Below are 210,637 nucleotides of genomic sequence, written 5' to 3'. Positions count from 1 at the left end.
CCCCCGGCGGACACTGGTATTGATCCGAGAGCCTGTTTCCTTATTCAAGAGAATGAATAAAACATTTGGGCAGGAGACGCTGTTTTGTGGCCTGGTGCAGACAGAGCCAGGGAGAAACTGGCCAGCTCGGAGAGAAAATTGCTTCTGAATAATGAATGATGAAAGCGGCCGATGCCAGGGCCCCGCCGGACCCCGCTAGCCAGGCGGCCAGACGACAGGACACTCTAGGGCTCTGCGCCCCTTTGAAAGACCACGATGGCCCGGGGGTGCCCGCCCGCAGCACTGCGAGGGGACAGCGCCAGCGCCCCCAGCTGACCTCGGCGATGTTTACTACCCCCCCAAACCCCCCTCCCTAGCGGGCCCTGCAGCGGTTCTCTGGGTGCGCAGGCACCTCTCTTCAGGGAAGCTGGGCCTGACTGATTCACCCCAGAGACAGAGCGTATCCTCTGTAATTGTCATTGCTGTTATTTGACTTCGTATTGCGTTTTTAAAAAGAGGAGTGTGTTAAGGGCAGTGCTTAATCCAAAGGTGCTAATCGGGGAGCTGGGGGATTGGGGCGCGGGCGGAAGCCGGCCCGGCAGGGAGCCTTCTGGGGTCTGAGAGTCTCTAGGCAACCACCCCTCCAGGATGCAGCCTGGCGCCACCGAGCTTTATTTGAGCGAATTATTTTTTCACTTTAGAATATTTGTTGGAGTTTGTTTCTGTTTCCAGTGTGTGTATGATGTGCTGTTTATTTATCAGCTGGGGGCCGCGGGGGCAGCTGGTGAGTGGAAGGTGGACGTGGGGCCCCTCCCGCTGGGAGCCCAGGCCTCTCGTGGGACCACCTGGCTGCTCCACCACCAACACCGTTTGCCATCTATCTTGTCTTTCCAAAGCTCTCTGCCCAGACTCATTTTTTTGCTGGAAATTGTCACAGCGGTGGATACCAGAGCCCCAGATGGCACTGCCTCCCCCCACTTTAATGTGAATTTGACTGATGAATGAGGAGCGTTTCTAATAAAGTTTGTCGTTCAGTCCTTCAGCTGTTTGTTGCATGCTCTCTGGGGAGGGGCTGGGAGGGTTTCTTCCATCAACCTGGTCTGTGCCCAGAACCCTAAGAAGGCGAGAATGTGAGACCCTCTCCAGACATATCTCTCTGTCTTGCCCCCACTTGAGTTCAGACCCAGGCCATTTTACGAAGGCCTGTACCTAGGGCCTGGGCCCTACAGAGCTGGCTGTGACAGTGGAAAACCAGGCCAAGATCCTTCTGTGAGTGGCACTGCAGGGGGCACAACACAAGCAGGGTAAGCCCTAGAAGATAATGACAGTGTCTGAGTCACCCAAAGGTGGGGCTGGATGCAACTTTGGAAGGAGCAAAGGTGAGTGCAAGGCTTAGCTGGGCTTGAGGCCAGAGTAGGGGCCTCAGGGGCCAGTTCAGGCTGGTGTCTTGACTGGCACAACTTTCACTCATCAGTGAGTGGCACATGTACTGTGCCAACCTCTGAGGACCCAGCAGTCAGACAAATATGTCCATCCCCAGGGACCTTGTTTACACTGCAGCATAATGAGGTGACAGGGAGCTCATGAAGGGCGCAGGGGATGACAGGACCTAAGGCAAGGCTTCCTGGAGGAAGAGGCACTCCACACACTCTTTTTTAGAGAAGAGAGTGGTGAAGACAGACCAAGGACAGACCTACTCTGACCAAGGGCTGGAGACTGAAACTCAGTCTCAGGCAGGTTTCCAGCAGGTGGATCGCAGGAGGCAACTCCCTACAGAGACACATCCTCAGACTTTGGGGTCAGCAGGTCTGGGTTTGAGTCCCAGCTTCATCACTTACACGCTGCAGTCTTAGCTAAGCCACTTCCTCCTTGCACACTGTAGGGGCTGAACCAGGTGTCCAGTCACTGAGGGCCCTTCCTTACCTAAACCAAGAGTCCCATTTGTAGCACCAGCTTTTCAGCTTGCATGCGTCCATCTCATCTGTTTCCATACCTTGCTTGCGTTAAGTTCCTCACCCCAGAATGCTATCCTATCCTCACTTCTGTAGGATCAGGTTTAGATCATCCCTTCTCCAGGAAGCCCTCCCTAACTATCCACCAATCTCTGCATGCTCTGAGAGTCAGCTTCTCGCCTCCCAACTTGAGGATCACTCTCTTGGCCTCCAGGTCCCTTATCTAAGCACTTGGACTGGAGTCAAGTACGTTAGAGGGAATGGGGGAAAAGAACTACCCACTGTCCCTTCCTTCTCAGAGTAAGAACATCTGAGCCTCAGTGAGCTAAGCTGAGCTGATATCAGAAAACACTGCACTGCCACTCTGCCCCAAGTTCTAGTTCAGTCGGCCTGTGTACATGCAACATCTCTCCAGGGTTCTTTATGCGTTGGAACCCCTTCCCTCCCACATACACACCCCATCAAAGGCCTTACCCCAGCACATCAGTCTCAGGGCCTGTGCTCATCATCCCATCACACAGCCCACTCCCATCCTTGGCATGTTTGATGAGGTCTGGCCTTTTTCCACATGACTCAATCCTGATGGAAGCACTTGCTGAAACTGTTCTGCTAATCACTTCCTAACCCTCCTCAGACAGAGCACGTGGTAGGCACAGCTCTGCAGACCTGAGTCCTGCCCAGTTCCTGCTTCACCCAGACTAACATGTCCATGTTATGAATAAGAGACATCCCTTTCCTTTGCTTTTCTCCATCACTTGGGCCAGCAGCTGACTTCTCAGGGGACCAGCTTTCGCTAAGAAACCAAGACATCACTGCCTTAGGATGTTAGAACCAAAGTGGCATCAGGAAGCAAATACCACAGGGACACAGTGACTATCCTGTATCCAGGGCCTCGCTTCAGCTGCAGCCTCCAGGACACACATCTGTGTCTCTGCAAATGGACAGGACACCGCATGGCATTACACCTCAGTCCCTAAGAAGTGGAAATCTCCACTTTTTTTATAAAAATATATTTATTACATCACCCTTCATTTTTGTGCAATATATGATTTCCCCATGAAATTCCCACCACCAATTCACCCGTGCACCATCACCATGGTCCCTTGTGCTCTGCCCACCCCTGTCCTGATCCCTCTCCCTCCTCCTCCCCTACAGAATGTCTCTGTCTAGGGTTGCCTGTTGGTTTTGGGAAATCTTCACTTTTGACCAAAAACGCAGAGCCTGCCGATCCCTCCAATTCTGGGGGCTTGGCCTGCAGATGTGTTTTGTGATCCCACTTAGTGTGTGTATATATTTTAATAAAATCAAGCCTGACCAGGAAAATCAAGTAATTTCCCAGAAAAATCCAGATTTTGAACTTCCCTGGAGAAATAGATGTGGTAAGACCAGGCACACATTCTTCATGGTGATGTGCGCCAACGCTGAGCAGTGACAGCCTCCAGAGAAGAGGATCTGTCCTGCGGTCCACCCCTAGGCCCACCCTTCCCAGGACTGCATGCTGCTGGCCTCATGGGCGTTGCTGCCTGGGTCTGGGTCCAGGCTTCCGCGTTTGCTTCTCTGGACTTAATATAACACACATCAGAGGGGAACAAGCCCACACACACATGCACTCCTCAGTCATGAGAGGATTCAGGAGGGAACCTGCTAGTCCTGGACCGGGATTTGAAATATCTCACAGTCTCAGCCCCTGACGTTCTGGTAACCCAGACACCTGGGGTCTCTACTTAGACACCAAGGATAATGTGAGTCCCTGGTGAGAAGGTGAACTCCTAGGAGACAAGGACAATAATTCATAAGCCCTCTTTTAATGCACTGAATGGTGTTGCTGCAGAACCTTGCCTACACATTATAAACCCTCGAGGAGCCTTGTAAAAACTCCCAGTGCTGGATCTTTCCCCAGACTGGTTAAATCAGGACCTCTGGGTTCAGAGCCTGGGCTTGTAGTTTTTAAAGCCCCCCAGGTGATTCTAACCCTGCAGCCAGAGTTAAACCCCACTGGATGAGAGGCTTAACTAGGTCCTTTCGGTGGAGACATGGTTGGCAAGGTTAGTGAGAATGTACATCCCAGAGAAAGTACCCTAACCCACCCAAGAGTCCCAGGACGGGAGGATTCTGAATGGCAGGTATCATCTGTGAGATTAAATCCAAAGGCAGGGAATTCATCCCATCCCTCTTCCTTCAGTGACACTGAGCTTATTATAGGGCAGGGAGAGGGGCACCCCAGGCCCTGGAAACCTCTCTGTTCTAAATAGGTTTTGCTATTCGCCACATTAAATCACGTTGGGTATCAAATCTGTTACAGGGCAGGGAGAGGGGCAGCCCAGACTCTGCAAACCTGCCTGCTCTAGATAGGTTCTGCCATCCGCCGCATCAACACAAAACTTATGAGACTTTAATGGGAAGGAACTTTAATACAATTAGGAAACAATACAGGAAAGCCAAAGAATATAGTTTCTAAATCAAGCACCCAAAGTTACCCGTCCCCTCGTGGGTGAAAGTCCACCCAAGCGGGATTGGCCCAGAGCAAGGCCCCAAAGCCTGCCACAAGTCTAAAGCATCTTCCAGTGGGGACCCACAGAAAAGGGTCAGAAACAACCAGACAAGTCTGGAAGGAAAAGAGCAAAATCAAAATCAAGACAAAAACCGCTATTGTCACCTCCCCACGGGTCTCACCCACATCTGTGCCACCCAGTCCACGACCAAAAGGCAAGCGCAGTTTCTTCACATGTCTCTCTACTCCATGTGCCTCCTCCAGGTCTCCTTCTGGCTCTCCATCCTGCTTCCTTCCTTCCTCAGTCTCCTCTGCAGCTTCTTCTCTCCCTGCTCAGCTCTACCCTCCTTTGGGTGGGGCAGGAAACCTGGAAACTTCCCCTGTCCTGGGGACCACCCTGTTACAAGCTGATTACTCTCCAGAACTGGGCGGTGAAGGACTGGCCACCTCTGACCTGATGCCGTTCTATTTTTGACCAACTGATTCCAGTCTCACCCACCCCAACCTGTGTGGCTTGTGGTGTGTGGATAGTTTCCCAGAAAGCACTGTCATGATCAGTGAGAGTAACCTGGGGATATTAAGTTCTGAGTAGATTGAAAAAGGTTTGGTCTTAAATGTACTGATTGGGAGAGAAAAATTTGAGACAATAAGACCTATCTAAAAGAATAGTTTGGCTCCTACTATCTCCCAACTTTGCTTCCTTCTGGAAGATGGCACTTTGGTCAATAATCGCTATGTCCCCTGCAATTCTCTGATGGGTTTTGGGAGTAAATAAACCAGGAACAAGTCAACCCGGACTTGGTGACAATGTCCTCACCCACTTTGTCTACCCAACAATATGGCTCTTTTACTGTGAGGCACACGTTGTTGACTGAGTGTCCAGCTGACTCAGCCCATGTAGGAGGATCAGGTGGAGATCTTTCCCATTCTCCCAACCAGCACAGACACTGAGCAACTATCCCTCTGCCTGGGGGTTTCTCCACCCAGGGAAGATAATATGCTAATGATTTGCTGCACTTACAGGCAAGGCATTGAAAGGAAATGGGTGCCTTTCAGTCATCAGCTTGAGTCAACTGATAGCCCTATACCAGGCTTTGTGCCAAACCCAAGGAGTATCTTGCCCCTGCTGCCCAGAGTACCCCCATCCCAGCAGGGAACTGACATGCAGATAGTTGAGTGCAGAGCCCAGTATCTGCAGACAGCGTGAGCAACAGGGCCCAGAGGAGGCCCAGCAGAAACAGCCTAGCGATGCAAAAGGGCTTCAGATGGGATGGGAATTTTAACAGTCCCCAGAAGGTGAAGGACAAGCTGGTTATGGGGGGCAAAGGTGCAGGGATGAAGGATGGGCGCCTTGTAAAGCACACTCAAGAAAAAGAACTTGGTATATGTCAGAGTTCCAGAGGAGACAGTCAGCGCAACCAGGGAGGCTAAAGAGGGCTTCATAAAGAGACTATGTAAAGACGTGTGCTAGGGCTCAGGAAACCAACTGAGAATAAGCTCTGGGCTAGGGACAGTGAGAAGGGAAAGTTTTACCACCTCTAGTTTTGGAGGGCTTAAAGAAAGGAGCACAAACCAGAAAAAAGGAAAGCTGCATCTGTAAGAGAGACACCTCCATCAGGAGTTATGGCCTTACATGGAAGACAGCCTATGCCAACCACAGTGACAAGGACAGAATCAAAACACATACACGGATCTGTCTCTTGTCCCACCTCCCATGTCTCTTCAGAGCCTCCCATCAGCTGAAACCCAGGAGTATAGCAGACCAGGAACCTGACTGGTGTTTTCCAAGGAGGTCCTGCAGAGCAGGATACAAAAGGAAGGATAGATCTGTGGCTGTTGGGGCAAACATCCCAGACTGGGCAGGTTCACGGTTGATTCTGGGAAAGGAAGAGTATCTTAGAGCCCTTTGTAGATTTGACAGGCCTTTAATGCTGAAGCAGAGAACCAGGTACGCGGGCAGACCAACGGGCAGGGGGTATGGGGGCAGAGAGGCAGGCGAGCAGGGAGGTGGGAAGGCTGGGAGGCAGGCAGCAACCAAGCCTCCCAGCCCCAGCCAACTCCACTCTCTCTGACTTCTCTCCGTGCGCTCTGATCTCTCCTGTAATGATCTCCCTGGCATCCATATTTGTAGGTACACAGGCCCCATGCTCTCTGGTTCGTGCCCCATGCTTGTGCTCCCAAGCGCTTTCTGCACTAACATGATATCACACGTGGTTAACAAAACCTGGGATGAAAACAAGGTCGCAGGTGGCAGCCATAGGGGCTGGCAGCAGGAAGGCGAAAAAGGGTCTGGCTAACAAGAATATTCAGTGGAGTGTATCCTATCGATCAGTAAACTTCTTTTCTTCAAACAAAACTGCAAAGATCCAAAATGTTAGTGTATAAATAGCTAAAAGCTAATTTATTCCAAATGTGTGTGGCTAGAGTTGCTTTTGCGCTCCGTTCCCTTACCTCTCCTACCTGAACATCAGATGTTAACACCTATAGCCTCTCAAGGAGCCTCAGGCTACCATTAAAATTATATTCTTCACAAAGCATAACCCATCGCGTAGCAAGAAGCGGCAGTTTCAGGTCTGAAACTAGATGATCATAAAGGCTGTTGCAGGAGCCGAAATAATGAGGTCTACTTTGTTATTTTTCAGCAGCCTTTCTGGAGGATCTGTGGAGAAGGGTTTTTTAGCAAGTAGACAAGAGTAAAGGAGGCGAAGTTGAAGCAAAGGCTGCTGGTGGGAGGGAGCAATGGGTAGCTTTGGGAGCAGGACTGGGGAAGAGAGGGCTGGTAAAATGGCCCCAGGCCAGAGGCATGACAGTGCCTGCCAGAGTTAGGGAAGGGAAGATGCGAGGACGCGCATTCATACATTTGCTCATATGTTCAACTAGTATTTGTTGAGGCACTGCTGGTGATGCTGAGGATACACAATGAAGAAAACAAACAAATCTCCACCCTCATGGAACTTATATTCTATAGGTAATAGGCCCACAAACAAATATTTGGTAAATCCAGAGTATGCCGGATAGCACTAAATAGGACAAGACGCAGGGAGCAGATGGTGGGATTACTGGAGTGGTGTGCTTCTGAACGTTTAACAACCACCTCTCTGGGGAAAAATAAAAAGCCCTGATTTGTAGTGCTTGCTGTTTTCTGTAGTGTAAATATTCCCACCACAGCCAATTTCAAGCTCCAACTTGATGTAACTAAATGCAGAGTTGGGGAAAGATGATCAGTAGTCACCCATTATAAAGCATTTCCACCATACAGAACAACAAAAGTAAATTACCTGAAGGGCAAAGATGACAGCAAAATAATTAAAAACGGATGCATTTTGGGTATTTATTCCCCTTGTTTTTAAGAAAAACTTTAGTTGTGAGTGTGTATGATTTAATAATGGCTGTAATCATTAACCAGCTTGAGAAATTCCTGGAGTTTTAACCATCAGCTGTTGCAAGCGAGCCTGAGCCAGATCCAGTACCCCACCAGGCTGCTGACTCTGGAATTCCCCTAGTGTGATTCTAATCTTGTTTGGGCACACCACCAGGCTTGAGCTCATTTCACTTGGCGGAAGATTAATGATCTTCCCTGAAGTGCCCCTTGCAGAGTGATGAAGAGAAGCTCATTTAGAGTGGATGGGAGCGAGGAAACCAGGCCTGGCTGAAGTCCTCATAGCAGGGACACTAGAGTTTGACCTGTGACAATCAGAAGTATGTGCATCTGACCTTTCCTGAACACCCACCCCGCATATCACATTTCTAGAGATAATACTCCAAGGGAGAGATGCAAAAATGCACAGAGTTTGGCAAGATGGTGGCAGAGTGAAGAGATTGGTCTCACCTCTTCTATGTCCTCCCAACTAAATTGCAGCAGAACAAGGCCAATAACCTCTGAAAGATAAATGGGACAGCTAAAGTACACCTCAGGCAAAAGGGGCAGGAAACACTAACTGAATTATGTCTACAGTGATACCTGGGCTGCACAACCCACAGTGGGAGGGGCAGCTGCCATATGGAAGGCCTTGCAGCTGGTGACTCAGGGATACAGATGCACATCTGGGACTTTGGAGATCCAGCACTGTGCTGTATAAGGAGGCACACAGAGCTAGGGGCCAGGGCAGAGGGTGCACTATAGGAGAACTATGGGAACGGGGATACAGAGTGATAATTACTGGTTTGAGCTTGAAGCTCCCGATATAGAAGAGCTGGAGCCTGAAATGGTAGGGGGAGGGTGGTGGGATCAGGTGGGATCATCTGTGTCTCCTCACAGAAGATAGTCAAAGCACCTGCCACCTCCCACCCCAAGGTTAAAGCCAAGACAATTGAATGCTTGCACTAAACAGAGTTTAAGCACCTTTAACAATAAGAACAATTAACCCAGAATAAGGCTTTGCATTAGAAAAGAAAAGAGAACAACTTCTGAGTTGTGACCCACTACACACTCTGGTACCCACAGCACCGTCAGAAGCATGAGGCCCTGGTGCTCACTGGAGGTGACCGTTCTGTGCCCCTGGATAGGACCAGTTCTCAGGGAAAATAGAAATTGAATCCGTGATTGAGCAACTTGGAAAAAATACTGTTAGTCATACAATGGTAATGACAGAAATAATTTACAATGGGTATGCTAAAATTTTTTTTTAAAAAGGAAATGCAAATCAAATCCAGAAGTGTGCAAAAAGGTTCATTAAGACTAAAGCCAGTTTATTTCATAAGCATAAGGTTAAACAATCAAAAAGCAATTCAATTCACTATATTTATCCAATAAAAGAGAAAATTATTTTCATCTTAATAAAAAGATATAGAAAAGGCATTTGCTAATTAATTCAATAACTATTTATGGTTTAAAAAAACTTTCAGAAAACTAGGAAGAGAGGAACTTTCTCAATCTAGTAAAGGATATCTGAAAAACAACTATAGCTAATATCACATTTAATGATAAATTACTGAATGCTTTTCCCTTGAAATGACAAATAAGAAAGATTGCCTACTGTCAACACTTCTATGCAGCATTATGTTAGAAATCCTTGACAGTTCAATAAGACACGAACAAGAAATTGAAAGGTATAAAAATGGGAAAGGAGAAATAAAACCATCATTATTTGTGGGTAACATCATTGAATACATAGAAAAGATTTTATACAAAACTGAGAATTATTAAGAGAATTTAGAAAGGCCACTTGATAGAAGGTAATATCATAGGCTTATGTTTTAGCAACATAAAAATAGAAATGAAATTTTAAACAATTGCCATTTATGGTAACAAAAATATAAAAATCTAATAACAGCACATCTAAACTGAAACTATAAAACTGTCAAAAGACACTGAAGAAGACCTAAATTAATGGAGAGATATACCATGTCAGTTGGGAGATTTAATACTGTTAAGATGTCAATTCTCCCCAAAACTGATCTAAAGAATCAATGCAAGAACAATAAAAGTTTTGAGGTTTGTCATGGAAATTAACAAGTTGAGTCTACCCTCCTACCAAGGACCTGAAGCAGTTACAACAACCTTAAAAAAAAAAAAGGCAGGAGGATTTATGTTACCAGAGACTGACATTCACTATAGTGATGTAATAATTAAGATAATTTGATATTGGTATAACACATAAACAAACTGACAAATGGGAAAAAATAGAATCCAGAAACAGAACCTCACTTACATGGTCAATGAATTGTGTTAGTGAAAATTAGGGAGGAAAAGTTGGGTTTTTTAACAAGTGGTGCTGGATGCATTGGACACCCGCATGGAAAAAATATGAATCTTCATCCTAGCCTGCCATCATAGACAAAAATTAAATAAAGAATAAGTACAACCTTAAAACAGAAAAGGTAAAAACAACAACCAAAAATAAAAGTTCTGGAAGAAAACATTTTCAGTTTCTAGGGATAAGCAAGGCTGTTTAAACTGAGCACAAAAAAGCAGTTACCATAAAGAAAAAATAAATATATTGAATTTCGTGAAAATTATTAACTCTTCTTTATTAAGAGACACTTTAATTGAGTGGAAGGGCAAGGCACAGTCTGGAAGCAGATAGTTGCAATATATGATCTGGCCAGAGGCGGTGGTACTGATCCTAACAGGCGCAAAGCAGAAACAAAGCCAGAATACATCAACAGCAGAGAACTAAATTGCGGCATATTCATACAATGGAATACTATAGAAAACTTTTTAAAAAAGAAATCAAGCACTGCTACACACAACATGGAGGAATCTCATGACAGTGTTGACTGAAGAAGCTAAACGTAATAAAATATATACTCCCATTGAGATGAGTTTAAGAACAGACAAAACTGGTTGCACAAGTTAGAATGGTGTTACTTTGGGGGAGTAGAGGGATGAGATTTTGATTTGAACATGAGCAAACTTGCTGGATTCCTAGAACAGTTTCATATTTTTATCTATGTGGTGGTTACATGAATACATACATATGTAAAAGTTCAGCCAGCTTTAAGCTTAGGACTGGTATATTTTGTTTATGTATAGTCAACAAACTTAAATTTTTCTAAAGGAAGGAAGAAGCAGACCCCCAAATTTCTGTTTTCAAAAAATTACTCCCTTCTTACTAGAAATGCCTTGGATTCATTGAGTGTTTCTTTTGGCAGAAACTAGTACAGTTGTTGCATCTGAGAAGGGAAACAGTTCCACTGCAGGAAAAAAGAAGAAAGGAAAGGAGGCTGGGAGACTTGAAGGCTTTGAAGAACAAAGAGCCCCACTGTCTCATGAAAACATCTCCCAAGGACTGGTGTCCTCGAAGTGTTCACAGGAGAATAACATCTGTTCAGTGATTCCCATGTTGAGTGGCCTCCTAGTAAGCAAGTGTGGGTGCCCTACAAGTCCACAACACTCAGGGGATGGATTCTAGAATTTCACATTTCCATCTAAAAATGCATTCTTTTCCTGCATATTGGTCATGTTACACAACAGCCCCTGGGATTTTCATACAGAGCCTAATAGGATATCACTGTCCACTAACTACAGAAAAATCAAGTATCTTTTTGTAAACAGAAAGTGCATGCCTTTTCCTCTTCCTTTTCTTCTCAAGAAAAATATCTTGGCAGGTATAGCACATCTCTTTTATCAATGTGAGGGCAGTTCCACATTCTTCTCAAATCCCTCCAAGGTTTTCAGATAAACTTGCCAGGACTGGTTCTGAATTATTAGACATTTAAACAGGAACTGAAAATAATCCCTTCCTTGTAGAAATACAAACAAATATCTCCAGATGAAATGGCATGATGTCAGGGCTGGCAGCACAGAGGGTGGACGGGGATAGAGATGAAGCAAGACAGGCAATGAGTTGAAAATTGTTGCAACTGAGTAATGGGAACATAAGAGCTTGTTAAACTGCTCATCCTACCCTTACTGCTTAAAATTGTCCATAAAGAATGAGAACAGGGCCTCCCCGGTGGCGCAGTGGGTTGAGCACAGTGCTGTGAAGCTGTCCACAGCCTCTGCACCGCGGGTTCGATTCCCAGCTAGCCAGGGAGATTCCCACATGGTGCGGCAGACCAATTCTGTCGTGCTCACTGCTCCCCTCAGCAGTGTACTTCAGTCAATCTGCCACTTGTGTTCCCCACTCTGTCTCTGGTGAATCCTCTCACCCTCCTGCGCCTCTGGCCTGTATCCCAGCTATTGTATAAATAAAAAATAAATATTTAGGAAAAAAAAAGAATGAGAACAGATTCTCTGCAGTTGGATTGATTTGGAAGGATGAACATTTACATCTGATCACATAAGTTAATCATCAGAGAGATTCTAATGATTGAAATCAATTTGCCATTTCTCATCAACCTTTAGAAGTGAAAATGAATTTGTCTGATCTCCATATCGCTAATTAGTTTCTATCATTAATTTATTCTTCACTGATAGGAGTCTAAGCTTGGAGCTTAATAGCTTGTTTTCATTTTTTGATCACTAATGAACATATTTCATTTTTATGTACTTTTGAAATCTGAATTCTTTCACTTGGCATAACGGTTTTAAGACATCCATGGGGCCTCCCTGGTGGCGCAAGGACTTGGGCACAGCACTATGAAGCTGTCTGCAGCCTCTGCAGTTCAATTCCCGGTGGGCCAGGGAGCTGCCCACATGGCAGCGGACCTCTCCTGTCTTGCTGCTCCCCTCAGCAGTGTATTTCAGTCAATCTGCCTGTTCTGTTCTCCACTCTGTGTCTGGTGAATCCTCTCACCCCGCATCTCTGGCCTGTACCCCAGTTCTTGTATGCATGAATAGATAAATCTTTAAAGAAAAAAAAATGATAAGACATCCATGAAACAACAATTCATTTCTTGTTACTGTTGAGTAGAATTGGATGGAAGAATTTGCTTATCTATTCACCATTGAGGGACATTTGGGGTGCTTTTGGATTGGGGTTTTACAAATCAAGTTGCTATGAACATTTATGTGTAAGCATATGCTTTCTTTTCTCTTGGGTACATACCTAGGAGTGGAATGTTAGATCATGTGTAGATCATATCTACCTTTTTAGGAATCTTAAAAACTGTTTTCCAAAGTTGTTAGGTCATTTTGTATTCCCAGAGTGAGAGAGTTCCGGTTCCTTCACATCCTTGTTTGCATTTGTTATGATCAGTTTTTGTAATTTTAGGTGTAAGTGATACTTAATTGAAGTTTCAATTTGCAGACCTCTAATCACTAATGATGTTGAGAATCTTTTCAAATGCTTATTTACAATCTAAATATCCTCTTTGTTGAAATAACAGTTCAAATATTTTGTCCATTTTTAATTAGTTTGTTTTTTGTTATTAAAATTTGAGAGTCCTTTAAATATTCTGTATGCACATCCTTTATCAGATACATGATTTGTTTACTCCCAGTGTACGGCTTTTGTTTTCATTCTTTCAGCAGTATCTCTCAAAAACAGAAGTTTTTAACTATGATGAAATCCCAATCAGTAAACTGTTCCTTTACAGCTTATGCTTTTGGTGACTTATTAAAGACTTCTCATTGCTATACCTAAGATAACAAAGATATTCTGCTATGTTTTCTTCTAGAAGTTTTGTAGTTTCAGGTTTTACATTTAGGTCTCTGATCCACTTTGTGTTAATTTTTTATATTGTATTAATCATTGATCAAAGCTCTGCTGTTACAGACAGACATCCAAATGCCCCAGCCCCAATTGTTGAAAAAACTATCTTCTCCACCCAGTTGTCTTTGTATCTTTGTAAAGACATAATTGCCGGATGTGTACCATCTTTTTCTGGAATTCTTTTTTTTAAAAAAAGATTTATTTATTTACGCATACAAGAGCTGGTGTACAGGCCAGAGATGCGGGAGGTAAGAGGATCCACCAGAGACAGAGTGGGGAACAGAACAGGCAGGCTGGCAGGCATACATTGCTGAGGGGAGCAGCAGGCGAGACAGGAGAGGTCTGCCTCACCATGTGGGTTTCTCCCTGGCTGGCCAAGGAGATCGAACTCGTGTGGATCGCTTCATAGTGCGGTGTTTAACCCCTTGCACCACCGGGGAGGCCCTTTTTCTGGAATTCTTACTCTATTCTATTGACGTTTCTCTATGTTAATACCAGGCAGTCAGGTCTGTCCTGACTACTATAACTACTGATTTTAACTTGAAATAAGTAGTGTTAGTCTGCCAATGACTTATGAAAACTTATGAGTTGCTTTGGCTATTCTAAGTCTTATATATGTCCATGTGGGATTTTAGAATGAGTTTGTTAATCTCTCTCAAAAAAATTTCTTTGCTTACATTTCAGTAAAGATTTTACTGACTCCATAGATCAGTTTGCAAATAATTGACATCTGAATAATACTGAATCTTCTCACTTATGAAAAACTTATATTTTTTCATTTATTTAGGGGTCCTTCAATTTCTCTTTAAGTGTTCAGTGATATTAGTGGACAAATCTTACACACTTTTTGTGAAACTCATCACTAACTATCTAATATTTGTTGATGCTATTATATATTTTTAAAAATTCTACTTTAGATGTTTGGTTACTTCTCACTAACTAATATTTGTTGATGCTGTTATACATTTTAAAAAATTCTACTTTAGCTCTTTGGTTACTTCTGTAAGGAAATAATCCATTTTTGTATATAGAACTTGTATCCTGCAGCACTGCTAGAATCACTTGTTTGTTCTAGCGTCTTTTTGTAGAATCCATCAGGTTTTCTATGTAATGGGTCATGCTATCTGCAAATCAGGACAACTATACGTCATCATTACCAATCTGGATGCCTTTTATTTCTTTACTTTGCCATTTTGTAATGGTTAGATCCTCCAGTAAAATGTTGATAGATATATTGTTTTTTCTTTTTCAGTGGATTAATATGGTGAATTCAATTGATCAATTGACCCATAGTAAACCAAGCTTGTATTATTGGGATAAACTCTACTTTGTCATCATATATACCTTTTCCCCCAGAATTTTGGATTTGATTTGCTGTCATTTTGTTTTTAATTTCTGCATCAGATTGTGACAGGGTTAGTCTGTGACTTTTCTGTGATATCTTGTCTGGCTTTGGTGTTGAGGTAATACTGACCTCATGCAATGAGTTAAAAAGGACTCCCACCTTTTCAATTTTCTAGGCATTTGTGCAGAATTAACATTATTTCTTCTTTAAATGTTTCACAGAACTTATTAGTGAACTGTGCCTAGATTTTTCTCCATGGGAAGGTTTTTAAACATACATTTAATTTGTTTAATAGATGCAGGGTTATTTCTTCTTGAGTGAGTTTTGATAGTTTGAATCCTTCAAGGACTTTTTCATTTCATCTAAGTTGTGAAATGTATTGTAAAATTGACACTCTATTGACTATTGTTCATAATAGTTTTTAATTTTCCTTTTAGTGTTTTACAGTGCTTAGTGTTTTACAGTGTTTAGTGTTTTACAGTGTTTAGTGATATAACTTCTCTCATTCCTGATACTAGTAAAATTTTCCCTTTTTATCCTGATCAATGTAGTATGATTTTATTGATTTATTTAAAGAACAAGTTTATATATATATATATATATATATATATTTAATTTATTTTAGCATAGAACTAGGGCATAGGCTAGAGGTGTGGGATGGGGGTGGGGGGGTGAAAGGATTCACCAGAGACAGAGTGGGGAGTAGAACAGGTGGATCTACTGAAATACACTGCCGAGGGGAGCAGTGGGCAAGACAGGAGAGGTCTGCTGTGCCATATGTGAGTTAGCTCCCTAGCTGGGGATGAAACTCAGGCCATAGAGGTGACAGCACTGAGACTTAACCCCGAGGCCACCAGGGAGGCCCAACAAGTTTTGAGTTAATTGACCTTCTCCATTATTTTTGTATTCTTAATTTCTGCTCTGATTTTTATTATTTCCTGTATTTTGCTCATGTTGGGTTCAATTTATTCTTCTTCTACTTTCTTAGTTGACATCATTGGGTTAAGACCTTTTCTTCATTCTAATCTAGGCATTTAGTGCTATAAATTTTACCCTAAATACTGCTTTTGTAGCATCTAAAATTTTTGATATGTTGTACTTTTATTTGTATGCAATTCAAATTATATTTTTCCTTTTGATTTATTCGTTGACTCAGGTTAACACACTTAGAAGTGTGTTATTCATTTTCCAAATATTTGGGAATTGTCCAAAGGTCTTTGCATATGTTGATTTCTAATAAAATTACACTATGGCCAGAAAACATATGTTGTAGAAATTAAATGTTTTCAAATTAATTGAGACTTGTTCTGTGGTCCAAAATATCCAAAAGTTTTCTGTTTGAGTTTCAGAAGAATGTTTACTCTTCTGTTTTTGATTAAGTATGCTATAAATGTCTATTAGTCAAGTTGGTTGATAGTGTTGTTCATGTCTTTTACAGTTTTACTGATTTTTTTCTACCTATATCAGTTATTATGGATTTTTCTATTTCTTCTTGAGGGTCTATCAATTTTTTTTCTCAGTATGTTTTGAAGCCCTGTTGTTACCATACCCAGTAAGCATAAATTCCTCATCTTTGCTCTGTTCATCCTTGCCCTGCTCCTGTTTATCTTTCTCTAACAGAAGCCCTTCATCTTTGCTCTGTTCCTGAAGAAAAAACAGAAATCCAAGTGAGACCAGTTGAGACTCAGATGGAGGTAGAAGTAAGACAAAAGTTAAACTAAGTCTGACTACCATAGTAAAAAGCACTCCCACCAGCACCATGACAGATGCAGTCAAGACCAGAGTTGGAAAAAAAGGGGACATGAACGTATTTCCTGGAAATACCTGCCTAGTTCTCTAAAAGCCTGCTGATACAGACTCTTTAGCTTCTCCCCTTCCTCAGTATTCTCCCATATAAGCCCCTGCTTTATTTATTATTATTTTTTATTTATTTATTATTTATTTATTATTAATTTATTTATTTATTATTTATTTATTATTTATTTATTTATTTATTTATTTATTATTATTTCTTTATTTATTTATTATTATATTATTACTGTTAATAAATGTTATTTTGGCACAATTTTCAGTTTTTTATTCATGTTAAAATAATTTATTTTTCCACCCTAAAAATTATATTTGTCCTAATAAAGAATTTCTTATAGACAGTATAGTTTTGGGTCTTGCTTTTCTATTCATTTGGTAATCCTTGCCTTTTAATTGAAATTGTATACCATTTACAAATAGTGTGATGAAATGGTTATGTTTAAGTCTATCATCTTACTATGTGTTTCTCTATTCCCATCTATTCTTTGTCCTCCTTTCTTTCTGCCTTATTTATTTAAACAATGAATATTATTTACCTTTATTTTATCTTTTTTTGACTCCTATACTATAACTCTTTTTTTAAAAAAAGATTTATTTTTATGCATACAAGAGCTGGGATTCAGGCCGGAGATGTGGGGGGTGAGAGGATCCACCAGAGACAGAGTGGGGAACAGAACAGGCAGAATGACTGAAACACACTGCTGAGGGGAGAAGCAGGTGAGACAGGAGAGGTCCTCCTCACCATGTGTGTTTCCCCCTGGCTGGCAGGGGATTGAACTTATGCTGCAGAGGCTGTGGATTGCTTCATAGTGTGGTGCTTAATGCCCTGCAGTACAAGGGAGGCCCATATACTATAACTCTTGTTTTGCTATCTCAGTGGTTGCTTTAGGGTTTCTAATTAATTTTCATGTTATAACTTTAAGTGACATTTTGCCTTTACTCTCATTGTATATGAACCTTACCATCATATGTTTTCATCTCACCCATCTTTGTGTTTTGTTGTCATGTATTTTACTTATACATCTATTATAAATCTCAAATACATCTATTATAAATCTATTATTTTACTTATAAATCTATTATAAATTGCTTTTTCAATTTGAGAATCAATTATCTTTTCAATGGAATTGAAACAAGAAAAAATACTGTATATTTATCCTTTTATTGATAGTTACCATCTCCTTCTCTTCATAGGGTACACATCTCCATTTCTTAATTTGGATTGAAAATTTTCATACTGATTACCTGTTAGTAAATCCCATTTCTATCTTTCTCCTTTTCCATTGTTACTTTGCAGCCATCAAGCAACTTGAGGCTCCTCCCATCTGTGGATATTATATCCCTCTCTGATTGTGGTAAGATCACCATACATTGAAGTATGCTTTGGAATATACACAGAAAGACAGCTCATTCTCCTCTTTATATGAAGGAAATGTGCCAGCAGTGTGCTGGCAAAATGAATAAATGGAGTTAACAATTTGTGGCAAATGAATTGACATCTGCTCAGAAGTTCAAAGGAATCATGGATGCCAGGGAAACTTCTCTTTCCTGGAAAGAGACCATTCTCATGATCTGCAGGGTCAGAGAAAAGTCACAAGCCCAAAGAAAACTGCAGAAAGATATTTGGAACCTAATTGCTGAAAAAATGGAAATATGGACATAGAAAACTGCCCCTCAGTTTTTTGCTCACAGTAGACACTCAATGCATATGCACATACGTTTTTAATAGATAAAGGAATGAAAGAGTATTATTGACCCTCATGCATTTTAGTTGATGTGTTCTTCAGAATTTTAAACTTAGAGAGTGTTAGGTGATTATGGACTTTGTGCCACCCTAGAGGGGGATGTAGCAAATGACTCATTCTTGCTCACTTTCCATCCCTTGGAACTGAATTTGGTGGATCTCCCAGTGGGCAGGTCAGGGTCTCCCGACCAGAAGTAGGTAAAGGAGCTCTCTTTCTCAGAATTCTCTTGCAGTGAGGGACAACCCTGCTCTCCCAACCGGATGCTTCCATGCCAGACTGTAAATGTGAAGTTCCTGGTATGAAGAAACTGTCCCTTCGGGCATCCATTCAGCCAGGGTCACAGTGGTGGCTGGGTACAGGGGTGCTTCAGGGAGCAGAGTGCAGAACCTAGTGCCAGCAGAGCCCCCACAGTGCCTGTAACCACAGCCCAGTGTGATCTGAGCATTGTCCCTCACTGTGAAGTCACCTTGCCTGGCTTTCAGAACCACCTGCAGAGGTGTTGGGTAGTTTAATGTCCTCTAAACTTTGCTCTTCACAGAGCAAAGTGACCCATAGATCGGCAACACAGACATCCTGGGAGCTTATTAGAAATGAAGACTCTTAGGGCCCAGCCCAAATCTACTGAATCAGAATATACATTTTAAAAAGCATCTCCCAAAGCCTGAATTTGCATTAAAATTGTGAATCAGTAACAGATTTCTCACTATACAGAACTATACAGACAAGTTTCTGTCACTGGGATTAAAAATCTCTGACAGGAGTGTACATCTTGGTGCCTAGTGTCTCATACATTATGGATGGTTGCACTCGATCATTTCTGAGGACTCCTTCTACCCTGATATTTTGTGGCTCTTCAAATTTTAGGAGCCCCTCCTAAAAGGGGTTCACTCCTCTAGTTTCATCCCTGACCTTTCATCTTGTACCTAAATCTCCTCTTGCTACTGCCCATTCCCTGCAAGATAGCGTATAGGCTACTTTGCATGACTTGTAAATAGTGTGACTACACCCCTTGCTTTGTCCTGTGTGGTTGTGATTTATTCCCCTTATTCATATTTGCTCTCAAAGTTATCTCATTCGGATCAAAGATGAAGCAAAGAGTTCTAGATTTGACACCAAAAGCATGATCCATAAAAGGAAAGACCGATAAATTAGACTTAAGCAAAATTTAAAACTTTTACTATACAAAAAACCCTGTAAAGAGGAAAAAGCAACAAGTTACAGAGGGTAAGAAATATTTGCAAACTACAGGGCCTCCCTGGTGGCGCAGCGGTTGAGCGCTGGGTTGCGAAGCTGCCCGCGGCCTCTGCTGCACCGGTTCGATTCCCGGCTGCTCCCCGGCCACCAGAGGAGGGTCCCACATGGAGTGCAGACCTCTCCTGCCGCCCGCTGCTCCCCTCAGCAGTGTACTTCGGTCCTTCTGCCTGCTCTGCTCCCCGCTCTGGCTCTGGTGAATTCTCTCACCCTCCCGCGCTTCTGACTGTACCCAGTGCATGTATAAACAAAACAAACAAATAAATAAATAAAATAAATACACATGCCTCTATAAAAAAAAAAATAAAAAAAAGAAATATTTGCAAACTAGAATCTGATAAAGGACTAATACCTAGGATATATAAAGAATATATAAAATGTAAAAGTCAAAAATATTCCTGTTAAAAATGTTCAGAAGACATGAATAGTCATTTTGCCAAGCAGATATCCAAATGACGAATGGGCACAAGAAAAGATGTCCAACCTCATTAGTCACTAGGGAAGTACAAATTAAACCATAATAAAATATGACACACCTATCAGAATGGCTAAATTAAAAATGGGACAGAATCAAATGTTGGTAAAGATGCACAGAGACACTAGAGCACTCATCATATGTTGAGGATGGCAATGTGTGAAATGGATTAGATTTCCTAACAACAATGGATTAGATTTCTGGAACAAACAGGCAGTTTTCCAAAAACCAAACATGCAACTGCCCTAAGACCTGGTAATTGCACTCCTGGGCATTTATCCCGGAGAAATAAAGATGATTTTCACACAAAAACCTTTACATAAAAATGTATAGCAGTTGAAGTCACAAACAAAACCTGAAAACAATCCAGATTGCTTTCAGTAGGTGACTGGTTAAACAATTTGTGGCTTGTCCTTATCATGGGATACTATTCAGCAATAAAAAGGAAGGAACCACAGATCTGCTTAAGAGCAGGATGTGTACTGAGAAATGTGTCATCAGGTGATCTCATCACTGCGTGAATGTGATGCCACAAGCCTGGAAGGCAGGACCTACGACACACCTACACAATATAACATTGCGCAGTGGCACCAATATCACATGTGCACTCTGTGGCTGACTGGAACATTAAGCTGTACTGACATGTGTGACAACCTCAACGAATCTTTAGAGAACAATGCTGGCTTAAAAAGTTGATTGCAAAGATTACATAGTGTTGGATTCTATTTATATGACATTCTAGAAATGACAGAATTATAGAAATAAAGAGCAGATTAATGGTTGCCAGGAGTTAAAGAGACAGTAGGTGGGAGGTAATTAGGTACAGCTAAAAAAGGGCAGCATTTGGGAGCCTTAGGGTGAGGAAATGATCTGTAGGCTGACTGTGTCAAGTCAATTTCCTGCCGGTGATGCTGAACCGCGGAGTCTCTTTCATAGTGACATGAATCCCACTTGTGAGGGGACCCCAAAGAGCTAATGCAGTCCATCAGGGGTTAAGATCTCGACATACGAATTCTGAACACAAACAGTTCATCCATGATACCTGAAATCACGAGAAAACTTGTTAGAAAAGCAGAATCCTGGGTGCCACCTCAGACCTTTTGAATCAGAATCAGAATTTTCACCAGTAAAGACTTCAGCAGCTCTCAGCTCTGAAAATATGGCTGTGCTCTCCCACAGATAATTAATAAAAATAGCATGCTACACTGCAAAGTAAGACTAAGGAAGTACCACCAATTTCTAAATTTTCTTTAAATGCTTCTATTTGAAATGATGATCAACTTTTTTTTTCTCAAAAAAGAAATCCTTTCTCATATTTTCGAGAGGCATGCTTTTTCATGTTGGTTGATTTAACCCAAAGAGGAGCCTTTTTTTAATGTTCCTTACTTGTCAGTATGCTGTTAAGCAGAAAAGAGGAGACATTTACTTTTGGCCAAGTTTTTATGAACTGAATCATTAGAGAAATACTCAACAACTGTCTTCTCAGCACTGAGAGGGGAGGAGGCAGGTCAGGACAGGTTGTTACTACAATAATGGTGAGGACCCTCCGTCACTAATCCCCATGTCACTAATACTGAGAGCACATTAAGAGGCCACCCCTAATACCATTGCCACCGCTGACAATGCCATGGCGAAGCCCACCTCCTATAAGACCACTACCACCACCAAAGCCCCTGAAAAGGACCAGCACACGTGGGTGGAGCAGGGATGGAGAGAGACTGGCGAGAGTGAGTGAAGGTGGGCAACCTTCTCCTTTTGCCAAACAGCAGAGGCAGCTCCACCCTGGCTGCCCGCCTATGACCACACAGGCCTCTCTTTTAACAAACCTGTCGCTTTTGGGGGCAGCACTTTCTGTCCACTTGTGTCTGGACAATGTCCTTTACTCTTCTCTCCCTTTTTATAATGTAAAACCCTTTTGGATGTAAAAAAAAAAAACAAAAACAAAAAAAAAAAAAGATTGGAGGTGAGGAGGAGGAAAGAGGAAAAGTTTCAATAATGATGGTAATAAAAAACCATATCTGGGCCTCCCCGGTGGCGCAGCGGTTGAGCGCTGGGTTGCGAAACTGCCCGCAGCCTCTGCGGCGCCAGTTCGATCCCTGGCTACTCCCTGGCCACCGGAGGAGGGTCCCGCATGGCGCGCAGACCCCTCCTGCCTGCCCGCTGCTCCCCTCTGCAGTGTACTTCGGTCCTTCTGCCTGCTCTGCTCCCCGCTCTGGCTCTGGTGAATTCTCTCACCCTCCCGCGCTTCTGACTGTACCCAGTGCTTGTATAAATAAATAAATAAATCTTTTAAAAAAACCATATCTGGTATTCATTGCAGGCTGTGATATCAAGCTGAGCATTAGACAGTGTCATCTCTAAAAGAACACATACTGGCTTCTGTGGCATGAGGCAGAGTGAGGGGTGCCCTCTGTCAGAGGGCAAATTACCTTGGGAAGATGCAGACCGGTGAACATGGGGGTCCCACACTTGTGAGGAGAATAAGAGACGAGAGAACAACTGACATGTCCAGTGGGACTCACGGTCCTCCCCTCTCACCGTCTCTCTGGTGGAAGCCTGGGTGCTGTTCCAACCCCATCTTCCTGAAGACCCTGCTTTCATAAAGATGCAGCTGCCCGCCCCCATCATCCCAAGCAGGAGAAGCTTTATCTCAGAGCTGGCCTGAGACATGTGTGAGTTTCAGAGGAGCTAATAAATGCACAGCCCCTTTGAGTAACAATATTTGTTCTGTGTGTCTTAGGGTGATGCGTTTTGTGGGTAAAGTTTCCCCTCCAGGTTGCTTTGACTTTCAACAGAAGGGACCACAGAACATTTTGCCAAGTGTGTGTGGAGGCCAGGGCAGACATCTGCTTTGCTGGAACTATGTTTCCAGTGTATTCTGCTGATGTCATTAGTGGTCTCAATGGATGGACACCCCAGACCCGCTGACCTTCCAGCTCGACTTCCTGAGCGGTGGTGGTTTATGAAGGTCAGGAGTGTCCTTCCATTGGGCACAGTTGCTCCAGATTTTTCATTCCCCGAGTAACACACCTGTCTTTGTTAATTGGAAATTCCTCCAAGCCCTTCTTGGATCTGTCTACATTTCTAGCCTGTGCTATCTCTCAAAGTGACAGCATGCCCTCAGGGAGATAGGAAGTTCTGTGTTTTAAAGTTCCCCCAAGTGTTGAGACTTTATTATAGGATCCAAACCCTATTCTTTTTACTCTCTATGACTTCCCACACTTTGTGAATCATTCCAAATGGGAAGAAGCACCTTTTGGGGTTTCTATCACTTAAAAGTCACCTTCAGGCCCTTTGCTTGAAAGCCTGTGATGTGTTCTCGCTCTTGATGCTGTATTCATTTGCTGAGAGAAGACCCTTCTTTTTTGTGTGTATGTGCTGGGCACTCAGGGTTTAATTATAATGGTTCACCTGTAGGGGCACGGCCCCTCTTTCAAGCTTCCCTCAAATCTGATTTCAAAACTCTCCATTTCAACCACTGAGATAGGGCTGCATTTGCACCACAAGAGCAAAAACACTGCACTACTTTCTTTTATGTAATTCAAATTCAATCTGGCTCTTAGCCTCCCCTTATTTTTTTTTTTAAGATTTATTTATTTTTATACAAGAGCTGGGGTACAGGCCAGAGGCGTGGGAGGGTGAGAGGATTCACCAGAGACAGAGTGCGGAGCAGAACAGGCAGACAACAGAAATACACTGATGAGGGGAGCAGTGGGCAAGACAGGAGAGGTCTGCTGCACCATGTGGGATTCTTGCCAGCCAGCCGGGATCGAACACACACTGTCGAGGCTGCGGACAGCTTCACAGCAAGGCACTCAAACCGCTGTGTCACCGAGGAATCCCTAGCCTCCCCTTATCATGACAGCGAGATTCCCAACTTAATTCATTATCAGCCACACACTCTTCCCCAGGGTCACCCAAGAGGCCTGAAATTTGCACAATCCTGAAAATTTAAGAAAGCATCACTTGTCTTGAAGCCATTGAGGCCACCACTGAGATTCTCCTCATGCATGCTGTCCCTTTAAAGTGGGTGGTGTCACCTCCTGCTTGGCTGGGGTGTAGCAGCATTTGTTCACTGCTGTTCCCCAATGTCACATCTCTTAGGCCTCAGTCCCCAAGATCTCTGAGCTGCCCCCCAGAGACCCTGACATAAGGCGAGGCATCATTACCCCTGCAGGGACTCACCCCACCTTCTTCATCTTCATCCCCAGAAGTCACTGAAAGCCTCAAGCTCCAGCTTCCACTCCATCCTCCCTCCCCAGGGAGAACCACAATTATTAATATTAACTCCCTCAAGATAAAGGGGTGTCTTTCGGGGGCCAAGTGTAGCGTTCACTGTAGGTTCTCTGCTCCTAACTCCAGAAATCATTCTGAGGAAACCAAGAGCTTCCTGCAAGTCCTGGACCTGCTCTCTGAGGGTTTTTCCAGCTGTAGGAGTGTCTCAGCCGGAAGCTAATGTCCTAGGAGAATGACAAGAAGAGCTTGACAGAAAAATAAGTTGCTCCTGGAGCTTGGGGTGGACAACCCAAGGCTGTGCTTCCCACAATCCATACATCCAGGTGGGGTGGAGACCCAGATGCCCCAAGCATAACCTGCTGTTAACATGCCTTATTGACACCCATCCCACTTGCTTTCAGGTGTTCGCTTCTCTACTGTGACTCCTGGAATGGCCTCCCAGATTGTCCCCAAATCCTTGTCCCACTGTCTGCTTTTGGGAATCCTCACCTAAGACTCCTGGCAGCTTCTGTTCTGGAGTTTGTAACCCAAAAGCTATCAATAGCTCCAGAGACAAGGGAGTCCAGACCCAGTCTACCTTCATCTGCTAAGAGAGGCAAGAGAGAAAAACTTTTTTTTTCTCCTTCTGAGAGGCTCTTTCTGCACAGAGTATGAAAAATGAACAATGCAATCCATCTTCCCACCACGAAACAAAGGCTGACTGTACATCTGCGCGTCTAGCCTGATCCACAGCCACCAGGGCACGAAAAAGAAGAAGAAAAAGGAGAAGGTGCTGATGACCCAGGTTTCAGGAAAAGAAAATCAACATGCATGAGGGGGGATGAACAATTGGGGAACACCTCATCTGTGTCGTATATTCACACCTTTGGTATTTATGGGGGAAGTTGGGGCTCAGAGGAATGCAGTGACTTGCTCAAGTTGCAGGTGACCCTTCCAACCTTGCTGTGACCAGACATCGGCTGGCAGGATGTCCTGCCCCTATATGGGGGGCACTAGGCATCTGGGAGAGGACATGGCAGTAGCAGGTTCTGCACTGGACAGGACTGAGATAAGGCCACTCTGCCTTGGTTGAACTTTTTAAAGTCGTGTACTCTTGTCCACTAGTCCTTCTAGGGCAAGTGTGCTTCAGAGAAGATGAGCACGTAGAAATGGACAAACAGGAGTGTCCACCTGTGTGACCCAGGAGCCCTAAGTGTCATACAGCAGAGAGAGTTGGTGGATGCCCTCTCTGTATTCAAGTCAATGGGTCAAAAATTGCTGAGTTGCAGACCAGAAATCTTCCCAGAGCCAGGGTCACCTTATTCTAGCCTCCTTGCCTATAAGTGGTATAAAGAGAGTCTTGCAGGGTCTAAAGTGGTCTCTGAGACAAAGTGCAGGCTGTGTTTGGTTGCGCCGTGAGTACCTTCTCAAAGGCACACTCTGTTTGGAGCTCGGTTTTCCTGACTCCTTTTCCAGCGGCCAAGAGCTTGCAAACACTGCAATGTGAACTATGCATTAAAATTTTATACACTAATATATATTTTACTGAACTTTTTAATAACCCAGGGAGAAATGGCTTTAAATAATTCAATACAGTGTTGGCCCCAAGCTGAACTATGCTACAAGTAACCATGTATAAAATATGACACTAATATTGCATACCTTAATATAATAAATGTTTATCTTGATAATAAGCCATTTGAATTCTAGTAATGTGGGAGTTACGGTTGCCATGGCATAGTCTTGTTAAGGTTTTAAATGAGACGTCAACGGCAGCAGCGACATAAATGCACACGTTCACCTCCTTGCTGTTTATAAATGAACCGACTGGACAGTGAATAGCTTATTCATCAATAAAAGTTTTAAATGCCATTTATGAAGCAATTGAGTGACTGGAGGAAGTGTGTTGCCAGTAATGTATGTTCTTTTCAGAGCCAGCTTTGGTTTTTACAGAAAGTCCAGCCTCAGGATGGAGGTCACCCTCCCCACCCAACAAGAAGGCCATTGTCAGAGAAAGGTGCTACTGACACATAGTAGGTGCTCAAGAAATTCTTGTTGGATGAATCTTTAAATGGCTGCTTTAGGAAGCAGAACCTAAGAATATGAATAGTTTCAAATCTGGTTATATAGCAAAACTACCGTGTTAAAAATACATATTTCTAAGCCCCGCACAGGAATCCCACCCCAAGTCTATGGTAAAGTTGTTTTTCATTAAACATCAATAGGATTGTTAGATAGAGGGTGCTGGAGTTGAAAGAAACCTTGGAGATGGCTTATTTCAACATTTAAAATCACGTAGCTAGTTTGTGGGAAAGCGAGGAACTAAATCTGCCTTCTGGCTTCCATGCCAAAGCTCTGAAATTCTTTCCACTAAGCCTGTGCCTCCCAACTGTAGCATGTATCCATTAATTCAATTAGTCAGAACTCTTTGGTTACAAGTGAAACTATCCTAATGTAAACCAGTCTAATCAAAATATTATATGGCTTCAGGTATAGCTTGATCATGGGACTTAAATGATATCATTGGGACTTGGCCTCTCTCCATGTTTCAACTCTACTTCCCTTCAGTTAGTTCATTCCCAGACAGCTTTTCTCTACTAGGTGGCCTCCAAGACTTTAGGCTATCGCCCAGCAGTTTAGCCACCCTGGTTGTCCCAATAATAGCAGCAGAAATCTTAGGGCTGATGCTCATTGGTACAAGCTGGGCCATGTGTTGACTCCTTAAGCAATCACCGTGCTCCAAGGAAAGCAACCTGAGGCCCATGCCCACCTCCCAGACAGAGGGAGTCTGACTGTGCACAGGGAGGGGGAGGGATGTTTCCTCCACAGGGAAATTGAGACACTTGTCCAGAAAGGGATGGAGGTAGAACAGGAACAGCCGTCTCCTCACCTGTGATGGCTAGAATGTAAAATCACAGAGAAATTCAAACATCTTTCTTCAGCTTCTCAGTACCTCATTAAAAATATATACATAGAAAGAAATTGAATGTAAAATGTTACACTAAAACAAGCCCAAATCTACAGAACACAATTCATATAATTTTTAAGATGAAACAGGTAATTTCAAGAGCCCTCTAGATTGCCGCAGGTGGTTGAGGCCCACCTCAACCCCTCCCCATGTCATCAGCAAGGAGGTGAACGAGTGCATTTATGTAGCTGCTGCCGTTGACGTCTCATTTTAAAAAAAACACCTTTTTCTGGTTTTGAGATGTTAGCATTACACACGTGGCTGATTAAAAAGTGAAGGAGCACAGAAGAACTTGGAAGGGGAGGCCTCAGCCACCCTCCCCACAGCTCCCAGTGGGGCCACTCTGAATTCTTCCAGATGTTTCCATTGGTGGGTCATTCCATATCTGAAGATATAAGATTTTAACATGCTTTCTAGATGGATCAGTTTTCAGCATTATCTATTAGCTTCCTGATTCACCTGAATTTAGATGATCATATGCATTCCACAAAAGGATGCCTTTATAACTAAATTCTATCTATATATTTCTATTCTCAGGACTGTTATCCTTGACATGTCCTTGATGAGATGAAGATATTAATTTCTCTCCCTATTTGTTCCTTCCAGCCCTGGTCAGAGTTACTTTATGTTTTCAAGATTAAAGTTCTGTTCCACAACTACAGGGTGTGGTTTCTGTCCTTTATTTACAGACTGAGTCTAAAAATGGAAATTCAGGTCCTCCCCAGTGGCGCAGCGGGTTGAGGGCCGCGCTGTGAAGCTGTCCACAGCCTCTGCAGCGCAGGTTGATTCCCGGCCAGCCAGGGAGAGTCCCACGTGGTGTGGCAGACCTCTCCTGTCTTGCCCGCTGCTCCCCTCATCAGTGTTTTCTGTCCTTCTGCCTGTTCTGCTCCCCACTCTGTCTCTGGTGAATCCTCTCACCTTCCCGCACCTCTGGCTGTACCCCAGTTCTTGTATAAATAAATCAATCTTTTTAAAAAATAAAAATTGAAATTCAGAAAGCAGTGTTTCAGGATTATAACTAGGCAAGTATGAATGGCAGCCCAGCCAGTTACTGTAACACAGAGTTTTGACTTTCTTGCAGGCTTCTTGTTTGTCCTGGAGTTTCTATTTGCCTTACAATCAGGGAGTCAAACAAAAATTATTCAATCACCAACCAAGTCAATTTTACTCAATATATGGGGGTGATTCATAGCAGAGGGTGATCAGAATGAACAAAGCACTAGCCCCCAAAGTGCAGGGCAGAGTTTTGGAAGTTCCTGCTATGCTGGACATTGATTTCTCAGTGTCTGGATCATGGTGAAGTCCAGAGAGCCTCAGAAAGGGGCCAGGTTGTGGGAAAAAGGTGGCTCATGTTAACTGCTATTTAACAACCAATTCAGAAGCATTTTAACCGGCACATTCTGCCTAAACATCAGGCCGGCTAACAACCCATTTTCTCCTGAGTTTTCCTGCCATCATCTCCTTCTGAACTGACTGCTTTCTGGACCTACATTCCAGAACCCCTGCCCACCACCTTGCTGTGCTATGGGGGATCCCCTGTGTCTTCTTTCCCCAGAGAACAAGAAAAAGAGAGAAGGGAAAAGGGGTTCCCATACCCTATTCCCTGTATGGGCCACCAAATGCCCTCCGGAAGAATCAGGTTGTAGGCCAGAGGTGAGTAAAGGAATTCACCATAGAGTGGAGAACAGAAAAGGCAGATTTATTGAAATACACTGATTTGCCACCTTGTTTTCTTAAATATAATACCCAGTTTTGCCATTTGTTATTAAATTCTGGGTGGTGATATTCAGCACATCTAAGTACCAACTAATTCAAGTTTTCAGTCACTTGACATCTTGTTACAAAATCACACAAAGTTTCTGCTGTTTGAAGATCTCGTTTTCAGAAAATTAACATCAGTGACATACTATGGTTGAAGACGCACCACATTTGCAATTGCTTGAAAGCCAGCAAATGACAGAGGGGCCTCAGCAGTCCATGCAGAGTCAGGAACCCCCATTCTCCTTGCAGGATGCTTCATGTTCCAGAAACAATGCAGGACTATCCAAATATGTGAGCTGCACAATATCAATCTGGATATCAAATATCAGGAGATGATTAGCTGTGTTCTTGATATTTAGTTAAAATTCAATATAATTAGAAGCTCTAAAATTGTCCTCCTGCAGTCTAGTGTATCATCTCATGTACACTCTGTGCTGCCCAGCCCCCACCTTGTGCACCGCTACTCTATTCAACAAGCCATCACTGAGTGTCTCCTACACTTTAGCCTCCTGTCCTCAGGGAGCTCACTGTTTAGAAGGTACTAGAGACAAGAGGGGAGGCCATTACAGCCAGACTAATTAGTGATGGGGTAACGGGAACACAAATCACTGTGGGGCAACTAAGGAGGGGCTTCAGAGGAAGAATATCTAAAGTGTTTACTTAGATGTCCAAATAAGTGGATGAGTGCATAGATGTATAGATGCATGAAAAGATGGGAGGATGGATGGATGAGCACATGAGCTGGTAAATTAGTGGTGAGTCAACGAATGGTTGCCTGGGTGAGGTAATGTCACCGAAGACAGTGGGAGATGAGATCACAGGCCTAATTAGGACAGTCATCTTTTTCCTACACAGTGAACACCAAAGCATGGAGACAATATCCAAGTCATCTCTGCATTCCCATGTACAAGCCTGAAATTCGATGGGCATTCAACAATTTTATCAAAGATGGGAATCAAAGAACACCAGCAAGTTCAGGGAGCTCAGCCAAATCTCTTTCCCTTTCTGGGACTCGGTTTCTCCATGTACATCAGATATGAAAATCCCTGCCATGGAAATGTATGATGCTTTGGTGCTGCAAAAGGGAGAGGCATCTGAGGAGCTCTTTCAGAATTCACGGTATGACAGACCTCAAGGAACATGGCTCACCTATGTCCTCTCTGAGGCACTTCATGTGCATTATCTTATCCAACACGGGATGGCCATTATTATGATTATGCTCTTCTCAGCTGAGGCTACTGAGGTTAAGTGAGGCTAAGAAACTTTGAGTGGATGGATTGGGATTGATTGGCTGTGTGAGCCTGAGCAAGCTTTTCACTACTGAGGCCCTCTCAAAGATGTAAAGATTAAATGAGACAAAGTACATAAAGCACCCAGCACCCAGGGGTAGTCCTCTTTGCTGCCTAAGCCAGGAAGCAGCAGCGATGGGGTTCTGTTCTTATCAGTCAGGTTGATGGTCTTCATGAACAAAGAAGATTAAAGTTCTACTTAGGCTGTGGCATTTCACTGTAGGTGAGGAAGATTTCAACAACACATTTTGAAACTAAAATAATCACTGATTTGCTGGGGCCTTCCCCATCTCAAAGGTAATGGGGTTCCCTAGTCACTTGTTGCTATGCGGCGCTTACATGTCCTTGCTTTCCCCCGCCTGCCCCCTGGTGGTGAGTAGGGGCGCCACAGGCTCAGCCTCAACGTTCCATCCCGGGGAGCGCGGCTGGCAGGGCCCCAGTGCGCCATCTAGTGACCATTGTTAACACTCCGCGTGTGCTGAAGGAGCAGTTGAAACCGCCATGGCTGGATCTGATTAACCTGCTCGATTCCCTCACTGGGCCGTGCTGGGCATCTCGCTTCACCTCCCCGAAAGTTAGCTTCTTCGCTGATGAAGTGCGCAGCGCACCTACTTCAGAGACTATGAATAAGGTAACTGAGGTAAAACCCTAGCAAAGGGCAGATGCCCCATAAAATTTAGTTCCCCTCTTAATAAAATGAAAAAAAAAATGAATAAATTATTAAATTATTACAAACTGGCTCATTGTTGTCATAGAAGATTAAAGGCCCACACGGGTAGGTGAGTCTGGAGGGCGGGAAAAGAAGGACAATGGACTCGGGGCTGGTGGGGGTTGCAGGAGGAAAATTCCCTCAGCCCTCCTCAGTTGTTCCCCTGCTGGCTCAGTCATCAAATTAACATCAGGCAAATTAAGAGGAGAGAAAAACAAATTTAATTAATGTCGTATGTGTGTTCCTGGAGCCCATGCAAATATGAAGGCTCCAAGGACAGAAAGGTAAAGTGAGGCATAGATGCTGTCCTGAGCTAAGGAGGGGAACAGGGAGGGAGGGCGCCGCACGTGAGAAAAAGCAAAACACATCTTGGGTGATTCAACATTTCCCTCTTTGTGATAGTTTATTCAGATGGAAAGGTTATAGGTTATGTCTGTAAAAACCCTAATATCGGGTAAGACTGTCAATTTACATTCTTCGCATTAGGTATGAGAGTAGCAAAAGTTCCTCTTGAGCCTGCAAGACCTTAATTGATTTCAGCTTGAAATAACTCACCTGCCAAAGTGGCCCATCCTGGGGAGGCCTATATTGAACCCCTTAAGGCAAGTTGAGGACTGTGGGTGAGGAGTGGGGAGGATATTCTTAACCCAGCCCACGATTTTGGAAAGTAACTTCTGCTTGTGTTGTCAGGACACAACGAGTGCGGAGATCACAGGACACAGCCGAGCAGATGTGGACAGCAGCAGGTGTTCCAGGAAGGACTACAGGCCAGGTCAGTCAAGGAGGGCTCTCCCGAGGAGGAGATATTTGAGTGGTGGTAGGATCAGGAGAATGAGGAAGGGCGCTAAGAGATATTCAGATCATGGAGGAGAAGGGGAAACAAAGCATCGGGTCTGCAGGCTTTGTGAAGGAGACCAGCCAGAAAGATGGCAAAAGCAAAGGTTAGGCCAGGCCACCCTAGGACCAGAGCTCCCCTCTGGAGCATCCTCTGGATGGGGAGGAATCCGTGAAGACATTTAAACAGAGAGTGACCTGGACAGATGCTGTGCACAGTAGTCGAACTTGGCATCTCTGTGGGATGGGGAGAATGAGTAGATTTGATCAAATGCACAAGAATCCCAGGCAATCCCGGAAACTGGTATTGGACAGGAGAAGCGAAGGAACACACTGCCCCCTTGGCACCAGCACTTTTCAGCAGGCTTTGCTGGGTGCGATACTTTCACACTCAGCCCAACCCCTGTGCAGGCTGCTGCTTCCAGGGCAGGCAGGCAGCTGCTCCTCCCCGCTGGATGGGGAAGCAGCAGCTTCTCCTCTCGCTGAGCGACAAGGACACTTGATACAGGGCCAATCCCAGACCTGCTGAGCATCAGGATTACCTGGAAGATCTGGGCTTATGTGATAAAAACAAACTCCCCAGTTCCAGCCCAAAACAGCTAAGACAGAATCTGAGGGGTTTGGCCTTCAGAACAGAAATGTTAATGACTCCCTGGGAGCTGGAGATAGGTATCCAGGTTTGGGATGACTGAGGAGCCTAGAAAGAAGCAGCAGGGATTTGGAGTCAGTTGCAAAGAGCAGATGAGGAGCCAGTTCCAGGTCCATCCCTTTAGAGCTGTGCTGCCTTGGGTAAGTCACTTTACTTCTGAGTCCATGTCCCTACTATTAAGTAGGCCTGAAAATTCTCCCCAAAGGATGTTGGGGGCTCCCAGCACAGCACCTGGAAACTAGTAGATAGAAGGAAGATGAAATTTGGGGGATGCCTGAGAGCCCAGTTGCCCTTTGTGATGCTTCACACACATAGCTCATGGGCTGGTAATTAATCGTCCCCAAGAGGTGATTGGATATGACTTTGGGGGAAATGAGGGATGTCCCACAGCAAATCTAAGAAGCCAAGGTTGAGAGTTGGCCTGGAACTTACCTGGCCTATGACACCATCCCAACTGGAAAGCCCCTGGGAGAAACTGTGGGGCAGAGAGGGCTTATCCCTATGGCCCTGAGTCCATGTCCCTACTATTAAGTAGGCCTCACATCCCTTCAAGGACTCACCTTTGCTCTCTCCAGCTTCCACACCCTCACCTCATTCTTCCTGACACCCTCACCTCGTTCTTCCCCTTTCAAATCAAGCAAACCAGGCCTAGTTCCCAGGAGAACTACTGACATTCAGCAGCCTCTGAGCTCCTGGGACTCCAAGGTCTATGGGTAGATGTGGGGTGATCATTTAAGGTGGCCTGAGCAGGGCCTAGAGGCAGATGAGATGCAGTGAGGATGCAGGAATGACAGGATTTGACCACTGGTTGGATGTAAGGAGATATGAGGGAACAGAAGGTGAATCCCTGGTTTCTGATCTAAACAGGGATGAGCCAAGAGGTACGACAGGACACACAGGAGGAGCCCAGGTTCAGGGTACAGGAAGGCCACCAACTCCTTCATGGGCGGAAGGAGGAGAGAGGTATAGGATTCATCTCAGCTCCCAAACTCAATAGATTCAAAAGGGCTGAAACACACAGTTGTATTCCATTGTGTGTATGTATTTTCTCTCCTGAAAGAATCCAGGTGGGCCCCTTTGCTAGGTGGTAAGGCTCTCCCAATTAACCAGGAGTCAGACTTCCCCCATCTTATTGCTCTACCATCCATGACTACCATTGTTCAAATCACCTCAGGATCCACGGAGGCAGTCGGATTGAGCATTATGTCTCCTCCCAGCAGCAGGATGTGAGCCTCAGGAATGTGTGGACACACTGAGGGAGATGTGGGGAGGCAGTTAAGCTGAATCTGGGTCACCCATGGGCACTTGAGGGGGTGCTGGCAGGATGTTGAATGAGCCCCCCTAGAAGTGGGGGCAAAATCCTCTGCTGGGAGTGTGAGGGGTGATATAAGGCTGGAGCCTGGAGAGGTTTTCAGGGAGCTATTGTGGCCCGCCATGGAGAGAACTCCTGGCAGCACTGAGGGCCCAGCTAGCCTGCAGCCTCTGAGGCCACCTGCTGCCACTGGAGACAGAGAGTCTCCCTCCACTCAGTGCAAAAGAGGAGATCATTGGGTTCTCCTGGAACTGGAGAGTTTGGAGATTGAGTAAGATGACTGGACCATGGGGCAAGGAGGTTGAAGCTCCAGAAGAGGGTGGAAAGCCTGGTGTCCCATCAAATGGAAAGAGCAGTAACACCCAGAAGGGCTGACAGGGAGAAACCCAAGTCCTCCCAAAAGCTTTCTGGTCTCACTGAGGGCTGGGGCAGATGCCATGGGGAGGCGAGGGGCTGTGTTTAGAAAATGGAACATGTGGATTTAAGATGCTGACCATGAAGAGGGTCTCTGACCTGTGAGGGGAGGTCATGGGATGGCTGTGGGAATGAGAGGTTCAGGCAGAAGACAGGTGAGGGTCCCAGGAGACATGACTGCTGAGGGCCGGAGGGTCTGGGATGTGGGATGGGTCAGCCCCTGCAGCCACCAGAGTCCTGGGCTTGTGACGGCACTTGGAATGAGGAGGAAGGTGGGGGAGAGAGAGGAGCAAGGGGGGCTAGGACAAGGCAGCTCTGAGCAAGGATGGCAGGGTAGAATGGCAGAACCCGCAAAGGAGGGCTTCACACCAGGTGGGTTGAGAGTGGCATGAGGACTAAGGTGGCTTGCAACATTTGCAAGGGAGCAGTGTCCTGGGGGCTGGGTGGGGAAGGTGGGTGGTGAAGGAGGCCCCAGGACTCAGCAGGAGGGACTGATACTCCTCACTGCTGGGACTGCCTGATTATGGTGTTGCTCCCTCGAGACAGACATAGCGAATGTCCCTGGTGAACTCTGAAGGGACTTGGCTGTAGTTTTCCCAGGAGGTCACTCCCAGAGGATTAGATACAGGGTGGGCAAACAGTCTATAAGTCAACTCTGGCCAACACGTGATCTTGTAAAGTCCTCTTGGCACACACACCACATCCATTCATTTACTTGTGGTCTATGACTGTGTTCATACTACCAGGGCAGAGCTGCATAATTAATGTTGAGATGGTTTAGCCAGGAAGCCTAAAATATTTACTATCTGGTTCCTTAAGAATTTATCTCATTAGAGCTTATATGAGAGGTTGGTACACACAATTGCTCTCCCTGACTTCCAGTAATATCCTGTTCTGGACTAACCACATTTTAATTTTTTTTCCTATTTTCATTTTTTTTTTTTGATGTTGAGAAAGTGTGACTTGCAAAAAATTACCAAAAAATGCACTAATTTCCACTGTATAGTCAATGAATTTTTACACATGAATATATTCATGTTGTTACCACCCAGATTCTCTCAAAGTATGTATCCCCAGTATATATCCCCAGCTTCTAGACAGTTCTTTCTCATCCAGTATCCCCTGATCCCAGGTCACTGCTTCTGTGATGTTTGTCACTATTAGTTTTGCCTGTTCTTGAACATCAGATGAATGCAGTGATAACTACCTTTTGTGTCTGACTTTTTTCGTTCACTGTATGTCTGTGAGGTTCATCCATGTTTCTGCACCTTAGATGACACCTTATTAGTCTGCCTTGCTGGTGTTACTCCATTGCATGGATAGTCACCAATATATCCATTTCTCTACGACATTGAGGTTGCTTTCATTTGGGACCTATACTATGGAGAAGGTTGTGACAAACATTCTGTGTCTTTAGCCAGAGGTGGGCGCTCACTTCTCATGCATATATGCCTAGCAGTAGAATTTCTGGTTTCTGGTTCCTCAAGTAGTTTTCCAAAATTGAAGCAGTTTAGGACAGCAAGTCCTTGAACAAGTTCATTTTATTATAACTTTTGTTGAGAAAAGTTCAGTCCCAGCCTGGGCCACTGTGTGTGGTGTTGGCACATTCTCCCCGCGTCTGTGTGGGTTTTCTCCCAGCATTCCCATATCTTCCCACATCCCAAAGATGTGCATGCTGGGTTAACTGGCATATCTCAATATCCCCCAATCTCAGGTCACTTCTACTATAATCTCTGTCACAACTGGATATCACTAATGCATACTATTCACACCAGTGGGATCCTGATCTAGAGCTAGGTAGGTTCTCAATGTGTCCATATACTAAGAAGGTAAAAATTTAATCATCCATCTGCTTAAGAAGTATGGCTCCTGATTCCTTAGAGCATATCTTAAAATAATTTCCTAAGCCATGGCTGAGGTCCCTTCTGGAAGCAGGACAGTTCAGTTCCCTCTCTTTGGACAATAACAGTTTTCTCTCTGAACTGCAGGAATTCTCTGCTGCCCACCTTCTCTCTTCTGCACGCTTCTTGTGATGGGTCCATGTCTCTCTGTGAATTAGCTGTTGAATTAGCTGTTGTCTCTCTGTGCTACTCTGGTCAGTCCAAGAGAGACCCCTTGTGAATTTCTTTCATAAGATCTTATAGTTCTGGGGCCTTGTTATTGTACTTACCATAGAGTTCAGTTTAGGATAGATTGAGTTTCTCTCCTCTTTGGGATATGTGAGTCCAGCAGGAAAGTACATACACAGGTCAAGCACTTAGGAAATCTAGTTGGACTATATTTGTTGGATTTGTAATTGTTAAAGAAATGGATGAGATCACTCAAGGTACATAGCGGAGGGCTGAGAGCAACCTGGAGAAGCACATGAAAATGTTAGGGTACAGGGGTAGAGGAGCAGGACCTAGAAAGAACCATGTACTTTTTGAAAATAAGAACATATTTATCAATCCTACAAGTAGCATGTCATCAACACATATGACTATTTGTTTCAGAAGGCTTTGCACTATTAATATCAGTACCTAGAGAACATTCCCCATGAATTAGGCATCAGAGGATTTTAGATCAGATTCTGAAATCTGGTTGCTTACCCATCCATGTCAAACAGTGCTTTAGGAGACTCTTGAATTCTGCTTCCCCAAGAATGGAGAGCAAATTTTACCTGGACATTCCTGAGCAAGACTCAGTTGTGTGATTGTATAAATAAGAGTTTGAGTGGTGATGGAGATAACACTGTAGGGAACACTGTTCTTTGTGTGAAGAATACAGATTAGACTTACATGGACAGAGGTTATTTCTGCCTCATTTCCAGTTTCTATTACACTATTTAGCTCTGTTTAGTGCTCAATAGGTATTTTTTGGGTGAATGGGTCGGTGAATAAATAAATGGATGGATGGATGAGTGTATGAACAGAAAAAAGGATAAATGCCTGGACAGACATTATGTGTACATGTGTAGATGGCTGAGGAATGGATGGACAGATGATTAGGTGGGTAGTAGAAGGATGGTTGCATGAATGGGTGGGTTGAGTGAATGAATGGATGGATGAGGGGATGGACAGAGCAGGGTGAGATTTCAGTCATCTGTTTTCCATTTCCCCATGGTTCAAACCAGTAAGACCCACTAAAATAACATACTAATCTCTTGAACATCAGGGACAATAATACAGATTTCTCTTTTGAACCTGAGGTTTATATCCATTTAACAAAAATGATGTGCAGTGGACTCAAACTTTACCAAAAAGAAAGATGGAGGGATTAATAATGCATGTGAATATATAAAATCTAATATTTATTAGCCTCTAAAGGAACACAATAAAAAGGGTACCCCTCAAAAAAAAAACAAACCCTGTATCTCAATGGTATTTGTAACATTTTAGATTAGTAATAGCGAGCCCTATGTAATTATTATAAGGGTCTTCTATCTCTGAAATTTCAAAAATATACTTGTAAATTTTTAAAAAGGATTCCTGTACACCCACTTGTCTTTGCTGTAAATAATGTGCCTCTGAGAACTATTTTTTTTTTCATCTGCTTCATTCTCCATCAAATATTCAAAGCTTTCTGATATTATGATCAGGATCCCCAAGTCACAACTGGAGTGACTCACCATCTGCTCAGCTCCATTTCAATGGCTGTGGAGTATGGAAAAAATACCCAGAAGCCCAACCACACAGCCAGCATTTTGAACAAGAGGGGTGCAAAGTTAGGGAGGACTATACCTGTTCTGTCTACTCCTTAGTGTTTCCAGGAGAATAAATGAGAGGCTCTTTGTCACTTTCCAGGCCTTTTCTAGCTTCTGTATAATTCATGTTGTGGGATTAGGAGATGATTATCTTTCAGGGAGACTCTTGAAGGCAGGTCATATCATGTCACTCATCTGTCAGGAGCTCTGGCACCTCATCTCACATGGCAAATATAAGCAGAGTCCTCCCCGAGGCCTGCAGGGGCAGGGATGATCTGGCTGCACTAACTCTCTGAACTCATCTTTTACAATGCTCCCTTCACTCACTGGATTCAATTTGCCAAACTCAGTCCTACCCAGCGTCTTTGGACTATTATTCCTTCTACTTGGAATGCTCTTCCCTCTGATATTCCCACTTCTTCAGTTCTCTGCTCAAATCCTTCCTCCTCATGAAGAAGCTTCCTCACCAACCCTCTTTCAAACACCATCCATCTTTTGCCCTGTTTTCCGTGTCTTAATTTCTTTTCCTTTGTACAATAACATAATAACTTATTTATTGCCTGTCTCCTCAACTAGAAAGGAATGTTCATAAAGGCAGGGGATTATCTGTCTTCTTCACTGGTGTGTCCATGACACTGACACCATCAATAGGCATTTGTGTTAATTAAAAGTTGCTGTGTCAAAAATCATCACAAAGGAAGTGACTTAAAACAACACACATTGATATCTCAGAACTTATGTGGGTCAAGAATCTAGTCATGGCTTAGCTAAGTTCTCTGAGTTGCAATCAAGAATTTCTCATGAGGGCCTCCCTGGTGGCGCAACGGTTGAGCGCTGGGTTGCAAAGCTGCCCGAAGCCTCCGCAGCGTCGGTTCGATCCCCGGCTGCTCTCCAGCCACTGGAGGAGGGTCCCGCATGGCACGCAGACCTCTCCTGCCGCCCGCTGCTCCCCTCAGCAGTGTACTTCCGTCCTTCTGCCTCTCTGCTCCCTGCTCTGGCTCTGGTGAATTCTCTCACCCTCCTGCGCTTCTGACTTGTACTTGTATAAATAAAGCTTAAAAAAAAAAAAAAATTGAGGACCAGCAGATCGTTCCCCTGCTTGGTTCTCAGTTAGAGAAAAAAAAAAAAAAGAATTTCTCATGAGATTTGTTGACCCAGGTTGCAGTCTCATCTGAAGGTATGATGGGAGACGAAGCTACTTCGGCACTCATGTCGTTGTTGGCAGATTCAGCTCCTTGTAGATTGTTAGTCTGGGTGTCTCAGTGCCTTCCTGGCTGTTGACCTAGCTGAGGGGGTCTGCCCTCAGCTGCCCTCCACTGTAGGGCAGTACGTGTGCTCACATTTAAGAGGAGGGGACAACACAGGGTGTGGGTACTGGGAGGAGGTGAACACTGGGGATCATTTTAAAGTCTATCCCCTACAGCTGTCAATAAACACAGAATATTATTAAATATAAAATGAAAAAGGGGGCCTCGCCGGTGGCACAGAGGGTTGAGCACAGTGCTATGAAGCTGTCACAGCCTCCGCAGTGCCGATTTGATTCCCGGCCGGCCAGGGAGAATCCCACATGGTGAGGCAGATCCCTTCTGTCTCACTCGCTGCTCCCTTCAGCCATGCTGTTGGTCTGTCTGCCTGTTCTGCTCCCCGCTTTATCTCTGGAGAATACTCTCACTCTCCTGCGACTCTGGCCTGTACCCCAGCTCTTGTATAAATAAAAAAAAAACTTTTTAAACAATTTTTAATTTTTTAATTTTTATTTTTATATTCCCCATACAATTGCACCCCCCCTAATTTTGACCTCAATCCCTCCTTTCCCCACCCCCCTCACCATAGTGTGTCTCTGGTTTATAGTTGTTTGTTGATTTTGATTTTTTCTTTCTTTATTATAGTTATTCTTTTTCCTGGTCCCTTATTTAGGTTTACTAGATTCCTGCTATGAGTGAGACCATCCCATATTTTTCTTTTTCTTTCTGGCTTATTTCGCTGAGCATGATCCCTTCCAGCTCCATCCATGTTGCTGCAAATTGCATGAGTTTATCTTTTTTGATTGCTGAGTAATATTCCATGGTGTATATGTACCACATCTTCTTGATCCAGTCATCTATTTTTGGGCATTTGGGTTGTTTCCATAGCTTACCTATTGTAAGTAGTGCTGCTATAAACATAGGGGTGCAGGTGCCCTTTGGAATTAATGTTTCTGTGTCCTTTGGGTAAATACCTAGGAGTAGAATAGCTGGATCATATGGTAGCTCTATCTTTAGGTAGGTAGGTTGAGGAATCTCCACACAGCTTTCCATAGTGGTTGGACTAGTTTGCACTCCCACCAGCAGTGCAGGAGAGTTCCTTTTTCTCCACATCCTTGCCAACATTTGTTGTTGCTAGTTTTTTTAATATGTGCCATTCTCACTGGTGTAAGATGGTATCTCATAGTAGTTTTGATTTGCATTTCCCTGATTACAAGTGATGTTGTACATTTTTTCATATGCCTGTTGGCCATTTGCATTTCCTCTTTGGAGAAGTTTCGTTTTAGCTCTTCTGCCCATTTTTTTTAAAAAGATTTATTTATTTATTTATACAAGCACTGGGTACAGTCAGAAGCACAGGAGGGTAAGAGAATTCACCAGAGTCAGAGGGGAGAGCAGACCAGGCAGACTGACGAAGTACACCACTGAGGGGAGCAGCGGGTGGCAGGAGAGGTCTGCGTGCCATGTGGGACCCTCAGCCGGGGGCCGGGGATCGAACCGGTGCTGCAGAGGCTGCGGGCAGCTTCGCAATCCAGCGCTCAACCGCTGCACCACCGAGGAGGCCCTCTTCTGCCCATATTTTGACTGGATTCTTTTCTTTGTTTTTGTTGAGTCTCATCAGCTCTTTGTAGATTTTTGTCATCAGTCCTTTATCATTAGTGTTGTGTGCAAAAATTTTCTCCCAGTCGGTGGGGTTTCTCTTTGTTTTGGTTATTGTCTCTTTTGCTGTGTAGAAGCTCTTCAATTTGATGTAGTCCCAGCTGTTTATCTTTGCCTTCACTATCACTGCTTTGGGTGATGTATCTGTAAAGATGTCTTTGAGGTGCATGTCATGTAGTGTTTTGCCTATATTTCCTTCTTTATATTTTATGGTTTCAGGTCTTACATTTAGTTCTTTAATCCGTTTTGAGTTGGTTTTTGTGCATGGTGTGAGGTAGAGTCAAGTTTCATTCTTTTGCATGTAGTGACCCAGTTTTCCCAGCACCATTTATTGAACAAACTTTCTTTGCTCCAGTGCATATTCTTTGCTCCTTTGTCAAAGATTAGTTGACCATAAATCTGTGGGTTTATTTCTGGGTTTTCTATTTGGTTCCATTGGTCTGTGTGTCTGTTCTTGTTCCAATACCATGCAGTTTTGATTATTATGGCTTTATAGTATAGTTTGAAATCTGGGAGAGTGATGCCTCCATTCCCATCTGTTTTTTTCATGAGGGTTTTGGCTATTCGGGGTTTTTGGTGGCTCCATATGAATTTCACCAATATTTTTTCTATTTCTTTGAAGAATGACATTGAAATTTTTATTGGAATAGCATTGAATCTATAGATTGCTTTTTGTAGGATGGCCATTTTGATAATGTTAATTCTTCCGATCCATGAGCAGGGGATGTCTTTCCATTTCTTTGTTTCTTCTTATATTTCTTTTAACAGTGTTTTATAGTTTTCTTTGTATAGGTCCTTTACTTCTTTTGTTAGGTTTATTCCTAAGTATTTGATTTTTTTTGATTCAATAATAAAAAGAATGGTTTTCTTGATTTCTTCTTCTTCAGATTTATTGTTTGTGTATAGGAAGGCTACTGATTTTTGTGTGTTGATTTTATATCCTGCTACTTTACTAAACTGATTGATGAGTGTAATTAGTTTTTCTGTGGGTTCTCTATGTATATTATCATATCATCCATGAATAATGATAGTTTGATTTCTTCCTTGCCTATTTGTATTCCTCGTATGTCTTTCTCTTGTCTTATTGCTCTGGCTAGGACTTCCAGTATTATGTTGGTGTGTTGAAAAGCAGTGGTGAGAGTGGACATCCTTGTCTTGTTCCAGATCTTAATGGGAATGCTTTTAGCTTTTCACCATTGAGAATGATATTGGCTGTGGGCTTGTCATATATGGCCTTTATGATGTTGAGGTATGTTCCTTGTATCCTGAGAATTTCAAGGGCCTTTATCATAAATGGGTGTTGTAATTTGTCAAATGCTTTGTCAGCATCTAGGATATTATCATGTGGTTTTTATATTTTCAAAAAATAATCTTTTAAAAAACATAAATAAATAAAATAAAATAAAAAAGTGACACTGGGATAGAAGGGTGAGATTCAAGATTCTTTCAGTTCATCTTTTTTACAATGTAGCACTTCCTTGAAATTTATCTGTTATTTCCCCAACTTTCCTCTGAAGCTCTGAGTAGCCTGGCCTGCTTGCCCATGTTAGGCTTTGAGGATTCACCCCACACATACAACCTGGACCCTTTAAGAATCTACAACCTAAAGATCACCACTCACAGACATTATTCTTTTTTTTTTTTTTAAAGATTTATTTATTTATTTATACAAGCACTGGGTACAGTCAGAAGCATGGGAGGGTAAGAGAAATCACCAGGGCCAGAACGGGGAGCAGAACAGGCAGAAGGACAAACTACACTGCTGAGGGGAGCAGTGGGCGGCAGGAGAGGTCTGCGTGCCATGTGGGGCCCTTGCCCAGTGGCTGGAGATCAAACCGGTGCTGCAGCTGCAGAGGCTGCGGGCAGCTTTGCAACCCAGTGCTCAACTGCTGTGCCACTGGGGAGGACCCACAGACATTATTCTTTATTCACTAAGGTCTCTGGAATTTTTGAGTTGTATTCTGTTTATTCCTTGCTGGAAATTTTGTTTTTCTTGAATGGGCACTTTGCATTTATGAGGTCTTACCACTAACTACTTAATAATGCATCTAATAAATAAAAAAAAAATTAAAGAAACATATTGACCAGTAGGGTAGATCTTATTAATATGATTCAATTTTAAAAGGGCCATTACTTCAGAGTCTTGATGTCTGGGCTACTGATAGAGATGAATTTTTTTGAGTCACCATGATAGCAGAAAGACACCCCCACATATATCTGCATAGATGACAGCTTGGTCCATGGAGGGGACTAGGACACTTCCAGCTCATTGGGAATGTTTTCTGCCTCCTTTGGCAAAAGCCCTGGCCTGTTGTTCAGAGTGAGCAGGAGTCTCAAATCCATCAATATTCCCTGATGAAGCTATCACCATCCATTAACTTGATCATCAGACATTTATCGATTGCCAGTCATGTGCAAGGCTTTCTGAGAAGCCTGACAAGTCACGGTCACTGGAAGCTGCAGGAGCCACATGAGGTCGATTTCTCAGCAGTGCAGACTCTGCTTCAGGACCTGCTCAAAGGGGAGGTGAGGAATCATGGCATCATGATATGCAGGCCGCACAAATGTGATCTGTGAAGGAGCTCTTGATCTGTGGGCTACATTGCATTGATGGGAGGTGCGAGATGCAGGTTGACTTACTCTGGGCTTCAATTTTATACAACTACCAAATTGCTGGGTTTCCTTGGGCATGTTACTGAGCATCTTCAGCCATTACTTTTAGCCCTTACATGGAATGGGATGGAGTTTTTTCCTGCTGTACTCCCTCTGATCACATTGTGATCTGCTGCTTGCTTGACTTTCCAGACTGAATGGCCTTGGGAGCTGCTCAGGCGGTGGTTAGGATATGTATCTGATTCACTGTTTTCTTCAAGGTACTCACTGCAGCACTGGGGAAGTGTCCCAGGCAATCACCAAATGAATGAATGTGGAATGGAGGCTTCTTGCAGCCACTCTACTCTTTGTCCCCTGCATATTGCCATGATGTTGGCCTCTCACTCATCCAAAAGGACCTGGGCCACCCCACATATGGTTCCCCAGGACAGCAGGGAGCACCCCAGTTGTCCCATGTCTGTTTCTCATCCCACCCTCATCCAACCTATGAATCAATGCACCTTACCTCCTTTGGGCCATTTTGTCACACAAGGAGGGGTAGAGGGGTGCTTTGGGTATTGAAGGAGAAGCTAGATTAAACATTGTTTTAGTTTCTTGGGTAGGAATGATCTTTTGAGCCCTGGGTGAACAGATATCTGACCTTGGATTTCCACAGGGTTGGAAATAGTTGGTATTCCTACCAGCCAGAGAGGAAATATTATAATACATGGAGGATCAAGTCAAGTATCAAGAGGGTATTATCTTGAGTCTTGCTTTAGACTCAGCACTGCTTGAGTCCCACATAACAAAACCTAAAAGGAAAGATATGCAAAGATCAAATAATTTCTAATACCTTTTGTGTCTTGAAACAAAGTTCAAAAATATTTCTTTGAATATTTTAAAATACCCACCAAGATGTAATTTTACTGTCTTGCATTCCATTAAAAATTAGTAGACATGTAAAAAAGAAGGAAACTATGTCCCATGATGAGGAAGAAAAAATCCAAAAGTCAAAAATAGACTCAGAAATTATACAACTATTAGGATATATAGGCAAAAGTATAAAATAGAATCATAACCATTATATATGATCAATAAAGGAAAATATGAGCATGTTAAATAGAAACATATAAGATGATTAAAAAAACAATCTTCTAAAGGTAAAAAATAAAATGTCCAAGATGAAAAATAAAATGAATGGTATTAATAGATTAGACACTACAGACAAAAGATTGGAAGCTTGACTATATAGCACTACAGTAACTATCCATAGTGAAACAGAACAAAAAAAAAAAAAGAAAAGAAAAGAAAATGCAGAAAATGAACATAGATCAGTGAGCTGTAATACAATTTCAAGCAGCCTAATAATATGTGTGAAACTGGAGTCTCTGAATACAGAAAGATATATTCCTGGGAATATTGGCTGAAAATTTCCCAAATTTATTGAAAACTAAAATCATAGATGTAAGCAGATCAGTAAGACCAAAGCAGAAGGAACATAAGGAAAACTACATCAAGGCAAATCATAATCTAATTACTTAAAATGGTGATACAGAAAAAAATTATGACAGCAAACAGAGGGGGAAAAAAGACATATTACATAAAAGGGAGAAAAATAAGAATGACAATAGACTCTTGTTAGAAACAATGCAAAACAGGTTATAACCTAAGATTCTATATCCAGTAAAAATAGTCAAAAACAAGGGGGAAGTCAAACATTTAGAAGCTAAAATAATTTATCACCATGAGTCATACAATAAAAAAATAGTAAGGAAAATCCTTCAGGCAAAAGGAAAATGATACTAGTTAGAAATATGGCTTTACATAAAGAAATGAGCATCAGAAATGGTCAATTAAATAAGAATAAGATGATATTTTTGCCATATTTTTAAAATCGCCTTGAAAGATGGTTGATGTTTTAAGGCAAAAGTAGCAACAATGTATTATGGCATTTGTAATAAATGTAGACACAAAATATATGAAAACAATATCACAAAGGGCAGGAGGGAAAGATGGCAGTAACAATGTTTTAGGTTTCTTATACATCAAGTGGTAAAATAAAACTAGCAGGACATAAGTTAAAAATGTATACTTTAATCCTAATATAGTCATTGGAAAAAAAACCAGACATAATAAGCAAACAAAGGAGAAAAAAATGAATCAGAAACAAATGCTCAATTGAAAAAGAAGCAAAAACAAACAAACAAAAAACCCTGAATGGGACAAGTGGAAAACAAACAGTAAAATGATAGTATTTATTTATTTATATTTTTAATGAGGTACAGGCCATAGGTATGGGGGGTGAGAAGATTCACCAGAGACAGAATGGGGAACAGAAGAGGCAGATTGAAGTACACTGCTGAGGGGAGCAGCGGGTGAGTCAGGAGAGGTCTACTATGCCATGTGGGTAGCTTCCTGGCCGGCCTGGCATCGAACTCGTGCTGTGATGGCTATGGATAGCTTCACAGGTTGCGTCTTAACGCCTTGTGCCACCAGGGAGGCCCAAAATGATAGCATTTAAACCCAAACAAGTTAGTAATATCATCACAAAGAAGTTAAACACCTCAGATAAAAGGCAGAGATTGAATAAGAGAGCAATGAACAACTTTATGGTGTTTGCCATATATAAAGTCACAAAGAGATTACAAGAAAAAGGATGGGAAAGGTTGTACATACTAACACTAATCAAAGAAAGCTGGAGTGAAATCAGACAAAGTAGATTTCAAGTCAAAAATATGAAAAGGGATAAAGAAGGTCACTTTATAATGATAAAGGGACAATTCATCAAGCATACATAGCAACCCAAAATGTTTGTGTACCTAGTAACAGACCTTTAAAAAAAAAGGAAGCAAAAATGAATAGAACTGAAAGGAGAAAAAGGCAAATACATAATTATAGCAGGACATATCAACCCCTCACTCAACAATCAATAGAACAAATAGAAAGAAAATCAATGAGGATCTGGAAGAGTTGAAAAACATTATCAATCAGCTAGACTAAATTCACATTTATATGGCACTCCACCCAACAGCAAAACAGATATTATTTTCCAGGGTGCACAGAACATTATCAAGTTAGACTATATTAAGGACCATAAAGTAAGTTTCCATAAATTTAGAAGAAATCAAATCACACAATGTTCTCTGACCACAATGGAATTAAACTAGAAATCAATAACAGAAATATAACTGGAACATTCCCATATATTCAGAAAACAAAACACTCTATTAAATTACCCATGACTCAAAGAAGAAATCAAAACAGAAATTAGAAGCATTTTGAACTGAATGTAAAAGAAAAGAACATATCAGAATTTGGGGGATGCAGTTAAAGCAATGATTAAATAGGAAATTTATAGCACTAAATGCCTATAAGGAAGGTCTGAAATTAAATACCTAAAATTCTACCTTAAGGAATTGGGTGGGAGGAGCAAAATGAACAGAATAAAGTAAATTATAATAGTTAATGGCAAAGATGAATAAATAGTAAACAGAAAAATGAGAGAAATGCAATGAAACCCAAGCTAATTCTTGAAATACTTGATAAAATGGAAAAATCTCTACAAGAGAAGCAGATAAAAGAGAGAAGATATGAATTACCAACATTAGAAATGAAAAAAGAGGAATCATTTAAATCCTATAAACATTAAAAATATAAGTGGATTGTGATGGACAACTTTATGCTAATATGTTTGACAACTTAAAATGAAATTGACAAATGGATTTAAAGACACAAATTATTTAAGGTCATTGTAGAAGAAAAAAGATATTCTGGATAGCTTTATATCCACTTAAGAAATCAAATTGTAAAGAAAAATTGCCATAAAAAACCTCCAGGTCTAGATGACATTAGTGATGACATCTGCCAAATATTTAAGGAAGAAATAACATTGATTCTACACAAAATTTTCCAGAAACTAAAATAGTTTGCAGAAACTGAAATAGGAATGAACACTTTCCAACTATATTCTGTGATACCCAAACCAAATAATTACAAGAAAACTGCAGATCAAATACCACTCATGAATATAAACGCAAATATTTTTAATAGACGCTTAGTGAAACAAAGTCATCAATACAGTAAAAGGAAAATGTATCATGACCAAGGGAAGTTTATCCTAGGAAATGAAAATAGGTTTGCCATTTGAAAAATCAGTATAATTCACCATGTTAACAGGTAAAAGAGAAATATGTATCATCGTCTCAACAGATGGATATAAAACTGACAGAATCCAACATTCATTATTGATAAAAATTCTCAGTGAATTAGAAAGGGAGGGATATTTCCTCAACCTGATAAAAGGGATCTATGAAAAGCCCACAGCTACTCAAAGACCCTCTAAGATCAGAAACAAGATAAGCATGTCCACTCCCCACTCTTGTTTAGCTTTTTAGTAGAAGTTTAAGTTAGTGCTGTAAGAACAGAAAAAAAGAAATAAATGGCACTCAGATTGGAAAGAAAGAAGTAAATGTATCTTTATTCACATATAACATAATCCTCTCTGTAAAGAATCTTGAGATCTACTAAAAAGCTACCAGAATTATGAGTTTAGTAAGGGTGCAGGATACAAGGGATGCAGGACATGAAAATTGGTTGTATGTATATATACTACCAATGAACAACTGGAAATAGAAATTTGAAAATACCACCATTCATAAGAGTATCAAACAACGGAATCCTTCAGGGGAAATTCAACAAGAAAAATGCATCATACTTATATAATGAGAACTGTAAAATACTACCAAGAGAAATTAAAGACCTGAATGAATAGAAATACATGGTGTACATGTTTCAGAAGACTCAATATTGTTGAGATCTCTAAGCTCCACAAAGTGATCATTAGATTTGATGCATTTCCAATCATCTTTCCAACAAGGTTTTTTTTTCTTTTTGTAGAAATTCTACAATTTATATGGAAATGCAAAAGATTTAAAATAATTTTTAAATTCAAAAAAAATTGGAGGACTTGTCCTTTCTCATGTATCTACTGGAATCAAAACAGTGCGGCATTTTCATAAATACAGACATATAGACCAATAGAACAGAGTTCACAAATGCACTAACAAATATAAGCCAATTTTTTTTTTTTTTTTTTACAAAGGTGTCCAGATCAAGCAATGAGGAAAGGATAATGTTAACACTTGGTGAAAGAACAATTGGGAATCTCATGCAACAACTTGAACCTCCACCCTTATCTCACACTCAAAATTAACTTGAAATGGGTTTTAGACCTAAATGTAGGAGCTAAATCTTCTCGAAAAAGTTAGGAGAAAATTTACTTGCATTGGGTTTGGCAAAGATTTCTTTAAAAGAACATCAAAGTCAACAAATTGAACTTCATCAAAATTAAAAATTTTTACTCTTCAAAAACCATTATTACAAAGATGAAAATGCAAACCACAGCTGGGTTGAAAATATTTGTTTAACAAAGATATTGGGACTATGATATGTAAAAACCATTCACAACTCAATGATGATAATGACATACAACACAATTAGTTAAAAAAATGTGAACACACACTTCACAAAGGAAGATATACAGATGGCAAATCAGCACATGAAGAGATACTCAGCATCAGTAAACACTAGTGAGATGCAAATTAAGAATTGCAGTGAGACCCCACTACAATGTGGGATTCATGCCCCAAAGGGTCAGATAGGCTTTTCCCACTGTGGGCAGAGTAAGTCATTTTCCAGTTAAGTTCTCAGTGGTATGGGGAACTAAGGTCAATTGAGGTCCTGCAGGCCTCAGGAGAAACTGTTACATTACTTAAAGAAGGCAGATTATGGGGCCTCCCTGGTGGCACAAGGGGTTCAAACACAACCTATGAAGCTGTCTGAGCAACCCGCATGGCACAGCAGACTTCTCCTGACATGCCCGCTGCTCCCCTCAGCAGTGTACTTTGGTCAATCTGCCTGTTCTGTTCCCCACTCTGTCTCTGGTGAATCCTCTCACCCTCCCACGCCTCTGGCCTGTACCCCGGTTCTTGTATAAATAAATACATAAATCTTTTTTTTTAAAAAAAGGCAGATTATGTAGATTTAGGGATATTTCCAGAAATTAGATTTGTATGGAGAAACCTTCGTAACGATAAGGCATACATCTAGAGGGAAGGCTTTGTCATGTGAACTCTCCCCCTCTTCTCTCCTTGTCACCTCAGGCCCCTTATCTTGGGATTTATACCCCTTTATTCTCTGGGTGACATTGGGAACTGCATAATCATTAGAACTCTCTCATGCATGTTTTAAATTGTTTTTCCTTTGCTAACTGTCTGATGCTGTTTTGATGACCCAGCCAGTCCAAGAACCCAGGGGGTGGGTTGTGGAATTTTCTCCTGTGCCCTGAAAACACCCATCAGAATGTCTCAAATTAAAGGTAATGATAAATTAAATTATGGCAATTTCTTAAAATGTTGACCATATGCCTACCATGTGAATTAGCCCTGCCATTCCTATACCTAAAAGCATATGGCTGTTTTTACTGTGTACTAATATTTGTATACAAGTGTTCACAGCAGCTTTATTTGTAGAAAACTGAGAACATCCATCAACAGGTAAACTGATAAATTTTGGTACATCCTTACAAAGGTTAAGTATTCAGCAATGAAAAGGAACAACCTATTGATACATAAATTGACATGGATGAATCTCAAAATAGTTATGCTATGTAAGTGAAAAAAGCCAGTAAAGAAACACACATGAGGTGTGATTTCAGTTATATAAAATTCTAGCAAATGCAAACTACTCTATAGTGATAGAAAGCTAATCTGTGGTTTAAACTCTTGTGGTAAGAACCAAAGTGGGAAATTGGAGGAATATTTTAAAGAGGGTATAATTAGCAAGAGTTCAGAAAGGACTATATATGGGTGGGGGGTAAAGGAGAGAGGGGGGTCTCCCATTGTTAGCGGGCAGACTGAGGGGCAAACTGGGACCCCCCCCAAATCTTCCTACTCTAAATGGGTTTTGCCATCTGTCACATAAAGACAAAACATACTCTTAGTGTGTAGTAACTTCAGTGGAAAAGAACTTTAATACAATTAGTGTGCAATAAAGAGAATGAATAAATTAAAATAGTTTCCCCATGAAACACCCAAAGTTACCCATCCCCTCTTGGGTAAATGCGCAGCCAAATAGGTTGGCTCAAAGCAGGGCCACTGAGACCCCAAAGCCTGCCACTCATCTAAGGCACCTTTTGGTGGAGAACCACAGGAAAGGGGCAGAAGGAGCCAGGAAAGTCTGGAAGGAAAACAGCAAAGTCAAAATACAATTCAAGATAAAGTCTGCATTGTTAGCCTCCCCATGGGTTTCTCACCCACATCTCCTGCCATGCCCCACAAGTCCCTGGTGCAAGTCCAAGAAGAATAGCTTTTTCTTCACATGTCTCTTTTCCACGTCCCTCCTCCAAGTCTTCTTCTAGTATTCTTTCGCTTCCTAAATCCTTCTCCCAGTCTTTTCTAGCTTCTCCTCACCACTCAGCTCCACCCTTCCTTGAGCAGGCCTGGGGACCTGGAACAACCCCCATCTCCCATCCCCGCCGGGTCTGTGGGGATTACACCAAGTCTCAGGTTTGCAGACTAGGAAAAGAGGCTGAAGAGCTAGCCCCTAAGATGGGGAAGACCACCTCAGTTGGTGTTCGGTATTGGACATGATGGAGGAGTTTGTGATGGTTCAGACAGAATTATTGTATGTTCCAGCCCAAGAGGCCTGGGCTGGAAGCAAACAATGTTAGAACCCAAGTCAAGTCAGTGTTCAAAAATGTAAGTAATCTCAATAGAGTGTTCAATTTCTAAAAAACTTCAAACAAATGGTAACATAAATTTGTTCTCCTTTCAGAGCCTACTGAGATGTTTTACTCTCTTTTCATTCAGTAGTTTAAATATAGAGAGTAAAGAAAACACCTCAGTTCAGTGAAAAGGCCCCTAGAATATTCAGGAAGCCTGGATGCTAGTCCTGGCTTTCCCATGAATTGTGTTGATTTAGGCAGTTTGCTTAGACTCTGTTCCTTGGTTTCTCTGAACATAAGCATTTTAAGGCTGTTTTGTAGTTTTTGTCTTTTCTGTTTTGGGCCCTAACTAGAAGTCTGGGGTCCCCACCAATCTCAGGTGAACTCCAATTTTTTGCCTCCAGGAGACCAGGAGACTGCAGAAAGCGCCCCACTTTCCTCTTGTCTCCTTCTAATTGTAAAATACCTCCTTCTTAATAAGATTTTTATAATTTATAGAAATACCTCCTATGTACAAAAACACTGTTGTAGTTGAAACAAAGTCCTCACCATCCTTTAATGATTTCTCAGTGAGATTTGGGTGAGCCCAGCTGGTGCTTATTTGTTTCTTTTTTCCTTAGAAACATCTTTCAGTTGAACACAGAGCTTAGAGGATGAAAATGAATATTTAGATCTATGATTCAGCAAATTACTGCTGTTCTTTGTGATTTTGCCACTGAAGGTCAGGCTTAGAGTCATCCCTTACTTTTATTTAATGTGGCTATTTTGTGTTCTGTTCTTTCAGATTTGCCTTTCTAATTAACTTTCATCCAGATACAAGATAAAATGAGTTTTCCTCCCTAGTTGCTCTCAGGAGGGGAAGGGGCTTTATAAGCCCATAGGGATGGGGAGAAGGGATTGCAGCTGGTAGTAAGTAAAAATGAACCATGCACATATAAGTAATAGACAACAGACCACCCTGGAGCTGGGAAAAGACTGCATTTTTAAAAAGCACACATGTGTTAAGGAAGTGCAGCACTTTTGCAAGAACCTAAGAAATGACATTTTACCCTTCTGCAAAATATTTATCTGAGTGAGGCTCTAGGATTGCCAGTAGAGGGACAGAAGCATGCATGGGACAATCTCCTCTCCTTATGTCACAGTTTGATGTTCTCTACATTAATCAACACAACTTTATAATGGATAGTTGTTATCTTCATCTTTCCTTTTGCATACTTTGTCATTTTCCAGGCTTCTGCAGTGGGGGAGGGGTACTCCTTTTATAATCAAAAAAACAAAAACCCATGGTATTTAAAATTTAAAAATGACATTTATAATCTAAGTATGATGGTGGGCACAAAACAAATGTGTTCTATGGATAGATAGTTCTGTCATAAGACAGGACTGCAGGCATTCTTAGGAAACTAGAACCTGGTGCAAATAAACCACTTGTCCCCCCGCACAGGACTCCCTGTCCTCTGTTATACCAGTCTCTATCCTAGGCTAATTGTCTTTCCCCACAGTAAAGCCCCTTTATGGGTGGGGACAGAAGCCCATGTTTCTCTAAGTCTACAGTGCAGGCCAAGGAGGTTGTACAAATATTTGCTCAATTTTTGCTTACAGATTGAAATTGAACTGAGGATAGGCACCTGCTCCTGGCTGTCTCAGTCTAGACAGGGATTGTGTGCATAAAATGGAAGGGAATACTGGAATAGTGCCTAGCAGAATATTCATGACTTGTGCGAGAGCCCAGGTCTATTTTTTTATGAGTGGGTTCAGCATTCAATGACTTTTGAGAGTTTCCCTGGGGGCCGAGATGTGTGTGCAGAAAGGACAAAGGAGCAGGTTGGGAACAGAAGGAGACAAAGGTGATCAGTAAATGGCGCGGCTTTCCTTTCTGCTCTGTTTTACTGTCATCCATGGGCACCCTTGCTGCTCTTGCAGATGAATAGTGATCATGACAGTTACTATTTTGCAGGAGCTGCTGTGCCATGGTTTTCTACTATTTAGGACTCTCTTGGCTGCAAGTGACAGAAAAACCAATTCTAACTTGCTGGGGGAAAGGGAGGGGATTTATTGGACATGTATGTGAAAAATTCAGGTCCTTGTTTCAGGCACAACAAAAAGCTGCTTATCTCTTGACTCCGTTTTCCTCTGTGTCAGCTACGATCTCTGGCGCTGTCTCCCCAGGTGCTGGGCAGTGGCCACCAGCTGCTTCAAGCCAACATCCCTCATCTACAACAATGACAGGAGAGATTCAATGGAGTAAGAGTCTTGAGATGCTGCCACATACATATTTTCCCACAGGAACCTTTTCTTTTTCTTTCCTTGAAGTCCTATCCCCCCTTATGGTTCAGCCATGAGTTGTTATTGGCCTTGGGGCAGAGAAGGGTGGGTAAGGTACCAGTGAACCCAAAGTCCACTGGGAAGAAAAAGGGGACACCCGCTCCAGAATAGAAAGGGGATGGGAGTCCTCAGGGAACTGGGATGTGAGGAAAGAGGCTGGAGAGGATGAGTCTAGGGAAAGTATGATGCCTGGTTTTCCGAGGGGCATGAGGCAGCCTCCTTGACGCAGGGAAGGGTATCGTTCAAATTTCCTGGAGAAATCCCAGGAAGTTTCAGGAGGAAGATGAAAGCAGAGCGGCCCAAGCCCCACTTTTTGTTTGGAACTTTGCCCTACAAGATGGCTTGTGCCACACAGGAGCACTGCAGCAAAATGAGGTGACAGTATGATGTTTGGTATGGGGAAAGGAGAGATGGTGCCCCTGAACTACTTTGAGACCCCCCATGACAGAGAAGGGATCTAGGAGCACCTGCATGTTCCCTGTGTGGATGAGGTTAGAGAGAGGAACCCCACTCCCATGGGGACACAGTGGCTAGGAGGACAGGATGGACGGGGATCCAGGCCTGCCAAAAGGGTCAGCCCAAGGCTTGGTAGAGTGGGTTGGCAATGAGAAACTGCTCTGCTGCTATATTGTGAGCCTGGATCAGCTGGGGTCTCGTGTGTGGTGGGAGAGTATGGCTCACATAGAAAGCAGCAAAGTTGAGAAACGGAGAGTCCCTGAACTCTTTGGTCCCGGTAATTAAATCCAGGCCTGAAGCAGACATGGCCTGGGTTCCATTCACACAAAGTCGATACTCTTTTTTAAGCAAGTGTGGATTGGGCTGTCTGTCATTTACGGCATGTCCTCATCTATGTGAGGAAGAAGGAGCCTCTGTGCAGGGGACTCCTAAGGAGGGCAGTGAGGAGGAGCAGCTTTGGGGCAACTGTAAGGTCCTTCAGAGGAAGATGGAAGAGTCTGGGAGGAAACTAACCAGGACAGTGACAAGATTTTGCACAGGGAGACAAAAGGTTCAAGGACTGGGAAGGGTTGTGTCAGTAATCAAGGGAGGAGACACTGTGGACGCAAGCACATCACAGGTATGAGTGAGTGGGGAGGGCAGATCCTTCAGGTCTGGAAGCAAACACTGACTGGACATTGAACCCTCCAGTGAGCCCTCATATTGTAAAAGGGAGGTGCCCAGGAAAAAGGTGAGGTTCCAGGTTCCCTGCCCCACCCAAAGGAGGGTGGAGCTGAACAGGAAGGAGAAGAAGCTGGAGAGGAGACTGGAGAAGGAAGGAAGCAGGATGGGGAGCCAGGAGGAAACCTGAAGGAGGCACGTGGAGCAGAGACATGTAAAAAAACTGCACTTGCTTTTTGGTCCTGGACTGGTTGAAACAGACGTGGGCGAGAGACCCTGTGGGAGGTTACCAATGGCAGCTTTTATCTTGCTTTTAACTTTGCTCTTTTTCTCACAAACTTGTCTGGCTGTTTCTGACCCTTTATTTTCTTTATTTTATTAATCTTTATTATTTTTACATCATTATTCATTTTTTAACAATATTTGCTTTCCCCCACCCCTTCAGGTGTAGTCCCCACAGAGTTTCCTTCACCAAGGCACCCGAGCACCATCACCTCAGTCCCCTGTGCTCCTCCCTCCCCCCCCTCTGATCCCTCTCCCTCTGCCTCCCTGCAGGATGTCTCTGATTTATAATTGTCCGTTTTTGCTTTGTTGTATTTTGTACTGTTATTTTTTTACACTGATGTCTAATTTGGTTCCCCTACATTCCTGCAATAAGTGAAACTGGTATTTTTCTTTTTCCTTCTAGCTTATTTCACTGAGCATAATTCCTTCTAGTTCCATCCACATTGCTGCGAATGGCATGAGTTTATCTTTTTTGATTGCTGAATAACATTCCATTGTATATATATACCACATCTTGATCCAGTCGTCTATTTTTGGGTATTTGGGTTGTTTCCAGGTTTTACCTATTGTAAATAGTGCTGCAATAAACATAGGGGTACAGGTGGTCTTTTGAATCAATGTTTTTGTGTCCTTTGGGTAGATCCCTAGGAGTGTTTTGATGGGTGACCCTTTTCTATGGGTCGCTTCTGAAAGGTGCTTTAGACTTGGGGCAGGCTTTCCGGCCTTGATTTGGGCCAACTCTGTTTGGGTGGACTTTTACCCACAAGGGGATGGGTAACTTTGGGTTCTTGTTTTGGAAACTATATTCTTTGTCTTTTCTGTATTACACACCAATTGTATTAAAGGTCCTTGCCATTAAACGTATCTATGTTTTGTCTTGATGTGGTGGATGGCGGAAACTATTTTAAAGCAGGCAGGTTTGGGGCTCTGCCCTTCTCCCTGCCTTGTAACAATACCAGGTGGCTGGCTGGGGAGAGGTGAACCTGGTAGATTGGGTTGTTTACTGGGAAGAAAGAACGTTTGGTATGGGGAGTGCTGGTTTGAAAAGTTCGAAGCAGAAAGCCAGAGAGAAGGTAGAAATATGGGTAAAAGTCTCTGGGTGTGGTGTGTGGATTTGGGAGCCATCAAGTGGAGGCGTGAAGGAAGGGGTGGCTGAGGAAGTCAGAAAGAGTGCACGGAAGGAAAGGAAGGAAATACTTATCAGAGTATATCGTCCTGGTGGCCGGTTGTGCCAGCGCCTATAGGGGTCACCAATTACCTTAAAGGCCTCTTTAGCAGTCACCGCGGTCAGATCATCTCCCACTCAAAAATTATGTAGGGGGTCCCCACCAACATTTTAAAGAAATAATCCACAAGTGCCATATCAAATCAAGTAGAATGGCACCCGTCTCGGAGTAGCCAACAGGCGGGAGAGAATTCAGCCAAGTGCTCTCCGAAACGGAGCTCTCCGAGCTCTCCGCAAGGCCGGGTGGGAGGGGTAGGAGGAGGGGGTTGGTGACCAAGAGTGCGCGGCCAAGACCTCCCAGGGCGCTTGCAGGCCAGCCCCAGCCCCAGCGGCGGCAGGTCTGGGGTTGACACGCACGGCCGGATGTGGCCCGCGCCGGAAGAGAGGCGTGGGGAGGCCGGAGGGGGCGGGGGGCATGGTGGCAAGAGTCATGTCAGTTTGGGTCCACGCGGCAGCAGCCCATCCAGCAGTGGCGGGCCTCGCACACGTCGGCCGGGCCGGGCACCGGGGTCAGGGCGCCGGGCCAGTCTTACCTCCCGAAAGCACCCGCGCTGGCGCCGTCGGCTCGGGCCCGGGCGGCGTACCCCGCGAGGCGCGCGAACCCGCGGTCCCGACCCCAGGTCCGGCGCGGGAGGAGCGCGGCGGCTCTGCGCTCGCAGCCGCGGCCACCACACGCGCAGGACCTCTGTGACCGCGGCCTTTGCGCGGGGAGCTCCGCAGACTGGCGGGTTTCCAGGGGCGTGTTCGGCCTCCCCAGTAGGGTCCTCTCCGAAGCCCCTTTCGGTGCGGGTCTCCCCGGCCGGGCCGCGCGGCTTCACCGCCTCCGGGGCGGAGCTCAGGGCGCGCGGCGCGGGGCGGGCCGAGCCCAGCGCGCGGCGGGGTCAGCAGGGGGCGCTGCGGGAGGCCGCGCTGTCCCGCGGTCGGTGCGCGCCGCCTGCGCCTTCGCCTCCCCCGCGGCGGGCGGAGCAGGCAGCGGGCGCCGAACCGGGAGCGCGGCGGCGGAGCCGGGTCCGGGCCGGGACTATGGGCGGTGAGCGCGGCGCCAGCGGGGGTTGGCTAGTGGCGGCGCGGGCGGGCGGCCCTGCGCCCGGATTGGGGGACTAGGGGTCCTCCGTACGCGCCGAGGCCAGGACGAGGGGGCAGCGGCTCGGGTAGCAGAGGGGTGAGGGGCCAGGGGCCAGCTTTCCATCCCTGAGTCGGAACCTCGCCTCCGAGCTCCCTTCGCTCCCCCGCGTCCTCGCCAAGCCCCCACCCCCTACTGGTGCCCTTTCCCCAAGCCCCCACCCGAGCCCCTGCCCTCCGACCCGCCCCCCGCCCTCCAAACCCTGCCGCCCCCGCCCGGAGCCCTGGCTCCCCACCTCCCGGTCGACGCCACCCCAACCCCCCCCCCCTGCCTCCAGCTTCTCCACCCCCAGCTGCGCGCTTCTCTCCTAGCCTTTCTCCACCGGCGTCCCCGCCCCTCCAACCTGTTCCCGCGTGGCCCCCGCGCTCCTGCCGCCTGATTCCGGCTGGAACTCGAGCTCTCGGGACCCTCTAACGGATTTCCGAATCTGCGCTTCTGCAGGTAAGGCGGCCGCAACTTCGTGGCGTTTCTGGGGGGGTGGGGTTAGCTCCCGTCGGCTGCTAACTGCGCCCGGCGTCTCCCGGAGTCCCGGGCCCTGCGGAGGGGCCGCCCCGAGCTTGGGTGGACACTCCTGGATGCTCAGGTGGGACGGCCTGGTTTCCCCCGCAGCTTTTTCTAGTGTTCCTGCCTACGTCGAGATCTTTTAAAGAAGCCGGCTTTGTCAAACCCAAAATTGGATTTGCTGAGAACAGGTTGCTTTGTTTGCGGCTGCAGAGGTCTTTCAAGTTGTACCTGTGGGTGGTTAAGGGATTTGCGGTGCAGGAGGATGTGGAGCCATGTTTTCCCACTTGGGCAGTGCATTCAGCGGTAGCAAAGGGACTCGGTGCGGAGCCTGCCTGTCACCGCCTGGGTGGCCAGGGTGCTCCTGGGGAGGCAGGCATGTTTGTACGCATTTAAAAAGTAAAATCAGGCGACTTGTGGAATCAGATCAGTGCCAAGGGGAAGTGTTGTGTGGTGGATGGGTAAGGGGCCCACAAAAGGGCTTCACAACTTGGGGACATTTGTTGCTATTCGCAAGAAGGCCCCCTGGGTGGACCGAGCGTGGAGAAGACAGCGCGGAGCCCAGCCTCACATGTGTGACATGACTGCGCACAGCGCTTGGCAGTAACCCCTCTAAGGTGTTGGTGCCCAGACTGGACATCTGTGGGGAGAGGATTTAAAGCAGATGGTTTGAAAAGCCTCGGGTTCTCTCGAGAGACGCATAGTGACAGCTTGAAAAGCCAGTGCATGAACCCACCGCATCCCTGCTTGTAGCTTTGATTAAGTCTTGGATCAAATTAATTGTCTCTGAGAAAGGATATGTGTGGGTGGGGGCGGGGAACCTTCTCTTTTAGGGATTAGCTCCTGGCCAGCGCATCTCACTGATGCTTGGGAGGCTGGCTGCCTTTGGACACAATAGTTTTTCAACAGTGGATTGTGAATTAATAAGTAATTAACCCAAGGTGCTCTCTTAGAGCCCACTGTGGGCACCTCGTGGACGCTCACCATGTTGCTCAGTGGAGTTGTTGACTTTCGATGCCCCACTAGCAGGAGTGCCTTCAAGAGCCATCTCTGTGGCCCCAGGGCACAGCCTGTTACCCTCTAAAGTGGTAGCTACTCAGTGTTTGTCTCATAAAGAAATGGGCCCCCTCTATTCTAGTCTGGATCTATAATCCATTTTCCATGGTGCTGCACTGTTTTCCTTAAATTCATCTACGTGAAAATAAGTGACCTAACTAGAGATAAATTTATTTTTATGTGTAATTGGAGCAGAGAGCTTAATTTATGGGTCAGGCTCTGCCAGCAGGATCTCTAACTTCAGTGGCAACTCCAGAATTTCCACGAAGGAAATCCGTTGTCTTTACCCCAGAATTAGAATGATAGGGTGGTGGCCACTCTGGGGAACTAAGACTGTTTTCTGAGGGGCATATGCACCACAGCTTGACCCCCAGGGCCCTGAACTGTGACCGAAGCCCACTTCAGCATCCCTCATTCCTGCCCACAATGGAGGAAGCACCGAGGGTCACTGAGTGCACTTGTTTCGGAAGGCACCATCCTCATAGACTGGGTGCTGCCACCCCAAGTAACCGCTGCCCACGAAGGTCTGGGAGTGCTCCTCGCACGTTTCTAGCTGTGTGGTTGGCAGTTCTGTTGCCAGGACAGCTGGTGTTTTGGGGATGGTGTTTGTGTCTGTCAGAGGTGACTGACCCTCTGCCAGCAGATGGAGCAAGTCCAGCTTGCCCGCCCCTATCAAAGGCCAGCCCTGGGGAGTGCAGTAGAGGCTGGGGGACTGGAGTGCATCATCCCTTCCTCTCTTCAGGTATCCAGAAAAGGCTGGAATTCAGAATGTCATTTGAATGTGGGACTTGTATTGCGCACCGGTTCACAGCTGTAGGAGCTTATCTTTCCTACCCAGACTGTCTCTATCTCCAGGTCTGGCTCTTACCCAGTTCCTGCAGCTGGTAAAAATCTGTTTCTACAAAAGGTTTAATTAATGCCTGCAGTTTGTGAGGGGGAGCAAAGGGGAGGGAGAGAGAGATTGCTCTGGGGGGGGGTGGGGGGGTAGGGTGGGAGAATATCCAAGGTCCTGAAAATTCAGATGAGTAGTTCTAGCCCCAGACTGGGTTGTTGGTTCATGTGTGCCCACCTTCTGGCAGAGGGGCCACTGTTAGGAGTGAAGTCATGGAGGTGGAAAAATGACCCCCCACAGGAACCAAAATAAGATTTGCTGGATCTACTGTTCTGATTTCTATCAATCGAAAGCCAGTTGAGAGCTGGTCTTAGCAAGATAGACAATACTAAGCCATTTTAAGTTCCCGAATGGGGGTTGTGTTCCTTTGGAAATGGCAGCTTAAATGACACTGGTCTGGGGTCCCGTCTGGGGAAACCCCCTCACCCCTGAAATGCTGAGGGGAGTGTCCAGGGACTGACAGCAGAAGCAGCTGTGATGGGCTGTACATCTGCACCTGGGGAACAGCTGCTTCTGGTGAGTCATGAGCCTTTGACAAAAGCAAAGCCCTGGGGAAAGCAGCCAGAGGGACCCTTCTTGAGACTGCTGTGCAGCCTGAAAGTTGGACAAGGGCCTGCTGAAGCCCCTCAACCAGGAGGTAGGTAAAGGCAGCATAAAGAGGCACTGTGAACCAGGATGAATGGCAGCGTCTGCCACTGAGTCCAAAAGGCAGGAGGGCCGGCTGGCCTCACTGAGCTGCAGACTCCAGCATGCCAGCCTCCAACCCCAGAGCCAGCAGGCTGCTCTGAATCTTCTTGGGCCTTGTTTGGGCAAGCCACTGGCTTTTGGAAGGAACAGGTCAATCTGTAGTGAAGAGCACAGCAGTCCCAGGAGCAGGGAGGAACGTAATGATTAAAAAGTCTTTGAATAGAGAACTGAGGAGGAGGCTAAGGAACATTGTTTCTGCAGCCAGGAGGCAGCCTTTGCCTGTCTTCTCCTAGTCGGGTCAACCATGCCTCCCTTCATCCTCTCCTCTCCCCTCCCCCCGCCCAGCCCCTGTCCATGTGTACTGCACACAGCTGCGGAGCCCCCACTCTGTGCTGGGACTCCGGGGAGAAGGAGCATCTGACAAACTCAAACATCTAGTGGTAGCAACTGAAGGAACTTTGAAAATTCTGTGTATATTGGCATAGTCACTTCCTCCACATACACATTCACATTTCTGTTTACAAGGCAATCTTTTGTCATCTGCTTTCTGTGCTGTTTCTCTGTGTGACTGATTTCTTTAGAGAGAGTTGCAGTCAATCTCACAGAAACCAGAACTTTCAAAAACAGAGAAGATGAAACTTATCGTACTTAAATTTGACATTCTCTCTCCCCCTCTCCACTCCTGTTTGTGGTTGGAGCCGTCAGTGACACCATCTTTACAAATAGTTTGAATTTTATTTGTGATACCCCTCAATTATACAGAAACATGTGTCTTTTCAACCAACAAAACCACAGCTTACTGTCCTAGACTACCTCATTCTTAGATCCAACACCAAACTTTAGACTTTCAGAAATACAACAGTATCAATCAGTTTGAGCTTTTTAATTATAAAATAAAATAATGCTTTTGCTTGCTAATTTAGTTATCTGCTAATATAGGAAAAATCTGAAGTTAGAATAAAGACATTTACCAGGGAGAAACCCACATGGCACGGCAGACCTTTTCTGCCTCACCCGCTGCTCCCCTCAGCAGTGTATTTCTTCAGTCTGCCTATTCTCCTTGCTCTGTCTCTTGTGAATTCTCACCTTCTCGCACATCTGACCTGTACCCCAGTTCTTGTATAGATAAATAAATCTTTAAAAAAAAGAATAAAGACATTAAGGAAGCAGTTGGATTAAGATAAAGTTACTAAAGTTATATATAGCTGGAATGTCTGAGAGCTTGGATACAAGGTAGGGACACAGTCTTACAAAAATAAATTATTAAACTTGAAACATTGTTACTAAAATGTGGCTAGCTATCAATAGGAATTTCCTTAGAAGTGTAGGTAAGTATAGAATTTTGACAAGTATAGACTGATGAGTGTAGACATTTTGATCTGTCATTTCATTGAATTATATTCATTATTTTGATAATACATGGTATTTGTATTGTATCATCATAAAATAGGCGACTATGTCTGTGATTTCATGCAGTCCTTCTAGCAAGTCAGGAGTCTTCTCAGAGGTGGGGAAATAGGACCCAGGGAGGTTTAAAGTCTTCCTTACAATTCAGATCTCTAGCATGGACATACTATGAAAACCTAGATATTCCTGGTATAGTGGCTTGATAATTAAGTACCGTTACAGTTACTTGAAAATTATAAGTGGTCTCTGGCTTAGGGGTAAAAGCAGGTACCAGTTTCCTTTAACACGTTTGGCAAGTCAAACAAGTGCAGTGTATGCGTCACACCACCACAGACCTCCTGGAACAATTTCTCGGGGTTTGTGGGAGCCAGAGGATCTCTGTGGATGACTTTCTTGTACTGGGTGCCTGAGTTTGGGTGTGCGTTCAGCACATTGCAGTGGTTAAGAGTGTATGTAGACCTTGCAACCAGACCAACTCTTATTTCTGGATCTACCGTTACTAGTCTTAGACCCTTGGGCAAGTTACTTAGCTTCTCTGTGCCTCAATTTCCTCATTTGTAAAGTTGTGCTGATAATGATATTGATATTATGAGCAGTGGACATTATGTGGTATTATGTTGCGAAGCTGCAATGAGACGTGCCAAGGACTTAGGACAGGGCACATAGTATGTGCTTAAAAAAATGTTACTTGCTAGTACTGTTTATTCTTTAAAAATGTGTTTTTTGGTGCCAACCAACTGCATCGAGATGATGGATAGAAGATAATGGTTAAGATACACATCACCTCTGTCTGCTTGGAACAGCAGTTCACGGTGAAGAACATGAATGCCCAAGTACTTAGCTGGCTCTAGGCCTCCTCATAGCCTCATAGGGGCTTGGGAATGGCCTGTAAGGGGTTGGCCATGGGGGCAGGGTCTCCGGCTGGTACACACTGGCATGATCTTCATCTGGTACACACGGGTGTGACGTGATCTTACCAGCTATTTAAGACATGCACTCATTGATTGGTCTATGTCTGGCACATGCTGCTTGTTAACATTTTACCACCCTTGCAAACAGGCTGTTGGCAGGAAGTGTGACAAAAGACCATCAACTTCTTATTTACATGCCTAGTTTGCCGGCAGTATTCTTGGTCCGACTGACAGAATACTGCCCTGGCTACTGTTTGGATTGGCTGTTCTGTAACCCCAATTTTTGGTACCAGGAGAGACCCAATTCCCTGAGTGAGGAATGGCGACACAGCCCCTGAGGGTCTGTGGGGGACCAGCCCAGGGCAGAAGGCCAGCCATTGTGGTTTCCATGTCAGCTACAGTCTGCAGATCTCTAGGGAACTGTGTTGATAGGGCTTGGGTTTAATGGCTGGTCCTGAAAAGAGAAGTCTTTCCTCCTCAGATCTTGTCCTCACCTACTCTGTATGTCCTGTAAAGAAACTTCCCATGGCAGTCTGCCCAGCTAGCACCTGTCATCCTGGACCTGGCACAGGGCTCGGCCATGGCTGAGGATGAGGGAACCCTCCTGTGATTGCTGCTGGGAAACTGGAGCGCTTCTGTGTTGGGTGATCAGCACAACTCTGCTCTTAACTGGGTTACTTCATACTAATAAATCAACGGGCCGATGGAAGCCTTGTCATCAGTCCTCTTCGTGGGGGCCCTGCTTATTTTTGTTCCTTTTTAAACTACCAAATTTTAAAGTTGACAAGCTTCATTTTGTTTTAAATGTGTGCCCTATGCTTGGGAAATTAAGAAATAACCAATAATGCCCTTCTTTTTTTTCCCCAACTATTATTTGTATGTAGGTAGAATTGAGTTAAAAGGAGGCATACCTTTTCCGGCTGTTTCCCTAAGGCCTCTAACTCCTGTGGTTTTATTTGCCTCTTGATTTCCTAGACGAGGTTATCTTTTGTCGCCAATTTGTCTGTCTCCAGCACAGCTCCTAATGGAAACACAGACCTGAAAAATCAAAGCTTGGACATTTATGGTCAAAGGTCATGGCATGGATGGTAGGTTGGTTCTTTTTTTTTTTTCTTTCTTTCTTTTTTTTTTTTTTTGGCTCTGTCTTCAAGGTGAAAAATTACTGTCTTTTTTGAGAAAGAAAGTATATTTTACAAGATGGTTAACACCAGTAGGCTGGAAGATCTAAGCAAGCCTCCCTCATTCTTGGTTCACAAAATTTCCAGCATTTCTAAGTTAGCAGCATATGATTTTTTCCTCTCTCCTTTGTGCATCATGCACTAATGACTGCTGATTATCTCAAAACAACTGCACTGATGCATGGTGTTTAGTGACTCTCCGTACAGTAAGTAATTGCAGTTGGTCTGGCTGAGCAGAGTAACATTCTTATCTTTCACTTGCTCTTTAGCTTGAGAGGCGTTTGCTCAGTGTGCTGAATGCCAGAAAGGGAGCAGGGATTTCCTTGCTACAGTGCCTGCCCACTGCCCAGTGCTTACCCTCCCCTGGCCACGGTGTGTCATCACAACATCCATTCACACTGCATTTGGATCATCTGCCCGTGGGCCTGGCTCCCCAGCCAGACCGGGAGCTCCTGAAGGGCACAGCCATTCCCAGCTCATCTCGGACATCTCAGCCCAAAGCACAAGGACTGGCATGGAATAGCTCAAGTGAATGAATGAATGAATGAATGAGTTGTCACAATGCAGTTAGGATTGCGTTTGGCTGCAAGAAAGTGTTTACTTAGTGACTTAAGCAAATTGTGGTTTATTTTTCTCATGTAACAAGATGTCTGAATGCCAGTGGTTGCTGGCATTGGTTTTCTTTGCAGATGTGTGTCTGGACTGACACTTCTGATATTTTCTTTTTTTTTTTTTTTTTTTTTTTTTTTACTTCTGATATTTTCTTGATTTTTTTCTTCATGGTAGTACAATGGCTGCTCCAGGAAGGAGATGCCTGCCACACTGGTACCTTTAGTCAAGAAAGCACAGTTGTCCCCAAAACACCAGCAGTCTTCCCCTGACATTTCAAGGCCAGAACTGTATCCCATGACCACTCTAAATGGAAGGGGCTGTGGGAGTATTCAGCAGGATCTGTTGCTGCCTAGATAGTTAGGTGGGTTCACTGCTGAAACCAACCAACCAAATAGGGTTAATGGCTCAAATATGATAGACATTTACTTCTGTTCACACAAAATGCAAAATGGCCATTTCTGATTGGCAGGGAGCTATTCCTCCAAGAAGTCATCCAGGGATTCAGACTCCTAAGGCTGCCATGCTCATTTACATCCATCAGCAGAAGTGGAAGTGGCGTGGAGGACGGTGTGAGCAGATTTACAGGCGAGGCTTAGAGGTGGTGAATTACTTGCACCGGCATTCCATTGGCCACAGCTTAGTCACATAGCCATGCCCTCTTGCACCCTACATGGGAAGCTAGGAAAATGTGGCCCTCCCCTGTGGCTAGGAGCAACAGGAGATGGGTTTCTTAATTAGCTGGCCATCTCTACTGCACCATCCTCTCCAAAATCAGATTCTCCTTAGCAAAAAAGAAAAAATGAACATAAGGGCAACTGGGAGTGTCTGTCTTAGAAGGAGAGACTCTGCTAAGGAGTCTCCAGCAACAACAGTCTGTATTCCCAGATTATCTGTCTTAAATCTCTGTGTCTGTTCTCTCCTTTGGGAACTGGGCCAAATAACACAGCAGCACAGTGGAGGATCCTCATTATCCTCTTTCTTGACGTAGGGCATATCCTCAACAGCTTTGTGGAAATGAGTCCTAGTTGATCATCTCCGTTGGAGATTACCAGCCCCCTACCGCCCAAAGAGAGAAGGCCTTCAGTCCCTGAGGGCCAGAGGAGGCTGTGGGAGCCTCTAGCCCATGAGCCTTTCAAGAACCCCCACTCACCCAGTTTTCCAGTGTTCCTTTTCCTCCCCAGTTCCCACCCCAGCCTGCATCTGGATGGGAAGCCAGCAAAGAGTGACCTCTGCTTCCCACTTGAATCCATTGAGAGTTTTCTTCCCACCACTTCCTGCTATTTAGTCTCAGTAAACATTGATGAATGAGCCATTATCTGTTGGATTTTAGTGCCTTGTTGTTCTGTAAGTTGCACATACCGGTGACAGGTGCTTCTCTCTCCACATCATCCTTTGGTACCCTTCTTTCTCTCCTCAACCCCTGCTACCTACTCAGCCCTGGGTGAGGCAGGCCAGGATACGGGAAGGCTGTGGCTGCCCGATATTGGGGACCTCACTCAACCTTGAGGTCAGGGAAGGCCACCAGGGAGAGGTGGCATTTGAGCCGAGTTAAAGGACAGGAGTTAACCAGATTGTGAAATATCTGGGCCAGGGAAGTGAAATGGCCACAGACAATGAGCTATGAGATGGGACATGCTGGGTCCAGGGGGAATGGGCAGGAGTCAGGCTGGGATCGTGCGGTCATTCATTTAATACTGCTGTGCTTAGTGCCAGGGGCTACAGCAGTGAACAAGGAAACTAAGATCCCAGGCCAAGGGGCCTCAGGGTCTGGACTGTGAGAGCAGGCGAGGCTGTGGAGAAGAGGGTGGGCCAGAAACTGAGGGCTGGCTGCTGTCCCAGACTCTGCTGGGAGGGTTTGCTGTGGAGACTGCGTAGGATGTGACCCCCACTGCTTGCACCATCACCTCTCATGCCCCAGCCCTCTGTCTCCAATTCTTGTCTGGTCCTTTGCCCAGGCATTACTTGGTCTATAAAGATACAGGCTGGCACCAGAAACTCCTAGCATGTAGTTGGTGAAGAAAGCCGAAACTGTCATTACATACCAAGAAAAGTGCCTGCGAGGTTTTTTTTTTTTTTTTTTTTTTTTTTTTTTTTTTTTAAGGATTGGTTTCTTGGAGTGCGCCGAGGATAAGGTTTTAAAGAGTTGGTTACAATTTTTTTCCTCCTCCTTGCAAACTTACACCAATGCTTCTGGCCACTCGGCTCAGAATAGGCCCTGGTTGTGCCTGTCACCCGTCCTGAGCACGTTAAAATCCACTAAGCTCCTCTTGCCATGAGCTTATAGACTGATTGGAGGGTCAGGGTCATCTCTGTGGGGCCCGTAGATACTGCCTTGCAGTCAGCCATCAGGCTTCACATCTCAATAAGGCTTAGGTCGGCTCTGCCTGGGAGGGGATCAGCTCTCACCTGCCTGCAGTTTTGCTCTTGGTCCCCTCCCAGGAAAAGGAACTTGAGTCAGGGCTTAGAAGAGTTGTGATCAGTGACTTGAGGGTTAATTTCCTTCATTCTCCCTCCCAGCACTGTTTATTAAGGTGAACTGATTGTGGGAGGGGAAGGGTGCAGAGAGAGGAACCTTTACTCTAGCCTAAGCCCACAGCTGAATATAAGGTTTTCGTCTGCAAATCAGGGAACCTAAATCCATAGCCAGAAACTCCACCAGTTCTGTGGTGTGTATTGGGTGTCATCTTGTGCTAAAGGCTTGGGAAATGAACATAATAATAAAAGGAGAATCTTTACTACCATAAGTTCTTCCTAGGAAATACCTCATGTTGTCCTTTTCACTGTCTATGAAGAGGGTAATTTTACATTCATGAGGATAGAAAGTTTTGTCATCCCTAATTCCCAACTTGCATAACTGGACTTGGCAGATGCTCAGTTATCTATTGAATGAATAATTGATTCACCATTTACAGGTAAGGAAATTGTAGCTCAGACAAGTTAAGTAACTTGCCTGAGGTGCCACAGCTTGTAATTGATGGAGTGAAAGGCCTGAATCACAGTGCTAAAGAAGTATCATAAGCTGAGACTTGGGGTTTCTAGCCTTTGGCTCTGGGAATGTGGAACAGCATTATAGGAAGAACAGCATTATAGGAAGTCCCATATCCTACCTGGGCTGACATTCAGACCTAATGTAGCCCAACCGTGACAAAACCAGTCAGTTGGATAAACAAGCCACAAGTGCCCAAATATCAGGGCACCAAATATCTGTCATCTCACTGCTGATACTGAATCAAGGTTTTGGGAGCAGGCCCATAGTCCAGGGACCCCAGGTGGGCTTTCTCTTGGTTCTTAGCTTTGTCACGAAAAAACATCAATGTTTGTTGAGACAAAAGTTACAGGAAAGCAAGATATTTTTTGATAGATAAGAGGAATGACAGGAAAGTTTTCTGAGTAGAGGGGTCCAGAATGGGTAGCTACTGAGGGGCTGAAAAACAGGAGTTTCTATGGGTATAATAGGCAAGGAGTAGGGATTCAGCTGTTGGGTATCTCTGAGTTGTGTCTCTTGCTGATTGTCTGGGCTCACGGGGGTTTCCTAGGCTTCCAGGGTCCACTGAATTTGTGGGGTCTCCTATGCTATTGAGGCCCACTGAGTTCGCCCACATTACCTCACCTACCTTCCTGAAACTGGCTTTGGTCTGTTGCTTTAGCATTGTGTTATTGTGTTGGTGTTTGAACATTTCACTCTTTACTGGATTGGGGGTGGGGCGCCCTCCTGGTCTGTGATTGCTCTCCAATCAGCCTGATAAATGGACCTAGGGCACTTAGGCTTGGTGGGTGGAGAGGGCAGGGGGGTGGGGGAGAGCAGGGGACACCCTCCTGGCTCCAACCAATTATTTCTCAATCAGGCTGATTAATGGACTTGGGGCTCAGGGCTGTTCCTAACTGACTGTCTATACCCATTTCCTTGCTTCCCCAATCAGTACTTTGCTATATAGCTCCGGTTGGGATGAATAAATGGGAGTGTGATGTTGCTGTAATGCCACCTTCATCTAGTTGTGCATGTGTTCAGGAACCTTCTATGACTCTCTATTCCTATGGGAATATAGTCTGATCCCAATCACTCTCTCCCTGCTTAAATGATACATCATGGCGTAAAACGTGTCATCAGTCAACAGTTCGGGGAGGGGTGAGCTTGGCATAAAGGCTTATATATCCTTCATCCTCCTTGAAATGCCTCCTCATGTCAGCCATGTCTACTGATGTCCTTCCTGCCCTTTTAGTTTTAACAAGGTTTCCATCTCTTCCCCAGAGCCCTCTTGTTAGCACGTGACTGAGGGGTGCCTCTAGGATCCCCATACTTGCACACCCTAGTGGGGTCCAGCCATCCAGAGCATAAAGCTCAAGATGCTTCTGTTGCACCCTCTGACCATCCTGGTGCAGAGCCTCTGAGCTTAGCGTCATACCATGCATTTCCTAATGGTGCTCCCCAAACCCTGGGTTCTGCAGTGTGTAGGGGTTTCTGCTAAGCAGGCCATGCACCTCTCCAGTAAACTTTGTTTTTATCCTTCTTAAACATGAGGTTCCATGTTGCAGAGAGTTTTAAAATTGGGTGCTCTTTCAATGCTACTGATCTCTTTATAATTTATCATGTACCCACTCTGTGACTTCTTGCTTAAGTACATTGCTTAAAAATAATTTAAATAAATTTAACAGCTTTTTTCCTGATTTTAAAAGTAATACATTTTTGCTTAAGACAATCTGGGAAATGCAGAAAACTGCAAATGAAAAAACAAATCTTCTAGGACACTCCCCCCCACTTTTATTCATTTTTTAAAAAACTAGCAATAGATTCAAAATTCTGGAAAGTATATATAAAAAGCCCCATTTCAAACCATGCATCCCACCCCATTTCAAACCGCTCAGTTCAGTTTGGTGGTATATACACTTTATAACATAATTGATAAAAATAGGCATGCTGTGTTATAACTTCCTTTTTTTTAAACTTAATATAACATTTTCTGTCATGACTAATTTTTTTGTTATTTGTACACAACACATTGTCAAAACAAAGCATATATGAGAAGATATTGAAAAGTCCACTAAAGAGATAACCACTATTCCTTTGGGGGCTGTTTCCTTCCTAACCTTTTCTGTAAGTTTGTAAGTTTTCTTAAAATTTGCATATATATGTCAAGAGATGCAGATGTATTTTTCCCTGGTGAGGATGTACTGTATTTACTAGGCTGGTACTTGGCACACACTCTCTCTCCACTGTTTTTAACCTGGCTGTCTCTCCCGAATTCTGTCCACAACCACACCTAGGAACACTTTTTCTTTGAGTCTGAATCAGCATCCATTGTATGCACAAACTAATTTCCTGATTTCTCAGCCACTCCTATGGGTGAGCACTTCTTCCATTGGACTATTCTTAAGTTTTATCTTTTTACTAATCTACACTAACAGTAAAGTGTTTTCCAGAGTTTTGCAAGTTGTCATAGCAAATTATTAAACCTGAAAGGGGTGGGTTGTAGGAACCTCTTCCTTGACTTTGTAGCCAAGAATTGGGTGACCTGGGACCCAACACTGGCATCAGGCATGTGAAGCGGGGACAATCTTTGAGACTGAGCTCTTCAACTTGTGGAGTCTGACACTAACTTCAGGCAGTCAGTGTCAGAATTGAATTAACTGTGGGATGGTTAGACAGCTTGGGGAGAGCTGGAAAATCCATTGGCATAAGGCCAAAAAGAAAACCCATACACTTGGTGTCAGAAGTGTTGTGAGTAGAAGCCCTCACCAAGCAGATGATGCAGGAGGTTTCTTGCTTCACTCCCAAGAGGAACAACAGTTAACTGACAGGACAGGCTCCCGTGACTCAGGGTGAAACTGAAGAACTGCTTATATTTCAGAGATCTGCACAGACTATGCCTGAGGGAACGCTGAGGAGATTCACATTTTATTGGATAGAAGGTGGGTAGAGAAAAATGTCTGGAGTCTGTGATCCCTGAAGGGTTAGAAACACAAATGGCAGGACTGTCGTCCCCGCCCTGGGCTCTGCAAGGAGAGGGTACAAATGGTGTGCAGACCCATACCTTTGATGGAGGTGAAGCTGGGGTGCTCCACACAGGCTGGGACCCTGGCGAGGGGAACAGCAGGAAAGGCACTCTAGAACTATACTCTGTCCTCCATCTCTCACTCAGATCTAATACTGACTTCCTGAAGTGCACTGACAGTGGACAGACTGCCAAGTCTTAGTCTGGGACTTAGGGAGGAAGGATATCAGTGGTGCCACAGATGTGAACCAGGCTCCCTCCCCATCCAGCACATTCATGACAGTTAAGTTGGACCCATCCATGCCCATCCCCCACCCACTTGACATAGCAACTACAGATATAGGCCTCAGTACCTACAGAAGCCAGCATAGGTCAAAAAATGAAAATGAAATCCAATACATCCACAATGACAACTGCTTGCTGGAAAAGTAAAGTAACTTAGCTCTCTTAGTAGCTGAACCAGATTTTTGAAAAAGCAAATTTAAAATTGCACCATGGGCAAACAAAAAAATATAATGTAATGCAACTTGAGACCTCAAGGGAATATGTCAAGAGTAAAACTATTATTATTTTCAGATAACCTGATAAAATACATAAGAATCCCAAAGAATCCCAAAGACAATAAAGTGACAGGTTACAAAATTAATACACAAAAATTCTGTTATATTTCTATAAACAAAGAATAAACTATTAGGAAGAGAAACCAGGAAAAACATTTCCATTGATAATCACATCCCAAAATAAAATATTTTGTAATAAACTTACTCTTGGTGGGAATATAAATTGGTACAGCTATTATGGAAAACAGTATGGAGGTCCTCAAAGGATAAAAAATAGAAATTTCATGTAATCCAGTTATCTTACTTGTGGGTATTTCCAGAAAAATACAGAAGCACTAATTTGAAGAGATATATGTACCCCCATTTTTATTGCAGTATTATTTACAATAGCCAAGACTGGAAATAAACTAAACACCCATTGACAGACAAATGTATAAAGCAGATTTGGTATATACATACACTGGAATACTATTCAGGAATAAAAAAGATGAACGCCTATCATTTATAACAGGATGGATTGACCTAAGCCAGATGGAGAAATGCCAACATCATGTGATTTCACTTACATAGAGAGAAAACAAACAGATGAACTAAATGAAAGAAAAATAAGCTTTTAGACTATAAGACCAATTAGTGGTTACCAGAAGGGAGGGAAAAAGGGGAGTAGGTAAATTGGGACATAGGGGATAACTGTGTGATGAAGAATAGAATTGGACTTTTTTTTTTTTTTAGATTTTTTTTAATAGAGGCATGTTTTATTTATTTATTTGTTTGTTTGTTTATACAAGCACTGGGTACAGTCAGAAGAGCGGGAGGGTGAGAGAATTCACCAGAGCCAGAGCGGGGAGCAGAGCAGGCAGAAGGACCGAAGTACACTGCTGAGGGGAGCAGCGGGCGGCAGGAGAGGTCTGCGCGCCATGTGGGACCCTCCTCTGGTGGCCGGGGAGCAGCCGGGGATCGAACCGGTGCCGCAGAGGCTGCGGGCAGCTTTGCAACCCAGCGCTCAACCGCTGCGCCACCGGGGAGGCCCTAGAATTGGACTTTTAGTGCTGAACTTAACATAGTGTATACAGATGTGATCTTTAGTGATACACACCTGAAACCCATATAATGTTATAAAGCAATGTTACTTCAAAATTTTTTAAGTGTTTTGATATAAATTGGTAATATAATTTTCTTCTTCTGTATGTCCTAGTTGAAACACCAACAAAAATCAAACTAAACCTTTTCTACTAATTTAAAAAGAAGTGATGTGAATAAAAACAGCTGAGCTATGTGTTGCCAGTCTCCAGAAATTTTCTGACATGCTATCAGCCAGCTCTGTGCCAGACTTTGTCCAGCACTGCAGATACACTTGTGAACAGACACTGTTCATGCTGCCAGGTGGCTCCGGTCAAGCCCAGCTAGGAATTGCAGCATGGTTCTTTGCTTATGTAATAATAGTCTTGCACAGTGTCGTGAAGGGGAAATATTGGCTGACTTGAGTGTCAAGCAGGATGTTTATCTAGACAGAGGAGTTCAAGGGCAGCTTCCCTGAGAAAGTGATCTTTGACCTGGGATCCAATGGCTGATCAGGAGCCAGTAGTTGGGAAAGGTAGAGGGATGGAGGAGAGGGAATGCACCCATGGGAAAGGCAGAGCAGATGGTCTGCTGTAGCTGTAGTGAGCCTGTCCTGTGTTCATTCATTCACACAGCAAATTCATACAACATGATCAATACACAAAAATCTGCTGTGTTTCTATGTATACACCAATAATGAACTAGCAGAAAAATTAAGAAAATAATTCCATTAACAATTTTATTGAAAGAGTAAAATTTACAGAATAAATTTATTAGGAAAAATTTAACCAAGGAAGTGAAAAGATCTATACACTGAAAACTACAGATATTGATGAAAAAATGTAAGAAGACACAGGTAAGTAGAACATTCTGTACTCGTGAATTGGAAGAATTAATGTTAAATTGCCCATACTACCCTAAGCAACCTACAGATTTAATCAAAGGCATTTTTCACAGACGCTGAAAAAAATTCTTGAGAAAAAAGATCAAAGCTAGAAGTATCACAGCCTTTTAAAATTTTTTTTTAATTTTATATATTTTTTACATCATTTTTCATTTTTGCACAATGTATGCATTTTCATCTTGGTTGTTATAGTCCCCATACAATTCCCACCACCCCCTTGTTTTGATCCTACTCCCTTTTCTCCCTCACTTCCCTCCCCCTGTGTGTGTCTCTGGTTTATAGTTTCTTGTTGATTTTGATTTTTACTTTATAATAATTAGTATTTTTCCTGGTCCCTTATTTAGGTCTCATCACAGCTTTTAATTTCAAACTGTGTTGCAAAACTATAGTAATCAATCAGTATGGTATTGACATGAAAACAAACAGATTAATGAAACAGAACAGAGCCCATAAATAAACCTGTACATATGTGGTCAGTTAATCTATAACAAAAGAGTATAAATATATAAAGATGAAAGGACAGTTTCTTTGATACATGGTGTTGGGAAGACTGAAGACTGAAACTGGGCCCGTATGTCATCAACCAAAATGAATTAAAGAATTGAAAGTGAAACCTGAAATCATAAAAGTCCTAAAAATATATATAGGCAGGGTCCATGACATCAGACTTAGTGATAGTTTATGTATCTGACTCCAGCAAATATTCATTGAGCATCTTGTTCTGGCCAGGCACTGTTCTTGGCACTGGGGGGCACAAGACTGACAGTTAATAGCCTTCTGGAGGTTACTATTGCTGCATGACAATCATCCCCAAAGTTGGTGGCTTTAAACTACTGTCATTTTACAGTTATTCCAGTGTTCTGCAGATGGCCCACAACAGGCAACATTTCTCACAGAGGCCTTCCACACTTGAGGTTATTCAGGCTATAGCTGATCCTGAGTTGTCCAGAGGATTCCTTACCCATATGCCTGATGCCTTAATTCAGATGAGTTAAGCAGTTTGGGCTTCCTGGGCATTGTGGTTTGGAGGTAGTCTCTCATGTGGTGCTTCTGGCATAGTGACTTTAGGGTTCCAAAGCTAGTGACCCAGGAGAGAATGAATTCAGTAGAATCTGTGTGGACTTTTCTCACCTGGCCTTGGATGTCACACATCATTGTTTCTTTCCCATTCTGCTTAGCCAGGCTGTCCCAGAGTCAACTCAGGTAACTCCTCTTGATGGGAGATGTTACACAAGTTTGTGGACATGCACTACAGTCACATATTCTCTTGCTCTGTGCCCCCAGGCATTTCCTCCTTGCCTCCAAACCTCCCTACCTGCCTGGGCTCGCCAGACTGTTCTTGAGAAGACAGTTTTATGACTTTGTATCCTGACTCCAACGTGCCTATGGGCCCCCACATCCTTCCTCTGCTCCAAACAGGGGCACAGTTTGCTTCATATCAGGTGCAAACTGTGGGGAGGTTGGTGCTCCTTGTGGACTGAGACCTCATACATCTGCTCAGCTGACCCACTTCCTGGTTGGGTTGTCAGAGAATACGCATGGACACAGGCCCTAGGGAGCCTGAGAGATGGCCAGAGTGGCTGAGGGGCTAGAGTGCAGGGGCTTGAGGTAAGACTGTACTGACAGTGGGACTGTGGGCAGGATTTGGCTGTCAGTCTAAGAGCATTTTGGGAAACCACTGAAGGGCCAGTGTTCTGATGACTACCTGTTAGGAACATTATGAAGACTGTCCTTATGGGAAGAACAAGAGTTTGTATTGTTTTTTCAACTAATCTGTAACAATGATTGACATACCAAAAGGAGGGTATATTCTTAACTTGAGGACAGGAAGCATAGATCACTATCCTAATTGCCTCAGATGCCAGATCACTGATCTGTGATTAGTTGTCACAAAGTTGGTGAGCAGAGCCAGCAGAGCTCACAGCACTATTATCTAGTACAGTTTGTTATTTGCAACAATCCTACCACTGCAATGTTCTGCCGCATGTGCACATGTGCCCAGCTCCTGATGCAACAGACCTTGGAAAATGACTCTTAAAACTCAGGTATTATATACTAGTTCTTTGCCCTATTTAGTAGACAGGGCAAAGTTTTGTGATAATAGTACAGAATAAGCAAAATAGACAGTTAATAGACAGATGTGATAATAGTACAGAATATACATTCATGTAACTTATGCCTGTGGAAACTATTGTGTAAATAAGGATCCTGGCTTTGCTTTTTATAAATGGTAAGTATTAGTTAGGATTAGCATTAAACTGCTTTAACAAACTACCAAATTGCAATGGTGTAAGTCTTTTCATATCCTGTTCACCATTTGTATGTCTTCTTGGGAAAACACCTTTTAGTTCCTCTGCCCATTTTCAAAATTGAATCATTAGTTTTTTACTATTGAGTTGTGTAAATAATTTGTATATTTTGCGTAGTAACTCCTAATCCAAAATGTAGAAATGTGTGATTTATAAATACTTTCTCCCATTCAGTTAGTGGCCTTTTCATTTTGTCATTTCTTTTGCTATGCATAAGCTGTTTTGATACAGTCTCACTTGTTGATTTTTGCTTTTATTGTCTTTGTTTTTAGTGTCAAACCCAAAGAATTATTACCAAGACCAACATCAAGGAGCTAACACATGTTTTCCTAAGGAGATTTGTGATTTCTTACTTTTCTCTACTTTAATTCATTTTGAATTGATTTTTATGTTATGGTGTGAGGTAGTGATCCAGTTTTCATTGTTTCATGTTGATATCCAATTTTCCCAACACCATTTATTGAAGAGATTATTCTCCCCCCTCCCACATTGTATATTTTTGGCATCTGTGTTGTAAATTAATTGACCGTATGTGTGTGGATTTATTTTTACACTCTTCTATTGATCTATGTGTCTGTTTTGTTGTTTTTTTTTTTTTTTTTGCAATAGCATACATTTTTGGATTAGTATAGCTTTGTAATGTAGTTTGGAATCAGGAAACAAAATGCTTCCAGCTTAGTTTTTTCTTAAAATTGCTTTGGCCTTTGGGAATCTTTTGTGACTCCATAGAAATTTTAGGATTTTTTTTCAATTTCTGTGGAAAAATGCCATTGGGATTTTGATAGAGATGCCACTGAACCTGTAGGTCACTTTGGTAATAAGGCCAACTTGACAATATTCATTCTTCTAATAGGTGTGGAATATCTTTCTGCGTATTTGTCTTACTTTTTTTTTTTTTTAATAGAGGCATGTTTTATTTATTTATTTATTTGTTTGTTTGTTTTGTTTATACATGCACTGGGTACAGTCAGAAGCGCGGGAGGGTGAGAGAATTCACCAGAGCCAGAGCGGGGAGCAGAGCAGGCAGAAGGACCGAAGTACACTTCTGAGGGGAGCAGCGGGCGGCAGGAGAGGTCTGCGCGCCATGTGGTACCCTCCTCTGGTGGCCGGGGAGCAGCCAGGGATCGAACTGGCACTGCAGAGGCCACAGGCAGCTTCGCAACCCAGCGCTCAACCGCTGCGCCACCGGGGAGGCCCTGTCTTACATTTTTTTCATTGATGTCTTACAGTTTTAGGGTACAGATATTTCACTTTCTTGGTTAAATGTATTCCTAGATATTTTATTCTTTTGATGCAGTTGTAAATGGAATGTCTTTTACATTTCTCTAATAGTTTATTATTAATGTGTAGAAATGTAACTGATTTTTGTATGTTGATTTTGTATCCTGCATCTTTACTGAATTCATTTATTAGTTCTAACAGGGCTTTTGTTGGAGTCTTCCTATGTATATTTCCTATATAGATTACCATGTCATCTACAAAAAGAGACAGTTTTACTTCTTCCTTTCTTGAATGGCTTTTATTTCTTTATCTTGATTAATTGTTCTGGCTAAGACTTCTAATACAGTAAGTGCACAAAGAAGGGGTATTTTCATCTTTTTCCTGAGCTTAGAGGAAAAGGTCTCAACTTTTCACCATTGTATATGATGAGTACCATTGACTTTGAGGCTTGTGTTTTATCATGATTTTAACCTAAGCTGAACCCAAGCTTTGGAGGTTGTAACAGTGTTGTTCCCTACTTTACTGGAAAGGAGTTAGAAAGCACTTCAGATCCTTTCCCAAACAAAATGTCTATGATTCTATGTGACACTGCCCTTAGCTTGTTTTGGTTCTACTATCTCTCTACCAGTGCAAAGGAGCAAAAAAGAAAACAAATTAGTTTTCAGATCTTGTTTTGGAATCTGAACCACAATCCTTGGGTATCAGCACATAGAGGGGCCCCATGGCATCCCCATCAGGTGACTGCTCACACTTAACCACCTCCATGGGCAGGAAGACTCATCCTGTACTGACAGGCATGCTTTCAGCCACCCACTGAACCACCCATCAGTTTGTTAAAAGATATTTTAAGAGGATGAAGTTCCTACCCTCCAGCATTGTCATTGATTATAATTTGCCCAAAACCTAGTATCCTAGAGTCATGGAATGGGCTGGCAGTGATCAAGGGTTGTGTCAAGCTTAATGGGTGATGTGCTCCCAGCCTGAAAAACACCTTTGATATCTAGTGTGCATGAGTGCTCCCATCCATGTACCCATCCAGAACAAAATCTCCTGTACAGAATCATTAATATACAAAATGCAGGTTTCAGGAAGCATTCCTATACTGTCAAGTGCCAGATTCATATTGTGAAGCTGTAATTCTCAGGACCTTTTAAGCCCCCTCCCTTTGTGTATTTTTTTTTTTTTTTTGCTTTAAAATTTTGACTTTTACCATTCTAACTTTTATTGCACACCACTTGTATTTCCTTCCTATTTAATCATTTTGGGTTTTCCTTGATATTTTAGGATACTTAATTGACAAGTTTGCTTGCAAAATAACAAGATTCAGCTATATTTTTAAAGTGGCTTTGTGGTGAGTAAATCATGCCAACTACATGTTCTCCTTTTCTTGTTGAGGTACTTATAGTTGCTCTTGACATTCTAAAATAAGAGTGCCAGTAGCTACTTCTAAATCTTAAGAAATAGCAAAGCAGCAAAGTTGGCTGGAACAGACTTCTCCCAAAATGTCAGAAAAATAAGTAAAGAGGATGTAAAAGTGAAAATCCTGACTTGATGAATCCATTATTTCAGTCTGTTCTGGTCCTGAAAAATGATCAGCTGCCTTGACAGGTTTGTCCTTTGTGGAGCTGGGAAGAGCCTCCAAGGAGAGAGTGTAGAAATATGCAGTTCACAAATGAAGAGAAAAATGTTAATATCTTAGGGATTTAAAAATACTAAAGCTGTAGATTATCTGCCTCAAATCCTTTTTAGAAAGAAATGGTAGCTAAATAATTCATGCTGCATATTTAAAAACATGTAAAGCATGGAAGAAAGTCTTGGTGGAACGTGTCATCAGGAGGCTGAAGGATGCTGCTCTACCCCTTGTCACTGCCAGATTATACTTGAGCACACCAGCCCTGATATTTTTTAAACATATAATTAAGACTCTATGTGCTTTGATTGCTAGATCTGAAAAGTGCTGGTCCTGTCATCAGATGACTAGGTTTGAGAATAATTTTGTAGAATAATTGCGAGTGTTGTCAGATCTTCTCTAGTTGTGGGCTGTCGCTGCCTCGTTCCCAACAGAACTCTCTGTTCAGACCCCTTGCTCCTGCCCTGACTGGGTCTCCTGGAGGAGATTCCTGATTGGTTTTACCCAGTCAATGTAGTCCACGCCCCGCCAGTGCCTGGTTTGGTGTTGGCACATGTCACAGTTCTGGCAGTTGGGCATTAGAGTCTGCTGGAAGGTTTCTGGAAAAGGTCTCCTTGCTCTTGAGTAGATGTGAGCAGGATTGTCCCTTCTGCCTCTACATATTGTCAGGGTGACTGTAATACCTGGGAGTATGGCCTCCAACTTGTCATCCTTAGGGAAGCCCATCCTAGAAACAGGACAGACATGGAGGATGGCAGGGAGCCCAAGATAGAAACATTTTGGCTTCCCAGTGATTCCTTTGACTTGCTGAGTTACCTCACTAAACTTGGAGCAGCTGTTCCTAACACTAGGATTTGTTACATAAGAGTATTTATGAGTCCCAGATCCCTTTGCATTAGCTAGGGCTTTCTGTTAACTGCAACCAAGCTGTAGGGTAAGGAAAAATGTCAGGCTTTTCTGCCCTTCCGCCATCAGGATAGATGATGGATCCTTGCAGTCCTGAATGCTTGCCTGATGGCGGGCACCTGGAATAGGGTGTGGGCATAGGTAGATGGGATTCACCTGGGCTAAGACTGGGCTTTTTAAGGGCGTCATCTCGGGGACACCAGCAGAAGCCAAAAGAGAAGCCGAGAGAGAAGTAAGAGAAGCAGAAGCTGAGAGAAGGCCGGAGAGCCCAGTTAGAGTGAAGACCTGCTGGGGGCTGGGAGGCCCCAGCACCCTTGCCTGCTGTGTACCGGGTAAATCCCAATAAAAGACCTGCAAAAACCACTGAGAAGTCTGACTCCTCCTTTACCCGGTCTGCTGGATCATAGAAAACCTGCTCAGTGTTCCTTCCTGCCCCTTACAATTGGCATAGTTGGCAGGATGATCCTTGCAGACGAGTATGGAGCCCTCCGAAGACCTGGAGGGACTAAGGAATAACAGACTGTTTGCCTGTGACAACACTGGAGGCATCATGGCGGCACAGGAGATGGACAAGGTCCAGGAGCTACAGGACAAGACCTGGCATGAAGGAGTTGCCCGAAAGGACCAGACAACGACCCCTGAGGCAGCAAGAATCATCGGCGAAGAGGACCATGATTCGGAGCTCGCCAGTGCTGATTCAGGGAGAGGCCAACGAACTTGGCCTAATGGACTTGGACTGTCAATCCCGCCAGAAGGCGGAGGACCTTGACAGGTTATGTTTTTTTTTTTTTGAGAATCTGGGGGTGGCCAGTGGGCCTTGATGGCCAAAAGCAGCCTGTGGATGCCCAGCAGCCAGGCAGAGGAGAAAAGCCAACTGAGAAGGCAAAGGCTGGTGCTGATGCTAAGTTTGGGAAGGCTTGAGCGGCTGTTAAGCAGCCTAAGTATACTGAAGACCTGTGAGTCTCGTAAAATCACCTGTGGGTGATGCCCTGCACGTTGTCGAGTGAGGGTGAGGAGCTGAGGAACCCATCCTTGGGGGACGGGTGGGGAACGTGGCTTGGGGTGGAGCCCAAGCTGAAGACGGGACCCAAGAGAGGCCGCATGTAGAGTTTGGATCCCCGACCCATGTGCTTGTGCAATGGGTTGGCCTGAGTGCAGGGGTCTACGTGTTGCATTGGTGGCTATGACAGCCGAGTGTTGGAGTGATCGTAGACAGAAACCCTGAGGGTTGGGCGATTACCCCCAAAGAGTAGAGAATCCCCAATCCAGGAGTGAGTGCATCCTGGGGGTGGATGCTGTGTGTGGCTTGTAGCTGAGACTACAGTCAGAGAAGGTCAGGAAGTCTGACGGCTCCTGGCGTGTTACAGTAGATGCCATGAGTGATTCCCCTCCCTCATATGAGCAGTGCCTTCGGCAGCAGATTTGGTGGCTCATCTGCTGGTACCAATAATTGTCTTTTGCCTCTAGGTTGGGGCCCTGCCTGGACTTATTTGTGTTCTGTTGTATTTTGTTATATTGTGATGTATTTGCTTTTGTGGGCCATGGCTGCATTGTTTATGCTTGCTAAGAAAATTGTGTGTGTGTGTGTATATATATATATATATATACACTGTATGGCAGAAACCCTGAGGGGGTGGACTGTAGGGTAAGGAAAAATGTCAGGCTTTTCTGCCCTCCTGCCATCAGGATAGATGATGGGTCCTTGCGGTCCTGAATGCATGCCTGATGGCGGGCACCTGGAGTAGGGTGTGGGCATAGGTAGATGGGATTCACCTGGGCTTTTTAAGGGCGGCATCACGGGGACACCAGCAGAAGCCAAAAGAGAAGCCGAGAGAGAAGTAAGAGAAGCAGAAGCTGAGAGAAGGCTGGAGAGGCCAGTTAGAGTGAAGATCTGCTGGGGGCTGGGAGGCCTGCCAGCCCCTCAGCCCCCCAGCACCCTTGCCTGCTGTCTACCGGGTAAATCCCAATAAAATACCTGCAAAAACCACTGAGGAGTCTGACTCCTCCTTTACCCGGTCTGCTGGATCATAGAAAACCTGCCCCTTACACAAGCGTTCTTCATAGATACAAAGGTTTCTATGACCGAATATCCTTTATGTCCTTTCTATGAGTTGACGTTCAGGCTGGAGGGTGATAAGATTTCTCTGCTTGATGCAATCCATCATGAGTGTGTGTGTGCCCACTCATCACGCCCTACAGAGGGGCCCCATGAAAAGAATCCATGTTCTTTAGTGCTAATGGCAAGTTCTAGTTAGGATATTGGTTGACTGCTTTAATGGAAGTGAAATAACAATGGCTTTAAAAGGTTATGAGATTGATTTTTCTCTCCCCAAACCATCTGAGCTGGTTGGCAGTCAAGGAGATGAGTGGCCTGCCTTGGGTTGTCCACACAGATATCTCCATGTGCATCGAGAAAGCTACTCACACCCCAGCAGTGTTTCAGAGCCCAGGAAGGGGGGATAGAAAGAAATTCAGAGTAGAGTGGGGCAAGTGCTCCCTTTTGACACAGAATTGTACTTATTTCCAGTCACAGCTCATTGGCCAGAATTTGATCACCTGACACCAACCACTTGCAAGGGGATCTGAGAAGCACTATTTCTAGCTGGGTGGCCTTATATCCAGCTAAAAGCTAGAGGATTCTGTTAGTCAGAAGGAGGAGAGAATGGACAATGGGGGACAGTTAGAAGATTCTGTAACATTGGGTGTGCTGCAGTATGGAGAAAGACATGATAAGGGCAGAGTGCTGAAAGCCAGTCTCTGATTGTGAAACAGGGGTTTGAGCCCCAAGAGCCAAGCTCCCCAAACCACCTGAAGCTTTGTGCCAGTTCCAACTTGTGCTGGTCTGTCTTCCAGTCAAACAAGGTACTTGAACCAGGTGGTATGTAAAACCTCTTCAGACTGATTTTCTCTGACACAGTCTGGCAGGTATTCTACTTCAGGGTAGAGGCAGAAACAAGGTAGAAACGATGGGTACCTGAGTAGGAGTGGTGGGTATTAAAATCATAAGGGAAGTTACTGTAGGCATTTGTAGAGAGCTCATTAGGAGCCAGGTACTGTATCCTTAACAGTGATTAACCCCATCAGCCCTTACACAGCCTCTGCTCTGGACCCTGGGTTTGTTCTCATTTCATAGACAGGGAAGGTGAGGCACAGTAAGGGTTAGCGAAGGGCCCTATACCTAGCCAACAGGTCCCTGAGCCCTTGCGTTTAACTGTGAGTTATGGGAAGGACTGGGTAGGATTTGTTGGATATGGCCAGATCATCATGAGCCTTGAAAACAGAGCAGGAGAGCTTTGGGCTCGATGCCACCGGCATCCAGTGCCAGCTTCTCCGTCTGCAGCATTAATTGGCCCCCTGCTGGCTACCCCATACTCAAAGTGACTGTTGTCACCCCTGTGTCATCTGAGCATGATGTTGTTGTGGTTACATCACCCTTTGCTACTCTGGGGTAGAAAACAGACTTTTTTCAGGAGGAGAGTGCCTGGGTAAGAGAGGATTCCTGGGAGGGCCAGTCATAGGGCAAAGGGAAGACTGGTCCAGGGCTGGCATCATGCACGGCTGTGCCCCTTTAAAGTATTGCCCCTCCTGAGTGGGTCAGGACCTGCTTCTGCCCTGTACTTCCAAAGGGTCCTGGTGCTTTTCACTAAGAGCACCCTGGTCTTAGAAAATGAGAGCCAGACCATGGAGTGGGCCTGTGCCTCAAGCTGCAATTGTTTGGTGGCATGGCTCCTGGGATCAAACCTCTTTGCTCCCACCTGGGAGTCAGTGACTTCGTGCCCAGAAGGGATGTTAGGGAGCGGGTGGGAATCCTTGTGTATGTTGTCTGGTCCCTTTGGTGGTGGACTACTTGGGGTCCGTGGGTAAACTGGCCTGCATTGGGAGTCAGTGACCTGACAAGGGTGCCCTCACCCTGACCTTGTGGGGCCTCTGGGCAGTTAGCTTTCTCAGCTGCTGCAGAATCTACTACATGTGCAACAGAAACTGTGCAGCTGTTGGGTGGTTCTGGTACCAACCCACATCCCTTCTCTGGCTCCTTCTACTTTCCCCTAACAGGCAAGATAGTCTTCCTTAGTGCTATTTCTTTGGTTCATTCTGTTTTCCTAAATTGTAATTACAAATGCACCAGCTCCAATGAATTTTAGGGTTGAGCTCTGGCTGAGCCTCTGCCAGGAAACCTAACCCTTCCTCTCAGGGCCTGGATCTTGCTTCCTCACGATGGCACTGGTTTCATGTGACCTAACAGTCTGATTACTCATCGCTCCACTGACCAAACTGGGGCTGCTTTTTCTTTTAACTCCTTAAAACTGAAAAAATTTTTTGACTCAAAATACCCAAAAGCAGAAGTATCATGTGTCCTCAGCCACCCATCATCCAGCTTCTGCCATTGTCACCATTTTGCCAATCTTGCTTCATTAATTCCCCCTCAACCTCCCTCCACCTAAACTTCCCTGCCCCTCAGGATATTTTATTTTATTTTATATTTTTTATATGTATTTTTACATCATATTTATACAATGTTTACTTCCCCCCACCCCTTCAGGTATAGTCCCCATAGAATTTCCTTCACGGATGCACCCGTGCACCATCACCTCAGTCCCCTGAGCCTCCCTCCCTCCCTCTGATCCTTCTCCCGCCTCCTCCCTTGCAGGATGTCTCTGGTTTATAATTGTCTCTTTGTTTTTGTTTTGTTTTGTTGTGTTTTGTACTGTTATTTTTTTCCCCTGATGTCTTATTTGGTTCCCCTGTATTCCTCCTATAAGTGAAACCATCCAATATTTTTCTTTTTCCTCCTGACTTACTTCACTGAGCATAATTCCTTCCAGCTCCATCCACGTTGCTGCAAATGGCATGAGTTTATCTTTTTTGATTGCTGAATAGTATTCCATTGTGTTATATATACCACATCTTCTTAATCAAGTCATCTATTTTTGGGCATTTGGGTTGTTCCCAGGTTTTACCTGTTATGAATAGTGCTGCAGTAAACATAAGGGTACAGGTATTCTTTTGAATCAATGTTTTTGTGTCCTTTGGGTGGATCTCTAGGGAGTTGCTGGGTCATATGGTAGCTCCTCAGGATATTTTAAAGCAAATTCTAGGTCTCTTATCATTTCTCTAATAAATACTTTAATACATTTCAGCTGTGAGTTTCAAGTTTTAAATTGGCAGAAACTATCTCCTGTGTTCTGTGTCCTCAGCATTTTGAATGGCACCCAAATGGGTGGCATATTGGAAATAAGTTGTATTGAGCCAACTGACTGAATGAATGAATTGGTTTCAATTTTTAGAACCAAGCCTGCAAATTAGCTGAGATCCCTGGAATGTGAATAACTTCTGGAGACCGCAGCCACCATGGTGCCCATAGTGCTGCTAGGGTTTCCAGGAAGTTCTGGAATTTGTCTGTCATTCATCAGACTGTAAGGCTGGTGTATTCTTAGCCAAGTATCTTTGATTTTGCAATTAAGCTCCACATTGAGGTGACCTTGGAGATTCTATTAAGATGTAGTTTTTACCTTTGCTTCGTATATATTTAGTTCACAATTATAGACTTGAGGATTTTTGTAAATTATAATATTGTATTTATTTAAGCCAAAATGATTAGGACCCAACAAATTAAAATGTAAACTACATCTAAAACATTTTCCTTAATGCCATCTTCCTATTTCTAGTAATGATATTTTAACTACACAGGTGAGAGGTAATTGAATGTGCATTTTTCTTTCAAGCAGTTGTAGCCACGTTTAAAATCCTAAATCCTATGGATCCTCAAGGAGATCCTGAGACCAGGGTCACTAGACATGGCATTTTAAGCTCTTAGAAAGTAAAAAAATCAGTCAGGGCCTGGGCTTTGGAAATCTCTGGTGATAACATAGTACCTTGAAAAATGCCTGAACCACATTTTTTCCTCTTAAATTCAGAAGTGATGTTTTACCATAATATGAGAACTGCCTATTAGTACTTTTTTCAAAATTATATTCTAAAGTATTTTCTTTCACCATTTAAATCTGTCATAAATTTGAATTAAGTTGGCTGAGTTTTCTGTTTATTTTTTTTGCTGTCTCACTAGGAATTCAGAGTAATACTATTTCTGGATTTAAGATATTTTTACCATGTGGGTTTAGCACAGAGGACTAAACTGGTAACTGTTCTAAGTTCAGTTTGGAACATAAAACAGTTGTTTCCACTGAATTATTTACATAAATTGGATTTGGTCATAATGCCATATGGAGCCTCTTGTCCATAGAAGGTGATGGAACTTGAGAGATGTGTGGGATTAAGAGCCGCGGGAGCCACACTGCAGTAGGTGAGAATAGCACAAGGCCTCACCTGCTGATGTGGGGGTGACACTTCCCAGGGACTTGACTTTCTGGACTGCGAGTGATTCGGCTATGGAGTTTCCATTGTGAGCCCACAGTTCTGACTGTCACTTGGGGTGTCTGGGGAGTTGCAGTAGACCCCATGGAACCCCTGTGGAAGAAATATGGAGGAAAGTGGCCAGAAGGAATCCAAGAATTGCCTCATTTCTAGCGTGACTGTGCAAGCCCCTTCCCTAGGGTTCAAAAAACAGGGAGAGGGCTCTGGAGAGCAGAGGGAGCCCGCTGGCTGGTGTGCTCCTCTTAGGGTAGGGTCCAGCAGAAGCTGAGACAGATGTTCCAGGCTGGAAAACCTGCAGTGAGGCAGGGACTCTGCAGCTGAGTCAGCCCCAAGCAAGGCTCACGCGGTCAAGGAGCCAGGAGCGGGGCCTGCAGAAGTGGCTGGTGGGGGTGGGACCGGGATTTGGAAAAAGAACCACCAGTGGGGCATGAACAACAGCTCAGGAAAAGGGTAGATCTTTGTTTCCATGATGGTGAGGGATTGTGTGAGTTCCTTAGAGCCCAGCAGGCCAACACAGCTTACCGGCTCCGGGCCAGGTATTCTGCGTGTTGTATTCGCTCGTCATTGCCTCCTGCTCCTTCATACTCTCAGCCCCAATCTTATTTAAAGGTCGGGATTCTGAGACTCAGAGAAGTAGAACCAGTCAGGAGGTCACACAGGAAATAAGTGGCAGAGCAGGGAACTGTCACAGACCTGCCTGTCTCCGGGGCCTCTTCCTTTCTACCACATCAGGGCTCCTGTCAGCCTCTCCCAATAAAAAAGTGACCCCAGTGAAGAATTGGACAGCACACGTGCACACACAGTGGGGTCCTATGTTCAGCTGCAAACACAAGGACCTGCAAATCTATGTGAATTTTTTGGATTTTCTCATTTTTATTTCCCCATTTAAAAAATTAAGACTAAAGCATGACCACCAGCATCTCCAACTTTTCTAGGGAACTAAGCTCCAGAAGTTGGTGCATGTTTATCCTGGGGCTTGGTGTGTTCCCCTACCTTGCCTGCCCCCCTTCTTCAGGGTGGTGATCACACCAGGTTGGTTCCTAGCACAAGTGACGATAATGAGACACCGTTATGTGGCATTTGGCCTTTGGATACTGCCAAAGGAGAGTCAGAAGAGGGAAGGTGCAGAAACCCCTAGACTATCAAGGGGAAAGATGGGCGTTCCCACACCCAGGCCTGTGTCCACCAATGAAGAGCCACCGATAGGCCACAATATCACTAACCAGGGAGCTAAAAGCAGTAAGGCAGTCACGTGATCCCAGCCATCTGGTTAACCCAGCAGATCCTCAGCATTTTAAATTTAGAACTAAATTTATCCCCTTTCCCAAAAAGTACTGACTATATTGAGGAATGCAGGCAAGATGGAGCTTTCTGTGTGGTGCTTGCAGATGAGGATATGGGGCGCCTGACCCTGGCTTTGAATTCCTGATAAAGAGGCAAGGCATTTCTGCTTTATTAGATTGGTTAACTTTTGCTTTGTATAAAACTCCCGAAGCTTAGTGACTTCAAACAGCAAACACGATGCTTGTGATCGGCTGGCCATGTGGATTTTTAGTCTGGGCTGGCTCTTGTTTTCCATCTGCTGGTGGCCTCGCGAAACTGGATGCTCTAGGACCACCTTGCTCCCTGGTTTGCCGATTGGCAGGTTGAAGAGACCTCAGCCAGGACCGTTTTCCTCGGCACCTCGCAGTCTCTCACCCTCCAGCTGCTAGCCTGAGAGTCCAGGCAGTAGTGTCACCGTTCACCAGTAGCAAAGCAGGATAAGCCTTGTGCATTAGTACCTCCCACGCCCTGCTTGCTGCTCACTGCTCTCATCCCATTTGCCCCACAGCAAGTTTAGAGTCAGTGTGGAAGGCACCTGCATGGTCTTGGATCCTGAAAGGTGTGAACACTCAACAAATCCTATAAACCTGAGCTTTAGCTCAGCAAGTAGTGACTGTTTCCTCCTCATACCCACCTGACGCCAACTCTGAGCTATACTGTGTTTCACCCTGCATGCAAAGGCAGTTTTCAGTAAAACCACACGCAGCCAGCTTAGCAGTTCTGGTGCCTAGCCTCACCTGCCAGCAAGTGTGGTAGAAAATCCACTGAGAGGGTAGAGGCAGGAAGTGGTTGCAGGACCAGAACTGACCCAGCACAGGAAGAAAGACCTCATATACCCAAAACACAGAGCAACCAAGAGTTAGGTCTGGATTCTGACATGCCGAAGTGAGAGACCTCACCAGGCTCAGAAAATGGGGGTGACTGATTCCTCTGGGCCAGCAAGGTTGCTCCCCAGACCCAGGTTAGAGGGAGCACTGAGCCCTACCCACAGGGGGAGAGATGTGTACCAGAGCACGTGAATGGTCAGTCCTCATGTGGCTGAAGGAGCCAACAGAGAGGTTAAGAAACCATTCCTGTTTCCCAGGAGGAGGGAAGCAGCAGCAAAGTGAACTGGTAGAAGATGAGTAGGTAACAAAACCAGTTAAAACCATTTTCTTTTGAATGTTTGCAGTACCCTGGGAGTTATACTTAACCTTTAATTTAGTCCTCAGGCAAGCAGTCCCAATTTTCAGATGAGGAAACTGAATCCAGAGACGTTAAATAAATTGCTGTCACTGAGCTCATTGTCCTACCCAGGCCTGCCAGACCCTATCATGCTGTGCCCCCTTCTCTGTCCCATGCTACTGCCATGGTCCACAGCAAAAATCAGAAGCCTCCTGCCCCTAGAACTCTGAAAGACCCCAGAGGCCCACTCCTAGCCCGGGACACTGGAATGTTTGTGTCAAGGAAAAGGAGAGACTAACAGAGGGTGTGGAAGGCATGAAGCTCAGCACATTCACTTTGGGAGGCCAGGGATACCCCAAAGGAGACATTTGCCCTGAACCCTCTCCCCATTCTGTGGCCTGACCTCCATCCATATCCTCCACTCACTTTCCCCCATTTGGAGGACCTTATAAGAAGGTCATTGGTAGAATAAGTCCATTCAAAGGGGTTCGGAAACCCCCAGGCTATTTAGCCAGCAGCTGCCGGCCATCTCTGAGTATCTGAGAAGCTGGAACTTGTCCAGAGTTTACTTACTCTGTGTTGATCCAAAGGTTGCAGCTAGAATGGATGTGCAGACATGGGGGAGACTCTAACCCACACAAAAACTGAGAGGCACAGAAGTCCATTTTGTGTCTTGTCACTCTCACTCACTGTGTACCTTGAGTTTGGGTCTTTCTGCACATTAGAAACACACACAGCTGCCCTACAGAGTGTAAATGAGGTGACGGCAAGGGGCCCAGGTGGAGACTGGCTCAGCCTTTGTTCATGAATGAAACCTAAGGGAACTGATGGTTTTGAGCAGTTAGATGGTCCTGCTTCCTGGAGTGACAGCAAAAGTTGGAGGCTACCTGGGGAGGCTGCTGAGGGGCTCCTGTCCTGGGTGTGAGGGTATACTGTTCACATGGGTTATGTCTAGAAGACACTGTGGCCAGTTTGCAGGTGAATATTGTCACCTTCCATGTTCATCCCTCGGGAGTGCAGCCAGGTAACAGAGTCTGGCCAGGGCAGAGGACAAAGAGATGGTGACTTGGATTTGAATTAGATAGCTTTCTTTTAGGGGGCTTTCCTGTTGAATCATCAGAGCTTTGGTAAGGGCATCCCCTAAGGTCAAAGGTACCAGACAGCAGGTTATTGTGACTCCCAGGGGCCCCAGGCAAGGAATTTATTAGGCTGAAGCAGGGGCCCAGGGCCACCCAGGAATGACATATTATGTGTGGGATTGTCCTGGTGCTGCAGGGTTTAAAGTCTCAGCTCTGTCAAGCTATTGCCAGCCACTGTGGCATGAGTTCGATCCCTAGCCAGGGAGCTGACCCACATGGCAGAGCAGACCTCTTCTGTCTTGCCCGCTGCTCCCCTCAGCAGTGTTTTTCAGTAGATCTGCCTGTTCTGCTCCCCAAGAGTGGTGAATCCTCTCACCCCTGCACCACTGGTCTAGACCCCAGTTGTATGCATAATTAAATATGTGGGATTGTGTTTGTCAGCATCAAGCACTCACCCTTTGTTGCCTCGGGAGGGAACATTTGCAGTGCCCACAAAACAGCCCATGTTCTATCTTGCACTACCACCTTAGCCACCTTGGGGGTCAGGGCAGTCGGTCTAGTGCCAACATGCACAGGGAGGTTTACTGTTGGTTCTAGCAGATGGGTAAAGAGAGTCCAGGAGCCCTCGGTGGATTTTTCAGGCTTTAATGCTCTCAGGGAACCAGGCACACAGGGACCCCAGGCAGGGATGCTGGCATACAATGAGGCAGGCACAGGCTGGGCACGGGGTATCTGAGAGGCAGGCAGGCAACCAAGCCCCCCAGGCCCCCACAAATCTTTCTTGGCCTCTCTCTGGCATTCTCTTTGGTGTTCTCAGTCTTGAGTCACCTCATGTCTCACCTCAGAGTGGTCCTCCCTGCCATCGTTGCCCCATCTCACAGTGACGCTGCTCTTTTATCCATCACCTCTAGGCCCAGGTGGGAGCATCCATACATGTGCATGCCCCGTGCTTGCTGGGCCCAGGTGTCCATTATTGGATGCCCATGAGCACCTTGGCATAGCAAAGGTTGGGCATAGCAAAACCTGACCACTCCATTTACCCTACATGCGCCATCCTCTTCACCAAGCACGAGCTACCTTTCAGGGTGTACGTGTCCTTTCAAACCCCTCTGGTGGAGGCTTTGGTGAGTTTGAATTTTGGAAACTAAAAACATTTATTTGGGGTGCCTAACAGGTTGACTCCTGGGCAGGACCAGTGAAGGTGGTGTGTTGTCTTAGCCAGAAATGCCAGAGCTTTGTAAGACTAGCGAGTCCCTCTGCCCTGTGCAGGAAGGGTGTGTCCCCAGAAGAGCCCCACATCCTCTTGGGACACTAGGCCTGGGCCCTGGTTGGGAGCAGCCAGGAAAGGGGCAGGAGCAGTGCTTGTGTAAAGGGTGGAACTGAAACCTGTTTGTTAACAGAGCAAACAGGTGGCTTGAAGTACAGGTTCAATCATATGGTACAAGTACATTTTTGTCCATCTTCTAACAAATGTTCTCTTTTTTGGTAGACAGACTGACAGATCCCTTAAAGTAATGACTTCAAAATTCCCTTCTAGGGCCCATTGGGGGAGGGACAGGGGGCTGGACCCCAGGATTCTGCCTCCTGTTTCATTTCCTGCAGATGTATCTCTTTAAAAACCACCTTTGTGGGGCCTCCCCTGTGGTGCAGCGGTTGAGCGCTGGGTTGCAAAGCTGCCTGGCAGCCCCTGCAGCGCTGGTTCGATCCCTGGCTGCTCCCTGGCCACTGGAGGAGGGTCCCACATGGTGTGCAGACCTCTCCTGCCGCCCGCTGCTCCCCTCAGCAGTGTACTTCGGTCCTTCTGCCTGCTCTGCTCCCCGCTCTGGCTCTGGTGAATTCTCTCACCCTCCCGCGCTTCTGACTGTATCCAGTGCTTGTATAAATAAATAAATAAATAAATCTTAAAAAATAAAATAAAATAAAATACAACATAAAAAAGAATATTATATTTAAAAAAAAAAACAAACACCTTTGTGGAGATATAGCCCACACACCACACAGTACACCCAAAGTGTTAGTAAATTCACAGAGTTGTGCAACTCTCACCACAGCTTTTTTCTGCTTTTGTCTGTGGAGGTTCTGTAGGAGATATGTTTAAAGGAGGAAAAGATAATGCCACAAAAATAAGGTTTGAAATGACTCCTGTCACCTTGCTGCAGTTGAAGAACCTGTTCTGCAGACGGTGCTCGTTTTCAATGTTTCTTTCAAACCACAATGAGAATCAGGAAATAAGCTTGATTTCTAAGTCTGATGGAGCAAAATCGACAGCAACTGTTTACTTTTTTCACAGAAGGGTCACTAAGGACTTATTCAGCATTTTTTTAAAAGTCCTTTTGCACCTATTTAACATGGCTAGAGGAGATTAGAACTGGTGGAGCAGGAAGACCCCTGGATGTGGCTGAAATAGGCAAATGACCAGGATGGGGGTGGGGGATGGTCTATAATCAGCAGCTGGGGCTACTTAGAGAGGAAATAAATGCTTGGCATCCCTGCCACCCCCCTGAGGCTTTCCTGCAGGACTTGTTGCAGTAACTGACAGTGAAAATCAAAGAAGACCAGAGTCATTTTAGCAAAATGTGCATCAAAAAAAGTCGAAGAGCTAGAAGTTGTGTACCAGAATGGGTGAGCTTTTGCTGTTCCATGAAAAGCTCATTGAAAAAAGCTCATTGAAAAGCTCATTGGCGCACTATAAGTGCTCAGTGAACTTTCTTTGTTAATTTTCCCCTTTGGAAAGATCGTGTCTATAAAGCGTCTCATTCCCTGTCGATGTCTGATTACTGAAGCTTTGAGAACTGGCTTATGTATATGAATTTGCAGGAAGCATTCTTTACTGGGCTTATGGGGGGGAGGGTGCAAAGATTAACCATAGAGTGTGCTATTGTCCCACTAGTATTCACCTTCTTTGCAGGAGGACTGGGCTAATTGGATTATTTTCAGTTGACAAATTTGGTTTTCTACCTCTCAACATATATTTATTGCCTCTGCTTTATTCACAGGATGAGTTCCCAGCTTGAGGTGAAACCATGAAGAGCAAATAGAACAAATAAGAATGCTTTTCCGCAATCGCTTCTTGCTGCTGCTGGCCCTGGCTGCACTGCTGGCCTTCCTGAGCCTCAGCCTGCAGTTCTGTGAGTGTCCCATGCTCCTCACTCCGAAATAGAGAGCCCTTTGGGGAGGAAGCAGAGCCTTTGTGAAATGAACACTGAGGTTGAAAACAACCCAGCCCTTTAGTATTGGTGCTAATGGTGGGTAGGTATGAGCAGGAACCTTGAACCTGTGAGTGTTGTTTTCGGTGCTTTTTTTTTTTTTTGGTCTTGAGGAACAGGAGCACTCACTAGGCCTTGTGACCTATTTTTGGCTTCTGCATGGATTCCTGAACTATTTGGTAATTTCCAGATTCTGGACACACAGAGTAGCAACTTGTCTTCTCCTCTGGCTGCACCCCACAGAGGCCTGGGTGTCCACTTTAAGCACAATGGGCCGTGGGGCCGCAGTTGTTAGGGAACTAGGTTACTGGTGCCAAACTCAACTCTCCGGGCCGCGGGACTGTGCGTGGCATGTCCCATTGGTCAGGCAAGAGCTTGGCTAATGAAACCAGTCAGTGGGCCTTACCACCCTTCGCTTGCCCTTCTCTGGGAACCTGTGCTCAGGCTGGACCCCAAGTCTATGCACCTCTCTACTCCAAGAGCAGATATCCTCAAACACAGAGCTGATCCAACACCTCCTTGGCAGCAACCCTTCAGTGGTGGTTTTCGGTCTTCTGGGAGGCCCCTTACCCTCCTGTGGCCCCTCTCGCAACTTCTATTCTATTTCATAGCTTTGCCAAGTTGCTTGACATTCTTCTCTGCATGTGCCAGTCTCTTTAGGGTTGTTCTATCAGCCTTCTCAGCTTGGAGTGCTCTCCTCCTCACCTCCATCCACATAGTTCACTCAGCCCTCTTCTCCGGGAGCCTTCCATGAACCCCCCCAACTGTGTCTGGTGCTTCTTTGGTGTACATCCAGGATGCCCTGAGCCTGTTCCCCTTCTTGCACTAACCATGCAGTATCATGATCTTCACTTCTTTTGTCCTTTCCTTCTGCAAGACAGTCTGCTCCTCGGAACCAGGGACCATGTCTCGTTTCCCTCTGTACCCCAAGTACCAGCACTGCCAACCATATAGTAGGTGTTTTGTGAATGATTGTCACATGAATGAGTGGGACTGCACTTGCTCTGAAAAGCAGGCTGGCTGGAGTTCCCTTTCCTTCCTGGGAACATGCCTGTATCATGTGGGAACTGTGTTTGCAGTCACCTGCCTCCTTTCAATCTAACCACCTCGCCCTCGTGAATGGGAGACAAAAGGTTGGCACCCATCACCACCAGGAATGGCTCTGTAAGGAGGTGGTGTTTCTGTTGCTATTTGAATGATGGATAGAAGAGCAGGTGGTGCAGGAATGAGCTGTTCTGAGTGCATGGAGCACCGTGGGGCAGTCTTGGCATTTGGAACAAGTGGTTTGAAGAAAAGAGATGCTGAAAAGTTTCCTGACCCACCTGTGTTTTGTGACATATCCCCATGCACACAGCTGGTACACATGCCAGTCTCTTTCTCATGTAAAGAGAATGAAAGATACTTATTAGATCCTTCCAGAATAGTAAAAGAGTCCAAGAGAAGGTGAGCATAAGAAATTCCAAGATACTCCAGATGGTTAATGAACTGTTAAATATGAATCCTTTCCAAAAAATGTGCTAGGACTCTCAGTAGTTTGTTTATAACTTCATTAAAAAATTTTTCCACCCTCTGGTTGGAAAGGCAGGATGTTACAATCAAACTTGAATTTTATTCTGAGAAGCTGACAAGTTCTGAGACATGAATGTGGGTTACTTGTGTTTGCTGCGTTTCTCTTGCATGAGGTGGTTTCCATGTCCCTGAATTGGCCTGTGTACTTTGCTTATATAACTCTTCTGAAAGTACCTTCTGTTTTAGGAGAGCCAATTTTCAGCCATACTTTTTAAGGAAAATTTTGCTGTTTAAATGAGCCTGCCTGGGTCTGTGCTCTTTATTCTTGGATTGTTGCAGTCCGGGAAGGTATTAAGATATGGACGTTCTTGCTACTCTTCTGCTTCTAGGTAAACTGTAACTCTGGCACCTACCTATGTCTCTGAATATGAAATTTAATTGTTTTTATTTGCTTTATTGACTGCTAATCATTATGGAATAAGAAATTGCACTAGCTCATAATACAGAGGGGTATTAAATAATACTTACGTTTTCACCCTTATCCCAAAATGTAAGGACTCTTTTTTCCATTTCTTTTGACTAATTTTTGAATACCGAATTAGCTCGTATAATTCCTGTAGGTGATATATTTGAATTTATCAAATATGACTTGGTTGTTTCTTCATGCTTTAAGTAAGCAAGGCAGTTTTGTTTTTGGAAATAATTGCATTTTGTTTTGTCTTGTTGGTAGTTTTCATTTTCTGATGTTTCAAATATGAGAAAGTTATGACGCAGGTTAAAATTTAAAAATTTGATTGTTTAAATAAACATTCCTTCTTCTTGAATTAGAAAGTGTATATGTGAGCCCACATATATTCGTTACCTACTTTTTTGTGTTGGGTAATTTTCAATACAGTGGGGGCTAAAGTGGTAGGGAAAGAATCCAAATAAGATAAAGGTGCAGTTTATAGTTTTTCAAAATATGTTCATTTTAAAATATGTTAATGACTTGTTCTGTGCTAACAGCTGTTAATGAAAATCATTTACTTTGTATTTTCAAGTCCTTGATGGCTTTTAGTCTGGAAATAGGAACATTCTGAATTTCTGATGTTCAGATTGTGGGAGAGAACAAGTAAGGCATAAATATCTTTAGTTGTTCTAGTTAAAACACATGCAAGTAGAAAAATGGCTTCTCATAATGAGGGACTCTTTTTGGGCAGCAAGAAAAGACGGTCAGATGTGAACACTTGTGAAGGAATAGTTATGTTTCTGCTCATTTGTAATCGTCCATTTTCCTGCATCACTCCAACCTTAATGCTTTTTTAATGCTCATTTACTGCTGGCCTTTCCCACGTGGCAGTGTACAGAAACCCACAGCCTCTGAAGTAGCTACCTTGGGTTTGAATCCTGTTCTTAGCAGCCTCGTGCTAGGCAGGTTTCACTTCCAAGAGCCTCTGTTTCCTCTTCTGTAAAATGGAGTTAACGGTTGCTGCTCTTTGATGTTGGTGTGAGAGAGGAGATCTTGTGTGAGAACCTTGCATTCCAGGCAGTAGTCATGGTTCTCAGAATATTAAATATGGACCTACCATGTGACCCAACAGTTCCACTCCGAGGTGGAGTGGAACTACCACCGTATCTCCACTATTTACCTGAAGAATATAAAATCACTAATTTGAAGGATATATGCACTCCTGTGATCTTGCAGCAACATTTACAATAGCCAAACTATGAAAATAACCTAACTGCTCTAAAACAAATGAGTGGATCAGGAAAAAGTGGTGTATATATACACCATAGAATACTATAGCTAGGAAAAAGGTAAACTCTTGCCATTTGTGACCACATGGATGGAGCTGGATATTACGTAAGTGAAATAAATCAGAAGGAGAAAGACAGATACCAGATAGTCTCACTTGTATATGTGGAAGATAGAGAAATCAAACGAAGGGTCAAACAGAGCCAAACGCAAATTTTTAAAACCATAGTAAAGCCACATTGCCATGTGCCATCCTCAGAAACCAGGACTCTTGTGCCTCAGAGGCTGCCAGGGCTACTGTTACTCCAGTTGTCAGGGAAAGCCTTTGAGATAGCATATGTTTCAGTTGTTTTTGATCAGTTCATTGGCATGACTGGGGACAGCCTAACCTGGGCACATGTCATCCATAGCTTGGTGTCACTTCTTGGGTGGGACTCCAGTTGACCAGAGCATGTCAGAGGGAAGTGTCCAAGATGGACTGAAAGTTCAGATCCTTGGTGGAAGGGGGAGGGAAACCTGGAGAAGCGAAAGCCAGGGTTGTCTTTGATGTCTGAAGTAACTCTGTGCAGGACTCAGACCAGTGCTGTGTGTCGCACTTGGTGGTGGAGACATGTGCCAGTTAAGTATAAGTCTGAACTTTCTACATGTCAGTGTTGCAGAGGTGGAATGGGTGGTATGCAAACTGGGGTGCATTTCTCTATAAAGAGTAGAACATGAGTCATTTAACCTGATTCTGTTTAACGTCTCTTCAGACCCCAAAGCTTTATGAATGTTATCTATCTTTGTGGATCCAGTGCCAGGAGTATGCACAGCTTTGCCCTTCAGTAAATGTTTTCAGGTTCCCTCCATTGCACCCCGGACTGGGAGTTATCCCTCAAGGGCCTCCAGGAGCTCGCTATACATTGGAGGAGAGTGATGAGCAGACACTCGCACAGCATGCAAGATGCCAGGGCAGGAGAGGGGTGGCAGCAATGGCTGCAGGGAGGTGGGCGAGAATGGACTGGAGCCAGAGTGCCTAGGTCAGTCCTTGTCTTGCCACTTATCAGCTGTGTGAACTCAAACAAGTTGTTGACATTCTCCAAGCCACCTTTCCTCATCTATAAAATGTGAATAATGAGGGTGCCTATTTCATAAGGTTGGTAATGGATTAAGTGAGCTAATATTTACAAAACACCTAGAATTACTATTGTTAATGAAACTGAATTAGAGATAATTTTTGGGAAGATGATAGGGGAGCTAGAGGACAGGAGCTAATCCGGCCTGGGAGGTTGGAGAAGACTCCAGCAGAGGTGTCATCAAGCTTCATCCTTGAGGCATGAGTAGGTGTTGACCAAGAAGGAAGTTGGAAAGGGCATTCCTGGTGGAGGAAGGCAGGTGTGCAAAGACAGAGGGAGAGAGGGGGCTGGATTAGTCACCCTGTGTGTAGCTGTGACATTGGACTGAGGTCAGGGCCACTTCCATCACCATATTTTATCGAAGGCTTGGGAGCCATTAGTCAGGGAAGACACCCTCAGATTTATATCTTAGAAAGACCACAATTCCGGACAATGTCTCCCAGAGTGTGGCCTTTCAGCATCAGCATCTTGATCCGAGTGTCCCAGAAAGCTTGTTAAAAACACTTGTTCCAAAAGCAAAAAGAGAGTGCTTTTTTTTTTTTTTTTTTTTTTTGGCCCTTCCTATAGAGTCCAAATCTTGGGAGTGAAAAGTAGAAATTTGCATGTTTAGCAAGGTCCCTGCTTGAATCTAATGTGCACAGAATCTGAAAACTACCTACTCAGAGGCTGGTGGGAGGATGAAGCCTGGAGGCAACTTGGCCATTTTATTCATCCAATAAAGGACTGAGGGTGGTGCTGATGACCCTGAAAGGAAGAAGCAAAGCCAAGCAGCCTGGGGTGATGCTGTGGGGCTGCGTAGAAGGTGGTGGGGAAGAGGGGGCAGGGTGGTAAGAGAATAGGGGAAGATTCCACTGACACATAGGAATCTGGCTATGGATTTCAGAGGCTGATTCATTCATTCACATAAACATCCCATTTCCATCTGGGTCAGCGTGCCCAAGGCTGAAGGACATGCATGCTCTGGACTGGAAAGTGACCCATATGGGGTGGATGGCTCAGTAGCTCTGGATAAGGAGATCCAGGGAGAGTGCTCAGAGCAAGACGAAAAGCAGGGCAAGGCCCAGACCACTGGACATGATGGGGGCAGAGCAGTGGCATTCATGATGTGCTTAGGGGTCATTAGAGGAGAAGTTGGGCCCGGATGGGTGCAGTATCCTTCCAGAGTGTAGATTTCAAGGTCAGAGGATAAGAGAGACCCTAAGAGAATCCTGTTCAGGGACTGTGTTCACTGTTCATGAAGCCCTGGCTTGGGGTCAGGCCTCCTGGGACCATGTGGAAACTGCTCTAGACCAATAGCCTGTGGATTTGTTTTGTGTGGCCCAGCTGCTATTTTTACATTTTTTAAATTTATTTACCAATGTTTTAAAACAGGCAATTTCACACAAATTTCCAGCCTCTTGAAAAACCAGATTTTCCAACAAGCTGAGGCCCACAGCTCCTTACAGGGGCAGTCAGTAAAAGCCAGCAGCCTGGGAGGGTGGCCCCTTTAAGGGGAGCTCAGACTCCTCCTTCTCTACCGTCACCACCTGTGGAGCCCCTTCAGCTGCAGAGTTGGAACCCTGCAGAGTTGGTGCAGGTACATGGTAAACAAGACAGGGCCGTGCTGGAGACTAACCAGAGGCAGAGGTGGGGCCTTGTGAACAGGTCTGATCCTGAAGCTGAGGGAGGCCTGTCTAGCCCCAGATTGTCATGTGGGCTATGGGAGAGCCCCAGCTTAACCAGCTGTGTTTGTGTGAATGTGTTGAGCATACAAGTGTGGCAACTGTGGTGTGTGCATGTGTGTGTGTGTGTGCATGAGTGGGATGTACATATGTGTATATGGGGGGCGTATATATGAGTGGTATGGGGGGATGTGTGTTCTGTATTTTTCTGGTACTTTCTTCCCTCCAGAGCCATCATTTTACTCCACCTCTCAGCTCCCCTCCCTTTTTTATATGCTGCTTTGGATCTGTTGTCTGTGAGGAAAGAAAATAACTGTGATTGGTAGCATCGTGCATGAATGAAAAGAAAATTGCCTCTGAGTAGAAGGGTGAGCCCTGAAAGGGACCTGTTTGTTGTGACTCACCTTGATCCTTCAGATCGTGGCCTGCTCAGCTTGGCAACCCTGAAGCTGGCAGTTAGCATCCCCGAAGGTCCAAAGGTCCGTGGCATCTTCAGGAGGGATTTGCTGACACAAATGTGGATTGTAACAGCCGAAGTGAGTGCCTCAGCTGCCAAACAGCCTGGACTTAGATCCTGCCAGGGGCTGGGATCCCTGCTCTTCACCCTGTGTCCAGGAGAAATGCTTGTGTCTTAGGAACTTGTGTTATGTGGGGATCATGAAGATCTTGATATGGTGAGGTTTAGGGGATCCAGCCCTTCAATGGCATGGCTTTAATGTACTGTAGACAGTAAGTCCTGACTTGATAATGTTAGGTTCTTAGAATTGCAACTTTCTGTGAAGCAAATGAACCTGGTAGATGCTATTTTAAAGCCACTGCAAGGTTCTTCCTGGCTTTTATTTTGGTGAGTTGGAGGAATTTAAAATGAGGAATTGTATTTTTAACCTAAGATCTATCACAATATTGCCCTCTCATCCTTTCCACTAAAAGTTTAAATATAGTATTTTAAAATTAATTTTGGGGCCTACCCTTTTGGCGCAGGTGGTTGAGCACAGTGCTGTGAAGCTGCCCGCAGCCTCGGCAGCACCAGTTTGATCCCTGGCCAGCCGGCGAGGGTCCCACATGGCACAGCAGACCTCTCCTGTCTCGCCCGCTGCGCTGCTCCCCTCAGCAGTGTATTTCGGTTGTCTGCCTGTTCTGTTCCCCACTCTGTCTCTGGTGAATCCTCTCACCCTCCCGCGCATGTGGCTTGTAACCCGGTTCTTGTATAAATAAATAGCTTAATTTTTAAAAAGTATAAAAAAATGAAATTTAATTTTGATCCTTTCCTCAGATTTACTTTCTGTTCAACTTCTGAGTTTTAATTTTGCTTTTACCTCTGAATGTTTCATGTCTAACTACCACAGAGTCAGAGATCTGTGATTGAAAAAAACTATAGATAAGTAACAAAATGAAATCTGATAAATCAGTTCTCGTCACCTCTGAGGCTCATAGGGCAGTTACACTGGGACGTAACGTTATTTCTTTCTTCTCACCCACCCAGCTCTCCCTCTTTCCTGCCCCTCTTCCCTCTCTCTTTCTTTTCCCTAGACTATCTTTCTCCTTCCTTCCTTCCTTCCTTTTTATTTATTTATTTAATTATTAAAGATTTATTTATTTACACAAGAACCGGGGTACAGGCCAGATGTGCGGGAGGATGAGAGGATCCACCAGATACAGAGTGGGAACAGAACAGGCAGACTGATGAAATACACTGCTGAGGGGAGCAGCAGGTGATACAGGAGGGGTCTGCTGCGCCATGTGGGACCCTCGCTGGTTGGCCAGGATTGATCCAAGCGCTGCAGAGGCTGCGGACAGCTTCACAGCATGGCCCTCAACCGCCTGTGCCACCAAGGGAGGCCCATCACCTTCATTCCTTTTTCCTGGCTTTTTTTCAGAATTTCTCCTGAGAATACTAGATGAGAGGATAGAGCTATATATTCCAAGGTGTTCATCACAGCATTGCTTATAATAGGAAGAAAGATTGCATAGAACAGTCTGTATTGACTTGGATAACTGTCCACAATATATTAACTAGAAGTACGTAAGGAATTTTTATATGAGGGTGTGTGTGTGGGTGGGTGTGTGGGGGTTCAGTCAGCAGTGTTGATAACAACAGGACTCTCCCGCTTAAGATGAGAGGAAAAAAGTAGGGCGAGTTTGTAAAACTAAAAGCATTAATGAAAGTAGTCAGTGAATTTAGTCATTATCTGCAGATCACCAAGATGGTATTAAGAGTTAGACAAAATGGGAGAGAGGGCGGCAGGTGTTTACACGGGGGCAACTAGCCTCTGAATGGGGGTGAGCCAAAGGCACAGGAGGCCAAAAGCATAGGAGGCGGCTCAGGCGAAGTTTTTATCAACTCTGCTGACCAGCTGGGACCCCCTCCCTGTTTGTCTTGGCAGTAGGGCTCCTGCCCAAGTTGCTGGCACTAAAAATGAGAAAAGTGCCCCCTTGAAGTGAAGTAGGTGGTCACCAGAGGCCGAGCCCTGTGGTCTTGAGAGACGCTCCACCTTGGGGAAGGGGGTTGTGACGCTGACCGGGAATGAGGTCTTGAGGGCAGAAGCTGAACCCTGAACTGGAGGTACAGTCAGGTGTGCCTGCCAGAGAGAGCTCTGAGAGCACTGCTGTCCTCCTAGCTGGTGGGCCTGGCATGACACCCAGCAGAACTGGGCTGCCTCGGGCAGAAGCAACCTTGATTCCTGGGCTGCTCTGGTTTATCTGTACCATCTGATTTATCTGTACCATCATCCCTGCCTCTCCCTGCCTCCCTCTCTTTTTCATGAGGGGTTAGGGGTCTGTCTTCTGAGAGGCTGGAACCTTGCCAGGGCCCTGGGTATCAATCAGAGGGTGGGGTGGCTGGTTTTTATTAAGTCTAGAGACCTAGGGTGCAAGTTGCTGCCTCAGCTGCACTATCTCCTTTTCAGAGGTCACCTCCTCATGGCTTCCCCACCTTCTTGGCCTTCTCTCCTTTAATCCTTTCCACAGAGGGCCAATGACAAGTCCGCCCTTCCTGGACAGATGATTTGGTGAACTCAGGGGGGGGCAGACCTTTGAGACGTAGGGAACATTTGTAACTCTTGGGGGAAGAGAAAAACATCCTTGGGCCTTGGTGCCTCTGTCAGAGCCAGGGACAAAAGCGCAAGTTTAACCTCTGGCAATATACCGACCCCACAGACACACCACAGTGTTCACTGTGGGTTTTCACACCTCAGTGTTGAGGTATAGTTTTAGCATGAAAACACGTTTATGTAAATTGTAAAGATCCCTTTTCACTCTGAAAAGAGAAAAATCTCTTCATATGACTGTTGAAATTGTAATCCTGTCTCCAGGCCCATTGGGTTCTTAGCCTGAGTCCACAGACACCTGTGTCATCTGATATGTTTCGGGGTCCTTAGACCCCCAGAATCAAATTCAAAAGCTTGTGTATACAGTCCTTTTCAAGGGTGAGGATCAGTAGCTTTCATCATATTCTCAAAGAGGAGGGCAGAGCAGACCCCGGCTCTGAGGTGGTTAGGATTGACCGAGGCTCTTTCTCCATAAATCAGGAGCAGTGAGTTGCTGCTGTCCTGCCATCTCTTATTTTCCATTTCTAGTTTTGGTCTTGATTGGGAGTCCTTGGTGCTTGTGTCATTTAATCCAAAGGTCCCAAGTCAGGTCAAGGCCAGTTATCGGTAGTCCGCAAAGGAATGGACGTTTCCTGCCCCCTCTGGGAGGCCACAGCTGAGCTAAGCTGAGGCCACAGTGAAAGCCCTGCCTCTGTTCTCTGCAGATGTCAGAAGGAAGGGTCAGGCAAGGAAAGATGAGAGCTTTCGAACAGCTGAAGGCATGAGTCCAAACTTCAGCCTCACCCCTGTTGTGGTTCTCTGGCTCCCTAAATGGACTGAGCTGCTCATTGGCACCAAAAGCATTTCCTAGATTCTTTCCTAACGTGGTCCTCCATGAGGCAACAAGAATAAGGGATGAAGCATAACAATGGCGGAAGCAAGAAAGACTGGTATTGTATTGTGGCTGAAGTGGACAGAGCAGAAAGGAAAAGTAGATTCAACTGATTGGTCAATTTTGTCTTCTTGAAACTGAGCCTCTCAAAGTGTACAAATACAGACTTAATTTCTCATGTTTCATATAAACACTACTTCCCTTCCTGAAGGCAAGTGATAGACTTGTAGGCTCTGGTGTCATGATTCTGGTTTATAATTGGTTTATAATTGCATACAGAGATACTAAGATTCAGGAGGGAGGAGAGGCAGAATGGGCATTTAAGGTAAGGTAAGGATTGAGGAGCACTGAGGAATTGGGAACTGTCTGGTAGAGCAAGTCATTATTTTTTTGGCAGCCCAGTGAAGGAGAGAGCATTCAAGAGCCTTTTGAAGTATTGGGAGGAAAACATTGAAGAAATGAAGGACTAGGGGCATTCAGTTGATGAGAAGGTGCCATTTTGGCTCAATGTCGGCTAAAGTTTTGGGGTATTTGAGAGGGGAAAGGAAGCTGGCTCATAGTGCTTCTGTGAGGGTCAATATCCTTTCCTGATCCCGGGTTGAAGAGAACATATTTTTAAAAGCCTGTCAGGAAAAGGGATAGCCACCTCAAAGGGACAGACATGGGGGCCTCCCTGGTGGTGCAGGCTGTTGAGCACCGCCCTGTGAAGCTGTTCGCAGCATCTGCAGTGTGGGTTCAATCCCGGCCGGCCAGAAAGAATCCCACATGGCGCGGCAGACCTCTCCTGTCTCACCCGCTCCTCCCCTCAGCAGTGTATTTCATCAGTCTGCCTGTTCTGTTCCCCACTCTGTCTCTGGTGAATCCTCTCACCCTCCTGCGCCTCTGGCCTGTACCCCCGCACTTGTATAAATAAAATAAATCTTAAAAAAAAAAGGGATAGGCATGAATATAGCACTGCCTGATCCTTTGTCACATTCCAGGTCATCCTCGCCACCTCCCTGCGATAGTTATTATAATTTTCACTTTACAGATGAGGGAAATGAGGCACAGAGAGGCAGAAATATTGCCACGGTCACACAGCATGGAAGTAACAGGACTTGAACCCAGGTCTTTGTGACTCAGTGACCCACCCCCCAAGTCTCATACCACTCTCTGCATTCAGAACCATGGACAGCTGTGGCAGCAGGAACCATTGATGATAGACTTTAGTGGTAGTGAAAAGAGGAGTCCTCAGAAAGAGGTCACTATAGTCCCAAGAGGAGATGACCAACCCAGACTGAGATCCCAGGAATGAGCAGACATTGAAGCCAGGAAGGTAAAAAGTAGATGATAGGACCATGACTTGGTCCTTGTAGTGCAATCAGTGGTGTGACTTGTGCAGGAGCTAAATGCAGAGTGATAGAGACAGAGTTGAGCCGTGGCTGGGACACCTCTGGGTTCCTGACACCTAATTTTAATCTTCCAGGATGTTGCTGTAATCAGAGAAAGAGCTGTCCTTGTGAGGACAGGAATAACAGGAGGCAGCTAAGACAGGGATGTGCAAGGCAGGGGTTCAGAGGTTCCAGAATTCCTGTGAAACCTGTAAATCTGCCTCTTCCACATGGGGATGCCTCTCTGTTCTGGAAAAAGCACTTTCGGGCACAGTTAGAATTACATTTCTATCCCTGAACCAGTGAGCATGCTAGGACAAGGTCCTGGAAGAGCAATGTGATAGTCCCCATCATGACCCTGGGGAGGTGTGGAGGGAGGAGCCAACTCCACAGGGAGTGATGATGACCTGACCCAGGGTTGGGCACCTCAAGTTCTCTGTCAGAGTTGACTTTGAGATCCTTGCATAGTAAAGACGGTTCTTAAGGCTGGAATCTAAAGAAGGTTCTAAGGTGGGAAAAGGCCAGGTATGCTGGTAAATTTTTGTCCTCTCTTAGGGCTACAGCCCTGATATGGAAAGAGAAGCTGGACACCATGGGTAATGGCTTGGTGCCTGGAGAAAAGGCCTTGACCTGTTCCAGGCCAAGTCAAAGTGATGCCCAGGTCACGACTGCAGTACCATTGCCTACTGACTCCGTGGAAATAACTAACGGGGCCAGAGACCCAAGACCAGATGGGTTTGTGAAGTAGGAGCCTGTGCTGTTAAGTTATGATCTGACACTGACCCTGCACCCTTTCCCTCCTTTCCTCTAGTCCATGGGGACCATCAATAGAATAAAGAAAAATGAAAGGAAGCAAATCATCATTGATCAAACACCTCCCTCCAGACACGATCATAGTGTTGCCTCCTGAGCCAAGACTCACTGAGAGGCTGTATTTTGCCCCGAGCTACTCTTTCATTTTTTAATTTATTTTTTATTTTTTTAAGATTTATTTATTTATGCACACAAGAGCTGGGGTGTAGGCCAGACATGTGAGGGTAGGGGGCGGTGAGAAGGTTCACCAGAGACAGAGTGGGGAGCAGAATAGGCAGATCTACTGAAATACACTGCTGAGGGGAGCAGAGGGTGAGACAGGAGAGGTCTGCTGAGCCATGTGGGTCACCTCCCTGGCTGGGGATGGAACACATGTTGCGGTGGCTATGGATAGCTTCATAGTGCTGAGACTCAACCCCTTGCACCACCAGGGAGGCCCCTAATTTATTTTTTATTTTATTTAAAGCCAACATGTATAAAGTCCATTAGGTTCATCACTAAAAGTGATTGACCCATTTGTTTAGATTTTCCCACCATCCACTCTTTCTGTTCTGTAACTGCTCATCAGTCTTATAGTCTAAAAGTTTGTGTTTCACTTACTTCATCTATTCGTTTTCTCTATATTCCACAATAATGAAATCTTAGTGTTTGTCTTTCACTGTCTGGCTTATTTTACTAAGCATAATATCCTCTAGGTCCATCCATGTTGTTTCAAATGGCAGGATTTCATCTTTTTTGAATAGCTGCTGAGTGTTCCATTGTGTATACACATATACTCATGTTCTTTATCCATTCATCAGTCACTGGGCACTTAGGTTGTGTCCAGTGCTGGGCTCTCATAAATGATGTTGCAGTAAACATGGCGGGGGGGGGGGGGAGGGTGCATGTCCCCTTTGAATTAGTGTCTTTGTATTTTTTTGGTACCCGAAAGGCTCTTCTTGCCCACTATCATGGTGACTTCCCAATATTTCCCTTATATCCAGGGCTTTACTGCACCATCCTGCACCTGCACCCTCAAACTGGGGGTGTTTGGGAAACACCATGACTAAGAAGGCATTTTCCTCTTAAACCATATGCTTTCTGTTTCCCTTTTCTTATTTAATATCTGATCAACCTCTCCAACTGGATTGTAAACTCCAGGAATACTGGGCCTTATTCTCTGAATTCTGAAGAATTCCCAGCAGACATTCAATAAAATGTCACATGTCTGAATGGAAGAGGTGTAGTAGCAGGCCTGGGATTCAGGCTGTGGGACCCCAGGCAAGTCCCTTGACCTGCCTCTGCCTGAGGTCCAGTGCCTGGCTCCTAGTCACTCTTCCCAGGATAAGGTCCAAAGCTGGACAAAGCAGTGCAAGCTAGTTGGGCTTATACTGGAGTCATAGCTGCAGGAATGCTTGCTAATAATGCACATGAATCTGCGCAAGGAGGAAGGAGAGGAGGGGGGGAAAGGAGTTGGAATGGGAACCCACACGAAACAATACCTGGTTGTTTTACTTGCTGCTTTTAAGAGTGAAGGGACCCAAGGGACTTCTTTAGAGGTAATGTTCTCTCCAATGTCCCCATTGTATCTTAATACCAGAAGGTTATAGATGTGTCAACAGGACGAAGCTGTTTGTAGACTAGATGAGCAGGTAAAACAACCATAAATGAAAGACTTATTTCCATAAGTGGCTTTTAGAAACTACTTGGAAATCACACCTTGGACAAATTTTTGTGTGCCTTTGTACCAAGTAAAAGATGTCTCTTATTCTGTCATTCACGTTGGCCATGGTAGTACAATGGCACTCATTTACATTTGTGGGGATTTTTATACCTACACAGAGAAATCCACTATCCTTTCATCTATCTGAATGCCCACTCTCCCTTCTGATCATCCCCCAGTTATTTTTATTTACCTGATGACATCTGAGCTGCTGTCAACTGCTTGGGGTTAGCAGAGTTCCCAGTTGTTCCATGGGGCAGCTGGAGGAACCAAACCTGGGCAAACCCTGCCAGGAGAAGCCGTGCCCTGAACCCCCAGGCCTCAGAGTCTGTTCCATAGCCCCCAAGTTTGCCCTCTTCCTTCTTTGTCCAGATAAACAAGGTAATCTGGGATAGCTGATGTGGCAAGCCCGACCAGAAGCAGCCTCCCCTCCTTTGCAGCTAAGCTCTCTCAGTGCTCCCTGCATGTCATCCCTGCTGGAGCCTTCTGGGCCAGGCCTCAAAAGGGCATCTTCAGCCAACTTACTGCTTCTTGTCCATAAACAACTGTCCCTCATCTGGCCTGCTCCACATAGCCAGCTTCACTTAAGCCCTTTGGACCCAGATTTGAGTGTCACTTCAGGAAACCTGCTTAGACAATTCCCCCCACCCCCAGGCTGGTCAGGCAACCCCTTTATTTCATTGCTCCCATGTGAGGACTCAGTGATGTATTTCTCCAAAAGAATGGAGCACAGAGCCTGCCTTAGAGCAGACCTTCAGTTTAGCAAGTATTTTTTGGAGGATCTGCCCTAAGCTTGTCAGTAGAGTAATATAAACATGAAAAAGACAGTGTCCTCACCCTCTGGACATTTGGGATGGAAAGTTGACAACCTGTGAATACCCCAGCTTATGTGTACTATGGTGTGAACAATAAAGACATTGAGAACCTATAGGGCTCATGGAAGAGGAGTATTGAAATTGAGCAGTCAGGGTAGACTTCCTGAAAAACATGGCTACTGGGATCAGTTATGGAGTTGGCTAGATTGGGGAACAGAGGTGGGACGAAGATAAGTTGCAATCAAAAAGAGAAGCATGGGTGAGAAACAACCTGTGGGAGTGAGGAGTAGGGGTCTCTGAGCAGTTCAGAACAATGAGATCCAAGTTAGGGGAGGGGTGCAGGAAGATGGAGACTTCTCACCCCATGACCTCCATACATCAGAACCTCTCCTGAATGTATAATGTCTGGAGGATTCCTCCAGAGACCCCATATGAACTGACCCTGTGTCCTGGTGGCTTAGGAAGGTTCGATGAGCATAGGGTAATCTCAACAGCTGGTGGGTAAGACAGTAAGGCCCCAAGGCCAAAGGAAACAGAAGATAAAAATCTTTGTGGATGGATGTTCTCACTCAGATTATCATCTAGTCTTTATCTGTGGCTTTCAAACCACTGCTTCCTTGGGTCATGGATGGGTCATATGGGCTCAACTACCATGTTTCCCACGGGCTTTTTAACAAAAATACCATAATGGGTGGTTTATAAACAGCAGGAATTTCTTTTTCTCAGTTCTGGAACCCAAGATGTCCAGTGTCAAAACATGACATCATTTTGCTGTAACCTTACATGGCAGAAGAAAGGGGGAGCTTTCTTGGATCTCATTTTTAAGGGCATAAATCACATTCATGAGAGCCCCACCCTCATGATATAGTCACCTCCCAAAGGCCCCCATCGCCTAATATCATTATCCAGGAGTTTAAGATTTCAACATAAATTTGGAATTTTCAGGAGAGGCAAATGTTCAGCTTATAGCCATTCCCACATGGTAGCCCAAGGAGCCTGACCCTGTATGTTTACAGATTAATCAGCAAACCATGGGTACCTTGGGACACCCAGGGCCCATGCCTCTCCATTCCTGTGTCACTCATGTTATCATGTCTCCTTACTTTCACCTCTGCCTAGCTCAGACTCAAAGGGAGTCTGCCCGTGAGCACAGCCAAAGGCCAGGATTTACCATTTCATAAAAGTCAAAGACTGAGGGGTGCCCCACAGCCAGCCAGACTGGGTCATTAGGACACTGCTTTAGGACATCTATTTTTCTCATTCCCTTGCCCTGGCACAGATCCCCATCTAGTAAATTAATTCTGGACACCTCAACCGTGTGTTGGCATTTCTCACCCCTTCCAGCTTCTGGGATAGAAGAGACTTTAGGACCAAATGAAGGGTCAGTTTTGAGTTGGTGAAGGAGCGGCTCTGGAGCTCTGTAATTGTCTTGCTAACACAAGTAGCGTAAGTAATGAATGAAAATATGCTTATTGTATAAAAATAAGTGGATCTGGGCAGTATATAGATACACATATATTTTTAAACACACATAATATGTTCTTTATGCTTACTGTAAATGTATCTACATATGGGTATATAAACCAGTACAGACATTTATGGAGAAATGAATAAAAGTACGTGTTCACACCCATTCCACTTTTCCCCAGAGGAAACCTTTGTCTATTGTGATGGGTGTGCTTGTCGACATTTTTCTTTGCATTTACTTTTGTGTATTACATAATAAACAGTGTCTACAAAGTCAGACATTTATAGTTTGTTATTTCCACAGAGGATTATATAAATATCCAGTGACTTTCATTTCTCTCTGATTCTCTTCCAGTCTTTTTAACTGTAGCAGAATATTCCACACCGTGGTTGCAACATTCTATTCTGCTAATGATGGAGATTTGGGTTCTTTCCCTTTTTATTGTTACAAACAGCATTGCAGTGAATTGCTTTGGTCAGACCTTTTAGTAGTGGGAATTGACATCTTTAGCATAGAGTCCAAAGTTTAGAATAATGGGACCGGGGATAAAACACAGAACATTTCAGTGGCTACTGCCGAACCCCTGAGAGATGGCTCCTGTCTCCACTGTCGCCGGCAGGTATGGAGTGAGTTGGTGTCACATGGTTTCACAACCTCCTGGAAATGAGATTAAAACATGCTTTTTCTCATCTGTGGGGACTCATGTCCTGTTATTGTTTTGTTTTGTGTTTCTCTAAATGTGAATAACATTGGCATCTTTTCATGTGTCTATTGGCCATTGGTATTTATTTTTCTCTAATTAGCCTGCTCACATCCCATTCTGATTTTTTAGTTACAGGAGCTCATAGGCACTTTGGATATTAATAATTTGTCAGGTATGTTGCACACATTTCCCTCTCAGCGGATTGCTTGCCTTTTACCTTTGTGTATAACATGTATTTGCTAAAGGGAAGTTTTGAATATATATTTAGAAGAATTTGTAGAAGAAATTATGCAATGTAATTGGATTTAGACTGATGACTGGGCCTTGTTTTATTACTGTTCAAATATTTGTATACATTATGGTCATTAGTAAAACTTTCCAAATATAAATAATTCACGGGCACAGTTTTTTCCTCAGTTGGTGGATGCAAAACATGAAACTATTTTTGCGTAGGAAGCTTCAGAAATTCTGGTGCTACAAAGAGCATGGAGAGATGAGGGACCACTGACCCAGATGATACACTTACATTTGCTAATAAATAATTGATAAACTGTATTAATCAGGACACAATTGGTTGAAAGTAACTGAAACCCAACTCAAACTAGCTTAAGCAAAGAGGACTTTCTCCGCTTATGTAACTGGGACATCTAAGAGAGGTTCTGACTTTGACTTAAAGGATGGATGTCCTCAGGTATCTCTCTGTCTCTCTGGTTGGTTCCTTTTATTTGTTGGTCTGGCTTGTCTTTACTTAGCATCATTCTCTTCCACTGCAGACAGAGGCTGTCCATGGAAGCACTAGATGCCTGGGGCAGCCCCAAGTCTTCATTCTTAGACATCAGCAGCCAGAAGCAAAAGTAGCTCTCTGCTAAAGTCTGTATATCACCTCCCTCAAGGAAAGGGAGTCTAGTTGCCGGGTCACTACCCTCACCACCTCCTGGCACATGTCCACCCTATCCAGCAGGCAGGGGCACTGAGACTGACAGTTCATCCAGAACCACAAGGGGAGGGGAAGGAGTGCGTCACCAAAAGAAAAGGGGACAGGACAGTACATGGATAGACATAACACTGCTGGACTGTGTGTGGTATCTAAAGAAAGGGGTGGAGGGGGAATCCTGGGGGGTGAGGTATGGACCTGGCCTGGAGGTAGAAGAGTGAGCTGGAGGTGGGTTTCTGTCCACCAAATATGCCTTAGTGCCTCCTCCTCCCCCCGGATCCTTGGTTCTCTTCTCTGCAAAGTGCTCTTGTAAGAATTAATGAGCAGGTGCCTATGCTCAGGCTCTGGGCCCCACAAGGCACAAAGCAGATGCTACTAAATAGATACATCAGATACACTTTGTAGGTATCCAGTAGGTGATGGTTTCCCTCCTTACAATTTACAGAATAAAAAGGGCATTCATTCAGAGCAAAGTAATAAGATTTCATAAATTTGGTGTGTCCATTCTTCCTGTACCTCCATGAGTGAAGGCCTTTCTCAGGAATGGCCCACCACTGTGGCTTCATAATCACTGGTGAGGAGAAGGCAGTGTAGAAAGAGACAGGGCATAGTGGGGCTTATGGAATGGTTTGTGAATGAGACCTGACCTTTTGCTCTGTTGGCGTGCACCCTAATTCTGAGGTAGAAAATATTAAGTAACTTCAGTGAAGCTACAGTGATGCTTCTAGTGACCTGCTTTGCTTCCTTACAGTCCACCTGATCCCTGTATCGGCTGCTAAGAATGGTGTGAGTAGCAAGAGTCGAAAGAGGATCATGCCCGACCCAGTCACGGAGCCCCCTGTGATGGATCCCATTTACGAAGCTCTCCTGTATTGCAACATTCCGAGTGTGGCTGAGAGGAGCATGGAAGGTAGGCCTGGCCCGCTGCCTGGCTCAGGACTCGGACAGACACCTCTTTGGGGACTAGTTCTTTGAGCAACACAATGCAGTGGTGAGGAGCTAGATCCTGCAGCCGCCACAGGCTGTGCCCTTGAGTGAGTCCCTGGGTCTCAGCTTCGTCATCTGTCAAATGGGAGTAACTTCAGTAGCTGCTCTCAGGGAGCATTAAGTGACCCCTTTGAATAGCACGTGCTTCAGCATGTGGTTCCACAAACATTTGTCATTATCATGGCTTTTACTGAGTCAGTAGCGAGATGGAAGGGCGGCCTGGGTGGGCTCAAGAGCATCACCCTCAGCTACCCCCTTTCAAGGCAGGCTCTCCCCAAGGCCTTGGGACATCCATAGGTTGCTCTGACAGTATGGGAAAACATTACTACTTTGAGCTTTGCTTTTTTTGAAAGTGTATGAAAGAATGATGGTGAAATATCTATTTGTGCCCTGCTTTGCTTCATGAGAGCTTTAAGCAAAGCCGCAAAGTCATTGTTGCCAGTATTTCTGTGTGCCCCCTCCCCAACCCTCCCCATTGTTGTCATTTCCTACTTTCATTGGCGTCCAGCCCCCAACCACCATCCACCCCCACCCTGCCCCGAGTCTCCTGGTGACTTCTGGGGGCCTGGGATGTACCAGCCCTACCTTGTGAGGCTATGCAGAGGCCCTCCTTCCTACTCACCCCTCCATCATGCTCACCCCACCCCGCCTTTGCAGAGTGAACGGGAATGACGTTGCTACCTGATAACCGGATGTGCCTCTTTCCCACAGGTCATGCCCCACATCATTTTAAGCTGGTCTCAGTCCATGTGTTTGTTCGACACGGGGACAGGTATCCACTGTATGTCATTCCCAAAACCAAGAGACCAGAAATTGACTGCACTCTGGTGGCAAACAGGTAAATTGCACTTTTTCTCAAAGTTGTTTTCAAGACTCTCGTCTGTGTCCCCGTCAAAGTGCTGACAGCAGAATTGCACGATGGGGTGTGACCCAGATTTATTGAGCAAGTACAGGAGGCTTATCTTCAGAACAGTCCTCCATGTTAGTGCCATGTGCAGTTAAGAAGGCCCAGGAAGGTGAACACACCTATGTAAGGCCACACAGCAGATGTAGTGAAATTTAAGGCTAAGCCAGTCTGATGCCTGCTCTCCTGCCCTGCTATTCTTCAGTTTGAGAAGCAGCTGGGACACAGTATTGTGAGCACTGGCTAGAAGACCTCAGACCTGGCTTAGCTGCTCCATTCTGGAAGCAGGTAAGTCCTAAAGTCTCTGAGCCTCAGCCTCCCAGCTCTAAAATGAAAATGATGCTGCTGACAAAACAGCGTTGGAGTGAGAATAAAGGAGATGATGAAGAGTAATATACACTATAAATTGCAGAGCTATATAAACGCAAAATATTACCTAGCCTTTTAATTTTTCACGGGAGTGGAGGCAGCCTGTTCTGATTGAAAACCCTAAGAATGAAAAATAGTTGAACAGAGAGTAGAAACTGTGCATATGGAAATGGCATGGCCCTAAAATTAGAGGAACAGTTAGCAATAAAATGCCAGACCAGGCCTCAGCCAGTGTGTCTAGGGGCACATAACCTCCCTAGCAGTTTCTGAATGAGGACAGAAGTGCCCAGTGGGGAAGACGTTATGTTGATGGAATGCTTCTTGGTGCCAGTTTGCCCAGGCAGGGCTAGGATTGTGGAACTGTGGATTGTCTCCCTGCAGCCAGGACTGTTCTTTGAATGTGTACTGTGATGGAAGCCCAGGAGTTCAGATTAACTTTTTGCATCTCAAGCCTTCTTATTGTTTGGTATCAATGGGAAGATTAACTGAACCTTTTTCTGTAAAAGCATCATGAGATACTGTGTGACTATCCACTTTCATATATTTTTACTTTTCTGCTGGATGTCCCAAAGCTCCCAGTCTCAATGTTTTTGTCTCCTTTCCTGTGCTCATCAAACATGAGTGCACTATGACAGTGGAGCAAGGAGGAGACAGAAGGGGAAAGGAGACGGGAAGAGGAAGGAAAGTCTCTTCAATAAATGGTGTTGGGAAAACTGGACACTCACATGTAAAAAAAAATGAACCTGGACCACTGTCTCAAACCATACACAAAAATCAATTCAAAATGGATAAAGACTTAAATGGATATAAGACCTAAAACCATACATACATGAAGAAAACAGGCAGAACACTCCACAACATGGGCTTTAGTGGTATCTTTGTTGATTTGTCTCCAACAGCAAAAGGAAGGGAATAAAAACAATTGAGATTACATCAAATGCAAAAGCTTCTGCACTGTAAAAGAAACTAACACTAGAAAGATACCCTATTTAATGGGAGAAAATATTTGCACATCATTCCTTACAAGGGGCTGATAGTTAAGATCTACAAAGAACTCATACAAATAAACAAAAAGAAAACAAATAACCCGATCCAAAATGGGCAGAATAGCTAAATAGGCACTTTGCCAAAAAAGGCAAACAGATGCTAATAGGCACAAGAAGAATTGGTTATCATCACTTATCATCAGGGAAATGCATATCAAAGCCACAATGAGATGCCATTTCACACCTGAGAGAATGGTCCATATCAAAAAGACCAGAAGTAACAAGTATTGGCAAGGATGTGGAGAAAAAGGAACCCTCATACACCATTGGTGGTAGTATAGACTGGTCCAGCCCCCATGGAAGATTATATGGGGATTTCTCAAAATATTAAAAACAGATCAGCCATATAACCCAACAACCAAACTCCTAGGTATTTATCAAAGAATTAAAAAAACACTAATTCAAAGGGATATTTACAAGCCTGTGTTTATTGGAGCATTATTTACAATAGTTAGGATATGGAACCAACCTAAGTGCCCAGAGACAGATCGATGAATTAGGAAGATGTGGTACACACACAATGGAATACTACTCAATTATAAAAATTATATACTCTTGCCATTTGCTATAATATAGATGGAATTAGAGGGGATTATATTAACTGACATAAGTCAGAAAGAAAAACAAATACTAGATGATGTCACTTATATGTAGAATACAAAGAAGCAGAACAAAGATGCAGATAAAACCAAACCAATAACAAACCCTAGAAATATGACTGCAGAATTTAGGCTGCCAGAGGAGGAGGGGACAGTGGACAACAGTGGAGGACTCTGGGTGGGTGCCTTGGTGATGTGTATGGTGTGGTAACATACACCTGAATGGTGTGATGCTGCACTTCTAAATCTTATACAGTGTTGTAAAACAGTGTTACCTCAAAAAAAAAAAAAAAAAGTGTGTGAAGAAGAACTAGCATGTTAATTTAGAGGAAACTGATTTGAATTCTGATTTTTAAAAAATGGATGCATGTCCTAGCGCCCCAAGAATTGGAAGACACCCTGGTCCAGTCCAGCCTTGCAGACCCTAGCTTTCCTCCTCCAGTCTCAAGCCTTTGTGGCCGGCCTTCCCACTGCCATTCTTTGCCCTTACCATACCCACTTCCTACTGGCTATTCACCCCTTCAGGCCGTAGCACCTGTCATTTGGCTTGTTTGCCCCATGTCTGCTTTGCCATCTCCTAAAACTCCTCCTTCCAAGGATGTTGCCTCCTTGGGAAGCATTCAACTTGGGAAAACATCTCTTGTATTAGGATGGGTTGTGTTGAGCACTGACCCTGCCTTACTCAAACTAAAAGGGAAGATTATAGAAGGGCCTCAAAACAAGGTATTGCATGACCAAACCTTAACTGGCCTTAGAATTAGTGCGAAGGTGAAAGTCATTTGCTGGGGCTGGGTGTTAACCTTTTAGTTTCTGGATCATGGAGACAGCGTGGAGCATCTGGGGTGGCAGGAAAACATAAGCTATAGTGCATTGTAGACATCTTAGGTAAATGGCTTTGCTTCATGGAGCCCAGCAGAGTTTCAGCATGTAAACAACTGGAAGACTTCTGCCATTGCACACTAGCTAGGAAACCACCCTTGAAACATCCCAGGGATGAATGAGCTGCTAGATCTCTGAACAGGTGGGACCCAAGGTAGCCTCAGGTCTTTTTAGACAGTAACATGTTACTACTCTACCAACTACTGGTTCCTACTTCCCTTTCTCTATCCTCACTTCAAATCCCCAGGTAAACCACCCTCTACCCTCTTCCTCTCTGGTAACTTCAGTTCTGTCGTCCATGTCCACTGTTTATTTGTATTTTATTTTGTTCATTCTTCTGTTTTGTTTCCTTCTGTTGCATATATAGGTGTAATCATCCAATATTTGTTTTTCTCCTTTTGACTTATTTTGCTTCACGTATTCCCCTTGAGTTCCTTCCACTTTGCTGCAATTGGCAAAATTTCCTTTTAGGAAAAAAAAAAGATTTATTTTCAAGGGGAATGAGAAGAGGGAGAACAGAGAGAGAGAGAGATTACTTGATCAACATGTGCTACCAGCAATACTATCTGAACTGAGAAACCAGGGTACAAGTGAATGGCAAAATTCCATCTTTTTCATTGTTGAATAGTATTCCATTGTGTATAGATACACCACATCTTTATCCAGTTATCTATTGTTGAGCATTTAGGTTGTTTCCATGTCTTAGTGTAAATACTGCTGTGATAAAAATTGTGGCACATATAACTCCACAAGTTTACAATTTCATATTCTCTGGATAGATCTCCAGAAATGGGATTGTTGGATCATATGGTAGCTCTATTTTTAGTTTTTTTGAGGAAAATCCATACTGTTTCCTGAAATGCTGCACCAATTTACATACCCACCAACAATGTGTGAGGGTTCATTTCATTTCTCTCCACAGCCTTGTCAACACTTGTTTCTGGTTTTGTTTTTGCTTTTAGGTTTTTTTTTTTAAAATGTGGGCTATTGTCACAAGTGTGACATGATATCTCATTGTGGTTTTGAGTTTTGTTTTTTTTTTAAGATTTTTTTTTAAATGTCTTTTTAGGTTACTTTGCCTTTTTTTTTTTTTTTTTTTTTTTAAGATTTATTTATTTATTTATACAAGCACTGGGTACAGTCAGAGGCGCGGGAGGGTGAGAGAATTCACCAGAGCCAGAGCAGAGAGTAGTACAGGCAGAGTGACTAAGTACACTGCTGAGGGGAGCAGCGGGCGGCAGGAGAGGTCTGCGCTCCATGTGGGACCCTCGCCCGGTGGCCGGGGATCGAACCTGTGCTGCAGAGGCCGTGGGCAGCTTCTCAACCCAGCGCTCAACCACTGCGCCACTGGGGAGGCCCTTTTTTTAAAGATTTTTGTTGACGATTTTTGCATCTATGCTCATCAGACATATGTGGTTTTGTTTGTTTGTTTTGGCATAGAAGAACTGGAGTGTAGTCCAGAGGTGTGGGGCGGGAGGGTTGGAAGAGGATTTACCAGAGATAGAGTGGGGAGCAGAGCAGGTGAATTTATTGAAATACACTCCTGAGGGGAGCAGTGGGTGAAACAGAAGTGGTCTGCTGCACCATATGTGGGTTACCTCCCTGGTCTAGGATCGAACTCAGGCTGCAGCAGTGATAACACTGAGACAGAACCTCTAGGCCACCAGGAGGCCCTCATTTTGGTTTGGATTTTGTTAAAAATAAGTAATGATGATGACTGGATCAAGAAGATGTGGTACGTATACACCATGGAATATTACTCAGCTTTCAAAAAAGATAAACACATGCAATTTGCAGCAACGTGGATGGAGCTGGAAGGGATCATGCTCAGCGAAATAAGCCAGAAAGAAAAAGAAAAATACTGGATGGTCTCACTCATAGCAGGAATCTAGAAAACTTAAATAAGGGACCAGGAAAATGAATAACTATAAAAAGAAAATATCAAAATCAACAAACAACTATGAACCACAGACACTCTATGGGGTGTGGGGGGTGGGGAAAGGAGGGATTGGGGTCAAAATAAGGGGGTTGCAATTGTATGGGGAATATAAAAATAAAATTAAAAAAAATAAGTAATAATGAGCATGTTTTTAGGTGCCTGTTGGCCATCTGTATGTACTCATCTGTAGAGCTCTACTTAGTTCTTCTGCCCAATTTTTAATCAAATTGTTTTGTGTTTTTTGGTTGTTGAGTTGCCTAAGTTTCTTATATTAAATCTTGGATATTAAATCCTTACTGGAGATATAATATAAAAATACCTTTTCACTTCCAATAGACTTTCTTTTTAGTCTGCTAATATTTTCTTTTGCTGTGCAGAAGCGTTTTACTTTGGTAAAGCCTTAGTTGTTTATTTTTGCTTTTATTTCCCTTGCCATTGGGGTTGAGTAACCAAAGACATCTCTAAATGCTGATATCATGGAATGTATTACCTATGGTTACTTCTGTGTATTTTAGTTTGAGGTCTACATCTCAGTCTTTAATCCATTTTATGTTTTTTAAAGATTTATTTATTTATGCATACAAGAACAGGGGTACAGGCCAGAGGTGCAGGGGGTGAGAGGATTCACCAGAGACAGAGTGGGGAACAGAACAGGCAGATTGACTGAAGTACACTGCTGAGGGGAGCAGCTGGCAAGTCAGGAGAGGTCTGCTGCGCCATGTGGGTAGCTCCCTGTCCTGCTGGGGGATTGAACTTGTGCTACAGAGGCTGTGGATAGCTTCACAGTGCTGTGTTTAACCCCTTGCACCACCAGGGAGGCCCTTCTTTAATTCGCTTTTAATTCATTTTTGTGTATGGGGTTAAAGAGTGATCCAGTTTCATTCTTTTGCGTGTAGCTGTCCAGTTTCCCCAACACCATTGGTTAAAGAGATTTTCCTTTCTTGTTTTGTGGTTGTGGCTCCTTTGTCATAAATTAGGTGTTGAAATATGTGTGGAATTGTTTCTGAGCTTTCTATTCTATTGATTCATGGTCTATTTTTATTTTTTAAAGATTTATTTATCTATGCATACAAGAACCGGGGTACAGGCCAGAGGTGCAGGGGTGAGACGATTCACCAGAGACAGAGTGGGAACAGAACAGGCAGATTGAAATACACTGCTGAGGGGAGCAGCAGGCGAGTCAGGAAAGGTCTGCTGCTCTATGTGGCTCACCTTCCTGGCTGGCTGGGGAATTGAACTCATGCTGTGGTGGCCGTGGATAGCTTCACAGTGCTGTGTCTTAACCCCTTGCGCCACCAGGAAGGCCCAACATGGTCTATTTTTATATCAACATTGTTTTAATCACTATTATAATATAGTTTAAAATCAGGTAACCTGATGCCTGAAATTTCTTTTCTCAAAATTGTTTTAACTATTTGGGGTCTTTTGTGGTTCCCGATAAATTTTGCTATGTTTTGTTCTGTTTCCTTTAAAAACATGATTAAAATTTTGATAAAAGATTGAATTGAATCTGTATATTGCTTTTGGTAGATCACTGTTTAGACTATATTAATTCTCCCCATCCATGAATATCAGATGTTCTTCTATCTCTTTGTGTCTTGTAACAGTATCTCTGGTTTTCCTTGCGTAGCTCTTTTCCCTCCTTTCTTAAAATGATTCCTAGACATACAGTCTAGATATACAATTTTGAAATGATTGTAAATAGGATTTTTTCTTTATTTTTCTTATAACTCATTATTTGCATAAAGAAATGCAACAGATGTTTGTGTATTAATTTTGCAGCCTGCCACGATCCTGTATTCAATTACTGTTTCTAATAGTTTTTTCTGGTGGAGTCTTTAGGGTTCTCTATATACATTATCATGTCATCTGAAAATAATATTTCTCTTCTATTCCAATCTGGTTTCCTTTTCTTTCTTCTTCTTGTCTAATTGCTCTAGCTAATTCCTCTAATACTAAAATAAATGAAAATAGTGAAAGTAGACACCCTTGGTTTGTTCCTGATCTTTAAGGAATGCTTTCAGTTTTTCACCGTTGAGTCTGATGTTGACTGCTTATAGATACGGCCTTTCTTATATTGAGGTATGCTCCATCTATACCTATCTTGTTAATTTTAATGGGTGCTATATTTTGTCAAATGCTTTTTCTGCACCTATTGATACAATCATGTGAGTTTTATCCTTCCTACTGTTGATGTCGTGCATTCTATTAATTAATTTTTGGATGTTAAGCCTACCTCACTTCCCTGGAGTAAATCTCACTTGATCATGGGTATGATCTTTATAATGCATTGTTGAATTTGGTTTGCTACTGTTTTGTTGAGAATTTGAGAATTTCCACATGTATGAACAATCAGAGATATTTGTCTGTAGTTTTCTTTTTTTGTGATATTCTTTTCTGGTTTTGTTCTCAGTAATATTGGACTCAAAGAATGTGTTAGGAAGTATACCGTCTTCCTCAAAATTTGGAAAACAGTTATGTAAAATAGGTATAAGTTTTTCTTTGAAGGTTTGGTAAAACTCATTTATAAAGCCATTTTGTCCTGAACTTTCTGTTTTGGGGAGATCTTTGATTGCTGTTTCGGTTAAGTTTTCTATTTCTTTCTTACTCAGTGTTGCTAAACTTTATTGTTCTAAAAATGTGTCCATTTCTTCACAATTATTACATTTATTGACATATAGTTGTTCAGTAGTCTGTTAGGATCTTTTGTATTTTATGGTATTTGTCATAATTTCCCCTTTTTCATTCTAATTCCATTAATAACGTTTTTTCTTTACGAGTCTACCAACATTTTGTTTATCTTTTATCTTTTAAAAAAACCAGCTCTCAGCTTCATTGATTTTTCAAATTGTCTTTTTGATTTCTACTTCATTTATTTTTACTCTGATTTTTATTATTCTCTTGTTTCTGCTAACTTTTGGCTATTCTTTTTCAAATTACTATAGGTGTAAGGTTAAATTGTTGAGATTTTTCTTGTTTTTTAATGTAGACCTGTATTGCAATTATCCCCTCTTAGTACCACTTTTGCTGCATTGCCTAGGTCTCTTCATTTTCATAAGTTTGTAAATATTTTTTAATTTCTACTTTAATTTTCTTGCTGATCCAGGGCTTATTGAGAAACATGTTGTTTAATCTCCTCATATTTGAGGTTTTTCCAGCTTTCTTTTTGTGATTGATTTCTAGTTTTTTGACATCGTGATCAGAAAAAATATAATCTTTGATCTTCATAAGTGTATTGACAGTTGTTTTGTGTCCTAACATGTGGTCTATCCTTTAGAACATTTCATGTGTACTTGAGAGAAATATAAATTTTGCTGTTTGGGAATGGAGTTTTCTGTGAATGTGTGTTAAGCTCATTTGGTCTAATTCATCATTTAAGGCTATTTTGTTTTTCTTATTTAGGCTCTACCTGGTTAATCTGTATGTGGTTGTAAATGGGATGTTGAAATTCCCTGGTATTACTGTGTTGCTACCAATATCTCTCTTTAGTTCTGTTAATGGTTGCTTTTATGTATTATGCTCCATTCTGTGCATACGTGTCATATCTTATTGTTGTTTTGAGCCATTAATAATTATTATAACATCCATCCTTATTGTCCTTGTACCTGGAAATCTATTTTATCTGGTGCAGGTATGATTGTGTCTTCCTTTTCTTTAGTTACCATTTGCTTGTAGGGTTGTCTTCCAACCTTTTACTTTGGGCCTGTATTTGTCTTTATGAGTTTCCTGCAGGTAGTAAAAAGTTGGATTTTTTAAAATCCATTCAGCAACCTTTTAATTGGTGAATCAGTACCATTTAGGGTAATCATTGAAATAAAAGTCTTTATGGTCATTTTATTAATTGTTTTTGGGGGGATGTTTTTGTAGCTTGCCTTTGTTCTTTTGTTTTTCTTTCATTCTCTTCTCTTGTTCTTAGACTTCTTCCTTTTGTGTTTTGTTTGAATCCCCTTTCCATCACTTTATGTGTTTCTTCCATGGATTTTTGTACTGAGGTTATCATGAGGTTTACATGTAAGGGTCTATACTATAAACTATTGGCTGGGTTGATCTCTGGTACATTTTAATGGTCCACATTTTTACTCATCTCCTCCCCACATCTTTTGATGTTTGCTGCTTTTAGGTGAGATTTCTTTTTGTTTTATAGGATCCCCTTTAGTATTTTTTACAATGTCAGCTGAGTGAAGATGAATTCTTTTAGTTCTTGTTTGTCTGTAAAAGTCTATCTTTCTGTTCTTCTGAGTGACTAGAGGGTAGAGTATTCTCAGCTAAAAAGTCCTTTTCTTTCACTTTCTTGTGCCATTCCCTTCTGGTCTGCAAGGTTTCTGCCAAGAAATCTTAGAGGGATCCCCTTGTATGTGATTTGTTTTTTTCTAGATGCTTTTAGTATATTCTCCTTATTAGTTTTTACTACTTCCATTATAAATGTTTAGGAGTGTATCTGTTTGGGTTTATTTTGTTGGGAATTCTTTGAGCCTCGTGGATCTTAATATGTTTCCTTCCCCAAGTTTGGGAAGTTCTTGGGTATTTTCTTCAAATGAGGTTTCTACCCCATTTACTCTTTTCTCCTTCTGGGACTCCTATGGTGTGGATTTTGTTTCTTTTGATGTTATCATCATAAAGTCTTTGTGCCATTTTTTGTGTCTATCTTCTTTTTCTTTTCTTTCCTTTTCTTTTTTTTTTTTTTTCTAGTCTGCTTTGGTGTCTTCCCTTCCCCTATTTCCAGCTGACTGATTGTCTCTGCTAAGTCTTGTCTATTTTTGACTCCTCTATTGTATTTTTTAGTTCAACTGTTGTGTCTTTTATTCTGTTTGAAACTTTGTTTGAAACTTTTTACCTTTGTTGTAGTTCTCATTTAGTTCATTGATTGCTTTCCTTATTTTAGTAAGCACTGTTAGACTATTGCTTTGAACTATTCTTCAGGTAAGTTACCTTGTTCTGTCGCATTTAGATTTTCCCCACATTTTGTTTTGTTCCATCACTTGTGGTATATTCCTCTATCTCTTTATTTAGTTTAAAACTATGTGTCAATTTCTATGGGTTGCGCTAAGCCTCTTTCTTAGTTTAATGTCTTGGCCTTGTATTAAAATAACAGGTTGCAGGATATGATCCTAGGTTGTTTGCACAGGATACTGGAGTGTCTGTTGCTCTGCAGACTGATGCCTCTGCACCAATGTGGGTGACTGGAATTTTAGTGCCAGCCCAGGGTAGGCATTGGCTTAAAGGGAAGCAAAGAAGTTGCTGCTAGATTGTATCAAGAGTTCAATTTCCCGATCTGCCAAGCTGAGGGGGAGATCTCAGCCACCCCCCTTCTCTAGGCCAGTTCCCCAGTGGCAGCTTTCTCAGAAGTCTCAGGCTAGCCATGATCCCTCAGCTGTGGTCTCACTTTGATCTGCAGGTTCTACAATCCCTATTTTCCCCATGAGTGTGGGCAGGAGCTGAGCCATCTGGGAGCTGTAGGTTCCATCACAGGCAGATGAAGGGCAGGTTTCACAGGATGTGTGGGCACTGTGTGTGAAAGATGACTTCCCTTGCAGCTTCTATCCATCCTCTCTAGGGAGTTGTGGTCCCATCAGAGGACTGTGGTCAGGTATATTCCCAACAACCTCCAGAAACAGAGCTCCCCCAAGGTGCTCCACCTGCCAGACCCCGAGTGCTTTGAATTCTGACTAAAAGCAGCAAGCACCATAGGTGAATGTTCTCCCAGCAGTGGCCCCACACAGAGGTGGGACAGATGTTTCACATAATTTGGAAGCCAGTTGTAGAGAGGACCCTTGATTGTGAAGGGACAGCATGTGGACTTCATTCAACCTTAACAACTTCCACTATCAGGGCCCTCAAGGCTCCAATTTAGCTGTTCACAGGAGGTGATAGTGAGGGACAGAACATGTAACCTCAAGCTGATAGTCACTACCTTGAACAACCACTAGGCTGATAATCATAAGAACTGTCCAGTGGCCTCATTGTGGGTGTTTCACCCTCTGGGCCTATCTCCTTGGTTGCTTTCTAGCCCTTGTTGTCTACTCTTGTCTACATCTGTCTGCTCCCAGGCTAGGATGTAATGTCAGCTCCCTGAGGGCAGTGATTGTTTTTCTTCAAAAACTTTGAATCCACTTGGTATCCCAAGTGCCTAGAACAGTGCCTGGCATGTAGGAAGTAACAGTAACAGTAAATACATGTAGATTGAATAAATGTTGGAGGCTGGGACTCAGGGAGTGGCAACAGATGGAGAAAGGGAGTTGGAGCTGAGAGAAAGTTGTAGGGCAGAGTTGATATGAGTACTTGGTAACAGGTGGGATGGGGTGAGAAAAAGAGTATAATAGCCAGGTTTCTGACTGGGTGTCTGATGGTGGTGGTGTACCTCCCCAGAATAGAGTCCAGAAGAAGGGGGGAGTGGAGGAAAATTGGTCTCAGGACGAAGTTTGAGTTACCATGAAACACTCAAGTGACAATCAAGAAGGTAGTAGAGGCCGTCTACCTGTGGGGCTCAGAGCTTTGTTTTTCTGAGAGATAGAGGTTGATTTGAGGGTTCAACTATTTTCAGGTTTTTGGGTTCTTGCATGTTGCTAGGTTTTGGGGTTCCTTGGTCTTGGCTATGGCCATGAAAGAATTCAAAGCCACGTCTAGGCAAAGCAAAACAAAGTTTATTAGAGACAGAGTGAAAGTATACCCAGGAAGAGGTCCTGGGCTAGCAGAATCCAGGGAACAACTACAAGGAAAGGTGGGGAACTCCTAGCTTAAATGGGGTGCAGAAGGCTGCTCACTCCATCCCTTGCTGGGGTTACTGCACACCCACTTCCTGGGTATCAGCTTATAGTTCGAGAAAGTCTAAGTCACTCCCCCTTCTGTTGTGCTCCCCAGGTGGAGTTTTATAGGTCCCAGCAGCGGAGGGGAGGCGGGGGTCTGCCTCTCCCCCTTTGCAGCTTTTTTGCTCTTCATAGACTTTATGGGTCTGCCTGTAGGTTGTGGTAGGGGACTGTCTTCCCCTCCTGGGAGTTTCTTAGCTTTCCCCCAGGCTCTGGCAAGTGTTTCTTGGGGTTCTGGGCATAGTTTAATTTTCTTTAGGCACCACCCTCTCTGCTCTACCTTCCTCACACAATAATAGGACAATAGGTGTGGGCTTCACGGGGATGGCAAAGCCTGAGTCAACATCCTGGGAAACACCCCGGGATCTGTGATAGGCACAGAGGAAAAGAGGGAGCCCAGGAGATATAAGTTGCAAACAGGGAAGAAGGCAGGAGAGTGATGTTTTGAGAGCTAAAGAAGGAGAGAGTCTCAGGTAGTGGGGGAAGGGGCAGTGAGGCACATCAGGTGAAGCACAAAGGTCCAGAAAGTGAAGGTCTGGGAAAAATTCATAATGCTTATCTTTATAAATTATTTCATTTTTTAATGATATAAAATAACAAATTTTTAATCAGCATAACTTATAAACGTCTGTGGTTTCCAGCCCTGTAAGATTTTTTTGAATTGTGCTTTCTGCTAACAGTGTCTCTGGCCATATGATCGTTCTCTGTTTGTCTTATCATTCTGAGTAGCACCCAGTAATTGCTCAGATTATAGCTAAAGCTCAGTAAAATTTTCTCATGGGTGTATAGTTTAGCCTCAGGGTTCTGTCTTAAGCTTTATGGGAAAATAGGTGTAAACAATGCCTATAAAAATGTAAATAAGATCTCCGAAGTGAAAGGTTTGAAGGTTTAAGACAGCACTTTTTAGTCTCTCAGTTTTCAACATGAAAGCAGATTTCCAATGAGGTGGAAAAAATTTCCAGTTTTTCCTGAAGAAAAATTCATCATCACAGATTTAATCATTTGTAAGATAAGGCTGTTGTTATAAGGAGGCACAAGAATGAATTGCCTAAAGAGCAAAGAAGTTTATGATCCTGTGTGCAGGTCTGAAAAGAGAGTTACAGGTTCACCTGGTCATTCAAGGTCCCCTCTATCCCCATTCCTCCCAGAGCTGGGGATGCCCTGGGATGTCCAAATAATTGAATCTGGGTTGCTGCTGGCCTGAGTCATGGCCAGAGGGAAGGAAGGGAGTGTGAATGGGACACGCTCAGGATCTGAAAACCTAAATCCAGAAGTGACAAACATCCTTCCATTCCATGGGTGATGCTTCACATGTCGCTTTACCTAACCACAGGGATCTCAGAAACGGGATCTGACCCTGCAAAGGAGAGGAGATGTTAGTGCACTGCTGGTAAAGAAAAACCAGAGCCAGACGCTAATGAAAATAGAATTTATTCAGGAACTAATGCAATAGGGAAAAAGAGCCCTCTGTAGAATCAGGCTCAGATTGGAATGCATTGTGATCACTGGGAAGTATAACCAAGGAGCAAAGTGGGTGAAAATTACCAAGAGGAAACATTGGGGATATGGGGAGCTTCCAAATAAATGAAATCGACAAGATTCCTGCTGAAGGCAGGCCTGGAGGTTGGGCGGTTCCATCAGCTATTGAGGGTGATCAGATATCAAGAGAGGGAGATCCTGCTGAGGGGCAGGATTTTTACTAAAACTGGGCAATGCAGAGCTGCACATATGATTCCAAAGGACATGAAATCCAAAGGTCGAGGATTGTTTGGCAAGAGGTTCTCAGGAGCCTAATTAGAATTTGGTCAAAGGGAGTCTGTCACAATTAGTAGTGTCACCCACTACTAATATTTGAATATTTTAATCAACTTTCTGGAACTTGCTATAGTCGTTGCTACAGACTGTGGAAGTCTTGACTTTCCACGAAGGATCCAAGGAGTGGAGTCTCCATTATGTACAAGGACCCCTTTCCACTCCTGGAAGGGAGTGTCTGGCCAGGCAAGCAGGGCAGACCTAGGAAGTCCTGGGACTCAGGTTACCTGGTCCTCTTCCCATTAAGTATTTCCAGTCATTTGTCATCTGTTCTGTAAGTGAAGTTTTTCTTGTATGAATCTTCATTTCGTACCAGAAACAAGTTCTCATGAAAACTGAAATTAATGCATCAGTAGGCAGTCAGATGCCCTAAAAACCTGGGACAGTTCAGCAAATACTTCCATTAGAATTTCTTTCTGAAATAGGCAGCAAAGCTTTCCCAGCTTCTCAGACATCACTGACCTGGCCCAGAGCAGAACGTTTGATGCCTGTTGATGAATAGCCTTTGTTTCTGTGGATTCGTATGGGCAGCCTCATTATCAGTCTAGAAATTTTATTTCCCAGTTTGCAAATATTTATGTGTGTTAGCCTCGGGAAAAATAACATACCCTTTATTTTTATGGGAAGACATAATTCCCTGTAGCAATCCCGGGTGATTTATTAAACTATACTGTTAGTCAAGATTAGCATTTTCTAATTTTAAAACATATTTTCTAAAAGATGGATTTTTTTTTTAGCTTTATGTTTTTGAAAGATAATAAACCCATTTTGGCAGCCATTTTAAAAGCATTGCCAAAGTTAATTGGGCTTTCAGACAGCAGGGGGTCTGCCATTAGAACAATCTATCTTGCTGCTTTTCCTGCTGATTTAGTTTAGTTGGGTATTACTCTGTCCACTTCTGCTCAGCTTGAAAATTCAGACATATATTCACAGGCCATTTCATCATTCAAAGGAAAGGTGTGTATATTCATAGGTCATCTCATTATTCAAGGATTTGTGTATTAGTGACTGGAAAAATAAATTTTATCTTGATTTACCACATGTACTTCATGGCAGAAATCTAACTAATGTCAGCCCTCATAAATAAACTGCTTTTTAGCTATTCATTACCACCCCACATGAAACCTGATGTTATGTGTGTAAAAGCATTCTGAGCTGTTGAGTGCTATAGCGATCTTGGTTATCTTAAACAGTTGAGACTTTTAGAGGATTTCCCCCAGGTCAGGTAGGTTAAGGATTAAGTTTATCCAGGTAAAAGTTGGGGGAGGTTTCCCAGGAGGAAGGGGCAGCCTATGGAAAGTGTTGGCACGTGCTGGCCCGGGTGTTTGGGGAACAGAAGGACGCCGACAGTGTGTGACCAGAGCAGTCTTGGAGTAGAAAGGGCTGGACACCCTGCACCTTAGGGAGCTGGGGCTGGAGGAGACAATGGCCAGCTGGGCACAGCTCCCCCAAGAAACTTATTGTGGGGAAGAGCAAAGACTAGTCTGATTGCCCTTTAAATCCACCCTCAGCTCTGGCTCTGGCTGAGGCAGGACTCCAGGGGCAAGATTAAACTGCAGGAAGAACAAAGAGGAAGCCCCTGCCATCTAGACGAAGGCTGCGAGATTCAGAACCCTGGTGGTGGTTGCAGGAGTGCAGAAGAGAGGGGTGAAAGCCAGGTAGTGCACCCCTGCAGCACTGGGCAGCTGATGGCATGTGAAGGGAGAAGCCAGGGACTCCCCGCTAGGCATGGCTGCCTGCTGGGGTTGGTGGCCTCCTGGAGAGAGACACAGGAAGGGTGCAGGTTGGAGAGCTGGATGGTGGGGACAAAGCTGAGGCCCATGGTGCCAAGAATGATGGGTTCTTCCACAGAGGTTAAGGCTCAGGCTGGCCTTGCTGAGTGGGGGTTTTATGCCTAGGTTCTGTGGTAGAGTAATAATGACACTGGAACTTTAAAATGATCAAGCCAGGACCTGGTATTGTGGTCTAGAAAGTCTGTGTTGCACCCGGGATGTCCTTGCTGGAGTTGAAACCATGGTTGACTCTTCTGAAACTCTGACCACTAACTCTCTGTGTTGTCTCTTTAGGAAACCGTATCACCCTAAACTGGAAGCTTTCATTAGTCACATGTCGAAAGGATCTGGAGCCTCTTTTGAAAGCCCCTTACACTCCCTGCCTCTATACCCCAATCATCCGCTGTGTGAGATGGGGGAGCTCACGCAGACAGGTATGTTTTCTTGCTCACTCACTGTCCTGCCTGCTCTCCCTATTGGCCCCCGTGTAGAACAGACTCTCCTGGGAATGGTGCTGTGGACTCGAGGTAAATAAAGACTGACAGCTCAAGCAACTCTGCATCCACCGAAGGAGCTAACTAAACATCTGACTTCCTAAAGTTAAAAATAATCTTTTTTTCTTACTAGAAAAGTAGTACAAAGTCATGGAAGAGAAATAAAGACAATTAAGCAAAAGGGAAAAAAAACTTAAAGCACCCATAATCCCACCAAAGAAATTAGTAGTCTCTCTCACTGTGCTTGTGTCCACACGTGCATGCACACACACACGGACACCTGCACACACACACACAGTGGTATCTTAGTAAACACACTATTTTGTAACCCACATTTTCACTTAATGATAGAGTGTGATAATCTTTTCCTGTCAGTAAACATACATCTATATCATATCCGACGGCTACATCTTACTGCACGATGGATGGGCCATAATTTGTGTAACCACTCCCATGTTCTTAGATACAGCAGACAACATATCTGTGAGGTTTTAATGGCGACATCTCAAGAAGCAGCACATGTGCAGATCCCCATGGAGTTTGCTTGGCCCAGATGCTTGGCATCTGTCCCTGTGCAGCCAGTTAACTGTCAGGGTATATTGGCAAATTAACTGTGGGGTCAGTTTCATTTGCTTTTGTTTGTTTGTTTTTAGTCTAACTTGATGTTTATTTTTATTATTCTTCTTATAATTTTGCATGGAGGTAGTGTTGGTTACACTGTAGGCTGTATTCTGGAACTATGGGATCCGCCCCTTGTGGTGGTGCCAGAGCAAACCCACCACCAGTGCACCCACCATGCCCCACCATAGTCCATCATGCTCCCTCCCCCTTCCTCTCCCGCTCTGGATGCCCCAGTTCTGTAGTCAGCTTTCAAGGGTTAGTTTTTGAGTTTGGCTTTATCTAGGGGGTCAATTTTTTTTTCTTTTTTTGGAAGAGAAGGAACTGGTATGCCCCCAGCTTCCTGGTTCTTCAGTCTATGACCTGCAAGGACCTCTGCTTGGGCACCAGCCTTTGTGGAAGAAACCAGAGCATCTATAAGCTTATGTTCTGATCTTGTACCACCAGCACCTTAGGACCCTCAGCTCTCGTGGAAATAGGGTCTTTGTCCTATAGTTGGCCCTGGTTTGCTTTTACAATTGCTATGAAAACCATCATTATTGGGGAGAAATATAGTGAGCAGCCAACTGGGACAAGCTGAAGGTGCTGGAGGACTAGCCTAAACTTGATAATTAGTTCCATAGGCACAAGCTTTGCATTAGTTTAGAACAGGAGTTCTTATTCTAACAGGTCCACCACTCTTTTTTTAACAGGCATTTTTTGTGCTCCTTTAACTATCCTAATGTGAAACTCAAATATCAATATAACCTTTCTGTGTGCATAATTTTGAAAATCAGTTACATCAGGATCCCTTCCTATAATGTAATGGAAAAACAAAATTAATTTATTATATAGTTCTATGTATCTTGATATAATGCTACTACACTAGAAAAGAGAAGGCGTCTCAAGTGCTTTCACCTAAGTGTAGATAGGTGGTGGTGACAGCTGCAGGGGCCCCCGATTGAGGATGTTACATTCAAGACACTGTAGTGACAGGTTGAGACATGATTTCTTGACAAGTTCTGATCAAAACAAATTGCGTAAGGTCCTTTATTTGTATTGCATGTCTAGAAGGCTGAGTGGATATTCATGTTATGTAAAAATGGTTTTGTGTTTATAGACACAAAAACAGATCCTAGGCTAAAGTATTTCAGCATGTTTTTTATGTGTGGGAATGTCTAGTAGTGCTTTCAAAAGTATGGGGGATAGAGAACAGTTCCTGTGGAGACTCCTAGCCCCCTGTCCCCATCCCTTAGGTGTCAGGAACTACCCTCCCCATATTCATGTGACAACCCAACCCCTAAGCCCTCCAGGATCGCAGTCCCATGCTTGTTGAGAACCACCATGCTTGTTTAGGCACTCGGGTTGCAAGTATGGAAACAAGCTGAAACAAAAGAGGGAAATGCATTATAAAGATTTAGAGTGACTCACAGACTCTCGGGGCAAGAATGTGACCAGCCTCCATTGCCTGGAACTGGCAATTAAAATAATACTATTATCCTTGCCTCAGAATGACAGTCCTGGCCACAACCAGAGAAAACATGCAAGTTTAAATTTGAGGGTCAGTATCCATGAGCTGACTAGGAGGTGAGGGTGACTTGCATGGAGCAGTGGGGGCTCAACCTCTGGATCCCTGAGAAGAAATGGGGGATAGTTGCCCTCACACACTTAGAGACAATCATTCCTTCCAGCCTTTCTTCTCAATTGATCTATTATCATCATCATTTTCTCAATTAGTCTTACTCTAGAAATCATTTTGCTCCTGTTCTCTTATTCTTTTTTAATGGTCATTTTTATCTTCTATTTTAAATGTCATTAAAAATACATAGCTGTTATAATAATCATTTATAACTGGCACCTGATGGCTCCCCGCAGTAACTAGATAAGACTGATCACTAGTACCTACTCTATCCAAGAGGCTTTGGCAGCTGCTGAGTGTGAAGACGGTGGTGGTCAACTGAATGAGACCATCCCCTGCCTGTCCTGCAGGAGCCCACGACTGCAGAGGGACAACACTGGGACAGTGAACTGTGCTGCTGGCAGCTGCAGCGTCTTCTGGATTCAGCACAGGTTTTGGAGTAGACAGACTGGCCTAATGTTTCCCACCAGGGCTGGCGGTAAATTGGATTAGATTGCACTGTGAAGTGCCCCGCACAGCACTAGCATATGCTGAGCTCAGTGAATGCAGTTAGGGGTGCACAGCCTGTGGGAAAAGAAAGGAATTATTCATTTGACCTGGGAGAATAAGAAGGAAGACTGCAGAGAAAGTGCTATGGGAACCAGCAGGCGTTGGAGGAAGATTGCTCTGGTCAGAGAAAGGGGAAGGGTGTGAGCAAAGTCAGGAAGATGCAGTCTGTGTTGGGGTGGGGGGAGCGTAGAAGAAATCCTCAATGGCTTGGGCTTTGTATTTCTGTGTGAAAATATCCAAGGAAGGTGCTGCAAGCAGGGACACAAGTTTGGGGTCCCTGAGGGGCTTAATTTCTGATTCATCCACTTCTCAGCTCTGAATGGCTCAGCACCTTGGTTTCCTCAACTGTAAAATTAGGAAAATGGAGATGCTAATGATATACCTTCATTATTAAAAGGGCTCTTGTGAGGTTTAAATGAGAAAAGTCTGGCATACCACAAGCTCTCAACTTTAAGATATAGTAGCCAAAGAATGGAAAGTTTGCCCTGAGATGAGCTGTGGCAGGATGGAGATTTGTTAGGTTCGTCACTTATGGGGTGCCTCATTGTGCAAGTCATTTTGCAAATGTTAGACTTTCCTTGCCTAGATCTTGAGGGACTTCTCTTCAAGGACCCCCCATTCAGACTACAACATGCACATCTTTGTGGGTTCCGTTTTGTTATGTTTTTTTTTGGTGGGGGGGGCGGGCTTCCTGGGCCAACACAGTTCCTTATTTTCTGTATTTCAGCCTCAAATCATCTCATCCTTGTGGTAAAGCTTTTCAAACCATTTGGACATCTGAATAAATGACATTATGGGTCATAGGACCTGCATGTGGTTTACACTCTCAGAGAGTTCTTACCATGTCATTGAAATTGCGCCCCTTACATCCATCTGCTGGAGGATGAGCTTGCTTTTATCTTGAACTGTCTGCTCCTGCTTGAGGATAAGGCTTTTTCATTGTTGTTAAGATAATAATGTAATAATTGATAATTAAAACAACTTAAAAAATAGACTTAAAATTCTCACTCTTACCCACAGCCCATCCAGCCATTCTGTGCCCCCCACCCCCATCACCCTGGGTAACCCTTTTTTTGTGTGTGTATTCTTCCAGAGTTTCTTTTTTTTTTTTTTTTAATAAATTCTGTTTATGTTTTTTTTTTTTTAAAGATTTATTCATTTATTTATACAAGCACCGGGTACAGTCAGAAGCGCGGGAGGGTGAGAGAATTCACCAGAGCCAGAGCAGGGAGCAGAGCAGGCAGAAGAACCGAAGTACACTGCTGAGGGGAGCAGCGGGCGGCAGGAGAGGTCTGCGCACCATGTGGACCCTCCTCCAGTGGCCGGGGAGCAGCCGGGAATCGAACCGGCGCTGCAGAGGCTGCGGGCAGCCTCGCAACCCAGCGCTCAACCGCTGCGCCACCGGGGAGGCCCTCTTCCAGAGTTTCTTTGTACAAAAGAGAAGCAACTGCAAATACGTGTTTTTATTTTGCCTTCATTTTTATATAAAAGAAGCATAATAAGCATACTGTTCTGCACTTTGCTTTTTTTCAAATATGGTATCTAGGGGATCATCCTATATCCATAAAGAGTATCCTTCTTGATGAGCTGTCAAGCCCGAGCAGGATTAGCAGAATGTACCTGGAAGGTTAGCAGAGGCCTTCTTTGTTAACAGAAATGGCCTTTGCTGGGCTAAATAGAGTAGGGAAGAGGGGTGTGAAGGAGAACTTCCCAGCAATGCAGAGTCTAAGCCAGTGAGCAGCATTTTCTCTTCACAAGCTGAGTTCCCTGAGCTCTCCCTCGCACTGAGAAAGCTGTGACCTTGGGACAGAGGAAGAGAACTCTCCTTAGTTCCATGCCAGTTACAGCCTGCATGTCCACCAGTATGGTGATTCGTACTGGCTGCATCTGCCAGTTATAAGACCTCCCTCAGGGAAGGCGGACAGGTCCAGATGGAGGGATTATGGCATATGGACCTTGAGCGCCCCACAAAGGCCATGGGTCCAAGCACAGGCCTCACTCTGCTCATCCCTTCATGGGAAACCCCAGGGTCTCTTTGCAAGGTGGACCCATTCTTGCAGCTTCCATGGGACAGGGAGTGGACTCCCTGATCGTAACTTACACTGACCTAAAGCACTCCAGAGTCAGATGCCAACTCAACTTCTGTTTACTGTCACTTTTGCCAAGCTGGTCGTAAGGGAAGCTGGTGTCCTCTGTGTTTCAGGGATCGTGCAGCATCTGCAGAATGGCCAGCTCCTGCGGGACATTTACCTAAAGAAACACAAACTCCTGCCCAACGATTGGTCTGCAGAGGAGCTTTACTTAGAGACCACCGGGAAAAGCCGGACTCTGCAAAGTGGGCTGGCTTTGCTTTATGGCTTTCTCCCAGATTTTGACTGGAAGAAGATTTATTTCAGGCACCAGCCCAGTGCTCTGTTCTGCTCTGGAAACTGCTACTGCCCAGTGAGAAACCAGTATCTGGAAAAGGAGCAGCGTCGGCAGTACCTCTTACGTTTGAAAAACAGCCAGCTGGAGAGGACCTATGGGGAGATGGCCAAGCTCGTGGATGTCCCCACCAAGCAGCTCCGAGCCGCCAACCCCATAGACTCCATGCTCTGCCACTTCTGCCACAACGTCAGCTTCCCTTGCACCAGAAATGGCTGCATCGACATGGAGCACTTCAAGGTGATTAAGATGCATCAGATAGAGGATGAGAGAGACAGGCAGGAGAAGAAACTGTACCTTGGGTATGCGCTCCTGGGCGCCCACCCCATCCTGAATCAAACCATCAGCCGCATGCTGCGTGCCGCGGAGGGCAGGAGAGAAGAGCTGTTCACCCTCTACTCTGCTCACGACGTCACTCTGTCTCCGGTTCTCAGTGCCCTGGGCCTCACAGAAGCCAGGTTCCCTAGGTTTGCTGCCAGGTTGATCTTTGAGCTCTGGCAAGACAGAGAAAAGCCCAGTGAACATTCTGTCCGAATTCTTTATAATGGTGTTGATGTCACATTTCACACCTCTTTTTGCCAAGACCACCATAAGCATTCTCCCAAGCCCATGTGCCCGCTGGAAAACTTAGTCCGCTTTGTCAAAAGGGACATGTTTGTGGCCCTGGGTAGTGGTAGTACTAGTTATTTTGATGCATGTCACAGGGAAGGATTCTGAAAGGCACACGCAACAGCACTTAGAGAATCCATGCCAATGCAGAAGCTGCTTCTAGTTCTGTTTGTTGCTAAGGGTACAAGATGACTGGTTTTTAAAGGCTAGAAATCATGTTTGGGAGCCAAGGAGATGGTTTGGATTGAACAGTAAGTATGTTGCTATAATTAGGTACATGAGTTGGTTGGTATGTAATGGCCAGTTCACAGAGAAAGGAAGGTACTTTGGCGTGGCCCGGCTTTTCTTACAATGCTAGAATAATATTTCCGCTCTCAAGTTGCCAATCCAAACGTGTACTCTTTTAACCTGCTGCGGTACTGTATGCCAGGACCAGCAAGTCTCAGCCAAAATGTTCTTAATCTGGGGCAGTCATACTATATCCTCCTTCAGTGCAAAATTTCCTGAAGTGACTTATCTAAAATATGGGTTGGCAAACTTTTTCTGTAAAGACCAGATGGTAGATATTTTAGACTTTGCACACCGAAAAAAACAGTCACATACAGTCTCTGTCACAACTATTCAACTAAGCTCTTAGAAAGTGAAAGCAGGCAGAGACAACACAGTGAGCTACATTCCTGGGCCTCCAAGACAGGCAGTGGACCAGGCCAGGTTCAGCCCCCAGGCTGTCGTTTGCTGACCTCTGATCTGAAAAACAGGCTCTCCTACAATTTGCACTTTCTGCACTTTGAGAACCAGTTAAAAACCAAGAATTATTCAGTGGTGCCTCCAGTAACTTCTGCTAGAAACACAGGATTTGGTCTGTATTTGAAATTAGAAGAAATCTTAAGGGGAAATAACCATTGAATCAAAATGAATCATAAAAAATCATTAAAATAATACTTGATGTTCATGATGATTGTGGTATAAGATAGTTTTAAGTATGTTTTAAATATTTGTCGTAGTCTGTTTGCTGTATATGCTGAAATTTTTGTATTCCACTTAGTATTTTTATAGTCTAGGAAAGTATTTTCTAAGACCAGTTTTAGATGTGCTCTTTTTCCTATGTGCTATTCAATTTACTGTACCTAGTGGGTGGTTAGAAGGGAGCCAGAGCTGAATTCACACACTTTCTTCCAATAAAACGAATTATGGCTCCTACCCTTGACAAGCCGTAGAATTAGATCGATTTTTAAACCATTTTCATCAGTTTCAAATGGTAAATTCTAATTGATTTTTAAATCAGTTTTGGGAGAACTTTGTTACTAGATCACTAATCTTTATAAGGTATTTTATATATTAGAAACAATTATAATTAAATATGTGATTTCTGAATTAATGGTGCTAGTTCTGTGTGATGAAATGTCAAGTGCAAGCGATATCTTCAGTGTTGTTGACCTTCCTTTTCTCTGTTTTTCTTCAGTGATGCATTTGAATATGTCTATTTCTATTAATAAATTTTTGAAGACTACTTGTGCACACAACTAATGGTTTGTACCTGTAAGTCACTCTACTTTTTTTCAAGTAAGAACCAATAGTTTTAGTTTATCTTAAATGTTTCAGTTGCCAAAAATCATGTGCTGTCTCTTGAATATTTAAGCCTAATCAGTTTTACTCCCACTCACAATATATCTGACTTAGAAATGCTGAGTACAGCTTGAAGTTACAAAAAGAAACGTGAATCAGTTTTTTTTTTTAAATCAGTTCAACAGTACCTATTGTAGATATTTTAGATAAGAGCCAACATTGAAAGTATAGATAAAAGTTTCCCCCCGCCCCAAGACATTGGGTATGAGCAACATTAAAATAACTTCATCAAAATCAAGTTCTGAGACACGGAGCACTGAGCTAAGTTGATGGATTATTTCTTTGTTTCTGGGCAATAGTCTGATGACTTAGTTCATGACAGGTATGTATGACAGTTGTCTTGGGTTTATGACAGTTGTCTTGGGCTTATGATTAAAATGAATAAATGCATACTGGGACACACTCAAACTATACTGAAAACAACCTCAAAAGTGAAGTTCTCTTCTAATTCCACCTCCAGCGAGCACCTGCAAACTGCTGCTATTCTTACAGAAATTTTCCAGCAGACACAGAAATAATGTGATTTTTAAATAGAAATAAGATCATATAGATATATATCCATACCCACATATATACATTCATATGTGTGTGTGTATATATATATACACACACACATATTTCTTCCAATTTTAGTATATGTGCTGCCAAAGCGAGCACCACACACATATTTCTTAAGGGAAGCAAGTCACTATATATTTTTTTTCATTCACTTGTTTCCTTTCACAGTATGTCATAGAAATATTTCTCATTGCCCTGCTCCCCTTAACTGTACGTCTTGAGATAGTTCCACAGTGAGAAAGGGGCGGGGGGCAGAAGCTGGCTCTTTTTTTTTTTTTTAAAGATTTATTTATTTATGCATACAAGAACTGGAGTGTAGGTCAGAGGTGCGGGGGGTGAGAGGATTCACCAGAGACAGAGTGAGGAACAGAACAGTAAGATTGAAATACACTGCTGAGGGGAGCAGCACGTGAGACAGGAGCGGTCTGTTGCACCATGTGGGTAGCTCCCTGGCCAGGAAATCGAACTCGTGCTGCAGTGGCTGCAGGTAGCTTCATAGGTTGCGTCTTAACCCCTTGCACCACCAGGCAGGCCCAAAGCTGGCTCTTTTTATAGCCACTGCATAATATTTCATGATATTGCTGAGGCATTTTCTAAATGTCATTAAAATTTAGTGAAATTGAAACTTAAAACCAAGCTACTAAAACAGGACTACAAAGCTTTTGAGGTAGACAGAACAAAGCAGAGGCCAACAATGGTATGTGTTGGTTTTCTAATTCAACTGGACGACGAACCCTTTTTCGGTGTAGCTGGAGGTGTTTATTAATACCAGTGGTATTAATATCAGCGGAGTAGTCTTTCTCTAGTTGAACTTATAAGCAGAATTGAACAACTTAATATAATGTTGCTGTTGAGTCTGTTTGAGTGTTTTCATGGCTATAGAAGAATTAGACTTAAAAGATATGAGTGATTCCTTTTAGGAGAACTCAAAAAGGCTGATGCAGGACAAGTGAGGGTTAGTGCTTCCTTTCCTTTGACACCTTCTGAACAGATTTAGCAGCCCAGACAAGGGTGAGCGTGCCCTCATGAGTTCAATACAACCACGAGTAGAAAGCAGAAAAGCTGAGGTTTACGCTGCAGGCTTTGATGGTGGCCAACACTGGCCTGGGCATCAATTAGCGCCACTGCTCAGGCTGCTGACCCCAGTGTTGGGGCTGTACCCTAACATAGTACCTGCCTGTTGGTCAGCTCAGATAAGTAATAAGAGCCTTTGTTGAAGAGGAAGCAGCTTAGCCGAGCTGGACCCTGTGGGGGCCTGCTGTCTGCTTCACTGCCAGTATTAAGGCTCCATCTTTGGGTGGTGTGTCTCCACAGGCAGATTTCTTTATCAATCTAAACAATCCTCTGAGGAAAAGCCCTATTACTCTTAATAAAAATGAGGAAACAGACTCCAAAAAATTAAGTCACTTACAAGGCAAGAGTCCAAACTCAGAGGCTAGACCAAGTGTACATCACGCCAAGAGAACATTGCTGCTCGCGTAGTATGACACACCATTAGTTACCTACACTAATTTAATTGTCCCAATAGCACTACAAAATATCTGCCAGCAAATATCAATAAATGCTAAAACATAGTGGGGTACAACAGTCACAAATTTAGATCTAAATGGTTAGAATATTCCAACCTTACCTCTAACCATCTGTAGTTAACTTTTTTGGTGAACTCTGTAAAACTGATTATTTGTGGTGATGTTATAGTATAGTCAGCCAGTAGGGGGCAGCATCAAATACAATGTTCAGCCTGCAGGGCCTTCTCTTCCATCTGTACAGGAGGTACGGTTTTGGGGGATATGTTTTAATAGGATGAGGGGTTTCTCAGGATATGGAACCTAAGTGCTAAAACTGGCCAACTCCCAGGCAAACAGGAACATGTTGATTACCACAGTGCTATGTGTTGAGACATGCAATCTGACATAGGACAAGGGAGACATGCCAGGGTGACATGTGTGAGGGTCATGTAGTTAGCTCACTAGCATGCAGCAAGATGGGACTCAAAGCTGTCCATGTGCTTAACTGAAAGGACCATTTTCTTCCACACCATATGATCATTCCTGTCTGAACCATTTAGGTCTGTGTGGTGACATGCAACAGAAACCTGATTATAATGGTTAAACAGATAAAGCCTTTCATTTTCTTGTGGATCCACCGTGTGATCAGAAACCCAGACTGTTGTTTACATCTCACTGGCCAGAATGAGTTCCTTAAGCTCCAGCCAGTGCACAGGCATCTAGGACAATGGGTATTTTCACTTATTGGGCACGTTGCTGTCCCAGACAAAATCAGCCACCTTTTACTAAGGAAGAAGAGATCAATGGGGACTGGGTAGAGAACTAGCACGCCTGGCACATTGTCCAAATCCTTCACACCATGCAGCTCCTCCTTCAGGACCAGGAAAGCCCTCCTTCCAGGGCAGCCACATCCACTGACCCATAGGGATGTAAAGCACCATCCAGCTCAGAGGCCTGCACAGGGCCAGCTGAGGCCTTATGACTGCTTCTCGGCCCATTTCTGCCTCATCCTGCTTCCTTCTCTTCCTTCACAGTGTTACCCCAAGAAAACTCCCCACTCAACTTCCTGCAGAGTCAACTTCCCAGGAACTCACCACAAGGAAAACCAAGCACATCCTGGGGCGAAGGCGTGTGCTGTCTGGGCAGTAAAAGTGGAGTCATTTCATTGAAGGGATAATATATCTACTCATCACAAATTCTGTCACTGCTTTTTAGATGCTTGCCGTTTATTGTAGAAGTGAAGTAAGCACAGATGAAGCAAGAGGAGAAATTTGTTTCTGGACATTCCAAAGCTGATTACAGCTTTGGAATTGTACCACAACTTACCATTTATTGAACACATACCAAGGACCTCACAACAGGCTAAACACCCACCTGACAGTCTCCATCATTCATGGTATCAGTAGGCATTTGTTGTGTCCATTTTACAGGTAAGAAAACAGACTTGAAGACATCAGCTCAGTATCAGTGGTAAGTGGAAAACTTAGAAGTGGGACAGGGATCATCCTAGATTATGAAGTACTTCCAGACCCCTTAGCCCCTTAGCATACCACTTCTTTTTTTTTTTTTTTATTTTATATATTTTTTACATCGTTTTTCATTTTTGCACAATGTATGCATTTTCATCTTGGTTATAGTCCCCATACAATTCCCAACCCCCGTGTTTTGATCCTACTCCCTTCTCCGCCCGCCCTGTAGTGTGTCTCTGGTTTATAGTTGCTTATTGATTTTGATTTTTACTTTATTATAATTAGTCTTTTTCCTGGTCTCTTTTTTAGGTTTTCTAAATTCCTGCTATGAGTGGGACCATCCTGTATTTTTCTTTTTCTTTCTGGCTTATTTTGTTGAGCATGATCCAGCTCCATCCATGTTGCTGCAAATTGCATGAGTTTATCTTTTTTGATTGCTGAGTAATATTCCATTGTGTATATGTACCACATCTTGATCCAGTCATCTATTTTTGGGCATTTGGGTTGTTTCCATAGCTTACCTATTGTAAATAGTGCTGCTGTAAATATAAGGGTGCAGGTGCCCTTTTGAATTAATGTTTTGTGTTCTTTGGGTAAATACCTAGGAGTGGAATTGCTGGATCATATGGAAACTCCATCTTTAGCAGATTGAGGAATCTTCACACAGCTCTCCATAGTGGTTGGACCAGTTTGCACTCCCACCAGCAGTGCAGGACAGTTCCTTTTTCTCCACATCCTCGCCAACTAGTTAACATTTGTTAACTAGTTTTTTTTTTTTTTAATATATGCCATTCTCACTGGTGTAAGGCGGTATCTCATTGTTGTTTTGATTTGCATTTCCCTGATTACAAGTGATGTTGAACGTTTTTTCATATGCCTGTTGGCCATTTGCATTTCCTCTTTAGAGAAGTTTCTTTTTAGCTCTTCTGCCCATTTTTTGATTGCATTATTTACTTTGTTTTTGTTGAGTCTCATCAGCTCTTTGTAGATTTTTGTGATCAGTCCTTTATCATTAGTTTTGTGTGCAAATATTTCTCCCAATTGAGGTGTCTCTTTGTTTTGGTTACTGTCTCTTTTGCTGTACAGAAGCTCTTTACTTTGATGTAGTCCCAGCTGTTTAGCATTGCCTTCACTATCACTGCTTTAGTTGATGTGTCTTTAAAGATGTTACTGAGGTGTATGTCATGTAGTGTTTTGCCTATATTTCTTTCTATATATTTAATGGTTTAAGATCTTATGTCTAGTTCTTTAATCCATTTTGAGTTGGTTTTTGTGTATGGTGTGAGGTAGTAGTTAAGCTTCATTCTTTTGCATGTCGCAACCCAGTTCTCCCAGCACCATTTATTGAACAAACTTTCTTTGCTCTATTGCATATTCTTTGCTCCTTTGTCAAAGATTAGTTGACCATAAATCTGTGGGTTTATTTCTGGTCTTGTTCCAATACCATGCAGTTTTGATTATTATGGCTTTGTAGTATAGTTTGAAGTCTGGAAGTGTGAGACCTCCATTCCCTTCTTTTTTTTTTCAGGGGAGCTTTGGCTATTTGGGGGTTTTGGTGGCTCCATATTAATTTCATTAATATTTGTTCTGTTTCTTTGTAGAATGTCATTGAAATTTTTATTGGAATAGCATTGAATCTGTAAATTGCTTTTGGTAGGATGGCCATTTTGATAATGTTAATTCTTCCAGTCCATGATCAGGGGATGTCTTTCCATTTCTTTGTGTCTTCTATTTCTTTTAACGGTGTTTTATAGTTTTCTTTGTGTAGGTCCTTTACCTCTTTTGTTAAGTTTATTCCAAAGTATTTAATTTTTTTTGTTTCAATAATAAAAAGGATGATTTTCTTGATTTCTTCTTCTTCAAATTTATTGTTTTTTGTATAGGATGGCTACTGATTTTTGCATGTTGATTTTGTATCTTGCTACTTTACTAAACTGATTAGTATGATTAGTTTTTCTGTGGAGTTTTTGGTATTCTCTATGTATATTATATCATCTGTGAATAGTGACAGTTTTACTTCTTCCTTCCCTATTTGGATTCCTTGTATGTCTTTCTCTTGTCTTATTGCTCTGGCTAGGACTTCCAGTATTATATTGAAAAGCAGTGGTGAGAGTGGACATCCTTGTCTTGTTCCACCTCTTAATGGAAATGCTTTCAACTTTTCACCATTGAGAATGATATTGGCTATGGGCTTGTCATTTATGGCCTTTATGATGATGAGGTCTGTTCCTTGTATCCTGAGAATTTCAAGGGTGAAATTTTATCATAAATGGGTGTTGTACTTTGTTGAAAGCTTTTCAGCATCTATTGATACTATCATATGATTTTTATGTTTCTTTTTGTTGATGTGTTGGATTACATTGATTGATTTTTGGATGTTGAACCATCCTTGTGTCCCTGGAATAAATCCTACTTGGTCGTGGTGAATTATCTTATGGATACATTGTTGGATTCTGTTAGCTAAAATTTTATTAAGGATTTTTGCATCAGTGTTCATTAGAGAGATTGGCCTGTAGTTTTCTTTTTTTGAGCATACCACTTCTTTCACCCCAGTACTCCATCACCCTCATTCAAGTGAATGTGAGAAATTTGGAAATTGGGTTATAGCCAAGAGTCTACTGTACTCCAGGAAATGATCTCCTTGCATCTCTCATATGGATGTTTGTGTTTTTAGCTCCTTCCCTTTCTCGTGTCCCTTTTTTTTTTTTTTTTTAAGATTATTTATTTGTACAAGCACTGGGTACAGTCAGAAGCACGAGAGGGTGAGAGGATTCAGCAGAGCCAGAGCGGGAAACAGAACAGGCAGACCGACGAAATACACTGCTGAGGGGAGCAGCGGGCACGGCAGGAGAGGTCTGCACACCATGTGGGACCCTCACAGGTGGCCAGGGATTAAACCTCGCAGGTGGCCAGGGATCAAACCGGTGCTGCAGGGGCTACAGGCAGCTTCTCAACCCAGCGCTCTATCGCTGTGCCATCAGGGGAGGCCCTCGCTTCCCATTTTTTAAGGCAACAATTCCAAGAAAGTAGGATTATCTTACAATGGGGTGTTTTAGCCTGGTCTCCTCTGAAAGCATAGTTTGAGAAAAAGTTTAAATGCAGAGTCTGGGGATTGTGATCTTAAGGAGCAGCAGTGAAGGATAGGAGTGGAGATGAATAAGCAAAGTGGGGGTTGGTGCCAAAGTACCAAAGCGACTACGGTGATGGCTTGCTCTAGCCTGGGGCCTCCTGAGGAGCTTATGAAATGCATCTCCAATCTATTCGCCCAGGAGAAGAGTGGAGGGAAGTCATCCATGTCTGCCCACCACAGCCATCTCCCTGCACTTTGGGTTGGACATGCACCAGGCCCAGCAGGTCCACCTGGGCACAGCAGCCTCCAAGTGGCCCTCGCACAGGAAAGGAATGAGATCTGCCCAATGAAAGCCCACATGGACCTGGTTGCCACTACAGTTGCTGGGAAAAGACTGGAAGCTGAGAGGACGGGTGGTGGAGCAGATGTGTGGGACATGATGATGAGTCAGTGCTCCTTGAGCACTGCCCAGCTGTGGCGCTGTGCTGTGCTGTGCTGTGCTGTGCTGTGCTGTGCTGTGCTGTGCTGTGCTGTGTACACATAACCTTGTTTCATCCTCATGGCAACCCTGAACTTAGAAACCATCATTATCATTTCCCATATTAAGTTGGGGGAAGAAACTGAGAAGTCATTGGGCCTCCCCTGGTGGTTCAGCGGTTGAGTGCTGGGCTGTGAGGCTGCCCGCAGGCTCTGCAGTGCCAGTTTGTTCCCCAGCCGCCGGCGAGGGTCCCACAAAAAAAAAAGAAAAAAAAAGAAAAGAAAAGAAACTGAGAAGTCATTGACCAAGGCTTCACAGCCAGGAAGCCCGAAGGACTGGGAGTCAAACCAGCCTGACTGCTGTATCCTTGCTCATCAACACAGCACCATTATATTAAATTCTCGCAAGTTCCTAAATGGAGGATGTGTGTTGGCTTACTGGTGCATGCAAAACACATACTCAGTATTCCTCTCTCTGATACGTAGAGACTGTAGATTCCTGTCAGCACAAATGCGATCATGCCACTCCTTGTTAAAAACCCTTGACCCTCCACTGCCTTCAAGAGAAAATCTAAGCTCCTCAGGATCTAGCAATCTCCTAGTCCTTCACCCTCATCTGCTGCCCCATCTGTGTGTGGAGTGTGCTGTTCCAGAAGGGGAAAGAGTTTTTAGGATCTTACAGTTGTCTTGTAGGATTCTTATCTACTGGAATGCAGTAGATTATTGGCTATCACCCAATTTCCAGATTCCTGGAGGGAATAATGGAGTAATGGGGTGAAAGAAGTGGTATGCTAAGGGGCCTGGAAGTACTTCATAATCTAGAATGATCCCTGTCCCATTCTTAAGTTTGTCACTTAACACTGATACTGGGAAAATACCTCTTTGAGCCTGTGTTCTTACCTGTAAAATGGGCACAACAAATGCCTGTTGATAACCATGAACGATAGAGACTGTTAGGTGGGTGCAACCATTGTGAGGTCCATGGTATGTGTTCAATAAATGGTAAGCCTTGGTGTAACTTCTCTCTGTAATCAGCTTTGGACTATCTGGAAGCAAATTTCTCCCCTTGCTTCATCTGTTCTTATTTCACTTCTACAATCAATGGTAAGCCTCTCAAGGCAGTGACAGAATTTGTGATGAGTAGATATATTATCTTTTCAAAGAAAAGACTCCCCTTTTACTGCCCAGAGAGCAAAGGCCTTAGCACCCTGGATGTACTTGCCTTCCCCTGCTGGTGAGTTTCTAGGAAGTTGACTCAGATTTTCTTGCATCTGTACCACTTGCCAGCTGTGAAACTCAGAGAAAATACCTAACCTCTCTGGCCTCACATTCTTCTTCAGGATGCTACCCTCCACGAGCCACATGAGGCACCTCTACATGGCAACAATCATCACCCTCAAGTTACTCTCTCAACTGCTCTGAGTCACTCAAACCAACTGCAACCAAAACACGTCCCTGCCAGGATGCTCACCTGGAGGCCCAGCATCATGCTCAGGGCATAAGTTCAGATACAACTCCAGGCCATATGAGCTTCCCTTTGGGGGAGAAAAGAACTCAAATATTCTGAGTCCTGCCTTTGTGCCTCACGTTGTTTGCCACCTTATATAAGCACCTCAATTGGTCCCCAAGGGAAATTAAGCCCATTGCTCATCCTTTGCCCATGTCTCCTTCATTAGCTTATTGACTGGAATAAAAGTCTCCAGCATAGTGAGATGAAGAGTTTATTAGAAAACCAAAGTGAGGCTTCAAGCCCAGAAAGCAGTCTGACAGATTTTACTCTATGAGAACTATCCCAACAATCCCAAGTTTGAATTTAGTTTATGAAGGCAGGAACAGTGAGTCATTTGACATTAAAAATGTAATTATTCTTGACAGGGGGGTTTCTGGTTCTAAGTTGTTTGTACCAAAGATGAGTTGATGCTGCCTATGCACAGAGAAAGGCAATGCTGGGGCTGAATGTGATCCTTTCTGAAGAATGTGGAGATGCAAAGGCTGGATATCCGGTATTAAATCTTCTTTATTTGTTCCTTGGCCATTAGTGGAGGCTGAAAAAACTGGCTTTCCCCACAGGCAGCAGATTTAGCACAGCTTTTTCACAGATGTCAAGTCTATGCAGATGGCTTTGCTCTCTTGCCTGCTATAGCAGAAAAGGGTTGTTCCCAGAACATTTCATAGTTATGTTCACAATCTGTATCTAACCTCACCACCTGTCCATTTTAGAAGAAGCAACTGACCACAAAGCTGGGCCACTGCTCTAAACCCTCCTTGGTCCTTAGCAAAGCTGAAGGAAAGCAGCCTGGCAGGTGACATGCACCAGAACACACTCCCACCCTCAGTGCCTCAGTTTAGAGAGCTGTTCCCTGAGGCAACAAGCAGATCACTCTGTGTCCTCCAAACTTCCTTCTTCCTGCCCCTGGCAGCAGTGCCCAGGAAAGGCAAGACTTCCTCCCAACTTCGAGTCAAGAATGACTTGGCTAGGAACTCTGCTGGTGAGAAGCCTTTTCAGCAACCTTTCTGCAAAAGTTGGCCCAAGACTGGGACTTGAACAAATGAAGTGAGCCTGCCAGTCTGCAGACCTTCGATATGAGGGGGTGTCACACTGCCCTCTAGTGGTAACTCTGTCTAGCCCATCAGCAGTTTCTCCTTTCCAGTTGCCCAGCCTAGGTTGAGGCCTCTTTCCTGTCAAATTGAATCTCCCTCTGTTGGCCTAAGAATCAACTCTCTCTTCACCTGTTTACATTGTCTTCAAGATGTGGCAAGTAGACACACTCTGGGTCCAGATGGTTGCATCCTAACTGCCTTCTTCCCACTGATGAACCAGCTGTTAGCATTCTCAACAACTGGCTCTGACGCACAGAGGGTCATTACATCGACCTTCTGACTGATGAACTACTGTCCTTCTGAAAAATTAATTCTGAGTAACTGCCTGGATGTTGGGCTGATTAAATTTCTAAACCATGAATCATTTGATTGATCTATCTTTCTAACTGGCCTAGTTGAATTGCCTATCTGACTTGCTCCCACTAACAAGTTGAGCGGCTGACTCCTCAGCAAGGGACCTGCCAGACAGATAACCTGGCTCCATAGCTGAGAGTAATCGAGGGAAGGAGAGGCTGTCCCTTCATGATGCCTGGACTCCTCTGGGGACTGGGAACATTACTCTTTTCTCCGGAGCCACCTGAAGACCGCAGAGAGGGCAACCAGGAAATTGATTTGCCTCTGACCTATCTCTGCCGAGGTCCTTAACGACAGCTCCACACATGGTTTTGATCTTGTCTTCTGAAAAGTATGGAGATAAAGATGTGTGTCTCTCTTAGAAGAGCGGGGGGTAACAGTTTTCAGTGGATTCCCAAGAGTCTAGCATATATGTGAGTACAAATATATTCAGAATTATTGCTCTGGGAAACCTTCACCAAACACCTTCCGTTAAGCAAAACCCTTACCGGAATTCAAGTTCCATTTCTCTCTGTTTTGCATCAGGTTAGGGTGGCAGGAAGGTAACTGAGAAGAGTTAGTCATAGTGGCATAGCTGCAGTACGGCACAGGGCTGAGCCGTGTTTGAAGTTTCTAAAGAGCGGCCCAAGGGAATCAACTTGTGGCCCTTTGGTTAGGAGGCCACACTAAGACCAAGATGGCAGAGCATTCTCAGCCCCAGAGAGAGGCTTTTTGAGATGACATGGATATAATTATCTGGGCCTTTGCATGAGGCAAGGAGTATGTGTGAATGTGATCACAGTAGCTATGTGTCTGTGTGTATTTACACACCAGTGTGCTCACCAGGGAGGGTTAACAGCAGCATGGCTATGTACATGGATGTCAAAGTATGTAGCTGAATAGTTCTGTGAGTGGATTTGCACCTGTGCTCACTTGTGAACCTCCTCGAGGTTGTTTTTTGTTTTGGTTGAGATTATGAGTAAGAATTGCACTAGAGTATCTTCAGATATGCCAGCGGAGCACAACAAAAATGTGGGTATAGCCAATTCCCCCATGTCCATGAGCCATCATCCACTTATCATCCCATGCAACTGCCTCCATAGGCTCCCACACCTCTGGACTGCTTGGTCTCCAAAGCCGTCCTTTGAGACCTTTCTGAACTACAGGCCACAGTGACCTTAAAAAAATTAAATCTGGGACCTCCCTGGGGCGCAAGGGGTTAAGCGTCAGCACCATGAAGCCATCCGCAACTACTGGCAACGACTGCAGCAGGAGTTTGATCCCTGGCCAGGGAGCTACCCACATGGCACAGCAGACCTCTCCTGTCTCGCCTGCTGCACCCCACAGCATTATATTTCAGTAGTTCTGCCTGTTCTGCTGCCCACTCTGTCTCTGGTGAATCCTCCCACCCCCCCACCCCGCACTTCTGGCCTGTACCCCAGTTCTTGTAAGCGTCAATAAATCTTTAAAAAAAAAAATTAAATCAGGGTCACACAGTTCGCTCAGCAGGAAACCGACAATAGCTTTACATTGGCAGGGGACAACGCCCATCTCCTCCATCTGACTCCACGGCCTTTTCAAGGTACCCCTGTTCACTGGAGACTCTGGTTCTCGGGACCCGGATTGGACCGCGTCGCCCCGCGGTCTGTGGCCGTGCCACACCCCAAGGGTATGCCCGGGCGGCTCGTCCTGCCATCTCGGAGACTATCCCGCGCCGCAGTAACTGCCCAACTACAATTAGCAACTGTAACCGACAGAGGACCCAAGACAGTCCGTCACTTTGCACCCGGAAACCCCTGCCCGCCCGACAGGTGGCCTTCGCGGCCGCAGGTCCAAAGCCGGCCAAGCGCGGGAGCACGCGCCCCCTTCCCGCTCCGCAGAGCCACCGAAGCCGCGAGCAGAAAACTGCTGGGCGTGCGCGCCGGGCAACACTAGGAACTACGACTCCCAGAATCCTCCTGGCCAAGACGCCATTTCCCAGAAAGTTCCCTGGGAGCCGCTTCACCGGAAGTGCGCTTTCTGTTTTTTTGAAAGCGGAAGGTGGGGTGGTCCTGGCAAGAGAGACGGTTACTAAAGGCCTAGAACGGTGCGCGATTTCGCTTAGTGCCCGCCGGCAGGGGGCGGGGGTGAGTCGGAGAAGCCGGAATGCTGGAGGGGCAGGTCCCGGCCGCGGCCTTTCCGCGTCACCGTGCAGCGTTCCCCTTTCCGCCGCTGCTCGCTGCCGCAGCCTCGCAGGCGTGCAGCAGTGCGGTCTGGCGTTGTCAGCCTGCGGTCGCTTGCTCTCTCTTACTCATTTCGGGCCTCTCTGGGCCTGCAGGCCTGCTACAGGATGTTCCCCAGTACCCGTTGTTTGCGCCCAGGCCTCCTCTGCCCGTCTAGCCCTGGGAAGCAGTGAAGAGGCCCTAAGGGCATAACCCGCTGGGCTTCCCTGAGGTCCCACGGCTTCTCTGCTCCTTGCAGCCGCAGCTTCAGGAGCTGGGAGGGAACAGGTGTGGGCAGTATACTGTTCAGGGAAGGGGAAGAGCTGTGGTTCCTGACTTACTACCTCTGTTCCCAAGAAGCATTTCCTTTGACCCAGGCCCTATGCTTATATATGCCCTGTCAAGCGCGTCCTTAAATTCCTAGATCTGGAGGAAGCCTCCTTCCTCAAATCCTTTCCTCCGAGTACCCTGGAAATGCTTGCCTGGACCCCACTGTTTCGTTTCGCCTTTCCCCTCTAAGTCCACTTAGAGCAGCTGGCTGAAACTGGGAGCATTTGGGGATAGGTTTGAGATAGGAGGCTGGAGTAGATGGAAGGAAAGATGGAAGTAAGGTATGGGCCAATAGAGAACTGCAGGATATTTGAGGGACTGAAAGTTACTGAGGCAGAAGGAGAGGCTTAGGATGGAAGTGTTGCAGGATCTCTGCGGGATGCTTGTCTTGTGCCATGGGCGCCAAGCTGTTATAGGACAGCCCGGATATTGAATGGGTTGCCTGGCTGTGGGTCCTCACCCGCGGGCGCGCTTAAAAGGGACTTATTAATACTCCACTACAGGCACACACAAAAGGTTAATAAAAGGTTTATTTACAAGGGAAAAGGAAATAAGGAAAATGTACAACTCAGGGAGAAAATAGGGAAATAAAGTCTTTAATGCGTCCTACCCGATCCGCCAACCTGGAAACCCAAAGGCACTCTCAGAGCTGGCTGGACGCTGCAAGCTGGCGGAGAGCCAAAATGGGGGAACCCCCCCAAGCCCACATGTCTGGCTTTATATCCACCTGGCTGCTTAACCCCACCCTCAGGTCCCCGCCACCTTCCCTTTGGTGGTGATGGGATTTGGAGTTCCCAGTGTCTTTGGCTTTGGCCTGGGGTGGGGGTGGAGTCCACAAAGCCTGTATGGAATTAGCTTTAGGACAGCCTTTTCCCCCTAACACCATGACAAGGGACAAGCACCTGGAATGAGTGTAGGAAGTTTATTTAGGTGGCAGGAAAGCGTGAAATCTCCTGGTGGCAACAGTGTGGTAGACAGAGAACAGGTTACCCTTGGACCACTCATGTCTAAAGTCTTTTACGCTAAATATGACTTGCGAAGGGGCCTCTATCTGTTGAATACACCCAGGGGAAGTAGCTTGCTAAAGATTAGCACACATGGAGCTCAAAACTCGGGAAGCTTGAAAAAGATTAACACACATCTCAAAATGTGGGCTCACCATACCCAACCCCCCAGCTCCCAACCCCTCTTCTTATGGAGCATTTTAGGCTGTCTTCTGTTTGAGGCACAGGGCCTGACATTTTTCATTCTCTGACATCTTTTTCACTCTCCATGGGTCTTCTAACCTGTCTGCCTAACCAGAATCTGTCTCAGAAGGGTGAGGGAATGAGAAGGAATGAGACATCACTGCGCAGCTCAGAAGGGCAAAGAACTTAACACAGAGTAATTTGGTTTTGCTGCAATCATGTAAAGAGAAATGTGCACTTCCCCAACTCCTAAGGAGCTACAACCACTGATAATTCAGTTTGTTCTACAAGGTGCATCAACTACAGATTTTGCAGGGTTTCCCGGCACTCACCTTATCCCTTACCTACAACCAGTAGTTCCATGTTGCCACATGTGTTTGTGCATGGACCAGTAAAGTTCCCTTGAAACAGAAACTGGGCTACAGAGGCCGCTGCTGCTACTCCTGAGTTGTGAAGGGGCCAGAGGTGCAAGACGTTGGTGGCCAGGCCCAGCTCTGGTGGGATCAGCCTGGTTCAGTGATGAGCGTCCTTCTGTGGCCAGCTGCAGCTTCCCTGAGGACACAGTCAGTGAGCCTGCTCAGACCTTGCCATAGGTCAGGTCTAGGTACGCAAGCAGGGTTTCCCTTTTGCTGTGGTCCTGGAATTGAAGATGGACCATTTTGATTGGTGCTTAACTGGAATCAAATAGGATGGTAAACAGGCCAGTCAGGTTTGAAAGGCGGAATATAGGCCAAGGTTTCAGAGGGCTCAGATTCATTGAGACCTTCAGATTCAGACCTTGGGATTCAGTGTCATTGACACCTTTTCCTAGAAAAAAGCTTAGTGGACAGACTCATGGGGTAGACTCATCTGGACTTCCAGGGAAGAATTTCGTAGATCTTTAGAGACACCTCTAAGACCTCTAAGACCTCCACATCTGATCTCCACTTCAAACTGCAGCCTAACTGCTGCTTCTGCCTCTGACCCTACCTCTGACATCACCTGCTGACTGGCACTGTTGGTCTGTGCCCTTTGACCTTTGCTCAAGTGTCTCTAAAAAGATGTTAGCTTGCAAAGCTCACAGAGGGCTGGCACACCAGCTCACAGAGGGCTGGCCTAGCACTGTTGACCTATATCCACCTACCTTAGAGCTGGCTACCACTATCGCAACTCTAGCTGATGCCAAAAGTTGAATCTTGGTCCATCACTTGCTGGCATGCCCTGAGCTCCAGGCCCTTGTGGGAAGGATGGCACCATCTTGAACAAGCAACCTTTGTTTGGACACTGTGGACACTATCGGGGGTAAAACAGCCAGCCATTGTGGCCTTAGCAACTCTCCTTGTCCCAGTCTCCTAATAAACCCCATTGTCATTGCACCCTGAGTCTGAATTGCATCTTGCAGTTGCAAGTGCACTGGTGAGAACTCAGACAGTGACCTGTCCCCCAGCGAGTGTCTTTGGCACTGTTTAAGTTAATACTGTTTTACTCTGGGACCCTTTATGGGATCTGCAAAGTCAAAACTGTTACACAATAATACTAAGATTTATTTGCATTTTCACTGTGTTGACATTTACATTTTAAATGATGTGTTAAAGTGCTAGTACCTTGGCATGAATCAAGGCAGTGGTATCACATGGCATGGGAATGACCTAAGTGCCAGATAACAGATGAGTGGTTTGGGAAGATGTAGTACATTTATACAGTGGAATACTACTCATCTGTAAAAATAAATAAATAAATAAATAAATAAATAAAATAGTATTACCATTTGTGATAACATGGATGAAACTGGAGGGTATTATACTAAGCAAAATATGTCAAGAGAAAAACAAATACCAGATGATTTCACTTATGTTGTAGAGAAACAACACTAAAGAACAGACAAAAATAAACCAAAACAGCCCTAGAAATCTGACTGTAGAGTTGAGGCCACCAAATGGGGAAGGTGGGTGCAGGTGGCCCAGTGAACTATAGTGGAGCTTTGTTAGTGGGTATGGTGTGGTAACATACATCTGAAGAGGTGTGAACCTATACGCCTAAATCATGAACAGTGAAGTAAACCAGTGTTACCTCAATAAAAAGTAATGTAATTTTTTTTTAAAGGAAGTAGCATCAAACTATACGTGCAGTGGTATTTTTCACCAGCACTCTTGGGGATAAAGGAGGAAAACAGTTTCACTTAAGAATGTCCTTAATAAAACTGTAAAAAGTGCTCATTTTTTCCAATTTTTAATCTTGAACACGTGTCTTTGATATTCTGTGACAGAATGGGAAGTGTGCATCAGCAAGTTCTTAAGTGTGCATCAGCAAAGCACGACATTTCTCTGGAGGAAAAGTGTCGGGCAACACAGTCCTGTATGCACATAAGAGTGGACCTTGGGCCTGGAATATTTCCTTACAAAGAGGTACAGAGCTTCACAACTTGCGATGGGTATATATATATATATATATATATATATATATATATATATATGTTTGGGCAAACATTTCCCTGTTCTGAATTTGATGTGAGCTGTTTTGTTCTACTTAAGAGTGTGTCACATAGCCCCTGACCAACCTGCTGCTCTACCTGTGCCCACTGTGAAAGGCATGGGAGCCTCACTTGCTGCACAAGAGGAGGGGTGCATACATACTGGCCATGGGGGGCCAACATTCACTACAGAAGCTGCTCTTGTTCTTTATCTTCTCCGTGTGAGTAAAGCTTTGTTCTGTCCAGGGCCTGTGTCAATTGTGTCTTTCTGGGTAACCCCATACCTGCAAACCATAGATTGGGTTGACAGGCTACAATGACTGCTCCTGGTGGCAAGTGCTAAACCATTTGCTATCTTTCATGTGTGGGACTTTCCCCCTGGAAGAAGTAATAGATACCACTTGCTCAACAAAAAGCACTACTGTGCTTGTTTGACTTGCTTGTTGAGTTATACTTCTTTCCAAACAACATTTCTGTTAGTTGAACAACTGCCAGATAATGTGGGTATTGGGGCTTGGAATTTGATAGACATTTTCTAGGAGAAAAAAAGCTTTCCACTTCAAGGAAAATAACTGACATTATTAGTTGCTAGTGATAAGATTCAGCGTTTCCAGCAAAAATTAGAAATTTAAAAAGCATATGTCTGTCATGTATCTTAACAGCTTCCCATCTTTCCCTTAAAAGATGCTTCTAATGAGCTTGGTGTTGATAGTAGTGAGTATGATTTTTTTATATGTTGAATAATGAAATTTGTCAACATTCACAAGGTCTCAATAGCTTAGATATCTGTTGTTATATAACAAATTACTTGAAAACATAGTGATGCTTAACAATGAATACTTATTACCTTGTAGTTTCTGTGGGCCAAAAATCTTGGAGCACTTTGTTGTAGGTGACTCTGACTTACAGTTTCCACCACAGTTGCAGTCAAGGTATTTGTTAATGGAAACTAGACTCTTGATGGAGATCATAATGTAGCATGCACAGGTGTCCAACTATATTACTATATACCTGAAGCCTGTATATCAATAATAGTTTTAAACCAATGTTAGTTCAATTTTAAAAGGGAGAGGGGCACTTGGAAAAAAAATTGTTAGTTGTGGTTACAATTATCTGGCGGCTTCACTGGAGCTAGAAGGACCCATTTACAAGATGGCTTTTGGCAGAAGACCTCAGTTTTTCACCACATGGACCTTGCTACAGAGCTTTGAGTGCTCTCACGACATGGTAGCTAGCTTCCCCCTAGAGCAAGTGATCCAAGAAAGAGGGAGCAAGATAGAAGCCTCAATATCTTTTATGATCTACCCTCAGAAATCTTGCTCTGTAATTTCCATCACATTCTGTTCAGGTACAGCCCACACTCCAAAAGAGAAAAATTAAGCTCTATACAAAGGATTTGTGGACATATTTTAATAACATTACATTAGTGAACATGTTTTCCAAGTGACCATTGCATAATACCATAAAAACTAAGATAGTGCAATGGATTTTTCTTTTAATTGATATACAGATCTATGTTTGGGGAATATAAATTCACACCTTAATAAATGCATGTACCATACTACACCCATCACCAAAGTTCTAGTTACCATTCACCACTATCAAATTGACCCCCTCTATCCGTTCCTTCCAAATCACTTCCCTTTTCCCCTGATAACCACCATTTTGTTGCCAGAGTCTAAGGGCTTACTTTTGTTTTGTTTGTTCATTGACTTTGTTTCTTTATATTCCACATGCGAAAGGAGTCATCCAGTGTTTGTCATTTTCTTTCTGATCTATTTCATTCAGCAAAATCACCTCAAGTTCCATCCATGTTGTTACAAATGGCAAGAGTTCATCTTTTGTTATAGTTGAGTAATATTTCATTTTGTGTGTGTGTGTGTGTGTGTGTGTGTATACACTATATCTTATTCACCCAGTCATCTGTTGATATGCACATGCTTTGTTTCCATGTTTTGGCTATTGTGAATAGCGCTGCAATGAGCATAGGGGTACATATATCTTTTTGAATTTTCTTTTTCATTTTCTTCAGATAGGTACCTAGAAGTAAAATTGCTGCAACATATGGTGATTCTATTTTTGATTTTTTAAGGAGCTTCCATGATTTTCCATAAAGCCTCTGCCAATTTACTTCCACCAAAAGTATTTCTTCTAGGAAGAATAAAATCATAGGAGCATATTAGTAGATGCAGAAAAAGCATTTGACAAGATATAACACCCATTTATGATAAAACTCCAATAAAATGGGGGCAGAAGGAATGTACATCACCATAATAAAAGCCATATAGATAGACCCACGGCTAACATTATCATGCTCAATGATGAAAAACTGAAAGCTTTTCTTCTAAGATTAGGAACAAGACAAAGATGCTACTCTCACCACTATTATTCAACATAATATTGGAATTGCTAGCCAAGCAATTAAGCAAGAGAAAGATATAAAAGGAATCCAGTTGTAAAATGATCTCTACTTGTAGGTGACATGGTAATATTCATAACCCTAAAGACTCCATGAAAATAGAAGAAACAATAAATAAGTACAGTGAAGTGGCAGGATACAAAATCAGTGTGCAAAGATTTGTTGCATTTCCATATGCAAACAATGAACTGAAGAAAGAGAAATTAAGAAAATAATCCCATTTATAACCATATCAAATGGATTAAAATACCTAGGAATAAACATAAAGGAGATAAAGACTTGTATATTGAAAGTCTTTTATCTTGAAAACTATGGCATGTTTAAAAGAAATAGAAGACACAAAAAAAGTAAAGAAATTACATACTCATGGGTTGAGAGAATTAATGTGTTAAAATGACCATCTTGGTCAAAATGATAAAAACAAATACTGCACATTCTTATAGCACACAATTTAATAACGTAAAACTCAAAAACCAGTGGGCATCAGTAAACATGCAGAGAGCTCTGAGACTAAGAATGAAGGGGAGGGGAAGATGCATTAAGAATGGTGGTAGGGAAAATGCTAAAGGGGAAACTGGCTTCAAAGGGGGGGAATAAAACTGATAATGTTTAATATCTATTGTAATTAAGTTGCAGCATAAGAAACTTTCCTTTCCATTTTTGACATACATATGATTTGACCTAAGAACTCTTTCATAACATGAGAAAAAATAGGAAAGTGGACAATGGATAGGACTAGGACAGTGATGAAAAACTTCAAATGGCGAGTAAATATATAACAGTAAAATTAATTAAATAATATATTAATAAGTAGACCAGCCTACCTAAAGCAGTATGTATATTCAATACAATCCCTATCAAAATTCCACTGTCAATTTTTTTTATTTTTTTAAAGATTTATTTATGCATACAAGAACTGGGGTACAGGCCAGAGGTATGGGGGCGTGAGAGGATTCATCTGAGACAGAGTGGGGAGCAGAACGGTGGATTGACTGAAATACACTGCTGAGGAGAGCAGCGGGCAAGACAGGAGAGGTCTGATGCGCCATGTGGATAACTCGCTGGCCAGTGATTGAACTCGTGCTGCAGAGGCTGCGGCTAGCTTCGTAGGTTGCATCTTAACCCCTTGCACCACCAGGGAGGCCCTCCACTGTCAATATTAACGGAAAAAGAACATGCAATACTAAATTGTTTGGAACCAAAAGACTCCAAAGAGTCAAAGCAATCCTGAGGGAAAAAAAGAATAATAATGACTTCAAACGACACTGCAAAGCTAAACTAATCAAAACAATATGATATTGGAATCAAAATAGATACATAGATCAATGAAACAGAATTGAGAGTCCAGAAATGAACCCACAGATATAGAGACAGTTAATTTACCACAGAGAAGCCAAGAGGATACAAGGGAGAGAGAGAGTTTTCCAACAAATGGTAATAGGAAATTGGACCACGAAAGAATGAAATGTGTCTTACAGAAAAATTATTTCAAAGTGGATTAAGGACTTGAATGTATAGGGCCAACCCTGCTGGCGCAGCAGTTGAGCACTGGGCTGCGAAGCTGCCCACAGCATCTGCAGCGCCGGTTTGATCTCCGACCGCTGGCAAGGGTCCCACATGGCGCTCAGACGTCTCCTGCCATGCCCGCTGCTCCCCTCAGCAGTGTATTTCATCAGTCTGCCTATTCTGTTCCCCGCTCTGGCTCTGGTGAATTCTCTCACCCTCCCGCGCTTCTGACTGTACCCAGTACTTGTATAAATAAATAAACAAATCTTGGGGGAAAAAAAGGACTTGAATGTATAACCCCAAAGAAAATACATAGAAGAGGCCTTGAGTTCTTCTGAGTGTTGCCTGGCCACTGCCATGCTGCAGCCTGGGATCCTGGAGTCATGAGTGACATCGACACCATAGCCAGCATCAAAGTTTTCATAAATTCATCCATTGCTTATGTTTCTGATGTTTGGGTATGCCCTTCCAAAATACAGGCATTTTTATCTCTGCTTTTGGACTCTCTATTGTATTTGCCAGAGAATATCTGATTGAATGAGGAGCTTATGCACTTGTTCTCACAGGAAATACAGTCATCTTTAACTATACTAGGCTGTTTTTGGTCTTTGGAAGCAATGACAACTTCAGCTGTCAGCAGCAGTGAAAAGAATTTCTGACCATTCTCAGGTGGGCTTCTTGTCATTTGTTGGTCATCATCATCTGTGCACACAGAAGATGGAACAGTAATGTCGTATGCTACAGCAACCATCAGGGAGAGGTTCTAGATGCTTCCTTCTCACTTTTATTGGAAACACAGTGTTTTCAGAGTCCTGCTAAGGATTGAAAAGATTTTTTCTTTTTTTTTTCCAAAGATTTATTTATTTATTTGTTTGTTTGTTTGTTTGTTTATTTAAATAATTTATTTATTTAAAGATTTATTTATTTATTTATTTATTTAAACAAGAACTGGGGTACAGGCCAGATGTGCAGGAAGGTGAGAGGATTCACTAGAGACAGAGCGGGGAACAGAACAGGCAGACTGACGAAATACACTGCTGAGGGGAGCAGCAGACGAGCCAGGAGAGGTCTACCGCGCCATGTGGGATGCTCGCAGGTCAGCTGGGATTGAACCAGCGCTGCAGAGGCTGCGGACAGCTTCACAGCGCTGCGCTCAACCGCCTGCGCCATCAGGGGAGGCCCGAAAAGATTTTTTCTTTTGGTAAAGTTTGATTGCTTTCACACTTAACTCTGTAGTATGTTGATTGTGGTGTCCTGCTGAACTTAAATATTTATGTTTTCCCTGTTCTGTATTTTTTTTAAATCAACATGCAATGTTAAACATTTTTTAAATATAATAACTGTTTGCATTGGCTAAGAATTCGGATTTCTGTTGGCTGTATTACTGAGCTAAAGTACATCTTTTAAAATTATTTAACTGCCATTATTTTGAAAAATATAAAAATAAGTTTTCAATCAGTAAGGACTTCACTTCTGATTTTATACAAACATGCAGACCTTATAGACTCCGAGCAAATATGGCTACAATTATACTTCAGAGCAACCAAGTATTAATACCCTTGCTGTCCATAAGGTTGCTGGTTTTGCTAGTAAGCAGATGTTTTGTGTATGGAAAATCATTTTATGGAATTACTATAAAGAAGTGCTGTTCTTTCAATTCTTAGAATTTATTGTTAAACCTTAAGGTAAGCATAGAAAAACAGTTTTAAAGTATGGTTTTTATTTATGTTTATTGTAGTAAAAGTAGAATGAATTGTATTGTAGGAAGACACAATGTTGACATTCCATTTCTGGAATTCTGTTTCTATTTGTAAGTGAAGCTTTTGTATTCTGTCAGTCTTTCATGTTTAACCACGGTTGTTCCCTGTGCTGCCACCTGTGTTGCTGTGCAGCACAGCCTTTGGATTGCAGCTGTGGTGCAACCTTAACAGCACCGCCTGTGATCACCTCCAGCTGCCACTGTGAGTTGGGTCCTGATGTCCCACTTATTGGTATGCCCCCAGCTCCAGGCTCTCATTGAAGGAATATCTTGCACAAGCAGCTTTTTGTTTGGACTCGTAGACACTATCTGCGGTAGGACAGCCAGCCCTTTGTGGCCTTAGAAACTCATCTTTTTCCTAATTTCCTCTTTGTTAATAAGCCCTATTGTTGCACCCTGAGCCTGAGTCATGTATAACAATTGTTAAGGATCCACAAACCATGACATTCCCCAAGTTTTGAAATGTTTCGGGAGTACATCAAACTTAAAAGCTCCTGTACAGCAAAAGAAACCATCACAAAGTTGAAAAGGTAACCTATTGATTGGGAGAAGAGAGTGGCAATTCACACTTCAGAAAAGGAGCTGGTATCCAAAATAAAGAAAGAACTCATCCAACTTAACAACAAAGAATTAAACTCTGGACTTTTAATATAAAAGAGTATGAAAAGTTCCCTGATATAATTTTAGATTTCATGTTCCTAGTAAAACTTTAAGAAGCTGTCCTTTGAGTTTTGGTATAACAACAAAGAAGAACATGCATAATTATCTGGGAGGCCTATTAAAATATTCTCCTCATTTCTAATTACATATCTTTGTGAGGCCAGATTTTCTTCATATACTTAAACCAAAACAACATTAGTATAGACTGAAATGCAGAAGCAAATATGAGAATCCAGCTGTCTTCCATTGAGCCAGACAGAGATTTGCAAAAATTCAAAACAGTGCAGCTCTTCTCACTAATTATTCTTTATTTTGGAAAACATACTTTTTTTTTTTAATTGTGTGTGTTCACATGATTGGATCTTAATGTATTTTTAAATTTTCTCAGTTTTAATTTTAAATTTGGTAATTATCAGTAGGACTTATACACACAAAAGCTTTTTGAGGTCTTCAGTAATTTTTAAGACTATAAAGGGTACTGAGGCCAAAATGTTTGAAAACCTCTTGCTTAAACATAATCATGATGGTCCTCTCACCCTTGAAATAACATGTGTAGGTATGAGCTTGTGGTACAGTTCTGGCCAAAGGCATGTGAAGAAAAAGTGTGTTCAGTTTTAACTTTAGAGTATTAAATAGAAACATTTGAAGGAATTGGTAATGTTCTGTTTCTCAGGCTAGCTAATTGATGTGTAATATTAGTTAGCCTTCTTTATGTCTTTTTTAAAATTTTGTGTAGAACTGGGGTGTAGGCCAGAGGTTCAGCGTGTGAAAGGATTCACCGGAGACAGAGCGGAGAGCAGAATAGGCCAATCTACTGAAATACACTGCTCAGGGGAACAGTGGGCAAGACAGGAAAAGTGTTGCTGCACCATGTGGGTTGGCTCTCTGGCCAGGGATCAAATTCAGGATATCATGGTGGGCTTTCACAGTGCTAGCACTGAGCCTTAACCCCTAGGCCACAGGGAGACCCCCTTTTTATCTCTTATACATTAAATTATTTCAGGTACGAAATGTTTTGTGACAAAAATTAAAAGAGCACGTGAAAGAGAAGATTCTCCTTTCTCTGTTAAGCATTTTGCTGCATTTTCATCTGGCATATCGATCTGAGTATACATTTTTTACTCTAAAGAATTTTGTACATATTTTGTGGCTCCCTAAGTCTATGTCTGTGACATTTGGGATATTTGACTTCTAATCTCAGAGTCTCCAGCTATCTAGCCACATATGCAGTCTTGCCACATTTACAAGGCAGCTATTCAAAACATACACAGTCTCTCATAAAAAGACCTGCTTCTGACATAGTCCTCTCTCCTGGGATGAGGCAGCATTCCACTGTCTGTCATATAGTAGACAATCTGCCAGGTTTTCTCACCTAAAACCCTTTTGGGATTTTAGTCCACCAGTGCAAACTACCACACTGTGAATCCCCTTTAGACACATTTTCAGATCTTATACGATCACTTTGTAAATGTTAGAACCACAACAGATTCAAAGGCAGGTTTACTACAAAGTTGTTGAGTGAGTGGTCGCTCCTTTCCCAGTGTGTTCACCCCATGTGTTTCCGGGTTCCTCAGTCTCACAAAAGGGCCCAGGGTTATGAAACTGAAATTGTGCAAACCTGGGGAATGTCATGGTTCATGGCTCCTTACCTCTATGCTTACAATTGCAAGACACACCTCAAACACAGAGTCTAACAAGACTAGGGTTTATTTACAGGGTGGGGGAGGGGGGAATTCGGGAAATAGAAAGAGTTTCTAAGGCCACAAATGGCTACCTGTCCTATCCCAGTTAGTGTCCAGTGGTCCAAGCACAAAACTAGTCGTGAATGATGACATTGTCTTTCCATTGAGACCCTAAAGCTGATAAGCGGGATACGAGGACCACTGATAAGCGGGATACGAGGACCAAATTCACGATGGCAGATGGAGGTCATCACAGGTGGGGTTTCCTCCCACCACCACAGCGGCCAGCAGCAGCCATCTGGAGGCTAGGCTGTGCAGCGCTGGAGGCAACAGCAACAGGAGACAGTTCCAGAGGTGGCACAGGCACAGGCCAGCAATGCCGGTCAGCAGGTAGTGCTGAAGATCAGGGAGCACTGATAAGCTGTTAGAGGTGCTGGGCACAGGTCAGTGGCACTTAATCATGGTGGAGGTAGGAGCAGTGGTCAGGTGGTAGTACTGGAAGATCAGGTACCAGCAGTCAGGAGATGGTGCTGGTCATGCTGGAGGCAGGAGCAACAATTGACAATCTGAAGGGAGAGTCAGAGGTCAGAAGTGAAGGTCTTCCCAGGCAAGAATGTCAGTGAGAGTGTCTGAATCTGTCTGCTATGCTTGCTTTTTTTGGCTTTCAGGGTCCATGGGTTTCAAACCTGACTGGCGTTTTTTTTTTTCTCTCTTTTTTAAATCTAATTGGTGCCTTTTCAAAACTGATGTGGATTTCAAATCTGCTCCCCACAGGTATATGAAACCTGCCCAGTGCCAGGCCCCTGGCTGGGCGTCTCTGCTGCACCACTCAGCAAGGAGCTGTGAGCTTCCCTTACAATTCCAAGGTATCTGGGTTTCTCCTTCTCCTCCTCTTAATGTAACTTTCTCAGAAATTCGTAATCAAGTAGTAAAACTAGGGACTTGAACAATTCAATTTACACGTTTGTGTACTAAAAGGTACCTGAACAAAATCTGGGTTACTTCAGGTGATCCATTCAGTAGGCACTAAAATCTCTGCTACAGTTGTCTACATATATATGTGTATTTTATATCTTTCCGCAATAAAATACACTGTGTGTAATTAAAAAGGAAATAAATATAGGTAATGAAAACAAGGGAAAAGAGTCATAAAAGTAAGAGATGCAGTTGTACTTCAAAGTATTTAAGACAATAAAATCTGATAAATGCTGATAAAGGAAGAACCCAGTTCACTGCCTGATGCATCATTTTTACTTGCTTATTTTACTTATTTATAAAGTTTATAGCAATCCATATTGGATGAGATTCTTTTAACAACCTTTGAACATTTTTGCAACAATCTTATTTTGTCAGTTATTCAATTATATCTACATTACAGCATTTTAAGGAATATTCATTTAGTTTCAGCCCAGTAAGAGATATAAAAGATAAAAGCCTAAGAGTCCAAATGTATGTCAAGTGTAAATGGATACAGTGGCTGTTAGAAAACTGTGGTATTTATCACCATTAAAGTGCCCATGTTGCTTTGAGATAGTGGGGAGAGTGGGGGAGTGTGGGAAGGGCTAAAGGGCTGAAGTGTAAAACGGGGATCCCTGGGGCTGGGAGTGATTTGGAAGGCCAGTGATTGGCAGGAGGAAGGAGAAAAGACAAGGGCTTAGAGAAACCCAAGATGCACTTGAAAGGATTGGGGAAAGTGAGGACAATGGCAGTGGGAGGGCTGAGAGGAATTAGGAATCACTGAAGAAACTTGATGAGGGGGACAGGAAGGGAAGGGGTGGGCCTGACAGGACCACAAAGGTAAAGTGGAAACAACTGGCTGTCAGTGAATTGACCTGGAGCCTCCGCCTTTAGGACCTGTTAACACTGAGCAAACCCCCTGTGGAAGAGTGAGGTTGTTAGCAAACAGGAAACATTAAAGTTCGCAGTGCTACCAACTGAGCCTAGCAGAGTTCTTTTAGTTCCCCTCCTCTTGCCTCTTTTATTACATTGTAGTGTGTTTCTAAAAGCAACTTGAGATCTTTGAACTCTCCTGAATCTGAAGCCTCTGATCGTCACTGTTTTGGATCATTCCCATGTGATTCTAAGGTGTAAAACAGACATTTCAACTAGTAGAAACGTCCTTTTGTGACCACCATTAAGAATCAGGAAGTGGCCCCTAAACCTGGGATGACATGAACAGAGGTTACCTCTGCAATAGAATGCAGGTATGCATAAGGGGGTGCAGATCCCAAGACTCTCCCACTTATCTCTTGGTTTAAGGCAGGCTTTCTTTTAGGAAGGAAAGGGCCCTGTGGCTATCGGCTTTCTTTGTGGTTCAAGCCATTTTCCACACAGTGAGTCACAGAACAACAAGGTAGCAGGAACCTGCACAGAGGGGCTATTATGGGCTGAAATGTATACTAATGCCTAATACCTTAAAATATGACGGTGTTTCAGGATAGGGCCTACAAAGGGGTAACTGAGTTAAAATGAGGCCCATCTGACTGGCGTCCTTATACAAAGAGTAAATTTGGACACACAGAACCCTGCAGTGGCGTGCGCACACAGAGCAAAGGCTGTGAGAGAACACTGCAAGAAGCCACCTGCAAGGCAATGAGAGAGGCCTCAGAGGACACCAACCCTGCTCACCCTTTGATCTTACACTTCGAGCCTAAAGAGCAATGGCAAAAATTAATTCCTGTTGTTTAAGCCACCTAATCTGTGATATTTTGTTATGCCAGCCCTAGCAAACTAAATCAGGGGCCTTCAGATCTGAGGGCATAGGGACCTAGGAAAATTGTTTTTTTTTTAATTTATTTATGTGTAGAACTGGGGTGTAGGACAGAGGTGCGGGGGTTAGAGGATTCACCAGAGACAAAGTGCAGAGCAGAACCAGTGGATCTACTGAAATACACTGCTGAGGGGAGCAGTGGGCGAGACAGGAAAGGTTTGCTGCACCATATGTGGGTTAGCTCCCTGGCTGGGGCCACAGCAGGGACAATAGCAGTAATAGTGCTGAGACTCAACCCCTACACCACCAGGGAGGCCGAGACCAGGAAAATTAATTCAGGCCTTTTAATGTTTTCTAGGAACTGTTTGGAAAGACTTCCAGTCTTTCTGCTCAGGGATTTAATCTTTGATTTTATAAATTTAAAACCTTTTTCAGGCACAGCAGACCTCTTCTGACTCACCACTGCTCCCTCAGCAGTGTGTTTCAGTCAATCTGTCTGTTCTGTTCCCCACTCTGTCTCTGGTGGATCCTCTCACCACCCCCGCCACACACCTCTGGCCTGTACCCTAGTTCTTCTATGAATAAATAAATAAATCTTTAAAAAAAACACACATTAAAAAAAAAAAACCTTTTTTAATTGACGTCCAAGAGGGTGAGTTCTCCACACTGGTTCTAAAAATTAACTGGAATTTTAGTTTAGTCATGAGAGCTATATTTGCCAAGAAAACTGAAATATTTATGATATACCAATCCTAAACAATTGTTTCCCATTAAGAACTAAGTAGAGCCCAAACCCACCTGCCACCCCACTCCCCTGCCCCCAAATCTGGAGAGACCCTTATTCTTCATCACTCAACTGAAAGGTTCCTTCCTCAGGAATGCTTTTCTTGACCTAGGAAGCACTGGATTGCCCCTGCACTGAAAGGGTCCAAGGAATCTTGTTCCAAGGAACTCATAGTATTTTAATTGTTTATAAGCCTGCATTTCCCATTAGACTATGAGCTCCAAGAAGAAAGAAATTGTGTCCTGTCTATTGATATATCTTTAATGGTATCTGGGGCATACTACATGCTCAAAACAAACAAACAGACTGCAGCAGCAGTCTGGAGGCCAAGCTGGGCAGTACTGGAGGCAACAACAACACAAGACAGTTCCAGAGGTGGTACAGGTACAGGCTAATGATACTGTTTAAAAGCAGGCAATGTAGAGGATCAGGCCAGTGGTAAAAAGTTCTTTGAGATGCCAGTCAGTGACGAGCAGTGCAGCTCAGCAGGCAATGTCGAGGATCTGGCGGTAGCAGGGCTCAGGCAAGAGTCAGACGCCAATGGCACTAGTCAGGAGATGCCAGTTGTACCAGAGGCAGGAGCAGAAATCAGGCAGCAGTGCAGAAGTGAAGGTCTTCCCAGGCAAGGGTCACAGGCAAGAGTCAGAGGAGTCAGAGGTCTGAATCTGTCTGCTGGCCCTTTCATATGACTTTTAGGATGCACGGGTTTCAAATCTCCTTGGCGCATTTTCAAAACTGGTGTGGGTTTCAAAACCCACTCCCCAACAGCTGTGAAACCTGACCTCCACTAGGGCTCGCTGTCTCCGCTGCACCACCCAACAGGGAACCAACGATCTCCTCTACAGCTTCATGCACCTCTTTCTGCTGAATACACGCCCAAGGCTCTCTGACCAGGCTATCACATTTCATCCTCAATTCTTCATGGCTTGGTTATGGTTCCTGTAAGTTGATGAATATTGGTTAAGCAGAGAACACTGGATAAACATTGAGTCTGGGAAATCCAGGAACTTGGATTCAATGTTTAGAGGTTATGAGAATGTGAAGAATTCAGAAATTGAAGAAGCTGATTTTGAGGCAAGTGCACAACAGCCAAGGGTGTCATGACCGTGGTAGGGCCGGCCTGGAGGCCTGAGCATGGATGGAGCTGAGCAGATGGTGACATGGTCCTGCTGGACTAGGAGAAAGAAGAAAGAAAAAAGAAAACAACTGAGTCTAGGGAAAGATTGAAAGGGTAGCTGATAGCTCTTTCCAACGTAAGTTTCTTGGCCCCTAGTTTTCAAAGAAACTAGCCAGACCCAGCAGGCTCAAGTGTCAACATTGCCGTTATTTTTTTTTTGCATGATCTTTAGTTAAATTCCAGTTGTTCGATGTGCCTCCTGCATACTGCTAAACGTTAAGGTCCGTGAGTATCCTCCACACTGTTATCTCGAAAGCAGTAATCAACAAGTATTTGCTGAAAGGATCAATAGATGGGTGTAGCGGTAAATGGATGTTTGACGGAATCTAGAGTACAGTGCCTACTCCTGCTTCCCACATTGATGTGTGGTTCTCTCTGGGTTAGGTCCTTTCCCCAGCCACCTGCCCCCTGATACCTCAGAAAGCCCTTAGTCATTTGGCTCAGATGCCCCAGCTTTGGAGACTAGCTATTTATTAACTAAACTGTTGCACCACTTGCTCTTATAGCCTTAAATTAATTTGTAGCCTAAGTTAATTCTTAACTGTTTCCTTTCTGTACATATGTCATTTCATGGTTTGCCTTATCTGATTTTCCCCAATTTCCTGTGCATTTGCGGTTTTCTACAGTTCTCACTACCAAAGGGCCCGAAGCAGCCACAACAAACAAGTGTGGGCACCTTTCTAAGAGGATCTCCTGCTCCAACTGGGCCTCATCCAACTGGTGTTCATCCAAGCATTCCCACCCAAGGTTACTTACGCTAAAGGAGGAAGATCGTTCTCATATCCAGTTCTTGGGGGAAAGAATTGTTGATGTAGCCAGAACCCAAAAAGAAGAAAGATTACTTGGCAACAGCTAAAGGTTGGTGATGTACTTTTTCCTTTAAACTTGGTGAAAGCTCCCATGTTTGTTTTCTTTTTTTTTTTTAAGGATTTATTTATTTATGCATACAAGAACTGGGGTACAGGCCAGCGGTTTGGAGGAGAGGAGAGAGGATTCACCAGAGACAGAGTGGGGAACAGAACAGGCAGACTGACTGAAATACACTGCTGAGGGGAGCAGCAGGTGAGCCAGGAGTGGTCTGCTGCACCATGTGGGTAGCTCCCTGGCCAGGGATCAAACTCTGCTGCAGTGGCTGTGGATAGCTTCATAGGTTGCTAACCCCTTGTGCCACCAGGGAGGCACCCATGTTTGCTTTCTTTCCTGTCAATTTCATTAGTGGATTTTCTCCAAATGACCTTTGTTATTTTTTTTGTTCTTTTTTTAAAGATTTATTTATTTATGCATACAAGAACTGGGGTATAGGCCAGAGGTGTGGAGGGTGAGAGGATTCACCAGAGACAGAGTGGGGAGCAGAACAGGCAGACTGACTGAAAACACTGCTAAGGGGAGCAGCGGGCACCACAGGAGAGGTCTGCTGTGCTATGTGGGTAGCTCCCTGGCCTGCCGGGGATGGAACTCATGCTGCAGAGGTTGTAGATAGCTTCATAGTGCTGTGCTTAACCCCTTGCACCACCAAAGAGGCCTTCCAAATGACCTTTGGAATAAACAAGTACAAAATATTTTAAATCAATAAAATAAGCTTCCTAGGGACTGAGAGTGTATCCATCATCAAGTCCCCAACAGGTAGAATAGTGCCTGACATGTACATGTAGATGCTCAATAATCATTTGATGAGGAAAGGAAGGAAGGAAGAAGGGAACAAGAGAGAGGGTACGGGATTGGAGAATGAGCATTACTGGAAAGAATGTTAATGTATTATTCAGAAATAATGTGATGATAACTTAGTCATGTCTTCAGAGTTAATTAAATGCATTAACAGTGACACTTAGAATCAATAAGACAAATGAAGTCACTTTGCAAGATGAAAGATGTATTCATAAAAATAAAAAAAAAAAATAGACAACCAGAATAACAAGTAAACTCTTTGGAAAGCACAAAGATAAACAGCTGTGATCATAGTTTAAGATAAATTCAAAACTGTAATGGAACAGCCTTTTGTTCTGTCTATGCCATTTCTCAAAAACAAATAAAAATCATGAAGAGCTTTATTTATGGATAAATGCAAGCTGATTGTGGAGTTAATAGAATTGACTACAACTGTTCAGTTTGGTATTTAGAAAAGGTCATCTAGCATGAAATGGTGTTCTGAGGAAATTTACAAATATCTAGACTTCCTGCCGTTGAGGGATTAACCACATAGTAATTCAGTAAAGGTTTGAAACTGTTCATGTGTCAAGCAAAAAGCATCTCAGTGCAGGAAAAAAAAAAAGATTAAGGAACTCAGCACTTTTTTTAGTATCAGTCTTTCGATTATTGGAGAGCATATGGGCTACACAGTTCAGTTCTGTCAAGTCGACTCTAAATGACACATACATTGGAAGGGAACATACCACCATGGTGAAGAGAGTAGGGGGATCATTAAGACTTATAATTTAGAAAATCAAGATTTCAAAAATAAGGGAATATTTTTTCAGCAATTCAGATAGCAGCATATATTAAAGTACTAAATATTAGTAAAAGTAACCATTGTCTATTGTTTTAATTTGTAGAAAATAAAATGTAACCTAGAAAAAAATCTAAAAACCATCTCCAAAGCCACTTCACAGAAACCTCCCTTTTTCACACCAGCTTTGAAATTGTGTTAATGATGCTTGTGATTTGGTTTGAAGGATTTGCCTGAGTGATCAGCACAAATGATTGTAAAAGAAAACTCTTAGTAATGTAGGTAGATGGTGACTGGTGACCAATTTAAAAAAAAAAAATTATCATTTTGGCTGCTGTAGGTTGTTCCCAAAGTTAAATGATTAAGGCTTTACCTGTATCATAAATTTCACCTGTCAAGCTGATTAATGCAAGAGCTCAGTGCATCCCAAACTTCAACCAGTGATTTTTTTTTTGCAATGTAACATGTTTTCTCTTTCAATTAAATTCTTTTAAAATATATTCAAAAGAAAACCATGAATATTACCATCTAAAATTACCTCTGACAGGCATTCTTTAGAAAGTAACAGTGATGAAAAGTTAGGACTATTTCAAAACTAATTCTATGAAATGGAGATCTGCTGTTAGGAAGGAGTCAAAATCCTTAGTTTATGGTAGTGTTGGGGTAAATCATATGCCAGATTAGGTTGCTCTTTGTGACTTTAAGAAGGTTTGTGTTTAGGCAAAAAATTCAACTTCAAAGTCCAGACGATAAGGAGAAAAAAAGAGTGTGAGGGAAAAACAGTTTATACTTGTTACTGCCTTACTCTTCCTTCCCTGCTGGAGAGGACCCAGGGCAGAGGAACACAGCCCCTGCGGGACCCAAAGCAGGCATGTAGATGCATATCTTACTTACTAGAGTACAACGATTTGTTATGAAAGTATAAAAATGTATTGTGGAAGACAAGGCAAGTCTTATCAGAGTTTCATTTTGTCTTTGAATCGTAATATTTTCTATCATCTTGGTGTGAAATTCTGTCCTCTCTTGTTTACAGTTGTGCAGTCTCTAATCATGTTATGTCTTTAGAGTGGTGCTCTTGGTTTAGATGAGTGCTGTTATTATGACAAAGCAGGACATTATCTATGTAATATAGTGAAAAATTATTATTCTTTCAAGACTTGCATTCTTATTCCTCCTGCTTGTGGAGAATTTTCACTTACTCCTGACTTTTCAGTTGGGGCAACCTTGTGCATGATACCAGAAGCGGGTGGACGAGAGGGGTGAGGGCTTGCCACATGGGCTTCCTTCAGACAGAACCTCCATGCCTGAGACGGTGGTAAACCCATGCCTCCCAGGAGGAAAGTTACCACCTGAATTTTAAAATTTCATGATACGGTGCTTGTATTTAGATGTGTAAGGCCTGGTAAAGATCCCTTTAAAGTTAGACTCCAAAGTTGACAGGTCTGTGTTTTCTTAAAAGAGTGTCTGGAAGCCTGGAAAGGAAGCTGGAGAGAGGTTCCCTTAAAATGGAAAGGCAGGGTGAGATTGTAAAAATGAACTGCCTTCTCTCTCAAGGAGGTGGAACATAACTCTTCACTCTTGATGTGTGGGCTGTACAGTGACTTCCTTCCAAAAAGCACTGTCTGGAAGGGGTCAGGGAGTAATATTACCATAGAGAAACCTGACAAACCATCAAGCCACATGATCAAGGCCCAGTAAGCAGTGATAACTCATGTTGATAGTACGGACCATAAGATGATGGGCTGAAAGGGACACTTTACCTCCCTGGTCTTTCTCCCCCAAACCAATAACCCCAGTTCAATCTCATGAGGATAGCCGATAAACCAAAATGAAGGGAATTATGTAAATATTTACTTAGTGCTCCTCAATTTACCCAAGTCATCTGGATCAAGGAATTCGTGAGAAACTATGCCTGGAGGAGCTGAAGGAGACATGAACTAAGTGCAATGTGGTGTCCTGGATGCTTTTCTAGACAAAAACAAAAACAAAACACTAAGAAAAACTTAATTTTAAAACTCAGGAAATCTTAATAAAGTGGACATTAGTTAAAAATAATAGTGTTGGGGGGCCTCCCCGGTGGCGCAGCGGTTGAGCGCTGGGTTGCGAAGCTGCCCGCGGCCTCTGCAGCACCGGTTCACCCCCCGGCTGCTCCCCAGACACCAGAGGAGGGTCCCACATGGCGCGCAGACCTCTCCTGCCGCCCGCTGCTCCCCTCAGCAGTGTACTTCGGTCCTTCTGCCTGCTCTGCTCCCCGCTCTGGCTCTGGTGAATTCTCTCACCCTCCCGTGCTTCTGACTGTGCCCAGTGCATGTATAAAAACAAAAACAAACAAATAAATAAATAAATAAAACATGCCTCTATTAAAAAAAAAATATCTTTAAAAAAAAAAAATAGTGTTGGGACTCCCCGGTGGCACAGCAGGTTGAGCACAGCACTGTGAAGCTGTCCACAGCCTCTGCAGCGTGGGTTGGATTCCCGGCTGGCCAGGGAGATACCCACCTGGCGCGGCAAACCTCTCCTGCCTCAGCCACTGCTCCCCTCAGCAGTGTTCTCAGTTGTCTGCCTGTTCTGCTCCCTGTTCTGTCTCTGGTGAATTCTCCCACCCTCCCATGTCTCTGGCCTGTACCCCAGTTCTTGTATAAATAAATAAATCTTTTTAAAAAATAGTATTAATTCACTGACTGTGACAAATATACCAGTGTTAGGAATAGGTGTTAACAGTAGGGGAAACTTGGGTGTGGGGCATATCGGAGTTCTATGCTCTACCTTCACAACTTTTCTCTGAACCTAAACCTATTCTAAAATTAAACATTTATTTTAAAGAAAGCTAGTTGCTCAAAGAAGCCACTGGTTGGAAAACTAAGATGCTTCATGACTTCCAATATTTCCTAAAAACCCTAAAACTTTAGGGCCTCCCCTGGTGGCACAGCGGTTGAGTGCTGGGCTGCGAGGCTGCCCGCAGCCTCTGCAGTGCTGGTTCGTTCCCGGGCCACCGGTGAGGGTCCCACAAAAAAAAAAAAAAAAAAAAAAAATCCTAAAACTTTGTAATAACATCCAGAATTAGGTTGTGCCTCTGGTGGCTGTTAGTCCAAGATTAATGAGAACAGTTGTACAGTCTAGTTGAGAAGGAAAGGTATATTAAGTCATTTAATATCTCATTATTTCAGTCATTCATTTATTCACATGGCTACACCAAAACAGTGATATCCTTTCTCCTAGCTCAGCCCCTCCCAATCTCCTTTATGGATCTCTCTGGATCTATCCATCCTTAAATGTGGCATTTCTCATAAGCATTCATATGCGTGTTTCCTACATTTTTCTGGCCTTGGCTTCATCTACCACTTATTTGCCAATAATTCTCTGCTCTACAAATAGATCCTTGTGTCTAAAGATGTCCCTCCTTGGATTTCTCACAAGCACAACATGCAGTGGTTCTTTTTTTTTTTAAGACTTATTTATTTATACAAGCACTGGGGTACAGGCCAGAGGTGCGGGAGGGTGAGAGAATTCACCAGAGACAGAACAGGGAGCAGAACAGGCAGAATGACCGAATACACTGCTGAGGGGAGCAGCGGGTGGGACAGGAGAGGTCTCCCTCGCCATGTGGGAATCTCCCTGGCCAGCCGGAATGGAACTGGTGTTTCAGAGGCTGTGGACAGCTTCACAGCGCTGTGCTCAACCCGCTGTGCCATGGGGGAGGCCCATACAGTGGTTCTTAATGCCTCCTGAAAAGTCGCTGAGCCTACTGTTCTTTTTAATCCTTCTGTTTGTGAGTGATGCCATCACTCACCCCCCAGTCACCCATATCAGGAACTTACCCTAGACTTCACACCCACTCCACCAAGCCTGCCAGCTACCAAATTGTTCCGATTCTACCTTCTAAATTCTTCACAGATCTGAGCCCTTCTCTCTAACCTCAGAGTATTGGTTTAGCTTTTTATAATGTCTTACTCTAGCTCCCTAGCTGAACCCACACCTCTAACCCCATCTACCCACCACTCTGCCCACACAGGTGTGTCTCTAAAGCACAGATCTAACCACACTACTCCCCTGCTGACAAGCCTCTGAAACTCCCTATCACCTCCTGGAAGAAGACCAGGCTCATCATCTGGGCTCGCAAGTCTCTTCATGAATTGTCCCCATCTTGTCATTCTCACTTCATCTCTTGCCATATTCTCAAACTCATCTTCTACTTCCGCCATACTGCTGGCAACGCCTTTTCCCAATCTCTTCCCATGTCTTCGTCTTACCTGGTGTTCAATATTCATCCCAAACCCTCTCCAGGAATGTTCTCTGAGTCTTCAAGCCTGAGGCAGCCCCCCTCCAGGACTCCTCCTCAGTGTTTTCTTTTTCTTCAAGATTTATTTATTTATGTATACAAGAACTGGGGCACAGGCCAGAGGTGTGGGGGGTAAGAGGATTCACCAGAGACAGAGTGGGAAACAGAACAGGCAGACTGACTGAAATACACTGCTGAGGGGAGCAGCGGGCAAGTCAGGAGAGGTCTGCCGCACCATGTGGGTATCTCCCTGGCCAGGGATCAAACTCATGCTGCAGTGGCTGCAGATAGCTTCATAGGTTGTGTCTTAACCCCTTGCAGCACCAGGGAGGCCACTTCTCAGTGTTTTCATAGGCACCTCTCTCCCTTGTCGTCCCCCCAACCTCACCTTCCACCACCATGCATAACTCTGCATTGTACAGTGCATTCATTCAGTAACTGGCTGGTCTAAATACAAAAAAAGCACCAGAGAACAAAACAGAGAAAAAATAATGCATTCCTTCTTGGAATTTTCATTACTGGCACATCTTTGACTGTCCTACATCTCCCTTAGAGAGCTCTTTGAGGATGGCAGTGCTCTTATATGCATCTTAAGCACGTAAGCATAAATCTTAGCATTGTACCTAGCACATACTTGGTGGTCAAGAAACACAGATGACTACATGAATAGAGGCGCCTCATTTTGTTCCTCCTATTCTTCATGCCACTCATTGACATGAGTTAAAATGATAACTTCCATGTGCTGAAGAAAAATAATTTTAATGTATTACTCCATCCCCTCCCCAAGGCTTCCTCCCAACTTCATTATTTTTCTCTTTGAGCTGCATGTTCCTCTCTGAGGGTTTCCACTTGCCCTGGACGGGATAATACTCACTTAACCAGAACACTATAAATACTGGTTGTTTGCTTTGAAGAATCAAGCTCTACATGAAGCACACAGAGTTTTATTTCTAGAACAGAACCTAAAAGTCACATACCTTGGGGCCATGTGACAGCAAAAGAGCCATAGGTTGGGGGCAGGGGGAGTGCAGGAGTGGAAGGACATGCAGCGGTTCATTTCCTTGTCTATAAAGATGGAAGTCACCTTACATTGATTAGAAGATGATACTTAACTCTGTTGTTTTCTCCTTTCATTGGGCCACCTTTGGTACTTTGTGAATTTTTAAAAATCAGGTGCTCGCTTTTACATTTATAAATTTTAGAAACCTGCATGGAATAAAGAAATCAGCAAAAAGGGAATGGCAATTCTCTGCTTTTATTGTGGCAGAGGGGCAGCACCATCAGCAGGAAGTTAGTGTAAGAGTTCGCCCCCCTCTGCTGGGGAAGGGCATGAGGAGGTGGACAAGTCCCATGTTGACTGAGGGTGACCTCAGCGAGGTCTGGCCTTCCCGTCAGTGCTGAGTCACTGGCTGGGCTGTGACTGACATGCTCTGCTAACTGTAAAGGCTGCTGCTGGTGCCCTTTTCGCTCTGCCCACAGAGCCTTCGGGAGCAGCATTGCTGGGAATTCAGAGGGCATGCTGGGAAATCCAGCGCTGTCTCCGGACAGCCTTCCTCCACTGACAGGGCATGTGCCGGCACTATTCCTCTTTGTCCCACGTTGGTGATGTCATTCTCATCCCGCCTGTGGAATTGCTGGGCAGAACACAGCCTCTGGAAGCAGAAGGCCCAGTGCAAGGCCCCGGCCCACCACCTTGTCTAGGGACCTTGTGCAGGACACGCAGACTCTTTATGACTTTTCCTCTTACTCCCAAACCCCATAACATACTTTCCCCATATCTTTGGATTCTTGATTATGTGGGAGAAAAAGAGAGAAAGAGTTGGCCAGTCCAAATGTGTCTAATGGGCAAATAACTTAACTGTCTCCCAGCGGAAGTGTGTAGCGTCCACTCCCTTCTTTCAGGGCCAGTGGGACATTGGGCAGCCCACACCTGGCACCGCACTGGACCCAACCCAGCCAGGCTTCAAGAGCAACTGTGTACCCACCTTGTCCACTTGTGTGGGTTTCACTGTGATGATAGGAGAGGCGGCAATATAAGCAGGTCTCTGCATTCCTCTGGCTGTCAGTGTGCCATAGGAAGCTGAGGTTGAAGTTGGGGAGAAGTTAGGTATTTTCCCTCTCCTGATTTGACAGGAAAAAGGTCAGGGAGCGCTGAGCTAGTTCCAGACTGCAGCCCCCCGCTGTTGGAGGAGGATCTGATGATCACTGTTCTTGCTGGAGAGGATTCTTCTCGGAAGGCCTGAAGTCAGGCCCCCCAGAGGCTGGGTGACTTCCAGTGAGTCACCGTGCTTCTTGATGCCAGACGAGTAAGTGAATGATAATACAGCTGCTTTTACCAGTCTTTAAGATGGGTGACCTTTTTGAGGTGAGGGTCAGCACTGGGGAAATGTGTCATTGACACTTCCCTTTACTAGCTCTGCCCCTTTCCTGCAGAACCACGTCAAATACCACATCTGAGCAGCTTCATGCCTGATTTCTGCTCTTATCTTGTTTTTCTTATTCCCCAATGGTTTTTTTTTTTTTCCTCCTAAGTTGAATCATTCAGGACTCATGATAATCTCCAAAATGAGTTGAATTTTCCTAGCCTATCATTCACAATCTGGCTCCTTCCATTTCCCCACTTGGAACACCCTTTTTATCCAACCAAATTCGTCAGCTAGCCAGTCCCTGAATACAACTGGGACTTTTCCACACTTGCTCCTGCTTCTCCTCTTGCCTGGGTGTACCCCAATACCCCTCAGATTGTACTTTCTCTTCTTGTGTAAGTCTGTTGAATCAGGCTGAAGCCCACGTGCTCTGCACAACCTTCCCTGGCCCTGGTCACTTCTTGCAGGGGCAGCCACTGGCCTTAACTGTCTTTCTACGCCCTTGGATTTGGCACTGGCTCCAGTGAATGGCGTTGGCACCTTATCTGCCCTGCCTCTCCTTTCTGTTAGGGACGCGGCTCTTTGCTGTATTTCCAGAGCTTGGCAAAGGCTATAATATGTAACGGGTGCTCCTTGATGTTTGATAGAGATAAGGATGAAATGATCCGCTCCAAGCAGGGCACTGGAGGTTTGTTCCCAGCACCCTGGGCTTCTAGAGGCGCCTGCAGCCAAGAGTGGGGGCAGGGCTGCGTAAAAGAAACCCAGAGGTCAGCTGGGCTTATAGCTCTTCTGCATTAAGGTTTTATGTCACATTCACTTGAAGAAAAAAAATTCTGCACTCAAAATTTGAACACCATTGAATTCCACTGTTATTTCCATACCTGATGTGATCAACAGTGAGAGAAATTCACACCTGCCATTGAAAATGTGCTTATAGCACTAAGAAACCACCACAGAAAGAAGCATTTGGCTCAAAGAGTGGACCTTTTATCTGTACCAAGAAAAAAATATCTGTCCCATCTGAAAGATAAATGAACTTGCCAAAACCATCTAAATTCTAGAAGTTTGAGTTTTGGGTCATGATGAGTGAAACCCCACAGTGAGTCTTCCAAGCGGTTAGGAAAGCTGTCTCCTCTCTACAGGTCCTTGCATGCCTTAGAGGATCCCAGGAGACAGTGGAAAGCTCAGAGGAGTGAAGCTTTGTTTGGCTGCAAGAGGTAATCTGAAGCCACCAGGTCAACAGAAGGGGCAGGGCCAGCCTGAGGGCACAGGCACAGGAGACCTAGGACTGCAAGCCTCTGGCAATCGCATAAAGGAAAGTCGCTCCCCTACTTGGTTGCTCCCCCTAGGGCTACCTAGTCCCTGCTCTCTCTGCCTGTCTCTTCTTGTCATCTACCTCTGTGTGCTCAAGGTAGCCAACAGCCCGGAATCCACAGGACAAGCAGGCTCTGGCTCCAGACTCAGTCAATTTTGTAAGAGGAAGACCCTGGGGCTGACTGAGTTGTCGGCTCCCTGCCTCATCTGTGGGGTGGGGTCAAGGATCACATTGGGATAGGCAGTGAAGTGTGGGAGCCCAGGTTGTCCAGGGCAGTGAAGTGAGGGTGGGCAAGCGTTCCTGGATCACAGTGACCCCTTGTTGGCACTCTCATAGATGCAGAGATAGCTGGTCCTGCAGTTTACAGGGGTTTTTTGTTTGTTTTCATTTTAATTAATTATTTATTTATCAAGAAGGTGTGTTACATAAACGCAATGAAATACTACTCAGCAATAAAAAAGGTAAACTCGTGCCATTCGCAGCAGCTTGGATGGAGTTTGAAAGTATACTGCTAAGTGAAATAAGTCAGAAGGAGAAAGATAAATACTGCATGGTGTCACTAATATGTGTAATATAAAGAAACTAAATTAATAGATAAAAACAAGCTGAAAAACTAACCCTTGGTAACTGACTACAGAACTGAGACACCAAGGGGGGAGGGGTGGGTGAGGGAGACCAACAGAGAGGGAAGGAGGCTGATGGTCTGTGGTAGTAGTGGATTTCGGGTGACTTGGTGGTGAGTGGTGAGTGCACTATGGTGGTAATACCTGGTGGGGAGACCCCAATGTTACCTCAGCTTGCATCGTTTTGAACAAACATGTCATTGTGCAAGAACCGTGAAGCAGCAGACATTTTCCCTGTCTGATTCCATCAGTGATTATAAGGTTCTTGCTTCCATCACAGCTTCCTTTCTTCCACACAGCAGGATCTTAGCAGCATGGGATGGGATCTGGTTTGTTTCTCATCTTTGGCAACAGAGGAAGTCAGAAAATATCAGACTTTCTTCCACAGTGCAGCTGCATCTTACATAAAGGTAGTGTCTGAAATCAGCACATCAGATGCATATGCATATAATCAAAATGTCTGGAAAATCTTTTAAATCACCCATAAAGTGTAGGACACATCAGTCTCTCAGCCAGTTTTTCCTCTAGCACCAGAGAAGACTGTGGATTTTTTTTTTTTACATCATTAGTCACCTTTGTATAGTTATTATTCCCCTGAGGTACAGCCTCCCACCAATATTCTAACCCTGAACTACCACCCTGCTCCACATGCCTCCCTCACTCTTGTGATCACTCCAACTCCTCCCTCACTGCACACCCGAGATCGATGGACAACCCAAGAGCTTTGTCCTTCTCCTGGAATCTTGTTCCTTCTCTGGAAGCTTGTCCTCCTGGGTGAGGACCTACACTTCTGGACTATAGAGACCAGGCTGCTCAGATGCCCAGGAACAACTGGGAGGCAGGTGGCAAGGCCGAGCACTTCAGGAACCTCTGGAAGGGCAGGTGTGTGGAGCGGTTCTCCAGACTCCTTGATTTTGGATCTTCCTGTGGTATAGGAGATTGGCCCATTTTTCTCTGGACTGGTGTGGTCCCTGGGTACCATGCCTCATCGTTCACACTGATTGTCCCATCCATTCCAATGACTGTCCCAGGTGCTGCTTCTGAGTCTTACACTTCTGGTGTTGGGAACCCAACTCCCAGCCACTGTCAATGGAGAGGCTGCCTGGTGGGGGCAGACTCCAGCCAGTGGTTAGTCCAGCCACTCTAGTATCCTTTCACGGTTTCCGGTCCTGCCCTGGGTCCCCAATTACATCTCTGATGTTTTCCTTCCCCATTAGAAAAGGAGGGAGCCTCACTCATGATGCATGTGTCTCTGGACAAGGGGTTTTGTTCCCCAGTCTGTGGAGATACTGTAAGTGGAGCTCATGTGAGAGGTTGCCACACCAGCTCGTGCATGAGAAGACTGTTTTTTGACTGACAAATAAGTGACGTGGTTGCTTTGCACTCAGGGACCATGTTTTATGAAAAATCTTTAAATACTAGATTCAGTCTCAGAAGAGAGAGCCACAAGCTAAAGAGGCCATGAGAGCTGAGCGCCCCCAGGGAAATGACAGTTCTCTCGGAGGCATCTCCTCACAGGAAAGTGGGGGGATCACCCCATAACATAAAATCTTCACTCTGCCCTGCCAGCCCCCTCCCATCTCCTCTCCTCCCACTTTTTCTTCCTTTCTCCTTCCCTTCTAACCCTTTTTCTCTCTTTCCACCAAGGACCTCTGGCAATATTGACTAAAATTGTGGTTTGTGGGATGAGAGGTCACTGTAGAAGTTCAGGACCCCTGTCCGTTCCCTTCTTCCACCCACAACACTACCAATAAATTGGCACTGAGATATCTTTTCGCCACCCTGGAGCAGGCACTCTTCCCAGCAGGGACAGTGTCTTCTAGTTTGTAGCATCTCCCCTGTGCTTCCCCATCCAGGCACCAATGGCCCAGCCTTGGCACATACTGCATCCTGCCTGCATGTTCCTCCGGCAACTGGTTGGTTCTAACCCTGCTACATTTGTCCCCCCTACATGAGAATTAAATCTTGATGAAGGAGGGGAAAGGGTGCATTAAAACAAACAAACAAATAAAACTGCTTTTGAACAATTAACTAATAATGGATGGCAAATCTTTCAGACCATCTTACCAAAAATGAAAAAAATGAACTAAACCAGTGGCCCTAAACCGGGCCACCCTCAAGAATTGCCTGGAGAGAAGAGATTCTGATTCAGTAGCTCTGGGACAGGTGAAGAATCTGTGTTTCTGACGCCATGGCCACACTGCCGCATTCCCTCCCCACCCCACCCCCCCCGCCCCCAATCCAGTGTCAACTGTGGGCAGGACCACGCCGCATGTGACAGGAAAGTGTGGGACTGGAGAAACAGCCAAGCCCTCACATGAACTGAGGATAGTAACACTCCCCAGCACCTGTTAGCTAGGTGCGTTGTGAGGGTGAAATGACTTCACATTTACAAGGTGTTCAGAGTGCTATCTGTCACACAGTAAGTGCCATACAAGAGGTGGTTTTTTTTTTTTTTTTTTTAATTTTTAAAACCCCATGCCAGTTATCTGCCAGTATAGACTCCTGTGCCTCCGAAGCAGAGAAATGAATCAACTTCCTCATGTGGATGGAAAACAAAGTGGGAATATTATCAGTGATAATTCTACCTGCCCGGAGCACACACTACCCACATGATTAGCACCACATCTGCTGTTCTAGAAAGCACAATGCCTTGGCTGGAGCCAGGAACAGTTTCCTCAGACAGAGGCCCTCCAGGCTGCCACTGTGCCACACCCAGAAGAGATCATCTTCTCCCTAGATCCCAGCTCCCCTCCTCAAGTGGCCTCCCCAGAGCAGTCTGCTGAACACTGACATAGCCCACTCCTACTTTAATTAATCACATTATTCTGTAATGTCATCATAATGGCAATTGCTATTTAAAATGACCTCATTGACCAAAATCTGCTTGTCTCCCTCACTAGCATGTAAGCACATCTGTCTCATTCTCTGCCATATCCCAGGACCTAGTGCAATGCTTGACAATTAGTAGAAGTGCAGTAAATATTTGTTGCATGTGTGTACCGCAATAGTGTCAGAGATTATGGAATCAGACAGGAAATAGAACACATTCTTTTGGTTTTGCCTATATTCACCTTTCTAACCCTTGTTACTGTTAACTGGGAGCTGCTTCCTAAGAACTGAGGGTTTGTGAGAACCACAAACTGTGAGACAAGAAGCCTACCAACTTTGCGCTTGAAGCCTTTCAGCCCTTGTTACGAATACAAATACAAAGACACTGGCTGGTGCCCGAAGGACCCCTATTCTCAGAAAAAACCTCATACACCTGATGGGAGGCATAAAACCCAAGCCACCTGGGCATACTTTTCAATTTATTTATCTATACCATCAGCTGGAAAATTTGATATTTTATATATCCAAATATAATATGGACTGGGCATCTCAGTAACTCAAATCAAAAACAGAAAATTCTTTTAAAGATTTATTTATAAATAAATCTTTATAAATAAACTTTATAAAGTTCTTGTATACAAGAACTAGTGTACAGGTCAGAGGCACAGGAGGGGGAGAGAATTCACCAGAGACAAAGCGGGGAACAGAACAGGCAGACAGGCTGAAGACACTGCTGAGGGGAGCAGCGGGTGAGGCGGGAGAGGTCTGCCACACCATGTGGGTATCTCCCTGGCCGGCCGGGAATTGAACCGTGCTGCAGAGGCTGCAGACAGCTTCGCAGTGCTGTGTTCAACCTGCTGCGCCACCACAGAGGCCCAATAAAACAGAAAATTCTTTATCAGGAGTTACAGATGAATTTATAAATACAATCAAAGCTTTTGTGTACTGTCTCTTACCAGGTTGGCTGTTAGCATTTGGGCTTGGACACTTCTTTGTTGTGTGGGACTTTTCACACACTAGAACATTTAACATTCCTCATTCCTGGGGAACTAAATGCCAGTAGCCATGGAGTCTTTGTGACAACGAAAAAAAAAAAAAAAAACGAAGACGAAAACGTGACCAAGCATTTCCAAACAGCTCCTAGGTGTGAGATTGAACCATTTGAAAGCTTCTACTTAGGGGCAAGTAAAATGCCTGCTTTTACCTTAATCGTGGTGTTTCAGCGTCATCCTATTTGGAAAGGTTGAAAAATCAATTTTTAATTATAGAAGTAACACATTCTACTTTAAAAATAGATGACATTTCCTATAATGCCCACTTCCAGTTTCAGTCACCTCCTCCCTTCTGATGAAGCAAGTGTAACTGATACGGTTTCTATCCTTCCAAACCCTTTTCTGCATGTTTACATACATGCAGAAACCTGTATATAGTGGAGTGGGTATCGCTGTTTACAGTAGGAGTGTTGCTGGTGTGTGTCTGTACTGAGAATTTCATCTGCAACTTGAGATGATCACTTGGCAACATGTATTGCAGATTCGAGCATGTCAGAACATGCAGAGGGGCCTTGTCCTTTGTAGCCGTTGCACTGCATTGCACTGGTTCCATGGCCTGTGAGCAGATTGCTGCAAAGGAAATTGCTGTCCTGGATGAGGTGTTGCCTGCGGTCTGGTCACAGGACCAGATCAGAAAAAAGCTGAGGTCATTTTGAATCATCGCCTCAGCCCTGCTGCTCTCACAGAGCAAAGTGGAGCCTTAACCTGAGCTGGAAGTAGAATCTCCAGGCCTGGGTGTTCTGGTTGGTGTATTAACCCACCTCTCTGAGTCTTCTGCACCAAAATGGACCCCTTTCCTCCCATAGTCTCTAGAGTGGCATTTTCTATCAATAAGTTCTGATTCTTTATTGAGAGAGCAGGCTTGATGATGGCCTTTGTTCCCCAACGCAGTCATTCATTAAAAAGGATGTTTACTTTTAATAGGTCTAAGAAGTGATGGCCTAATCTCAAGCACTTTCATCCCTTATCTCTAAACTTCACACCAGTCCTTCATAGTAGCTAGCCCATTTTTATAGATGAGAAAACTAAGGTCCACAGAGATTAGATAATTTGCTCTAAGCTGCTCACTTGGTGAGTGGCAGAACCCGGATACAAATCTAGGACTTGTTCTCACATAATTTGTTGTGACATCATTATATTTCTTTATTCAATGGTATTTATTGAATGTCTATAATGTGCTGGAAATGGAACCCACTCGGAAAGCAAAAGTAAAAGAAGCAATGGACAGAGATGAGATCTCTGCCCTCATAGAGCTTACCTTCTAGTGAAGGAGACAAGTAAACAAATACATACTGTAATTTAGGGAACGTTAAGTCCTGTGAATGAACATAAAGCAGCATCGTGGGACAGTGATTGCAAAAGGGGCTTGCTTCTTTAGGAAAGTTGTTCCATATGGCCTGCTGGAGGTGGTGACATTCAAGTGGAGACTTAAATGATGCAAGAGTGGGTTATGTGGAAAACTCAGGTGAAACAATATTTCAGAAAGAACCAGCAGGTGCAAAGTCCCTGAGGTTGAGCTTACAGTAAGGGCATGTTTAAAGAACATGGAGATCACTAAGGCCAGACTGGATTTGCAAGGCAGACATTGATAGAGGTAAAATCAGAGAAGCTGGGCCAAGATCATTTGAACTTTCTTGGCCATGATTAGGATTTTGGGTTGATTCTGAGTGAGATGGGAAGTCTTTGGAGAATTTTATTTTATTTTTTAAATATTTATTTATGCATACAAGAATGGAGGTACAGGCCAGAGGTGCCATGATTAGGATTTTGAGTTGATTCTGAGTGAGATGGGAAGTCCGTGGAGAATTTAATTTTTAAAGATTTATTTATTTATGCATACAAGAATGGAGATACAGGCCAGAGGTGCAGGGGCAGGTGTGTGTGTGTATGTGTGTGTAGTCATCAGAGACAGAGTGGGGAACAGAACAGGCAGACTGACTGAAATACACTGCTGAGGAGAGCAGCGGGCAAGTCAGGAGAGGTCTGCTGTGCCATATGAGGGGTGCTCCCTGGCCGGGGATGGAACTCATGCTGCAGTGGCTACGGTTAGCTTCATAGGTTGTGTCTTAACCCCTTGCGCCACCAGGGAGGCCCTTTGGAGAATTTTAAACAAGGGAAGTGGTGTGATCTGGCTCAAGTTTTTAGAATATGATTCTGGCTTCTATGTAAAGAGACAATTGTAGGTGGGGTGAAGTAGATTCAGGGACACCAGTTAGGAGAACACTGTAAAAATCTAGGGAAGAGACAACAGTGGTGTGGGCCAGAGTTTCAGCTGAAAGGGCAAGAAGTGGTTGGATTTGGGATATATTTTGAAGGTAAAAATGATAAGGCTTTTTGATGAATTGAATAGCCTTTAAGAAAGAAGAAAAGCGATTCAGATTCAGAGTGATTCCTAGGTTTTTGCTTGAGCATCTCCTGGGAGATGGTACCATTTACTGAAAGCAGAAAGCCTGATATGAGGGGAGAAGTAGGGGAGCAAATTTGGGAAAGTGTGGAGATTCAAGATTTCTATTTTTGACATATTACAATGTAAGGCTTATTAGACTTGCAGATGAAAATGTTGACTCAGCAAAGGAGTCATTAGGAAAGGAGTCTGGGTTAGAAATGCAAATCTGCAAGCCATTGACATATGTGCAGATGTGAGGCTTCATATTTATTATCTGCTATGTGTGTAGGTCACAGTGCTTTGTGCTTGGAACATAGTAGCAAGCAAGACAAACATTGTGATTATTATATGTGGATGCTGTAAGCCTAGCATGCCACCAAGAATGTTCTTAACTTTTGTTATTACTAAACTTATTAGATGTCCGTATAGAAGCAAAGAGCTAATCAAGTACAAACTCCAAAACCTGACATCAACTTATAGCTTAGGCCTACAAATGTTCAGTGATTTGTTAACATCAATTGTTTAGAAACCACTATAGCTTAGATTTAAAAAATACGTATATACAGTTCAAATTTCTCATATTCTCCATTTTTAGTTAGTTGTGTTTTCTTATACTCAGAAAAAAGTTGAAGTTGAGTGGAGACTAAAAACGATGGTTGAAGACTTTGCCAAAAATCTCCAAGAAGGATACAATTACATTCAATAAATATGCACTGAATACCTACTGTGCTAGAGACCAGGGATATAAAGATGATTATGAAGCATCCTACGACAGCCCACAAAATGACAGAAAAATTGCAAAGCAGATTTCTGATAAGAGACTTGTATCTAGAACATAAAATGTCTTATAACTCAATAAGACAAATAACCCAGTTTTCAAAGTTGGCAAAGAGATATTTCACCAAAGAAAACGTACACAGGACTAATAAGGACATGAAAAGATGCTAAAATCACTAACCACAATCTTGCATTTTGGGTTCCTGTGCCCAAATCCAATATGAGTATGTGGAAGTTTCCTGACACCAACAAGCAATTCTCCAGTGTCCCAGAATCATCTCTGACACTATTTACCTGAATATAGCATCAGATTGCACAGGTTAAGGGCTTAGTTTCCCAAGACTGACCTCTACTTCAGATACTGCCACCTGGGATTCTGACCAACAGGCTACACGCTGAAGGTGCCTATGAATCCCTCTGCCAACTTCAGGTGCCTTTTGCAAGCCCAGATTATTATAGCTGCTTATGGCTCACTTCTGATAATATATAAATCAGAGATCACCAGGATGCCCTCCTCAGGTATGATTAAATTTGCCAGAATGACTCAGACTTCAGGAAATCCGTATACACTCAAGATCACTGATTTATTTCACAAAGTATTTAACTCAGAAAAGCAAGATGGAAGAGAAGCATAGGGTGAAGTATAGGGAAAAGGCAAGGGCTTCATGCCACCGCCAGGCACACCATTCTCCCCAAATGACCAATGTGGAAGTGCTGCCGACCCCACCCTCTTTGGGTTTTTTTGAGGCTTCATTACATAGGCATGGATTGTTAACTCATTGGCCTTTGCAGCTGAGTTCAACCTCCAGCTCCTCTCACCCACCTGGAGGTCAGGGGGTGGGACTGAAAGCGCCAATCCTTTAATTACATAATTGGTTCCCCTGGCAACCAGTCCCCATCCTCAGGTATTTTCCCGAAAGCCATTCCATTAGCATTAAGCATATCTTTAATATTAGCATAAAGATACTTTTAACACTCTTGACACTTAGTAAATTCCAAGACTTTTGGAAGCTGTGAGTTAGGAACTATCCGTGAAGACCAAATATGTGATAAATACATTTTGGTCATTGTAATGTCCAAATATGTTTATTTCCTACAAATCACAATACCAACAAAGATGTGGGGAAATTGAAGCCCTTATGTGTTGCTGGTGGGATTGCTAAACAATGAAGCCACTTTGAAAGACATTTTTTTTTGTAGCTTCCCATAGTGTTAAACATTATATTCCACACAACCCGCCCCCCCATTCCATTCCTAGGTATATACCCCCAGAAAAATGAAAACATTTGTCCACATAAAAACTTGTACTATTCATGGAAGCATTATTTCTAACAACCAAACGAGGAAACAACCTGTAGTGGCAGGAATGGACACAGTGCAGGTTTTCTGATCCAGCAGACCGGGTAAAGGAGGAGTCAGAGTCCTCAGTGGTTTATTTTGCAGGTCTTTTATTGGGATTACCTGGTACACAGCAGGCAGGGGTGCTGGGGGGCCGGGAGGCTGGCAGGCCTCCCAGCCCCCAGCAAGTCTTCACTCTATCTGGGCTCTCCGGCCTTCTCTGCTTCTCTCTCGGCTTCTGCCGCTTCTTTCTTGGCTTCTCTTTCTGCTTCTGCTGGCGTCCCCGTGACGCCGCCCTTAAAAGGCCAGTCTCTCAGCCCAGGTGTACCCACTTCAGGTGCCCGCCATCAGGCATGCATTCAGGACCGCAGGGTTCCCTCATCTATCCTGATGGCGGGAGGGCAGAAAAGCCTGATACCTTTTACCTTACCCTACACAACCCAAATGTCCATACACTGACAAATGGATAAATAAAATGTGAAGTGGCCATACATTGGAGTATCATTTGGTAGAATAGACTGGAAAGTGAGTTTAGGTGAGAATGGAAAGCCAAAGACAGAATTCTGTGAAGTAGCAATGCTGAAAAAGATAAGTAACAAAGGAGGCTGTGTGAAGAAAACAGATCATGAAAAGCAGAAAACAAAGAGAGAATTGATGTAATGGAAACCAGTGGAGGAGTCGCTTACGGAGGCAAATGCTACAGTGAAGTTGTGGATAAAATCCAAGACACGGTGGAAATCAGGATTGCAACCTGTCTGAGCACATCAACTGTAAAGACATTTCTAGGACAAAACTGGAATGTGCAACATGCATAAGATGATATTACAGAAACACTACTAAATAGCAATATTATTAGGTGTGATATGATCCTATGGGTGTATAGGGAAATGTCCTTATTTTTTAGAATGCATACTAAATTATTTCAGAAATGTCAGAATGTCTTTTATTGTATAATAATTCAGTCTCCCCAAAAGAATGAGATAATTATGGCAAACTGTTGCCAACGATTATATCTGAGTAGTAAGCATATGTCTTCATTATACTATTCTGTCTACCTTTCTGTCCATTTGGAAAATCTAAAGTTATGTCAGAAAACCTAAAGTTATTAAACAAACAAACAAAACCTAAAAAAAGTTTGCTGGATTAGGCAGCTAGGAGCACCCTGGTGACCCCTGAAAAAATAGCTGTGCTTGAGAGGTGCGCATAATACCCAGATTGTAAGGGATTTGAGGTGAGGTAGGGAGTGGGCATAAAGACTCTTGCAGGAAGTTTATCTTTTGAAAGAAAGGAAGCTGAAGAGGGCAACCAGGTCAAATGAAACTTTTTCTTTTTTAATGAAAGGATCTGGGTTTGCATGCTGGCAGTCAGGAAGAATCCATGAGAAGCTCAAGAGTAAATGTGTCAGTGAGACAGTCTTTCAGGGAGGGAGAGAAGAAGAATGAGACCTCAGGCCAAGGGCTCAGCTCAGCTCAGCAGCGGCATTTGGGTTCTGCTAAAGGGAAGGATTGGAGGGAAGGATTTGGTGTGAAGAAAACTGAATGAAAGTGACTTAATCTAAATATCAATATCAATATAATGGTGTTTTCCATCACCATTGAGAACAAAAAGTACACAGCACTTATATTTACAATATTAGACATAATGTAAGAAACGAAACTGCAAAGTATTTCTCAAGCTCCTGCATTTTAGAAATGGCCTACAGGGAGCTTACTGGGTTGGAGGAAATTTAGGTCAGAGAAGCTTGCTAGTGGCAACAGGGGGAACATCCAGAGTCAAAGCGGGAATCCTTTGCTATTGGGGGGTGGGGGTTATATAGGCAATTCACAGTGACCTTGGCCCCAAGAGTGGGTTCAAAACCTGTTTGATCTTGTGACCTTCCTCAGAATCCCAGGGGTGTTCTATCTAAGGGTAGGAACAGCATTTGGGGAGCCAGGCTTGGGATTAAGTCATAAAAGCCAGTGCAATACAGAGTTTCAAGGAATGGACACAGGGTCGTAGGAGATTAGGTGATGACATGAGGCCAAACAAATCCACTTAACTTAACTTAGCTGGTTAGGCTATAGGCTGGACGATCACAGGAGTGGGGGAGATAAAGGAGAGAAGAACTCTGAGCCAAGTGGACCAAGCAGATGGAATGTTTTTTTGTTGGTGGCCATGGGTTCCAGAAGTTGCACCTAAGCCCACAACATGCTTCATACTCTGGTCTATATGAGTAGAGAGTGGGATCCTTAGCCACCTATTGGTTCAAGATTCTGTAAGAGGTCAGGGCCACCACAGAGAAATGAACCAAGATCTTAAGCAAATATAATGAAGCAGGCAGGGATTGAAATGTAGGCCTTCTTCTAGGAGGTTATTCTTTGCTCAGCCCCATCTGACTGCATTTGAGAATCACAGTGCTTTTGTTAAATCAAATTGGATCTTATTTCATGTAAACTTATTATTCTGGTCTTATTGTGCAAGAACATCCTTTATTTCTTCCCTGTGTTCCATCTCTTCACTTCCCCAAGTTGGAAGAACAGTTCTCCCTAAACTCAGAGAAGTTGTGTAAGAGTATCATGTGGGGGAACGTGTGCATTGGGGATGAAGTGGTAGAGTGAATGTGCACACCTCTCTCAAGTGCTCATCTTACTGCATAACACACACTAGGTTTGCAATGTTAATTCCTTCCCCCATTGTAAGGAAAATGGAGTTACTCACCTTTTTTTTTTTTCACCCTCTGCTGCTAGCCTCCATGGCCACCACTTGTGACTTTGTTTTCCTCCTACGTTTCATTGTCCACACATGATATCATGCAGGTGAAAAATGCACTTGGGGGGTGAGACCAGGGCATGCATGGGCATCCAGGGCCAACAGGCATGAGTATGGGCACGTGCACCTATGATTTCAGATAACCAGGCCAAGAAGCCAAAGAGCATGGGGTGCACATACCTATAAGTACAGATGCCCTGGCTGAGAGATCATCACGAAGATTACTACAAGGGGAAGAAAGAAACACCAGGGAATCAAGAGAAAGAACACAGAGATGTTAGGGGCTGGGGAGATAGGTTACCGCCAGCCTCCCTGCCCCCAAGCCTGCCTGCCTGCCTCCCTACCTGCTTGTGTGCCAGTGTACCTGGTCCCCTGCTTCAGCATTAAGGGCATGTCAGAGATACTGATGGCTCCAAAATTCTCTTTTCATCTGTCTGAATCAACAATGAAACTACCTGGCCTGGTATGGTTACATATTACCCATCCATCTCTCATCCATTCCAACAGCTTAGTAGTCCTTCATGACCTGACCTACCAATCATTGTGGCAACTGAAAACACCCCATGGAGTTCACAAGGCTTTCAAGGGACAAGATCACCTGCACTAAGAACTCATACTCATACTGGTGTGAGGGGAAGGCAACACCAGTTGTCAGCAAGGGCTGGAGCAGCAATTTCTGCCTTGCTGAGGCCACTAAGTGTGAAGAAATTACTTGGAACAATCACTGGGAGCCACTGTTCTAAACGGAGCATGTGATTTCTTACCAGTTAAGGCAATAACCCCCAAAAGCACCCTGGGGTGCTATGCCCAGGGTAGAGCTCTCCTCAGAGGTTCTCCATCCTGCCTCATGTTGGAATCACAGGAATCTTAAAAAATACTGGCACCTGGGTCTCACCACAAACACTGATTTAATTGGCCCAGTGTGATGAGAAATACAACTTCCTTTTTCTGAGTTACTAGGTTTGCAATGTTACATTTTTCAATATGATAACCCTACTCACACCCAGAACCAGAACATTTTTAGATAAGAATTGAGTTTTAGATTCCTGCCACAAATTCCTACTTTGCTTTACTGAGGGGGCACCTTACAAAACAACTGCTTAGAAAAGAGGGAACACTTCCAACATATTATATGAGGCCAACATCACTAATATCAAAACCTGATGAAGACATCACAATGAAAGAGAATTACAGACCAATTTCTCTGATAAACATAGATGAAAAATTCCTCAACAAAACCTTAGTAAACTGAATTCAACAATATATCAAAAGAATTATACATCATGACCAAGTGGGATTTATTCCAGGGACAAAGGAATGGTTCAACATCTGAAAATCAATCAATGTAATTCACTAAATCAACAAAAGGAAAGATAAAAATCACATGGTTATAGCAATAGATGCAGAGAAAGCACTTGATAAGATTCAACTATATTTATCATAATAACCCTCAAAAAACTGAGGATAGATGGAACATTCTTCAGCATAATAAAGGCCATTTATAATAAGCCCACAGGCAACATCATACTCAATAGTAAAGAGCTGCAAGTTTTTCCTCTAGGATTTGGTAGAGGAAAGATTGTCCACTTTCACCACTACCATCCAACATATTGGAAGTCCTAGCCAGACCAATAAGGCAAGAGAAAGGAATCCAAACTGGGAAAGAAGTAAAACTATCACTATTTGCAGATGACATAATAACTGAAATAATAACTCAGTTCAGTAAAGCGGCCTGATATAAAATCAATTTGCACAAGTCAGTTTTGTTTCTATATGCAAACACGTTAGAAGAGAATGATATCAAGAAAACATTCCTGTTCACAGTTACAGCAAAAAGAATTACATACCTAGGACTCAAAATAATGAGACAAAAAGTGGAAAAATAGTCCCTGCCCAGAGATTTGAAAAATTAACATTGTTAAAATGCTCTTCCTACTTAAAACAATAGGTAGGTTCAATGCAATCCCTATCAAAGTTCCTGTGGCATTCTTCAAAAACTAGAACAACACTAAAATTCATATGATACTATGAAAGACCCCATATAGACAAAATAATTCTGACAAGAGGAAGTGTGAAGGTATCACACTCCCAGACTTCAAACTATACTACTAAGCTATAATAATCAAAAACAGTAGTAGGACAAAAACAGACACTCAGTTCAATGGATCTCAAAAGTCCAGAAATAAACCCATACATTTATGGACAGTTAATCTATGACAAAGAAGCCAAGATTGTACATTGTAGAAAAGAGAGTCTCTTCAACAAACGGTATTGGGAAAACTTGACAGACAACATGCAAAAGAATGAAACTAGATCACCATCTCACACCTTACACAAAAATTAATTCAAAATGTATGAAATACATGCACATAAGACCCAAAACTATGAAAATAAATTGAAAGAAAAAAATAGGCAAAACACTCCACAACATAGGTTTCAGAGATGTCTTTGGAGATTTGTCTCCAATGGCAAGAGATGCAAAGGCAAATATTAACAAATGAGATTGCAAACTAAAAAACTTCTGCACAATAAAAACCTATTAGTAAAACAAAAACACCCCCATTCTCCCATGGGGGAGAAAATGTTTGCACATAATACATCTGACAAAAGAGCTCATAGCCAAAGTAAATAAAGAACTCACATGCATTTAACAAAAAAAAATCAATCTAATCAAAAAATGGGCAGAAGAGCTAAATAAATATTTTTCCAAAGAAGATATACCACTGCCAAACAGGCGCATGAAACATCATCACTTATCATCAAGGAAATGCAAACCAAAACTACAATGAGGTGTCATCTTACACCCGAGAACACCCATATCAAAAAGACTAGAAACAGTAAGATTTGGTGAGGATGTTGAGAAAAAGGAATGCTTGTACACTATTGATGGGACTGGAGATTGTCCAGCCCCCGTGGAAAATAGTATAGGAGTTTTTAAAAATATTAAAAATAGAGCTACCAGCAATTCCACTCCTAAGTAGCTACCCAAAGAATGCACAAATACCAATTCAAAGTGATGTATATACTCCCATGCTCACTGCAGCCCTACTTACAATAGTCAAATCATGAAACAATCTAAGTGCCCAAGGACAGAGGAATAGATAAGAAAAGTGTGGTGTATATGTATACAGTAGAATACTACTTAACTATTAAAAAAAAAAAAAAAGAATGAGTTTTTGCCACGTGTGACAACATGGATAGAAACTGAGCAAAATATATCAGAAGGGAAAAGACAAATACTGGTTCACTTATATGTATAATTTAGAAAAACAAAACAAAGTGTCAGACAAAACTAAAACAATAACAAACCCTTGGCATTTAACTGCTAAACTGAGGCATCTAGAAAGGAAGTGTGGATATAGGAGGGGGGAAGGGAGGTCCAATGGAACATAGTGGAGAATTTTTTGGACAATGGTGGGCATGGTTTGAAAACATACATTTATAGAAGTTTGAACCTATAACCCCTAAAACAAGTACAATGATATAATTAATTTTACCTCAATAAGTTTAGGTAATTAACTAGTTGGGAGACTGATTAATTAGTCAACCAATTAAAATCCATAGTGACCTAAAAAAGAAATACGTGACAAAAATCCATAGTGACAAAAAAGAAAGACGTCTTAATTTCCAACCCCATGATTGACTCATTGAATAAAACTGTTATATTGGCCTCTGAGAGACTATATATTACAATACATAATGACACATATAAAGGTATGTTTTTAAATAAAACTTTTAAAGAACAATTTAAAAAAATCAGTCATAAAATATTTAACATAGAAATCTGATGGTATAAAATCAAACTAATTTAAACTTCAAAATTAAATAGTTCATCAAAACAAAGAAAAACTACAAGATCCAGGCTTCCAGGAGATGTAGTTTGCCAGAAGAGATTTGGGGAAAAGGCCAACAGGAAAGCTCACACTGTCTAGACACAACCTTTAAAAAAAAAAAAAAAAAGTACTTCAAAATATTAGGATTTAATGGCAGTTAGAAGAAGGGATTTGATTGGCAGTTGGGGAAGGGATTTGATTCTAGTCCATGTAACAATTCAGGGAAACAAATGATAGAAATTTAGCCTTCTTTATTTAGTGCATATCTTCATTTTCTCCTGTGACCTTGGAGACTCCTTGAGATCTTCTCCAGTCATAAATACAGTCTTTGTGCAAGAAAGAAAGGAAATGGTTCATAAAACAATCAGCCAGTCTAATACTTTATTTTGTTGAAATCACTGAACTCTTGTTATTATAGGTTGTTCATTAAAAAAAAAAACCCTTAATACCAATATATATAGAAGTTGTCTGATTTTTGCCCACATGTTAGCCAACTCTGACATTAACCAAGTATGTTAACCAACTGTGTAATCTTAGGCAACTATTTTGAGGCTCAATGTGCTTTTAAAATGATGAAACTCAAATAAATCACTTCAGCCATTACATATGAATTAGGTATTCTAAAAGTAAAACAAAACATTAAACCCCCAGTTTATTTCAAACAAATAAAATAACTGCCAAAAGTTAAGGCCAAGAAAAATTACTGACCATAGTCCCCACCACTGTTAGGTGCTTGCCACCCTGCTCTCTAACTCCCGTTCGCTTGAGACCCGGGAGGGAGGACCCTGGCTCTCAGCCTCTGGGATATGTGAATATTAAATCTTGTGACTCGGCTTCCTTCATATGAATGTACTGAAAGTGCATCTTTAATAAAAACGATCCCATGTGTTTTACTTCCCCAAAGTAGAAACCCAGATGCTGAGGGAGCTACCTGCCCGCCCCTTGTGGAGAACTTCTGCCTCCTTATTCACCAGGTCACAATATGCACATTCCTAATCCAGTACACCAGCTGGGACTTCTCAGCACACCTGGACCCGGCTATTTAAACGCTCCCAGTGATTTTCCAGCTCTGACAACCAGTTACTGAGAGACTTTGTGGGGTGGGGGTGAGAAGAGAAGCTTTGAGATAAACACTTTCCACTGACTGAAGGTGTTTCCTTATTCCTCTCTTGATTTAATCTACTCTTCCTTTTCTCCCTTCTACTCATTATTATTATAAGTATTGAAAATTAATTGGACAGTTTCCTTTTGTCCATCCAAACAATTATTCCATTGCAACAAAAGGTAAAGATGAAAAAAGTAGGACCGTCGACAGATTCTTCATGTTTTTATTGCCTCCTGGCTGAAGGTCTTACGCTAAGGGAGCAGTAGGAAAGTTAGGGTGACACACTTGGACTCAGGGTAAGTAGGAAATGAGTCAAGTTCAACCTGACCCACTTCACATACCCAACCATCAGACTTTCTAGAAAGAGCGTTTCTCTTAAACACTCCTGGTTTCCTGTAGGTTCTGTGTTCACATCTGAGGGAGACCAAGACTCAGGCCTTCTCCACACACCTTGTAGAAGTTCCTGAAAGAAGGCACTGTCTGCTGTGAACTGCTGGTTCTGCCTGTCTGCCAGGAGGACATTAATGAGAACACAGCTCACCACCTGCACTGCTGGCTTTTATGATGAAAGGCTCAAAGCTCTTCGTTACTTGTGAAGCCTAGTTTCAGAATATTATGTTCTCATGACATTTGTGAAAGAATCTTTAACTTAGGTGCTGTTGGTTTAAAAAGTCACACAGTCTGTGAGTTCTCCAAAATTTAAGCCCTCGTGGGAACCGTAATTGTGCATCTTACACTAGATGTTCCTAATGTAAGGATCATAGATAAAAGGAGAGGATGGGAATCGTTTCCATGTCCAAAGGTAGCTGCTTGAGGTGTTTCCTGATTTATAAAAATAAGCGTCATTTAATCGATAGCTGTATTAGCAATAGTTTATGACTCATTTGAACTTGATATCAGTTCATTAAGATAGTCCTGGCCCAACTGGTCAATACTATGGGTCTAATTTAATCTGGGTACATACAGAGCCTCAATGATATATGTACAGAGGCTTATATTATACATAAACATTTGTCGTATATTTAACCTAATGAATGACCTTGCTCTGCAGAACAGTGTATATATTGTACAGGTTGCAGATTCACTCCTTACCCTTTACCCTCTGCTCTGAGGGTTGGGAGGAAAATCTGCAGAGAGATTTCCCAGTCTGCCATGTCACCCGGGTTCCAGCTGGGTTCAGCCAGTAAGAAGCACTGGAGTGGGAGGAAGGAGAAGACTAGGGTGTTTCTTCTTAATAAACCTCTTGACTTTGAATAAGATCTCCAGCCCCTGCCAGAAAGGTCCACTGTGGTTTCAGCAATCGTAGCCCCTGGGCTCAGCTAACACCATCTCTTCCGTTTGCTCCTCCACCCCAGGATTAGAAGTGGCTTCTCAGTATCATTAATTTAAACTTTTGAGCTCATCTATCACCTATGTAACTAATGGCATATGTTAACTCCCTGATGTTATAAATATGCACAGTGGTTTCTATGCATAGTGGTTAGACCATGGCTGGTAAATATGTGTCATGATTAAAACACATTTTCCTTTAACATGCCCTAGTTTTTAGCAGTTTCATTAATTAGGGCTGTGGTTACCAATCTAGTATTATTATGTGATTATTTGTTTGAAGGGTAATTTATAATCTTAAATTATTTTTATTAGTTGCCAGTAAAATTTCTAAATGCTTAAATTTCATAAATACTTGTGAATTCTACCATCTCTGTCTTCAAAGCAGTGGCCTAATGTTACTCAAAATGTTCATATGATAAATGTAATGGAAATAGTGAATCATAGGCCAATGAATGATTGTTATTCATAAGAGAACCACTGCTGTATTTTGCAGAAATAGCCCACATTCATTCTCGAGCTAAATACTTGTTGAAATCCAGCAAGAGCGTCACAGAGGAATGATTGGTAATAGTTACAGTAAAAGAAATGCGCACAATAACCTTGGAACTTGGGAGTAATTTATACCTCCCCCTTTAAGTGATCTATTTTTATCAGCACTTGCAATATCTTTCCTGAACCTTTGCCTAAAACACTCCCTCCTGCTGCCTACAAGTTCAGATGGACCATATCATTCCAGGAGAGGAATGCATTCTTGGCTGTATTCTAAGAGTCCTCAACTAAAGCAATTCACCATATCTACCACTTTTTTTCTTCTCTCACTTCTTCATTTTGCCCAAGTTAAGAGGGCCCTACAAGTGTAACAAAAGCACATAAAAGAGCTGTTTAAATATGTGTCAATGGAGTATATGAATGTCAGATTAAAGATGGCTGATTAAGCATACTTGATTTTATCCTCACCAAGACTTCACTAAGATGATAATAAAGGCATTCAAAAAGTGATAAATACCCAGTAATGGCAAAGTGACTTAAACAAAGAATAGATTTCAAAGAATTTCTGGAGGGTAGACAGTAGATGGAGAAGTGGCAGAAGAAAGAGAACAGTGGAAGCTAAACTTAAATTACATGGGTATGAGGTTGCAGGGGGATAGAACCAAGCAGGAGCTCTTTTGTAAAGTTTGGGACACAGGCAATTCATAAGCATTGGATGAGTGAAATAATGGTGACTGATAAGATAGCACAAAGGAGCAGTTGGACCCTCACCCCAATGGGCAGCCATATAGGCTGTCCCCCTGCAAGGCTCCCACTCCCAACAAAACACAACCACGGGCCTCCCCTGGTGGCACAGCGGTTGAGCACTGGGCTGCGAAGCTGCCCACAGCCTCTGCAGCGCTGGTTCGATCCCCGGCCACCGGGTGAGGGTCCCACATGGCGTGACAGACCTCTCCTGCCACGACCGCTGCTCCTGTCAGCAGTGTATTTCGTCACTCTTCCTGTTCTGCTCCCCACTCTGGCTCTGGTGAATTCTCTCACCCTCCCATGCTTCTGACTGTACCCAGTGCTTGTATAAATTAATTAATTAATTTAAAAAACTACACTTATAAAAAAATAAATAAAAATAAAATAAAATAAAACACAACCACCTCTTCTCTCTACACAATGTAATGACCCCAAAGACAAAGACTCCTGATATGCTGGTATGTAGCCCTTCCTTTGCTAAATAGCTTGATCTCTGCCAAGTAATCAATGCAAAAGTAAAAAAAAAAGCAGGAGAGAGTTATATAGTACCGTGATGAGTACATTATATATTCATTTATTTAATGCTCACAACTCTAGGAAGAGACTGAAGCACAGAGTGTTTAGATAACTTGCCTGAGATTACACATCAAGTAAGTGACTGAGCTAGATCTCTGCAAGGTAAAGGCCCAATTAACAAACCCGATCCAGGAGCAAGCAAACAACAGTTAGCCTCTTATTGTCTTATTCTGAAATAAGAACAATTAAGGATAACCAGATACTTGATGAAAGGCCACAACATTCTTATATTAAAATAAATACAAGAATGACCTAGAAGAAAGAGAAGGCAGGAAACAGAAGGATAAAGAGGAATCTCCAATTAGCATCAGCAGAGATATCTGAGAAAATATTGCATCATAAAAGAGCAGGACGCAGTTAAAAAGAAACAATGAGAGAAGTATAAGTAGCATTGGAAATTAAAAACACACTAGCTAAAAAAAATTAACATAAACATTGGAATAAATATTCAAAGAAATCTCTCAGAGAAAAGACAAAGAGATGGAAATCATAAGTGAAAAAAGGAAGGTGTCCTAGAGGCCTAATGAAGGACATTTCACCTTTGACTAATAGAATCTACAGAAATGAAAAATGGATAATAGAAATATAAGACATTTTCCAGACTGAAACATGTGAGTCTCCTAGACATATAGTGACTAAAATTGTACATTGAGGATATAGAAAAGGTCCTTTATGACACTGGGTATCTGTTCTGTGGTGAAAGCCCTTTGTACATTCTCAGTATATTTGGTTCAGGTTCTAAAATGAGTAATGGGGTTTACATTTTTGTGACCGTGAAGTTACTTTTTGCTGTAGGGTTAGTGATCATTCTGATTACATTTCTTGTATAGCTATTTGAGGTTCCCTCCTGGAATTTGTATTTGCCTTCTGAGAATCTTTGTCATTATTTAATCTTCAAGTCTATCTAATCTCCGCAGTCAGACATTCTATCAAGTCCCTTTCTCTGCTCCAGAGATCCTTCTATCTACCAGAAGAAATGCCTTAAAAAAACGGTGCCTCCTTGGCACAAAGGGTTAAGTCACAGCACTGTGATTCTATCAGCAACTACAGCATGAATTTGATCCCAGGCCGGCCCGGGAGCTAACCCATATGGCACAATAAACCTCTCCTGTGTCGCCCGCTGCTCCCTCAGCAGTGTATTTCAGACAGTCAGTCTATTCTGTTCCCCACTCTGTCTCTGATGAATCCTCTCACTCCCCACACTTCTGGCCTGTACCCCAGTTCTTGCATGCATAAATAAATAGATCTTTAGGGCCTCCCCTCGTGGCTCAGTGGTTGAGCACTGGGTTGTGAGGCTGCCCGCAGCCTTTGCAGCGCCAGTTTGATCCCCGGCCACCGGCGAGGGTCCCACAAAATAAATAAATAAATAAATAAATAAATAAATAAATAAATAAATAAATAAATAGATCTTTAAAAAAACAGAAATGCCTTAAAAGGTGAGAAATGGTTGCCCCTGCAGAGTGGAAATGGAGAAGACAGGAAATTATTGCTTTTATTTATTTTTTTATTCACAATGGACATGACTATTTTTTTTTTTTTTGTGGGACCCTCCTCTCCCCTCCCCGGTGGTCGGGGATCAAACTGGCGCTGCAGAGGCTGCGGGCAGCCTCGCAACCCAGCGCTCAACTGCTGCTCCACCAGGGGAGGCCCTCTTTTGACAAAACTTTTAAAATTATCGAACATGGGTTGAAAAATAGAAAAAAAAGGAGGTAAAAATATTATCACACAGATCAGTGTTGTGTCACCCCTGGGTCTGAGGACTTCTAGAGAGCTTGTCTTGTTCTTATTTGACTTGAGAGATGATTTATACTTTATACTTATGTTTGATGAATTCTTATATGATTCATACTTTTTAAAAGGTTTATGACATACTTTCATTACAAATATCAATTTAAATATGTAGTCCATACCTAGTAGATCAAAACAAAAATTATCTTACAAAGAAAAAATTATAAATATATCTTTTTAAGAGAACAAATATATATGTATACATCAATTTTCCCTCTTTTGCTTCTATCAGATTCCAAATTATAAATTGAAAATTTAGGTATAAGTATAATCTTCATCTAACTTTTTTTATATCTGCATTAAGCTTATATTTTTGAGAGTTTTTTAAATCCACATGGGGAAAAAAAGAGAAGATGCAATTTGAACCTGCAGTTGCTCAAAATTTCAATATGAACAAAATTAAAGCCTTGTTTTATGAAGTTATATTATTAGAAGTGCACATCTGATTCTCTAGGTCAGTTTCACATTGACTGAGCACCTGATATCTACCAGGAATCCATTTGTCTGATAAGTATTTATGTCAGGCATAGCTCCAGGCCTGAGATAACACATAAGGCCCACACATGTCCTCACTGAGCTTACATGCTAGGAGAGCAAGGAAGACAGATATTCAGCAATTTATTAAATAAATATACAACATATCAAGTGATAATTATTATGCAGGAAAATGACCTAGAGAGGGAGTTGGAGGATTACTACAAGTAAAAACCCAGACAGGAGGAAGAGAGGGAAGGAGGGAGCCATGTAGTTAGTTGTCTTGGGGAAATATAATCCTGGCATTTTGCCTCCTTCTAGTAATACATAAACAAAAACCTCTGTCCTTGAGGTGTGTATAGCTATGAAAGAACCAGGTGATAACTTGAATTCTCAGAATCAAAATTTTGTGGAGACCTAGGATTAAAAGTATGTTTATAGTGAAGATGTATGGATAAGAAGAAGATGAGTGGAGAGCTTCACATTTAAAGAAATATGTAGAAGAAGGTAAGAGACCACCTGGTATTTTTCTTTTTCTTTCTGGCTTATTTCACTGAGCATGATCCCTTCCAGCTCCATCCATGTTGCTACAAATTGCATGAGTTTATCTTTTTTGATTGCTGAGTAATATTCCATTGTGTATATGTAACACATCTTCTTGATCCAGTCATCTATTTTGGGGCATTTGGGTTGTTTCCATAGCTTAGTTATTGTAAATAGTGCTGCTATAAGCATAAGGGTGCAGGTGCCCTTTTGAATTGTTTCTGTGTCCTTTGGGTAAATACCTAGGAGTGGAATTGCTGGATCACATGGAAGCTCTATCTTTAGCAGGTTGAGGAATCTCCACACAGCTCTCCATAGTGGTTGGACCATTTTGCACTCTCACCAGCAGTCCAGGAGAGTTCCTTTTTCTCCACATCCTCACCAACATTTGTTGTTGCTAGTTTTTTTAATATGCGCCATTCTCACTGGTGTAATGGTATCTCATTGTGGTTTTGATTTGCATTTCCTTGATTACAAGTGATGTTGAAACATTTTTTCATATGCCTGTTGGCCTTTTGCATTTCTTCTTTAGAGAAGTTTCTTTTTAGCTCTTCTGCCCAACTTTTGACTGGATTATTTACTTTGTTTTTGTTGAGTCTCATCAGCTCTTTGTAGATTTTTGTGATCAGTCCTTTATCATTAATGTTGTGTGCAAAAATTTTCTCCCAATTGGTGGGGTGTCTCTTTGTTTTGGTTACTGTCTTACTCATAGCAGGAATTTAGAAAACCTAAATAAGGGACCAGGAAAAAGACTAATTATAATAAAGTAAAAATTAAAATCAACAAGCAACTCTAAACACACTACGGGGAAGGGGGGGAGGAGGAAGTAGGATCAAAACAAGGGGCGGTGGGAATTGTATGGGGACTATAACCAGGATGAAAATGCATACATTGTGCAAAAATGAAAAATGACGTAAAAAAAATATATAAAATTTTAAAAATTAAAAAAAAAACTATGCTAGTGAGAGATTTTAGCACATCCTTGTTCTTTGGCAGATAGATGAGACAAAGTACAAACAAGGACATATTAATATTTATTTTATTTTATTATTTTAAGATTTATTTATTTATTTATTTATACAAGCACTGGGTACAGTCAGAAGCATGGGAGAGTGAGAGAATTCACCAGAGCCAAAATGGAGAGCAGGACAGGCAGACTGACGAAGTACACTGCTGAGGGGAGCAGAGGGCAGGGCAGGAGAGTTCTGCGCACCATGTGGGACCCTCGCTGGCGCGCGGATATTGAACCAGCACTGCAGAGGCTGTGGGCAGCTTTGCAGCCCAGCACTCAACTGCTGTGCCACTAATATTTATTTTAGTAAATATACATTAAACTTTGAACCCAATAAAGTGATTCCATTATTCTGATCTATTAATCAGACCATTAAAAAATTCTATATAGGGGGCCTCCTGGTGGTGCAGGGGTTAAAGACAGTGCTATCAAGCTATCACCAGCCACTGCATCATGAATTCGATTCCCTGCCCGGCCAGAGAGCAGCCCACATGGTGAAGCAGACCTCTCCTGTCTCCCCCACTGCTCCCCTCAGCAGTGTATTTCAGTGAGTCTGCCTGTTCTGTTCCCCACTCTGTCTCAGATGAATCCTCTCACCCCCCGCCCCTCTGGCCTGTTCCCCAGCTCTTGTATGCATAAATAAATTTTTTTTTAAGATTTATTTATTTTTATGCAAGAACCGGGGTTCAGGCCTGAGGTGCTGGAGGGTGAGAGGATTCACCCGAGACAGAGCGGGGAACAGAACAGGCAGACTGACTGAAATACACTGCTGAGGGGAGCAGCGGACAAGACAGAAGAGGTCTACCCCACCATGTAGGTATCTCCGCGAACTGCAGGAATCGAACCGGCACTGCAGAGGCTGAAGACAGCTTCACAACGCTGCGCACAATGGCCTGTGCCACCAGGGAGGGCCTTAAATAAATAAATCTTTGACAAGAAAAAAAAAGGTAAGAGAGGGACTGAGGGAAAAGCTAAGAAACATCAAGGAAATTGCAATAAACATGGGTGACTGGCACTAGGGAAGAATAAAGCTGCCATGAGTCCAGGCACAATGCAGGTGATGGAGACATGAAAGATGGAGGTCAGAGGATGGAGAAGGACTGTCTTTACCCTAAACCACATCTCTAAGCAGAATTTTGGGTAAAACCTGTGCTTTTCCAGATTGGAGGTAGGGGGTGACCACACTGGGATGGGCCCCTCCACACTACTGCCACAGAAATCACATCCACAATCATTGCAGCCTCAACATTGGGTCACATGACAAAACCTTCTGCAAATAAATAACAGTCCCTTTCCGGTATCCCTCTGCTCACAAAAGCTGCTCACCTCCTCTCTCCACCAGTCTCTGTCTCCACTGTTTCTCTTCCTCCAACCTCTCTCCTTCTTGCTCATTTTCTCCAGACAATCCCCTGCCCTACCCCCAATCCAGTCTTAATCTTTTTGTTGTTCAGGGAGCTGCTATCCTGTCCCTTTCAGAGTATTCCTTCTTCAGCCTGTTGCATTTTGTATCCCTTTCCTTAGCTCAGAGAAACCAACAAACCTTTAATTTATACCCCTTAGAAGAAATTTTAGAAACTTCTCATTGAATATCTCCAATTATGTTACTAAACAAAAAGCAGAAGTTGACATTGGAATTCATGGAGGGAACTGGAGTCACCTACTGACACAACAGATAGTTCAGTTTTCCTGAAGGTCGGGCAAAGGGGGAGGGAAAAGAAGAAAAGAGAGGGCAATGTCTCTGAGCTACCATCATTGTGTATGTCTCTCCCACTATATAGAGACTTGTCACGCATTGTTGAAGTCCAAACTTCTGTGGCATCTTAGCAGCTATAATACTCAAATGAATGAGTGAATAGTGAATGAATAATGTAACGTGGCAAAATCAGACATTGAGTGCAGTGAGATTGTCCTCACATATCATGTTACTTGCCATTATCAGGGAAGGTTTGGGGGGAACTATCCTGGACTCTGGCAATTATCTCCAGGGACATTCCAGTTGTTCCTCCTGCAAGTGTGATCTTGCAGGACAACATGGTCACCAGCCAACTTCTGCAGCTTCTCATAACCACCTAATGAAGTCCACGCTCTGGCTCTTGGCCTTATGCTGGCTCCCAAGATTCTTCAGCCCAAACCCTCCTGTTGGAGTTGTTGATTTTGTAAATCAATACTCCTTTCATCCTTTCTTATTATTAGGGTAGATTAAGCCACATGAAGGCATAAAAATTCTTTGAAGTTCTATGCATAAAACATACAATGCTGGTATCTCAAAGCTGACTTTTAACACTATAATCATTATTACAAAGAAATCATTACTACCCCAGAGGACCTCTAAAGTAACACTTGGTATCTTCCAATGGAGCTGCTGTTAATCCTCCTAAAAATCTGCTCATGTCATGTGACTCTCATGCTAGAAACTCAGTTGCCTCTCATCTGAACACCTCTGCCTTGCACCGAAAGCCATGCACATGTTGATCTTACCCTCCAGGTCTAACTAACTCCATGTATTCCCCACTACTGCCAACATACATCATCTAGCTCACAACCAGGTGGTGACCAGTCTCACTGCTGCTCCCTTGTCCACGTCCTGGGAATCTTCTGCTCTTCCACTTCTCTCTTCAGCCAACTGAAATCTGGAAATGGTACAGACGAGGGTTTCCTGCCAATACTCCTCCAGGGAGACTTCCCTAATGGGCCAGTCCTGTGGTTATCTGAGCTCCCATGTCCTATCTACCAGCTACTGTTTATTGTCTATTTCAGGCTTGTAAGCTGATCAATATCCAGCTGGCGCCTTTCTCCCTAAAGGACCCATGTCTTTTACTTCTCTGTATTTCCAGAGTGCCAACACATTGCCTTTTCGCACAGGGGCTATTATTTTAGAACTTTGCATCAAAGATAATAAATCCATATATCTAGGGGCAGGCGACTCACCCAGTTTGTTCCCCTGTTGGTTCCTACTGGTCACTTGGGAGAATTACAAGGGCCCCAATTTGAGTCCTCATTTTCATGCTGCTGCTGCTGCTTTTTTTTTTTTTAATGGGGATTAGAGTACCTGGGCAGAGCCTAAAAACTCATGTTTCCACTAAATGAATATATGCGTAGGATAAACTAAACTATACATGTTGTTTAGACAAGAGAAAATTTCTGAGGGGTGAAGATGACAGTGAGAATAAGATGTTAAGGAAGGTCTGCTCCAATTGCTCTCTTTCCAGGAGGGAATTTCCCTCTCTTTCCAGGAGGGAATTCCACGGATAACACTATGGAGAGAAATATAATTGGTAGGAATTGCTTCACAATACCCAAGTGCAAAGAATGCCACATTTCAATAGTTCTCTAAAATCAATCAAGTTAAACTTGTCTTCAAGTTCCTCACTCTTTAAGACTGGGGAAGAGTTCCATATCATGATTACTGGGTCCTGCTGGTCCACCAGGCTTTCACAAACCCAGAAAAGCAGGGGTAACCTGATTCAAAGACCATGGTGGGTGCCATGGTTACCACTGCTGCATGTTACCCCACTGGCTAGCCTCTTTTCTGCCCATCAGGGAGGACTTTGGGAGGAACATGGAGAGGCTTCTCGGTGCTATTCTCTCTCTCGAAGGACACCCTCCTCCAGCCTCAAAGCAAGAGCATGCAGTGTCCACCTCCACAGGGTTTCAAGTAGCCTCCCACCAAGTTCCTGCAGGAGTGGAAGGACATAGACCCCTGGAAACCTGCATCGACTACCCCTGCAAACATGCATGCACACATAGACTTCTCCATCTGGGGTGTCTCCAGTGGGGTGGGGTCACATTTCCCTCCTTCAACCACAGCAATTGCATCCAACATCGTGAATAATCTTTCTTATAAGTCTGCCTTCCAAAAAAGATCTCAGTGGAGGGGCTTTATCCTGGGCCAAGAAATCTCTTTGGTTTAGACTATGAAGCACAAAGAGCTATTTCTTTTTCCCTGAGGAAGGAAAGCCTAGAAGTTAAAACACAGGGCAAAAAGGAAAGTTCACTTATCATTCTTTTTGCTGATAAGGCCACAGCAGTTAAAAGGATAAGACACCAATTAACTTCTCCATCACTTCGTTTCATGGGTGTACATTGAGCCAGTGGGGGGTGTGTTTGTTTGTGATAGAGTTGGGGTGGGGTAACTAAAAGCATTAACAAAGGAGAGTGGGACCCCTGATGAGATCTCAAAGGGTACTTTAGAAGAAGCCATGAAAGGAAACCTGAGCCACATGACTGCAGCATTAACTGTAGCAGGTGCCACTGTGCCCTGTGACCATGTGAAATGAGGAAATGGCAAATGAAAGGTGTTTTTCAAGATGGGAGGGCTCTTGTGGGTAGCCAGATAACTTACTGAGATATTAATTTGTGGTTTTTGTTCTCGCTACTGTAGATCTTAATCATGAATATTTAAACAGTGGTGCCAAATAAAATAATAAAAATACATTTCAAAATTAGGAGTGTATATTTTTAGCATTAAAGATAAAATATATCTTAGGCAAGACCAGAAAACCAAAAGTCACAGAGAAAAGTGCCTGCCTATGTAAAAATTTAAATGTCTTGGATATTTAAATATATGTGTATACATGTGCACACATAAAGTCAAAAGACCAATGATACCCTATAAAAAGTGTATACTTGCAACATGTCATATATGTGTGTCATATATGTGTGTCATATAAATATACCTAACCCACAAATGGCACTTTAAAATTGATTTTTTGGGTCTCCTGGGTGGCGCAGCGGTTGAGCGCTGGGCTGCGAAGCTGCCTGCAGCCTCTGCAGTGCTGGTCCAATCCCTGGCCACTGGGCAAGGGTCCCACATGGCGCGCAGACCTCTCCTGCCACCCGCTGCTCCCCTTAGCAGTGTGCTTCGTCAGTCTGCCTGTTCTGTTCCCCACTCTGGCTCTGGTGAATTCTTTCATCCTCCCGCCCTTCTAACTGTACCCAGTGCTTGTATAAATAAATAAATAAATCTTTTTTAAAAAATTGATTTTTAGAAAAGATAAACAAGTCAATAGAAAAATAGACAAAGCAGATGGAAGGCAATTCACAAGAAACCCATACAAATGGTCCTCAGACTTACTAAAAGTTTTTCAAACTCACTCCTAATACCAACATTTATATCATGCTCACTATAATCCAGGCACTTTTCATACAGCTTTACACATACTAATTCATTTAATACTCATAGGAACCCTACGAAGCGGGTACTTTTATTATCTCCATTTCACAGATGTGAAAAGTATCTTAAAAACCTTGACCAAGGAAACACAGCCATTAGGTAGTAGACTTGCATGCAAACCCAAGGTTTCGAGGTTCTGTGGTCTTGACCATTACTTAGAGTTACGCAAATGCAAATTAAAACAAAAGTAAATTACCAATTTTCACTTATGGGATTGGTAAAACTTGAAAAGAGTAACAATATCTAGTGATGGCAAAGATCTGGGAGAATGTTCAGATCTTTTGCTGGTTGGAGTATGACTTGCTTCAGCTTTTTTAAAAAACTAGAGATACTGAAATTAAAAATCCATAAAATATTGAGCTAATAATCTAACTTTTGACTGTTTCATAGAATTAAAAGTATGAAAGTAGGAGGAAATTTATTGCAGCCTTGTTGTCATGACACAATAAACAAAAACACCTGGGAAAAACTGTCTATTAATAGGGACTTTTTAGACAGCATGATCAGCATGATCAGGACCACTACTACCAGATCAGCCAGATGATCAGCAGATCAGGACCACTACTACCACTCAGCCAGATCACTGTCACCCAACCTGAAATCAGTCTTACACTTAAAACATTTGTATTTGAGTTGGCTCCAGGGTTCTGCAGAGAAACAGATCAATAGGTATATGCACAGCAAGGGATGGATGGAAGGCGGGATGGAAAGAAAAAGGGAGAAGTAGAGACAGACAGACAGACAGACAGAGAGACAGAGAGAGAGGGAGAGAGGGAGAGAGGGAGCGAACTTTGCTACTCACCACTGGTTAAGTCAATCACAAAAGACAAGATCTGGGATTAGGAAAGAGAGACTTATTCAGAAATCAGCAAGCAGGAAACTCAAAATCCTCAAGAAACCATCTCCATTTTCTAGGCAAGGAGTTAGGGCTTTTATAGCAGAGTACAGCGGTAGGAAAAGATGAGTTTGTTGTTGGTCAGCATGACTCAGTTGTTCCTGCTATTGGGGGAAGTTCCCTCCCCCAACTCCTGTGAGACTTGCGGCATGGTCCAGGGGAACAAGTGGCCAGAGTTGCCATGGTTTTATGATGTTTTATATATTTTCAATTCGCTTATCAACAGAAACTACTGTTTGAAGCCATTTTAGGGGGGTTGATAGGTTAGCAGTTGGAGAAATATAACTGTGTTCAGAAGGTTACAAAAATGGCTAGTTCAGGCCTTTTTTGGTGCTTACATAAAGAATTGGCTTGCATGATGGTAGAGGCCGAGAAGTCTGGTATTCTGCCATCCTCAAAATGTGGGCCCAGGAAAGCCAGTGGTGTGGGCCTGAGCACCAGGAGAACCACGGTGTCATTATCAGTTCAAGGGGAAGAAAACGCCGATCATCCGCCTCAAACGGTGGGCAGAGAGAGGCCAAATTCTCCCTTCCTCCACCTTTTTGATCCATTCAGGCCCTCAACAGATTGGAGGACGGCCACCCACGTTGGGGAGGCCATCTGCTTTACTCATTCTACCAATTCAAATGCTAATCTCATCCAGAAACACTCTCACAGACATACCCAGAAATAATGGTCAGCCAAATATCTGGACACCCCATGATCAGGTGAAGGTGACACATGAAATTAACCAGTGCACATAAATTTGTCATTAGATGACGTTTTATAGTACCACAGTCAATAGAAAACCAATATTACTTGCTATAAATTAGAAGTGTCTGTAATAATAAATATAAGGACAACAAATTTCTGGTTAGATAGCATGACCTACAGTAGATTCTAATCCTGAGCCAACTCTCGACAGATAAGTAGAACCTCACATGTCACAACTATAAAAGACACATACCCCGTGATTCAATGTCATAAAAAGCTCTAACATTCTCTCCTAGTTTCTTGGCGTCCACAGAGCTGAGCATCCCAGACTACAGGAGACATTCAAAAGGTTCCTAATTTTTATCTGAAGACATATTCACAGCTTATTAAATCAAAGCTAATTGCAAAGTGACATGTGTTATTAATCCTACTTTTGTATAACAAGCAAACTCAAAAGAATCCTCTATGGGTGCGCTGATGCCTGTCTTGATGTGCACATGGAGAAAAGGATGAACATCTTAAGTATAACCCTAGGAAACTGCCATTTTCATAAGTCAAAATGGCCTAAAACTGACATTTTAATATCATTCTACCTAACAAATCTCTAAGGATGTTAACATTAATTGCGGGAAGAAATGAGGAAATGGAAAGCCTTGTTATATTGCGTTTAATTATGAGTATGTATTACTTTTGAATTTTTCACTATTCTAATAAAATATTTTAAAAGAAAAAAGAACTAGGTTGAGCTGTCAAAAACTGAAAAAAAAAAAAAAAGCTACAAATCATTGGCTATATGTCCATTGTCTCTCAAGAAAGCTGGGGAGGGCCTCCCTGGTGGCACAGTGGTTGAGCGCCTTTGCAGCGCCGGTTCGATCCCCAGCCACCAGTGAGGGTCCCACGTGGCGTGCAGACCTCTCCTGCTGCCCGCTGCTCCCCTCAGCAGTGTACTTCATCAGTCTGGCTGTTCTGTTCCCTGCTCTGGCTCTGGTGAATTCTCTCACCCTCCCACACTTCTGACTGTATCCAATGCTTGTATAAATAAATAAATCTTTAAAAAGAAAAAAAAAAAGAGAAATCTTAAAAAAAAAAAAAAAAAGAAAGAAAGCTGGGGAAATGGGTAGAACACACCCACTATTTCTCTAATCCATGTCAGCACTATTGACATCTTGTGTCTTAGAGGATGCTCAGTATTATTCCTGACTTCTACCTGCTGGTGACAATAGCACCCCTCACCCATCCCACCCCCATACACAAATGACAGCTAAAAATCTACAGACATCTCCAAATGTTCCCCAGGGGGCAAAATCACCCCTGGTTGAGAACTGATCTAGTCCTTAGTTTCTTATCAATGAAGGGAGACCTTGAGCCAAATGCACCTTAAGCTCCCTTGAAGCACCAACGTTCTCTGGTTGTGTCAATGTGCAATCTACAGAAGTGTTTTCCAGAAGCTGTTTTCCTCCAGAACCACTAGGGGGGACAGTCTGCAGCACAAAGGACAAAACAGAGGCCTGTTTTCCACTCCTTGATGACGTTGTTGTTTTTGTTCCTGGGACAGTCCCAACCTTTAATAAATAATCTTTGAGATTAAGAGCGATAACCCTTTATCACAAGACACGAATAGTTATTTGTCTTGTGCTTTGTGCCATAAAGTTGGTGTTTTTAGATAGTGGAAGAGAGAAAAGTGTTGTTAACTTCTTAAGCATGCTTCATAAGCCAGTCGGATGAATCACATCACTGAAAAGTACTTACGTTGTCTCATGAAGAGAAGCCTGCGGAACAGCAAGACTGGGAGGTGAACGGTCAGTCTGGTTCTTTTCCTGATCCTGCTACTTATAGGCTGAGTGATGTTGGTCAACTCTCTTAACCTTTCTGGTCACATATAATAGAGCTGAGGAGACAGGCTGAGAAGTTGTCACTTTCTTAAGGTCACACACTAAGTTAAGTGGTCAAGCAAGCCTTTGGTTCTGATCCATCGGCCCCATGGGGTGGTTATGAGAATCAAGTGAGATGGAGTATTTGAGAATCCTGAAAAATAGAAAACCCCACCCAAGTTTGGGGTATGGATTTGCAGATATTGTGGGAGTGATAGGAGGTGATAGCTAAAAGATGGCATGAGGAAGGGGGGTTGGCAGTTTCCACAGAAGTTATTCCACCAGTTACCACAAATTAAGGGAAAAGGCTTCAATGCTGATGGAACTTCACCCCTGGCATTTAATCCTTGGGAGTATCAAAAGAACAGACCACTTGAAGAAATGTCACATTATGTTCTTAAAAGTTGTTTAAACATCTTAACGAAAGTGAAATATCTACTGCAACACTGTATTCCAAGATGTTTTTTAAACCTTGAACCACACAAAAAAAATGTTTCATAAAAAGACCCAACTCGGGGCCTCCCTGGTGGCGCAGGCGGTTGAGCGCCACACTGTGAAGCTGTCCGCAGCCTCTGTGGTGCGGATTCGATGCCGGCCCAGCGAGAATCCCACATGGCAAAGCAGACCTCTCCTGTCTCGTCAGCAGTGTATTTCAGTCATTCTGCCTGTTCTGTTCCCCAGTCTGTCTCTGGTGAATCCTCTCACCCTCCCGTGCATCTGGCCTGTGCCCCGGTTCTCGTATAAATAAAAAAAAAAATCTAAAAAAAAGAAAGACCCAACTCGCACACATATTATAAAACTGAAACAAAGTCTTACTTGTAATGCACTAGGTATTTTCTATTGTTTTCTTTTATTCTGTCACTTGAAACCAGAACAGATTCAGACCCAATGAACAATGGGTCCTGGCCTGCAGTTTTAAAAACACTGTACTAGGATGTTTTGTGGGAGAAGGAGCACAGCATTGTGGTGCTAGAAGGGGAATGGAAACAGGAGAGAGGCCCGAACATTACTCAAAGAGCTTCAGAAATAAGCCTTATATAGATTTTCAGGGGTAATTCTCTGAGGAATGATTCAGAAGGAAAGAAAACAACAATGTCAAATTCACCTAAATGAATGAGGACAGGGCCTCCCCGGTGGCGCAGCGGTTGAGCGCTGGGTTGCGAAACTGCGCGCGGCCTCTGCGGCGCCGGTTCGATCCCCGGCTGCTCCCCGGCCACCGGAGGAGGATCCCACATGGCGTGCAGACCTCTCCTGCCGCCCGCTGCTCCCCTCAGCAGTGTCCTTCGGTCCTTCTGTCTGCTCTGCTCCCCGCTCTGGCTCTGGTGAATTCTCTCACCCTCCCTCCCGCACTTCGGACTGTACCCAGTGCATGTATAAACAAAACAAACAAACAAACCAGCAAACAAATAAATAAAGCATGCCTCTATTAAAAAAAAAAAAAAAAAAAAAAAAAAAAAGAATGAGGACAGGCCCTTGGGCAGTAGCCTTTAGTCTAGATTCTCAGAGGTCATGGGACCTATTAATATATATTAACATAATTAACTCAAAAATATATATGGATCATAATGTAACCACCACCATCACCACAAAAAAAAAAAAAAAAAAAAGAAAAATGCAGTATTTATTGAGCCTTCTTATAGCAGACATTGCACTAAGTTCATTACAGGAGTTATGGACCACAAATTGAATACTCCCTGATAGTATTTTCTTCCTGCTCATTAAAGGGAGTTCTGGCTTTGCCTGTCCAGTTTCTGCCCTTGCCCTGTCAGGAGAAGTGGACAGAAGTAGAAAAACTAGGGGGACATAATTTAGGGCTGGAGATAAAGCTTTGTAAAGAGCTTGAAGAAAGAATTGTGAGCTGAAGTTGTGGGGTAGAAGGGGCTTAAACAGGAGAGAATAAAAGGATGTTACAAAGTATTGCAGGGAGCTTTGTATGGTATTTGAAAACGAGGGTATTTGAATATGTGACTGAACTTAAAATTACTTTTTGATGATTGGACTAGGTATCTTGGATGTCAGCACCACCCTGAGTCTAGTCCATGGGAGTCATGGACTCTATAGGGTTACATAGCATTATCCTATTTTATCTGCATAACAGCTCCATGAGGTGGTATTATTATTTCCTTTGCTCAGGTTGAAAAAAAAAAAAGGGAGGGTGAAATAAGTTAAGCAATCTTAAGGTCATACAGCTAATAAATAGTGGAGCCAGGATTAAAAGTTAGATCTTCCAATCTCCAAAGTACAAACTCTTTTAAGTTTATGAGCAAAAATTATTTCCTATATAATGATATCCATTAAGAATAAAATATTAAGAATATATTTTTAAATAAACCTTTTATTTTATAACAGTTATAGATGTACAGACTTGAAATGCACATGAAAAGAATTTGGATCCCTACCTCACATTATAAAATTAAACTTAAAATGGATCATAGACATAATTGTAAGAACTAAAACTATAAAACTCCTAGAAGAAAAGTCAAGTGTAAATCTACACGCCTTAGATTAATTACAAAAATATTACAAGTAAATAAATAAGAGAAAATTGATAAGCCTTACTCCACCAAAATTTAAAACTTTTATCCTTCATAGGATGTAATCAAAGAAGTAAAAAAACAATCCACAAACAGGGAGATGGTATTTATAAAATGAATATTTATTAAGGGATTTGTATATAGAATCTATCAATAACCTCTACAACTGAAAAATAAAAAGACAACTCAATTTGAAAGCAGAGGATTTGAGCAGACAATTGTCCAAAGAAGATATACAAATGCCCAGTGAGTTCATGAGAAGATGTTCAACATCAATAGTCATTAGGAAAATGCAAATCAAAATTATGTCTCACAACTACTAGGATAATTAGAATAAGAAAATTTAGAGTCATAAGAGTGCTGGTAAGGATGTGAAAAAATAAAAACCCTCACACATCACTGGTAAGGATGTAAAATGGTACAGAACTTTGGAAAAACATTTTCACAGTTTCTCAAAATGTTAAACATAGAATTACCTTATGGCCTAATAATTCCATTCATTGATATCTATACAAGCACATGAAAATATGCCAACATAAGAACTTGTACTTGAATGTTCTTATATATAAGAGTGAAAATGAAAGGAAAAAACAACCTCAATTGTTCACCAACTGATAAAACTGTAGTATATCCACACAATGGAATATTATTTGGGCATAAATAGGAATGAGGTAATGGTATAGTCTACAACATGGATGAAACCTGAAAACAGACTGGTGAAAGAAGTAAGACATAAAGGACTACATACTGTGTTATTTCATTTTATATTAAGTGTCCAGAAGAGGCAACTCCATAAAGACAGAAGGAAGAATAACTATTGTCTGTGGCTGGGGATTGGGAAAAAATGAGTAGTAATATTGTTAGTAATACAAGGTTTCTTTTGGGTGTGAGATGCAATGTTCTAAAATTAGTCACCCAATTCTGTAAATATACCAAAATTAGTCACCCACTTCTGTAAATAAACCAAAATCCATTGAATTATATGCCTTTACATGGGTTAACTTTATGACATATAAATGTTATTTTAACATAATTTTTTAAAAGCATGTAAGATGAGAGAAAACAGAGGGATGAGGATAGACGAGTCTTCCAAGGAGTCTTTCATCCCATAAAGGTTTTCATATTTTTTTAAATTCCCAGCAGATAACAGTATTTATTGTAGCAAAGGAAATAGGTTCAGCAGATGGAGTAGGCTAAGGCGTGTCATTTGTGTCCCCAAATAAATGTTTTTCCCATTGCTCTAGTTTTATTCTCACTGGTAGAATCTACCCCAGAGCTCAGAATGCAAGGGCTGTGTCTCACTGAATGCAATTCTGTGTCTCACTGAAGCTCCATTCTCCCCTCTGATCTTTTTCTGTTCACATTTTCCTGGCCCCACAAGGTAGGCTGAATTAAGAACCAGCCTTTATTCATCTTATTAAAGAAATAAATACCTATGTATTTATGTACCCTTTGGGGGAAAAAATGGGGAGGTGACCAGAGGCATTTTCTGCAGAGAAAAGGAAAGAATAAATAAGCTCTCTGCCAAAAATGCCTGGAACTTAAAGAACTTTCCTCTGCCCAAG

At 43.4% G+C, this 210,637-nt stretch overlaps 1 protein-coding gene and 1 long non-coding RNA gene across 14 annotated transcripts; both read left to right on the top strand.

The window, feature by feature from the left end:
• The first annotated feature begins 30,761 nt into the window (after positions 1-30,761).
• Positions 30,762-144,997, top strand: PXYLP1 (2-phosphoxylose phosphatase 1). 13 transcript variants are annotated; one of them, XR_008553940.1, is made up of 12 exons: positions 30,762-30,949; positions 31,718-31,799; positions 57,522-57,651; positions 63,640-63,752; positions 70,301-70,361; positions 77,782-77,848; positions 91,968-92,099; positions 110,672-110,830; positions 111,619-111,745; positions 127,325-127,464; positions 132,513-134,881; positions 143,391-144,997. XR_008553940.1 is itself a non-coding variant. In XM_037525873.2 (11 exons), the coding sequence occupies exons 7-11, from the start codon at positions 92,021-92,023 to the stop codon at positions 133,448-133,450; spliced, it is 1,443 nt and encodes a 480-aa protein (XP_037381770.1). In that variant the 5' UTR covers positions 30,762-30,949; positions 31,718-31,799; positions 57,522-57,651; positions 63,640-63,752; positions 70,301-70,361; positions 77,782-77,848; positions 91,968-92,020; the 3' UTR covers positions 133,451-134,996. The 13 variants fall into 13 exon arrangements, 1 of the variants encoding a protein (XP_037381770.1); XR_008553942.1 differs by lacking the exon at positions 57,522-57,651; XR_008553943.1 differs by lacking the exon at positions 63,640-63,752.
• A 14,964-nt stretch (positions 144,998-159,961) lies between these two features.
• On the top strand, positions 159,962-191,383 carry LOC129146763 (uncharacterized). The gene is made up of 3 exons (XR_008553939.1): positions 159,962-160,043; positions 164,475-164,706; positions 191,345-191,383. It is a non-coding gene; the product is annotated as an uncharacterized LOC129146763 (long non-coding RNA).
• The last annotated feature ends 19,254 nt before the right edge of the window (positions 191,384-210,637 follow it).

Source organism: Talpa occidentalis, unplaced genomic scaffold (genome assembly GCF_014898055.3).
Source record: "Talpa occidentalis isolate TD23 unplaced genomic scaffold, MPIMG_talOcc4v2.1 talOcc4.4, whole genome shotgun sequence".
NCBI classification, from domain to species: Eukaryota; Metazoa; Chordata; class Mammalia; order Eulipotyphla; family Talpidae; genus Talpa; species Talpa occidentalis.
Note: the sequence above shows the minus strand (reverse complement) of the source record. Positions and strands in the feature narration are given on the sequence as shown.

Bases quoted from the DNA above. Each gene is read 5' to 3' on its own strand.
- PXYLP1 (XM_037525873.2), top strand. From the start codon at position 92,021: ATGCTTTTCCGCAATCGCTTCTTGCTGCTGCTGGCCCTGGCTGCACTG. The intron at 110,831-111,618 runs GTAGGCCTGGCC...TCTTTCCCACAG, and splicing joins GGCTGAGAGGAGCATGGAAG to GTCATGCCCCACATCATTTT. The intron at 111,746-127,324 runs GTAAATTGCACT...TTGTCTCTTTAG, and splicing joins TGCACTCTGGTGGCAAACAG to GAAACCGTATCACCCTAAAC.